The 256,986-nt window shown below is 39.6% G+C and overlaps 2 protein-coding genes and 1 long non-coding RNA gene across 10 annotated transcripts in view; 1 reads left to right on the top strand and 2 right to left on the bottom strand.

Annotated features, from left to right (window-relative positions):
- The window catches only part of LY75 (lymphocyte antigen 75), a 97,577-nt gene extending 23,266 nt beyond the window's left edge, over nt 1-74,311 (bottom strand). For 2 of the 5 annotated variants that reach the window (XM_031651811.1, XM_031651812.1), the window contains exons 1-28: nt 74,129-74,300; nt 68,281-68,652; nt 63,151-63,321; nt 59,450-59,614; nt 55,302-55,412; nt 54,035-54,175; nt 51,186-51,377; nt 50,143-50,300; nt 48,119-48,229; nt 47,487-47,575; nt 47,178-47,347; nt 45,879-46,078; nt 44,287-44,429; nt 36,685-36,766; nt 32,351-32,419; nt 29,890-30,004; nt 26,401-26,436; nt 25,857-26,032; nt 25,128-25,195; nt 24,769-24,848; nt 23,736-23,875; nt 21,912-22,017; nt 21,534-21,694; nt 19,846-19,975; nt 18,219-18,445; nt 12,539-12,704; nt 10,773-10,940; nt 8,479-8,595 (exon numbers count right to left, since the gene is read on the bottom strand). In XM_031651811.1, the coding sequence (XP_031507671.1) occupies nt 8,479-8,595; nt 10,773-10,940; nt 12,539-12,704; nt 18,219-18,445; nt 19,846-19,975; nt 21,534-21,694; nt 21,912-22,017; nt 23,736-23,875; nt 24,769-24,848; nt 25,128-25,195; nt 25,857-26,032; nt 26,401-26,436; nt 29,890-30,004; nt 32,351-32,419; nt 36,685-36,766; nt 44,287-44,429; nt 45,879-46,078; nt 47,178-47,347; nt 47,487-47,575; nt 48,119-48,229; nt 50,143-50,300; nt 51,186-51,377; nt 54,035-54,175; nt 55,302-55,412; nt 59,450-59,614; nt 63,151-63,321; nt 68,281-68,652; nt 74,129-74,222 (3,958 nt within the window). In that variant the 5' untranslated portion in view covers nt 74,223-74,300. Of the gene's footprint in view, nt 1-8,478; nt 8,596-10,772; nt 10,941-12,538; nt 12,705-18,218; nt 18,446-19,845; nt 19,976-21,533; nt 21,695-21,911; nt 22,018-23,735; nt 23,876-24,768; nt 24,849-25,127; nt 25,196-25,856; nt 26,033-26,400; nt 26,437-29,889; nt 30,005-32,350; nt 32,420-36,684; nt 36,767-44,286; nt 44,430-45,878; nt 46,079-47,177; nt 47,348-47,486; nt 47,576-48,118; nt 48,230-50,142; nt 50,301-51,185; nt 51,378-54,034; nt 54,176-55,301; nt 55,413-55,506; nt 55,609-59,449; nt 59,615-63,150; nt 63,322-68,280; nt 68,653-73,094; nt 73,160-74,128 lie in introns of those variants that run through there. The other 3 variants (XM_031651810.1, XM_031651809.1, XM_031651813.1) reach the window with 3 other exon arrangements.
- A 108-nt stretch (nt 74,312-74,419) lies between these two features.
- LOC108581298 lies at nt 74,420-96,040 on the top strand. Its single transcript, XR_001893287.3, has 2 exons — nt 74,420-75,641; nt 95,927-96,040. It is a non-coding gene; the product is annotated as an uncharacterized LOC108581298 (long non-coding RNA).
- A 6,746-nt stretch (nt 96,041-102,786) lies between these two features.
- Nucleotides 102,787-232,129, bottom strand: PLA2R1 (phospholipase A2 receptor 1). Of its 4 annotated transcripts, XM_009182309.4 has the most exons (31): nt 230,831-232,127; nt 212,898-213,281; nt 210,174-210,347; nt 200,869-201,042; nt 196,759-196,872; nt 196,109-196,252; nt 190,256-190,450; nt 187,643-187,800; nt 184,147-184,245; nt 180,843-180,955; nt 173,316-173,485; nt 158,725-158,927; nt 155,539-155,684; nt 150,028-150,112; nt 147,440-147,572; nt 146,842-146,877; nt 146,210-146,367; nt 140,303-140,367; nt 139,415-139,518; nt 137,376-137,515; nt 126,341-126,458; nt 125,518-125,648; nt 125,009-125,156; nt 121,227-121,465; nt 119,494-119,662; nt 117,303-117,443; nt 116,691-116,807; nt 115,357-115,533; nt 112,538-112,570; nt 112,154-112,400; nt 102,787-103,928 (listed from the first exon to the last, which is right to left on the bottom strand). In XM_009182309.4, the coding sequence occupies exons 1-30, from the start codon at nt 231,396-231,398 to the stop codon at nt 112,186-112,188; spliced, it is 4,851 nt and encodes a 1,616-aa protein (XP_009180573.2). In that variant the 5' UTR covers nt 231,399-232,127; the 3' UTR covers nt 102,787-103,928; nt 112,154-112,185. The 4 variants fall into 4 exon arrangements, with proteins under 4 accessions (XP_009180573.2, XP_009180574.2, XP_003907574.3 ...); XM_009182310.3 differs by lacking the exon at nt 102,787-103,928 and having other exon boundaries at nt 111,072-112,400; nt 116,697-116,807; nt 230,831-232,129; XM_003907525.4 differs by lacking the exon at nt 102,787-103,928 and having other exon boundaries at nt 111,072-112,400.
- Nucleotides 232,130-256,986: the final 24,857 nt, after the last annotated feature.

Here is a 256,986-nt window from a genome sequence, read left to right on the forward strand (position 1 = left end):
CTAAGAAATATGGGACTATGTGAAAAGACCAAATCTACATTTGACTGGTGTACCTGAAAGTGACGGAGAGAATGGAACCAAGTTGGAAAACAATGTTTAGGATATTATCCAGGAGAACGTCCCCAACCCAACAAGACAGGCTAACATTCAAATTCAGGAAATACAGAGAATACCACAAAGATACTCCACAAGAGGAGCAACCCCAAGAGACATAATCGTCAGATTCACCAAGGTTGAAATGAAGGAAAAAATGTTCAGGGCAGCCACAGAGAAAGGTCGTGTTACTCACAAAGGGAAGCCCATCAGACTAACAGTGGATCTCTCTGCAGAAACCCTACAAGCCAGAAGAGAGTGGGGGCCAATATTCAACATTCCTAAAGAAAAGAATTTTCAACCCACAATTTCGTATCCAGCCAACTAAGTGAAGGAGAAATGAAATCCTTTACAGACAAACAAATGCTGAGAGATTTTGTCACCACTCGGCCTGCCTTACAAGAGCTCCTGAAGGAAGCACTAAATATGGAAAGGAACAACCAGTACCAGCCACTGCAAAACATACCAAACTGTAAAGAACATTGACACTATGAAGAAACTGCATCAACTAACAGGCAAAACAACCAGCTAAAATCATAATGACAGGATCAAATTCACACGTAACAATATTAACCTTAAATGTAAAGGGGTTAAATGCCCTCAGTTAAAAGACACAGACTGGCAGACTGGATAAAGAGTCAAGACCCATCAGTGTGCTGTATTCAGGAGACCCATCTCACGGGCAAAGACACACATAGGCTCAAAATAAAGGGATGGAGGAATATTTACCAAGCAAAGGGAAAGCAAAGAAAAGCTGGAGTTGCAATCCTAATCTCTGATAAAACAGACTTTAAACCAACAAAGATCAAAAGAGATAAAGAAGGCCATTACATAATGGTAAAGGGATCAATGCAGCAAGAAGAGCTAACTATCCTAAATATATATGCACCCTATACAGGAGCACCCAGATTCATAAAGCAAGCTCATAAAGACCTACAAAGAGACTTGGGCTCCCACACAATAATAGTGGGAGACTTTAACACCCCACTGTCAATATTAGACAGATCAACAAGACAAGAAGTTAACGAGGATATTCAGGACTTGAATGCAGCTCTGGACCAAGCAGACCTAATAGCTATCTACAGAACTCTCCACCCCAAATCAATAGAATATACATTCTTCTCAGCACCTCATCACACTTTTTCTAAAATTGACCACATATTTGGAAGTAAAACACTCCTCAGCAAAAGCAAAAAAAAAAAACAAAAAAAAAAAACCAGAAACCATAACAGTCTCTCAGACCACAGTGCAATCAAATTAGAACTCAGGATTAAGAAACTCACTCAAAACCATACAACTACATGGCAACTGAACAGACTGCTCCTGAATGACTATGGGGTAAATAACAAAATGAGGGCAGAAATAAAGATGTTGTTTGAAACCAATAAGAATGAAGACACAACGTACCAGAATCTCTGGGACACATTTAAAGCACTGTAGAGAGGGAAATTTATAGCACTAAATGCCCACAAGAGAAAGCAGGAAAGATCTAAAATTAACACTCTAATATCAAAGTTAAAAGAAGTAGAGAAGCAACAGCAAACAAATTCAAAAGCTAGCAGAAGACAAGAAATAACTAAGATCAGAGCAGAACTGAAGGAGACAGAGACATAAAAAACCCTTAAAAAAATCAATGAATCCAGGAGCTGGTGTTTTGAAAAGATCAACAAAATGGACCACTAGCAAGACTAATAAAGAAGAAAAGAGGGAAGAATCAGATAGATGCAATAAAAAATGATACAAGGGATATCACCACTGATGCCACAGAAATACAAACTACCACCAGAGAATACTTATAAATACCTCTACACAAATAAACTAGAAAACCTAGAAGAAATGGATAAATTCCTGGACACATACACCCTCCCAAGACTAAACCAGGAAGAAGTCGAATCCCTGAATAAACCAATAACAAGTTCTGAAATTGAGGCAGTAATAGCCTACCAACTGAAACAAGTCTACGACCAGGCAGATTCACAGCGGAATTCTACCAGAGGTACAAAGAGGAGCTGGTACCATTCCTTCTGAAACTATTCCAAACAATAGAAAAAGAGGGATTCCTCCCTAACTCATTTTATAAGGCCAGCTTCATCCTAATACCAAAACCTGGCAGAGACACAACAAAAAAAGAAACCTTCAGGACAATATCCCTGATGAGCATCAATGCAAAAATCCTCAACAAAATGCTGCCAAACCGAACCCAGCAGCACATCAAAAAGCTTATCCACCAGGATCAAGTCGGCTTCATACCTGGGATGCAAGGCTGGTTCAACATATGCAAATCAATAAACATAATCCATCACATAAACAGAACCAATGACAAAAATTACATGATTACCTCAATAGTTGCAGAAAAGGCCTTTGACAAATTCAACAGCCCTTCATGCTAAAAACTCTCAATAAACTAGGTATTGATGGAACATATCTCAAAATAATTAGAGCTGTTCATGACAAGCCCACAGCCAATATCATACTGAATGGGCAAAAACTGGAAGCATTCCCTTTGAAAACTGGCACAAGATAAGGAGGCCCTCTCTCACCACTCCTATTCAACATAGTATTGGAAGTTCTGGCCAGGGTAATCAGGCAAGAGAAAGAAATGAAGGGCATTCAAATAGGAAGAGAGGAAGTCAAATTGTCTCTGTTTGCAGATGACATGATTGTATATTTAGAAAACCCCATCACCTCAGCCCAATATCTCCTTAAGCTGATAAGCAACTTCAGCAAAGTCTCAAGATACAAAATCAATGTGCAAAAATCACAAGCATTCCTGTACACCAATAACAGACAAACAGAGAGCCAAATCATGAGTGAACTCCCATTCACAGTTGCTATAAAGAGAATAAAATACCTAGGAATCCAACTTACAAGGGACGTGAAGGACCTCTTCAAGGAGAACTACAAACCACTGCTCAAGGAAATAAAAGAGGACACAAACAAATGGAAAAACATTCCATGCTCATGGATAGGAAGAATCAATATCATGAAAATGGCCATACTGCCCAAAGTAATTTATAGATTCAATGATATCCCCATGAAGCCAGCACTGACTTTCTTCACAGAATTGGAAAAAACTACTTTAAACTTCATATGGAACCAAAAAAGAGCCTGCATAGCCAAGACAACCCTGGGCAAGAAGAACAAAGCTGGAGGCATCACGATACCTGACTTCAAACTGTACTACAAGGCTGCAGTAACCAAAACATCATAGTACTGGTACCAAAACAGATACATAGACCAATGGAACAGAACAGAGCCCTCAGAAATAACACCACACATCTACAACCATCTTATCTTTGACAAATCTGACACAAACAAGCAATGGGTAAAATATTCCCTATTTAATAAATGGTGTTGGGAAAACTGGCTAGCCATTCACAGAAAACTGAAACTGGATCCCCCTTCCTTACACCTTATACAAAAATCAACTCAAGATGGATCACAGACTTAAATGTAAGACCTATGACCATAAAAATCCCAGAAGAAAACCTGGGCAATACCATTCAGGACACAGGCATGGGCAAAGACTTCATGGCTAAAACACCAAAAGCAATGGCAACAAAAGCCAAAATTGACAAATGGGATCTAATTAAACTAAAGAGCTTCTGCATAGCAAAATAAATTATTATCGGAGTGAACAGGCAACATACAAAACGAGAGAAAATTTTTGCAGTCTATCCATCTGACAAAGGGCTAATATCCAGAATCTGCAAGGAACTTCAACAAATTTACAAGAAAAGACAAACAACCCCATCAAAAAGTGGGCGAAGGATATGAACAGACACTTCTCAAGAGAAGACATTTATGCAGCCAACAGACACATGAAAAAATGCTCATCATCACTGGTCATTAGAGAAATGCAAATCAAAACCACAATGAGATACCATCTCATGCCAGTTAGAATGGCAATCATTAAAAAGTCAGGAAACAACAGGTGCTGGAGAGGATGTGGAGAAATAGGAATGCTTTTACACTGTTGGTGGGAGTGTAAATTAGTTCAACCATTGTGGAAGACAGTGTGGCAATTCCTCAAGGATCTAGAACTAGAAATACCATTTGACCCAGCCATCCCATTACTGAGGATATACCCAAAGGATTATAAATCATTCCACTATAAAGATGTATACACACGTATGTTTATTGTGGCGCTATTCACAATAGCAAAGACTTGTAACCAACCAAAATGTCCATCAATGATAGACTGGATAAAGAAATATACACCGTGGAATACTATGCAGCCATAAAAATGGATGCGTTCATGTCCTTTGCAGGGACATGGATGAAGCTAGAAACCATCAATCTCAGCAAACTAACACAGGAACAGAAAAGCAAACACCACATGTTCTCACTCGTAAGTGGGAGCTGAACAATGAGAACACATGGACACAGGGCCAGGGGGAAACATCACACACTGGGCCTGTCAGGGGTTGGGGGGTTGGGGAGGGATAACATCAGGAGAAATACCTAATGTAGGTGACATGTTGATAGATGCAGCAAACCACCATGGCATGTGTATACCTATGTAACAAAACTGCATGTTCTATACATGTACCCCAAAACTTAAAGTACAATAAAAAAAGAAGAAAAAAAAAAAAAGAAAAACACTTTTGTGGTATAAGTCAAGTCATGGGAGAAAATATTTGCAAATTATTTATTGGATACAAGACATATCTAGAATATATAAAGAATTCTTACACCTCAACAATAAAAAGACTCAATTTAAAAAATGAGCAAAAAATCTGAATAGGGATTTCCCCAAATGTGATATACAAATATCCAATAAGCACATGAAAAGATGCTTAATATCATTAGCCATTAGGGAAATGAAATTAAAATCCCAGTGAGATATTTCACACTCACTTGGATGGCTATAATGAAAAACACACAAATGTTGGCATCGATATGGAGAAATCAGTACTCTCATATACCGGGAATGGAAAATGGTATAGCTAGTTTGGAAAACAACCTGGTAGTTCTTCAAAGGGTTAAACAAAAGATGCAGCAATTCCATTCCTAGGGGTTTACCCAAGAGAAAGGGAAACATATGTCCATGCAAAAACTTGTATGTGAATGTTCAGAGAAGCATTATACATAATAACTAAAAATGATTTAAAATCTAGGTTGTTTTACCTAAATGTCCATCAACTGATACACGGATAAATAAAATGTATTACATCCATAGAATGGAATTTTATTCAGTTATAAAAAGGAATAATGTACTGATACATGCTACAATATGGATAAACCTTGAAATCTTTATGCTAATGGAAAAAGCCAGTCACACGCAAAAAGCACACATTGTATGATCTCATTTACATAAAATGTCCAGAATTTTACATTCAGGCAATCTGTAGAGATAGCAAGTAGATCAGTGGTTGCTGAGGACTGGGAGACAGGGAGGGGATGCTAATGGGTATTGTGTTTCTTTTTAGGGTAGTGATGGTTGCAATAAGCCTTAAAAAAAGGGTACTAGGTCTATTACAATTATAAATTGGTATAAAGATTGATGCCATCACTACCTACACATATCCAATGTTGTCCTGGTTATTTCTGGTTTTCTTTTTTTTTTTTTTTTTTTTTTTTTTTTGAGACGGAGTCTCGCTGTGTCTCCCAGGCTGGAGTGCAGTGGCGTGATCTCAGCTCACTGCAAGCTCCGCCTCCCAGGTTCACGCCATTCTCCCGCCTCAGCCTCCCAAGTAGCTGAGACTACAGGCGCCCGCCACCACGCCCGGCTAGTTTTTTGTATTTTTAGTAGAGACGGGGTTTCACCATGTTAGCCAGGATAGTCTCGATCTCCTGACCTCGTGATCCACCCGCCTCGGCCTCCCAAAGTGCTGGGATTACAGGCTTGAGCCACTGCGCCCGGCCATTATTTCTGGTTTTCACTGATTACCACCTCCCAAGGCAAGACCCCTAAACATCTGCCTGCAGCAATGACACGTTAGAAGCACTGCACACACGATTTGGTTATTGTTTGCTGCTTTGTATCATCTCATGCCTACCAGTTCCTCCTCCCCTCTCCCAAACTTCAAAGTTATCAATTTTCTGACCAATATGATGTGCAATGGTAGATTTCTAAAGTTGCTTTAAGAAAAAGTCACTTTTTTCACTTGGCTTAATGTATCTCTCAGTTGACATACTGTGGCTTCTCATAGTAATTTCTATTCATGGCCCTGCTATTGAAAAGTCAAAAATGTTTCAAAAAAACAAAATTCTTTGTGTAGGTGCCAAATACAATTAAATATTCTATAAGTATATCAACATAACCAAAAACAGTGACTTACAGTGATTTCTATTCATGGCCCTGCTATTGAAAAGCCAAAACTGCTTTAAAAAACAGAATTCCTTGCATCGGGGGCAAATAAATTAAATATTTATAAGTATATCAAAATAACCCAAAACAGTACCTTACAGATGTAAATTAAGTCAGTAAGAATGAGATTCAAACCAAATTTGCCACTTGCCTGAAATGTCTTTCTATATGTATATGTCTGTATATTTTAATAGAAATTTTATTACTCAAACATTTTATAAAAGAAGATAAAACAAAACAAGGGAGTCTTCTGATCTAAAAATGCTTTTTCAGAATATATAACACATTTTCAGTTGTTTCTGATAATATAATGTATATCAAAGGGTACAATTTCAATTTCTGTACTGGGTGTGGTCTCCATTGCTCAATACAAGACCATTGTTTCTTCAGTCACTTTCAGGTGAAGCCTCAGAACTTTCCAGCTAGTTTCTCTCCATTTTAATTCAAGGGTAGTTAAGAGTCATTAGAGAAAAGGCTTGGGCCAACTAAGTCCTACTATGATGAACTTATCCTCACCTGGTAAACCAAGTCTTTATTGCTTGGTAGTTTAATTTTCATTAACCCTTCTGCAAACCATAAACATTTCAGGAAAACAGTGGTAACCCCACAAAATAGATGGGTTAGAGAGCAAAGGAGAAGCCTATTTTTAAAACAGACAGAAACTAATTTAGTTTCTTTTCCTTCCCTACCCCTGGTTATCATTGTCCTGTGCCCCTTATCAAACCCTTTTTAGAGTAAATGTATGCTTTTGATGCTCTATGGCCATGGAAAGGTTTTCCTAATTCCAAAATGTCTATGATTTTCAGGACATTTCTGAGCATCTTTCTAAATTGGTCTTGTTTCCTCTATACTAGACTGTTTTAAAACAATTCATATCAATCATATTTTGAATTCGTGGTATTTAGCCCACATTCCAAATATTCGATCCCATTGTCAGACCATGTATCTCATTTTTCTTTTCATTTTTAAATTTTTGAGACGGAGTCTTGAGTCTTGCTCTGTTGCCCTGGCTGGAGTGCAGTGGCATGATCTTGGCTCACTGCAACCTCTGCCTCCTGGGTTCAAGTGATTCTCCTGCCTCAGATTCCCAAGTAACTAGGCACATGTCACCACACCTGGCTAATTTTTGTATTTTTAGTAGAGACGGTGGCGAACTCCTGACCTCTGGTGATCCACCCGCCTCAGCCTCCCAAAGTGCTGGGATTACAAGCGTGAGGCATTACACCTGGCCATGTGTCTCATTTTTCTAATGCTTATCATATGTGAGCCAATATAACCCAAGTCAGGGTTATAAACCCAAAGGTGCAACACTAATAGAAGAGTGATTCAGTTCTCTGCTCATCTCACATAGTCAGTGGAAACATAAAGTAAGTATTGAAGATTTATATGGGATGGTGATCATTTTTAGTTGGTCTTGAGTTGCTGGATGGAAGAGTGATAAGTCTTGAATTGCTAGAGGAAAGAGTGGTAAAAGAAAATTGATATGGTTTGGCTCTGTGTCCTCATCCAAATCTCATGTTGAATTATGATCTTCAGTGTTGGAGGAGGGGCCTGGTGGGAGGTGACTGGATCATGGAGGCAAACTTCCCCCTTGCTGTTCTTGTGATAGTGAGTGAGCTCTCATGAGATCTGGTTGTTCAAAAGTGTGTAGCATCTCCTCCTTCACTCTCTGTCCTGCTCCATTATAGTAAAATCTGCTTGTTTCCCATTCGCCTCTGACATGATTGTAAGTTTCCTGAGGCTGCCCAGCCATGCTTTCTGTACAGCCTGCGGAACTGTGACTCAAAACTCTTTTCTTCATAAATTACCTAGTTTCAGGTAGTTCTTTATAGGAGTGTGGGAACAAACTAATTCAGAAAATTATTTTCTGCCATTTAACTTTAAACTCTAAAGGTATGTTAACGGCAGAGCAGAGACACAAAAACTGTCTTGGTATTTATGTAAGTTATGTTAAGTATGTCATTATACTTTCATGTATTGATAGACATGTACTTTGAAGAACTACGGCTTGATAATTATGTTATAATGAAGCACAAAAACAAATAGAGAAAACTGGCAGATTTACAACTTACTTTTATAAGTTATTCCCAATGTGACCCATGAAGCCATATAATTGAAGTACAGAAGTTGCTCAAGAACAAAGTTATTCTCCTTTTCATCTCGAATACTCAGAATTTGTGATTTTGGATCTGTTAAATAAAAAATAGTCAATAATTTTAATAATTACTTATCTAGAACACTTTGATAGGTTTAAAACATTTTAATTCTCACTTTAATATACTTCAAACTTAAACAATATCAGACAATTAGAAAGATATGTAAAATAAAATTATGCCATTGTACTAATAGGTTAAGGAGTTTTCAAATGTTTGATGTTAAATTTGGTCTTATGGTATAATAGAAAACTAGTAGCTGAGTAGAGAATTTAAAACATTGATTCACTTCACATTCCCCTATTTAAAGGTGATTTTCAGTTGGTATAAATCACCCATAATAATGATAGACTGTCAAAGATTACTCTATAATAATTAAAACCTCTTAGATGAACTATAACAGGGGTCCCCAACCCTCGGGCCACAGACTGGTACTGTTAGGAACCAGGCCTGTTAGGAACTGGGCTGTGCAGCAGGAGGTGGGCAGCAGGCAAGCGAGCATCACCACTTGAGTTCTGCCTCCTGTTAGAGCAGAGTGGCATTAGATTGACAGAGGAGCACAAACTGTCTTGTGAACTATGCATGCGAGGGATCTAGCTTGCACACTCCTTATGAGAATCTAACTAAGGTCTGATGATCTGAGGTGGAACAGTTTCATCCTGAAACCATCCACCCCTCCCTGGCAGTGCCAAAAAGGTTGGGGACTGCTGACCTATATGACAGATCTTCCTTTTCCTTAGTTATCAGTATGAGGGTTAAAAGGCTTAATATTTCCCAAAGGGTGTTCCTCACAAAATTAACAAGGAGGTTCCAGAAAAGATCTACATGGATTTTTTAAAAAGTTTGCAAACATTGGTTTAAACAAAGTTAAACTCGTTTATTTATGCCAGTATTTCTTAAGGTATATGTTAATGTACATTTGTTAATGTCCAACAGGAAGCTATGGTGTCTAGTGTTTCTCAATCTTTTTCTTTTTTGTTGGTTATTTTTTTCAACCTTATTCTAAGGATTTTTTGCAGAACATCTCTCAAGACTAATGTTATATAGAGCATGCTTTGGGAAATAATGGTTTGATATTTTCTATAGCAACTTTCACTAAGTTCCTTGTTCCATTGGTTCCAACAGTTCCATCATTCGGAAGTCACAAATCCTTAGTGGATCTCATAGGAATTATCTGAAGACTCTTGAGAGCTGAAAGTGTGAAATGTGCACATCTTTAAGCTTAGCTGCTGCTTTGTGGTGTGTCTAAGCTTTTGACTGCTCCAACTAACCTATTTTCACTTCCTCTCTTGTGTGCCATTTCTTTCCCCCTTCCTTTTTTTTGGAGATAGGGTCTCCCGTCATCCAGGCTGGAGTGCAGATGGTGTAATCACAGCTCACTGCAGCTTCAACCTCTTGGGCTCAATCATCCTCCCTCCTTAGCCTCCCAAGTAGCTAGAACTACAGGCATGTGCCATCATGCTTTTAATTTTTTGCAGAGAAAAAGTCTCACTATGTTGCCCAGGCTGATCTTGAATGCCTGGCATCAAACCATCCTCCCACTTCAGCCTCCCAAAGAATTCGGATTACAGGCATGAGCCAATGTGCCTAGCCCATTTCTTTTCCTTTTAAAGAAGAACCCACCTTCCTTACAAACATAGACTAGTTCTTGAATGGATGAGTAAAGAAAGGAGTTATGCCTATACTTTCCACTTTAACTAACACAAATTTTAATACTTTGTCACTGATAATGTAGATATTAGGAGATGAATATTTTTGACATCTAGTTACTAGTGCTAATTAGAAATATTTATAACACAGAAAATTTTTTTTAATTAGCAAAATACAATAAGTAATGACAGTACAATATACTTGATATGGTTTGGCTGTGTCCCCATCCAAATCTCATGTTGAATTGCAGCTCCCATAATCCCCAAGTTTCATGGGAGGGACCCGGCGAACTGAATCATGAGGGTGGGTCTTTCCCGTGCTGTTCTTGTGATAGTAAGTCTCACGAGATCTGATGGTTTTATAAAGGGCAGTTTCCCTGCACATGCTGTCTTGCCTGCTGCCATGTAAACATACCTTTGCTTCTCCTTCGCCTTCTGCCATGATTGTGAGGCCTCCCCAGCCATGTGGAACTGTGAGGCCATTAAACCTCTTTTTCTATATTAATTACCCAGTCTCGGGTATGTCCTTATAGCAACGTGAGAATGGACTAATATAATACTTACTCAGTTTCTGGCATTTAGAATGAACTTCATCCAGTGTTGTTGCCATATGCCTATTCTTTGTTATTATGAAATTGTAGCAACAGTTCTGAAATGGTATCCATGGAGTATTTAGAACAGGAGATGGACATTTAACACTGTCAACTGGTTTGACCTCTTTTTCAGTCTCATCTAGAAAAAGAGTTAATGGTAAGAATTCTAATTTGAGATATAAATGTTAAATCCTGTTTGCAGTCATTAGGCTTGATTTGTAGGAAATATTCAGGAAGCCAAGAAGTAATATCCTAGTGAAGCCTGTCTCTGTTTATACTCAGATACAGCACACAAAAGCCAGCTTTCTATAGGAAGGAAATTACTTGACACAATTTTCTTACCCCTGCTGTGGCGTGGAAGAATGTAAAAAGTGAGGTGCTATTAGGTTAAATGCAATTTCTGTCTTCCTGCATTACCAAATGTCAAGTACAAGGGACCACCCCTAGAGATACTGTACAAACACATTCATTATTAAAAGTCACCTAACTATAACTTTGAGAATTCGTTTTCAAGTTTCTGTCTACTGACACTATTAATTTTAAAGGAACATTTAAATGAAACACTTGATGTTCTAAGTAAGTTATTGCTTTAACTAAGTAAAACAGAAATAATATTTAAAATCTGACATCTACAGTATCTGATTATGATCTTTTTCCATTTTCTGAAAACGCCATACATTCACAAAGATACAAATATAAACATATTCCACTCAAATAAATTAAACGGATTTAATATGTGGCAGAGATCACTCAGTATCTCTCCTGGATCACAATAAGTCCCTCTGTCCATGAAGCAGTGTCTTCTTTCTACCACAAACCACAAATGTGACCTTGACAGTTGTAAAAACACTTCCTCTGACGGGGCTAGAGATGGCACACCTGACTCAGGCTAAGTTCATGAGATTTTCTCTAAGGATTTACAAAGTGAAATTTAGAAATTGTCTCAACTCATCTCCAGTTACAGGTTCAGCTCTATCCCCGTTTTGCGGATCCTGAATTTCCCCTTGTTTTAAGCTAGCTTGAGGTGGTTGCTGTTACTTACAATCAACTGAATCTTTTTTTTTTTTTTTTTTTGAGACAGAGTCTCGTTCTGTCGCCCAGGCTGAAGTGCAGTGGTGTGATCTCGGCTCACTGCAACCTCTGCCCCTCCAGGTTTAAGCAATTCTCTGCCTCAGCCTCTGGAATAGCTGGGATTACAGGTATGTGCCACCATGCCCGGCTAATTTTTTGTATTTTTAGTAGAGAGGGGGTTGCACCATCTTGGCCAGGCTGGTCTTGAACTCCTGACCTCGTGATCCACTCGCCTTGGCCTCCCAAAGTGCTGGGATTACAGGTGTGAGCCACCGCACCCGGCCAACCAACTGAATCTTAAGAGTGACTCATAAAAATCATGTTAGTTGTGATGTTATGAATCACAAAAGAATTCTCACAAGTGTAAGCTTTCTACAAGTATAAAGATATGCAGAAAGAGGTAGAGTAACAATGGGACTTTAAAGTGTTAATCCCTATTGTCAGCTAACGTAAAAATAAAACATGCTTAAAATAACCCATTAATAATAATATATTTAATATATAATTCTGCTTGAATACAAATTTTCACAAATGTTCCTACAAAAAGACATGACTATAATTTCTTCACAATTCCAAAACCAGATTTTACAAAACCACTCCTCAGAAATTTTACCACTTATGAGACTGTTAATAATTTAAGAATTAAAATATCTGAAATTCACATACTTCCTGAATAGTAGCAAATAGCACCTGATTGATTGTCATTGCAATCAGCTGTTTTCCAGAATCCATCAGTGTCTAATATTACACAGTCTTCAAGTTGCCCATTAGTTTCAGCCCAGCGACTAAAATGAAGACGTTTCCCATCTGACCAACCAAAGTTGAGTTCATCCTGTAAGGAGCAGAAATACATTTCAAGTGGCAATATTCATGTTATCCCTTTGTATTATTTTGACTCCCATGGTCAATCTAATGATTTTTATTTATTTTTTTATATTTAACACACATTTACATACCATTTACTACATGACAAGCATTGTTCTAAATGCTTTATAAATATTGGCTTACTTAATCCTTGTAACAACCATATGAGGGAGGTACTATTATTATCTCCATTTTAAAGACGAGGAAACTAAAGGTATGCAACTTCGCAAAGTCCCACGAATACAAACCACACTGCTGGGCCTCTCTTCCAGGCTGTCAGTCCCTAGAGTCTATGTCCTAACCATTATGCTATGCTGTCTCACACATAATTGGATCCACTGGTTATCAGAAATCAGAAAACTAAAATGGGATGAGGATCACTATCGGCACTGATTAGATCAGAGACAAACTGGTGTAGTGGAAAGAATATGGGCTACAGAGCTAAGCCCACATGGTTTTGAATCCTGATTCAGTTACTTACTAGCTTTTGTGTGCCACGTCTCCAAATTTCCATCCCCCATCAATGAAACCAGTGTGACACTTAACTTCGTGGGGCTGGAATTAATGGGATAATGTGTAAAGCCTGCAACTCAGGGGCTAGCTGGCACACAGAGAGCTGGTGGTTCCCTTCCTCTGAAGTCCTCAGGCACGTGGATGTCACACCGCTGTTTTCACACTTGTTGGGGAGAGAAGCTTCTTCATTCACTAGACTCTGCTGTGTGCTAGAAGTCTGTGAACATCTGCCTTTACACCTTGCCAAGGTCCTGACCACCCATCTAGGTACAGGAGATGGACTGTGGGGTACAGGCCTGTCTGAGCTTCCCCACGGTGCTGCCAGAGCACCGGGCCTTACATACCAACTGCTGAGTCTGGTGCTGGCCTAACAGACCCACTGAGCTAAGCTTTCCTGAATCCCAAGACAATCTACATCACTAGTTTATTTGAAATATTGAATGAAGCCACACTTAGTGAACCATAAACAGCAACACAGTCAAGCTTCAACACCACTGGCCGCTTCATTCTGAAATGTTCATGACCAGAGTTCCAGCTGTAATCCTAGCCCCTAACCCTAACCCAGTCAGGGCCTAAGCCACTGTGGCCTCCGGTGTGGAGGCCGCGCGACTTTGCCTGCACTCATCCATACTGCCCTGCATTTCTTCCCCTTTGAGGCACTCCCCACCTAACCCTGTCCCTGATCCTTTGGAATTTCCATTCCATCTAAATAAATCATCCCACACCTTTTATCTTTTCATTGAATACAAAATATTAAGACTATAAACATCTTTTCACTAAATTCTTGATCTTAATTGATCTTAATTTAACTCTGGCTAGAACGCTCACACATTGTTGGTGGGATTATAAATTAGTTCAGCCCCTGTGGAAAGTAGTTTGGAGATTTCCCAAAGAACAAAAATAGAATTACCATTCAACCTAGCAATCCCATTACTGGGTATACACCCAAAGGAAAAGAAATCGTTCTGCCAAAAGACACCTGGCCTCAAATGTTTATTATAGCACTATTCACAACAGCAAAGACATGGAATCAATCTAGATGCCCATCAACAGTGGATTGGATCAAGAAAATGTAGCACACATACATGATGGCATACTGTGCAGCCATAAAAAAGAACAAAATCATGTCCTTTACAGCAACATGGATGTAGCTGGAGGACATTATCCTAAGTGAATTAATGCAGGAACAGAAAACCAAATACCACATGTTCTCACTTATATAAGTGGGAGCTAAATATTGGGTACACATGGACGTAAACATGGGAATGATAGTGTCTGGGGACTCCAAAAGTGGGGAGGGAGTGGAGCAAGGGTTGAAAAACTACCTATTGGGTACTGTGTTCACTCTTTGGGTGACAGGTTCAACTGAAGCCCAAGCCTCGGCATCCCACGGTGTATGTATTGTAACAAACCTGCACATGTACCCCCTGAATCTTAAATAAATACATAAATCTGGCTTTTCCAAGGGAATAATCTCCTTTCAGCACCCACGGGAAGGCTATTTGATATTCTATTCTCAGATACCACAGGGGCTGTGAGAAAGGAGTAGTGGCTATTTTTATCTCCTTTTATTTCCTTTGAGGATTATTCCCTTTGTATCACTGCAAACTCCCCATGACATTCACTGAGGACTTGGTCGCCCTGCTCCTCCCTGACATTCACTAAGATGTCCCAATTCTTGCTGTCCTCCCGGCCCTACCATTAACTTGGGATGCCTGTGTTCATGTTTCTAAGCCTTCTTGACTTCCTTTAATTCTATGTATTTTTACTTCTTCAAGCTGGGTACTTGAGTGACCCACTGCATGGCCACACTCTGCACTTTACATAACCCAGAGCTGCCTCCCCTCAGACACTGTAAAGGCCAACATCATTTCCTGCATGAATTTATAGAAAAATAACTGCTCTCCCTCTCTCCAGCTGCTTGCGGCCTCCCCAGCCTTCCACACAGTGTCTTCTACTTAAACGAAGTCTTATATTGTTACTACTCTGTTTAAAATCTTTCAGTATCTTATCATTGCTTTCAATGTAAAGTATTTATTAACATCCTGTCATTTTCAAAGAATTAAGGCAGCTATTAGGATATATAGTTAAACAGCTACACAGAATATGTTAAAATTAAGGGTGAAAAAGAAAAGAGAACCATAGGTAAAGGTTGGAAATAGGATAAAAAGTAAGACCCAAACCATAAGTTGGGGGGAGTTACAAAATAGTCTGACTCCAGCTATCTAAAAAATAAATAGGTACACATAGAAAAATAACTTGAAAGATCCAGACCAAAATATTGAATCATGTTTATTTTTAGGTACTGGAATTACAGGTGACTTTAATTTTGTTATTTTAATTTACTGACAAATTTTCTACATTGCAATATTGTTTTTGTCTCAAAAGATTTGGGGTGACTGAAACTAGGAAATGTAATCACTCATTGCTTCCTCACAACAGACACAATGACGCATTTCACAGAATTTCCAGCACTGAAGATAAAGCAAGTAAAGCAATGCTATGAAACAGTTGAGACTGTGAGGACTGGGTAAGCAGCCTTCCAATCTCCTGGCTTGATCTGGGTTAATTTAATTTAATTATTTATTTAATTAATTTATTTATTTAAAGATGGAGTCTCACTCTGTCGCCCAGGCTGGAATGCAATGGTGCAATCTCGGCTCACTGCAACCTCCACCTCCCAGGTTCAAGTGATTCTCCTGCCTCAGCCTTCTGAGTAGCTGGGATTACAGACACCTGCCATAATACCCAGCTAATTTTTGTATTTTTAGTAGAGACAGGGATTCACCATGTTGGCCAGACTGGTCTCAAACTCCTGACCTCAAGTGATCCACCCACTTTGGCCTCCCAAAGTGCTGGGATTACCGCCGTGAGTCACCATGCCTGGCCAAACTGGGTTAACTTTAGAATACGCCATGACTCAGAGAGACTATTCTTTAAGCTATTCCTAAATGCTACTTTTAATTGAGCTTCTGATAACAATTCTTGTTTTTCCACCCATTCTTCAATTCAACTCTGAGTCTTCAATCACATTTTTTCCATGCAGCCCTAGATATACAGCCCTGGTATACTTTGGGATATACCATGGCTGGGAAAAGAGGTGGCCTATACTGCCAATAGGAATACCACAGCTTTATTTAAAAATCCCTTATTTAATTATAGCCAAAACTTCAGCTGTGTAACGATTCCAGTTTGTGCTACATGTGCAGAGGTTAGTGATGGGAATTAATAGGAGACTAGCATCCTTTTTTTTTTTTTTTTTTTGAGAGAGTCTTGCTCTGTAGCCCAGGCTGGAGGTAGCATGATCTCGCTCACTGCAAGCCTCAGCCTGGTTCACGCTTATTCTCTCGGGCCAGCCTCCGAGGTAGCTGGGATTACAGGCGCCCACCACCACGCCTCCGCTAGTTTCTTTTTTTGTATTTTAGTAGAGACTGGTTTCAAATTCATGTTAGCTGTGAATGGTCTCTCGATCTCCTGACCTCGCGGATCCACCTCACTGCCTCCCAAAGTGCTGGGATTACAGGCTTGAGCCATCACACCTCGGCCTCTTTTTTAGAGTCTGCTCTGTAGCTCCAGGCTGGGAGGCAGTGGCACGATCTTGGCTTACTGCAGGTTCTGCCTCCTAGGTCCCGGTTCAAGTAATTCTCCTGCCTCGAGACTAGCATTCTTTGTTGGGCTATGAAATGAATGAGAAGCCCCTGAGACATCTATCTAGGATCAGCACTTAAGATGGAGGAAAACATTATTCAACTTCCTTTTCAGAGTTGCTTAATTTTACTTTGCTGAATTTTTTCTTCTTAGAGACTGGGGTCTTGCTATGTAGTCCAGGCTGGATTTTAACTCCTGGGCTCAAGTGATCCTCTTGCATCCAGAGTAACTGGGACTACAGGTGTGCACCAGGTGCCCAGCAGTGCTGCTGATGTTGAAAGAGATGGAAGCTGGGTGTGGTGTTTCACGCCTCTAATCCCAACACTTTGGGAGGCTGGGGCAGGCGGATCACTTGAGGTAAAGAGTTCAAGACCAGCCTTGCCAACCTGGTGAAACCCCATCTGTACTAAAAATACAAAAATTAGCCGGGCATGTTGGCACATGCCTGTAATACCAGCTACTGAGGAGGCCGAAGCATGAGAATCGCTTGAACCTTGGAGGTGGAGGTTGCAGTGAGCTGAGATTGCACCACTGCACTCCAGTCTGGGTGATAGAACAAGAACCTGTCTCCAAAAAAAAAAAAGATAAAGAAAAAGAAAAAGAAAAAAAGTGAAAGGGATGGAAAGGACTCTTTAAAACTATCCATAGTGCTTCCACACACCCAACCACATCTGATTTTTAAATTCTTCTCTTATCTTTTCATTGGCTGAAGAGATATGGCAGCTTCAGATTCTAGCTCAGTCTTTGATTAGAATTAATAAAAAGAAGTGCTCAAATATATATATATATATCCACTAGAACCTTTTCCTCATTTAAACAATGAAGTACTAGATCTTTCAATAGTGTAAAGATAATTGTCTCTAAAAAACACATATTGCTGCTAGGTGCCATGGCTCATGCTGGTAATCCCAGCACTTTGGGAGGCTGAGGTGGGCAGACTGCTTGAGTCTAGGCCTTTGAGACCAGCTTGGGCAATACGGCAAAACCCTGTCTTTACAAAAAATACAAAAATTATCCAGGTATGGTGGTGTGTACCTGCAGTCCCAGCTACTCAGGAGGCTGAGGTGGGAGGATCGCTTGAGCCTGGGAGGTCAAGGCTGTAGTGACGTGTGATCGCACCACTGTACTCCAGCCTGGGCGACAGTGTGAGTGAGCTCTTGTCTCAAAACAAAATAAAAAAAACCTGACATATTCCATGAAATTTACTGGAGTAAGATTTTCAGGTCTCCTGTTTGTTTTAGTCTGCTATGAGAGATGCTATGCACAATAAAAAATGTCACTTTCCATCTCCCAGTCCCGGCAGCTGGGACTGAAAACTTACATCTTGACTGAAGAGTCCGATCCATAAGGAAGAGTTGTGAAGGAGCGCCTGCACGCTGAGGAACGCCTGTTGGTAAGGGTCCGTGATGCTCACCAGCTGCATATTATTTTTCAGACATTCCTTTTGAGCGCCGTGCCAAGTCAGAGTCTTTGGGATTATTTTGTACAGATTATTTAGGTATTTTACAGTTTCTGAAGCATTCTGCAAGGTCTGTCTGCCTTTAACTTCTGCATGTAAAAGAAAACAACAACAACAAACCCTTCCCCACACTCTGCAAGTTATGGGACATTTTTTTCACATTTCTCCCCATACGAATCTACTTTAGATATTATTTACCTATTTATTTTATATTTTGGGTGAGAGAATTAGGTATGTCTTGCTGTATATCTTAAGTAAAATGTGTGAGCTGCAACGTTTATTTTCTAAAATCAGAACAAAATTCTTTTTTTTTTTTTTTTTTTGAGACGGAGTCTTGCTCTGTCGCCCAGGCTGGAGTGCAGTGGTAGGATCTCAGCTCGCTGCAAGCTCCGCCTCCCGGGTTTACGCCATTCAGAACAAAATTCTGTTTCATTTGTCTGATTTACAAAAGAGAAAATCTGCAAATAAATGTAACCTGCATGATCATGTCGTGTTGGTGCTAAATACCTCTTTTGTTTGAACTGCTTCAACAAGGAAGTAAATGTATTAAGATATCTCCTTACAAAGTTTTCACCTGGGAGAGCTAGCATGGAGAAATGTAAGAAACCATCCAGAGAGGAGGTATTTGAATTATTGCTTTATAGTAGTACTTTGGTAATAAAGGAGTTAGTTAAAAACATGGAAAAAATGGGTAAAGATTAATTTAGCAAAAAAAATTCCGCCAAAGCACATGAAATATCTACTTACAGTTCTCATTACATGACAAAATTTTTTCTTGATCATTTCTTAAAAACACATTGTGATCAATGAAAAATAATGTAATACTTTTTAAAAAATATATTTTTCAAAATATGGATGATTTATACTTTTAAGTATGCATTCTACTTTTATTTGGATTATGGAAAGGCCCAGTGATCTTTTTATAATGTTTCAAATCCCCACTTGTTTATTTTTTAATGCTAAATTTAACAGTGAATACTATTAGTGGACTTAAAGCTCAATACTGCACTCAATTAAAAATATGAAGTTTTTTCTTCTCCTTTTCCCATAATAAAATGTAAAATCTGAAAAATGCCAGAGTAGAAAAAAGAACAAAATTCAATTACTATCATGGGATAACTCCTATTAACAAATTCCATCAGATACAATTAATTAATTAAATTATAGCAAAGATCCTTTAAAAAAATCACATCCCATTTGATAAACTCTGACTCGCTAAGCCAATATGGATTTAGCCATGCTGAAATTTTAAGCCATATGATTATAAATTAATATAAATTCACTTATAGTATTAAAAATTTTTTTCAGCTTTTATTTTAGATACAGGGGGTACATGCATAGGATTGTTACATGGTGTATTAGACCCAGGTGGTAAGCACAGTACCCAATAGGTAATTTTTCAACCCATGTTCCCCTCCCTCCCTATAGTAAGTGACTGTATATATCTAATAGCATAAAGTACCATAGTTATCTAGATAATGATTGTTACCTGAATATTTCTGACAGAGAGACACAAAGTGGCGTTCACTGCAGGATGTAAAATTCCACGTCCCAATAAACGGTGATTTTTGGAGGTTGAGAATTAGGGCACAGTGGTAGTGAGACTCTTCCTCAAATAACTAAACGAAAAGGTAAATACATAGATGCAATCATGTAACAATGGTCTGGAGATCCTAGCAAGAAAAGTTTAGATTCTAGATTGAATTTGTCCCCCTATAAAAGAATTCCATGAAGGACCTGACCATGACATTTCTCAGAAAATCTTAATAAACTTTCAAAGCATGGATAAAGGGCAATTAACTTTATAAAAAACAAAATAGTGGCAATCTTGATAAACATATTTTTAAAACAGATTAACTGTTAGAAATAAGACAAAACACCTCCAGTCACATTTAACACTCGACTACAGTGTAAGTAAGCAAAACATAATGATTCAACTTATTAGATTTTTACAAACTTTTTGTAACAATAAGCTGCATACCACATAACAGAATATACCTTAAAGCTTTGATCCTATACTAGTCACTATAAAAATCTCCATATATTAAAACAAAAGTATCTAGATTTCATTTTCTGATCGCAATCAATAATATTAGATATGAAAATTTATTCTAAGTGTATTATCCCTATACTTTTCTGTGTGTTTCAAACATATTGCACTTAGAAAAATAAGAAAAGTAAGTTTATATCAGGAGATACTGACCAAAAAAATGCTACTCAGTAAATAGGAAACCAAAAATGAACGAAAATAATTATAGGAAAGAATAAAACAAGAAATGTCAAAAAAAGAGGTATGGGTAGAACTTTATGTGGAGCCAAATGTGTATTATTAAATGTATTCTCTTTTTTTAAAGGGAACATGAACTGAATTTCATATAGAAGATTGGAAAATGAACAAAAACAGAACCCCAAGAAAAATGGGGTAGAAAAAGGTGGAAATAGTATTCATAACACAGGTCAAGCAATAGGAGTAGAGGGTGGAAAAGAGAGTGAACAAAACAAATAACATGCATCTGTTCTGTAAAAATGTAAATAATGCAAAGTAAAAATGCAAGCAAAGATAATGGAGATTTTTAAAATACCATAAGCAACTTTACTTCAATACATTTGAAAATCTAAATTAAATAGACAACTTTCTTGAAAAATGCCAATTAGCAAAATTGTCATAAGGAAAAGTGGAAACACCAAAATGTACCAATGACTTTGAAAGAAATGGAAAATTAATAATGGCTTTTTTTTTTTTTTTTTACTATCAGGTACTATTGTTAAAACTTTAAATAAATTATCTTATATAATCCTTATGTTGACCTTATGAGGTAGTACAACAGTATTAAAGTTTGCAGATAAGAAATTGAGGCTTAAGAAAAGTTAAGTAAACTTCCAAAGGCATAGTAAATGGCTGAACTGGAATTCAAACCCAGGCAATCTGACTCCAGAGCTTGGGCCCTTCACTGTTGCACCAAATTCCTTTATCATTAGAGTATGATCTCTGCAAAGAACAATGTAGTGTATATTTCAAGATAGATAGAGGAGAAAGTTTTGAATGTTATCTTTACAAAGAAATGATAAATCTTTAAAGTGAGGAATATGGTAATTACCTTGATCAGATCATTTAAATGTATGAAAGACTCAGGTATTTCACAGAGGTGTAAAGAGTACTGATTAAAAAAAACTTACATTTTCTGGTATTCTCAGTCTCCTACTAACCAATAATGGGTGAAAGTTACTGTATGTCAGCTCTCTGTTATCCGTCCATTTGTTTATCCTTTCATAGGCAGTCCAGCGCAAACCAATCCATAAAGTAGCTTCCATATCCGGAAGCAAGGATGTAATAAAGTCTGTTAGAAAGAGATTTTTAAAAAGCATTTGATTTATTCAAATTAAAGATATACTAAAAATGCCAATGAATATCTTTTGTTTATCTATCAAGATAGTCTTCTGTTCCATAAAAAAAGAAGTTTAATAAGATTTTTTGTATGTTAATTCCTCATAGCCTCCTAAAACTAACCTGGCCCCAGATCAGAATAAAACATGTTTCTCAAATAATTCCAGTACCTTGTTCGATCTGGCTCAACACTGAAGGAAGGGTGCCACCATAGGAGTGACAGGTATCGCTTGCTTGAGAAAATGTGAGAGACATGGGTTTGATCTTTAGAAAACACTGCAAACAAAGACATATGTGAAACATGAGATTCCAGACACAGGAAAGCTCACACAGGAAGTAAAATGCTTCATCTTTTAGAGGGCTGCTAATTTTCGGTCTGTGAGATATGGTAATTTGCAATGTAGTACCATAAGAATTCAAGTTTATGCTCTCATTAATTTTTTATTTTTTTAAGAGACAGAGTGTCTCTCTGTTACACAGGCCAGAGTGCAGTGGTGCAATCACAGCTTACTGTAACCTTGAGCTTCCTAGGCTCAAGCTACCTTCTCAATTGAAACAACCAAAGAGTGGTCTTCAAACTTTCATATATATATAAATATATATCATATCTTATATATAAGACACATATAGAACATATAATATCTTTTATATATAATATCTTTAAATATATATATTTAAAGATCTCTCATTTATTAAGTGCTTCCTATGTGTTAAGCAGTTTGCGTAGTATTATCTCATTTAATTCTCACAACGGAGAGAGAAACTGAGGCACAGGGACATTAAATAACTTGATCCATAAGTGAAATAGACACACAATAGTAAGGTCAGTATTTATACTCTGTTCCACCTGATTTCAAAATCTGTGTCCTTAATCATCATCTCCTTATATCAAGAAACACTGCTGAAAAATTCATCTTTGGCAGGATATATTAATTCAAATTTATATCAGCTATGCAAATTAACACAGTACTATTACCTCGAGGAATTAAAAAGATTGTCCTAATTTTAAAAAGTTAAAATGTACCCCTAACTTTACTACAGATCCTTCCAGCTGTCAGATACATCTTTTTTCCCTTTTTCACATTATGATCACCTCAGTATAGAGTGGTATGTCCCAAATTGTGTTCCTTGAAACATCCTACAAAAAAATTTTTTTCCAGCTTTCTTATAGACTGGAGTGGTCAATGAGCCAAGCTACCCAACATGGACAACCTCATCGGGTAACTTCTAGAAAAGACCCTAGAGAGAACACCCTGAATTTAAGCTCAGAAGCCTTATATTAAGGATGGCAGAGCAAAATCACAAGAAGCCTGATTTTGAAGACTTCATGGTGTTTCCACACAAACCTGCTTATCTTCAAATGTCTTTAATGTGACAGAATAAATGTTTTAACATACTGTAGCAACCTCTTTTCAGCAGCCAAATGCATTTCCTAATAGATACGTATACCAAAATGGATTATGCATCTCGAAGAGGCAGATACAGAATGCAGCATTTCTCTAACCTATTTAATCATGAAACCCCCATTTGGAGGCAAGATCAATGATTAACATTTTGTAGCATATGTGTAGTCCCCAAAAAGTAGTTTGTGAAATGCCAGTCTAATTTGATTGGCAGATGCTGCTTGGATGTTCTCCTTGAGGGGAAAAAGAAAACACAAGCCAGAAATTAAGTCAGTTTCCTACAAGGCCATAGAGATAGTCCTGACTATTCAATGCCTCCCAATCCATCAACAGATCAACCTGAGCAGTTTAAGTGTTGGTAGCAACAAAATAGAAATGCTGCACTTTAAAAGACCTGTAGGCATGACCAACTTGAGAATTAATTCTTGATATCATCCACGGTTTCTGGCAACACAGAGGGCCAGGTGGGATCCTGAAACATGTAGAGTTTATCTCAGTGATGTTGTCACTAATGGGTTGCCATTCTGCCATAGGCTATATAACCAGCATGGAAGCAATCATTGTTGCATAATGTAGCAATTCTCTTTTTACCTTATTCTGAAAAGGAATCCATTGCTCAGAACATTGCACTTTAGCTGCAGAATCTGGGCTGTATTTCTCTAATGAAGAAACATTATATTTTTCACAGATGAAGGGCAACTTGGTATTACAGTCTGTTGGTTTACTTAAGTCTGAGAAATGAAAAGCAAGCATTACTATGGTGAGAATTTTTCAGTCAGTACTTTTTTTTTTGAGACAGAGTCTTGCTCTGTTGCCTAGGCTGCAGGGCAGTGATGCAACCTTGGCTCACTGCATCGTCCGCCTCCCAGGTTCAAGTGATTCTCGTACTTCAGCCTCCCAAGTAGCTGGGATTACAGGTGCATGCCACCACACCTGGCTAGTTTTTGTATTTTTAGTAGAGACGTGGATTCACCATGGTGGCCAGGCTGGTCTCGAACTCCTTGCCTCAAGTGTTTTGCCTGCCTCAGCCTCCCAAGGTGCTGGGATTACAGGCGTGAGCCACCACGCCTGGCTAAGTCAGCACATTTTAAAAGCAACCCCAGTAGTAAAGAAAGGTTCTTGAAATCAATCTTTCCCAAATGTTTAAGATATATTCCCTTTCTTCTCTAGCCACTTCTGTCTTCTATGATTATTTTTATCTGTAGGTTACAGCATACCAATACTGTCTATGAAACAGCACGCATTTTGTGTGACTATCATACCATCCCAGGGTGAAGGCAGGAGGTAGGAAGTTGAAGGGGCAGTGTAATCAGGGGAAGGGGACCTAAACTATATTTTAGAACTGCTGCCTGCTTATCTTTGAAAATTTGCTTAGACACTTATCAATTAGGAAAGTGGTAAGTTTATTTCTAAGTAACTGCTTTAGGATAAAGGAAGTTAAAATATTCACAGTGAAAAGTACCTTTATTTGCATTGGGGATTTGAGCTATAGTTGTTAATAATAAATCAAAATAAGATGAAGTGACCAAACATATAATCAAAAGGAAAACAAGATTAAGCTAGAAACTGAACCTGAAGTTCACATATTACAAAATCAGCATTAAAGGATTTGAATTAACTTTACCGATAAGCCAAGTCTTGGCAGACATGTACAAGCATTCCTCTCCAAATGTCACAGGAAAGCGGTGCCATGGATATCGTGAGCTAAAAGAAAATGACAGATTTGACAACTCGTAATGTAATTAGGTGTTTCATTTTTTTTTCTTTTTACTGTAAGTTATTTTATTTCTAAATTTAATGTTAATACCATCATTCTCTACCCCTTTTTTCTTGATGCTAACATGCAAAAGGGCTTGGTTTCTCTAATTTAGGCAGTTTATGGATTAATGTTCAAACTACTTATAAACAGAAATCCATTTAGTAAAAGGAACTGCTTCTTTTAAGTGATAACTTTACAAAGGTAGAATCAATGATGTCACCTACTAGGTAAAATGATCATCTATTGGCTGCTCGTTAATTCTTATCCACCACTTCTGTCCATCACCAGATATCTGAAAAACAAGCCAAACATCCATGCTTATATGTGCTGAGCTTTCTTGAGGGTTTTGATTCAAATACCTTGTCTTACTGTAATCACTAACCACTATAATTTCTAGACATTCCTTACTTAGATTTCAAAATTATACAAACCAGGACCTTGTGCTAAAGAGTAGTTGAAAACTCTCTGTATATTTACAGATCCTATTGTGGGTACAGGAAACATGATAGCTGTAATTATGGGCATATATTAGTTAGACTAATACTTTAAGTGGGCATACAGTATCCTACTGCAATTAATTGTAAATTTAAAAATACAGAAATTATTTTTCTTCCCAAAGGCTATTTTGCAAAGTTACTTATTAGTAGAAACAGAAACTCAAGTTAACTGTAAAGTTGACTTTTAGTAAAAAATGTGACAGGGAATTAGAATCATTTATATTATCTACTGATGTTTACCTTATAAAGTGACATTTATTATTAATCTTGTATATTATAAACATAAGCAATTCTACTTAATTTTTCTAACATGCAATAAATTTGGATGTTGTGAGGCAGATCTGACATTAAAGAAAAATTTAACTTTTGTAGATTTTGGCAAAATTTTTGTAATATTTTTAAATGGAATAAATATAAAAATAAGAAATATATTTAAAATACATTCTTTTAAATTACATTTGCTATTTTGTTTTTGATGGCTTTTAGTCCTGCAAAAGATGTTATAGTAGCAAGAAAGCTGTGATTGCTGGCACAGTACAGGACGGCTTCTTCATAGTTTAGGTGAAGATCAGCAACAAACCAATATTCACTTCCTTCAATTATAAGTGGAGGTCCATGAATTCCAGCACGCTCTAAAGAAGAAGAAGAAAGAGATTAGAGTTATGACTATGCAAAGCAAACTGTGTCCTCTAAGCATGAGTTAATGTTCAGAACTATAAATAGTAATTCAGATTACTAGCCCTCTCTGGCTGGGGCAGTACTGACTACAAGGAACAAGAGATTCCTGAGCCAGTGACTCTGCCATTCCCCTGCACTCACAGGGAAAGAAGAAACCATCCTCATCACCTCATCCCATACCAGTCACTCACCTTCCTTGCCTGGAGAAATTTTGTCTCACTTGAAGATGTACAGAGAAGAATCTGGCACTTAAATAATTAACTAAATGCATTAGTGACAAGGGAAAAGCAGCTTTCGTTAAATTTCAGTTTTCTTAACTCACCTGGATTGTACCAGTCTGGTGTTTTTGGAGTACGGCCTGTATGAGGAAGAAAGCAAGTGGCATTAGTACTCAATGACTGATCAGGGTATACTATAAGTAAGGCCTTTAATGTAGCTCAAAAGGACTTGCAGTATTGTTGAGGCTTGTCCATTTCTAGCCAAGCCATTTCATGTTTTGATCACTTTAGTTGTATTTTGTGGGGCCAATGCTAAAGCTGCTTTAGGAGCAATCCAAAAGGCATATCTGTTAAATATTAATGAAGTATTTCTAGCAGTCTTTTACCTTGTGTCACAGAGGTCACAAAAGAAGTGCAGATGGATAAAACATAGCTAAGAATTAGAAAGTAAAAACAAGTAAATAATGATATTGTATGTGTCACACAGAAGCATAAGAAATAGGAACCAAAATAATCATCATTGTAAAGTGAAGTTATTCAGGAACCACTTCTCCATCTAATGAAACAAATAACTATTCTATAAACTTAGGTTGATAGAGTCCATTGTCTTCCAAGATATCCTTGGAAACAACATACAATGCTCCAATGTTGAATCTTTTGAGAAGATGAGACATAACTGAGAGGAAAATAATAAAAGTCACTGAGGATTCTCAGATGGAAATGGAGGAAATATGGCATGCTACACAGAATTCCGGGTTGGAAGCTGGGGAGGTCAGTGTGCAAATGCCCTTATGCATTTTGCTGCTATGGTGTTTCCGATGAATTGCTTAACTCCCTCTGAGCCTTGATTTTCTCCTCTATGAAAACGAGATGGCTACCTGACTCACAGAGAGTGAAGTCACATGTGACGCCCTGGAGGAAGCGGCCAGCACAGGGCCAGGCACAGAGCAGTTCCCCATGGGAGCCTATTTGCTTTCCTCCCCCTTTTCATTCTGGCCACAGATCACATTGGCTTCAAGTCAAAGACACCATTTGCTTAATTTTAGAAATTACAGAGTAAAATAGCTAGTCTTAATTTTGGTGTGGCATGTGAGCCTCAGGCAGGCATCAGAAGACCCAACTCAGAGGACTGCCTGCATAGCCAGCATCTTTAGTCTCTCTGAGCCAATTCGATTCGTATTGGATAATTTCCAACAATAACGTTGCAAGTCAGTTCAAAATGTACATGGTTTCTTGTCTGTAATCTTGTCAAAGGCTTCTGATTATTTGTGTGTGGGGGAGGGAAAGCTATGTCTAACCTTTAAATATCTTTAAATTGTGAGAAAAGTAGGATGCAAGGTGTTTTTTATACAAGATTACAACATGTATGTGTGTATAAGGCATCAAGAAATACAATAAAAATAGCTATGTTTGGGTAATGGCATCATAGGTAATATTCCTAAAAACACTTTTATGAGCCTTATTTTTGACACAGTTTTCTCAATTAAAAAAAGAATATTTAAAAAGTACAAATATCCACTGTGGTTGAGGTTACCTCAAATTTACAGGTTGTCAAAATATCTCTTTTAGGGAAGACAGGATTCATTAGAACCAAGTAATAAAAAGGAAGAGCCAGAGAAGAGGCATGGTGATTTAGGATACATAAGAGGAAAACTTCTTTAAGAAAACCAGAAAATACAGATGAATACAAGTTGAGAAAACTTAGGCTGCTCTAATAACCAAGAAAATATCCAACCAGCTGAATGTATCACATCATAACTTAGAAAGTTATACAGTATAGTCAAAAAAGGTTGAACATAGCATTTAAACCCTGGAGCAAGCAATCATTGATTGCTTCAAGTGATTGAGACAGACTGAGAACAGGAGCTTAGTATTTTATTTTCTTTCTGCATGGGGATCATAGAGGTGGAATTCTTTAGGTTTGTTTGATTAATTGATTTATATTTGCTAAGTGGGTTAATTCCTTTCTCTCTTGTTAAAAGTATATGTTTAAAAATATATATACTCCTCCACATGCCCTTCATACTATTTTCTGTGGTGACTAATTTGCCATTTCTAAGGTTGCCCTTGTTTAAACTCTGGGGTCTGCTCTGCTGCTCAAACAGGAGGTGGGGGTAGCAGCTCCCATCGAGGGCACCTTGGTTGGAACAATGACACTGTCTGTGGAATGCTAACAAATGCCAAGAGTAATCGGAGGCTCACATTAACACTTCAAAACAGAGACATTGTCCGAATTAATTATGTACAAGTTACTTTTCCACTTGTTTAAAGGATATCCAAACTGGTTTTCCTTTGTCCCTTTTTCGGGTTTAATAAAATAATCAAGAATAACTCAGGCATAATTTATCCTTTAGAAAAACCCATCAACACAACTCTCTCTCTCTCTCTCTTTTACAAATGGTTTGACAGTTTGCCTTTGTGAAAGAGATTCGCTACTACCTGATGTCACATCTGAAGCTCTTTTAACTATTTTAGGGAAAACAGTCTTCTAATAGTCACTTCCATGATGTGAACTTCGGGTTCTGTGAGAACTTGTAGGAGGATACACCTTTAGTTTCAACGATCTGTTTACATTCAGTTCAGAGATTTATTTTAAAACCTTCTATGGGTTTTCTGCTAATTAATTTAATACAGCCAATGTCTGCTTAAAAATAATTTGAGGCTGGGTGAGGTGGCTCATGCCTGTAATCCTACCTAGCACTTTGGGAGGCTGAGGCGGGCCAATCACTTGAGGTCAGGAGTTCGAGACCAGCCCGGCCAACATGATGAAACCCTGACTCTACTAAAGATACAAAAATTGGCTAGGTGTGGTCATGGGTGACTGTAGTCCCAGCTATACTGGAGGCTGAGGCAGGAGAATCACTTGAACCTGGGAGGCAGAGGCTGCAGTGAGCCAAGATAGCGCCACTGCACTCCAGCCCGGGAGACAGAGTGAGACTCTGTCTTAAAAATAATAATAATAATAATAATAAAATAATAATAATAATAATAATTTGAGAATTAAAATCTTCTTGACATTTTTCTTAATATTTCATATTTTCCTGGAAAAAGTGAAGTAAAATGGTATCTACATTTCTCCCCACTCTCCTTTCTGTTACCAAAGGCTATACTATCAATCTAACTGGCTTCTCAAATTTGAATTTATATAAAGTATTAGCAGTTTTGTAGTTCATTGAAAATTGCTTCTAAATTTTACAGGGACCTGCCACATTTCTATTTCTTGACTTCTGCCTTATTATTCCCAAGATTATCTTTATTTTTTCATTTTGCATCAAAATAAAAATTAAAATGATTCTACATTTCTCCTTTTGCTTAAAATAATTTCATCCAAAATCTAATCTCCCTAAATGAACCTTACATTTTATCTTCTATGCAAATTTTTGCATGATCAAGAGTAAGATGTCACCAAATTTCAATAAGCTAGCCTTCTATTGGAAGCCAGAGTCAGGCAGGGGGTGCTCCACATATCAATTGCATCATCATAGGCTTTTAGGCCTTAGAATTATAGATCACAATGCTCCCCTAGGTACTTTGAACTGAGCATTCACAATGTTAACATGAGAAGGTTGTGAAAAGTAACAATTACCACTTACCTTTTGGAATTTGGCACACCCATTCAAGTTTTGTATCACAAGCAAAAGGCCTCAAATAAATAAATTCTCTGTCATCATAGAAATGCCAGCCTCTTCGCCATGGCCTATGAAATACCTAAAAGAGGAAAAGTATTGCAGAATATTTTGAAGTTGATACATCCCTTATGGAACACTAAACTGTAAGCCCTATGATCTTGATCTGTATTTTAGCTCTAGCACCTAAGATATTTGTTCAATAAATGAACACATGAATGAATGGAATATTTAAACAGTAATACCCTGAGCAAGAGCCTTCAAAGGGGCTAATAAGGGAAATATGTTGTAAGGTTATGTTTATGTCCAAAATGCAAATTTTCTCCCCCACGCCTGACAATTTTTGTTAGGATATTTATTTCAGAGGTATCCAAGCACCAAGCTGTGATCAAATTAGATCAGAGAGTGACATAAAAGTCCAGCCTCAGCGGCTCAGGCTCCTTCTCTGGTGTTACCATGCCATTTCTAGGATTTTGCCCTTCTCCAGGATGGCTCACTACAAATCCAGTTAGCAAGCAGGAGAAAAAGGATAGGGGAAGGCATTACTCGGGAGAGCATCCATCACTTCTTGGACTATTTTCTCTCAAGACCAAGTTTGTGGGGGTTCTGTGGCAGGTGAGGTAAGATTTTCCTTACAGAACACTGCCCTGGTTGGGCTTGTTCCTGATGCAGGTTGCATTAATATCTCTTTATTTATTTGGTAGATTTTCAAATCTCTCCATACTTGGCAACTCTATTTCCCTAGAACAGTTTATTGTACCAGTGTTCTCAACACTCCTACAAATTCCATAAGCTTCTCTGAAGTTCTCACCTTTTCTTATGTTAAATTGGGAATCTATAAAAATGCCATGTATTACACAGTTTATTACTAGAAGAGTTACTTTGAAAATCGTGCTTTCCTGTGGCTTTGAGTTCTTATTTGCCTCAGCCTTCCTGTAACATTTCTGGTCAGCCACCTTGTTCAATCTCTTTCTTGGACTACAAATCAAAGATATTACCTGATGTCTCCTCCATCTTCATCTTTTTTCACTCTATATGTTGGCAGTTCCTCCAAATTCACTTCTTGGCCCTTATTTTTTTTTTAAATATACCTTTTCCTTTCAACTTAGGACTCTTGATCTCAACTTACCATAGCATACATCTTATAGCTAGCTTGGATTCAAAATATCTAAACTAAAACATACAATTTTCTCCATAAATCAGTACCCTTTCTATTTCTATAAATGCCTAGTCATATAGCATAGTGGTTAAGAGTACCACACCCAGACACACTTGGGTGTAAATCTCAGTTCTTTCAGTTTAAATTTACTCCATGTAAGCTGAAGTAAATTACTCACAGCTCGAATTTCCATGAGAGATGAATATAGTAATAGTGCCTACCTCACAAGATTGCTTATGTGCTGTGTGACATATGTGACATGCTTAGTACAGTGGCTGGCTGATAAAGGAATTAATCAGATCAGTGTTAACTGCTGCCATCATCATCATCACAACCACCATAGACCATCACCATCACCATCATTATTATTGTCTCATAATATTCTTGTTATTGCATAAAACTTGTATTTCGCCTGGCATAGTCCTTACTCAATGGTGTCGTAATTGCTTGTTTACTTGTCTTTATTTTCTACTAGACTTTAGTTTTGTGAAGACAATGGCTATGCCTTGTACCTTGTCACTGTTCTATCCCCCAGTGCCTCACTGACCTCTTGGACTGTTTATGAAATGGATACATGAATGCATTCTGCAAAGGAAGATGCCTAACCGGTCTTTTATGCCTTCCAATCTTACCTGTTGCATGTTGTCATCTGTCTCAAGATGAATCTTCCTCATACCCTCCTTAGTTCATGTGACTCTCCCTACTCAGAAACTTTAAAAAATGCCCTGTTGCCTATCTAGAAGTATAGAAATTCCTTAACGTGGCATCAATCTGATTTCCTAATACTGTTATCAAGGACAGCACCAATGAAAACTTCTTGATCTGTATGCTGTTCTCCTCACTGCCCTCTTCCTTCCACTCCCACCTTATTTTATGCCACTTTCTCATACCATCCCCTCATGAGAAAGCCTTACTCTATCCCATCTGTAGAAACTCTATCCATCCTTAAAGTCCCAGTTCAAGTCCTACCTCTTTCTGGAAATGGCCATGGGACTCACTTCCTCCTCTGAATTTCATTAGCCTTCCTCAGCCCACTCATTAGGAGCTTATTACTGCATGGTAATGAGGGAAGTTTTCTTGAATATGAATTTTATCCTCTCAAATGAAGTGTAAGTTAGGCTGCTGAGGGCCAGGCCATGGGTGTGCTTATCTCTCACCACATCTAACATCATGCTCCACACACAAAGACACTCCATGGATCCATTACTTGATTGCATATGATGATGGATTTATGTTTTAAATATGCAGATTTTCCAGCACTGTACTGACCTTGACAGCAGCACAGTCTCTGATGTCATAATCCTGCTGAAACTCATTTGGCATGATAATAGTAGACACCTAAAAAGACAAGAGACGCTTGAGAATTTAAGACTGATGTATAAATATTTGCAATTTAGATGTAATTTAGGCAGCCTTAATCACTCAAGTGTGTTCATATGCCACAGAAAGAAAACTTTTTCATCTCTTTTTTATATCATGATGCTGAATCATGAGAGGACTTAGCAAATGGCATAATGTCATAAGTTTCCAAACAAAGGAAGCCACAGTTTCAGAAGTTGAGGTTAATGGTGTATTAAGTTCGCTACTGGAGTCATAGAGAATCAAGCTTGCAAAATGCTTTTCTCATTTTTTTTTTTTTGCACGTGTTGAAATGCTTGTTATTTGATTAACTAATCTCAGGTATGCTCCAATTTAAAAATAAATTCAAGGAGTTTTACATTTAGAAAGAATAAAAAACGAGGTGACACAACTGTAATTTGGAGTAAATATTGAATATCTGAGAATAGTTTTGCTCCTATAACCATTACATTAATATCTCCTTAGGATAATATAAACACGTGGAATAATAGCAAGGATTTTTTTAGAGGTTTCTTCAAACAAATAATTTCCTCCAATAAGGATACTTTTGGCCAGGCACAGTGGCTCATGCTGGTAATCCCAGTACTTTTGGAGGCCAAGATTGGCAGATGGCTTGAGCCCAGGAGTTCCAGACCAGCCTGGGCAACATGGTGAAACCCCATCTCTACAAAAAATACAAAAATTAGCTGGATGTGGTGGCATGTGCCTGTGGTCCCAGCTACCTGAGAGGCTGAGACATGAGGATCAATTGAACCCAGGAGGTTGAGGCTGCAGTGAGTCACAACGGCACCACCGCACTCTAGCCTGGGTGACACAGCGAGACTCTCATCCCCACCTAGTCCCCCCAGAAAAAGATATTTTATTTTTTGTATTACTCTTCCATATTTAGATAATAAAAAGAATAGCTTCTCACTATAAAAATGAAAATAAATAGCATAAAGAGAAAGCTTTGAAAACAATCACTTGTGGCCAGGTGTGGTGGCTCACACCTGTAATCCCAGCACTTTGGGAGGCTGAGATGGGTAGACTGCCTGAGTTCAGGAGTTTGAGACCAGCCTGGGCAAAATGGTGAAATCCCGTCTCTACAAAAAAATATAAGAATTAGCTGGGCATGGCTGAGCACGGTAGCTCACGCCTGTAATCCCAGAACTTTGGGGGGCAGAGGCGGGTGGATCACAGGGTCAGGAGTTAGAGACCAGCCTGGCCAATATGGTGAATCCCCATCTCTACTAAAAAATACAAAAATTAGCTGGGCGTGGTGGTACATGCCTGTAGTCCCAGCTACTCGGGCAGCTGAGGCAGGAGAATGGCGTGAACCCGGGAGGCAGAGCTTACAGTGAGCCGAGATCACACCACTGCCCTCTAGCCTGGGCAACAGAGCGAGACTCCTCTCAAAAAAAAAAAAAAAAAAAAAAAAATTAGCTGGGTGTGATGGTGGGCGCCTGTGGTTTCAGCTACTGGGGAGGCTGAGATGGGAAGATCGCTTGAGCCTGGGAGGTGAATGTTGTAGTGAGCTGAGATCGCACCACTGCACTTCACCCTGGGTGACAGAGTGAGACCCCATTTCAAAAAGAAAAAAATCACTCATACTACCCAAAGATGACTACTATATTTATAGCTTTATTATTTTTTGACTATATATAGAGAGACTATACATATGAGTTTTTAAAAATAAAAAGAAGATTTGTAACTTGTCTTTCCCTTACTGCCTGTATATGACTCTATTTTCATTTGACACATAATTTTAATGGTTGTATGATATGTGAATGTATTTATTTTATTTTTTAAATTGGCAGATAAAAGTATATGCATTTATCATACACAACATGATGTTTTGAAGTATATATACATTGTGGACTGACTAAACTTAGCTAATTAACAAATGCATTTTTTCACATAGTTATCATTTTTGTGGTGAGAACACTTAACATCTACTTTTAGCATTTTTCAAGAATCTAACATATTATTAACTATAACCAACTTGTTGTACAACAGATCTCTTGAACTTATCCTTCCTATCTAAATGAAATTTTGTATCCTTTGACCAACATCTCCCCAGTCCCCCACCTCATCTGCCCCAGCTCTTGGAAACCACCATTCTACTCTCTAGTTCCATGAGATCCATTTTTTTTTTTTTTATTCCACATCTCAGTGACATCACATGGCATTTGTCTTTCTGTGCCTGGCTTTTTTCTCTTAACATAATGTCCTCCAGGGTCATCCACATTGTCACAAATGGCAGGATTTCCTTCCCTTTTATGGCTGAGTAGTACTCCATTGTGTACATGTACCATACTTGCTTCATCCATTCATCTGTTGATGGACACTTAGGTTGATTTCATATCTTGGCTACTGTGAATAGTGCTGCAGTCACCCTGTGAGTCTCTTAAACATTCTGATTCCACGTCCTTTGAATATATACCCAGTAGTGGGATTGCTGGATCATGTGGTTAGTTCTATTTTAAATTTTTTTTTTTTTTTTTTTTTTTTTGAGACAATATCTCGCTCTGTCACCCAGGCTGGAGTGCAGTGGCACGATCTCGGCTCACTGCAAGCTCCGCCTCCCGGGTTTACGCCATTCCCCTGCCTCAGCCTCCTGAGTAGCTCGGACTACAGGTACCCGCCACCTCGCCCAGCTAGTTTTTTGTACTTTTTAGTACAGACGGGGTTTCACCGTGTTAGCCAGGATGGTCTCGATCTCCTGACCTCGTGATCCACCCATCTCGGCCTCCCAAAGTGCTGGGATTACAGGCGTGAGCCACCGCGCCTGGCCTATTTTAAATTTTTTAAGGAATCTTCATACTGTTTGCAATAATGTTTGTACTAATTTACATTCCCACCAACAGTGTGCAAAAGTTCCCTCTTCTCTACATCCTCACCAACATGTATCTTTTGTCTTTTTTATAGCAATCATTCTGACAAGTGGGAGGTGATAACTTACTATGGTTTTAATTTGCATTTCCCTGATGATTAGTGATGTTGAGCATTTTTTCATATGACTGTTGGCCATCTGTAAGTCTTCTTTTGAGAAATGTCTATTCAGTCATTTGGCCATTTTTAAATCAGGTTGTTTTCTTGCTATTGATTTGTTTGAGTTCCTTATCTACAGTCATGCACTGCATAATGGCCTTTCAGTCAACCACAGATGGCCTACATGTATGTTCCTGCCTCCATATGCTTGTGTAGATAGTCTTCCTTGGAAGGTCTATCCTTCCTCCTCTAGGCCAATCTGAATACTGGCATTCAGATCATGGCTAGAAAGAAATGAAGATGTGTTCCCACAAGATTATATTTTTACTGTACCTGTTCTATGTTATCATTGTGTTACAAATCCCTACAGGATTCAGTACAGTAACATGTTCTACAAGTTTGTAGCCTAGGAGCAATATAGAGCCTAGATGTGTAGCCTATATGTGTAGTAGGCTATACCATCTAGGTTTGTTTAAGTATGTTCTATGTTGTTTGCACAAAACCGCTACCTCACAATGCATTTCTCAGAATGTATCCCATTGTTAAGTGATGCATGACTATATTTTGGATATTAATCTTGTATCAGATATATATATATAATTTGCAAATATTTTCTCTTATTCTGTAGGTTTTCTCTTCACTCTGTTGATTGTTTCCTTTATTGTACAGAAGCTTTTTAGTTTGATGTAATCCCATTTGTCTATTTTGGCTTTTGTCGTCTGTGTTTTTGAGTTCATATCCAAAAAAATCATTGTCCAGACCAATGTCATGGAGCTTTCCCCCTATGTTTTCTCCTAATAGTTTCACAGTTTGGGGCCTTCCATTTAGTACTTCAATTCATTTGGAGTTGATTTTTGTATATGATATGAGATAAGGGCTTAATCTCATTTTTCTGCCTGTGGAAATCCAGTTTTCCCACTATCATTTATAGAAGAGACTGTCCTTTTCCCATTGTGTGTTCTTGGTATCTTTGTTGAAAACCTGTTGGCTATAAATATGTGGATGTATTTTTGGCCTCTCTATTCTGTTCTGTTGGTCTATGTGTCTGTTTTTATGCCAGTACCATGCTGTTTTGGTTACTATAGTTTTGAGGTGTATTTTTGAGCTCAGGTAGTATGGTGGCCTCCAGCTTTATTCTTTTTGCTCAATATTTCTTTGGCTATTCAGGGTCTTTTTTGGTTCCATATAAATTTTAGGTGTGGATGTATTATTTAACAAACAACTTGTTATTGAAACAGTGCTTCCATACTACCTAAAACAATGTTTTAACTTACTGGTGTACGATCACTCCATTGCCATGATCCTTGTAAATCTGGGCTCCTTTTATTCAAACCAATCCACAGCCAACGCTGGCCACTATGTAAAAAGCAAGTGTTAAAAATACGGGGACAATGCTTGGCAAAAATATTTAGCACTCACATGTCTAAAGTGCGTTACTAATTGAAAAGCACAGTTTCAAGCAACATAAAGAAGTCTTTTGAAACGAAACTAAGTCCTTAATATGGGGTAGCTACATAAAAAGTACCATACTTTTAAAACTACATTTTAAGCTGTTTTCTTCATATGAAAGGCAAAAACCATTCTTTGAATTTTAAGAGGAAAAAAGACTTTTACTGTAGTGCTTGAATATTAAAGAATATTTTCAGATACACTCAAAAGCAACAATGGCATTTCTTTAAAGTGTTTGTCTATAACACTATCAAATATTCTTCTTTAAAATGCAGAACTATTTGGCTAAATTTTTGTTAAACAATAGTTGAAACATAGTTGAGTTCCTACTACCCACCAAGTTTAAAGTAAACAAGAATGTGAGTATTGCTTATGTGCCAAAGAAATATACCAGAAAAATATATTAAGTAATCATTTAAGTGATTATGCTTATCATCTATAAGTATCATACTTTTATGTAAAAGGCATTGAGCTAGGAGCAATGATGACACAGAGAAGTTTAAGACCTACATCTACCCTCAAATGTAATATGAAATAGAGATAAGATATATATGAACAAAAAACTAAAGACCATTTATGAAAGCTATCAAATGAGTTGTACACATTTTAGATGATACAAAAGTTCAGAGAAAGGAGAGGTCACTGTGGACTGCAGAAAATGAAGAAAGACTTCGTGAGGTTGGTAGGACAAAAGATATTCTTCAAGGGATGGCTAACATTTCTTTCTAGACATGATCCGAATGCCAGTAATCAGATTGGCCAAGAGGAAGAAGGGTAGGCCTTCCAAGGAAGACTTTCTACACAAGCATATGGAGGCAGGAACATACGTCTAAGTAATCTTTCCCCTCAAATACATTTATGCTCTGGCCAGGGATAAATATACAGCATAAGTAGACGTGATATAAGCATAGAAATTTTTCTCTGCCTCTAACTCCATTTGAAAATATTTTCTAAAATTTATTACACTTTTGGGTGACAAATAATAATCCATATAATTTAACCTTTTTTGTTGGCACATGATATGTATGATCAGTACATGTGTGTATACATATATAAATGTAATATGCCTATAAGTATAATATAGAATACATTTTAAAGAAGGGGTAGATTTCAAATCTAAAACCAATGCATATTCTCAAGTTCAGCAGAATATATGGAATATATGGAACATATAGCTACGAGTCTACAGAGAAATATCATAAGTTCATTTTAATAAAATGTACTAGTGAATCAAAGGCTGAAACAAAGAATTTTAAACTAATTTCTTATTTTTAAATAAATAATTGCTTTTCTTTATTTCTTACCTTTATTCAACATTCCCTCATATTTTAACAACAATAAGTACTTTTTCATCTTTTCAACCTCAAGGTTTTTGACTTAATGCAATGGAATATGAATGAGGACTGTCCTGTTTTGGTTTTCATTGTTATACTGTTTTCTTCCACAGAGAAAGATCCACCAATTTGTGGATTTAAGATATATCCAGTGGAGACAATCAAGTCCAGTTTAAATTTAGCAGCTAAAGAGGAATTTGCAGTTTATGCCTTCTGCTCATCAGAGCTCTCTTACAGGCTTCTGAGTGTATCAGACCACCCGAGTGCTGGATTTCTAAACCACAGGGTCTAGACAACTGGCATATACAGCACAGTTAGAGCCAGACGGCTAAAATAGAGAGGGAGTTAAGTATTCTTCCTCATATTTATTTGGGGGAAATAACTTCATTTCTCCCAAATCTTTGCATACTGTATATTTGGGCCTGGGGAATTCGTGTAGAATTTTGTGTTTCCCTAAAGTAAGCATTAGCTATTTTATCTTCTTTACACAATCCACAATACAACCAGGAAGACAATCAAAGATCATTTGTCACTTGCATTGCAGAGGCTCCCACTGGCAGCCTTTTTAGAGGTTTGTCCTCAACTTTCTAGGCTCCTTAAGCCCTTACCCAGTCTTCTCTCAGCTAATAGCTCCCCTTCCTTCCACTTAGAAACATCTCTGCTTTCAAGCCCATTTCTGGCTCCTTTACTGCATCTCAGAGGACAGTTTCCTAGAGAAGAGTTTGCTCGATTGTCCAAAATTTCTAATCTCCACTACTTTCTGAAACTGAGTTTCATTTGAACACAGAAATTTACAGATTTCAGCTTCATTTTAAAGAACTCACTAACATGTCATAAATACAGAAAATAATAGCTACGTGTATGTATTTTTTTTTTTGTGCGGCATCAGAAGTGGAAAATATTTCCTCAATTGTAACTCATTCCTGGTTTGACCTAGTTGAACTGTAGGAAGATAAAGGGAAGAAGAAATTGGCTATCACATTAATCATTGCACACTTCCAATGTTAATTTTAGAAAATGTGAAGGAAAAAATTGTACCCGATCATAACCAGGGAATCAAGTCAAACTGAGATTCCCTCTTTCTCTTTACAAATTCCTGGTACTCCAAGCACTAAGTATATGGTTTTAAAACTACTGGGTTATGAAAAGATTGCATAAAAGGTTAATATGTGTAATTGTGTTAAAATTCCTATTCTCAATCAAATTTCCTGCTGCATCTGGTTGCTAAGGAAAAGAGTATCTCAGCCATAAGCCCCAATAAATACTATTTGATGAGGGTGCTTATTCTACAAAGCCTTAGATTTATGTCTAAATCCATTCATGCCACATCACAGGAGGCAGTGTACACAGCAGCAATGGCATCGCAAACAAGGCTTTCTTCTCTAATCCTATGGCTATTTCTGCCCTACAATGGCTTTCCCTGTTGGGCTACCATTAGGAGTTGCAAAGATCTTAGAGCCTTAATGATTTGGTGCACCATGAATCTTTTTCCCTGAAATACAAATAGAGATGTGGAACTTAGATTGTGAGAGGTACAGCAGTAATCTGACTTAACTCCTTGGCATGCAATACACAATTTGGGCAATAGATATCTTGCTGAGAAAGGTCAATTCCTGCAATAAAAACCAAGGCATCAAGGAGTATGCTTTAGAATCGTTTTCTAATATAAATGGGTTTGCTTCCTTCTTTCCTTTAAGCCATAGTTACAATTTTGGTTTTAGAATATGTTCTGTAAGCACAGCACAGGCAAACACTTTCTTTATTATGGAGAAGTTATTAAGCAAACAACGCAGTATGCTTACTATGGCATTGTGTTAGCTGCTAGGATCCAAGTACAAATAAAACACAGTTCCTACGAGTGAAGGGATTATGGAGATTTGTTTTTTCTCTGTGCTGTTCTGTTTTCTAAATTCAATATACATTATTTTTATTAGAAAAAAATTAAACATAGTACATTCTATGGAAAACAGGTTTTGTAAAAGCTATATGTGTAGAGATGTAAGTAAATGGAAAGGGTTTACATTAAGTGTTTACTATGTTTATAATCAGGAGCTAGGATTTGAGGCGAGTGAGTGCTTCATTATCTGTTTTTATCTTTTCCAAATTTTATACAATGAACTTGTATTAATTTTTTAAAGAAGGGAGTGCTCAACAAGTGTGATTCAAAACAAAGAAACAAATCATAAAAGTTTCCTTTCATGTTTTGTTTCCTGGTGTAATTCATTCTGTATACGGATGCTCTTAATGGTCATTTCTATCACATATGATGTTCCAAAGTTTTCTGCTTATTGTTTCTCACAAATATCTACAACCTCATTGCTTAATACTTATCCACGGCTCTTCGTTCCAGTTAGGGTTACTAACCGCTTGCTTGGAATCTAGACCTTATATCAGCATTTTACTTAAAAATACTTTACCTGGATAGTATGATATTGTCTGTGTCAAGCTTGAAATCTAAGGGCCGTTAAGTTGCCCTGCTTGAAACTTACATGTCAGGAAGTATTGGTGGTGTATTAGAAAGGCCATGCCCCACACATATATACCATGGAATACTATGCAGTCATAAAAAAGGATGAGTTCGAGTCCTTTGTAGGGACATGGATGAAGCTGGAAACCATCATTCTGAGCAAACTATCACAAGGACAGAAAACCAAACACTGCATGTTCTCACTCATAGGTGGGAACTGAACAATGAGAACACTTGGACACAGTGTGGGGAACATCACACACCGTGACCTGTCATGGGGCGGAGGGATGGGGGAGGGATAGCATTAGGAGAAATACCTAATGTAAATGATGAGCTAATGGGTGCAACAAACCAAATGGCACATGTATACATACGTAACAAACCTGCACATTGTGCACATGTACCCTAGAACCTAAAGTATAATTTTAAAAAAATGCACATGTACCCTAGAACCTAAAGTACAATTAAAAAAAAAAAAAAAAAAAAGAAAGGCCATGCTCCAGAGGTGGCCATCATGAGGACTTCCATGATCACCAAAGTCACACTGGAAGCTTTGGTCATGAGCAGAGTGAATGTGAGAACTGGGTTAATGTCGCTGAAATCGGAAGCTTGTTCATCGGCATGATAGTAGGATTGGGCTCTCATTGGTGAAATATAAGTTATTTGAGATGCAGGGATTAGCTAAAATATTTAGAGAAACTCTCACACTTCTCAAGAATATATTAGAATTTTGTGAGGCCACAGCCTGTATCTTAGTAGGGCTTGATTCTAAACAATCCCACATCCAGTCATTGGGTCCTGTGACTGTGACGGCCTGATACTCACTACAATGGGAACAGAATGCTGCCACATCTGCTCAAGTAAACCTGTGCAAGGTGATAGTTAAAACACCAAAAAGGACAGATTGCTGGGATGTTGTCAAGCTTACAAAACAGGTTGTATAAGATGTTTTGTGTCTGCTTCAATAAATGTTTGCATAGCAAATGTCTGTATGTATGGAAAATTTTGGTCTGAATTTTGTATTTGTTATAATCTATTCTCAAGGTTGAGGGAATAGCTAACACTCACCTCAAAAAGAACCCGAGAGTTGGTATTTAGTATATACAAATTACCTTGGGTCAGTCTGCAGTGAAATTTTGTATATTAATTTCTAACACTAGACAATGATGTCTAGAATACCTGAGATTCTATGACAGATGCTTAATAAATAAATATTTATGGAACACAGGTATTGTATTTTATATTAGGTTTCCAGTACACTGTAGTGAAACTACATTCTCTAATGAGAAAAACACAGCAGAAGCTATATTAGAGCAAATCTGGGCCAGGCACTGTGGCTCACATCTGTGATCCCAGCACCTTGGGAGGCCAAGGAAGGTGAATCGCTTGAGCCCAGGAATCTGAGATTAGCCTGAGCAACATGGAAAAACCTGTTTCTACAAAAAAAATACAAACATCAGCTGGGTGTTGTGGCATGTGACTGTAGTCCCAGCTACTTGGGAGGCTGAAGTAGGGGGATTACCTGAGTCTGGGAGGTTGAGGCTGCAGTGAGCTGTAATCACACCACTGGACTTGAGTGACAAAACAAGACCCTGTCTCAAAACACAAAACAAAACAAAACAAAAAGCAAATCTGGAAGATATGGAAATTTCCGAAGAAAATATTTTATTCATTTATTTTTTAGAGACAGCATCTCTGTTGCCCAAGCTGGAGTGCAGTGGCACTATCTTGTCTCACTGTATCCTTGAACTCCTGGGCTCAAGTGATCCTCCTGACTCAGCCTCCTGAGTAACCAGGACTACAGGTGTGTGCCACCATGCCCAGCTAATCTTTTGGGTTTTTTTGTTGTTGTTTTTTTATAGAGACAGGGTCTCCCTATGCTGCCCAGGCTGGTCTCGAACTCCTGGTTTCAAGCAGTCCTCTCACCTCAGGCCCCCAAAGTGCTGGGATTACAGGCGTAAGCCACCACACCCAGCCCAAAGAAAAGACTTTAAAAATTGCTCAAAATCTTACTTCCTAGAGATATAATAGCCATTACCCTTTTTGATATATTTTTGAAGTCTAGTTTTAAGTGTAAATAGTATATGCTTTACTCTGATAATTTATCTTTTCCTCTGCTTAATATATATAAACATTTAGACATTATAGTATTGTTTTTATCTTAAGGTGCAGGAGATGAATTTCAAACCAAGATTAACAATAGTGATGATATAGGGATCCTTACCTTTTTCAGACTTTCAGGGAAATGCACTTAACAATGCTTCATCATTAAGTGTGATATGGCTATTAATTTGAGCTACTCTTCTATTCTAATAAGAATTTATATATTAGTTATATTTATTAAATGTAAGTGTATATTTATGTATTAAACCAGGAATGAATAGTGGATTTTACCAGATGCATTTTCAGCACCTATTAAGATGATCACATGACTTGTGATTATTAACTCAATTGCTATTTGAGTACATATGAGACAAGCACATAACATAAGCAAGGGAAGTGGGGACAAGAAGTAATAAATTAGAGACCATGGCAAATTGGAGAGCCATACCCATTTCTGGAGGCCACCAGCTACTCAGTACTAACTTATTTGTTGCATAATGAAAATGTTGCTAGTTGCTTTAATTTTTAAAATTAAAAAATTTTTTTAGAATTTAATTTTTAAAGGATTTTTATTAGAATTTCACAATTTTGTAGTATTTTGTGGCCCCTTCCTCCCAGGAAAAGAACATTATAGTCTTAGAGCTGGATAAGTACTAATTGGCAAGTTTTGTTTTAAGTCTCTTTCAAAAGCGCAGACTTTATTATTGAACAAATTTGCAGACTCGCACTTCATCAAAACTGAAAACGGGCTGGGCGTGGTGGTTCATGCCTTCAATCCCAGTACTTTGGAAGGCCGAGGTGGGCGGATCACCTAAGGTCAGAAGTTCGAGACGAGCCTGGCCAATATGGTGAAACTCCTTCCTCTCTGTATATATATGTATATATGCATGTATATGTGAGTGTGTATAGATATAAATACACACACAGGCACCTTGTTTTTGTTTTTTGTTTGGTTGTGCTTAATGACTTAAGATCAAACTCCTTTCCTGGCAAACAAGGACATTCCAATTTCATATCCAAATCCCATTTTCTAGCTAATTTGTATGACTCATTTCTCCTTGACCATATCTGTACGTTCTGGTCTCAGTTCCTTTGCTTATGTTCTGATTTTTTTCTGGCTCCTTCTCCTTCTCCTATCTTGCCTTTTGAAATAATACCTACCTTCCAAGAATCAGCCTTCTTTATGACACTTTTCCTGGTTATACTCCCGGAAACACTCCCTCCCTCCTCTGAATTCCCGAGGCCCTTCCTTGCCTATGTTCTAGATTTTCTGCCACACATTGCTGTTGGACTTTATTAAACAAAGGGTAGGGAATACATTTCATTCACCTTTAGATTCCTCATAGTGTCTGCATATTAAGAGTGCTTGATGTTGCATGACTGCTAAGCAACAAATGACCTTTCAGATAATAAAACATGTCCATTTTTTTTTTCCAACAGGGAGAGAGGGTAAGGACGTGCCGATTTTGAATATCTAGAGGACATCAAATTCAGCATAGAAATTCTCATTCTAAAAGCATTACCTGAACTGGTCTGTTAAAAAGTGAAGAAATTCCTTTATTTCATCCACACGGCTGAAGCTAGAAAGGTGTGCTCCAAGGGCTTGGCAGAATCGTTCAGCTTCCTCCCAGTTCCTCTTTCTCACAATTCTTTCTGCATGGAATACCTTAGCAAAATATAACGTTAATTTGTTTTCTGGTATAATCTTAAAGTTTCACAGTGTTAAAGTCAATTACTGTCACATGTGTGGGCCCCTGAAATGAATTCTGAAAGGTGTAATGAAGGCACAGGTAAATGCACAGATACTGAGACACAGACTAGTCCGGCTGAAAGTGCCAACTCAACTGAGGGCCAGCACAGATGCCAGTCGCTGTGGTCAGATGGATGGCCTTCCTCAGCCAGACTGGGGAAGTGGTCCAACAAGATCCATGTTCTCCCGTATTCCTAGGATCTTGAAAGATAAAATGAACCAGTAGGCAAGGCTGTAAACGATACATATACATGCTTTGGCAGTAGGCTTTGGCAAAGAAATGTGCTAACAATAGAAATTTTGAATATAAGACACTGTGACCCACACAGAAATAGAACTATGTTCTGACGAGGAAGAACCAAAGAGCAGTCTGCACTAGTGTGTGAACATTGACAGAAAGTGGCAAAAGTAAACCTGGAACTTGGGCTGTTTCAAAAGAAGAAGAAAGGAGAAAAAGAAAGAAGAAAGAAGAAGAGGAAGAGGAGGAAGAAGAGATGATGACACAAGGACAGGCCAAATTACATTTGTCCCAATTTTTCAGTTCCTTGTAATATAATTGGATGGTCTTGCCACAACCCCCTGGTGGGTGGAGTACACTTCTTTGTCCCTTGGCATGGGGCTTGGCCATATGACTTACTGTGTTGATGGGATATTAGTGGAGGTAAAGTGAGCAGAGGCCTGAAATGTGCTTATATGGTTGGCTTGCCTTCTTGGGCTCCAGCGATATACCATGAGAATAACCAACCCCTGCAAACTGTTGCCCTTTCAGCCTGAGCCCTAGAATGAAGGGCTGGAGCCCAGCACAGCTGACCTGAAGTTGGGAGCAGAGGTCACCGAACTAGATCAGTCAAACCCTAGATGGCCTGGAGATCTGTGAGAATGTGAGGCTATATGTTTGTTGTCATAGCCACCGAATTTTGGGGTGGCATCTAATGGTTTGCTTCTGGGACTAGCTGACTGATGCAGACCCAAATATATAAATATAAATACATATATAAATATATATATAATTTTTTACACTATAAACAGTGCTGGAGCTATCAATTTGACAACAAGAATTAGAGCAATATGAGGATCATAGGCAGAGCGGCAGTATGGCATATAGTATACCAACTTACTGGGAAAAAAAGACTTTGGGAAGGAGCCAGTTCTTGGGCCTGCCTTTTCGGGTAGGACACGTGCAGGGTGTGGGGCTGACCACCTCATGCCAGAGGTTCGGCGACGCCCTGCCAAGGACTCTGTGCTCCAGAGCACTTTAGTTAGGTTACATAGGACTATGGAGAAGAGCATAATTTGTACAAGGACACGAACTAGGATAGTGGAAAAATAACTTCATTAAAGGATAGAATGAGAATGTCACTTTACCTTATAACAAGAAAGACTTGTGGGGAAACTCTGCCAGCCTTCAGGACAGGGGTCATCAGGCTTAGGGGCTGCTTCTTCAGGCTCAAGGGGTCCACTCATTTTCTTGCAAATTGAAAGTGCTTTGAAGCTTCTGCAGTCCTTCACCTCCCACTTTCCAAGAGACTTTCCAGTAGACATAGCCACGCAGCCGCCCGGGGAAGCTGGGATTGAAGTGGAAAGCTCAATTAACAATTAAAATGTTAAAGTTCAAACATCTTCTAGTGTTCCTACTCTTTATTTCAGCCAAGCTGGGGAGAGAGAATAAAAAGACATGGAACAAAGAGAGGAAAGAAATGTGTTGTTCAGAATAATAATGATAGGTGTTTACTACTTGTAAAGTACTTTTTGAAAAAGATTAATCCTCACAACAAACCTATAGGGGGGATTCTATTGTCATAATTTGAGGTACAGTGAGAATTAAGTGACTTGTTCAAGGTCATAGAATTAGTAAGTGGTTGCCCCCAGGATTTGTGCCCAGGTGGTCTGTTTCTAGAGCTGTACCCTAAATACTATTGCTGCTTAGGATAGTGGTTCAAATTAGCTTAACAACTTTGAGCAGTTTTTAAGCAACCTAGTAAACCTCAAAACACAACTCTCCCAGATTCTGATCCAAAGGAAAAGCTGGTATAATAAAGATAGAAGGAGGTATGTGGTAACATACATTTGTTTGCTGTTTATTTTATGACAGTCATAATTTTATGTATTCATAAGAGTATTAAAAGTATGAAATAGTATTAAAATAAATAATGCAAGATAGCCTCCATAATTCTTACCCATTGAGAATAATGGAAGAAAACACATTCAGTTTTGATAAAAGGTTAGGAAGCAGAGAGATGAAAATGTAAAGAGCCTCACATGGGCACTTTGAGATTTTATTTGAGATTTACACAGAAAAGATTTTAAAAACTCGCACTGGTGCTTCTAGCTCTGAGCCATTAGATGGTGGTTTGGGAGAACTAAGTTTTTGAACTTCTTTCACTGGATTATTCTCAAGGACATAATAGGGAAGACACAGCCAGTGCTTCTGTGTATTTTTCCATAGATAGCCTCCAATCCTGAAGATCATCACATCCCTCACATTTCAAAAGTAAGTGAGGAACACCTTTGAGAGGAGTGCTGCCTTTCACTAGTCACAGTATACTGCTACTTTAGTGCAGCACACCAACATGGCACATGTATACCTATGTAACAAACCCGCATGTTGTGCACGTGTACCCTAGAATTTAAAGTATATATATAAAAAAAGATTAAGACACTCACCTGGCTCAAGAAAATTCCAGTTGGAAAAGGTTACAGACCGCCTTGTTCCACCAACAGTTGCCCAGTTATACTCGCCACGAGAATCTGCATCTCTCAGGCCAGTCCAGAAGTATTTTCTTAGAGATTTATCATACTTTTTCATCAAATCATTTAGGTATTCTTGCTCAAATCTACAAAAGGAGAATCAAATTGGCAAGTGTTTCACAATGATTGACTCTATTTGAAGATGCACCTTTTTCTTATGAAGACTGTTTAGCAAAAGAACTCAGAGTTGAAAGTTTCTGAGTACAAGTTGACTGATGGTCACACCTGCTAGTGATAGTCAGATTGCAGTTTGTTCCAAAAGGGACCTCATCCTCGTAAATCTTGTAACAGGTTTCTCCATGTCTCTTCCAGCCCTAAATCAGAGGAAAAATACTGTCAAACTGTTTTCCAGACTTGATGGTGTCCCCGTCTGTCAAGCATGTTTCTGTTACATTGATAGCATCTTAGAACATGTGGAAATTGAGGACATGGCTATTGAATTCACACATGTGATGGGGGTGGGATGCAATTTCACAGATAACTTCCACAAGACTGTGAGCCTGTGTCAGACAAAAGGTATGGGTTAATTCTCTTTATCCTTGGAGGCTGGCTCATCATAAGAGTATAATAGTCACTGGATGAATTATTTTTGAATATTAATAATATTAGTGGGGGAAGTAAAGTCATCGGCCTTGAGGCTAGTAATTCTACAAATATTTATAGAAATTTTCAAACTTCTGCTTCTGTAAGAAGCAATATGCTGTAACTCACTGCCTTCTGGCTTGTTCTAACACAAATGAACAGAAACTAGTAGTTTCCTCAATTTTATAAGTCTGAATTATTTAAGTCTCAGCTACCATTTCTAACCAAGAAGTTGTAACACTGCTTGAGAAAATTTACATAGGGATTTCACCTACCTCATTTGGAGGACACATCTTATCAGAACTTGTGTCGTTCAGTTTTTCTCCCTTTCTCTTGCATACATATTTTAGTTTCTCCTCACATGATTGGACTTTCCACTGACCTAGCTTTGAAAGGAGACAAAAACATTTGCTTGGAAAGGAAATTATTTACCGCATATTCAAAACTGAACTCACAAAAACTACGAGAGAAAGAGAGAGAGAGGAAGAGGGAGAGAGAGAGAGGGGGAGAGAGGGGGAGAGAGGGAGAGAGAGGGAGAGGGAGAGAGAGAGAGAGAGAGAGAGAGAGAGAGAGAGAGAGAAAGAGAATTAATATAAATGAATTATCAAATGTGAGAACACACTGCTAGAAAATGCTACTCAACAGGCCTGCAAAGCGATGGCTCACAACCAGTTACCTCAGCATCACCTCCAGGTCACATTGTGGATAAATTTCATTTTCTTATAAGAGTACCAATAAAACCATCAAAGGACACTTAGTATAAAAGCTGAAGAGAGAAGAACTCAGCCCACAGTTTCAGCATTCTAATCTTCTTCCCTAAGGCACAGCCAAAGTTTGAAACTATTTTTTTTTAAATTATTTTTTATTATTATACTTTAAGTTCTAGGGTACATGTGCATAACGTGCAGGTTTGTTATATATGTATACTTGTGCCATGTTGCTGTGCTGCACCCAAGTTTGAAACTTTTAGGCACATCATCAACCTCCCTTTCTCAGTTTCCTCACGTGTAAAATGATGACGGTGGCTAAAATAGCTATTCTCCACGAATTCTAGGTCAAAAGTTTCTTTCAACTCTACTTCAACCTGGACTTCAAAATTCTCTCTTTCAAATATGCTATTTAACATTAATTTGCTTAATTGACTAAGTCACTTTGCTTTCTTCGAATTAAATTTTAATAAGACGATTGTGATAAGGGTCAGTTTTGAACACTGGAATGCTGTCTAGGTATGCCATCACTTCACTCTTGCCCATGGGAACCCCTTTCCATTTCTGATGTTCTTTTAAAGACATGTTGGATATCATTTTGAATAGAGCTTCAAATGTGACACCTTTCTAAATTTCTTTTAAACACACATAATATTTATTGCTTCCACTTAAGTCTCTTTAGATGTCTAAGTGACACAGTCACTTTCAATAACCAATTAGGAGTCCACGGGAAAGTGATACAAACAAAACATAGAGGTACATATATCTTTTCTGCTCAAGACACAGCCTATTTTGGATTATTAAGGCTGAGCACTCTATAGGAGTAAGATGGTTTCTGAAAGATGTTAGGCCTAATTTTTAAATAAAATCATTTTTTCACTTTTCAAAGTAGTATCAATATAAAACAATCTGAACATGAATTTGGAAGATGGGATTTTTCAGGTTAAATTGTGGTTAGCCAAATATCACATTGATGGCAGAAAGGTGGGTGGAGGCCCTGGTCCTGAGAGAAAGCAGGTTGCTAGAATCAGTCTGGCACAAGAATCTGAGTTCTAAAGGGATTCTCTGTATCTGTTTGAGACCAGAAAAGATGCTCTCAGATAGGATGTAGGTTGCTTACTTAGTAATTGCTTTTATTTACCTTTTTAAAGTAACTACCAGAAAGACAATCTAGACTTGAGATTATTTTTTGCCAACCTTTGGCACCAGGGACCAGTTTTGTGGAAGACAATTTTTTCCACAGAGGGTGGTAAAGAGGATAGTTTTGGGATGAAACTGTTCCACAAGGAAGTGCAACCTAGATCCCTTGCATGTGCAGTTCATAATAGGGTTCGCCCTCCTATGAGAATCTAATGGTGCTGCCGATCTTACAGGAGGCGGAGCTCGGGCAGTAATGCTTGCTTACCCGCCACTCATCTCCTGCTGTGCGACCCGATTCTTAACAGGTAATGGTCCGTGGCCCTGTACCCTGATCCAGAGGGCTCTTACCTTTTCTTTTCCAGCTTATACACAAACTTCCCAACCAAAGAAATCTTAATATTATCATTAAGTGAAACAATAAGAATATAAAGAAACCGTAGGAGGTTTCCTACCTCTCCTAAGTAGGAAACACAGTTAGGCGTCTTATTGTAGGGAACATTTGGCTCATTCTCATCCCAATATGTTAGGGTAACTTCAGTACCATCTGACCACTGAAATAAAGTTGGTATATTTATGTTCTTAAGGCCTATCCATACTTCTTCTTTGGTATCTAAAAGAAAAATGTTTTATTTCTTTGGTTTTGCTCAATTACATACTTTAATATTTATATTGTTATACGAATTTTTACATACTGATACGGAGTTTTAAGAGCCTTTGTAGTACTCTTAATTTGGTTACTAATATGTTGATAAGACAGGCAGGTTGGGTAATGAAGGCTTTTTAAGTCACTTATGCCAGTAAAGTACACGGGTAGAACATCTGCAGGCTGAGTGTTCCTGATATCTGGTGTAGATAAACTTTGCTTTGTGGGATGAATGAAATTCTACAAATACAATCATACATATCCCAGTTTGAACAGAAATACTGTCCACTGCTGCCCTGGTATGACTCTGCTGCCTTCACAAGTGAAACAAGGAGCACCAGGCTGGCACTGAGTAGGTATCTACTCTTGGCTATTATTAGTGAATTCTAGGAAGAGATCATAATACTGTCAGTCTAGTATATTTTCCTTTATCAGTATTTAGCTTTCAAGTAATTACAAAAGTGAAGTAATTATCACTTAAGTTTTCTGAGCAACTTAAATAAAATTTAGCTCATGAGAAGAGGGAGATCATTCAACCAATGGTAGTACTGTCAAATTGGTTGCCACTAGGCACATGTGGCCACTTAAATTAGTTAAAATGAAATAAAAGTAATAATTCAGTTCCTCAGTTGCCCTAGCTACATGCCAACTGCTCAAAAGCTGCATGTGGCTAGTGGCCACCATACTAGACAGTGCTAATTGTAGAACAGTTCCATCACCAGAGACAATCCTATCTGACAGTGCTGACCTGTGGGATCAGACTGTAAGCTTTTCATTCCCACCAAGAGTCTAAAACCAGGGATACTTTAAAAAGCCTTAAGCCTTTCAAATAGGATATTTTTAAAAACTTACCCTCATTATGGAGTTTTGTGACCACCACCTCCACATCTGCTAAAGAATGAATGCTGATTAGGTCACCACTGAAGTCTTTGCATTTCGCATGTGCCTTATCCCAGGAATTACTTTCATTTACCAGCAGATAGCAAAATCCATTATTTGGCAGCCAGCCTGCATCACAGCGGGTATCTGAGTATGTCCAGACATCTGGGGGAAAAGCAGCTATTTATATTCCAGTAAAGATACATCTATTTGAATCAATAACATTGCAAATTATTTTTTCTTGAATAATGAGGGTCCTGGAAAACTGGGGAATGTGATGTCAGATGCTACAGTGACATGAATTCATGTGATGCCTATCACATAAATGAGGTATATATGGCATCGCAGGAATTCCCACTGGGATTCAGAAAATGATGTGACTTTAACGTGCTTCAATGCGCTATATGGCTGAGCACAGACTATTAAAGGGTTTGGACACAATCAAGGGAGAGATTGCCCTTAGTCCAAGTAGACAGTAGAAAGATGTGCCTTAAGTCAGTTTCTGACAAATCTTTTCCTGGGTATGGAATTTGTTAGGTTTCCCTCCAGTCTCTGTCCTTGAGAAGATTATAAGAGGGCGAGCCTCGTTTTCTTGTATGGTCAGCTTAGCAAGGGGATGTAGATTAATGCTCACTGTTGAACAAAGGACAGGCAGAGATTTAAGGGACAGAATAAGACGTTTATATACTTCGCATCCAAGAGACGGCAGCAATGGAGGGAAAGGGCAAAGGTTACCCCTGCACTTCTTTCCTTCCCTCTGCTAGACAGATGGACCTCACGGAATTAGTGATTCTGTTTTGACCATGATAAAGCTCACAAAGGTCTAATTTTTCCAGATTAGAAAAAAATAATGACGTATAAAACCCTACAGAATACTTCTACCCCTGTTAACAAAACCAGAAAGTGAGTTGGTTACTCAGACTTCACTGATTCAGAACCATTTGGAATATCTGTTGTAAGAATGCACAGCATCTTAAAAATGTGGACAGTTTGTTTTCTTACTGAAGGATAAAGTGATTCAGATTCAGCTAACCTCTTACACTTGCAAGATAACTCAATTAACTTTAATATTCTGAAATAGCATGTATTATTGTTATATTTTATAATTATGATAAAGGAACACAGGAAAAATATCACCCACAATGGAACTTAATGCAATCATTTTCATATTCTAGTCTTTGTCTCAATGAATATATATTTTTACAAGATTAAAATGATAAGTAGGAATATCATTTGGTTTTGTTCTTTGTATTTTCCTGCTGGCACAGTTATTTTAGTAAATGCATATTATTCAATCATGTGGAAATATCATGATTTACTTAATAATTGCTACTGCGAGATATTTACTTAATCTATCATCAATTGCTCTAGCTTATTTTCATTTGTGCTGGCTTTTCTATTATGCCTTTTGTTGTATGGACTAAATGCGGTTTGAATCAACTTGGAAGACAAATGTTCATTTCCTCTATTATCTTAAAATATCCCCTTACATTCTTTATTTTATATCTAGTTTTTCCTTAAAAATTGCTCTATGCTCCTTTTTAGATGACAAGACATTTGGATGCTTTATTCCCTTCACTCAAAGTTCCTTTTAAAGCAGGACATTTAAAAATCATCCTTTCCCCTTGATATGGTTTGGCTGTGTCCTCATCCAAATCTCACCTTAAATTCCCATGTGTTATGGGAGGAACCTGGTGAAAGGTAATTGAATCATGGGGGCAGATCTCTCCCGTGCTGTTCTCGTGATAGTGAATAAGTCTCACGAGATCTGGCGGTCTTATAAGGGGGAGTTTCCCCGCACAAGCTCTCTTTCTTTGCTTGCCACCATCCATGTGAGATGTGACTTGCTCCTCCTTGCCTTCCGCCATGATTGTGAGGCCTCCCCAACCATGTGAGACTGTAAGTCTATTAAACCTCTTTTTCCTCCCAGTCTTGGGTATGTCTTTATCAGTAGCATGAAAATGGACTAATACACCCCTCCAGTTTTGAGTATTAGTTTCTCTCATTTGGTGAGGATGTAATTAAATACCAGGTATACATCAGGCCCTGTGCTTGACAGTCAAGGCACTCCTCTTCTCCATTCTTTCAAAAACTCCTCACACCCTTCCACTCCTCAAAAACTTCAGCTGTTCTTATGTCTCTTTCATCCCCAAACTCCCTGGAAAATCCCCCTCATTGTACACATTTTGTCCCTCTGCACCTCTCCTTTTTTACTTGATTTTTCAAGGCAAAGACCTGCCTGGCAGAGAAGGACAGAAGAGGGCCGGGTGCTGTGGGGCACAGGGTGAAGAAGCCTGGGATTACTCCTGTGTCCACAGGCTTTGCCTTGTTACGGAGGCATGCACAGTAGTGGTTCTCAGACTTGAATATGCATCAGAACCACCTGGAGAGCTTCTTAAAACATAGATTGCTGGACCCCATCCTCTAGTTTCTGATGTAGCAAATCTGTGGTGGGCCCTGAGAGCTTGCATTTCTAATAGGAAGAGGTGATGCTGATGCTGTTGGTCTGGGGACCACCCCTGGAGAACCGCTGCTCTGGAGAAAAAAGAGCCACACACGAACAGAAGTATATTTCCTATCTCGAATATCTCTGCCTTCTTCTGGGCAAGTACATCCTTTTATTTAATATTCTTTATTACCTCAACCAAAGCTTTATTCATATATGGTTGATAACATCTAACCACAGGGTTAAAAATCAAGTACTTTTCGGTACTGTCAGTATCAGGAGAAGGAAAGGTGGAAATGGATGTCGGAAAAGATTTACTTGTTTTCACAAAACTATGATTTTAAGACCTATTTGTATAAGCATGTAAGAAAGATACCTGTTAACTCCACCGTACTATTTAATGGTTTCCTGCAGACATAGGGAAGTTGAGCGTCACAAGAAAAGCTCTGCCACAGACCAGACTCAGCATCCATTCTTGCGCAGCTGGAGCCACCTATAGTAGGTGCACTGGGTCTGTCTTAAAAGGGAACATTTTTCAAAGCATTAGAGTGAGAAAGTTAGGGCCAGGATGGTGGTCATAAAGAATAATTTGTATTCCTAATTTTATGCTTTTATGGAAACTCACAGTATAGTTAAAACTTAGCTAAATTGAAATGTATAAGCCTCAATGAATAATTATGTGCTTAAATATGTCTTTCTTCTAAAATATAGGATCTAAGGGGAAAATATTATGATACATTGTAGTTAATTTTAAAAACAAAAACTTTTTCCTTAAATGACTTCCAGGTCATATTCTATGGTTAGTAGCTCTTAATCTGCTACTCCATAAAATAAAAATATTAATTTATCATTGTCATGCCATTAAGGCCTTGAGTTAAAGATTAAATTATCTTTAAAGATTCTATTTAGTGAAATAATAAAAGTATTACTTCATTTGCTGATAAGGAAATTTAGTAAACTAAATTAACTAAAGTGACTAATTGGAATTTTATTGCTCTTAACTCAGTTTTCCTATATGTGTACAGAGCAGTTTTATACTGAAATCAGTGTTAACTTTAGGTTCTACATTTGTCGTAAATCAAAGATTTTATTTTATTTTTCAAAATTGTCTAATCCTTCCTTTGGGGAGAAAGTCTTTTGGCTAAATGGCATTTTGTTTGTTTTATTCCCTAAAAGACTCTCTTTGAAGTATTTATTTGTATTAGAAAATACAACCATGATGTTGTCAGTACTTGCATGCTATAGTGGGGAGAGACCCCAGGAGTTTGAAAATGAAGGGATATGTCCATATTAGAGTTAAGCTGCAGATGAAACACAGCATGGGTGAGTCACAGCCATGCCAAGTCCTTTAGGGACACAGAATGGCTTCTGGGCCATGTGGTGGAGCTCCTTCTGCTCTTACATAAAAATGCAGGGTTGTTCTAAAGGTCTAAAGGTTCAAATGCCCAGTTGTCCATGGTGTGGTTCAGCTTGGCAATAACAGTATCACAATTAAGAATGGTTTAGGAAGAAAACATTCTTCTGAGAGGTAACGATAGTAAGAGTTGCCAAGATGTGAAACTTTTCTAAGCTATTGGTGAGTGAGAAGCTTTTGCTTTTTTGAAGATTTGTTCTGTGCAGAGGGGTGGGGAAGGAGCAGTTACCTGGATCCCAGTTGAGAAAGTTTAATGGTTTGTGATCTGACCATTCCCAGCCTCTAGCAGAGTATAGCTGATTTAAACCAATCCAGAAAATTTTAGCAATGCCTTCTTTTTCTGTAAGAATTAAAAAATTTTAAAAAGTGACAAAGTTGCCTAAGTTATTATCTAAATTAGACTTATTCTACTAATAACAAACAAATGTGCAGACCTTGATTGTAAGGCAGCAGTCCCTGTAGGAGGCTGTCTATGCATCAAAGGCAGGCAATGCTAATAGACAAAAGTCTTCAGACTATTGAGAAACCCAAAGGCTGATAAGTTAATTCAATTCTTCTCTCCTATTAGCTTGTCAAATTCGCTTTCATCTAAGGTAAGAACAGAAGCTTCTTAGAGTAGCTGTCTCACTATCTATTGTTAATCCTCTTATATTAACATAGAAGACTTATCAAAAGCAGTTTCCATTGTACTTCTAGATTTGGAAGATCTGACTGGATTCTAGACCGACAATTTAAATTCATTAGGCACACATATTATTTGCCAGGTTCTAGGGATATAAAAACTGAAATGACAAAGTCCCTGCCCTCATGAGAATTTCAATCTAGTAGAAGGAGACAGACATGGATCCCTCAAATGATCAAGTTTTTCTGGGACTGGATCAGAAATATGTATAGCAGCTGTTTCATAGATAATGAAATACATATATATGACTCATGGCTCTAGGTCCCAAAGGGTCCAGTTTAGACTACAGATACAGAATGAGAGTCACACACGTGCACACACACACATGCACGCATGTGCATGCATGCACACACACATGCACACACACGTGGTACAATGGAGATAGATCATTCAAATTTATTATTTGATGACCAGATGCTATCAGCAATTAAGAAAGATAGAAGGTGGGTGGATCACCTGAGGTTAAGAGTTTGAGACCACCCTGGTCGACATGGTGAAACCCCGTCTCTACTAAAAACACAAAAATTAGCCAGGTGTGGTGGCGTGTGCCTGTAATCCCAGCTACTCGGGAGGCTGAGGCAGGAGAATGCTTGAACCCAGGAGACGGAGGTTGCAGTGAGCCAAGATCATGCCACTGCACTCCATCCTAGGCGACAGAGCAAGACTCTGTCTTAAAAAAAAAAAAAGAAGGAAGGAAGGAAGGAAAGAAAGAAAAGAAAAGAAAAGAGAAAGAAAGAAGGAAAGAAAAAGAAAGAAGGAAGGAAGGAAGGAAGGAAGGAAGGAAGGAAAGATGGAAAGCAGATATAATTTAGGTAGTGAGGCCAATTTCTGATACGCGATTCAATGTGCATTTGCCCACAAAAAAAATGGATGCAATCATGTTGGTATGGGTTCATGTATATTGGAAAAAGAATGTGCAAATGATGGTAATGATTTTCGATACTGCTTAGGAAGTCACTACTCCTAGATCAGTATTTACACATGGTAGTTTTCAGTAAAGGGGCACTTAATAAAAATTTCTTTTCCAGATTTGGATATTGTGAGTTTTAGAGGTTAAAACACAGTTTTCTTGGGTCTTGGGAAACCAATAGTCATAATTAGGCATATTGATATGCCTAAGAAGCTTTCATACTGGAAAAGGAACTTGAAACATTAGAAACAGATATACTTCTAAAATTAATGGTATGTATTAAATATGGGGCATGTCTGGCCAGGAGTGGGGTGCAATAAGGCCCTTTACCATATTACCTTACTTTCATTAGTTATTAAAGAAAACGGATGCATAAAGAATCATGCAACATTTGTTCCTCCAAATGCATCATTAGATTGTTTAGTAGGATGTTGATTGTCACACTTCGGCACTTTTCTCTTTGATTGAAGTCACCAGTTTCCAAATGTCAATATTCTAGGAATCTTCAATTTATTGGCACTTTTCATTCTCAACAATATTTTTTGTAAGTCTTCAGTGAGGTCTGGAATAGAACTCCAATGCCAAACACTAGCCCATTCGGCTTATTTGGCAGATTTTCATTCTAAAGATCTGAATATTCAAGTGCCAAACAATACAAGAAAAGGGTAAAGCTACGAGTAAGAAATGAGGTCTGAATAAAGCTGTAAACAAAAAGAATTGACAAAAGGCTTGTGGCCTTTTAATGATAAAAAGAGATAAAGATATCTAAGAGGGGTACGTAGTATTAACAAAAAAGAAAGCTGGGCGTAATCCTGTGCTCCTGTAGTCCCAGCTACTTAGAAGACTGAGGTGGGAAGATCGCTTGAGCCCAGGAGTTCCAGGCTATAGTGTGCTCTGATCACACCTGTGAATATCCACTGCACACCACCCTGGACAACGTATTGAGACCCTGTTTCAAATAAATACATAGGGTTCTGCAATTCTATATGTCGATATTCAAATCCCAATCTGATACTTCTTAGCTGTATGCTGTTGGGTATATTATTTCTAAGGATCAATTTCCTTATCTAGTGATAAACCATTTGTTTGATGAAGTTGTAGTAATGATTAATGGATTTATCTGGAGAAAGTAGGGCTTGCTTACAGTAAGCATTTATTAAATATTTCCAGTTATTATAAAATAGTGTGACAGAATATATCTGAATTCTTAGACAATACATGCTTGTTTACTATATAGCAATAAAGCTTACAGCTTTGTGCAAAAGTAAAAAACAACCCATGAGACCCATTTCTGCCTGTAAAGAACTTACAGTCTTATAAAAGGTGAATCCATTTATATGATGCAATTTGTTTTCAAGTCAAACTGACTATTCAAATTTAGGCTCTGATAAATACTTGTGGGTGACTTTGGACAAGTTATATTTCCTCTCTGAGCCTCGCATTCCTCATTGGCAAAATGAGGATAACAATAACGTCCACCTCATAAGGTAGTTAGATGGGGATGAAATGAGATAATGTATAAAAAGCATTTAGTAGTCTGTCTGGCACATCATCATTATCATATATTATAATTATTTGTCTTTCATTCAAAGAATAACTCATCACAGACTCAGTAACTTGGGTTCCTTGATTTTTAAATATAATATTAAAATTTCTTTTTATATAGTTTCTTTTGAAAGATATACAAGACTCTGGAAAGAGTTATAGAATTTTACTGAGTACATAAAAGAAGTCCTAAATAAATAGAAAAGCATATAATTTTCATGGTTGAGAAGACAATATTGAAACAGCAATACCTTTTATTTATTTATTTATTTTTTAAGACAAGGTCTTGCTCTGTCACTCAGGCTGAAGTGCAGTGATGCCATCATAGCTCTCTGCAGCCTCAATCTCCTAGGCTCGAGCAATCCTTCTACCTCAGCCTCCAGAGCAGCTGGGACTACAGGCACATGCCAACAGCCAATTTCTTTTTTTTTTTTTTTGGTAGAGACTAGGTCTCACTTGGCTGCCCAGGCTGGTTTCAAACTCCTGGCTTCAAGTAATCCTCCTGCTTTTACCTTTCAAAGTGCTGGCATTGCAGGTGTGAGCTGCTGCACCCGGCCAATTCCTTTTTAATGAATCTATAATTCAATACGATTCCAACTAAAGTTACAATAGGGTTTGCTACTGAAATTAACAAGGTGATCCTTAAATTCTTATGGAAGGATAAGTGGTCTTTTAAAGTTTTTATTTATTCCTATTAATTTAAGTTTTCATAATTAAAAATTGAAAAATTGCCACTACCATCCCCCAAACAAAACAAAACAAAGTCCTATCCACTCTGTATCCATGTTATTAAACCCACTTTAAGATTTAGTAAAACACTCCTTGCCCCGAGGACTGTACCCTTTCACTCAGGGGGAGGACCTTTACTGAGGCCATCTAGTATAACGTAACCATCTTCCTTCCCTTCCTTTAATTCTCTATTTTTCAATGTTCAAAGAGTTTAATTGTTCACTTTTTGAAAAATCCTTTCATTTAGGATTAGGGTATCAGTCTAATCTTGCTACCCAAACTTGTTTTCTGAACATCAATCTCTCTTTACTTTCCATCACAAGATGTATTTCACAATGGTGAAATATGATTACATTTGGTACTTTTTTGCTTATGGGTTTCAGTGCAGAAGTTTAAATCCCAAGAGAGGCCAGAAAAGATACATACAAAGAAACACATCTGGATATGAAAACAGAAGAAGTACCTTTACAATTTTAGCCAATTTGCTCTATCACATGCAAATAAAATCTACCTTTAAGGTAAGTTAATTCAGCAGCACTGTTGATGCTCAGTAAATCAGCTTCTTGATTCTGACATGAAACATAAGCTTCTTTCCAAGAAAGAGCCGTCTGAGTATTAAATTGGTAGCAACTTCCAAACTGCTCGTTCTTTTCCCAATTATCTTCACAACCGTTTTCTGTTGATAAAGACACGTTAGTGATCATAAAGTAAGGACATAATGTTTTCCATTACTTAGGATGCTTACAAATACTGCAAGTCAATTTGCATACTCTTAGGATATGCCCAAATGGAGACTGCCATCATGCGTTTAGACCATATTTTGATCACAATACAATTGGAATCATAACACACCAAATGACTCAGGCTGGTTGAAGCTTCCACTCTTTCTTATTTTCCGCTCTCCTTTTATCCCTATCAATTACAATGCTGTGTTTTCGCCCATGTCCCTGCCTGCCCTCTGCCTGAGATGAGTCTCAGTGTGCACATGTTGTGAACACTGAGCTAATGGAAAACAAGCTCATTTGAACATAGTGGCAGACTACAGAGGGTCTGCCCACAGCTTGCATAGAAACCACCGTATGTGTACATGTGTGCACAGACATGCTGCTTAAATGGCCAAGATATTGAGCCCAAGTGACTGCCTTATTTGGGAAACTATGTCCAAATTTCTCCTTAATATTTTAATAAAGAATCGAATATATATAATTCACATTACATATGATTTATATATGTATATGTGTGTATGTATGTGCATATAAACACTTATACATATGTGTTTGTAAAGTATACATAATTTCAGACAAAGAAACTGCAAGCTGTTTCCTGAATGAGATATAAAAGTTTTTTGACAACTGGTTCAAAATATATTCAGAGCCTTCTGTGTACACCCCACAAGAGGGGAAGTCCAGTGCAGGCTGTGTCAAGTGCATCCCAGGCTCCAACTGGGGGATTTTCCAAAAGGCCTCCTATAGCCAGTTACATATCAGATGTTATACTCATGATCCTACAAGCTGGAAGGGCCTTTAGAGATCATCTTGTCTAATGTCCTCATTTCACACACACGAACAAAGATCTAGAAGTGACTGTGGCAGAGCTATAATGAGGGCACTGGTCTTGTTGATCCTCTGAATGGCACATCCTGCTGCTTTAGCCATTTTTCTATGGCATAAATAGCAACAGAGATTCTGACATTTGGTAAAAACAAAATAGGGTGGATTTGAAAGCACATTGTCTAAAGGTTCATTATTACCACTGAGGCCCTACTTTTGTAAATCCAGAAGCTTCTAGGAGTGGGATGGCCGTGTGTTCACTATACAACATGACCTCCATGATTTAGCAGCCCTCAGGTTTGAGAAACTCAGTCTTGCTTCTTCCATAAAAAGTAACTCTAGGAAGCGTATGCATGCATTAACAACACTGTATGTGTCACACCCCCAAACCCCCAGCACACACACAACACCCACAGGAGGCTAAAGACACCAAGCCACATCCCTGTCAAGGCAGCAAGGTACAGTGGGGGTAAGTATGTACAGTGGGGAAGGAGGATAAGGAATCCTTCACCTAGTTTCCACAAAAATGTGGTCTGATCCTGACAGACCATTTCATGGATCTGGGCCTGCTGCCTCTCACCTGAGAAACAGGGTTTTGCACTGGATAACCTCTAAGCAACCTTTCACATCTAAATTTCTGATCCAAATAAGGAGAGTTAAATGAAGTTGATACCTGGTTGACCAAACTCTGCTTATTATCAATTACAGCTGAAGAAAATACTGGCTTTTTCTATTTTAGTAGGTAGGTTACAGGTGTTGAGAAGCTTGAGCCTCTAACTAGATACATAATCCTCAAAGACTGGTCCCCAGACCAGCATTATCAGCACTACCTGGCAACTTGCCAAATTTGGTGGTGCCACCAAAAATCTACTGAATCAGAATCTCTGGGCCCTAGATACCTGTGTTCTAACAAACTCTGCACGTAATTCTGTTGCACCCTGAAATCTGAAGTCTTAACCCAGTATAATCTCTTCAAGTTGCTTAGAACTCTGCATGCTGAAGCTCAGATTCCCAAAGGAGGGATCAGCATTACTAATACCACCTGGCTGGCTGCTCAGTCAGTCAGTATAGTGTAGCTGTTTGGGACAAGGACTTCATAGCCAGGCTTCCTGGGTTTGAATCCTAGTTCTGATATTTATTAGCTATGTGATCTTAGGCAAGTTACATATCTCCCTTGTGCCTCACTGTGATCATCTGTAAAATGGGAATAAAGTATGGTACCTTTCAGGGTTGCTGAGGGATTAAATGAGTTAATGTATATTGAGAGCCTGAAACAGTATCTGACACCTGGCAGAGCCCTGTTAAGTATTAACTATTATTACTTAGGTCTGGAGCTCTTTCCTTTCTCTTTGCTATAGATTCTTTCAATCTATTGTCTATTAAGTAATATTTTGTGAGTACCTATCACATGTCAGGTACCATGATCCCCTGTAACTCTCACCTAATTGGTAAGAAACTGTTTCTGTTATGTGCCAGACAATGATGTAATTGCTACTTTGGTCTCTGTCTTTCTAAAGAACAGCAAATTCTTTAGCAACTCTCAGTTTGCTTCTGGTAAGAAGTAATGAGAAAAAGCACTCTGACAAACACACAGGAATGGTGGAAGGAACAGTGTTACCAATTTTGAGAGCCCCAGGAAGATCTATCTCTTCTCTTTCCTGCTCTTTGCTTCAGGCCATAAACATGCTTAATACTTCACCATTCTAAAAGTGTTTTTCAACTGATCTCTTTCTTAAACTACCCTTTGCATTTTTAAATAAAAATTACAGGAGGTCACTGTTTTGGACTAAGCTCCTGATCTAGGACTCAAAAATCAAAACGGAGTCACCCATGCCAAAGTTCCACTCACCAAACTGAAACAGAGTTGTTATCCGGCCTTTTGAGAAATCAAGAGAGAGAGAGAGAACTGCCTAATTTCCCAAACAGGCCAGTTTCAATCTTTAATTGGCCTAATTAAAATGAAGTTCCCTCTGTTTTAATGCTTAACCTGAAGTCACCTGATGTTAACCAATCGATTATTTCTCTATTGTTCTTACAAGGAAAGTTACTTTGAAACGACCAATCCACTCTTTGGTTTTTGTCTTTGCTTTCTTCAGCCCTTTTTCTGTCTACAAAGCCAATCCTCTCTGTTCAACGAACTGGAACACTTACAGTACTCTTTTATGAAATGAGGTGTTGCCTGATTCTAGAATTGCAATAAAGCCAAATGAGATTGTAACTACATAAATTTGTTGCAATTTTGTCCTTTGCCAACTGTCTCTTCTGCTCCGTGAAACTTGCGAGGCTTACTTCCTTCTGTTCATGCTTCATTCCACTACAACCCAGCTTCTACCCCCTCTAGTCTTCTGAAACTACTAAAGGTCAGCAGCAATTTCCTAACTGTGCATGCCTTTTCCACACTTCCTCTCCCTGAGGTGTCTGTGCTATGGAACACTCCCTCCTTCTCCTCCATGACACCATCCGCCTTGGTTCACTTCCAGGCCTGCTTCTGAAGGCAAATTCATGGCTACACATTACCTCTCTCTTCTCCTCCAAACATACACTCCTTATCCAGGATGATATTTTTGCAGTCACTTTTGAGTCGCTTTGAACTCTTCCTTCTCCCTGTTGCCTCATATAAATGTACTGCCTTTCCACATAAAGTTTACCAGCCCATACATACCAGGCTTCAAGCAGATGCCCCACTTTCGGTCATATTCATAATTTAAGGTGGTGGCACACCATGGCCCACTATGATCCTCATCAAGGATGCAATCATGATGCCAGGTCCCATCAACTAAGAATGGAAATTCACAAGGTCTCCCGTAGGAGTTCCCATCTCTGGTATAGATCTCTGGGTTGGAGAGGAAGTTGGGGAAAAGAGAGTTAAAAACTGGATAGTCAAAACAAAACCAAAACAAAACAAAACAAAACAAAACTGGGTAGTCAGCTTCAGTTGGCTCATTTCTAAAACTCTTTGAAAAACAAACGTTGTTTAGAATACAATATCCGAATGTAGGAATTCGGAGCATGGGTGCTGTCAGGTCTGCACATGAATGCCGGCTCCCTGCTGACCCACTGTTTGCCTGTGGGCTAGCTATCCAACCCTCTAGTAGCCTCTGTTTCTGCTTTTGCAAATTGGGGATAGCATTCAGTGATCATCCATGTGAAGCTTCACTTACTGTGGTGTGATGAGAGGCTGAAAGAGCCTGGCTTGGTCAGGTGAGGGTCTACTAACTCTGCTGTGGGCCGCAGAGCACTTCACCAGAAAGGGTGCCCTGGCTGAGGTTACATTTACCTTTATTTTCTTTTCTTTAGAAAGTGTTGGAGCCAGAAAAATTACCTTGGAACCACTAAGGGTGGGTGTGGACTTTGGAACCACCTGCGGAATTAGAAAGATGGACAAATAGTCCCATTGTTCAGAGACTGAAAGTAGAATTGAGACTGTGGTTTATAAGCAAGTAAAAGGAAGAGCTGCTGAATTTCTGAGTAGATTCTTGGGGAGGCACAGGGCATGGTGATTTGGGGTGTGAAAGAAGCAGCAACTTCAATGGGGCAGTCATGTGACTGGCTGGTGGCCAGTGAGGTAGTAGATTTGGCTTTTATTTTAATCATTTTCCCTGGTACATGGGGAGGAACTGAAAAGTGATTCCAACCTCAAATATGCCTGGAAATGCTGGAAAGAGTGTTTGATACTTATATCAATACTAATTCTCTTGGAAAGGTGTTTTTGTAGAACGGCTAACTCTGTATCTCTTTCTGCCACAATTTTCCAAATCCTCAATTTGCTAAAAACCTCAGTCATTAACAGATCAAATAATGGTCATTAGATAAATCATAGTAATCAAATCTTATCACTCTTTACAGGCAATTAGGGTTCCCCAAAATGTCTCACAGATGTGCTTAAAAGTGTGCTTAAGACAGTATTTGAGGCCGGGCACGGTGGCTCAAGCCTGTAATCCCAGCACTTTGGGAGGCTGAGGCGGGTGGATCACGAGGTCAGGAGATCGAGACCATTCTGGCTAACATGGTGAAACCCCGTCTCTACTAAAAAATACAAAAAACTAGCCGGGCGTGGTGGCGGGCGCCTGTAGTCCCAGCTACTCCGAGGCTGAGGCAGGAGAATGGCGTGAACCTGGGAGGCGGAGCTTGCAGTGAGCCAAGATCGCGCCACTGCACTCCAGCCTGGGTGACACAGCGCGAGACTCCGTCTCAAAAAAAAAAAAAAAAAAGACAGTATTTGATTCTACTTTCGTTTTCTCAAGTATCTGTCTAACTAAAGTGTGAGGCCATTTAACAGTTTAGAATGTATTAAGCAGAACTATAGCAAAAGGTAGTAATAATCTGGATGCTTTTCTTCACAAATAGTCTTTTAAAGATCACTGGCTTTATTTTGCTATGTCATATAAATAGTTTCAAAAGGGTACTTCTGTTAAAGAGTACGTTGACCTTACATTTTATAAGGATTCTGCTTATTACCTATGTTTCAGTTTAACTGCATCAAAAAACCCCCAATAGCTCATGACCAATTTCTCTTCCCATATTACAAACCTAAGAGGACAGTCCCTGAACACAAGGACTGTTCCTTGTAGAACCATCAGTTTTCTTTTCTAAAACCTTTGATTTTTGGAATACAAAGTCCCTTGGTATACACTTCTGCCATTTGTTCTTTATCATAAACCTGTGAGATCATAGGGGAAGTATTATATTTGTCTGGGAAATCCCCATTTTTGCAGAGTAGTCAAGTGAGACATTCAGGCACTCAGCCGCAAGTGACAGGGATGAAAATGGGCTCTCTCTGATTGGACTCTTGACCTATAAGGACAACTTGTGACATCAGTGGGTGCCTTCTCAAGTTTCAAGTTAAATTTCATAGCTCAAAGCTGGGCTTCAATTAATAAGCTCTCTAAGTCACAATACATGCTTTGAAGAATGATAAGCATACAACCACCACACCAGAAGCAGCTACATTGCACTAACTGTTCACTAAGCGTTTTGCTCCCACACATTCTTTGCTGATGCTGGACCTCTTACATGCCATGGGCTTCCTTAGCAAGACAGGCTTTCCTGGGAAGACTCTTCTCTGAATGTACAAATTTATGGTGATAGCATCCTTAAAACAACAGCTTTATTATGCAATAGGTACAAATTTGTGAGATGAGGTGATTATGCAGAAAACTAGCAAATTAATGTCATCAGTAACATGAGACAAAATAGTTTCAATGGATAAAGGGGTTGTTGGCAGGCTTCTAAGAGTTGCCCAGAATTCTGATAGTTCTGCAGCCACCCTACCACAAAAAGTCCATTTCCTCTTCATGATTCACCAAACATTCAAAATTTGAAAAGTCCTAGTGAGATCAAGGTATCTTAATGCTATAAATGTACACCTGGGTGCTAGGTAAAAGCAGTTCACTCATAAAATTTATACAATTTCAGTTTTCTCTGAGATGAACATGACTCACACAGGATGGGAGTTGGGGTGAGAGGCAACCCAAGGCACAGTGATAAATTAATGTTCTTGTATCACAAGTGAAAATTTTGTTTATACTGCTAAAGCCAAGGGGGAAAGAAAGAAGCTGTTTGGGGGAAAGGAATACTGGTTTTGAGCCCTAGCTTTGCTGTAACAAGCTAGGTAACCTTGGATTTCACTTTGTTGGGACTCAGTTGTCTTGTATGTTTTGTTTATATACTGCTAGATAAGAAGGTGGGGACAACAATCAGTATTGAGAGTCTGAGTAAAGGAGTCCTAGAGAAGGTCCCTAACTTAAGACAACAGTCCCTAACCTAAGAACAAAAGGGATATACATAAATTGAAAAGGGTAGAATTGCCAGGACTTCATGTTTGATTATACTGGAGTGGTGGAAGAGGCAAGCCTGAAACCTCTCGGGTGACTTGCTAATTTCTGACATGTAGAACTTAGATGGTACCAGTCACCCAGACAGAAACAGAGAAGAGGTGGCAGGTTTGGCCTTGGCTTCTGTGCAAATTAAAACTTGAGGTATGCCTTGACTAGTCACAACTATGTATGCTTTTAAAAAAAAGATTTAGTGTTTCAAATATTATATTTGAAAAAGTCAAGAAACATTTCATGCCTGTGGGCTATGCTGGTGGCATTGCTTAGCTCTCTCTGGGTGGTCCCCTGGGTAGGTCCTTAACCTTTTTTGTGCTACTGATCTCTTTGGCAGCTGGGTGAAATCCATAGTCCCCGTCTTAGAAGAACATTAGAAATGCATAAATAAAACACATAGGATAAAAAGGAAAATCAGTTATATTGAAATGAAGACACTCTGGGAACTGAGGGAGTTTAAGATTACAACTATGCCCCTCAAAAGAATTAGATCAGGAGGCTAAAAGAACACTGCCAAGAAAATTATCCTTTCTGATCCCTGGACAAATACAATGAAACAAGTTAAATCCAATTAAAAGGCATTTTTTTTTTTTTTTTTTGGCTCTGTGTTTCCTCTTAGTTGGCAAGTTGGAGAAGGGCTTTTGTGGCACAGAATTTAAATTTGCCATTAAGTCATATCCAGAAAGCAACTGCTTTACTTTTAGGAGGAAACTGGCTCGCAGAAACAGACTGTCAACTATTCAAAGGTTAGGGATTGATGAAAAGGAAAACCCCATCTCTAATTCTCTAATATTTCTCCATAACAGAACTTGACATTCTCAGAATAATTTCTGCATCCTCACTAGGAAATAGAAAGACTAGAAAGAAAAACTTGTGTGGATGGATAAAGGATAGCGAAGCTGCTATCCTGCCTTTGAGGTCAAATTTAGCTTCAATGATCTTTAAGAGAAGAAAGCCACCACAAAGCTAGGGAAATTTTTAAAGAAAGGCAAGGAGAAATAATAGGACTTAGAGGACATAATTATATGCATATTGACATCTGGTGTAATTTAGAGCAACACAATGAAAAATATTTGCTTGGGAGATAGCTAATTACGTTTAGTGGTTAAAAAAATAAATCTACTCATTCTTTAACTTGGAAATTAGTTGTAGTCCAGTGCCTAGACTCAGAGCTAAGTCCATGGTCAGCTCCCCACAAGGCAATATTAATATACTTATTTTTGGAAGCAACTGAAAAACTCCACTCTTAAAATGCTGAATCATAAATATAAACATCAAAATTTGGTTGCTATGCCAAAAATGAAAATAAATAGGAAAATCCACTCAAAATTTTCCCATTTTATCAAAATCCGTAGGTAAGAAAAAATACATTTTTCCCCCTTCTCCTTCTTTTCTTTTTTAAGAGATGGGGGTCTCACTATGTTGCCCAGGCTGAAGTGTAGTGGCTATTCACAGGCGTGATCATTACACGCTACAGCCTTGAACTCCTGTGTGCTGAAGTGATCCTGCTGTCTCAGTCTCTCGAGAAGCTGGGACTGCAAGCATGCACCACTACACCTGGCCTTTCTTCTTCTTTTAAAACTTAGAATAAGATCAACATTATTAGATCATTTGACTTTTAGCCTGTAAAAAGATTTCCTGTTAATCAAATGTTTCCTTTCCTCTAGGCTTCAGAAGACCATCATAAGAACTACATATCTATCTGATGAAATCCCAGGTTTATCACAACATGGCTGTGTGACCTCAGACAAGGCATTTAACCTCTCTCAGCCTTACCTGCAAAGTAGAGGCAAATATGCACTCGTAAGAATGTCACTCAAAGTCACTGCACAGTGCCTGGAACTGAAGAGCTCACTCACTGCCCTTACAAATGTATGACTCTATTTTTACTAAATTGTGCACATTCAATATCACATGTGACAAGCACAACAGCAAATCGGTCAAAGTCCCTCTCTACTACTCACCGTGATAAGGCTGGTCACAAAGGCTTTCCTCTGAGCCTCCTTTCTTCCAGATATCAGATGCATTTGAGATTGCTGCGCCATGCCCATTCTTCAGAGCCAGCTGGTACCGGGCAGCACTGTACAGAGAGTGGTGCTCACATTTCCACCACAGCATGACACTGGAGTCACAGCTGAACATTCTTACCTCATTCACCGATTTGGTAATATCTAGGCCAAGGCACTTTTGGGAGTGCAAATGAAAGAGCCGATGCTGGGACACCCACTTCCATAACTTGTCCTCAGTTTCATCACAGTCTTCTGCTACTATCCAGCCATACACTGGCTTGATGCACTTGCCCGTATTTCCATGGACGATGGTGAAGGGGTCATTAGCTGAGTCAAATGGATAGACAGATTGTGGATTATGTGATTGAAGTGCCTTGCTCCCTACTTGCTGAGGAGAGTCTGAGCACTACTGGACTGTTCCCATCCTCAGACTGTTCCCACTCTTTATAAGCTGCAGGGGACTACAGAAGGTGGGACAGTGGTGAGCAGAGAGGCAGTGCAGTCTGTAGGGTCAGAGCACGGGTTCTGGAGCCAGTCCGCCTGAGTCCATATTTTGCTCCTGCTACTTATTAGCCATACGATCAGGGCAAATCATTTAACCTGTGTGCTCCAGTTTTCCTATGATGGGTGTGAGCATGAAAGGAGCTAATCCATGTAAAGCATGTAGAGCAGCATGTATATTTGTTGTTGCTATTTCATGAAAGATATTTCCCTTCTCATTTAATGAGATAAAAGAAGCTCTTTAGTTTTCATCTCAATGAAAAGTCTAGTTGGGACCATAATTCTGCCTTGCTTACATATTAGCTACTATGACAGGGTAAATTATTACATGAAAAGTCGATGCTTAACACAGCATGTTCACTATATATATGTTCCTTTCTTCAGATCTAAGTACATAGTGAGGCCTCTGTGGTCCTCTGCCTTAGGGCAAGTTAGTGTGGCCACTAAAAAGGAAAATTTAAGGACAAATTTCTTAAAGACCACTTCCCCCTAGATATTTTTTTGGAGGACTAAATTCATTGAGGTATGTCAGAGGAAACGGGGAAACTTCTGGGGGAGCAGCAGAACAATGGGGGTACAGAAACAAGAAGAAATAGAGATCTGGGTTCTGAGGGGAGGGGAACCTGTGGCCAGCTGCATTGTGGCACCCTCAGGAAGGTGACAGGACCTGGGGAAAGCCTGGGGGATTGACTGTGTGGATCACCTAAGAAGGCTGAACCCCAAACTCCAGGAACTACCAGAGTGATGGCTGATGAGTCTTGAGCCACCAGATTCAAGAACCTGTGGGTTTGGACAAGGGGAAACCCAGAGGTAACCAGCGGGATCCAATGACTAAAGAAGAATCTTCCCTGAATGTTCCCCTGGTACTCTGCATGAGCTGGGAAAGACCCCAATAAGGACAATTATTGAAGTTCTGGCAACCTGGTGGAATGGGAGCTCAGCACCAAATTTAATTTGGTTTTCTGAAAATAAAGTAATGCATTGTTTCTTGCACACCTGAATTTGTGGAATAAGATTCACATCTGTTACAACAAACTATAATCGGATAATTTGGTTAGTTCTTTTACAAAGGAAAATTTTAAACAATTATAGCAGAGATCATCATGTTGATAAGAGTAAAGCTGAAATATTTTAGACAAGCTTAAGCAATCACTGTCAATGAACCAGAGTTCAGCAGAAAGACCTATAAAATTTTGGTTCCCCAAAGACACTTTCATTTTGATACCAGCGTCACAGTCACTGGTTTCACTAACACCAGATGCTTTTCCTAGTAATAATTCAAAGGCTTTCAGAGTTAAAAATTCCCATACCAGGGACTGGTGACTTGAGGGGAATTTTACCATGTAAATAATAACTATAAAATTAAGTCTGACTGCAGCTTGAACTTTGGAAGGATTTTTTTTTGTTTTGTTTTCAATAACAGAAGCAACAACAAGGGAAACAACAAGAACAGCAACAAAAATCCTTTAAAGCTTAAAGTTATTTTAAATCTGAATTTTAAAAGTATTCCACAGGGTTGCAGCTAAGGACGTTTGATGTTTGCCATAGCAGCTTTCCTCCCTCACACTTTTTTTTTTTTTTTTTTTTTGAGATGGAGTCTTGGTCTGTTGCCCAGGCTGGAGTGCAGTGGCACAATCTCAGCCCACTGCAACCTCCGCCTCCCAGGTTCAAGTGATTCTTGTGCCCCAGCCTCCCGAGTAGCTGAGATTACAGGTGCCTGCCATCACACCCAAGTAATTTTTGTATTTTTAGTAGAAATAGGGTTTTACCATGTTGGCCAAGCTGGTCTCGAACTCCTGACCTCAGGTGATCCACCCACCTCGGCCTCCCAAAGTGCTGGGATTACAGGCATGAGCTACTGTGCCCAGCCACATCCCTCACACTTTCTCCTTTGACAGTCCTCTGCCACTTTCTGCTTGATGGACACAGGCTGGGAGGACAGTCAACAAAAGAAAATGTACTATAAGATTACTACTTACACTTTCTCTCATGGCCTTCTCCCACAATTCAATAGCTACTCAGACCTCTGATCTACATCTTTTCTAAACTGTTCTCTCTTGCCTCTCCAAAATAAATCTTGCATTCCAAAGTATCAAAAATTACAGAAGAAAAAAGAAGTCTGCTCCTGCAGGAGACGTGCCCATCACCCTTGTTGGAAACATCCCCTCTCCTGCCCTGTAGTCTTGCTGCTGTCTTTCCCGGGCATTCTGCTTTGTGCGTTCGATCCCAAACAGGTGAACTGGGGAAGCAGCAGCTTTGCCTTCCTTTGCAGTTTGCAATTCTGCATTTTTCAAAGTTTTTGTAGAATCCAATGGATTAGCCACATTTCTTTGTACAGTGGAAAAAGCAGGAGTTAGGAGTCCTAGATTGAAATACTAAAACACTGCAGGAGAGGTGTGGAGTAGCTCTGTTAAAGTGGAGCTGCCAAACTTCCTAACAAACTGCTACATCTCTGAATATAGACGTTTTTCTCAGACTAACCCCTTGTTTGAACCAAGTATGCAATTTCAATGTTTGACACTTATAGTGGTCACTTAGTACAGATCTTAATTATTCATATACTTAAAGGAAACTTATTAGCCTCCATATATAAGGTACGTATATGCATATATTAGATAGGGAGAGTCCTATCCTTTCATGATGCTTCCCTGTATCTTTCTTTACCTTTAGCAGGAGCTGTTCAAACTGCCTCAGTCTTACGACCCTTATTGGGATAGTAGGTTGAAGAGGTGGAAGGAGGACTGAGAAAGAGTGAACATAATCCCTTATTTAGAAAATTTGGTATGGAAGGGCATACAAGCTATTTTAGAAATATATTATACTTTGAAAAGGTAATTACAGAGTAGATTTTATTTTATAAAACTTATTTTATAAAATAGATTCTTTACAGATAGCTTCCTATTAGATTTTGTTCACTTTACAACTTTATACCAGTCCTCAATGGAGTTTTAGTATTTACCTCCAAATACAACATTGGGGCAAATCTAAAAGGCAGAATTTGATGAAAAGAAGCCTCATTACCCTCTAGATACATTTGTATATGCTTCATTTGATATAAATTCTCCAGTGTTTGAGAGAAAATGGCTAAGTAGCATTACCAAAAATTGAAAATAAATTTTTAGCATTTTTACATCCATCAAAGGAAAATCATCTCTCTCAGTGTTTTCTTATTGTCTGATCACTAAATAATTCCTGCCTTATAAACTCTAGACCAAATAGCTTCACGCATTCCAAAGAGGAGCTGGATATTGACATATACAGCCATAGACAAATGGATAGGGAAATAGCTTGGGAAAACAAGAAGGATGAAGATGGCAGCATTTATAATTTCAGGGGAACATCCATAGATCACATATTAAGCATTTTGTAGAGTCTCTACCATGTGTTCAGAATGTACAGGTAAGCGCAGCAAGACAGAATCAGAAGTCTAGGTTTGTTAGTTCAAAAGCAGGTCCTGAAATGACAGCTGAGTCCATGGCAATGTCCAGGGAGTCAGAAAGTCTTCACGCATGATTGGGTGGTGTTGGTTGGTGAAAACCTCAGGAGTCCCTGGCGGATTGGTTTACTTCAAGCTGTTAGCTCTCCAAGCAGCAAAAATGTAAACTAAGCACCTGGCATCTCCCCAAGGACACAGAGGTGCTCCTTCAGTGTTTGGGTGATAGAGGCCACCTGCACAAGCCTAGCCATGCACGTGACGAAGTGCATGCCATCACCAGCATCATGAAGCGGACACTCTTGCCAAACAATTGACCCAAATGGCTGGAGGTTCAAAATTCCAGTGCTTCCCCAAACAAGGCCACAAGTCTGCTCTGAGGGTGAGAGAACATCGATCAGAGTAGCTGCTAGAGTAAGGAAGGATACAGGATAACAAAACCTGTGGAGACCTAGTACAGGGCGAATAGAGTTAAACCTGGTGCTTTTTGCTTTGGGTCAGTGATAAAGGGCAGTGATTGCAGAGATTGCAAGAATTAAGGAAATCTTGAAATTTGTGAAGGAGATAAAAACAGGACTGAAGCAGATGTAGATGGGAACCAAGAGGTTAGTGATTGAAAAGTTAGTGCATTTTCACTGTAGTTAGTTGTTGCAGTGAACTTTTCCACTTTGGATTGTGGGGCAGGCAGAATAAATTCTCAAGGCAATAAAGGATATTATTTTAAATGATTCCTTTGGTAGTTCCTAGCACACAGGGTCAAAGGAGAATAGAGAAGCGTGACTCAGAGCAGGGTTCATTTACAGGTCCTTGCTGTAGATAGGATGATGGCACTTACACTCTGAGAAATCTCCTCCCATCACTCTCCGAAGGAAGTCTAAACCAGATGGTAACTTAGCTTAGCTGCAAAGAAAATAAGAGCCACCAGCAATTTAGTGTTTTTCAAACTGCCTGGACAGTCTTTTCCTTCCTCATACAGGCACGATAACAGAAGTGGCCGGTGGCGGGTGGCCCATTGAGTGCCTATGATGCGGCCCAACCAAGAAACAAAGTCCTCTGCACACCTCTCGCCCAGGCAAAAAGAGAAAGTAAAAGCAACCGGATGCTGTCAAGGGGTGTGGTGGGGTGGCGCTGGCACTACCCTGAACATCAGTGAAGGCTGTTTCTGGTCCTGCTTCCCCATTGAGAGGCAGCAGGTCCCCAGCCAGGCGACCTGCCCTTCAGCGTGGGGCTGTCAGCCTTGGGGGAGCGGGGTCGTTTGGAACTGATAAACCAAAGAGAAGAAAGGTTTGCTGCTCTAAACGGTGGGTGACGGCATCATAGCTGACTCTTGGTCTTGGTCACTTTCAGAGGAGATGGTTTACTTAACCTGACTGCCTTTCTGAGGCGCACCGTAGGCGCAGTGAAATCCGGGAATCGTTGGGAATCCTTAGCACTGTGGGTGGAGGCTCCTCTTGGCCCTGTGGCCAAGGTGACCAAGGGGCGAAGGAAAAGCGAGAACGGGCGGGACAGGACGCAGAGGGCAGATGGGGAACCCCATACTCCAGCAACATTTTATAAGACAGACGACGGAGCAGGGCACCTGGTCAAAAAAGCCTCAGTGAGCCTACTCTACGGTGGACCGCGTCCCCTCTGCACCAGAAGGGCCCTGTCCTCCCACATCCACTGCGCCCTCCTCTGGGCCCCCGAGGGCACTGCGGCGCCTACTCCGCCAGACCTCCCCTGCAGCTCACTCGTCCGGCTCCAGAGACCCCCAACAGCAAAGCAGCCGTGACCTGCGCCGGGGGCGCAGCCCTGCTCCTGGCTGGAAGGCGGCAGAGCTGCGGCGTCGAGGCACCCAGTGGACTGCGGGGCAGACGCGCCCGCGGTTACCTGCGCGGCCAGAGGGTTCCGCGAGCTCGAAGCACCAGAGGAGTAGCATGAGGAGGCCCGCCGGGCGGCGAGGGGTCGCCCAGTCTGTCCTCATCCTGAGCAGGCGCAAGCTTTCCAGCCGGGTCCTCGGGCGCACGCGGCACCCGCCCCTCCTGCTGAGCTCGGCCTGCCCCGCCCGCTCCTATTTCAGACCTCTCGGGGCGCCCCGGCCCCGCCCCCGCCGACCCCGACCAATCAGACGTGCGTCTCCTCGGCCCCGGGGCGTAGCGGGCCGGGTGTGGGCAATGAACAGGGCGGGGCGCTAGATACCTGCGTGGGGTGGGACCCGCGAGGAAGAGGGACGTGCGGGTCGGTGGGAAAGCCAGGCACCGCACAGGCTCCTGCACTGGACAGTTTGGTCCCCGCCTCTTCATCAGCCAAGCTGGGGAGATGCGGCCCTTACTGGGACTTGGCACCGCCCTGGTGGGTGGGTTCTGTCAGTTTAGAACCTTGGGCTCTGCCTAGCTCACTGTGGTCAGGGACGACTTCTCCATTCCAGCCTGGACTGGAAAGAGACCCACGGTGTCTCCTGCCCCGGAGAAGGAAGTGAGCACCTGCCGCGTGGGTGACTGCGGCCAAACCTAAGAATTCAGTCGTCCTTGGCAACGTCTTGGGTATTTTGATAGTGCAAATGGTACACTGCAGTTCTACCCATAGTTGTTGAAGAATTAAAAGCGAGAATTACTAGAGTGACCAAACGACACTTCCAAGGATGACTTACGCTTTATAACAATTTGAGCTTTGCGAGTAAGCTCTTTGCGTAATAATTTAATGATAATAATAATTAGCTGGTAGAAATGTAGAAGTCTGCACGCAGAACCAGAAATTTCATGTCCCACTCACTCTCTTCCTGTGGACACTGCTATCATTAAAAAGAGACCAAATTCTTAATGACCTAAGTTGCTCAAAAGTGAATGTTTTATACTTTTAAATCAGTCTTTGCTGAACACATAATGTGTACTTGAGGTGGCCTCTATCCTTGTTGCATGAGGACGCAAAGACCTAGTTGCTCTTCCTGACTTCCACTGCTGAGGCTTCACAGACGGCTCCCAAACCTGCCTTGGCTCTGTCCTCTCCCCAGGGTCTGGCCTTTCAGTTCCGTAGATATAGTGAGCACCTACCATCCCAGGATCTGGGCACTCCATGGAACAGGAGGACAAAAAGACATCTCTGCCCTCCCTTTAATACTGGGGAGACTGGGGCACTGTGATGGATAATATTGTCAGCTTGATTGGAATGAAGGAATGCAAAGTATTGTTCCTGGGTGTGTCTGTGAGGGTGTTGCCAAGGAGATTAACAGCGGACTGGGAGAGGCAGACTGGCCCTCAATCTGGGTGGGCACCATCTAATCGGCTGACAGCATGGCTAGAATAAAAGCAGGCAGAAGCTGGAAGGACTTGACTGGCTGAGTCTCCTGGCCTTCATCTCCTCATCTTCATCTAGATGCTTCCTACCCTTGAACATCGGACTCCAGGTTCTTCAGCTTTTGGACTCTTAGACCTATAAAAGTGGTTTATCAGGGGACCGCTGGCCTTCGGCCACAGACTGAAGGCTGTACTGCTGGCTTCCCTACTTCTGAGGTTGTGGGACTCTGACTGACTTCTTTGTTCCTCAGCTTGCAGACAGCCTATTGTGGGACTTCACCTTGTGATCGTATGAGTCAATACTCCTTAATAAACTCCCTTTCATATATACATGTATCCTATTAGTCCTGTCCCTCTAGAGAACCCTAATACAGGCACATGCAGTGACACAGGGCAGAATGAATGGGGAGACTGACAAAGTTTGAAGGAAGGTAACATCTTAGCTGGGTCTTAAAGAACGGGTAGGAATTTCAGCAGGCACAGCTGGTGGGAGAAAACTAGTGACAGGGCAGAGACTAGAAAATGCAAGCAGAGTCAGAAGACAGTCAAGAGTCCAGGGTAGCTGCCCTGCAGGGTGTGTGTCTTCGAGAGAGATCAAAGTGGTTGTGGTGGGGGCCCCAGTGGAAATGACAGCAGAAAGGTGAGTTGTGTCTGTTTTGTGAAGGGCCTTGACTTTGTTCTAAGGAACACATGGTGGGAATTTCTGAGTAGGAGAACCTGCCACTGATCTGATCCCCTCTGCCTCTGTGGCTGCCTGCCTTTCTTTCTGATCCTGCCCAGCTTGGAGATCCTTGAGGGCAGTGGTCTTGCTGTATTCATTATCACATCCTCAACACTGGGCACAGGGCCTGTCCCAAAGTAAGCTCTCAATAAATGTTAGTTTAATCAAGGAATGGATCCCTAGGGCCGCCACCTTAGCCTAGGGCTGTATGAGCTCCTACTTGCATTATATTGCAATAATTTCTCAATTGACCTTACTGCCAACAGTTATTATCCTCTCTGGCAAATGAATCCTTCTAAACACTGTTTGGAACATGCCACTTTTCTACTCAAATCCTTTCAGTGCTATTTGCATATAGCAGGAGTTTCTAAATGCTACTTAAGGGGAATTATGAAACCCTGAAATTTTATGCAGCTTTATAAATGCACTGTTTTTTGAGGAGGAGGAAGAAGGGTACAAGGCTTTCATGAGAATCCCAGAGAAGCCCACGGTACAAAAAGAAACTCTAAGACAAAAAGCAAGTACCTCTACAATCTGAACCTTTCTCTTTTTTTGAGACGGAGTTTCACTCTTGTTGCCTGGGCTGGAGTGCAATGGCGCCATCTCAGCTCACCGCAACCTCCACCTCCTGGGTTCAAGTGATTCTCCTGCCTCAGCCTCCCAAGTAGCTGGGATTATGGGCATGTGCCACCACGGCCAGATTAATTTTGTATTTTTGGTAGAGACAGGGTTTGTCCATGTTGGTCAGGCTGGTCTTGAACTCGTTACCTCAGGTGATTCGCCCGCCTCAGCCTCCCAGAGTTCTGGGATTACAGTTGTGAACCACTGTGCCTGGCCTAATCTGACCCTTTCTCTTTACTGCCTTCATATGTCACTCTTTGGTTCAAGCTACCTGTCTGAACCTATCTTGCCTTTTCTTATCTCTGCCCATATATGCATATCCAGAGTGCCATTTTCCCTGTACTTAGTTCCAACCTTTCTTGAAGTTTCTGTTTAGATCTGACATTTTATGTAAAACACTTCTATCAAGGGGTTAATCCTCTTCCAAAATCTACATAATAGTGTGCATTCCGTTCACTTGGCATTTAACATGTATTACCTCTTGCCACGATTTTTTCTTCAGGGACGTGCGCTGATTATTTCACCTAGGTTATAGATTCTCAGTAAATATTGTCAGTGGTGACAATAAAAAGCAATGTGTCCTTCAGGTCTCACCTTGGATGTTACTTTCTCAAAGAAATCTTTTTTGTGTTTCTTTTTTACTCTATGGTCTAGGTGAGCTTCCTCTATAACAGGTTCTCCAGGCTTTCCACACTTCTTCCTGATAGCACTTAGCACAGCTGGAGTAGATCATTCTGTGCTTGCTCATTTGTTTAATGTATATCTCCCTCACCAGGCTGCAGGCTCCATGAAGACAGTGACTATGCCTGCTTCATTCACTTCTGTGTCCCTAATACCTGGCACATGATTTGCTACATGAATGAATAAGTAAATATATAGTAATGCCTCATAAATGATGTAGGCAATGGGAGGTCTAGACATTTAAAAGTGGGGAAAATTGGCTTGGGTGGGAGCAGCAGTTATCAGGCACTGAACTGGATGTCCTTGGATGAGAAGCATTCAGTAGATAGAGGCAATGAGGATGCTACAAGCTGAGACAATGGTGTAAACAAATTACAAACATCTGCCACCTACTGGGAGCCAGGCCATGTGCTAAGCATTTCCCATGTACTCTCTTGTTTAGGAATCATCCTACAAAGTAAGTATTCCTATAATCCTCATTTTATAAATGTGGAAACTAAGAGAACACAGAGAAGACTGATACCTAGACCAGGTTAATAGCCACAAGTGAAGACACTATGATGGAAATCTAACTATAGAACTTGAATGAGTGTGTGAGAGTGTTAGTAATATTTTATTCCCAATCACAATTAGGGAAGAGGGGTAAAGGAGCTTTTAGAACCTCTGAAGTCATGTTTTTAAATTATAAAATAAATCATACCCAAAAAAAGAACAGCTATGCTTGTTGGCCTTTGTGATCATATTCACCTTACTCCCACATCGAGGTGACCTCTCCTCGGAATTACTCATCACTCTTTCTTTACAGTTTTCCCATGTATCATTCATTCCTTAAAGAGTACCTATAATTTTACATATTTTTGAATTTTATGTAAATGAATCATTTCAAGGGTTGGGTTTTTTTGTCACTTGTCTTTTTGCTCTCATTTCTGTCTGTGACATTCTTCTGTGTTGGTGTGTGTAGTTGTAGTACATTCATTTTTATGTAACATTTCATTATAAGAATAAAGGACACTTTATGCATTCTCTTGTTGGGGGATGTTTGAGTAGTTTCCCGCTGGGTAGTTTTCATTTGGGTAGCTTGCTGCTCTTAATGCTCCTGTGAAGTTTTTGTACCTGTCTCTTGGTGCGCATTGCTAGAGTTTCCTGAGGATATGGTCCTAGAAGTGGAATTCCTGGAGCATAGGGTATGTGTAGCATTACAATTACTGGACAATGCCAATGTGCTTTCTGATTTACACTCCCATTGGTGTATATAAGCATTCCCACTGCTAAACATCTTCATCAACATTGGCATTGTAAAATTTTTGGTGGGGTGTAAAGTGGTATCTCCTAGTGGTTTAAAATTGCATTACCCCGATTGCTAATGAGATTGGACATATTTCTCTCTGTGTATTGGTTATTCGTATTTCCTTTTCACATTCTTGTACAGGTTATTTGCCTGTTTTCTCGTAGATCTGTTCCCTGCCCTTTTCTGCTTTGAATCCCAAGTGGCCACCTTGCATCATTTCCCAGACCCCCCTTACCTGTTTCCTTCTGGTTAGGGTCAGCCAATGGCCTGAGATGGGAGTTTGGGAGGAGTAGAACCCAGGGTATTTCTTTCCTCTCTGCTTTGGGAGAAGACCAAGCACTGGCTGTGCCTCTTTGTGGTTCTAGCTCCTGCCTGGAAGCCCCAGCCTTTGTGTTCCAACTCCCACCAGGCAACCCCTGCCATGCTACCAGCTCCTTTTGGGTTCTCCAATGTTCTAGCTCCTACAGTGTATCCCTGGTTCCTACACTGATAACATCCCTTCCCTGTCCTCAGGACCCATGGACGACAGTAGCTTGTTGTAGTCGTTGCTTTCAGAGTAGCCTCATAAGCACTTATTTTTAGCTCTTCCAGCACTTCTGTAACTCAGTATTTCCCTATATTAAATTTCTTCAATTGAACTACTTAGCATGGGTTTTGTTCTCTTTATTGGACCTTGAAGATATTGATTTTACATACAACAGAATAGTACCTTGGGACAGCATCCAAAATTGAGTTAGATGTGGACTAGAGAAATAACACATGGAACATATTCAACCACCTGGGGAGTTATGGCATGAAGAGAACTAGTGTGGGATTCATATAAACTGCAATTATGACGATGCCCACTGATTTTTCCAGGTGTAGTAAGAAGGGACCCGGAGGCCCAGATGAGGACTTTGTCAAAGAATAAATTTTAAACAATTCCCACTACACCACAACAATTAAGATCTGCATTTATTCCTGGTCATAAGTAAACTCTTAAGGACTGTAGTCATGGATGTAGACCTCAAAGGGCAAATATAAGGTTATAATTCAACCACTTAAAAAACAAAAACAAAACAAAAAAAATTGAGCAACTCATCTTATTAGAATAAACTGAACTTTCTCCACAGACTTTAGAAAGAATTTCAGACAAGCAAATACCCAACTAGCATATCTTCCGAACAGTGACAGCAGAGACTGGACAAAGAGTAGATGTGGTTGACTCATTCACTTAGTCCATTCCCTGTCCTCTCCCTTTATAGACAGGGAAACTGAGGTGCAGAAATTTTGGTGACCACTGTGGACACGAGAAGCATTAGAGAGATTAGATGTAGACCCCTGAGATTGATGGAAAGATTGCAGAAGTACCAATGAGAGCATCTTAGGGCTAGTTACCTGCTTCTGATGAGGGTAGAAGTGAAATTGGGGCACCCAACAGTGGATCACAGGTCAAAAAAATGCTAGTGTTGGTAAGAGTGTGTTACAAGGATTAATAATGTGTTTTGGGTAGGAGTGTAATATCACTAGCGTGGTAGAATTCTCTAGGAGACGTTTTCATCCCATGTGCATGTTTTGGAGAACAAGGAAACAATTTTAGTGGTAAAGAGGATTTTCTGGATGTGAGAAATGTGATGAAGAGACAAGTTTTTGACGTTGGCAGAGACATTTATTCATCATATTTTGGCAAAGAGGCAAGAACTGGGGTGATGTGTTTGCCTTTTACTTATGTAATTGGAGGCTCTTTCCTCAGGATGAACTAAATTCATTGCTGATATCTGTTCCAAGAAAACAACAGTTGGAATATAAATAATCAAAGCCCAGGAGTCTCTGCTCCTTGGGAATACTGATCAGGTTTGCGCTTTAGGACAGTTATTTTCCCAACTTTCACAGAAGATAGAAAAGGTCAGATTTTCTAGTTTTGGAAATCAGAGTGTGATGTGACCCTCTTCCAAGCGGACTCATAACCCAGTGTCAAGTCTCAGGACCACCTAACCTGTTAGCTGAATGCTGAATTCCTGATTTTTAGAAACATTTTTGAAGGGTAATAGTGAGAGCCTACTACAAAATTTTAGCGCTGAGAAGTATGACATCACGAAATTACTGTATTTATCAATGTTGCCATTTGTGGGCCTTTTCTTGACCTGCCCAATATCTCTCTCTGAGGCAGATGGTCCAATCCTTTTCCTGTTCAAGACAAGACCCAGCTCCAGCTCCCTATGGGCTTCTTTCAGGTCTTACTTTACTGATAGGCTCAAGGCCACCTGATGTAAGTTCACCACCTCTCTGTAGTCTCGTCTGCTTCTCAATCTTGGAGAAAGAGCCAGCAGTCTTTTTCATTTTCCTTTCTTTTCTTTTCGTTACTTTTAATTGACACACAATAATTGTACATGTTTATGGGGTAGAGTGTGATGTTTCAATACTAGTATACAACGTATAATGATCACATCAGGGTAATTAGCATATCTAGCACCTCAAGCATTTATCATTTCTTTGTGTTGAGAACATCCAAAATCCTCTTTTTTAGCTATTTGAAAATATGGAATAAATAATTGTTAACTATAGTCACCCTACAGTACTACAAAACACTAGCACATATTCCTCCTGTGTAGCTATAATTTTGTATACATTCACCAACCTCTCTGTATTCCTCTTCCAAATGTCCCCCTCCTCTCTGCCCTTTCCAGTCTCTAGTTACCATTATCCTACTCTCTCTCTCTCGTTTTTTTTGAGACAGAGTTTCACTCTGTCACCTAGGCTGGAGTACAGCGGCACCATCTCAGCTCACCACAACCTCTGCCTCCTGGGTTCAAGCGATTCTCCTGCCTCAGCCTCCCAAGTAGCTGGGATTACAGGCACCCACCACCAAGTTCAATTAATTTTTGTATTTTTAGTAGAGACGGGGTTTCACCATGTTGGTGAGGCTGCTCTTAAAATCCTGACCTCAAGTGATCTGCCCACCTCAGCCTCCCAAAGTGTTGGGATTACAGGCGTGAGCCACCATGCCCAGCCTCATTATCTTACTCTTGACTTTTAAATCAACTTACTTAGCTTTTATTTACGAGTGACAATATGCAGTTTTTATCTTTCTGTGCCTGGCTTATTTCACTTAACATAATGTCCTCCAGGTTCATGTGTGTTGCCACAGATGACTTCATTTTATTCTTTTTTATGGCTGAATAATATTCCATTGTGTATGTATGCCACATTTTCTTTATCCATTCATCTATTGATGGACACTTAAGTTGATTTCACATCTTGGCTATTTTGACTAGTACTGCCATAAACATGGGAGTGCAGATATCTCTCAACATACCTATTTCATCCCTTTGGAATCCCAGTAGTGGAATTGCTGGATCATATGATAGTTCTATTTTTAGTTTTTCAAGGAACCTCCATACTGTTTTCCATAATGGTCATACCAATTTACATTCCTACCAACAGTTTATGAGTGTTCCCCTTTCTCTGCATCCTTGCCAGCATTTGTTATTGTTTGTCTTGGATAGAAGCCATTTTAACAGGGGTGAGAAGGCATCTCATTGTGGTTTTGATTTGCATTTCTCTGATGATTAGCGATGTTGAGCATTTTTCATATGTTTGTTGGATGTTTGTATGTCTTCTTTTGAGAAAAATACCTATTTAGATCCTTTGCCCATTTCTAAATCAGGTTCTTGTGTTTTTCCTCTTGAGTTCCTTATATATTCTGGATATTAATCCCTTGACAAATGAATAGTTTGCAAGCATTTTCTCCCATTTTGTAGGTTGTCTCTTCACTCTGCTGCTTGTTTCCTTTGCTATGTAGAAGGTTTTTTTGGTTTGGTATAATCCCATTTGCCTATTTTTGCTTTTGCTGTCTGTGCTTTTCAGGCCTTATCCATAAAATCTTTGCCCAAACCAAGGTCCTGAAGCGTTTCCCCTATGTTTTCTTCTTATAGTTTCATAGTTTTGGGACTTATATTTACATATTCAATTCATTTTTATTTGATTTTTCTATATGGTGGGAGATAGAGGTCTAGTTTCATTCTTCTGCCTATGGACATCCAGTTTTTGCAGCACCATTTATTGAAGAGATGTCCTTTTCCCAGTGAAAGTTTTTAGAGCTTTTGTCAAGAATCAGTTGACTATAAATTTGTGAATTCATTTCTGGGTTCTTTATTTTGTTCCATTGGTTTATGTATCTATTTTTATGCCAGTATCACGCTATTTTGCTTATTATGGCTTTGTAGAATATTTTGAGGTCAGGTAGTGTGATGCCTTCAACTTTGCACTCTTTGTTCAGGATTGCTTTGGCTATTTGGAGTCTTTTGTGGTTCTATACACATTTTAGGATTTTTTTCTATTTCTATGAAGAATGTCATTGGTATTTTGGTAGGAATTTCATTGAATCTGTAGACTGCTTTGGGCAGTATGGTCATTTTAACACTATTAATTCTTACAATCCATGAATAGGGACATTTTTCCATTTTTTTGTGTGTCCTCTTCAACTTTTTGAGTCAGAGTTTTCAAATTTTTCATTGTATATATTTTTAGACTCTTGGGTTAAATTTATTTCTAAGGGGGGTGTGTGTGTGTATTGGAATTGCATCCTGGATTTCTTTTTTAGCTAATTCACTATTGGTGTTAGAAATGCTATTGATTTTTATATGTTGATTTTGTATTCTGCGAGTTTACTGAATTGGTTTATCAGTGCTAAGAATTTTTTGATGGAGCCTTTAGGCTTTCCTATATATAAGATCATGTCATCTGCAAACTGGGACAATTTGACTTTTTTCTGTCCAGTGTGGATGCCCTTTATTTCTTTCTCTTGCCTGGTTGCTCTGGCTAGGACTCCAGTACTATGTTGAGTAAGAGTGGTGAGAGTGGGCATCCTTGTCTTGTTCCAGTTCTTAGAGGAAAAGCTTTCAACTTTTCCTCATTCAGTATGATGTTATCTGTGGGTTTGTCATATATGGCCTTTATTATGTTGAGATATGTTCCTTCTATACCTAATTTGTTGAGAGCTTTTATCATGAAGTGATGTTTAATTTTATCAAATGCTCTTTGTGCATTTCCTGAAATCATCATATGGTTTTTGTCCTTTATGTTGTTGATGTGATGCTCATGTTTGTTGATGTGCATATGTTGAACCATCCTCACCTCCCTGGAATAAATCTTAGCCACCTTTTCTTTTCTTTTCTTTTCTCTTCTTTTCTTTTCTCTTCTTTTCTCTTCTTTTCTTTCTCCTTTTCTCTTCCCTCCTCCTTCTCCTCCTCCTCCTCCTCCTCCTCCTCCTCCTCCTCCTTCTTCTCTTCTTCTTCTTCTTTTTTTTGTAGTCTCTCTCTGTTGCGAAGGCTGGAGTGCAGTGGCATGATCTCTGTAATTACAGCCTAGACCTCCCAGGCTCAAACGATCCTCCCACCCTACCCTCCTGAGTAGCTGGGACTACAGGCACGTGTCACCCCACCTGGCTAAATTTTGTATTTACTTGTATGTGTGGAGACAGGGTTTCGCCACGTTGCCCAGGCTGGTCTGGAACTCCTGGGCTCAAGTGATCCACCTGCCTTGTTCTCCCAAAGTCCTAGGATTATAGGCGTGCACATGCCCCGCATCCCTCCTTTCTTAACAAAGCAACTTCTGTACTCCCAACCATGTTCCTCCTCTCTCTAGTGTTTTTTAGTCTCTCCCTCTCCATGACTCAGAGAAACAGAGACGCTATACATGTTTTAAATGTTTTATACTTTAACTTTTTCATAAATTTAGTGTAGCCTAAGTGTACAATGTTTATAAAGTCTACAGTAGCATATGGTAATATTCTAGGCCTTTACATTTGCTCACCACTCACTCATTGACTCACCCCAAACAACTTCTAGTCTGGCAAGCTCCATTAATACTAAATGCTCTATATAGATGTGCCATTTTTTAAAATCTTTTTTTTGAGACAGGGTCTCACTCCAAAGCCTAGGCTGGAGTGCAGTGGTGTAATCTTGGCTCACTGCAGTCTTGACCTCTGGGGCTTAGGTGATTCTACCACCTCAGCCTACTGAGTAGCCAGGACTACAAGTGCATGCGATCATGTCCAGCTGATTTTTTTTTTTTTTTTTGTAGAGACAAGGTTTTGCCATGTTGCCTAGACTGGTCTCTAACTCCTGGGCTCAAGCAATCCAAACTTGAGGACTGTCTTTTTTCTTTGTGGTATATTTTATTGTATAGACATTTTAAGCTTTGATTTATTCACCTGTATAAATCTTTTCTTTGTGATGATGCATTTCATCCTTGTTTAAGAATTCCTTTCCTATTTGAAGATCATAAAATTATTCTCCTATAATTTCTTGTAAACATTAAGACATTTTCCTTTACACCTTTAGATTTTTAATCCACCTGGGGTACATTTGGCTTTATGATGAAAAATAGAAATTTTTAAATGTTTAATTATCCCAAATTATCCTTTCTACATTGATTCATAGTGCTTCTTCTGTCGTACATACACATTCATAAATTAATGGGACAGTATCTGGGCTTTGTATATAGCTTCATTAAAATGTTTTCCCCTCATCTTTGCACCAATAGTAGCATAATATTTTTATATATTATACCTTTAGAATAAGTCTCAATTTCTGGTAGAGTGAAACAGTTCACTTGTTTTTCCTCTTCAAAATTACCTTGGCTATTCCTGCCCTTTTGCTCCTCTATCTGAACTTTAGAATCAGTGCGTCCAACTTTCATGAAAAACCTGTTTGGCTTTTCATTGGAACTGCATTTAATTTAAGAACTAATTTGAGAAAGATAACATCTTAATGATGCCGGTCTTTCGTTCTTTGTGATCTTGGCCTTGCTCTTTCTTCAGTCTGGTCTTCTTTGGCATCTGTCTGAATGCTAAACAGGGGATAGGTACCGGATTTGGCAGTTGTTTGGGTCTCACTAAAGGTTTCTGAGTGGAAAGAGTGACATAATGAGAGCCTTGTTTTGATAATATTGGTCTGAAAGTGGTAGCAATTTGATGGGAGACAAGAGATAGAGAAATCGATCAGGACTCTTGCAAAGGTCTAGGGGAACAATAATGGAAGTCTGAATTTTAGTGGCTGCAGTGGAAATGGAGATAAGATAGCTGTGAGAGACTTTCCAAAAATAACATAATTGCTCTCTTTTGTAAGAAAAAGAGCCAATCAGCCTTCCTGCTTCTCTTCCTAAAGACAGATGAATGAAAAGCTCTGAAAGAAAAAGATGCTAAGACTTGCAGGGGTTACTTTCACCTGAGATAGTGAAAAATGATAATCACTGGAATAAGCCCTTAGAGCATCCTATTCCCTACTGCTTTTTCTTCTTCTTCTTTTCTTTTTTTTTTTTTTTTTTTGAGATGGAATTTCACTCTTGTTGCCCAGGCTGGAGTGCAGTGGTACAATCTCAGCTCACCGTAACCTCTGTCTCCCGGGTTCAAGTGATTCTCCTGCCTCAGCCTCCCGTGTAGCTGGGATTACAGGCGCCTGCGACCACACCTGGCTAATTTTGTGGTTTTAGTAGAGACAGGGTTTCACCATGTTGGTCAGGTTGGTCTTGAACTCCTGACCTCAGGTGATCCACCCACGTCGGCTTCCCAAAATTCTGGGATTACAGGCATGAGCCACCGCGCCCAGCCTCCCTACTGCTTCTTTTCGGAAATTATATTGTTCCCTGAATTCTAGTTCAAATAGACCTCTTCCATGAAGCCAACCCTGATTCTATGAGTTAGAATGAGGATGCGTGACAGATTTTCCTTTGTACGACAATTATGTAGATACTTGTCATTCACATGGGAGCTGGGACCAAGTCTTACGTTTTTATTCCCTACTCTCTGGCACAATTCGTTTTAATACAAGTGAAAGAATACCGAGTAACAATGGATGATCACTCAAGAATAAAAATGGAAACCTTTGTTTATTCTATAAATGACACTGGGTGTTTCTTCTCCCTTTTGGGGAGTGGGGTCTGGACCACTGTGCTATATGAGGCCACTACAAGCGAATTTGGGCAGAATCTTTATGGGTCCTTCTATCCTCTATTCCTTCAAAGACACCTTGTATATTTTGTGACTTCGTCAATTGTTCTATTGTTTTATAATGTTGTTAGTATATGATGACATTTGTGTGTGAGTTCAATAGTTATTTGGTTTAAAGGATTTTTTTAGTGTTTTATTATTCTTACAGTGAAATAATGTAAGGTATAAATCACCTACCATATTACTGTATGCAATTTGTAGAATGAAAGATAGATACCTAACAATTCAAAAATTAAAAACAGAATACAATCATAAATAAAAGTGTATCCTGTCTACCATGTAAATAGCTGTAATAGGTTTCTGTCCCATGGATGCTCAGACTTCGCCTGTGAGTTAATGAAAAACTAAGAATATATTATTAAGGTTCTTAAGTGTGGTTCAACTCACATTGTTCTCAGTGAGAAAGGCTGATTTATGGAGGCTTTCTATGTGTGTGCGTGTGTTATGTGTGTGTTTCCTATTGAAGTTATATTCCCAGGTTTGTTTCTTATATTCTTGTCTCATATTTTGAGACAAAATATGTCTCATATTTAATTCATCTCATATTTAAATGACATTGACACATTGTCATTTCCACATTGGATACAGAGAGTACTTTAGTTTCTTTAATTTGACACACTCAGTTCACAATTGTTGCCTGCATTTGTTATCACTTTGCCATTCTAAAGCCCAGCAGACACTATCCAAATGAATATGAACGCATTATCTGGAGAGAGCTCTGGTTCTTGCCTTGTGCTTCTTATACTCTGAGAGGTTGCCATGGCCCATATTCAAAGCCCCTGATGAGGCACATATTATAATTCTCCATTCCACATGACCCTCAACCCTCATCATAGCTGATTGGATAAGGGATGGGTGCTTGCCTGAAAGACAAGCCAATCTCTAAGTGGCTTAACCGAATATGAAATGGCCTTTTCTGAGATGGATGGGTTCCCCAGAAGCAGGTACTGGGATGAAGATTTGTATAAACAGGCCCTGGTGAAAATAAATCTGCAAATAAAATCCAGGGAGTTTGTCTTGTTGCCACAGGACTCTTGAGGTAGGACATATTCCCAGAAAACCACTAGTAGGGTAGTGGGGAACATGCAACAGGAAAGAAAAGTAAGACAAACAAGGGTGGAATCAAGCAAAGTGCTGTGGAAGGTAACTGTCTCAATTCCACAGGGAGTGGGTCTGGAGATGCAGGGGTCACATCATAGACAGTTCCACCAGGGCTAAGGGAGCTGGGGTATTTACACTTCTATACTTGTCAATCATTGGCTAATGCTGAACCTGGGGGGATATGCATTCCCAGGCACTGTCTGCTATCTCTGCATGCAGAAAAAGCTGCCTCACGCAGTCTGAGGGCAGCCCTCTGACAAAGAGATGCAGGTGCTGGTTGTTGGGAGTAAAAGCACGCTGGAAGAGAAGTACACAAAGAGTACAGCCATCAGAGGGGATCTGCATGGAGCCTTGTCATCAGGTTCTATAGGCCCAGTATGAGAGGCTTCTCAGCAGAGACTACTGTGATTATTGGAACTAATCAAATCCTCTCTTTTAGGGATTTTGGGTATGAGCTACACATTTAGCAAGAATTAATAAAACAGCAGCATCTAGGAGCACGAAGAAACTCAAGGAGTTAAAAAGAATAGAAGCAAAAGTGTACTGTTATGCGTGCGTGGGTGTGCCCTGGTTTCGCTCAGCTGCACTCTTTAATTCCCCTTGGGCAGTGGTCTTTCATTACTCTATCACTGCCTTTTGTAATGACAATGTCTTATATATAAAGTTAGGACAGCAGGCATGACTCCCCCAAAGAACCAGGTGGTCAAATCCTTGGGTTCAACTACTTTATTATTCCACTTCCTTCTGTTTCTTCCTTACTTGTCTAGGTCAGGTGAGGTATAGATCATCACTGAACTCAACCTTCTGTGATTTTTCAGTATGAGTTATGGATGTCTCGGTAGAATTAGTCTAGAAATTGAAGGTGCTTGTAACACTTCTCTACCTCACTGGAAGGGCCAGCTTCATGGTGGGTAGTAAGCAGTTGCCTACAAACTGTGTGAATTGGTGTCAAGGCTTGTACTATAAGTACTTCAACTTCTGGTCTTTTACCCAGCCCCCAGCTTCTCATTTATTATGTTCATGCAAATGTTTCCTGTAAATGACCCATATCAGTTAATAATCTAAGTTCATGTGCTCATGTATGATGATACAGTTAAAAATTGCAAAACTATGGTTCCACAGAACAATTATTTTTTATAATCTAGAGTAACCCTCAAATCTGTCTTAGTAGTGACTTGCCAGAGAGAGAACTTCAAGTAGATAAACATTAAATTAGTGCAAGGACTACCCACTTTGTGATATTGAGGTAAGCATTTTTTCTGCCCAGGCCTAGTAACTTTATCTATGTGTCTGACATTTTAAGAAAATGCATGAGTAAGACTTCATGTATCCTTTCATGTAGATAATGGTCAGGTCCAGATGAGATTGGGGAAGGGAACGGTGATTTACAATGCCAGTACAGCATGTGAAAACAAAAACAAAAACAAAACAACACAATTAACCTTGAGGCCCAGTACACATGGACCTTCAGCATGGCAGATAATCTAGCTCCTTCTAAAACCAAGTAGCTGTATCCATATCACTGCACACACCTTACCTGCACCAAGATTTCAACTTCCAATTGTAATAGTATCTGGGAGCTCCCAGGAGTAATGATGATATGACTACATTACATTTTTTTAAAAAGCGACAACATTCATTAGCATTTTTTGAGCACCTACTCTATGTCTTGCTTTTCTTAAATATAAATTTGGACTAATAGTAATATTCACTTCATAAAGTTATTGTGAGAATTAAATGAAGGAGGCATTTAGATCAGAATCTGAAACATAGTTCTGGTGTGTAATAACTGATATTTATTATTATTGTTAGCTATTAAGGTTAGTATTGGAGCGATAAGAAATAGACAAGATATCTCCCTATCTTCAAGTAGCTCTGAGGCTAATGGAAAATGAGATATATGAAGGAGCATTTATGATTTGGTAGGATTTAGTGCAACAAAAGAGACATATTGAAGTTAGGGTCACAGTTTAAGGGAGGGACTGGCTAATTTTTCTTGAGTATGTCATGGCAGATTTTCCAGGATGGAAGGCCATGGGGTAGCACATTGACACTGGGAACTTGGGAAGGTTGGCATATGGGGTAGTTGCATTAACTGAATATGTAGTGTCATGGAGATATGACACAGTGTAGTGCTCTTGGGATCTGTGAGTGGATGGATACCTAGCAGTGGAGCAAGGTCTGCCTGTACAGTAACATCCAAAGGTGATACTGGATGGTAAGGTGGAGCCATGTCAAGAAAGGTCCTGTGTGCAACATTAGGGGGCTTCGTCCTCATCCTCTGTACACTGCAGATCATTGAAGGGTTTTGACCTCCCCCACCCAAAAAGATATAATCAGATGTAAAACTTAAAAAGATTACACAAAACTCTGGCAGTTGTGGATACCTTTAAAGTTGATAAGACTGGAAGAACTATTAGGAAAGTCCAGGCAAGAGATGATGTTGAGAGAGTTAACTAGGACAGTATCAATGGGATATAGGTGAGATAAGAGATAAGAGAAATCTTAGTAGGATATAGGCTATAATAAGCTGCTATTGAAAAGGTTAGAGATATGACTGATATTTAAGGTACAATAAGACCCTCCCGATTATTCTAAAGAAACTTCTCATTTTAATGATGATCAATCCATGTACAATTGAGACTCCTTACATTTCTCTTCAAATTGTATACAGTGCTCTTGGGTTTCATTGCACTTTCCAACTACACTTGTCTCCATTTATATTGTAAAAATTGGAAGAGGAGAATAAAGTCAGCAATCCCTTGATGATCATGGTAGCTTAGCTTGTATTTGCCATAGTTTATTGTCCATGAAAGGTGTCAGAATGAAGAATTTAGAAATACTGTCAAGTTAAAAATGGAGAATTCTAAAGTATAAAAGAAAAAATGGGATGGTAATGAGAATATGTAAGGAGTATACTGATATATGTTAGTGAATTGCTCTATTAGAGTATCAGCACTATTTGGAAAGCCGTCAACGTCATCTCATATTTAAACTATTAAGTGCATGTTTAAACCGTGCAAATCTCTTGCATTCATTTCATGGCTAATCAATCCAGTCTGAAATAGTTTGCCAAACAGTAATGGGATTTTCTCTAACAGCCAGATACTTAAGTCACTAGACACCAAATTATGGGATAAAAACAATCAATTCAGCATCCCAGGTAATTACGGGCTTAAAACAATATTGTGTTGAGCCCTGGCACATACCCGCTCATAGCAGATGTCTTTGTTTTGGACCATTTTGATTATCTTGGTAACTCTAGCATGATGAATTAACGATGCAAATTATTTTTTCATTTTAATTTTGCATTGTAGATGGAGCTATTGGCCTTTATTATCACTTATTTTCTGTTTCAGCCAAGGTCTAAATTAGAGCAATACCAGAGGAGAAGGAGAGCAGGTGACATATTCTAGAGCTATTGGAAGGTATAATATCCAGAAGTATAAATGGCTGTTGGGAGGATGCATTCCATGCTTCTGAAGTGGCCAACTGGTAAATGATGGTGCCATTTGCTATGATGAGGGACTCAGGAGGAGGGGAAGATTTAAAGGAAGGTACTTTTATTTTTCAGATTTGAGGAATTTTAGATATACACTGAATGAATACGGTAAAAATTCACTAATCCCTTCAGTCTGGAACGCAGGAGAGAGCTATGTTGGAGACAGAGATTTGAGTATTATCAGTGCACAGAAGTAGATAAGTTCTAGGAGTGTCTAAACAATGAAGAATCTGGGGAATACTAACATGTCAGGAAAAGAGATAGGACGAGGCGGCAAGAAGGCAGCCAAGAAGAAAACACTGGAGTGGATAAAGAAACCATGAGGAGAATTACAATTTGAAAGGTTTGGAGACCATTGATTTAATGGCCGACTTAATTGGTTTGATGGTCTCCAAACCTTTTAAATTGATACCCAATCAATAAAGTTTTTTTTGAGAAAATTCCATATATGTATACTTACAAATTATATATATATTTTAATCCACATAATAACTATTAGTAAAATTCAATTTCTTACAAAGTTAGACATAAACTAAATATATCTTTTCTACTGTAAAATGCTTATTTTCCCAATTTTATTGTCTGTCCATAAGGGAATGGTGATGATGTTGTATCTCTGCGTACATGAACTTAGTCACAATGAATCATAGTGTCATTATTTGTAAGTTTAAATAAATTTATAAGTTTAAATACATCTAAAATAATTCTTGTAATAAATATTAGCTAAACTTGTAAATGACAGAGGAAACTGTTTCATTTAATTAGTAGTGTTTTTCCTTCTTAGAGATTGGTAAAGTAATGGCACATCTTACAATCAATAGAAATTGTTTTCTTCCCACACCCCAGTGGATCATCTATTGTGCCTCACTTTAAGGACTGGATTTAGGCCGGGTGTGGTGGCTCACATCTGTAATCCCAGCACTTTGGAAGGCCAAGGCAAGCAGATCACCTGAGGTCAGGAATTTGAGATCAGCCTGGCTGACATGGTGAAACCCCGTCTCTATTAAAAATAATACGAAAATTAGCCGGGTGCTTTGGCGGTCACCTGTAATCCCAGGTACTCAGGAAGCTGAGGCAGGAGAATTGCTTGAACCCGAGAGGCAGAGGTTGCAGTGAACCGAGATCCCGCCATTGCACTCCAGCCTGGGTGACAGAGTGAGACTACATCTCAAAAAAAAAAAAAAAAAAAAAGACTGGTTTTAAGAGGGAGGAGTCAACAGTATGTAACATCTTGAAGAAACTAAATAAAATATTGTCTTAAAAATGGAAAAACATTAATAAACTTTAGCAACTAGAAGATCACTGGAGGCCTTCATGGGGGCAGTATCAACAGTAGAAGAGGAGCAACCAGGTTGTTAGAGGTTCAAGGAATAAATAGTAGCAGGTTACATTGAATGTATACTTACCACATTCCAGACACTGTGCTTAGGACTTTGCATACAACACTGAGAAGTTATGATTATCCCTAATTTAAGATAATAATTAGAGACTTGCAAAGTCTAAGTCACTTGTACTAGGTCATAAAGCTAAGTAAGTGATCCTAGCAGAATTTGAACCCACGTTGACCGTCTCAAAAACTGAGCTCTTAAATAATATGCTCTAAGGTCTCCCAGCGTGAGGTTAGTGGAGACAGTGACTGAGTGTAGACAATGACTCTTCTGAGTAGCCAGGAAACCAGGTAGCTTGCCTATGGGTAAGAGCAGGAAAAAAGAGAAATGGGAACTCATAGAGTTAAGGGAACTTCCCCTCATTCCCTCCTCCCGTCTTTCTTAAAAGACGTGCATGAATTGAGCATTGTTATACAGTGAAGGAACTGAGGCAGGAAAGAGAGAGCATTTGAGGCAATTCTGCAAGAGAGGTGATAACTGATAGGAAGATTGCCAATGATCTATAGCACAGATGGGAAATTCAGCCTTAAGCAGGAGAAGGCTGCCTCCTCCACCACAAGGAGGAAAGTGGTAAGACTGGAAACTGTACAGAGAAGTATGTAGGTTTTACGTGCAGGGGAGGAAGGGAACACATGGAAGAGTTCAAGTGCAGGTTACTTATTTTCCCTGTGGAGTAGGAGACAAGGCCATTGCTTAGAGAGTGTGCAGGCTGGGGAGGAGATGGGATAGTCAGACTTGATAGGTATATTACTAAACTTGAAACAGTAGCTGTGGGGAATGAGAACTGTAGCTTACTTGGGACTGGTTAGAAGCTATAAACTACGAATGACACCAACCTTCATGGTATAGGATTTTTTTCCCCCAATGATGCCTGCCAGCTTGTACCTAAGAACCAAACAGGTAGATTGAAACAATGTTAGGATGTTATGCAGCATAGAGAAGCAACTGTTAGAAGAAAAGGAGGCAAGGGAGTTGAAGACTGCAAGAAAGGTGCAAGGAGCTGATGGACTAGAGAAAATTGGGGTATCGATGGTCTGGAAGCCTCAATGAAATTACTGGTTTGGCAGATGTAGGGGGAGTAGGAGAGTGAGGAAGCTTAAAGAAGAGAAGAGAGTTGAATCCAGGCATTTTTGCATGTCCCCCACCCCACACCTTGGAAGGTTATCTCCCATTCTCCCGGTGACCATCCTTCTAAACTCTTCCTTTTATGGCAGGACTGGAAATTGGAAAGCTACATTTCCCAGACTCTCTTTGTCAGTGGAGTTTCAGTTTAGTATCTACTGACTAGGGGACACTTGTATGAGATTTGCAAGGTAATAAAGGAGAAGTCATTTTTCTCCAGCTGCAGCTAGAGGCAAGCTCATCAGCATTGGCAGATGGCAGACATCTGGGAAGACCTCCCTCAGATTTCCAGGCATGCTCCTGAGAATCACTTTGGTGCTGCAGAGCTGAGATCCTCAGTAGTAGTTTCTGCAACCCATGCAACCCTAAATTTCTTGAATTGCAACAGTGGTTTCTCAGATCTTTGCTCCCTTGGACCTTCCAGACTGTATAATCTTCTAATTTTCCATATTAAATATGTTTTACTTGACATATTTAGAGAGCTGTTTCCCTAATATAACCTTGGCTAATATATCCTCCCAATTTTTCAGTTAAGTTGGATCATGAGCTTTTCCATGATCACATTCATCAGTCAGGATGATCGCATTTCTATCAGTCAGTATTTTTAGTTGCCAGCAACAGAAAATAAATACAGCTAACTGAAAAAGAAAAGAAATTTAATGAAAGGATTTCAGAAAGCTTGCAGAATTGCTGGAAAGTGTGGAGAACCAGGCAGTGAGAATGAATCTAGGGAAAGTGGGACACAAGCAAAATCATGCCATAGAACCAGGGCAGCAACTGCCCCTGTGGAACTCAGAGGCTGCGCGTCCCTATTTTTCTTTTTTTCAAGACAGAGTCTCACTCTGTTGCCCAGGCTGGAGTACAGTGGTGCTACCTCAGCTAACGGCAACCTCCGCCTCCTGGGTTCAAGCAATTCTCCTGCCTCAGCCTCCCAAGTAGCTGGGCTTACGGGTACATGCCACCACGCCCAGCTGATTTTTGTATTTTTTTAGTAGAGATGAGGTTTCACCATGTTGGCCAGGCTGGTCTTGAACTCCTGACCTCTTGATCTGCCCGCCTCGGCCTCCCAAAGTGTTGGGATTACAGGTGTGAGCCACCGCGCCGGCCCCTGAGTGTCCCTCATTGAGAAAGCCAAGCTGTGCCCCTGTGCCCTAGACTTAAAGATGACAGGGAAAGTGAGCATCTGATCTTTCAGCTTTTAGAGTCATAGCTGTGACTCATAAGATGGGGAACCTCAAACAAGAGATTCAAATGCTGGGAAGCCTCACAACTGGTAAATGTCTACTCTGACATCCAGTTTGTATACGTGTGTGTGTCTCTGTGTGTGTGTCATAGTTTGTACCTTTTGTTTTCTTTGCCAAACCCTCCAAATGCTCATTGTCCCCACTAAGTCTCCTTATCCTTTAAGATTCCACTTCCTCCCTGAAACCTTCCCAGCTGGAAGTGTCTGCCTCCTGCTCTGAACTCCCAATGCAATTTTTATTATTTGACCTTATTAAATCCTCACTTGATTTGTATTGATATTTGCGTTAAAAATATTAAGTTCTAGCATATTTAAGGTTCAACGAACATTAAAGGTCATCTACTCCGATGCCTGGTAGCTCATCAGCTCATTGAAGTCATGACCTGTCTTCTCCATGTTTGAACACCCCACAGTTGTGGGAGTAACACTTGCTTATGATAAACACCTTTAAATATTAGCTTGTATTAAAGGAGCCCCTCCAGGATTTGCTTGTCCTCATTTCCCTGTCTGTTCCCGACACTTCCCTCCACTACCACCCCCTTCTCCTTACTCTCACAACCACTTATTGTAACCCAGACAGTCCTTTCTACCGATAACAACTCTTTCAACCAATTGCCAATTGGGAAATTTTTAGATCTACCTGGAAGCCCCGCCACCCTGCTTTGAGTTGTCCTACCCTCCAGATAGAACCAATGTGAATCTTACATGTATTAATTGATGTATTATGTCTCCCTACAGTGAACAAAAGCAAGTTGTGCACCGACCACCTTGGGCATGTCATCCGGCTCTTCTGAAGGCTGTGTCACAGATGCGTCCTTAACCTTGGCGAAATAAACTTTCTAAATTGATTGAGACCTGTCTCAGATATTTCAGGGTTCCCACCTTCCTCACTGCTTTATTGAACAGTGGTCACTTTCTGCTGCTCGGCCTCTGCTTCCTAGCCTGTTTGGGAAAATCATCGGGGTTAGGGCTGTGAGGCAGGCAGGACCCGGGGGAAGGTAGTAGGGGCCATTTCTCTCCCACTCCCCTTCGCTCCTGCCCTGCTGGAGAGCTGGCATGTGACCTGCGGCCTGTCAGTCAGAGGTTTCAGCCTGGGACAGTCAGAAATCATTTCTGGAGGTGGAAGCAGCGCTGTCTCAGGGCCGAGTGCGCAGCATCAGCCCTGGCGAGCTCCCCCTGCAGGCAGCATCGTGGTGGCATTCGCACCAAAGGCTCCTGTGGCCGGCGTGGGCTTGTAGCAGCTCTGGGCTGCCTGCCTCACTTGGTTGCCTCTTGTTTTCTGAGCCTGGTTCTCCAGCTCTGGCTCTGTGTGAGCAAGACCATATCCCATCAGTAAATCCTGTTTCAGCTTAGATGAGCCAGAGTTGGGTGTTCTGTGATTTGCTCCTAAGATCCCTGGCTGGCACATTTTCTTCCTCCATCTCCTAAATGAGAGTATTCCCAGTGGTTCTTTTCCTGGCTCTTTTTTTCCCGCCATCCACACTCTTTTAGCCAGAAAGTTAATCTATTTTCTGGGTATCAGTTATCACCTTTGCACCAATTTCCCCCAAATCTTTTCCCAGGTTCCACCTTTCTCCCGAGCGCTGGTTTAATCTCACATTTCCAATGCACTTCCCATGCATGTCCTCTGATGCATGAAAATCAACAAGACTAAAACTCATACTCACCAGTTTTCATCTTGCTGATACACCTACTTCTCCTCCAAGTTTCTGTCTTCCTTGCTGGACACCCAGACTTTAAATTTTTAAAATCTACTCTGCCTTTTACATCCCCAAACAAACAGTACCAAGTTTTATGTTTTCCTGCCCAGTAACTCTTACATTCTTCTTTTCTCATGTACTGTCACTACTTTGTTCTTGCCTGAACAATTGCAGTATGCTCTTCTCTGAGCACCTGCTTCTAGCTGTCTGGGTCAACTTGACAACATGTGGTCAGTGTAATTTTCCTAAAACACAGTTCTAGTCATGTCACCCTCCCACCTGCCCCTCCACACACCTTCAACGCCTCAGGCTAAGGTGAAACCCCACCTTTACCTTCCACAACCAAATCCTAAACTATTTCCCCTTTATTTATCTTATATGTAGAATTTTATAAAATACCTTATGATCCCTGATCATGTCCCATACTTTCCCACCTTCATGCCTATATTCAGGGTATTTTCTTTACCTGGAGCGTCTTTCTCTCAGTTCAACCCAAGTCGCAACTCAGGTGCCATCTCCTCCAAAATGTCCTCCTCCTTGTCACCTTGTAAAGAGCTTCCAACCTTTAAAGTGCATATGAATCACTTAAGCATCTTGTTAAAATGCAGATTCTGATTTATAAGTCTCGGTTAAGGTCTGAGAGTCTATTAATACATTTCTAACAAGTTCCTGAGTGATGCCACAGGTCCCTGGACACACCTGCGGTCGTGAGGCCCTAAGGTGAGGCATGCTCTATTATTAAACCACAGGGCAAGACAGCAGGGCAGGAACTATGTGGTATTCACTTACAGTATTCTATAATGTTTACAGTACCCATTTAGCCTCCTCAAACACAGGGGTTGGGCTTCATCCATCATTATTTTTGTTGAATACAGTGACTTGATCAGTTTATCTTAATTGAATATGCTTTTGACATCACTTCCTTTTCTTTCCCACCACATGGTTTTGCTTACTTCTTAGTTTAACTGGATTTCACATGGATAAATATCTGGGAGAAGGAGACGCCCTACACATGATCTACCATAGGTGAGGATGGCCCAACATGTTGAAGATAATGCTAATTTAATTATTGTTATAGCCAGGGTTCTCAGTTGTAAAAAATGGAATGCACTATAGTTCAGGCAGAAAAGTAATTTATGAGAGTATACTCAGTAGCTCACAGGATTGTAGAGAGGGTCAGAGACAACACAGCAAAAGCAAAGCACAGATTATGCGGGAGCACTACATGGCCAGACTTTGTGGACATAGACTCTGCAGCTCACCGTGAACCAGAAGGTAGTCCTGGAAACTTTGCTACTGCTGCTTCTGAAAGCTGTATGTGGCTGCCACCAACCTCGTTAGAATGCATTCTGTATGGGGCCTACTTCTTTACGTTTGTGTTAGTTTTCAGTATGTAACAAATTACCACAAACTTGGTTGCCTAAAACCACAGAAATTTATTCTCTCATAATTCTGAAGGTCAGAAGTCCAAAATCAGGTATCATTGGGTTGAAATCAAGGTGCTGGCAGGGTTGTGCTCTCTCTCTGGAGGCCCTAGAGGAGAACCCATTTCTTCCTTTCCAGCTTCTGGGGTCTACCAGCATTCTTTGGTTTGTGGCTGCATAACCAGAATCTTCAGGGCCAACATCTTCAAATCCCTCTCTGGCCCATCTTTATATGACTTCCTCATTTGCATGCATGTTGAATTTCCCTCTGCCTCCCTCTTTTAAGGATACATGTGATTGCATGTGAGGCCCACCTGGATAATGCAGGATAATTTCCTCATCTCAACATCCTTAACTGAATCCCATCTGCAAAGACTTTACCATATAAGGTAACATTCAGATTCCAGGGATTAGGATCTGATATCTGTAGGGACTACTCCTCAGCCTAGGACAGTGTCATTTGTTTCTGAATCAAAGTCTCACGTGTATAGATCTCATTGGTGGAGCCCATGTCCAATGCCTGCTTCTGAGCTGCAAGGGAGGCTGGGAAGTAGCTTCATGTTAGGAAAGGTGTTCAAAGATGAAAGCAACCAAAATGAATCTCAAATATCAAGTAAAATAGTCTTTAAAGATTCATAAAAATGAAATTCTATGTAATGGACCAGCCAGAATCTTTAAACTGAAAGAAGTTACCTATTGCTGAATGCTTTGGGCACCAAATGTCAAGCCATGCAAGCATTGCTAAGGAAAGACCATCCACCTAGAAAACAATTTTCTTTTACTCTGGGATGGGGGTGGAGGTGGTGGTGGTGAAAACAAAAACAAGAACAAAAACCAAACAAACAAAAAAACCAAAGTAAAAACATGAGAAATGGATTTAGGGTCCTGTTCTTTTTTTGCTCCCAGGAAATACCTGTTCCAGACTCCAGTATGTACAATTCGATTAGATCCTATATTTTGTTAAGAATAACATTTGGTTGTATGTCGTGGTACATCCCATTTCCTATCTGGTCTGAGGCATGTTACGCCTGTGGTACCCCACATTGTCCAATACATTTATGGCAATAAGGACTTGGGCAATACAATGTGGACAACTTCTGTTTCCTCAACACTCTGATATGTGATTTTCAAACAAACCAAAATGATCCTTCTTGTATCCGTCCCCTTTCCCTGATACATATGTATTTCTCCATGTCAGCAATGAATTTTCCAGCCCCTCTCACCTGTATACCTGGTAAAAATAATGGTGCTAACTCTTGTTTTCCAAGTCAGTCTGTTATAAAAAAATCAGATAATCAATTAGGATCTTGCATGTCTTAATTGTGTTACAGCAACGGTAGGCATCTTACAGGCTGCACAGTGTCCGCATTACTTCTCCATTGTAGGTGTGTGTACGTGTGTATTGACAAGCGGGAGAGAGCCATGTAAAAGATGACTGATATTAGCATTTAGAGCAACTACGTAGATGTCAGTATAAATACATTTTGGGCTCTTATGTATAAATAATCTTCTGAAAACATTGTTTTTATTGTTGACACTTTCCTGCAGGTTTCTGAGACACACTTAAAATTCAATCTGTTCCCTTGAGCATTTTTGTGAATTTGGCAGCATAATAAAAACTTTCTTTTAGAAGGCCTGGAATCAAAGCAAAAAAAAAAAAAAAAAAAGTTGTGGAAAAAAATGATTTTTTCTTTAACCTTGGAGGCTTCCTATTTCTTTGTTGAGAGATTTTGTTCGGGAAGGGACTGTAGTAATATGATCTCATTGACAAGGATCCCAGCTTCCCCAAACACTAGCTGAAAATTTGGGGCAAATTCCTGACCCTTTCTGGTGCTCCATTTCTCATTATAAGATGAGAATAATAACCAGGTCACCTTCTTATTTTTCAGCACCAGTTACTTTCCCCTATCTTAGATGTGATTGGCATTTTTAGAAAAGTATATTTTAGTGCTTGTCTCTCCCTTGGGTTCTAGAGTGGTTTTGTGTACATGAAACACTGACAAAATGCCCGTCTTTCTTTTGTCCCTGAATCCCTGATTTGATGCGACCTTTTTGGTGGGGGGAGGAAGGATGGAGGAGAGCTGGAGAGGTTCTGGAAGCTTTACTCTATGAATTAATACTTCTGCTTCAGCATCATGTTGGTATTTGATCAAACGTAAAAAGCTTCAAGCTTTTAATGTCCTGCTGACACCAGTATCAACAAAGCACTGAAGCGGAAGCTTTCTGGCAGCTGATTAGAGGGAAATTTTATTTCACTAGCTTTAAGACTAAGTATACCTTTTAGTAGATCTTTCTCAAGGATAAGCTACCTTGTGTATTATAAATCAAATTCAAGAGATTTAATAAAGAACCCTTGATAATTTGGTAATATATTATCACTGTGTTTTGGAAAGGCGATAAATGACTGCTTTTTATAGTGTAATTTAAAATAATAATATGGATTACAGTTGTGTTCAGTCATGAAAGTATAATTTAGCAGTTTGGGCTTATAATAACTTTTTTTTAGTGTCCACTCTTATTTTAGATCAAGAATGGCTTACTTGGGAATGATTTATTATGCTTGCTCTCAGAGTCTAGTAGGGCTGAACATGTGTTTAATTGGAATTTTATGTTGTTTTGTTGGAAAAGCTTCCCACAAAAATGAAATGGAAAGCTGGGGACAAAAAGATGGCTAAATAGTGAGCCATTCCAATATCAAAAACATGTTCCATGTTTGCAAGCTTACTGTATCAGTAGGGGCTGTCCAGGAAATGGGTGGTTTGCTGGAAGTGGTCACCAGAGAGAGTTTACTAAAGGGACTACTGTATTTATAAAGGTGTGAAAAGGTTAAAGGAAGTAACAAGGGATGATGAACTACCCCTTCCCCCGCCAGCTCCATGCTGCAGAGCGCCTTTACCACCCCAGGCCTGAAGAGGCAGTGTGTTTGCTGTTCCTGGATCTGGAAAACACTGAAGCTATGGAGAGGAGTAGGTGACTGGGCACTGTATCCCCAGTGGAGGAATGTGGCCAGTGCTAGGTTCCAGCAAGGCAAGGAGGGAGCCAAGGGGACCCGAACCTCCAAACTTTCTTAATTTCCATCTTCAAATCTCCTTTCCCGGCCCCACGCTGGGCTGGACCCAACCGAAACTAGAGGGCAAGGACACCAAGGGACATCATCTGAGGCACACAGCAGGGTGAAGAAGGGTGGAGTGTGGCTTTGGAGGAATAGCCAGCATCCATACAGGACTGGAAGTGAGGAAGGGTGAATAAAACTGATGCTAAAAGACTTGGCATTTGTATTTGATATACATGTGATCAATTGGAATCTAAACTCAATGATCTTCTAGTCCTCTTTTTCTACTTTCCAGTTATTAGTAGTGAAAAAAGACTCTTCTAAAGTTCTTTTTTTAAACCTGTGATTAGGTGACTTGCAGGGCTGTTTGTTTATATCTTTGATCAGGTTGGATGTAAATCACTAGCTTTTCATAAGAATGCATCAGTCTCTGGAAACATGAAGCAAAACAGAAGCAACCCAATTCTTGCTACTATCCACGGCCGTAGGAGGAAGTTTGGCCATTCCTAAGATCCATCAGTAAAATCAAATGGGGAACTTTGCATTTAATTGTTTGTCAGGCATTTTGTGTATCCTCTAGGGTTCCTGATTCTCCCTTCTGTACTCCCTTCCTTCAACTCCGCACTTCAGAACTCTCCTTGGGGCTTCTTTCCTATTCCACAGACCTATTTGGGTACCAGTGCATAACTGCAACTATATCTCACCTTCCCAGGTATCTGATTCAGGTGAGAAGCCTCTTTCCCTTTCTCTGATTTTATGGTCTGATAACATAGACTCTTTCATTATCCCTGGTCTACCATGACCCACATTCCTCTTAACCTCCTCCTTTCTTGCAGTGCTCTGGGGTCAGTCACACTGCAAGCCACCCAGATCAGAACTGGGAATCATGAGATTAGTTCTCATGTATTGTCACAAATTAGCCATGTATTACTGGTAAAATCAAAGAATATTTCTAAGTCTTCTGTTGTCATCTGTAAAACTTTGCTTGAAATAGATTTGTGATCTCTCAAATACTACCATGAAATAAGAGAGATGAGAGCTGGCAGAAGTGGCCTAGTTGTCTTCAAAGAAAAGGAAGGCTGTGTGGAGATGGGTTGGAACTTAAAGATCACCATTATGCCCCAGGCATCGTTCCTGGTTTCAAGTCACAGAAACATAACTCTTTTCTGGACCAGGGGATGCCATGCTTTGGCTTATTCAACTAAACACCTGCAAAAGCTGAGGTAGATGTCATAATGCCAATATATGACTGTTCTGCCATCTAAGAAAGCCTGGTGTCCCTGTTGTGGAATCACTGCACCATGACAAGTTCCTCAGGTCTAGACCCCCTTTCTGGTGAGACTGCCCACACCTGTGCACCTCCTATAGCAATGTTGCAGAGCTGCCACTGCCCAAACAAAATCATACATGAGACTGAGGAGGACATCACAATGTCAGTTTATTAATTTACAAGGAGGAATAAAATGTTTAGGAATATACCTAACCAAGGAGGTGAAAGACCTCTACAAGGAAAGCTACAAAACACTGCTGAAAGAAAGCATACATGACAAATGACTGGGAACACATACCATGTTCATGGATAGGTAGAATTAATATTGTGAAAATGACCATACAGTCAAAAGCAATCTAAAAATTCAATGCATTTCCCATCAAAATACTACCATCATTCTTCACAGAACTAGAAAAAAATCCTAAAATTCATATGGAACCAAAAAAGAACCCACAGAGCCAAAGCAAGACTAAGCAAAAACAACAAATCTGGAAGCATCACATTATCTGACTTCAAACTATACTATAAGGCCATAGTCACCAAAACAGCATGGTACTGGTATAAAAATAGTCAAAGGAATAGAGGAACAAAGGAACAAAGGAATAGACCAAAGGAACAGAATAGAGAACTCAGAAATAAAGCCAAATACTTACAGCTAACTGCCTTCTGGTTCTCTATCTCTCCCTCCCCACAGTTCTGATGTCTACAGGGACAAGAACTCACTGTTTCCTAAGTCTGTGAGTCGGGTTTCCAGCTCCTACCAAGCTCTGTATACTAAGAAGATAAAGAGTAAAGTTTAAATAATTTCTTAGAAGTAGGAACTCAAGGAGCTCAAGTTAATTTACAAACCACTGTGCAAAGACAATAATAAAGTTACAGTTTCAGGGCTGGGGGGGCCAGGAGAAAACATTACAAATAGTCCTTTAACAATTTGCAAATTGCTGTATTATATTAAAAATATATTTATTTGAAAAATATCCAGAACATATACATTGAATCTAATATAAATAAGAGACTTAATGGGAGAAACATAAACACATTTTACATTAATCTTGAAAAATTGATTTCCATTAATAAATAGAAGCACAGGAAACAAGCTGAAAATAGCATAGATCAGGGTGTCTTTTTCTTTTTTTGAAGGAAAAAGATGATATTGCTGTTCATAATTACAAAAAATGGACGATAATATCTTAAATGAGTTAACTTTGGTCCATCATGCTTACTTCATGGTGTGAAGAAAACAGCACTTGAATGATTTTTTCCCTTAATTTGTTCTAAATTACAGCAAAGTGCTCTGCAAGAAACAAGTGCTTGTGTTAATTAATTCTGAGTAAAGAAGATCACCAGTATACGTAGGGCTCATTTTGTGGTTTCAGTTATTGGCATTCTTCTGCAATTAGAATTCATCATTAGGTATTAGAGGCACATGCATAGTTTCACTTTTTTAAATCCAGAATTTCAGATTTAGGCACATTTTAAAATTTTTCTCTAAAAATACTCTGACCCCAAGCTAAAAACTTGCTTTCTAACTCAAAAAATACTAAAGAAAGCTGTTTTATCTAACATTTCTTACAATTTAATACATATTACTTATCTTGTTAAGGCTTTGTCTACTTCTGACAGAATTAATCAGTCTCCTCTCCTTTTTTTTTCTGATTCTCTTCCTCTTGATATTATTTATGTCACCTTGCATTGCACTTATCATTTACATATTCCTCTCCCCGAGACTGAGTTCCATGAGGGGAGAGATGGGGTGTTATTGGTATTTATAGCCTCCGAGCACATGACACTCTCTGGGCCACAATAGGCTCTAAATAAATGTTTACTGATCAGAATTGTTTATTAATATATTTTAAGTGCTGCCCATATACATTAACATAACAGTGCTTGCTAAGATACGTTAAAGTATGTAAGACTTCCCCATTTAGGTTTTCACTTTCTAAATCAGGGGTTGGCAAACTTCCTGTAAAGGTCCAGAAAGTAAGTATTTTAGGCTTTGCAGGCCATTCGGTCTCTGTTGCAACCACTCAGCTCTGTCATGGAAGCATGAAAGCAGTCATGCACAGTAGTGAGCGAATGCGGAATGGCAGTGTCCCAATAACCTTATTTCCAGAAAGGGCTGCAGGCTGGATTTGGCCCTGCCAACTCCTGCTCTAAATCCTCATTTTGAAAGGTGGGGAAAGAGGTAATAAATAGTCCAGGCATGTATCTTGGTAATCACTACAGTCAAAGTTTCTAATAAACGTTGGCAATAAGAATCATGATGTACATGCCATTTTGGAAATGTCTCCCAATTTTTCTTCTCTAAGAAGAAAATGGAAATGAAGTGAGTTTTTCCCTGCCGTACCCTATTAATACTAAGGCATAAGGTTGTAGGGGATAAGCAGGAGTATGAGAATTAGAAGTACTGATAAGACAGGGAAGTGACACAAAAGAAGAATGCAGAGAAAAGAGAGCAGATGGAAGTCAGTGTGGCCTGCAGCAAGATGTGTCTGGGTCCTAATCCTACAGCGGATGGTGTGTTAGGTAGGTTGGAGACACACAGGGTTTTGCACTGCTTCTCATCTGAGACAAGAGAGAAAAAACGTCATATAGCAGTGGTCCTCAAACTTTTTGGCTAGCATACAAAATTGCTAAAATAATTGCGAAAGAAGGCATTTCGCTTCACGAATTTCTAAGTTGACAGCCAAAATTTTATAATTAGGATGCAATTTTCAGAATATTATAAATAATGACATGTAAAAATAAAAGTGCCTTATCGCCCCTTTAATATAGCCAATGGAATAATATCATAGCAAAATGTTAACTTTGTATATTGAAATGATTTTAGGTTTACAGAAAAATTGCCAACTTAGTCCAGAGAGTTCCTGTGCAGACTCCCTCAGCTTCTTCTAACGGTACATCTCACAAAACCATGGTATAATCATCAAAACAAAGAAACTAATACTGGTACAATACTATTAATTAAGCCACAGACTTTATTTTACTTTCCCATTTTCCCATAAAGTCCATTTTCTGTTCCAGGATCCAGTTTAGGATTTCAACTTGTATGTAGTTGTCATGTCTCTTTAGTGTCCTCCAATCCTTGACATTTCCTCAATCTTTCCTTTCTTTCATGACCTGGACACTTTTGAAGTGATCATTTATCTTGTGGAATGTCCCTCAACTTGGATTTGTCTAATGTTTTTTCATGATTAAGTTGAGATTACGCATTTTGGGGAGGATACCAAAGAAGTCATGTGCCCTCCTCAGTGCCATACCAGGGGGTACATGATGCTGATGTGGCTTATTACTGCTTCTGTTAACCTTGATCCCTCGATTAAAAAAGTTTCTTTACTGTAAAGTTATTACTTTCCCTTTGTGATTAGTGATTATTTTGGGGGGAATACTGTAAGGTTATGCAAATATTCTGTTTCTCCTCAAACATTCACCCCCTAACTTTTGCACCAACTTGTAGGTCTTGCCAACAACAATTATTATTGTTGTGTTTTCCTGATAGTGATTTTTGTTTCTCCCATTTCTTCTACATTTATTAATTGGAATTTGCTGCGGAGAAGAACTGTGTCTTCTTTTCATTCTTTCATTCACTCATTCAATTGTTTACATCAGTATGGACACACAGATATGTATTGTATGGGTTATAATCCAATATTATCATTTTTTATTTTTTGCTCAAATTGTTCCAACATTTCCACTGGAGAGCTCCTTCAGGTTGGTTCCTGTGCCCTTTGGACATGCCCCATCTTTCTGTGAGCACCTCCTTATTTTCTGCCGTCACAAGATATTCCAGTTTCATCTTGTGTTTTCCTGCCTTAGACCTGCAATCAACTACTTTCTCAAGAAGCCTAAGTTCCTTTGACTGGAGATACTACAACAATTTGAGTTCTATCATAATCTATTTAAAAATAGAAATACACAGCAGTCAGAGATATTACTTTCTTTTAATCTTGTATTTCCATTCCAACTCCCCCCCAGAATTTTATCCTAATGAAATATACTTTTATTTGTGAAATATTTTATTCATTACCTTATCATATTTTCCTGCAGTAAAAATGTGTATATAAATTAAAATTATTTTTTAAGAAGTCCCTGTGAACATAGGCTCTAAGTATTATACATTTTCTTCTACATTGAGTTGTCATTTCAATTATTGTTAGTATACAATTGATCAGAACAAAATAAATATGTTACAAAGATTAAAATAAGATCAGTATATGTCCAACTAAAATGATAGCAAATGGATCTCTTAATGAAATGGATGTATCACAGATAAAAATTAATTAGTATTAGTTAAAAATTGCTAGTATAAATCAAGCTTCAGCATCAATTCCGTTCTCTCTTTCCTTTTTTTGTAGGTATACATGCTGAGAAACTCTGGTAGAAATTGCTGGTGCTAACTGTAGTCAGTTATCCTCTTTTTCCTGAGCACACAAAGCAGAAGACTTCCTGGACTTCCTTTCAGTTAGCTTAGGTCATGTGACTAGTTCCAGCCAATGACACACGAGTGGAAGTGCCAAGTGTTTCTTCCTGAACCCGGGAACTTAACAGTTCTCTAGTGCCAAAGCAGCACTGGAAGCCCCATGTTCTGGAGGTAGGACACAGCCTGGACCTGTGAGCTACTGCTTGGAGGCAAGCGTCCTGACCATAGCAGGCTTCGCATGATCAATAAATTAACTTCTGAGTTTTGTTTTTAACCACTGGTATTGTAGGGTTTGTTTCCACAGCATACTCTAACTTATCTTAACATGGAAACTTTGTTCATATTAAATAGGTAGATGGGAATAAAAGGAGGTTTGTTATAACAATATCCCTCTATTATTTGAATTCCTTTCTCATAGGTGCCAAAAAAAATCAGTGATTCTACATTAAAAAATTTTTCTATCATCTATCAACTAACTGTTTGATTATGTCTTCCTTCAGTTTTTTGTAACACAAAGAACTGGAAGCACCCTACTTGCAAAATGATTTGTTACCCAGTCATTAGAATGATTCATGTCAATTTCCTACAAGTAAAATTAAAAGGCTTTACTAAGACCCTTCAAGTAACTGTTCATTATGCCTGTTACTCTTTCACTTACAGGCACCTTGCTTTACCTAATATACAAATGAAGGCTGGGAAAAGTAAAATATCAATTCATTATAGTTCGGTCAATACTATTTTCTATTAAAATGCCTTTATCATATTACAAGCTTTAATCAGAACACAAGAGCAGCAGATTTAGTTCATTCAATTAACACAAAATGTTCATCATGAAACTTAATGGGTAAAGTCAATCCTTGTTGTCAAACCAATGAGCCAAATAAAAAAAAAGTTCAGAAAAGGTCTGAATTCATTTTTCAGTTCAAAGAAGCTTGTTAATACTGATCCTCACAACTCACATAGAAATCTAAGATAAATCAAGCCTTGGGACTTTCTTCTGGATAACATAATATGTTAGGTTCTTAGCAACACACACTTCACTTTGCTTTCACCAGACTTTTTCTATAGCCTGTTCTCTGACAATAGTCAGGTAATAGATGAGATAAATTCTCAAATGAAGGTGGTTAGCACTCCAGCTGTTCCACTGTATAATACATATTAATTCAGAATATGAACATGGGGCAAAATAACTCATTTCTAAGTCATTGCTTCAACTTTAACAGAAAAATGTTCTAACACAGAAAAAGACATGAGGATCTACAGAATGAGTTTATGATTTCTTTATTAAAAGAAGCTTCACTGACATCAATACTTTGAATATTTTTCTTTGGAGCCATGGAGGATTTTCCCATAGTAAGATCTGAAATGAAAGCCATTTCTTTTTATTTTTAAAGGTAGAGAAAGGCATTTGTGTAAAGAGAGGTGGGAAAGAAGAACCAGGGGTGCTCTCAGGCAAATCAGTTATAAGAAAAAATATACATGAAGATTCTGGAAATTAAGTTTCTTAAAATACCCATGCTCCTGTATTCCTAAGGCATGTGTCCCCAGTTCGAAGACTGTTGACTTAAGAGGATGTATTTCAACAGCCTGTGGAAGCTCCATAATGAATCAAAGATGGGTCTCAAGTTAACATCCTCTGTCAGCCACAGATCGGAGGCCCATGGAGCACTCCAGGCCTTAGGAGACAGAGGGCTGGCTATATAGGAGGAGCATGGACCCATGAATGACTGAATAGAGCAAAGTCCTCTTGCCAGCCCATGGAGGTGTGGGTGAGAAATAAACCTTTGCTGTGTTAATCCACCAAGACTGTGGGATTGTTTGCTAGGGCATTTTGCCTTTCTGTACTAAAAGAGTAGCTAATGGTAGCCAATAGGATCTCACCACTGCAGGGGTGAAGTGACTGCCTTGTAGCCAAGAACTGCAGTGTCCAGATAGGGAATTCAACAGGAGACACAGTCACTTCTCAAGAGATAAGACAGCACCAGGGACAGCCAGAATGAGGCCAAATCAAAGAGAACAGACTACAGATTACAGCAACTGCAGACTTAACAGCAGGTACCAGCAGAATTCCCAAGAGTGAGGCCAGACAGCTATTCTCAGTGGACATCAGCTAACATACATCTACCGTAAGTTATCACCTGCTCCCCTCAACACTATCAGGACACAGCAAGTTCTCATATATCCAACCACCATTTTGAAAAGAGTAAAGAAACTCCAAAAGACAATGTTTAAGTGAACATTCAGTAAACATTTAAACCTGAAAGAAGACTGTTGTAATTGTAAGAGCCCAAGATACTGTTAAATGGAAAAACCCAAGAATTTCCATTACTCAGCATCTATAAAGATGCTCAAATTAGTTATAGAAAATAATTGACTTTTGAAAGGGCACATTAACTGTGTGTGAATTTGTGATCCTGCTGTTTTTTTGGCATAAATGTAAGGAGTACAAGTGTAATTTTGTTACATAAATATAGTATGTAGTGGTAAAGTCTGGTGTAACCATCACCAAAATAGTGTATAATATACCCATTACCTGCTACTTTTTTTTTTCTTTTCATCTTATAGCTACAAAATCTAGTTCAGATTAAAAATACACATGAGGCTGGGTGCGGCGGCTCATGCCTGTAATCCCAGCACTTCGGGAGACTGGGGTGGGTGGATCACGAGGACAGGAGATTGAGATCATCCTGGCCAACATGGTGAAACCTTGTCTTTACTAAAAATACAAAAATTAGCTAGGCGTGGTGGTGTGCGCCTGTAATCCCAGCTACTCAGGAGGCTGAGGCAGGAAACTCGCTTGAACCAGGCAGTCGAAGGTTGCAGTGAGCTGAGATCACGCCACTGTACTCCTGCGTGGCAACAGAGCGAGACTCCATAAAAAAAAAAAAAAGTGAAAAAAAATTTCAAAAAAATTGCATATATATAAGTGTAGCAGAATACTTCAGTGCTATTTCTGCAAATTCAGTAATGGCAAGAAGTGTGTGATCTGTCCATGGGTCCAGATTCTCCGGAGGTGTTGTTCAATACTAAACACCAAAGCATGGATCATTGACAAGCAATACTGCTTATTTCTGCAAAGTCACTTTCCGAATGGTGTGTTTTGTCAAATTACTATGTGTGACTATATACCCTGACAGGAAGGCTGGTTGATTAGCAGTTTTTACAAGTCCATTGAAAAGAACAGAACTTTAATTCCACTCAAAAGATTGTTAAATTGGGCTTTTATACCATCTGGTGAGTTCAAGCCAATTATTCTTTTGAGTCATAAATACGCAACTGCCACATCATATAACATCTTTTAAAAAATGAAGTCCCAATACTTAAAAAATTATGGAAGTAGACTGTCTCAGTGTGTAAATTATTATAACAGTAGCTTTTGGAAGCTGGGTTAACTGTTGCAGGCCACAAGGATTCCATTCTTAGTGGTACGCTCTTCAAATTGTATTTCTAATGATGATGGTTTGCCTCCTAGAAATTCATTCATACTTTCTCTCAGAGCTCCCCCTTGTGACTAGTGGCCACTGGTTTTGAGGCAGTTGGTTGTAATAATTAAAATGCACACTCTCAGGGAGGCCCTGAGAGCCCGCAGTTTCTCTCTATCATGGAACTTTACTTCATTTTCATAACCACTTGCTATTTTCTGCATATGCATTTCTTTACTGAGTTACTGTCAGTTTTCCCTCATTAGAAAATAAGTGCCATGAAAAGATAGCCCTTACCCCAAGTTGCTCACCTTAGCATCTCTGTTTCTAGAACAGCACTTTTTTTGAGTTGGGGTCTCATTCAGTTGCCCAGGCTGGAGTGCAGTGGAGCAACCATAACTCACTGCAGCCTCCAACTTCTGGGCTCAGTTTATCCTCTTCCCTTAGCTTCCCAAGTAGCTGGGACTACAGGTGCATGCCACCATGCCCATTACACTTTTTTCTTGATAAAATCCAATAAACAGTTATGTAATGAGTACATTTTTAGATATTGATTATGAAGCTGTTTTCTTTATAAGGAACTAAAAAAGGAAAATAAAATCTGTAATTTTTTATTTACAGACAGTATCATAATCATTATTTACCATCTACACTAAGTAGACTAATATAAAAGGAGATGGTTCCCAGAAAATAGCTTATTAAATAGAACACCTAAGCTCATTTACATAATAAAGATATCTAGATTACTAATTTATTTAGTACTTCTCAACAATCGTCTGTCTGGTTCTAATGAAACTATAATTCAGATCTTTAGCTCTTCCCCTTTAAATCCAAGTTACATTTTATATCTTCCAGTTGTTAAGAGTGTTAGATATTATTCTACATCTTTAGTTTTTCAGAAAGTCCATGAGTTTTGACAGTACAACTGTTAAAGTTTCAATATATTACTTTAAGCTTATCTATAAGACATTTTAAAATATCCAACTTAGTAATCATTTAGTAATTGAAGGTTTAAGGCCACATTTTAACTATATGGTTGTTTATAAAAGTGTGCTGCTAACGAAGGTCTTTGCCATTTAAAAGAAGGTATTTTTTTTCTCCTTTAGCTTGAGATGTTAGACCTAATAAAAATGAATGTCACCTTACATATCAGTTGAGAGCCCAGAACCTGTGATCCTTAAGCATAGAAATTAGTATTTTCCAAATCCTGCTATTAAAAGTGAATTCAAAAGAAACAACTAAGAATCCTCTCAGAAGCCCTTTCCTTTTCCTCTCATATACAAGATTAATTGTTTTTTGCTTCTTTCTGTCTTTCTTAATGGTGTAAGTGTGGGTAAATGTCTGAATAGATACCAGATTAGTTTTAACCTCCCAAATTTTAGTAGAGACACATTAATGCAAAAACTATTACTCATATTGATTTGAGAATTTTCAATAGGGAGTTTCTTTTAATAGTTCTTGTCTTTGTGAAAAATAACCAATGCATAATTTCCCCTTTTTAAGAATGGATCACAGTTTAGGGAAATGAATAAATCAAAACCCATCTGATTTGGTTAAAATTCAAAACCAGTAATCACTTCAAGAATAATTAAAATAGTGACCCAATTCACATTCTAATAGCATGTGGGCTGTAAAGGGAAAGGCAGATGAGACTCCTGTTTAGTCTTCTTTACTCACCCTGGTGGCTGGGACATTCTCTGACCTCATTATTATTGGTCACTCTTCTCAAGATCAGAAATGAGAATATTTTCTTCTAAATGTACCGTACTAAAGTTGGTTGCAGGATAGTAAGGATTCCGAAACCCTGCAAGTCTCCCGAAGAAACCACCGTTATGCTTGTAGATGCAGAAGGAAAGAGTGCAAATGGCCACAGTGACTATGAGTGTCAGGACTACCACAAGAGGAATGATGCTGTGACTTGGTCCTGAAAGAATATATATATATATTTTTTAAAAGAAAAATGTCAATGGCGATGAAGTAATGTAGATACTGTCATACAGTTGCTTTCTATCTTATTATTTCTAAGAAAAATCAAAATGTTCTGTATGGTTTCAAACGTACCTTTTTCTGGCAGCTCCTCTGCAGTGCGAATATCTAAGATCAAATACAAAAATTAAAATGAGGTTTTTCTTTTAATTCAGCAAAAATATGTCATTACTTACACAGGGATCAGCAAACTATGGTCCATGGAACAAACTGGGTCACCTGTTTTTACAAAAAATGTTTTACTGGAACTTAGCCACACTCATTCATTGATGTATCGTTACAGCTGCTTTCGTGCTACAATGCCATGTAACAGAGACCATATGGCTCCCAAAGTCTAAAATGTTTACTAGCTGGCCCTTTACCAAAAAATTTGCTGACCTTTGATTTACTGTAATCACTGTTATTAGTGCTCACAAACACACACCCTGCTTTTTTTTTTTTCAAGCCAAAAAGTTTTCATTCAGTTCCAGCACTGTGCTGCAATAAATATAGAGTAAAATATAAACCCTGCATACAAGGAACTCACAGTTTTGCTGGGATCTTATATGGAGTTTGTCCAGCAATGATAATCTGCCTGCCTCTTTACAAGGATTTTTAAATCAGCATCTTCTCACCTTTGTGGTCTTATGGGTCTTGGGGAATGAGCAACAGCTTCTCCATCCAAAAAGTTAGAGAGTTCCTGTTTTAAAACTTTCTACTGTAAAAACACATCTTTTAAGTAGATGTTATATCAAAATGTGAACTCTTCTATTTTTGATCTAGGTAAAGATCCAGAGAAAGATATAGAGAATGAACCAGAGGAAGAAGAAGAAATGGATTTGTGAGTAAAAAAAGTGCCTTGATGTCCTACTGATGCGCATTCACTCTGATAGACATGAAAAAAATAAACACCGTTACCAATAGCAAAACCATACTTTTAAAAAACAGACTTTTTTTTTTTTTTTTTTTTTTTTGAGATGAAGTCTCACTCTGTTGCCTGGGCCCGAGTGCAATGGTGCGATCTTGGCTCACTGCAACCTCTGCCCTGGGTTCAAGCAATTATCTTGCCTCAGCTTCCTTAGTATCTAGGATTACGGATATGCGCCCCTACACCCAGCTAACTTTTGTATTTTTAGTAGAGATGGGGTTTTGCCATGTTGGCCAGGTTGGTTTCGAACTCTTGACTTCAAGTGATCCACCTGCCTCTGCCTCCCAAAGTGCTGGGATTACAGGTGTGAGCCACTGCACCTGTCCCAGACTTGTTCTTTTAATATAAAAACAATGCCATTTAACGTTGCATTAAACTGTTGAAAACATGTATTATTGTGTTTTTGTGAAGACACTTCTTTTAAATTGATGCATATCAGATGCACAAATTTTCAGAATACAAGTGATAATTGAATATAGCATACACTTTATACAGTGTACTTGGGATAACCATCACTTTAAACACAAAGATACATCTTTAAGAAAGACTGTTAAGAGTGTTTGTTCTCAGAATAGATGCAGTGGGCGGCATGGAAGGAGCACTTAGAAAACTTAGAGTTTTCTCTGTAGTCCTTGATGTAGCCTCAGTTTGGACAGGCACTTTTCCCATCTGTAAAATGGGGATATTTAAATTGCTCCACAACCTTGGAAAGCTGCTACAAAGGATGAAAGAGGTGTCATCTGCATAATAGGAAGCTTTAAAGTCCTGTAAGACATGAAGTGTTTCTGATTTGTTCTTGATATTTAAACGCTAGTGATAACTTGGTCACATTATTTATCAGGCTTAGCCATGTTTTTCACACAGAATTGAGACTCACATTGTGGGGGTTTCAGACATTGGTGCCCACACCTGCAGTGTTTTCTCCTTCATTCCCAGTATCAGATCAGTCACCAAGGCTGGTGATTCTCTCTTCCTATTTCGCCCCTCCTCTTTCATTCCTAGTTCAATTACTTAAATTACAAATGTTTCTCTTCATAGCCTCATGAGTTCTACTTCATCACAGGTGTCTACAGAGCACATAGGGGTTTGTCTCTTCCACCACAAAGTTTAGCTCTTTAGCCTGGCACTCTCTGTGAAAGGATCCTACATTACTGTCCAATTTTATTCCCATCACCCCCTAACGTGAGCCCTTTGCTCTAATTGAAATACATTCTTAGTTGCTGCCTTTAATCAGGCTGGGCCTTTTCCTCTTCTGCTCTAGCTTCTATAATTCTCTTCATCCTTTGGGATCCTAAAACCTCACGTCTGCATACTTCTCTAGTAGTCCAGGCCACAGCGATCCCTACTTTATAATACTGACAACTAGAAATTGCTGTAATTTTTATAGACATTTTCCCACCATCAGTGATCCTCCTTAACACCCTCTCTTTGGTTGTTTGCAACTGACTAGAAGTTTCTAGCTTAGATTTCTAAAATTATTGTTTTCTTTTTTAATTACTAAACACTAAGTATGTTGCTCATGATTAAGTTAGAATGTGACTTTTAGGACACATTATGCTTGCAACAGAGAATAACATCTCCTTGTCCACAACAAATGTACATAAGCCTAGATTATATTGCCTGAGACAAAACATAAACCTTAAGAATTCTGAATAGCAGTCACCAGAATGAAGGTTGCTGGTTTACATTCCTAGTTGTATTTGCTTGAGGGAAAATGCTTTTTTGTCCATTAGGTGATCAACCAGGGTAACACAAGAAAAATCATAGTCTTTTAGCTGATTTATAATGATTTTTTTTTTTTTTTCCTATCAGAGAAAGAAGGAGCTGAACTATTCTCTGACTTGTTTGGTGTAGAACATGACTATAATGTCAGAATCTATCTGAATATTCTCTAAACTTGGATTTTAAAACCTTTAAATGCTGAAGAAATCAGTCACATTAGTTAAGGTAGAATCAAAATGAAGAATTACTCTCTGATTTTACCTACCTGCCTTCATTTTACATATAAAGCCCTTTTTTTCTTGACACGGGGATAGCTGCCATAATCCTTCCGGGATCCTCAGGGCAACACAATGATGGGGCTTGAAATAGTCTGTGTCTGGCTTCCGAATGCCCCAGTTTGACTGGTCTGTGGGAGTTCCATCAAACCACTTCATGGTTTCATCTGTGAGAAAATCGCTGACTCATTATGAATTATGTGCATGGTTACCAAACATACTAAGACTGGAATTAACCATAAAAAGCACCCCCTGAATTTAATGAGACTCTTGAACTAATACATTCAACTCAGTAAATATAGTCATGTACTCAGCATCAAAAGGTAGGCGTTAATAAAGTTGCCTCTTTATTTTAGGTACAGTGTTCTAATTTAGGTCATTTAGGTTATCATGTTTCTTAATGTGACAGTTTGAATTTTGAAATATTCCATATATATACGATCAATTTAAAGAAATCATTTGATAAACAAAACTAATTGAGTCAAGAAAAATCCTTTGAAGTCCTAACATCTTCATCATTACAAAATGGCTCGCTTTCTAAAAAGATTTTACAGTGAATTTCTTTAATAGCAAGCCAGCCATGTACCAAAGGGGTAGGGGCGGTAGGACAGTCCATCCCATGTGTGGGCAATAGTGTATTGTCTGAAAATAATTTAAAACTAACAATACAGCTAACTAAAAGTTGGTCTGCTTTTTATTATCACCATCTGCTTGAAATGCTGAACAATGTTGGTGATTAAAATACTCCTCCTCGAAAGGGTAGGCTCACCCCCCACCTTGGTACACCACTATAACAAGCTCTCCATACCAATTAAAATAATTTTCTTCACAAGTACCTTTCAATAACCATCAATTACATAAAGAAAAGAATACCATGATTCCATTTTATTACAAACTCTGGTTTTTATGAGTAACAAATCAGAATCCTAACAGCACAGTTTATCATGGAAACATTTCCATAACTCTATTGTGCTTTTATAACATTTAGAAACCTGGGATATTTTCAAGTAAATATGGTTTTGGTATGCGGTGACTAAGTCTGTGAACACAAAGTTCCAGTCAAGCATCCTCCTGCTAAGCATAAAGATAAACATGTTATTGTTTGTTTGTTTTTATTTTTGGTGTTCTGGGATTATTTTAAAAGACAAAAGTGTAGAGAAAAGGGTTGCAGTGTTGTTTTTGGAAGAAATGGCTTTAGGCTTCATGCTATTTTTTTTCACAGAAAATGTATCCAAGGAGAGTTTTCTGGCTCACAGATGCCATTATCATCAGCTTTAACAACCATGTATTTATTTATGTCCTCTCCTCTACCCAAATCACTTACTGTTACCATCAAATTGAGCATTCAACCAAACCATCTGGACAGAAGAACCAAAAGCAAACAGCTCTTCTAGGAGAAATGCATTTTCAGCCTCATCCTTGATTGTTAAAAGATTAGAACCTATAAGAGAGACAAGTAGCAAAGGAATATTTGTGTTTACACATAAATATACTTAAAAAAATGTTTCCTATACCATTATTTGTAAAGCTCAGGTTTTGAAAAGTGAAAATTTCCATTGTAAATAAGATACTTTAAATTAAAAAAGTAAAACCACAGTTTTAAAAAGATATAAGCTTGCACTTCAGAAGTTAAGGCATAGAATATTAATTTTAGGGAACATTCACAATTCATAATGCACATGCATGCAAAAGGAACGTTTTCTTCAGAAAGTGCAGTATGCTGAGACATCATCTTAGGTTTCCAAATTTACACTGGACACTGTTTCATATAGTAGCTGTCCTCCAAACAAGAAATTTTAATAGTATTTATTTTTTCAATAGTTTTTGTTGCTTCTAAAGTCACTAAATAATGGGATGAATAAAGTAATCCACATTGTTTACTGAAATGGCAAGAAGGAGCACATTAAAGCATTTTTACCATCACAAAAACAATTACCTTCCTTTTTGCAAAATTCATGAGCAGCCTCAAAACTCATACTGTCTAGGACTGTAGAAAAACTGTAGCAATTACTTTTAAATTTTATCCAGGGAATAGATGTTTCGGAGCACAACTCTGGGTGTTCAGATGGTCTTGTTTCTGTGAAGAAAAACCAGTTATGATTTCAGGGTGGTGACTGGGTTTATTTATTGAGATAAATGTTATACTACATTTTATAAAAGACCAAGCTAAATATATGTAACAAGATTTTCATGGTAATACTCCAAAAGATTGGGTTTCATGTAAATGATTATAAAACTACGACCAGTTTATAGCATTTCTGACAGAAAGAATCTTTACCTAAACATAACAAAATATGCTAATGCACAGCTTTGTAGGCTTAGTTTGGGTGCTGCCTGGGTGAGCGTGGCTCTTTCATGTTTACAGTTAGCATCCTAAAGGTTGGAACAAGCAGGGGCTATGACTCCCAGAGAGAGTGGCAGCTGACTGACGCTGGCAAAAGAGATTTCCAAATGTATGCATTTCATGCAGTGCTGTGTATCACAGATTTGAAAAGTCCTTACCCACTAATAAACCTATGAAAGAAAATAATGCATTCAATAAAGTATCATAATGTAGCATAACATAAAATAAATAAGGGAACTCCAGGGGGACTTTATTTCAGAGAGCCAGCCTGAGAGACACATCCATGCTGAGATCCTGGCTCCACCACTTACTAGCTGCGTGGCCATGGGCATGTTACCTTGCACTTGGTTTCTTTATCTATAAAAGAGAGCTAACAACAAAACCTTTAAAATTTTTTTTTCTTAAATTACAGAAAACTTTTTAAGAGACAAAGTCTCACTCTGTCACCTAGGCTGAAGTGCAGTGGCAAAATCACAGCTCACTGCAGCCTCAAACTCCTGGATTCAAGTGATCCTCCAGCCTCAGCCTCCCAAGTAGCAGACTACAGGCACGCACCACCAAGCTCAGATAATTGATTTTTTTTTTTTTTTTTTTTTTTTTTGTAGAGAAAGAGTCTCACTGTGTTAATCAAGCTGGTCTCAAGCTCCTGGTCTGAAGAGGTCCTCCTGCTCTTGCCTCCCAAAGTGCTGGGATTACTGGTGTATGCCACACAGCCACCTTCCTTACAAGTTGAGAAGTTTCAATGAGTTAGAGCCTGACACTTCTTAAGCATTCAATAAATGCATTGTTATTGAAAGGACAAGATTCCAAAAAAAGGCAAGAGCTAATAAAAAAAAAAGGAGGGGGGGGAACGACAGCTTTTATGGTGTTTTAGAAGCACAATTAGCTTTTCCAAGATACATGTGGCTATCATTTACATTTAATCTGGATTGTTTTCATCTAAAGATATATAATTTGTATGTTATTTGATACAGTACCCAGAATGCAAGTAAATACATGCACTTTTACTAAATGAGAGATTTAAAAGGAGGCCAGCGTGTGTTAGCGAATTCTGTGCAGGAAACCTGATTTCTACTCTTGGTACTGGTGATGGACAGCTGTGAGACACTTAGGAAGCTATTTAATGCTCTGAATTTACATTTCATTTTTAATAAAGGGGTTAGCACAGGTGAACTTTAAGTGTAAATGAGATATTATGTAAAGTGCAGAGCCAGATAGCTACAAAATATCCAAACAATATCACCATCATCTTATTGTAGCTCTGGAATCCTATCCATCTTTGATTTAAACTTGAATCCTCAAAGTCCTCCACACATGCTTGAAGCCCATGTTTCTCATCTAATTTCCCACCCCTCCCTTACGCCTAACCTGCATTCAGGCAAATTCCAACATCGGCTTTGCCTTACACAATCCTAGTCCTGCCTTCCTTCCCCATTTTCATCCAGCTTTTCTGCTCAGAATGCCTTTCCATGTCCTATTATTAGCCATCTACACCCACTCATTTATCAAGGCCCATCTGCACTGCCGTGTCCTTCAAGAAGCCTTTCTACCTTTCTCCAAATGGATACAATGCATTCTGTTTCTTGATAACCCCCACAACATTTGCTACCTCTCTTGTATCATTTTGTAGTTCTGTTTTTCTTTACATCACCCACCAGACCAGAGGCTTCTTGAAGACAGAGACTTCTTACTATACTCATCCTCATATCCCTTGCTTAGCATAGTGCCTTGCATACAGTAGTTACATAGGGTATATTTTTGAGTTGAATAGAATTGTACCTACCAGGGGGCACATGACAAATGGCACCTTGCAGAAATGACTCACAGGCTGTGCTATGCCAGCGTCCGTTGGTGTCGGCAAAAACGCAGTCACCATGGAGGGAGGACTCCTCGTCTTTCCAAAAAGTGAAAGAGGATTTGGTGCCATCAGACCAGTCAAAATTAAGACCATTCTGTGGAGGAAAACTGAGCCATCATTTCCTTGCCATGACTGCTGGCAGCATCACCCAGTGTTATCTGAGCATACTACAATTCCCACATCGATTGCTATTTTCACACACCTGTTTAAAGAGGGGCGAGGACATTTGTGAATACAGCTTGACAAACACGAATATCTGCCACAAATGAGCTCTTTTTTGATTTGTAGGAATTCTTGGCTCCCTGCCACTATGATTTTCTAGTAAGCAATCAGCGTGAAATTGGACCAGTACCTTGTCTTTTACAGTGAAATACATTTCAGATCGATCAAAGATTCAAACATAAAATTAAAAATGTAAACATGTTAAAGAAAACTTGGTTAAATTTTTTTGTACTGTTGGTGTGGGGAAAACCTTTCTAAGTCATAGAAAATCCAGAGGCCATAAAGTAAAATTGACTACATAAAGTTAAAACATTCTGTACTACATGATGCAATAAATCATCATGAAATATCATTCATTTATCTCTCCCACTGGCAAGGATTAAAATTTTGAGAATACCTGGTGTTGGCAAGGATGTGAAAAAATTAGACGTTATCACATGCTGTTGTTGGCATGTAAATTGGTGCAAACTCTTGGAGGGCAATTTGGTAGTACTTGTCAAAATTTAAAGTGTATGCAGCAATTTTACTTCTAAAAAATTATCCGACTGGAACAAGGATATTTCATGTGCATTGTTTATAACTGTGAAAAACAGAGAAGAACCCAAATGCCTATTCACAGGAGAATGGTTTAATAAGTTGTAGTACATCCTTACATGCCGTGTTCTAAAGAATTCACGAGATTTTTATGTGCTGACATGTGAAATTGTAAAAGATATATTAAATTAAAAGGCAAGTTTAAAGACAGCATATAGAATAGGATCTCATTTGTGTTTGAAAAATAATATACATATTCTTCCATTACGTGAATATATATGTGCATACATGGAAAATTTCTAGATGGCACGCAAGACAGTGTTCACAATTACTGACATTAGGGAGTAGAACTAGGGGTCAGGATAGACTAGTGTACTTTTCGCTACTTTGAGTGTACAATATTTTTATTTAAAAAATGAAAATAACGTATTCTCTAAACCACATCCCTAGAGGAAAATAAAACCTCAAGTGCTTAATTATAAGGGGTACTGAACTAATTAATAATCACATTTCTAGACAAGAAGAATGATTCATTTTTTTCTTGGAGATTCATTAAATGCCACCAATTCCCAAATGCAGTGCTTGAGTTTCAGATGTGTTCCAGTGCACAGGCAAGGCAGTATCGGGGTACTTGGAAATTTTCAGAGAACCTTTGAAGGGTATTGATTTCCAGACATTAGGAAAGTGGATGTTTACCCTAAAGAGGTGTGTACTCTTATTTTGTAGTCATAGGCTGCTCATAAGGTTGGTCAAATAATTGCATAAACCAATTATTTAAGTATTATATTTATTATTATTTTTGAGATTTTTTTTTCAGTGCTAATTTCAGTGGCCAGATCACGAAGGAGGTAGATGCTAAACTTAATTATTCAAGGATGTCTCAAGGGAGTTAGGATACCTACATCTGTGGTGAACAGTCCAATCCAGTGGGCGTATCCTAGCCGGTTGAGGACAACAGTGAGGAAGGACTGGTGATACTGGTCTGTGATGCTGACCAGCTGTGCTCTGTGCATCAGGCAGGTTTTTATTGCTGCATACCAAGTCATATTTGCATTAATTATTTTGTAAGTTCTGTTGCCATATTCTAAGGTATTGGGCATTGGATACATATCAGATGTATTTACACCACGTCCAGAAGTATCTAGAACAAGAACAGCAACAAAGGTCATTTGTAGCATGTGGATGACAAAGGAGGAGGCAAAGCTTAGCATAGATCCTTGTCACTATGATCCATGTTGATCACAGAGCTTTCTTCTGGAATTGACTGTTTCAAAACGAGGACACTATCTGAAAGTGTAGGTGATGCTCAAAAATGAGAACACTTAGGAAATTTAATGAATCGTTTTTCAAAAACATAAACATTGATTGAACCATTTCTAGAAGATTTCCCGTTTTTGACCATCCTTTATCAAATTGACTGCTTTTTGGTGGAACTGATGGTGATCTTCTTAGGTGGGTTTCACTACACTAACTACACTTGGCCTAATCCACACTGCTCTGGCAGAACTTAGTGCTTATTAGTAGCAGAGAGGCACATGTAATATAGTCACATACTGCATTGCAAACCTAATATTACAGGTGCATATTATCAGGTAAAATACTTGATAACACTTTTGACACTGATAGTCACTATTGTGCTTAATGTTTGCATGTATAAATTCTAAAAGGAACTTTAAAAAATAAAGTTAATAAATTCTTAGAAATACACACTGTTCTTATAAACAGTTACTATTAATATGTCACCTGTCACAGTCAAGGTTTATAAATTAAAAGGCAAGGTTTTCCCACACGTTGTCAAGCATTGGTGCTTGAGTGTTCGTGAGTGCCTCTGATAATGTGAAAACCAAGCCTGTGTTTATGAACAGGTGTTTCCTCTCTAATATGTACGTTTGCCTTTCTGTTCTGTATTATGTTATATACTAGGATAGATTAAAGGTTTAGAAAACCTAAAGGACAAAAACAAGGTAAGAATTTTTGTACCTTCTGATCCAAAGTGACTTGAATTTCTGTGTACTGGTTTAACAACATTTGGTGTTGGAAAGAAGCATGTGAGGTGTGGATAGGTCATGAGACTGGGACTTAATCCTATTCCTGGCCCTAACTGGCTAAGAGCCCTTGGGCAAATAAATCTTTCTAAATCTCAAATTTATGGTCTCCAAGAGATGAAGATGATCTCCCTTGGAGAGGTGTGGATGGAATTGAACAAGATATCCACACAGCGCACACACTATTGTATGGAGACACAGAAAGCATCCTATGATTGTTGCTTCTTCCTCCACTCTCCGCCTCCGGTCATACTGCCTCCAATAAAAATGGCAAAGTGGGAAACTGACCTTTATCTGAAACCATTACCTCAATACAGCAGCCATACATATGGAAAAACCAAAGTAAAATGAATCTATTTAATTTCTATAAATTGTGATGGATCACACTTTTATCATATTTTTATTCTTTGCTAGAAGTCTGTGCCCAGCCTATATGTCCAGTGTAATGGTTATTCATACAAAATAAAAATAATATCAAAGTAGCTATTTTAAAATGCTAACAATTCGTAAAATTAAATGAAATTCTTTGTATATGTTACCCAAACGCCAATTTGACTGTTTTTTTTCCCCACTGAGTTATATGTCTGTATTTTTACATATATAAATTTCTCCATATGTAATTGATTCCATTAAGTTTCAAAACAAGTGGTTTTTGAGCAGCAGGGTTTTTCCACCCATTGCCCTGAAAAAGAAAGATCTATTGGAAACCAAGTTCTAAACTGGGGAGTCTTGGTTTGCCATTGTGTCTCTTCTTATTTGGCTTCTTAACTGTTTTGGTAGATAAAAGACTTTGGGTTCAAACCCAATGTGAGCACATATGTATCTGGCAAATGGAGAAGAGGAGCAGAACTTGAATAGTCATTGTTGGCTACAATAATTAGTGTAGTTGAACAATACTTTTTGGAAATAATAAAAAACTCTATTATTTGTTAAATACATGCTAGAAGTATGCTAAGTGTTATATATACATAGAGTGTGTGAGATGGTTATTACCACATTTTGCAGATGCAGAAATCATGATCACAGAAGGTCATGACTTGACTGAAGCTTATCTACAAAGGAGGGTGGGAACCCATGTGTGGTGGGCACTCCAGTGCCTATGCTCTCAATCACCACTATTCTATACTATCTCTAAAGGAAAATCTACACTATTAGTCCCAAAAATACCAAAGAGAGAAAGTGATCAGAGGGTAAATTCCAAGAATAAATCAACATTAAGGTAGTGGAATAAAATCATTGTGTTTAACTGAGATTCTCTTGAGTGTGTTATTTTTGTTTTGTTTTGTTTTGTGTTGTGTTGTGCTGTTTTCCCAGAGACAGAGTCTTGCTCTGTAGCCCAGGCTGGAGTGCAGTGGTGCGATCTCGGCTCACTGCAACATCCGCCTCCAGGGTTCAAGTGATTCTCGTGCTTTAGCCTCCCTAGTAGCTAGGACTACAGGTGCCCACGACCATGCCAGGTTAATTTTTTGTATTTTAGTAGAGACAGGGTTTCACCATGTTGCCCAGGCTGGTCTTGAACTCCTGAGCTCAGTCAATCCACCCGCCTTGGCCCCCCAAAGTGCTAGGATTACTGGAGTGAGCCACCGTGCCCAGCAAGGATTACTTATGTTTTTAAGCCTAGAGTTCCTCATCTGTAAAATGGGAAACTTTTACTTACTTCATAGAACTGTCTTGAGGATTTTATGGCAAACTGAGCATACACTCAAGGCACAGTGTCAGGCACATCATAAATGTGTAAGTACCTGGCATGCTCATATTATTTCTTTCCCTACAAGGCTCTGCTGTTCCCATATTACTCTTGCTATTACAGATCTAGTATCTTTTTTTCAGTTCCTGACCACTATAATGTTTAAGTGGTAACTGAGAACCAGAAATGGAGCTTCCCTTGCACTGCTTTTTCGAGGATGGGTTGATAGTAACATTAGAGACTTCACACGTATGCCACATTCAGAAGTAAAATTCCTATTCCAAATAAGCATATATATATATATGCTAGACTGCCCAGAGTTCCACACAGCTCTAGACACCAACTATGGGTTTCTCGGGTGGTGTGGGCAGGGGTATATACCCAGCATTCAATAAAAGCATGAGCTGTTGTTTTTATTTATACTACTCAAGGTCAGTTATAGTGCATTCACACTGCTCATTGACCCTGTTGGCTATTTGTAATAGTGTGGCTTTGGCATTTCACACAGAAACCATTTGGGGGTTCTGCCCATCAGATCTAGAAGCTTGCTGCATACCACATTTAGCCACAGAGACCATTTTCAGGGTTCCAAAAATGGAGCCAGTATGAGTTGGTTTATTTCCCTGATTCTTTCCCAACATTTTCTCAGTGACCTTTAAGAATTACCTGAACAGATACATAATCCCAGAACGAAGCAGTAAAACCATTTAATATGACTAAGATAGATACATAAATCTGGTCATCACTCAAGTGGCCTCAGCAGTCCTTAGAATCCCACTAAAGGGCGTAAGACTAGGGTAGAGGAGATTAAATAACTAAACTTACGTAAAGCCAAAGAAGTGCCTGACGCTGTTAGCCATGAAGCTGTTAGCTACACAGCTGTGTAAAACCAACATGGAAGAGAAGGATGGACTTTGGAAATGAAAGGAATAAAAATCCAAGTATTTCTCACCTTGCATTTTTTCACATACAAACCCATAGCCTTCCTTTCCACAGTCTTCAAAATACCATTTTCCAGTGAAATGAAAATTGGGATTACTTGAGAGCAAGGCACAGAGAGGAATGTGTTTCTGAACTTCAGTGGTACTGTGGTTTGGAATCTTTAAAATAATGCATATTATCAAAAGTATGATAACATATAGCATTATTATAACATTAAAATTTGTATTAAGAACATTATTTTTAAAATTAAGACACCATTATTCCTTTATTTGCATTTAATAAACTTATTCACAAGTCATTTCATAACCTACAAAATAAACAATTATTGTGATGAATAAAGTAATTATATTTATGGAACACATAAAATTATATCAAATTACATTAAAAATTAATGTATTAATGACAAACTAATATAAAGTTATACCTACAAAATACAGGAAATAAAAAAGCTTTAATAAACAAGTCTTGAATAAAATATCTTGCCAAAGTGATCTCTAAAAAATGAATCTTAAAACTTACATTTATTGTATCAAATGGAGACCAGTTAGAATATACCACAGGCTTTCCATTTAGCCATGTTTCATAATCATCATTTTGTAAACCTATCCACACATTAGTGGTCTGGCCAAAAAGATTCATAGTAATGAAAGCTGAAAAGCAGGAATACATTATCTAATTTAATACTGCAGAAAGCATTTGGGTAATCACTGAATCCTATTTATAGCTATGATTATATTTAAATGCCAGCAAAACATAATTATGAATCATTTGTAGGAATTTGTTACTTTATCCTTGTTAAGGTAATGCAGTTTCTTTCACTTTTGTTTTAGCTTAAATTGACAGAAATTAGCTGGATAACCTGAGATTTCATCATATCATTAACAAAACAATTTCCAGTGTTCATTAATTATCTTTCTAAACAAAAGAGGATTTACCTACTATATTTAAACTAAAGTAAATAATTGTTTAAATATCAAACAAAAGCATGTAGGTAAATCTAAAGGGATCTAAAAATCATACCATGCAATTACATGTAGATTATACCTGAGACTCTTTTAGCCATTTTGAAATATAGGCCATAAACATGTCCTAATTCTTTCCACTGCTACTGGTAAGAGAAAAGGCTCCCAAACCCAGCAGTTTATAAGCAATGCAGCACACTAACTTTTACAGATATCATGAAATAAAATCTATGGGTGAAACTGAAAATTCATGTATCATCAGCAATACAGTATTTTAAATGTTGATTTGGGAATGTTAGTATTGGTGGGGGGATATTTTAATAAATACTTGAACAAAAATGGTTATCTTGGCCTGGTTGGTTGGATCTTGAGTACTCTACCTTGCTCCACCTCACTTTCGATGGCGACCAGGGTCCCTGCTTCTTCAGCACAGAAATGTTGAGCATGCGTCCAGTTCTTCCAACTGCTTGGGTCTTTGGGGATATTCAGCAAAAGGCACTATCAAAAAATGTCAAAACAAAACATTCATTTCTGTATTTTTCTAAGTGAATTAAAAATGTCCCAAAGACACTGAATATCAGTTTTGAAAATTCTTTATAATTTTCTTGGGCAGAAAGAACTCATTTTTCTTTCAACTCCTCCAAAGGTGTTACAGTAAAACAAAGAGGAGCAGCTTTCAGGGTGAGTTAATGACTCGCCTGCATTTGCAGCAGGCAGGAACAGAAGCAGGGATGCGTTTTGTCATGTGAAATGTCAGAACAATGCCTTCAGCACAATGAAATGTAGTATTCTTCCTAAAAAGGAGCCACCCTGATTGCAAAGTTTACACTGGCACATTTAATCTGAAAAAAAAAAAAAAAAAACCATTCTGGGGGTGGCAATGAACAGCTTAGTTCAATTTTATTTACAAACACACTTCCTTACTTTAAGTGAGAGAGAAATAATGGGGAGTCAAAGCGTATCAGGTGTTTAAATTCACTAAATACTTGGTCACTAAGTCTATTGGCAAGAGCCAGAGAAGAAAAATAAATGATTCCAGTGGGACAGAAAGCAAGGGTATGACCAAAGAAACCTGGAAGAAGTAGAAATGAAGGGGAAGGTTGGCCATCAATGTTAAAGGGAACACAAAGAAGGTTGTGGAATTTGGTAATAAAAGTTGAGTGTTATGCAGGAGAGAATCACGTCTGTATCATGGCAGAGGTTTCCTTTCTTTTCTTTTCTTTTTTTTTTTTTTTTTTTTTTTTTGAGATGGAGTCTCGCTCTGTCGCCCAGGCTGGAGTGCAGTGGTGAGATCTTGGCTCACTGCAACCTCCGTCTCCTGGGTTCAAGTGATTCTCCTGCCTCAGCCTCCCGAGTAGCTGCGACTACCCGTGTGTGCCACCACGCCTGGCTAGTTTTTGTATTTTTAGTAGAGAGGGGGTTTCACCATGTTGGCCAGGATGGGCTTGATCTCTTGAACCTGTGATCCACTCGGCTTGACCTCCCAAAGAGCTGGGATTACAGGTGTGAGCCACTGTGCCCAGCCACAGAGGTTTCTTTTTTATGGGATGGGATGAGAAATAGAATGATACATACTTGACAGGACAGGCAGGGTTAAAGATGAGTCTGTTTTTCCCCGAAAGTTCAATGAAATTTAAGAATGTTGGTAGGACCAGATGGAGTTAGGTGAGAGGAAAAGATAGAAGAGAAAGGTTATAATGGGTCAGGCAAAATTCCAGAGAGGTCAGGAGAAACTTTATGCAAAGGATATTTCATCTGGAATTGCTGGGGATTCTTCTCTTATATTCAATTCTCTCATCAGTGAACACAGACGACCAGAGTGATTGATAGGTCAGAACCTAAGATCTTGCCACTGAGAAAAACCCAGCTACGGGATAATTCTAGGTTAGCATGGAAGCCTACACTTGAACAAGCATCCTTTCCTACCTTATTTTGGAATAGTATCTGATATAGTTTGGATGTCTGTCCCCTCCAAATCTCATGTTGAAATGTGATTCCCAGTGTTGAAGGTGAGGCCTGGTGGGAGGTGATTGGATCATGGGGCAGATCCCTCATGAAGGCTTAGGACCATCCCCTAGGTGATGAATGAGTTCTCAGTTCACGCGAGATCTGATTGTTTTGGAACCTCCTCCCACCTCACCTTCTTGCTCATGCTCTTGCCATGTGACATGCTGGTTCCCTGTTACCTTCCACTATGATTGTAAGCTCCGTGAGGCCCTCACCAGGAGCAGGTGCCGGCACCATGCTTTTTGTACAGCCTGTGGAACTGTAAGTCAAAATAAAACTATTTTCTTTATCAGTTACCCAGTCTCAGATATTCCTTTACAGAAATGCAAGACTAGTTTAACACAATATCTTTCCCCACCATTCTTTAATTTCCAAATTTGTCGGTTCTCCACCCCTTCCCCACTATCACACACCCCTTAAAAGCAGAGAGACTCTTACTCCTCTTTGAACATCACACCAGAGAACGTCCCTAGTAAACATTTATTAAGCAAAATAAAAGCCAGCAAACCTGAAAATGGTTGTCAAATGACATTGTCAGGCATTCTAAATTTAGTTCAGTGGTTCTCCAGCAGGACAATTTTGCCCCTCATGGTATATTTTGATAATGTCTGCAGATTTTTTTCATTTTTACAACTGGGGAGGGGATTGCTATTGGCAACTAGTGGGTAGAGACCAAGGATGCTGCTAACCATTTGCAAAGCACAGGTCAGGTCAGTCTTCCAAAAGAAAGAATTATCCAGCCCCAAATGTCAATAGTGCAAGGTAATTCTTTTTAAAACTCAGTCCTGATCATGTCACCCTTTAGTTTAAACCCTTCAGGAATTTTCCACTGCCCTTAGGATAAGAAACAGAAACCCTGAACTAGCCTGAAACCCTGAACCAGCTTGAGTTGCCAACTAAGAGAGAAAATACATTTTCAATTCTTCTGGTCCTTTTTGTCTTGTTTGCTTCACAAAGAAACTGAATTGGCTTTTAAGGAGTTTAATTTTATAACAACTATCCTTTTATCTATTTCCTTTCACTTTGCCTCTTTCCTCTAATTACAAATTCTAAAGAGTGGCACATATTAATTATTGGGAAGTCTTATCATTTAATGTGAATTCACCTTGTGTTCAGATAGTTACACTAATGAACCATTCATAAATACCAATGAACCTCATTGGTTCAGTTAGCTCAATAAATCTCTCCAGAAAAACACCCCCCTCTGCTTCCTCTATGTTTGCCTCAGCCAGGATTTACTAGCTTGACTACGGAAGTGTGGCCTCCCATTACCACAACTTCATTGTTTCTAAAAATATAACATATTTACTAACACACTCCGAAATTGTGTCATTAATAATTAAGGCAAAGCAGCAAGATGAAGTACAGCATCCTTAATTAAAAATTGTTTACTTACTAATTTGTAAAATGTGATCAAGTTTAATGCATCTCTGATTATTACTGTGAATTAAGGAGGTCCTACTCTATTCTAAATGGGCTTTCAATATAAAATTCTTTTTTGTCTCAAAATCATTTCTAGCTCAATATTTGAAAATGAAATTCAGTTCCCTCCAAACTTGGTCCTTTCCCAGTGTTCCTACTCACAATGAATGGCATGGTCAGCATGCACTTATACACATATAAGAAGCCTGAAGCTTCAGAGGCATCCTCACCTTTCCACTCCATCTCCCCAACAGCCATACCATTTGGACATCTCATTTCCCTAAGAGTCCCCTCACCCATCCCCCATTCCCACTGCCTCATGGTCTCTGCTACCACCATCTTAGCCCAAGCTACTAATTCTTGCCTGCACTATAGCAATAGCTTCCTAACTGCCCTTACCTTTCTCACACTTGCCCTTCTCCCATATATCCTTGGCACTGTACCTAGAGTAACTTTTAAAAATTTGGTCCTGGTCATGTCCTTCTTTAGTTTTTAACCCATCAAGAGTTTCCCATTGCTTTTAGGATAGAGGACAGTAGTCCAATACGGTATCACCCTTTCCACTTCTTTTGTCTCACCTTCCGCCACTCTAGTTCTTTATGCTTCCTTTAGTTTCTTAAATGTCATACTCCCCCTTGCTGCAGGACCTTAGCACATGCGGCTCCCCCTATTTTTAATGTTCCTTGCCTTTCTGACCACTTCAGTCATGTCCTCTGGCTATACTCTTTTCTAGAACCACAAAACTTTCCTTCATCACAGACACCACAATTTTAAATTAAACAGCCATTTTCCTGATCGATTTACTAATGTTTGTTCTCTCTCTAATGTGTAAGGTCCAAAAGAGAAGGGGTTGTTTCTGTTTTTTCTCACCACTGAATTCCCGACATCCAGCATAGTCAAATGAATGAATGAATCATGGGTGAGACTATTTTTAAGGAAAAACTATGTTATGAACAAAATCAAATATTGACTAATCCCAAACTAGACGGTGCAAAGCAGCTATTACCACTCAATCTAGGTCTTGAATAAAAATATGTAAGTAGAAGCACAAGAGTTAATCACACACACACACTTAGAATTTCTTCCTCCCACAGATCTGCTGGGACAAGTATCTTAGGTGACTCACTCTTCCTGGGTTAACCCCTGGTCAAACCTCTTCTACATTGTCAAACACAGAGAAAACTATTTATGAGACATCAGAAAAGATGCTTAATTTCTGTGTATCTCAGTTTTAAAAACTCTAAAAGGTGGTTAATTCGTCAACAAAGTGGGATTTTTTCCCTAGAAACAACCAATAAAAATAAGTCCTAGGAAATTCACAAACAAGAAGCAAAGTTTAATGGGACATAATATATTGGAACTTATTTCAGAATTGTGAAGTAAAGAAGGTCCATCATTGTTATCTCCCAGTTTTCCTTCTGTAGCTTTATTTATTAGTAGGGAAAAACCATCCCACTCCTCTCAGCTATCAACTCTTCTATTAGCAGTTTTTCTAATAATCTGATAAACCCACCTGTTTCAAGGTGTAGATGACAAATGAGGCAATCTCAAAAATATTTCCCTTTTAAAAATAAAGGAAAGTGTTGAGACAAAGGAGTGAAACTCCAGTGGTGGAATTTTAGGCATTAATGTGCCGGGGAAGGCACTGTGGGTGGGGAGACATGCATGGTGACTCTGACACTGTGCCAGGTGAATTGCCACCTACTCATGAAGCCTGCTGTGATGATATCCTTTGTAATCAAATTCTCCTAATGCCTTGAAGAAAGAGTTGTGGAACTATGACTGTTGAATTGCCTGGCAAATGTTGGCTACACATTAGAATAACTGAGGGAGCTTTTAAAAAATACGGATGCCTGGATCCCATGCAGATCAGCTAAATCAGAATCTTCAGGACGTCTCCTGCACCTTGATGTTTTTAAAAAGCTCGCCTGCTGATTCTAAATATTTGACCAGGGCTGAAAACTACTGATCTAGCTGTTAGTTATCAATAAATTTTTTTAATAGAACTCTGAGCTACATGAGGGTGTTTTAATCATGCCCCAGGGCTAGCTTCAGAAAGCGCCTCCTCTCCCCGCCATTCTCATGCATGTATTTATGCCCCTCTCTATTCCTTTCCTGGGAAGCATTCGCTTGCTCTTTTGCCCTGGGTCTGCTCCACCATCACTGCCACCATTCCCATAGATACACACTCTCTACATATGCACAGGAGGACACATGGGATGGAGCTGAACTGTGTGGGTAAAAATCAAGTTTGGGGGAAGGACAACAGCAAAAGCCTGACCCAGAAACAACTATTCCATGTTTCTAAGAATTATTTATCAAATGCTAAGGATTTGACTTGTCATTAATTTCCTTAAAATATCCTCTTTTAATCTTAGAAGAAAACCTGGGCAATACCATTCAGGACATAGGCATGGACAAAGACTTCATGTCTAAAACACCAAAAGCAATGGCAACAAAAGCCAAAATAGACAAATGAGATCTAATTAAACTAAAGAGCTTCTGCACTGCAAAAGAAACTATCATCAGAGTAAACAGGTAACCTACAGAATGGGAGAAAATTTTTGCAATCTATCCATCTGACAAAGGGCTAATATCCAGAATCTCAAAGAACTTAAACAAATTTACAAGAAAAAAACAAATAACCATATCAAAAAGTGGGTGAAGGAGATGAACAGTTCTCAAAAGAAGACATTATGCAGTCAACAGACATATGAAAAAATGCTCATCATCACTGGTCATTAGAGAAATGCAAATCAAAAACCACAATGAGATACTATGTCACACCAGTTGGAATGGCGATCATTAAAAGGTCAGGAAACAACAGATGCTGGAGAGGATGTGGAGAAATAAGAACACTTTTACACTGTTGGTGGGAGTGTAAATTAGTTCAACCTTTGTGGAAGATAGTGTGGTGATTCCTCAAGGATCTAGAACTAGAAATACCATTTGACCCAGCAATCCCATTACTGGGTATATACCCAAGAGATTATAACTAATTCTACTATAAAGACACATGCACACGTATGTTTATTGCAGCACTATTCACAATAGCAAAGACTTGGAACCAATCCAAATGTCCATCAATGATAGACTGGATAAAGAAAATGTGGCACATAAACACCATGGAATACTATGCAGCCATAAAAAAGGATGAGCTCATGTCCTTTCCAGGGACATGGATGAAGCTGGAAACCATCATTCTCAGCAAACTATCACAAGAACAGAAAACCAAACACTGCATGTTGTCACTCATTAGTGGGAGTTGAACAATGAGAACACATAGACATAGGGAAGAGAACATCACACACCGGGGACGGTCAGGGGGTGGGGGGCAAGGGAAGGGATAACATTAGGAGAAATACCTAATGTAGATGATGGGTTGATGGGTGCAGCAAACCACCATGGCATGTGTATACCTATGTAACAAAATTGCACGTTCTACACATGTACCCCAGAACTTAAAGTATATTAAAAAATCCTATTTTACACATGAGAGGAGGCATGTGTTAGTAGCTAGAACAGTGTGTTCATGCTTTGGGATTGTTCACTATCTGTACCAGAAATGTGATTTGGAGATTAGCTAGGCATTCCTTTATGCCTGTTCCCTAGAGACCACGCCAGGATACACTTGTTCTAACAGTTGTGAAAAACTAATTGTCACATACTGGAGTGAATTCAACATGGATCAACAACCTAAATGTAAATGCTAAAACCATAAAGCTTTTAGACAAACACACAGGGGCAAATCTTCATGACCTTGGATTTGGCAGTGAATTCTTAAGTATGATACCAAAAGCACAAGTGACAAAACAAAAAGTAGATAATTGGAAACTTTTGTGCATCAAAGGACATTATCAAGAAGGTTAAAAGACAAGCTACAGAAAGAAGGAAAATATTTATAAACATATATTGGATAGGGGTTTAATATTTAGAATATATCAGGCATTCCTATAACTCAACAATAAAAAGGCAAATGATCCAATTTAAAAATGGACACAGGACTTTAATAGACATTTTTCCAAAGAAGATAAACAAATGGCTAAGAAGCACATGAAAAGATGCTCAACTTCATCAGATAATAGAGAAATGCAAATAAAAATCACAATGAAATAACACTTAACATGCTCTAGGATGGACATATAATAGCCAGTGTTGGCAAGGATGTGGAGAAATTGAAACCCTCACACACGGCTAGCAGGATTGTAAAATGGTTTGGTCGCTGTGGAAGAACATTTGTCAGTTCCTCAAACAGCTTACTACTGAGTTACCATATGATCCAGCAATTCTATTCATAGGTATATACTCAAAAGAATTGAAAATAGCGACTCAAACAGAGACTTAGACACCAATGTTCATTGAAGCATTATTCACAATAGTCAAAAGGTGAAAACAACCCAAGTGTCCATCAACAGATGAATGAATAAACAAAATGTGCAATATTCACACACACACACACACACACACACACGCCTGTGCCACACAGGAATATTATTCAGCCACAAGAAGGAATGAAATTTTGATATATGCTAAAACACAAATGAACCTTGAAAACATCGTGCAAATAGGCCAGACACAAGGACAAATATTGTACGAGTTTGCTAATATGAAATATCTAGAATAGGCACATTCATAGAGATAGAGAATAGATTAGAGGTTACCAGGGGATGGGGAACAGGAAGTTAGTGCTTAATGGTTACAGAGTTTCTGTTTGGGATAGTGAGAATGTTTTGGAAATAGAGATGATGGTTGTATAACATTGTACATGTAATTAATGCCATTGAATTGTACACTTGACAATGGTTAAAATGGCAAATTTTGTGTCACATTATTTATGACCATAAAAATGCTTTAAAAAATTAATTGCCAAAGGTTTTAATAAAAGACTTAGTAATACTCAGTGTCTTATTGAATATTATCTACAAGTTTCTCATACTGAAATGTGAAAATAATTTATACCTGGTAGCAAGATTTTATAGTTTCAGAAAATAGGAAGTATACAGAAAGTATCAATGATTAAAAAATAGTGTACCTCAATACTATCATAAAGTTTTAGAGTGCAATTACACCACTCTAGAAAATACCTCACAGTGTTGCTGAGCTCATTGTATCATGAGGCTAAGCTGATACGGCAACTCTTGTTTTAAAAAAAATTATTAAAGACTTCACGTTTTAAACAGCAGTTTTAGGTTCACAGCAAAGTTAAGAGGAAGGTAAAGGCACAACTTTGGGAGGCCGAGGCTGGCGGATCACCTGAGGTCAGGAGTTCGAGACCAGCCTGGCCAACATGGTGAAATCCTGTTTCTACTAAAAATACAAAAATTAGTCAGGCGTGTTGGCAGGCACCTGTAACCCCAGCTACTTGGGAGGCTGAGGCAAGAGAATCACTTGAACCTGCGAGATGAAGGTTGCAGTGAGCCGAGATCATGCCACTGCACTCCAGCCTGGGTGACAGAGTGACAGTCTGTCACACACACACACACACACACACACACACACAAAAGGAAGGTACAGAGATTTCCCATATATTCCCTGATCCACACATACACAGCCTCCCCCATTATCAACATATCCCATTACCCCAGAATGGTACATCTGTTACAATTGATGAACCCGCATTAACACATCATAACCAACCAAAGTCCATAGTTTACATTAGGGTTCATTCTTTGTGTTATACATTCTATGAGTTTGTACAAATGTCTAATGACATGCATCCATCATTGTGGTATCATACAGAGAATTTTCACTGCCCTAAGAATCTTCCACAACTTCATCCTTCCCTCCTGCAACACCTGGCAACCACTGATCTTTTTACTGTCTCTCTAGTTTTGTCTTTTCCAGAATGTCATATAGTTGGAATCATACAGTATTGTAGGCTTTTCAGATTGGCTTCTTTCACTTAGTAATATGAATTTAAGTTTCCTCCATGTGTTTTAAAGGCTTGATAGCTAATTTCTTTTTAGCACTGAGTAATATTCTGTTGTGTGGTTGTACCAGTTTATTCATTCACCTACTAGGGACATCTTAATTGTTTCCAAGTTTTGGCAATTAAGAATAAAGATGTTATAAATATCCATGGACAGGTTTTAACGTGTATATAAGTTTTCAACTCCTTTGGGTAAATACCAAGGAGTGTGATTGCTGGATCAAATGGTAAAAGTATGTTTAGTTTTGTAAGAAACTGCCAAACTGTCTTCCACAGTGGCCGTACCATTCTGCATTCCCACCAGGAGTGAATGAGAGCTCCCGTTGTTCGGCTTCCTTGCCAGTATGTAGTGTTGTCAGTGCTATGGATGTGGGCCGTTCTAGTAGCTGTGTAGTGGCAAATCACTCATTGTTGTTTTAATTTGCATTTCTGGAGTAGCCGTCCTCAAGTGCCAATGTGAAATGGCAGGCGTAGGAAAGGGGCAAGACCACCAGACTCAGGGTCAGAAAACAAAAAGTGCATCTTGGTCTGATGCTTATTCACTGTGAAGTTTCAGAAAAGTCATACAATTTTGTTAGCATCTGTCTTCTCATATGTAAAATGAGGATAGTAATTCTATATATTTTTAAAATTCAGTGATACAAGAAATACACATAAAATCAATTAGCTAAGAGGGGAAGTAACTCAAACGTCCACCAATGGATGAACGGATAAACAAAATGTAGTCTATCCATCCAATGGAATATTGTCAAAAGGAAGTCCTGTCACATGCCAGTGTTGATGAACCTTGAGGGCATTACGCTAAGTGAAATAAGCCAGTCACAAAAAGGCAAATACTGTCTGATTCCACTTACATGAGGTATTTAAAGTAGTCAAATTCAAAGACACAGAAAGTAGAACAGTAGTTGCCGAGGGGTTCGGGGTAGGAAGAACAGGGAGTCGCTTAATGGGTAGAGTTTCAGTTTTGCAAGATGGAAAAGGCCTGGAGATTTTTTGAATGACAGTGTGAGTATATGACACTTAACACTAGTAAACAGTAAACAAAAATGGTTAGAATGGTGAATTCTATATTGTATTTACCAGAAATTTAAAAAATTAAAAATCAGTGCCACAATATCTAGTGGGTACTCAATGGATGTGTGAAAAATCCAAGCGGCCTCATTTCTCAAATTAACAATGGGAGGAAGATCACAAAGGAGAGAAAGCCCTGCCAATATAACTGAACACTTAGATTAAAAATTGGCTGTCCACAGTTGAAGAGGAATTTCATATTAGCATATGAAATGATGACACAGTTTGGGTTTTTTAATTTTCTAAGAGTTAAACAATTATAATTTGGGATGCATTTTAATTACTTCCACCTAAGGCCTACAAAGTTATTTTATTATAAAATATGAGGAGTGGAGGGAAAGTCTAGGCCTTAATTGAAGGCAGCATCAGAAATAATAAATCTGGTTTAAAATATCCCCACTGGCAATTTCATTTTCTTAATTCAAATCTGCATGGAAGCACCAGCTTTATGAGGCTCCAGATGACATTGACCAAGCTAAGTTATTAGTCCCTCAATTCACTAGTGGGCAGAGCTGTATGCCAGCTCCAGGCAGGGAAAACACAAGAGTAGGAGTTGGAGTCCGGGTCCTCTGAAATTTACAGCTTATTTGGGAGCAGAACCTAGACACACAGGCATGTAGGCACACACATACACATGTGCACACACACGCACACACATGAGCGCACACACACATGCATACACACGTATGTCACACCTAATGGAACATTCATACAGCACAATAAATGGCTATGCCAATGGTAAAACTGAGTATAGAAATGAGGGGCAGGATCCAGGCTGTTTTTGACAAAAATTTTTTGTTCCAAAAGATTTGTTACTAAATGGAAAACTCACATTTCTTGAAAAATTTCTTGAAAATTGTGACAAACACATTCCAGGTCCTATGGTCAACTCATAGCTTTTAAAAGCCACTTCTACTTTTTGAACACTTTCCAAAATTAGTGTCTACAAAAGTGAAACAAAGGCAACTTTTGAAAAGCAAGCTTACCTTATAGTTAAAATACAGCCATCCTTTGGGACACGTTCCATGTTGCTTCGGTGTATCTTTCTTTTTCTCTATGAGCCAAACCTTTTTTCGCTTACAGATACTAGGCATAGAAACTGAACACTCTTCGCTACCCCAGAGTCCTGGAGGAGGAAATGGGTTGAAACGGTTTAGGAACAGCGGCAATTCTTTGAAGCCATTCTCTATCGATCGCTATTTTTATGACTGCTGTGGTTTTTCATAATTTATTTTTTAAAATCTAGAAACTGAACTAAACTACTGATGACCGATTTCTCTAGGGACAACAGTTAACTGGGCAAGGGGCCAAATCAGTCATTTAAATGTAAGAATGTAGAAATTTTACAAATTAAAAAAATCTAAATAAATACTGCAATTTGAATCATAGAACTGATTAAAATCTTTTTTTTTTTTTTTTTTAGAGACGAAGTCTCGCTCTGTCACCCAGGCTGGAGTGCAGTGGCCGGATCTCAGCTCACTGCAAGCTCCTCCTCCCGGGTTCACGCCATTCTCCTGCCTCAGCCTCCCGAGTAGCTGGGACTACAGGCGCCTGCCACCACGCCCGGCTAGTTTTTTTTTGTATTTCTTAATAGAGACGGGGTTTCACCGTGTTAGCCAGGATGGTCTCGATCTCCTGACCTCGTGATCCACCCGTCTTGGCCTCCCAAAGTGCTGGGATTACAGGCTTGAGCCACCGCGCCCAGCCAGAACTGATTAAAATCTTAAGAGTATTTGACTTGTGTAGCAAAAGAATACTTCGTAGGGTAACAATTTCATTTTAAAACCTTCAACTTCAATGTACAGAGAGGAAAAAGATTCTAAAACAGTAGATAATTTCTACTTTATAATTCTTTAGAAAATATAATAATTTAGAAAAATTAACTCAAGAACTTCCAAGAAAATAGCATTTCTTAACACTGACTCTTAAATAAAACAGACTCACATATAGACTTGTCTTCAGTAAGATATATCCTCAAATCCTCAGCCTCCGACAAACTGACTGCTTTTTTTTTTTAAATTTAGAAGAGCTATATTTTCAGAATAAAGATTATAGAATGTATTGTATTGGCATCCAAGTCATAAATTCCAGAACAGGGCAGAATGCATGCCAATTGCAAGGGCAGGCTCAGTTTTCCAGATCAGGAATATGAGTCCAAAAGATGTTGGCATTTTGAAGGAGGGGCTGGAATGCTATTTTCAATGCAGATTAGCTGCTATTCTCCCAGACTCTCAAAACAGTCCTTTCTGTAGGCTGTTGTGACACCTGCTGGTAAAAGCAAGCTGATTAACCACATGGATTTTCCTTTCCTAACTCTCTGCAGAGGCCCTCACACCCAAAATTATTTTCCATGTTTATCCCTCTCCTGGTCTGGGGCACAGGTTGGTTATGAATCTGTTAGAGTAACGGATATCATTATCTTTTATGGTTAGAAAGAAGGGGAATGAGTGGACAATCAACCTAACTACACTGCACTGACGAAGAGAATTAAAAAAACCAACCTTCAACCTAAATGTGCTTCTAAATCCAACTTGCAAACAGTTGCCATTCTAAAGCAGGCAACAATTGATGCCAGGTATTAAAAGAAAAAAAGAATATTGACTTGAATCAAAACATTTATTAAATAGGACAATGGAAGTAAATTTCACAGATGTTAAAGTTCTGGCCCATTATAAATTGCATATAGGAATAGATTTTTTTTTAAGTGCTTCCATTGAAATGTCATAGGGAAAAGTATTTGTCAGGCATTTTTTTTTTTAACAGTTTTATTGGGCCCATTTCTGGTGCTGTTTTGATTTATGAGGAAGGACTTATTCAGATGTAAATTATTTCCGAGAACATGAATACATGGATTGAACAGAAAAAATGTCCATCCTTAAGCCTTATGGCAGACAAAACTGAACACATCAAATGAAAAGAGAAATAAACAGAAACTTCTCATGGAAGTGATGCAAGGAAAAGACTTTAAGTCTCCTGAAAATTATCAGTTTGTATTATAAACCCAAAAATGGGTAAATAAAATAACCTGTTACAGAAGAAATAAAGCCACATCTCTGGCTCTGATTATTCACAGTTCTTTCTCTTCCTGTGTCCCAATTCTGGTATATCACTGGTGTTCCATCTCTCCAGCTGTGGGAAGATTAAAAATGTTAAGGTCTTCTCTCATTCTGCATGTCCAGTCTCCAACATCATTCTTAGCGTTCTGAGGTAGGGATTGAGGATATAATATTCTATTAAATTTAAAAAATACTCATATGCAGCATAGTGCCTATAGTTAACAATATTGTATCATATACTTAAAGTTTTTCTAAGGGAGTAGATATTTTTTTGAGATGGAGTCTCGCTCTGTCACCCAGGCTGAGTGCAGTGGCACAATCTTGGCTCACTGCAGCCTCTGCCTCTTGGGTTCAAGCTATTCTCCTGCCTTAGCCCCCTCAAGTAGCTGGGACTACAGGTATGCATCACACCACGCCCGGCTAATTTTTGTATTTTTAGTAGAGACGGCGTTTCTCCATGTTGGCCTGGTGTCGAACTCCTGAGCTCAGGCGATCCGCCCACCTTGGCCTCCCAAAGTGCTGGGATTACAGGTGTGAACCACCACGCCCAGCTAAGAGGGTAGATTTTATGTTAAGTGTTCTCATCATAAAAATGAATGAATTAGTGAATAAATAAATAAATGAACAGAGCAGGAGAGAAAGCTTTTGGAAGTGATGGATAAGTTTATGGCTAGATTGTTGTGATGGTTTCATAAGTGTATTCTTTAAAAACCTCTCACGTCTTTGTTAGAGAAGTGAAAATTTATAAGTTAATGTTTGAAGGGTATTCAACAAATTGATCACTAAAATTGAATCCAATCATTCTGCAAATAAAACCTGTCAAACAAAATTAAATGCAAATGAATCTAGGTTCATACCGAAATTCATCATTGGCTCTTTCTTCTTGAAGTCCAATCCACCAGCTTGCACCATACTTTGATAGCTATTAAAAGAAATTTAAAAAGTCAGCATTTATTCTACTTGTTTTCCTTTTTCACTATTAAGATTAATGGGGTTGCTGCTAGTGGCTTTCTATTCTTCAGTATTTTACCCAGTTATCTAAGGAAGAGTATACTAAGGCCTAGCATCTTGAGAAAACCTGAAACTTCATTATTCTAAAATATTCCCTCCTCGTTATGAAGAAAAACTGGAATCAAACATGGAAAATAATTTTAGTTTTATACAACTTGAAAAGTAGTGTTTCTAACTCTCTAAGAAGGATTTAAAAAGTAATATTAGAAAATGAATTCATTTTCTGATAAAAATTTATTGGCTTATCCTCTCAGTGATTTACCCTCTCCGTGATTTATAATTCATTGCATATGTCACATGTATTTGAAAAACCATTTAAGGTATCAAGGCATCATTAGTGTAAAGATATTGATTTTAGGTATTAGTCTGATTGCTAAGCTTTAAACAGTATAAGCTTTCCTTCCCATTCAAATAGAGAGACACAATATAGGACAAAAGAATACTACAGAACGCCCAGTGTTTGACAACTAGAAAATTATCCTTTTGATGAATTCATGTCCTTTGCAGGGACATGGATGAAGCTGGAAACCATGATTCTCAGCAAACTGACCCAGGAAAAGAAAACCAAACACCACATGTTGTCACTCATAAGTGGGAGTTGAACAATGAGAACACATGGACGCAGGGAGGGGAACATCACACACTGGGGCCTGTTAGGGGGTAGGGGGTTGGGGGAGGGATAGCATTAGGAGAAATACCTAATGTAGATGATGGGTTGATGGGTGCAGCAAACCACCATGGCAGATGTATACCTATGTAACAAACCTGCACGTTCTGCACATGTATCCCAGAACTTAAAATATAATAATAAAAAAAGAAACCAGATTTATATGTGTCAACATAGACACATTTCAAAATATGTACTTTTTTATATAAAATTAAACTGTTTAACAAAAAATTGGAATTTTAATAGATTATAAATTTTATGTTAACAGAGTGATATAGTTATCATCAATAAAAAAACCCATTTAATCTAAGATTGTATTAGTAATGTTGTAGTGCTCAGAATAAAGGTAGTAAAAATTAGTAAGGAAATAGAAGACTTGAACAACAATAACAAAAGGAAAATAATCCTTTTACATTTTATTAATTTTACACCATTATTAATCACTGGGACCTAAGTACAATAAAGTATAAAATTAAAGTACCATGTGCATGCATCTGCACACATGTGCGTGTGTGCACGCACACACACACGCGCGCACACACACACACGTTAGGGCAGATGTACTGAGTTATGACCCAGGAAATTGCAATTCCCTCTTTTACTATAAAAGAGGAAGAGGCAGTAAGGGTTTTTCTAAGACCTGTAAATCAGTATACTTAATGGTGGAGGGGTGTGTGGGTGGTGTATGTTGAACTGCAACTTAATTTTTATATGCAAAAATCCTGTTTATTTGAAGGCATTATATATTTAAATTTGTACTCTCATTTCTTCTGTAAAGACATGGGAAGAAATGTTAAGAGATATTATTTTTCCATAGGAATTTCAGCTCTCCATACAACAGAACCCAATAGTCCTCTAACAATCTAATTTATAAACAGGTATTTTTATTCTGTAAACAGCGTGGCTGTTTGTCATATCAGCAATTTGAGAATAATGCAAGATGGAACAACTGTAATTTTGGATCCCTGAGGTGTTGTTTCCTGGACGTGTTCTTACAGGCTGAATTCAGATTCCCATTGTCAGACTTTGGAATGGGTCCACTGAGACTGGCTGTGAACTCAGTGGGGGAACCACAACAATTTCATTCAATCATTCAATCTAAAGAGGTTTCATGTGCCACAGGACTGGAAATCATGGCCTGGATTGTTCTCTGCCCCAATTAAGGACCTCTAAAGAGGAATTATAACCGCTGCATCTTAAGTGGCATATTTATTACCACCTCAATTATGGCATGGTAACCTCCACATGGCACATCACAACCTGTTGTGATATGGCACAGAACTGAACTTCATAGGAGATACTAAAAGATATCCAGAATGGAACATCCAATGTGAAAATGGATGTTTGAAATTTTAGCTTAGGAAGGCCACAACAATAGAAGACTTATTAATATGCGTTTGCATAAAGAAATGTGATAGAGAAGTAAGCTCAGGGCTTAAAAAATGTCATATGAACATGCATTTTATAACATCAACTATGTTTTGGTATACACAAACAGCCATTATAGTTAGCATCATATGGAAACAGCATTTACCAAAAACAAACAAACAAACAAAACCCCACAGTGACAGTCAATACATTAATCCATAAAGCAATATAAGGAAGAATAACCTGTCATCTTTTAAAATGCTCCCATCAAGAATGACAAAATGATATTTTGGAGAAGGACTAATAGATTTGATATGTATTATAAGAAGCATTTAGAAATAAAAATTTAATAAGAATGGTAAATTGCCGTTTCAAAATGACAATACTGCAAAACGGTGTAAAAATGTCAGACAAGAGGACTAATTAGCTAGTAGTTTGTGTCAAACAAGTCCTAAAGTGCTTGCAGCTTTTTTTCAGCATTAATGTGATTATCAAGATGGCTCAAAAAATAAATTCACTCTGATTATGCTTTACGGTCTTCTGTTACTCAAAGAGTGGGAGAGAAAAATTGACATTCTTTTTCCAAGATGGAAACATTTCATTAAAATTTATTTGCTTTGGGTTTTTAAAATTGTATCTAGCTTTCTTGCTCATAATTAATTTTTTGACACTGCTACTAAATGTTAGTTTTGTTTTTCACAATTCTAATCACTGCTCTTTTTAGGGGAGCCATACAAAGCACATATGTAATTTTAAAAATATTTAATTATTTATTTGTGCTCTTCCTACATTTATAAGATAGATGTGAGACAGAAGTGAGTGGAATGATCTCTACACATCTTGCTCCTCGTCATGGAATGAAATAACTTCTGGATTGACCCATTCCAGTAGGATGTTCTTAGGTATAGGGTTTCTTTCTTACAAAATGTGAACACCACTATCACCACCACCAACATTAAGTGCCCAAGGTAGGCACAAATTATGCACAAATAAGAATTTCTTGGAAAGCTACAACTTTCTTCTTTCCAATTTGATATCCTTTCCCCTTGGACCCTGCTATAGACTAAATGTTTGTCTCCCCCTAAAATTTACATATTGAAATCCTAACTCTCAAGGTGATATATTACAAGGCAAGTGGCAGGTGATAAGGCCATGATGGCCGTGGGGGCGTCTCATGAATGGGATTAGCGCCCTTAGAAGGGGGCTCTGGAAAGTTCCTTTGCCCCTTCCACTCTATAAGTATATATATGAACCAGGAAGTGGGCATTCACCAGGTATCAAGTCGGCCAATGCCGAGATCTTGAGTTTCCAGCCTCCAGAAATGTGAGCAATAATTTTCTGTTGTTTGTAAACTGCGTAGTCTATAGTGTTCTGTTATAGCAGCCTGAAAAGACTAGGACAGTCCCCCTGGCCCCGTTCTCAGTATTCAAATCCTATACCTTCCCATAATTTTCTTTTGTAGCACAGTGGGGAGATTAGTCAGCCCCTTACCCATGAAACTGATGCGGCATTCTACATCAACATGGTCATAGGCCAGGTGACAATTTTGCCATATGAGGCACCATAAAGTTTGTCTGATTTGAGATCAGAATCCTCAACTAGATCATGGCAGTGGCTATGATGAATCAAACTGCTCAGCCTGTGGGTTTTCACCCTTGCCTTCTATGGGAGGCATTAACTCTGCCATCCCCACTGGCTTCCCAGCTTCCAAAGATTAGGAGATGAATTAAGGGGAAAGGTGAAGACAGAAGATCTACTGAAGTTCCCAGCAGAGCTAAGCTCCGTTGGAAAGATCAAAGAAGCCCTTCATTGTTCATGTCTGAGACAAAGCTGGCAGCCATGTTTTGGGGGGGATTTTGGAACTAGCATTTTGATGTAATGAAGACATTGTGCTTTTACATGCGCTGACACCGCTGTTCCACTGTCACAGGCAGCACCGTGTAGGGTTTTTAAATGACTGGATAAGTAAGATGGCCTGGGTTTCTTTCCAAATTCCACCACTTAACTTAACCAAGTTGCTTAACCTCTTTGAAGTCTTAGCCTCCTCACTTGTAAAATGTACTAATAATAGACTTCCCACAGAGGGTTCTTGGGAAGATTACACTTTAGTACTTATTATAGTACCTGACACAGTTATGGTAAGTATGGCCAAATATCAGCTCTTTTTGGGATGTATACTTTGCATGCCTGTGGATTAGTTTTCAGTCATTCATCTGGTCTCTTGTTATTGCCCTCTGAGGTGAGGAGTATGGTGTCTGGCTCAAGAAATGTGTATTTTCCGACACTATGATATGGAATTGAACATGCTCATATTGAACATTATGGTTTTGGCTTGAGTGTTCCATTTGTAAGAGTGGAAGGGTGACAAAATAGTGTACAAATTTATGGTGGGGAACATTCCAGATCTAGTAGTTGTTCTGCCACTGAGTGTCTGTGGGACCACATGATTGTCATCTAACTTCTCTTTTTCTCGGCTTCTCCATCAGAATGTAGCAGGAGTCCTGACCTGCTCGTACCTCATGGGCTGTATGTGCAACAGACAGGATACAGAGACAGTAAATCCCCATAAACTGTGAGGAAAGACATTTCTTTTTCAAGTCTAGGATGCTTTAACACAGGGCTTCATTTTATAGTCAACTTACAAAGATATAAAAAGATGATAGGGCTAGAAAGGATTCCTGAAGATCATGAAATATGATTAAATTACAGGAAAAGAAAATGGCTTTTTCTTGCTTTCAAAACTTCCAAGGGAAAGTTGGGAGTGAGGATTTCCTGCCTTCATGCCTCCATTGTAATTTGTACTCTCTGTGCCCTTTCTGTTTACTACATCATATCACTTCCAGCTTCTTTATTTTTTAAATTTAATTTATGTTTTAAAAATTGACAGATAAAATTGTACGTATTTATTGTCTACAACACGATGTTTTAAAGTATATATATCCAGTCTTTTTAAAAACAGAGACTGTATCGCATACATTTTTGCATCTTTGACAAATACCCCAGTGCCTGGCACATACTCGCTAATGAATGCTTACTGAAGGAACACACTGACAAGTACACTATTCTTGGCCAGTTTATTTTATTATTTAATAGGTCTTGCATGTTTCTTTCTTACTAGCTTAGTTCTGCAAGCAATTAAGTAGCCTTTCTCTACCTTAAGTTGAAATAGAAAACTACTCCTTACTATTTTCTGTATATTAGTCTTTACAAACTTAAAAATAATGTACTCTTGTAAGATTTGAAGCTTTAAAACTGCCAGGCACCCCCCGGGTATTCCTCATCTCTCATTTGAGCTTAATTTTCCCCTGTGGTGTTTATCCACTTATTTTTTTTTCTAATATATTATATAATTCTATTTACTCGCATTGATTATGGTCTTTCTTCCCAGACGAGAATATAAACTCCATGAAGATAGGAATTTGGGTCTGTAGAACCTCATGAAACAATCTCGACATGCTCACCATTATTGCTAACAAAGAGTGAAGAGGAGGGAAGTGACTGAGCAATAGAGTAAATCTGTATCTCCATTATTTTCTCTTAATCTCTATAACAGGAAAAAAAATTCTCAAAAATCTATGGTTTTACTGAAATCTATGGCTTTTACTGAAATTTAAATAAATATCCGAAGTCAAACCGAGAAAACCATCCCTCCCTCCATCCTAAGGGCAAAAGAAGGTGCTAAACTCTGAATTTTTCGTGGTAAGTTATGTTCAAGTACCGCTTTTATTTTGCTGTGGATGAATTCTTGCTCATGTGCAGAATGAATTGTAAGAAGATCACTGTGCAGCCAGCTACAGACAAACCCAAAATTCGACCATTCTGAGGCAAAGGTATGAAAAAGGTATTCTGCATCCTGATAAAAGAGCCACGGTACATCTGAAAGAAAAAGAAACAGTGAAAAAATGCAGAAAAGATAAATAGGCATGCTAGGATTCACCCCAAATTTGTGATTTGGTCACTCAGCATTAAAAATAATTGTATACACACACACACACAAATTTGCACACACACACCCCGCACACACACACAGACACGTGCACATAAATAGATAAATAACTTGCTTTTTTTCCTTGGTCTATCTCTTGCAAGATACCTTCACCAGGATTAAAAGATCAGGGATAGATACATATTCTAAAACCACATGTCATAAAAATGATTGACGATACTAGTCCTTAACCATATTTAATGACTACATTTATTAATTATTAATTTGAACAAATTAGCTCGAGGTTGACACAAGAAAAGAGACGCTTGATTTGAGAAATATAACAACACATTAATGCTATATAGTAGCACTTATATGGTATACATTAATAATTAGAAATTCAAGAGCTGCAGAGTCGTTCTTACCGTACTGGTACCAGAAGGGAATCTTGGGTTTCACATCTGCAAAGTGAAAGCAAATCACTTTGACTGATCTTGCTTCTCAAGTGCATTGTCTGTGAATTACTTCAGCTCTAAACACATTATTTTGTCCTTCATCTTTTAAAATATCACTTTAAAACAGGTACATTGTGCTGTTTGGAATATGTGGTGAGTTCTCACACTTGAAGAGGAGGCTCCAGGGAGGCTTCTGATTAAAGAACGAAGGACATGAGCACTTGCTGAGGCCACTGTGTGTCACACACTGTACTAGGTGCTTCCACTTACTCATTGTACAAGTAATTCCGTTTACTTTGTAATGTCAAAGTGACATTTCTCCCAGACTATACTTGCATTATAAATGTTCTGGAATATTAGCTGGTTACCTCAGTTCCCAGTGAACTACCTTGGCATCCTGCATTGGTGTCGCTTTTTCTCATTTCGTATAGAAACATTTTTTGCTAAAATAGTGTAATTTAGTTTATCATGCAGGTTGTTGATATTGTGGTTTGGGGTGTTTAAACTGAGAAAGTACTAGAGATTATTAGAAATCAAACACATAGCAAAGATCTTATTATATTTTTACCTCTTGGGATTTTGCATATCCATTCACGCTTGGAACCACAGTGTAAGGGCAGCAATGTTTTGTTTGCCTTATAAACAGCACAGTTTCTTGCATCTTCTCCAAAATAATTATTGTCTAAAAACGAAGAGACAACCTGCAGCAGATGAAGTTCATTATTTCTTAATGATGATTCCCCCACAAAGTTTCAACAGATCAAAAAGGGCATCCCTGTACATAAGCATTATAGGCTTCTACAGGAAGCTTCAGAAATGTCTGGATGTCATTCTAGTTGAAGGTTATTTCACATTTGTGAAGAACAAGCTAATCAATATTTAGCTTTTAAAATTTAAAGATGCTTAAAAAAAAAAAAAAAAGCCGGACGTGGTGTCTAACGCCTGTAATCCCAGCACTTCGGGAGGCCGAGGCGGGCGGATCACAAGGTCAGGAGACTGAGACCATCCTGGCTAACACGGTGAAAACCCATCTCTACTAAAAATATAAAAACAAAAAATTAGCTGGGCGTGGTGGCGGGCGCCTGTAGTCCTAGCTACTCGGGGAGGCTGAGGCAGAAGAGTGGTGTGAACCTGGGAGGCGGAGCTTGCAGTGAACAGAGATCGAGCCACCGCACTCCATCCTGGGTGACAGAGCAAGACTCCGTCTTAAATAAATAAATAAATAGATAAAATAAAAATTAAAAAAGGTACGCTACTCCTTTCTCCAGAAGGAACAAATGAAACGCAAGCTTTTTTTTGCACTTTTTTCCAACTGGGAACATTTTCTAGCCTTGGGATCCTGGGTAGACTTAGGGACTCAAGGGTGTGCCAGATCTTGGTATTAACTTTGATTTTGATTACTTTGAACATATGCTAAGTTTTTTGCCTCTAATAACTAAATTCTGAGCCATAGTTAGCTTTAATCAGGAATCTATCAGGTCACTTTCCATGAACGACCACATAACTCATATAATTCATATTACAAGGGTATTAAAGACTCAACCTTCTCAATTATTTAATGACTACCTCACCGAAGAATGGATGGATGACAAGTAAAATTGGGGTAAAAATTTGGGGGAAAAAAGGATGCTTTTAAATCCCTTATGTTCTTCCTCAAACATGTACACCGTCATGCAATAATTCATCTATCTTAAGTATGTATAGCCTCAGATTCAGAAAATGGTGTGATTTGAATTCATTTTGTTCAGCAGATATTGGTGAGAAGCTCAGCCCCTGCTTCACGGCCTTATCTAATTTATTCTGAGCCAGATTGTCTATTTCTCTCCTATTACTAATGAGTTGGTTACACTAAAACAAAAGAAAGTGTTCTCAACCTCTATGTATCACATTTTCTTTTTCAAGTACTATATTGACTTGAACCACCCAGCTGTCCTATGTAGTGGCTGCCATTTATGGGGCAAGTTGACCCTGCTATGCCTTTTCTGTTTTCTGAGCCTTGGTTTCTCTATCAGCAAAATAGATTAGTGGGGCTGAATGATCTTTAAAATCTCTTCCTACTCTCTCCTATAAACCTCTTCCTTGACACTAATTTGAACACCACCTTGGTACGGGGCTTTCTCTATTGTTCTTTACTACTTCAAAGTTTGGCTACTGATATTTTGCCAACCATGAGATATTATAGCATTGTGACTTTGGAGTCAGACAACCTGTGTGCAAATCCTGGCTCTCCTATGTATTATTTTAGGCAAACCACTTAATCATTCTAATACCCATGACACTGAGTTATTGTAAGGATGAAATGAGATCATGTAGGAGTGCATTCAGCTCGGTGCTCAGAACAACATGAGGACTCAATCGACAGCAGTTGCATGAAGTGCTCACTGCGGTCTCTCAGGAGTCGCCCCATTTCACAGGTGAAAGTGAATAATGTGATTTTTCATGTGCCGTAGGATGGATCCCACTTCAATCTAGGATACTACTTCAGTTTTTTTCCCTGTCATTTTGAGAAAAATGTGAGAATTACCGATTGCAACTGAAAAAAAAAAAAAACGCAATAGTGAGTTCTCTCTGTCTTTCATAGAGGTTTGCAAGTATGGGAATGAATGAAAAGCAAGACTTTTTTTCTTCTGGAACAACTTGCTCTAGAAGGTGATATTTCTAAAACTTGCATTACTGTCCTTTCAGAGTGAGGTAAATGAAAAATAATTCTCCAAAATAATCTTCCTTTCATTATGACACGGACAAGGTTCCCATACTCAGACATCAGGTGCTATGCAGGATAGGGAGGTACAGGGTAAAGGGAGTTGTGTTATTTAAAAGAATAGCTGCTTCTCTGCCAGAGAGACTCTTCATATGGGAGATGATTTGGGGGGGGGGGACTTTTTGGAGGTTTTTTATTCTTTTTCAGGTTGGTTTGGGGAGACTTTTTGGAGGTTTTTGATACTTTTTCAGGCTGAGATTGTACAATGGCCTCAGAACAATGTGGCTAGCAAACATTTCCCCGGACCTTGCCAAATAATTCTCCTGGTACCAAGGTCTGGTGCAGTTTTGTCATGGGAGCTCTGGCCATCATTTCTAGGTTCTCTTGGTTTACCACGTGGTTCTGGGGCCACTTGTTTGGAATCCATCCCTTTTCTCCAGTTCGAAAAGACTTACAGGAGTTCTATCAGACCACTCCCACGAGCCAGCGTTCAGTGGGTTTCGTTTATTAAATCCAATCCAGAACTGCCTTGCTTCTGTCCTGTGAAGAGAAGAAACAAAAGCTTTGCCTTTCCCATCAAATTTACAGCATTATGTGAAAGGTTAAAAAAATATTCAAAAATATTTATGTATGCAGGAAACAGCTGATGCTACTGGCAGGATTGATCAAGTCAACAAGCAATGAACATTTTAAATGTGCAAAACGCTGTGCTATGACATGAACTGAGAGAAGAATAAGCCTCACATTCTATTTCTCTTGGTTTGTGTGGTTTGCTCACAGGTGATATACAATTGGGGAAAAGTCAGCTTTTATTGAGAACATGAGTTTCTCATCAGGAATAGCAAAGCCTTTCAGTCAGGACAAGAACACATGAAAAGAAAATTGGTAAGAAATTTTGGAACATCTCTAGCCAAGAGGACCTTTCGCTACTTTACTGTGTGTTTACTACCTCACTATACTATTTGTTCTACTTTACTATGCTTTGATTTGTTGTTCTTTTGTTAAATGTTCATGTATTCTCTGAAAGTCAGCCATCATCATCTTCACTGAATAAAAGGCACACAGGTTTTTTTTTTTTTTTCAGATATCAACATAAATAATTCTAAAGCCAGTCACCCTGAGCCATGGTAGATTAACTTCAGTCATCACCATTGGTTTAGACTTGGCGAGAAGCTCCACAGAGAGTCACCTTCCCCTCTATGAGGCAGAGTACAAATGTGTCCACAGAGTCCTCAATCAATCGAGTGATAAAGCCTAATTGTGCAATGAACCATCTCACTAAGATCATTTTCTGAGAATAATTTTGAAGAATCAAAGATTTAAAAGATTCAGATGTCAGGAAAGATACTTTATTTTCCTTTGTGCAGAGAAGCAAACCTATTCTGAGGAATTCCTTCTCAGATGTGTCAGCTACTCTGCCTGGATGACACAAATTAAAAGCAAATTCAGCTTAGAAATCCAAGAGATCACTGGTGCCCAGCTGGGCACTGTCATGATGACACCTTATATTTAAGGTTGGGAGAAGGTGAGAATGGCCACCTTCTGTTTAAGCCAAGCACACTAATCTCCATGGCATAGGCTGAAAATCCATGTCTCTCTCCTGGTGTTGTGAACTTTGTCTTTCCTCACTGAATTCAGAGATCTATGTCTTCCCTGCTATATACTGGCTCCTGGAAGATGAAATGGTATTTACTTTCTCTTCATCAGTTTCCTGAAATTGTATAACATTTAATAAACACATATGTATGTGCATACGTGTGCGTGTGTGTGTATGTCTGACTAATAAAATAGAAATAGAAAAGCAGTGCCATAGGAAGGAAAAGCAGCATACCTGCTATAGCTGCTAACTATGAGATCTGGTATGTTTGCTATAATTAAGCATCAGATTTGACTGAATTCTCTGGTAATCTGGGAATAAAGTGAAATATACACAGTTATTGATAATTTTTTTTTTTTTGAGACAGGGTCACACTGTCACCCAGGCTGGAGTATAGTGGCACAATCTTGGCTCACTGCAACCTCCTCTTCCTGGGCTCAACTGATACTCCTACCTCAGCTCAGTCTCCTCAGCTGGTACTACAGACGTGTGCCACTACACCTGGCTATTTTTTTTTTTTTTGTATTTTTTTGGTAGAGATGGGGTTTTTACCATGTTGGCCAGGCTGTTCCCTAACTCCTGGGCTCAAGCAATCTGCCTTGGCCTCTCAAAGTGCTACAATTACAGGTGTGAGTCACTGTGCCCAGTCAAGAATTTTTAAATATTTTCTTTAAAGATGGTTCTCGCTCTGTTGCCCAGCTGGAGTGCAGTGGCAAAATCATACCTCACTGTAACTTCGAACTAGGTTTTGCTGGGACTACAGGTGTGGCCACCACACCCGGCTAATTGTGAAATTTTTTTGGTAGAAACTGAGTCTCACTATGCTGCCTAGGCTGATCTTGAATTCCTGGCCTTAAGTGTTCCTTCCACCTTAGTGTCCCAAAGTGCTGTGACCCACTGTGCCTGGCTCATATTATACGGCTTTTGTGATCAGATATTGAAAAACTATGATATGATAGATGCTTGGGACTAAATTCTACGAGACATTTTAAGCACGAGAACTTACATAAACAGAAATGACAGTGACATTTGATCTTAAAGCAAACTGGGAAGCAGTTTGTGTGTGGTTGTCATATGGCAAACCTCACTAAAATGCAAAGGCAGAATATGCAAATATGTTTTGCAGGAAGCTAAAGTAATGAAGTAAAATGTAACTTTGAACAATGGAGACTATCACCTATTCCTTGGATTTATGGCCTCAGACCTGGCTGATAATCCAATTAGCCAGGAAGCTTCTTAAACTTTTCTTCAGACTCAGAGAGTCTGACTCAGCAGCTCTGGTGTGAGGCCAGAAAGCTCTGTAAAAAAGGCGTCCCGACCAAGTATGATGAGGAGCCAGGTTCCTGAGTCATGGCCTCATGTCAGCATTTCCCGTAGGGACTAGCAGTTCTGTAGGATGTCAATAAGTGTTCTTAAAAAAGGGATTTGTGGTCAAAGAAAGTGCTTCCTTCTAGAACCCTTTATGATGCTAATGAACATGGCAAATCTCCAAGACTGTACATTGTTTTGCAAACATATTTTACGATAAAATCTCCTTCCTTCCCTGCAGAATGCTGCACCAGACTCACATGGAGAGATGTCAAAATCTCCCAGCTTTAAGGTCATTGTTGTAGATGTGGAAGATGAATAATTTGATAGATGTTGCATGTTAATCTTGTCATGGGAATGTCCTACAAGGAAACTTGTGGGAAAGGCGAGGAGGATTTTCCTCAAAAAATAGTCCGGGATTTTTCTCTGGGATTCAGGCCAGTGTTTCATTGAGACTTCAGATTTCCAGCGCTCGAAGCAGAGTACCTATTATTATAGTTGTTTTCATTAAATAAATATACAGAGCCATGGAGTTGTGCTGATCACAACATCCTCAGAGGCAGGATTTTGTCTGTCACATCTATTGAGTTCTCCAACCAGCTATGCATGTAATGCATGTATCTTCCACAGAAGATACTCTCACAGTGCAGGCTGACTGACAGAACATTCCAAAGTGAGAGGCCAAAGTGGGGAGTGGGGGGTTCACAGGAAGGGGACAAGATGACTGTCTTCAAATATTTGAAAATAGCATAGATTTGATCTGTATTTGCTCTAGCTCAAATTGAGGGGAGGCAGATTTCTAGCTTATTAGAAAACTGCTCTTTGAAATCAACCTTCTGCAATGGAATGGGCTTTCTCTCAAATAAGAAGCATTCTGAAATTGGAAGGAATTATGCAGACAGTGGATGACCACGGTATGTGGTGGGAGGTAGCACAAGACAGTTTAGAGTTCTTCCAATTTAAGCTTGAATTTCTAACTCCACTGAATTCAAGGTTCTGTAAACTTGCAAGGTGGATACAGATAAGAGAAAGTTTGTCTATACTACAAGGCTACAGTAACCAAAACAGCATGGTACTGGTACCAAAACAGAGATATAGACCAATGGAACAGAACAGAGTCCTCAGAAATAATACCACACATCTACAGCCATCTGATCTTTGACAAACCTGAGAGAAACAAGAAATGGGGAAAGGATTCCCTATTTAATAAATGGTGCTGGGAAAATTGGCTAGCCATAAGTAGAAAGCTGAAACTGGATCCTTTCCTTACTCCTTATACGAAAATGAATTCAAGATGGATTAGAGACTTAAATGTTAGACCTAATACCATAAAAATCCTAGAGGAAAACCTAGGTAGTACCATTCAGGACATAGGCATGGGCAAAGACTTCATGTCTAAAACACCAAAAGCAACGGCAGCAAAAGCTAAAATTGACAAATGGGATCTAATTAAACTAAAGAGCTTCTGCACAGCAAAAGAAACTACCATCAGAGTGAACAGGCAACCTACAGAATGGGAGAAAATTTTTGCAATCTACTCATCTGACAAAGGGCTAATATCCAGAACCTACAAAGAACTCAAACAAATTTACAAGAAAAAAACAAACAACCCCATCAAAAAGTGGGCAAAGGATATGAACAGACATTTCTCAAAAGAAGACATTCATACAGCCAACAGACATATGAAAAAATGCTCATCATCACTGGCCATCAGAGAAATGCAAATCAAAACCACAATGAGATACCATCTCACACCAGTTAGAATGGCGATCATTAAAAAGTCAGGAAACAACAGGTGCTGGAGAGGATGTGGAGAAATAGGAACACTTTTACACTGTTGGTGGGATTGTAAACTAGTTCAACCATTATGGAAAACAGTATGGCGATTCCTCAAGGATCTAGAACTAGATGTACCATATGACCCAGCCATCCCATTACTGGGGATATACCCAAAGGATTATAAATTATGCTGCTATAAAGACACATGCACACGTATGTTTATTGCAGCACTATTCACAATAGCAAAGACTTGGAATCAACCCAAATGTCCATCAGTGACAGATTGGATTAAGAAAATGTGGCACATATACACCATGGAATACTATGCAGCCATAAAAAAGGATGAGTTTGCGTCCTTTGTAGGGACATGGATGCAGCTGGAAACCATCATTCTTAGCAAACTATCACAAGAACAGAAAACCAAACACCGCATGTTCTCACTCATAGGTGGGAACTGAACAATGAGATCACTTGGACTCAGGAAGGGGAACATCACACACCGGGGCCTATCATGGGGAGGGGGGAGGGGGGAGGGATTGCATTGGGAGTTATACCTGATGTAAATGATGAGTTGATGGGTGCAGCAGACCAACATGGCACAAGTATACATAGGTAACAAACCTGCACGTTATGCACATGTACCCTACAACTTAAAGTATAATAATAATAAATAAATTAAAAAATAAAATAAAATAAAATAAATAAATAAATACCTTATAATAACAAAAAAAAAAAAAAGAGAAAGTTTGTTTCCTCAAATGAAAACTTAGGGGGTTGGGTTGGAATTTAAAAAAAAATTACTGGGACTGTTTTTTTTTTTTTTCCAAACAAAATCTTACATAGGATCGCATTATATACAAAATAATCAGCAGTGGAGCTGGTTGGAGCTGCTCTGGTGAGGCGTGGAAGGAACCAGGAGCTCTGCCTACATGGTCCTCTCATACTCCTGGGGTTCCAGGATTCCTGGGATCCTTCCACAACACTTTGAAAACCACTGGGGTAGATAATTCCTGAGTTTGGCAGGAAAGCTCTACAGTTCTGACTTGAGGCACAAAGAAAAGATTTCAAATATCTAAACAATTGTCACTTTGTTCTTCGTTTTATGAAATGAGAACCTGGTACAAGATAAATATAAAACTATATGTATATTTATTTTTCTTGGCTTTGGGTGTAATACAAATATGGGAATTTTAAACAACTACTTGGGATACTCACCCCTCAGAAGCCATTACTGAGAGATAGAATATTTGACTGCAAGTTTTCATAATTAACAAGTATTTACCAATTAAATTTTGAATGTAAGAGCTCATTCACAAAATTCTCTTCCTCAATATGGGCAAAGCTTGCAAGATGAGCTCCAAATTCTTCGCAAAATGCTTCAGCTTCTCTCCATGTTCTTTTCGTCAGAACTTTTTCACTATGAAATACCTGTATAGTAAAAGAAAATAAATTAACATTGTTATAGATAAGGTGAGGTTGTTAAACTCTGCTCTAGAAAGTAAGAGTAATATTAATATAATTGTCATTATTCTTTATAAGAGCTTGTTCTAGTGGGAGGAAGTAACATTTACTGAACTAGAATGTGCCTAGTCATCATAAAACTATTAGTTCCTTTTATCCTCATAACAAATTCCTGATGAGAATGTAATAAACTCAGTTTTATAAATGAGCTTTTTGAAGAATTTTTTTTCACCCTAAATCTTCTGTGACTGGCATGTACTTGTCCCTCAGTAAATATTTGTCAATAGATAAATAAAGTCAGGCCAAGAGAGGTTAAGAATTTTAGGTCACACAGCTATAAACTGGCAGAGCTAGGATTAGACCTACAATTCCTTGCTTCCAGAGTCCATAAACTTCCATCCCACCAGACTGCCTTCTGACAGATTAGAATTAGCAGACTGATCATTACTCTGCCTGACCCAGGGCAAGAAATGAGAAATGAGACCTGGGACCTAGGGTAGCTCTATTTCTAGAGTCTTTGGATCTTAGTTGAACTGGCAGATGCAGTGGTTCAGCTGTCTCTAAAATCTCTGCTGCTTCTCAGCTGTCTTCATGGTGGCAGGAAGAAGCCAGCTGAATGGAAGGTCTTCTGTTGGCTTTATTTAAGACTGGGGAAAGGGACTGAAGACCCAGAGCTTGTAATCCCAGTCCTCTGTACCCTTCTTATTTTTAACTGCCTGGCACTAAGCCTGAGCCTCTGAGGCCAGACAGGTACACCCTGTGGCCAGCCCTCCCCAGGCTCTTATTTGCTGAGACCAGAATGAATAGCTTTCCAAGTCCTGTGGACCACAGAACAACCTTTCCATCTTTTAAATTATATGTCAAAACTTGTCTCCTCTGGGAACCTCTTCCTGAATCACACTAAATTCATAAATCCTACCACCATGCCTATCACACACACATCATGCATTTGTTGACATATCAGGGTGATATATAGTAGAAAAGGCACCAGACCAGAAGTCCCAAACCAGGGATTTATTCCAACTCTGTCAATAAATAATTGTGATCTTGGGCAAATCACTACATTTCACATGCCTCAGTTTACTGATCTCTAAGGTTTAACTTATTACTGGGTGAGGCCACTTTTGGGCCTATTATTCTATGAACGTAATGTAGGATTATATATGTGTACAACTTAAATCGAGCACATTCACAGCTGCTTCATGCCACGTACAAGCTACCACAGTTCTGGAGATAGAGTCTGTCTTCATTCCGCTCTGACGTGCAGAGCTGCTGGGGAACTTTCTCCCAAGACTTAGTGAAACCCTATTTGTAAAATAAACCAAAACAAAACCACCAAACATTTAAAAAAATCATATTTCAAAAAAAGTGTTTCTGACAGGATTGTAGGAACTAATTTAAATGTAGGATCTAAAGCTGATTTTAAAAATAGAAATTTCTTCACATACACACACACACACACACACACACATTATACACATACAAATCAACCGTATGCATTAATTTGTTTGATCTTCAGGTGTCTGGCAAGCTGCAAAAGCTATCCTTATTAGTAAAATTGTATTATTCAATAATAAAAACTTTATTTGTTGGTTTACAAACAATATGAAATTATACCGCTTAACACCCTCTGAGTGTCTGCCTCCTTCACTTGGTGTATTAACAATATTGCAGGAGGACAGGTCCCCAGATGACCCTTGCTGACTCAGCTCTTCCTCTTTTTCTCGGTAATTCTCAGGCAGAGTGTACCAAGAGTGCAATATCCTGAGATAAGGAGGAATCGTCCTTATCCCTCCTAGAGTAGGATGTCTTGCAATACTTTAGCTCAGTGATCCAGGTGGCACCTGGGATAAAAACCCAGAAAGGAGCACTTTTGGGAGCCCTCAGCTGTCCTGCAAAGTGGGGCGTGTGCAGACAAGATTCCATCTTCCCAGGGGTGCTTTCCTGAGCCTTGGGGGAATGGCTCACCATAGATCCTAGGCTTTGGTTGCTTCTTGCTGCCTATCTGTGAATACAAGTTGAGCATCTCAAATCCAAAAATCCAAACTCCAAAGTGCTCCAAAATCCAAAACTTTTGGAGCAGTGACAAGACACTCAAAGGAAATGCTCACTAGAGCATTTTGGAGTTTGAACTTTCAGATTTGGGATGCTCAACTGGTAAGTACTATGTAAATATTAAAAAAAATCCAAAATCCAAAGCACTTCTGGTTCCAAGTATTTCAGCAAAGGAGTACTCACCCTGTAATAAAGTTATTTTGCCCATCTTGTTGTGTGGGAATTCTGTCTCACCAGATTCATACTCTGGCAGCCAAGTTTGTGCAAAACCTCCTGTCAGAGCTAGGAACTTATGCAGAAACTGGTTAGGTGTTTAGAGTTCTCCCCCATGAGTGATAACCAGAGCACGGTGCCCTCCTTCCAGGGATTAATGGTATTTCTTTTCTTTCCTTTTTTTTTTTTGAGACAGAGTCTCGCTGTGTTGCCCAGGATGGAATGCTGTGGTGCAGTCTCGGCTCACTGCAACCTCTGCCTCCCGGGTTCAAGCGATTCTCCTGTCTCAGCCTCCCAAGTAGCTGGGACTACAGGTGCATGCCACCACGCCTGGCTACTTTTTGTATTTTTAGTAGAGATGGGATTTCATCATGTTGGCCAGGCTGGTCTGGAACTCCTGACCTCAAGTGATATGCCTGCCTTGGCCTCCCAAAGTGCTGGGATTACAGGCATGAACCACCATGCCTGGCCACGTGCATGGTATTTCTGCTGAACAGATAACAATCTTCATGAGGAAACCTTCAATATCACCAGGATGTGTCGATTTTTTTTACTTAAAAATTATTTGGAATATGATTGAAAGGATAGAGACAGGCAACAAATGTTGATTAAGCACCTGCTGTCTGTCAGGCACTGTTCTGGAAAAAAAAGAGTCCTGGAATAAAGGAATTTGGGATACATGGATCAAATTAAAATAGTGTTAGTCCTGTTAAGAATGCCCATGTAACCTTGGTATCACCTTGAAGCAACTGGCCAGACCAGGCTCTGACTCCCAGTCCAAATAGCAGGGGTGAAAGGGCCATCTCTCTTCATGCTCTGTTGTTTCCTGATTTTCAACTGGCTGCTTGCACAAGGACATTGCCTTAAAGTGCCGACAGTCCTTCACTTCCCAGCTACCAAGTGGATGCTTTCCTCGCATGGCAACACAGCCACCACTGTATCCTGAAAGCAGAAAACAAGCACTTTTAATACCAGACAACTAAAACGTTTTGTGCTCAGAAGACTGCTCTTTAGAGTGTTGAATAATTGACATCTCATAATTAAGCACCCAGACAGGAACAATCAAGATGAAAACGAATGTCTTATTGACCTGATTATGTCATTTCTCTTCATCTCTGGAGAAAATAATGGAAGATGGGAAAGAGAGAAAAGAGAGTGTGAAGGCTGAAATTTGGACCTTGTCTGCTTTGTGCTCAGATGGCAAATGATGAAGAATTAGGAGCTATTCCTACCTGGAACCAAAATATCCCCTATATTTCAATATTATACTTCAAAATCCCACTGTGAAAAATCAACAGTGAAAAATGCATAGTGCTCATCCTCTAACAACTGGATTCAACAGGGGGAAATATGTGAATAACAGATTCAAGGTAGACCATAAAGTATACAACAGAAAACCAAACTGTAAACCTTGGAAGAATGAAGAGAATGAGATGAATTCTCTAAATGAGGTAAAGATCTGGGGGCAGGGACAAGGCAGACATCAGAGAAAAGGAAGAGAGAAACAGAATTAGAGAGAGAGAGAGGCTTTTGTATGAAAAGCAAAGTACAGAGATTTTGCCTCCCACCTTCATAGTATATGTGAGATATTGGGAAATGTGATATACTAGTCACGGACAAAACTCCACTTTTTTCTTTGTGTATGCTTGAACATTTTAGAAGGTAAAATGTGTTTTTCCACAGAAACAATGTATAAATTAAGATTCTTAAGTTTGTCAGCAAAATCTATACAACTCATATGACAGCAAAAACAAAACAAAACAAAACAAAAACAAAAACAAAAAACACTTCAAATTTCAGTGAAGAATAGTAGAAAGCAATTCCATTCCAAAAATAAGATTAAAATGAGTAAGAATGAGCTTGTTTTTTTCTCGAATCCTGGGTGATCATTTAATTAACTAAATTCACATTCATCAACAACAATAAAAAATTGTACATCTGCAATGTGCTCAGCTAGGTTGTATAATTAGCTGCTTGAAACAAAAGGATGAAGCAAAGCAAACCAAAAACCAATTCTTAGTTTGGTGTGAGATACAGACACATAAACAAGCAATTGTAATAAATATAATGTGTAAAGTGCCATAGTAAAAGGTGTGTTCGAAGTTCTGGAGGAGACATCAGAAGGGGTGATGGAGCCTCACCAGAGATGTCAGTAAAACATTTGTAGGAAGTGACATTTGAGCTGAATTTTGAAGGATGAAAAGGAGACATGAGTTTTCAAGGCATGCTTGTAAAAAGAGAGTGATTATAGACGAAGCATCTGAAGACTTGCGATGATTCTGTACCTGAAGGCTCTTTAAAAAATGTCGTCACTTGCTACTTGATATTTATCTTGCTTAATTTCCCTTCAGAAGTAATGGCTTCAATGTTTTCAGATACTGAGTAACTGGCATTGTGCTTGTCATCTATGTTCCGTTTGTTTTATGCTCATGGAAAGACAAAAGAGAGGGAAAATGAAGAGTGCAAGTGAGAAGAAAGAAGACAAAGGAAGACATAGAGCATCTCTTTAGGAATGGAATCATTTGCTAAAGAATGAGTGTATGAGTGTTTGTGTCTTCAACAGTCCTGGCTGCACAAGTGTGTTAGGCACCAGCATCACCATGGCAAGGCGGTTCTGATCTGGAAGAACTCCCCGGGCCTGTGTGATGAATCAGAGAGCCTCAAAGGTAAAAATGGCCAGTGGTAAAAGAGGAAACATGCTATGTCTCATATAGAAGAAAAGGAAGTCAAGGAAGAGTTGGTGCATCCAAAATCCATCAGATGGCTCTACTGGCCGAGAACAGCTAGCTGGTGTTATAGATGCAAGGTTGTGGGCAGGCAAGGGGGAGAGATTATAGTATGTAACTGCCCCTGCCATTAGTGGAGCTTTGAAGGCCTGTTGAGTAACTTCAGAATGCAGCTCACAGTCCAGCTGGATCATGAACAATAGAGGAGATGCTGCATGCTCTGTGCAATAAAACCGAACCGGAGAAATCCATATGGAAGCCCCGAATACAATATATTTGTGGAGCTGCTCTAGTTGAAAGAGGAGGGAACACACACATTCCTGCTCCGTTCCCCCATCCTTTGAGGGGCCCCAGTGGAACTTCCAGAAACTGCACAGCACAGGTAGGAAACCTTGTGGAGGACTTGGAGCGTGAAGTTTGGGGTTCTAGTCCCAGCACAAATCTTTAGTAACTGGAAACTTGAGGATGTGAATTAATCACAATAGGCCTTGTCTAAAATATGCGAATAATAATTCCTTTTTTTCTCATGGGTTTTCATGAAGATCAAATGAAATAATGAATTGAAAAACACTCTATAAAATATGAAGAGCTAAATATATCCCTGCGATGTTGCTATTATGCTTATGGCCATTTTCATTACAAAAACCAGGATTTTGTGGCATGAGTTCTGCCTGTATGTTCAAAGAATTTTTCAAAAGTTTGAATCAGCAAGTTTGAAATGTAATATACTTTTTTGTTGGTCTTGCATTTTGTCTCACTTTCCCACATCAGACAATGATTAAATAGCTTTGGTTTTAGATGCTATAAGATATTCGACTCATCTTCATTAGTGAAGAAGGAGATGTTTGTGAACCACTATGAAGATGAAAAGTGCTGCAGGAGTGGTATTGGTATTCTAAAGTGGTTAACTTAATGGAACATTTGACCCAAATTTTAGAGTCTCAGCCCCAAAGAAGCAGTAAAGTGGTATAATAAAGGGAGACCAGGCTAAGGGAGAGATAAACTAAATTTATAAGCCTATATTGTGGGGATGCTTGCAAAGCCAAATAATAAGGGTAAGGGTGTGGGAAAGAGCAGAGGCGAATTTTCTTTCAGAGAAATTGTTCTTAAATTTGATAACTCACTTCCCACTGGGGAAGAAAAATGATTATTCTCAGTGGTGAATCTCACATTTTGACAGATTCTCCTTACCTGCCATACCCTCACCCCACTCACTCTCTCCTGCAAACATGAATGGGGAGACTTTCTGTCAATTAAGAAATTCTAATTCACCAAGTTATCTAACTATGCAAAATTAAGTGAGCTGGGAAAACCTCCACTGTCCACCTCTCTGTTCAAATACCTAAAAACAAACCCATTGACCAAACCTTTTTTTTTTTTTTTTTGAGACTGAGTCTCGCTCTGTCGCCCAGGCTGGAGTGCAGTGGCCGGATCTCAGCTCACTGCAAGCTCCGCCTCCCGGGTTCACGCCATTCTCCTGCCTCAGCCTGCCGAGTAGCTGGGACTACAGGCGCCCGCCACCTCGCCCGGCTAGTTTTTTGTATTTTTTTAGTAGAGATGGGGTTTCACCGTGTTAGCCAGGATAGTCTCGATCTCCTGACTTCGTGATCCGCCCGTCTCGGCCTCCCAAAGTGCTGGGATTACAGGCTTGAGCCACCGCGCCCGGCCTGACCAAACCTTTTTGTGCTGGCTTTTCAGTGCCTCTAGACAATTATTTCACTTGAGTCTGCCTACTTATTTTCCAGTTCCCTGCAACAACCCTTTACATCCTCATCTCTCAAGTCCTCTACCCTCTCACCTTCCCTCTCTCTCCTTCTCTCCAATAACAGAGAAAAGTGAAGCTCTTTGGGTAGGCAAGTTTCCTACAATGCTGTGTATCTGCCAGGCACTGTGCTAGGCAATTTATATGGTCTTTTCCCTGTTTAACTTCAGAAACTCTTTGAGACAGGCATTAGTGCCTGATTGTGCAGATGGAAAAATTAGGGCACAGAGGCTTAGTAACTTGTCAAAGGCCACAAACGTAGTGGGCTTGCTCCGGGATTTGAAACCAGATTTATTTGGGTCTACAGTGCGACAGTATCAAGGTACAGAGTGAGTGGGTGGGCATTCAATAAGCAGTTGAATAAATGAATGAATGAGTTCCCCTAAAATTATGCTCCTGTCCCATGGAGCTCTCTCACATTCCCCTGATCCTGTTTCTCTCCTGTGTGTGGCCACAGCATTTCCTTGAAGATCTACTGTCACATTTTTACTTTGTATGACAGTTACTTACATGATTATGAGGAGATACGTCAATGTTCTAAGGGCTTCTCAGAAATTAGACTGGGTTTATCCTTATTTATGTGGTGGCTCGTTTCAGAGTTTTGATGAGCCTTAAAATGGATTGGCCTACTGATGGGACAGGCTTCTTACTACTCCTCACTATGTGCAGGGCACTTTCAAGAAAATAAACCTGACTTGCTCTATTGGGATCTTATTTTCCTTGTCACTTGCAGATTTCCATGGGCTCGGAACAATCAGGGTGAACATGCCCCAGAGTCATCGCACAGGAATGGAACATGCCAGGGGTATCTAGGTCTAGAAACAAAACATTTTTCACAGAGCCTGAGTTATGGATGGCTGCAAAGGACTGATCGAAAGTGTTTATTTTTCTCAATACAGACACCTATGAGCCTCTAATATAACTTGGAAAAGTGTTTTTGAATGTCTTAACAAGTATAGACTCATCTATTTTCTTTCACCATAGAGCAACCTCCACTTATATTGAATCTTGAATCTAGGTACAAAGTACATTTTAGTTTCTAAGCATTAGCTTCTCCTTGAATGAGAAGCTAATTTATCATCTTTCCATTTAATCAGTGGCAATAATTGGTATGGATGAAAACCATTTTTCCTGTTTCACCTGAATATTTCATTTCTCTTGAAATACCAACTGTCATAGAGAGCCTTTGTTGTCGTTTTTTACTAAAAATAACAGGATTTTCTGGTGTTTTAAGAATGGAAAATTTGGCATGAAAGAAAGGAAATACAGTTAAAATATAGGTTAATTAACTTTGTAGTCCTGAATTCAAATTGCAAGTATGAATTTGAACTCAAAAAGTGTTTAATCTTACACACACACGCACACAAACACACACTTCCTAGATCTGTCCACTGAAATGGCCTAGAAACAATAACAAACCACAAACAACGAGAACCCATAAGCCCAGTCTGTGATGCTGAAATAATATCATTTCCCATCAAAAGAAACCAGGGTTCCTTGATGCAATGGATGCTTCTAGGTCTGCAGCAGAAATTTATATCTGTCATATCAGATAGCACGGACACTATCAAAGACTACTAGGATCACATCAGAAGGATTCAGAAGATATTCCTTGAAGAGATTCCCATCACAAAGATGGGGCATTTGAGCATTAAAAAGGATAATTCCAAAGGACTAAAACACATCAACTATGTTTAAAACCCTTACTTCATAGTAATGCTAAAAAAAGAAAAACACCTCTAATGGGTCACGGATGAAGGATGCTAATGAAGAAATAATTATTTTGAAAGCTAGTAAAGGGAAAGAACTAAGCATTTGTTCTGTGTTTCCTATAAAAATTGTACCATGGGGTAACAAAAAATTGATTGAATGGAATTACCTCTTTATAGGACTATCCCAGCTATAAATGAAGAAACCCCTAATGAGTCAATGGATTTAAGAATTGACCATCAAAGGCTGCTAATATCACAAAAAGAGAAAAAAATTGGACATTATGTGCCTCCAGACAGAGCACACAACTACCTACGAAACCATCTTTCAAAAAAAAAAAAATCTGATTTTGGTCAATCCTTTCATTCTTTTTAAAAATAAAAATGCCTATTTTATGAAAAAGAAAATAGAGTAACACATTAAACAATGTGATGTGAATACAATCAACAAAGCCCAGACTGCAGGAAAATTTATAAGACAAAGCACATTTGCATTAACAAATAAAGGCAGGGGTGGAAATTGGGGAGGGGCGGGAAACACAGAGATGAAAACAGACTTTAGGAGATCTATCAACCAATTACAATGCGTGAACCTTCTTTGGATCTTGATTCAAACTAGCTGTAAAATACATTACATAATATTTATGAGCCATTTAGAAATTTGAGCGTTAACTGAAGATTTATAATGATAGGCAATTATAGTTAATTACTTTAAGGGGTGATAATTGTATTATTAGGTCTTTTAAAAAGAAGTCTCTATTTTTTGGAAATAATGCTGAAATATTTATGGATGAAACAATATGATGTTGAGGATTTGCTATGAAAAAATATGGGAAAGGGGTGAGGGTACAGATGGAAGAAGATTGGTCATGAATTGATAATTGCTGATGCTTGGTGGTTCTACTACTGGTAGATACCATCTGGTGGTAATACTATTTGGTGAACATAACCCTAAGTTGAAAAAAAAAATGACAGAAAGGTGATTCCCTTCTGATTTGCTTTTATGCAAGTGAAATGCATGACAGGAATGATAGGAAGGATGAGAGGGACTTTGGGGGTTCTGATGTGTTCATGTAGGTTTGTCAATTGTAGCAAATATACACTGTGGTGTGGGATGTGGGGTGGGTGAATATTTTGCTGGTATGACATAGAGACAGAGTCCTGGATGAGTTTACAAAAAGCTGTAGGCTTCCTGTTCAGTGGTCAATTCATGTAGTTAGTCTTTGCTGGATTAAGATTCTGACGTGGGGACGAAGCTAATGGATTATTTTGTGACAGGCAGGAAAGAAAAGGTGATTTAGGCTGTGTTTCTGCAAGTTGCAATTTAAAAGAAAAAGGGAAACACAGAAGCTTTTATATTGCTATTTTCTTCAAAAAGATTTACATTTTCATCTTATTCAGAGACAATTTACTCAGTGTCAATCAGCTTGAGCAGCCAAACTGAACATCATGGCATTATTTTTGCTTTAGGGAAAAGAGAAAAAGAGTAGTGCCACTCAAATAAATTACAGCAGAAACTTATGAATGACAAGAAGCTCTGCTTCAATTCCAAATTTCCGACATCTAAATATGCCCCCAAGAAACTTAATATTAAAAACCAAAGATTTTCTCTACTCAAAATGTATTAATTTATTTTGACAGGTATAGACATTCCTAACAAAATTCCTAAGTGTATAGAAATGATACCTAAACTTTTATTTTTTTGCAGTATAGTGTGACATGGAAGTTTATTACTCTCTTTATTTTAATAATATTCATAGATTTGTAGAACAAGGTCTTTCTGTTGAGCGAATTATGATGTTACTTGTTTGGAGCTATGGAAAGTCACCAGTTTCCATACAAATTTCCTAAACTGATGTTTATATACAAAAAACTAATTTGTCTTCATTTCACTTTGCATGCATCTTTCAAAAGTATAATTTTAAAAAATTAGTAACAGGAAGTTTTAGGTTGACAGCAAAATTGAATGCAAAATACAGAGAGCGCCCCTCTAACACCACTGCCCTCCAATCTCCTTCACTATAGACATCCCACACCACAGTGGTGCATTTATTACCACTGATGAACCTACACGGACACATCACAACCACCCAAAGTCCCTCTCATCCCTTGCGCCATCTCTGTCACTCATTTCACTTGTATAAAAGCAACTCTATCATCTATCATCTATCTATCTCACCTATGACTGAATATATTGCTGCTATTACTTTAAACATACTATTATTTGTTGGATCAATTAAGAATAAGAAAAATAGAAGTTTTTATTTTACCTTCATTTATTCTCTGATGCTCCTTCTTTCTTTACATAGATCTGAGCTTCTATATCATTTTCCTTCTCTCTGAAGAATTTCTTTGACTATTTCTTGCAAGGTAGGTCTACTAGCAACAAATTTCCCGAATTTTTGTTTGTCTGATAAAAATCAGATAAAATCTGATAAAAATTCTCCTTCATTTTTAAAGGATAATTTCACAGAGTATAGAATCCTAAGTTGGAGGGTTTTTTTTCTCTTAACACTTTAAATATTTCATGCTACTTTCTTCTTGCTTCGATGATTTCTGAAGAGCAGTCAGATATAATTCTTATCTTTGCTCCTCCAGAGGTAAGGTGTTTTTTCCCCTCTGGCTTCTTTCAAGATTTTGTCTTTATTTTTTATTTTCTGAAGTTCGAATACAGTATGTCTACGTGTAGTTTTCCGTGCGTTTATGTTGGTTGGTGTTCTCAGCGTTTCCTGGATCTGTGGTTTGGTGTCTGATATTAACTTGGGGGAAATTCTCAGTTATTATTGCTTCAAATATTGCATCTTTTCCTTTATTTCTTTCTTTTCCTTCTGATATTCCCATTACACAGTTTGTAGTTGTCCCACAGTTCTTGAATATTCTGTTCTGTTTCAGTCTTTTTCCTCTTTGTTTTTCAGTTTCAGAAGTTTGTATTATCATATACTCAAACTCAGAGATTCTTTTCTCATGTGTGTTCAGTCTACTATAAACTCATCAAAAGCATTCTTCATTTCTGTGATGGTGTTTTGATCTGTAGCATTTCTTTTTTTTGTTTGTTTTTTTGTTTTTTCTTAGACTCTCCACCTCTCTGCTTACAGGATCCAGCTGTTCTTGCATGTTGTCTACTTTTCCCATTAAAGCCCTTAGCATATTAATCAAATTTTAAAAAATTGCTTGTCTGGTAATTTCAACATCCCTGTCATAGCTGACTGGCTCTGAGGCTTGTTCAGTCTCTTCAAACTATGTTTCTTGCCTTTTAGTATGTCTTGTAATATTTTTGTTGAAAAGTGGATGTAATATACTGGGTAAAAGAAACTGCAGTAAACAGGCCTTTGCGATGGAATGGTAAGGTGTGAGAGGAGGGGAAGTGTTCTACAATTTTACCATTAGGTTTCAGCCTTTTGGTGAGCCTGTGTTCCTAAACTGTGCCCTTGACCAGCGAATGCTTCTCAGTTATTTTTCCCTGCTTGGTGGGACAGGATGGCTAGAGAGCTGGAGCAGGGTATTTCCTTTCCAAAACGTGAAAGGATAGAGCTGGCTGGAGTTGTAGATTTCCCTTCCTCCAGATGAGTCAGGCTCTGATAAAACTCCAGCAGCAGTCTGACAAAACAGCCTCTCCTGAGGTGGGGCCTTGTTAGGAACGGAATGCTTTGCTATATTTCAAAATGGTTCCTTTTCCTCTCCCTCTACTGGAAGCATTAGGGAATTTTTTCTCTGATATTTCACTGTGATAACCTGATAGATTACCTGGAACTAGAACTCACAAAAGTGTGGGGGTCCCCTATGACTGGGTCACCCGGGAGAACCCTCAGAGTGTCTGTGCTGAGCCTCCAGCAATTTTATCAATGACGGTTCAGATGTTCCTCTCCCAGCACAGGTTCCTCTGCAGGTTTCTGCTGATGGGTTTCCGATCCAGGAAGTTGTGATCCTCTGTATCTTTGTATTTTTCCAGTTTTGGGCGGCAGTGGTTTGCCTTGTGATGGGTCTAAGAAGAGTTGTTGATTTTTCAGTTTGTTCAGCTCTTTACTCATTAGGATGGTGTAACTTCTAAACTTAAGTCTTCAAAAGTACAGGGTTTTAAACCATGTATTTAACAGAGAGAATGTAAACTGACTTTCTTTGATCTCTCTCTTTTTTCTTTCTTCTAATTTCAGGAGGTCTAAAGGAATTTTTAAAAAAACATTTAACACTAGCTCATAAGTGTTGGGGAAATGTGTGTGTAGGCCACAGTCATACCTTCCTTTAAAGCTCTGTGGTTTCCCAGGGTGCTCACATTGGTGACTGATCCAGCACAGAATAGGTCCTGCATCTTAGAATGTATGGGTGAGGAACCCTAATAGATTAGCAATGTCACTGTCTGTAGCTTTAGGTAAAATTCTGCAAATTATTTCTCTGCAATAAGAAAGGCTAATATTTATTAATTATTTACAATGCAGTAGCAACTATGTAATATTTCTTTTAATCCTCACAACAATCCTGTAAGGTAGATACTATTACTGTCCTTATTTTAAATAAGAGGAAACTGAGATATGGAGAGATTAAGTAATTTCTCTGAGATCATAATGCTGGAATTTGAACTTTAGTCCAACTCAATAGCGGGTAGGTACTCTTTATGCATATGTTATCCTGCAGTGCAGTCTCTTATATCTATTTATATCACCTTACTTAACACCCTCAATGAAGAACACTTCTGATCTTAATATTTTTTGATCCAAAACCTCTAGTGGCTTCCTATACCTAGATAAGAAGTGAAAACTCTTTAGCTTGTAATATTAGGCTGTGGTTTCAATATCTTACTCTGGCCTTATCTTTTACAACTCTTTGCATATATCTTAATCTCTAATTACACAGTGCTCCTAAAATTTCTCAGAGTTGCCCCATATATTTGCTTCTGCTGAGAAAATTCTTTTTACTTCTTTAACCACTAAATCCTACTATATTTCAGACATTTTCAATCCCAGGTGAAAGGCCACTTCCTCTTGAACTTTTATGGTAACTTCAATAAATCCTCCCTTCATTTAACTGTTAGAATACTTTATTTTATACTTCTTACAGCACTCACCACATATTTTCCTGTTGCCATGGTTTGAACGTAATATATCCCTCCAAAATTCATATGTGATATAAGAGGCAGGGCCTTCTGGGAAGTAATAAAGTCATGAGTGCTCCATCCCATGAATGGGATTAGTGCTTTTATAAAAGAGGCTGAGGGGGTGTCCTACTCTCGTTTTGCTGTTTTGCCCTTCCACCATGTGAGGGCGCTGCAAGAAGGCCTTCAGCAGACACTGAATCTGCTAGCACCTTAATCTTGGACTTCCCAGCCTCTAGAACTGTGAGAAATAAATTTGTGTTATTTATAAATTACCCAATATGTGATATTTTGTTATAGCAGCAGGAATGACTAAGACTCTATATACGAGTTATTTATTGTATTTGCTATCACCACTCTCAGATTATAGCAACATGAAGGCATGCATGTTAGGTAATTTTTAAATCTCCCTTGTCATACAAACGCCCTATAAAAGCTCATTAAATGAATGGCTTTAATTATGCAGTAGGGTTATAGAAAGAAAATTTTTTTAAAAAAACACAGAAGGAGACATCTCAAAGATTGAGCAGTAGACTGAATACATGTGTTTATCTCTTCTCCATCCTAAAAATCTCATGTGTTAAAATAAATGGTGCTATGAGAAATAACCAGCAGATTAGGTACCCTGAAAGATTCTTTCAGTCAAACTAGTTGAAATGCTAGATAAAACATTTTGAAAACATCTTTATAAATGTACAGCTGAGTTGGCATAAAATAAACAAATCTATAGAGCTCGCAAATGAAGTAAAAGTATGAACCATGGTAGCCAAACTACCTTCCTAGCGGGATTTACCCTAAAGGTTTCTTTCTAATTCTGGAGAGCTTGAGCATCTGCTTTGATAGTTGCATGGAGATTTTGAGGGAAAGGAGATGAAGCCTAACAGATATACAAAATGAAAAGTCTAATAGAAGAAACCTGCATAAAATAGAATCCCAAATGGCCACTTTTGGGAAGCGTACATGAGAACATACTCACTCAGCTGTTTGTAAGGAAACTTGTCTCTGTCAATCTTGGCAGTGAATAATAGTAAAAGAAATAACTTTCTAAAGAATTTATAACCACAACTCAAACTTCATGCAGGTTAGTCATCGAACTCATGCTACCTATGTGTTCAAGAAAACCTCAGTCAGAGCTTTTAAAGTGTTCCTTAGTTGGTAGTGCCTCAAACTGAGTGATGGAAACAAATGCTAATTTTCATTGGAGGAGGCCAACTTCAACCTAGGGGTTACAGAACTCCCATAAATAAAGTACATAGAAAAATCAGTAGTTCCAGGCAAAACCCACAAAGTGAAAGAAATGAGATCCAGAAACAGACCCATAAAACTTCAGGTTTGAGATTGTTAGAAACCAAATACAAAATAACTTGGATATATTTAAGGAAATAAAAGAGAATCTTTAAAATATGAGTAGGAAACAAGTGACTACAAAGAGCCACCAACCAAATTTAAAACAGAAATAGTCTTTCTAGAAATGAAATAAATATAGTTAGCATATGAATACACCTAAACAAATATTCACTGCAAAGATAGCCACAACAAAATCATGGCTAACAGAAATGAAACAGTTCAGAATTTTCAAAACTAGGCAGCAACAGCAAATCATAATCCTTTTAAAGATGAGAGCAAAGATGGTATTGTTGATTTTGTTAAGAATGCATGTTGAATAGCTAGTGTAACATATAAAAACATAGATTTAGATAATACAATTTCCAGATAAGTAAAGGGGAAAGAATGAAATGAGAAAAGAAGAAAAAGATAAATTCAAAAGATGGCAAGAAAGAAGAGAAAACATGACTAAAAAGTGCAGGATAAATGGAAAGGACATAATGAAATGGAAGAAATGAATCCAATTCTATACATAATCACAAAAAATATAAGTAAACCAAACTCTGCAGTTAAGGACAACAAATGTGTGAATAAGATTTTAAAAATTTAGTTATATGCTGTTTATAAGTGATACATTAACTCTAAGAACACAAAAATATTCAAAGTTAGAAAAAATAAAAAAAAGTACTAGGCCAATACTAATTTTTTAAAAGTTACTGTAGCTACATTCATGAACAAATTAACTCTATGGAGAAAATAATTTTGAGAGAACAAGAGGATCACTCAGGATACTATACCGATTTTGACACCACAGGTAGGATATCACGATTCTAAACTTGTATGTTGCTAATAAAACAGCCTAAAAAGTATGTAATATAAAAACTCGACAAAACTACAGGGAGAAGTTTATACATCCACCATCATAGCGGGAGATATTTAACACTCTCAGTAATTGATTGATCATGTGGGCAAAAAATATTCAGGCTATAGATGATCTGAACAGCACATTTAACATAATCAGTTGACAGATATGAAGCATTTCATGTAGCAAAAGCAGAATATGCAACCTTTTCAAGTACATATGGGATATATAAAAAAAAATGATCACATGCAAGGCCATAATACCAACTCTGTATTTGAAAGGACAGGCACCAAACAAACAGTATTTCTTGACCACAGTGCAATTAAATTAGGTATTGACAACAAAAGGAACTAGAAACACCTGTATTTTGGGAAATTAAAAAAATCTTCTAACTAATTTATGGGTTGAAATCATATTCATATTGGAAATTAGAATGTATTCTCAATTGAAAAATTATAAAACTCTACTAAATCTTGTGGGATACAACTCAAGCAGCACTTGGAAGGTAGTAGGAAGTCTCAATAGTCTTATAAGCATTACAGAAATTGAATGTGGTTTTTAAATCTCCTATATAAAATATGAGGCATATTCTAATAAATGTTTACTGTATAAATGTTTACTGTTTTTATTTGTTACACTAGTTATTCAAGCATTATCTCTTCAAATACTGCCTCTTCCCATTCATTCTAACCTTTCCTTTTATCATTCCAGTGACTCAACCTCTCCTCCATGTTTGTTAATATTTTTAAAACATTTTCTACCTCTGTGTCTCTTCCCTCTTCAGGGAGGGAAGAGCCTGGGGCCCCTAAGCCATTTCCTCTAGATACAAACTTGGTAACTCTTTGCTGTTTTCTCTGGCATAGCCCTGATGGAGATCCAGGCAAGCAAGAACTCACTCTGAAATATAGGAGCTGTTGGGTCTAGGCTGTCGACTTCAGCTTAATACAAGAGCCTGAAGCTTGTTCCACAGAGACAGGTTCTAGTGTAGGCTGTGGCGGAAGCCATCAGTTTCTCTGGTACTGACCAACCTGGCACAGTTTCATGCCTTGGGATTCAGAGCTGAACACCTGAGGATGAACTAGTAGAGCTGGAATCCTGGTTAAGGTACCCCAGGCAGTGACTGTGAACTGACTGGATGTACCCATATGTGCCCAGCCACTGTACTTTGAAGTTTAACTGACCATTCTGAACTGAGCAAGCGCTTGAGATTCTTAGGTAGTGGGGTGGGGGGGTTGCAGGTGGGGAGAAAGACTTTAGGAGGGAGAAACTGGACTTGCTGCTAATAAAGGCAGTGGTGGTCTTGAGCAATGAATTTATACCTTTAATATGTCAAATGACTCATATGGATTATAGTTTTAAAATCGACCATCGGGCCAGGCAATTTGGCTCACGTCTATAAACCCAGCACTTTGGGAGGCCAAGGTGGGCGGATTGCTTGAGCCCAAGAGTTCAATACCAGTCTGTCTCTACAGAAAATACAAAAATTAGCTGGGTGTGGTGGCGCATGCCTGTGGTCCCAGCTACTGGGGAGGCTGAGGTGGGAGGATCACTTGAGCCCGGGAGGTCAAGGCTGCAGTGAGCTGAGATTGCACCACTGCAGTTTAGGCTGGGTGACAGAGCGAGACTTTGTCTCAAAACAAACAAACAAATAAATAAGTAAATAAATGAATAAATAAAAACAAAGATCAGCCATATATCACCCCCTGTTAACCTGTGCTGATCCTTGTAGTTGATTTAGGCATTAAGAAAACATTAAGAAAGAATCAAAGGAGGTGGACCAAGGGGTAGAAGGAATTTGGAGTAAAGAAAACAGGAACCAGAGGTGAGGGAGGGTTGGCGATGCAGCTCACTCTACTCACTGGGCTGGTGTGCGTTCCAGTGTGTGTACTGCACCGGCTCGGGTTTCCGCCCTGCTGGCTTCCAAGTGTATTCTCCTGTATCATTTTGGTCTTGAAGAGCTATCCAAAAATAACTGTCCTTCATTTTTACCACACTACTGATCAAACTGGTAATAAAAGCCTGTTCAAACCTTAAAAGAGGAAAAAAGAAGTGATTATATTAAGTTTCTGGGCAATAAAAAAAGTCATTAAAGCATAATGAAGTGCACAGAATGGCCCCAGAGTAAGCGTTTCTCATTAATTCTTCAGAACATGGAGCAGGAAAACACCCAAAGACCCTGAGCATTACTAATAAATGCCGAATGTCAGTGCAATTCCCAGAAATACATGAGTGAGGAGAATCTGACTCTTGCATATGGGGCTTAATTCTTGCACGGAATAAAGTCCAGCTCCAATTTCAAAGCATAGGTGGTAAAGTTCATATGGCCAGCAATGCATTTCTTGGAGTACGATGTGGCCTATTTTGTAATTAGGCCACACACCACACAAACCATGCCACAATATGCATGGGGTAAGGGTGGGCAGGAGGGAGGAGGAAAGATACTATGCTTTTCTGAATGAGCATTTACTAATACAGAGTTCACATGCACCCACCTACCATACTTGCCTGGGGAGAAAGAAACAGAAATTAAAGTAGCAATTTTATGTCTCCCAAATCAGTGTGTTCATAGGCACAGGTAGGTCTCAGCTTATTCAAATGTGTTTAAATCTGCATGTTCACTGAAGAAAAATGTGAAAGCCCAGGAACTAATCTAAAGCTCTACATCCACTAATGTACTTCCCAAACAGCTGAATGAATTACTGTTTAATGATTGGTGGCAGTGCCCCCTTTCCAGTATGAATGCGTCAAAAGCAGAATCTAGAAAACTTGCATACATGCTTCCACATGCACACCTACCAAGAAAATCATGACTATTAAAACTTAACTAGCATTGAACCTTTCAGCTAAGTTGAAACTATCTTGAGAAAGCTATTTTTAGAACATATAAAGTTAGAAGAAACACATTTGAAACAGTGGTGACTTCCGGGCAGACCTGCTGAGTCAGTGGGAAAGCAAAGGCTGAAGCCAAACCTAAGGAGAAAGCAAATTAGACCTTTTTATTCAATTTTGGTGGTTTTTTTCATTACTGTGCATCCTTAACTTGCTAAGGGAAGCAAAAGCAATGGGGTCATTTATGAATAGAGGAGTCTCAAAGGAAATAGGAGATAAAAAGAGAGAAGAATAAAAAGAAGGAAAAATTTTAAGTGCTTTACAGATATTATTAGCAACATTTAGAGATCTTAGGCATTTATGGTACTCATCTTTGCAGGGGAAATGGATTTTCATCATGCTTTAGTAAATATTTTCTGCAGATACTCTATTAATAACCTAAATAGCACACATTCGAAACAGGAAAAGTTCTTTTTTTAATCCAGATCATACTGGCAGAACCTTATATAAATGTGCTTCAAAAGAAATGTATAGAAGACTAAATATTGCCTACATGCTGTTGTAATTTTCCTTACACTTCAGTTGGTTCATGCTCTCAATAATATACGATCTGCTTTTCTCTATCTCCTCCAAGGCAGAGTAAGTAATACGGGGTCAGGGAAGTGCTGGGAGGAGAAGGGCAGGGTTCCTGGTTAGGGCTCCACCCCCGGCCTGTGCCCCCAGACCTAGGTGAAGACAAGCATTTCTGTTTTCGTGCCCAAATGTTGCATTTCCCAAGACCACCCTGGCTCGCCACGCCCCCATCCTCTGCCTATAAAACCCCCCGAGACCCTAGTGGGAAGAGAGACAAGCGGCTGGACATCCAGAGGAACACACCGGTACAAGAGCACACCGACAGGCACCGGCAGAGGCCGGCAGGTCATCGACAGGAAGAGCGATGTGGAGTTTGGCCAGAAGGAAGTTAAGAAAATAACTCCACTTACAATAGTGTCCCCCAAATACATAGGAATAAACTACACAAACGAGAAAGACTTGTACACTGAAAACTGCAAAATGGTGAAAGAAATTAAAGAAGCCACAAGGAAATGGAAATAAATCCCGTGTTCATGGCTTGGAAGACTTAATATTGTTAAGATGCTTATACTACCCAAAATGATCTATATATTCAATGCAATCCCTATCAAAATCCCAATGATATCTTTTTCAAAAATAGAAAAGTTCATCCTAAAATCCATATGGAAATTCAAGGAACCCTGAATAGCCAATATAATTGTGAAAAGAAACCAAGTTAGAGGTCTGACACTTCTTGATTTCCAAACTTACTACAAAGCTACAGTAATCAAGACAGTGTGGGCTGGGCATATTGGCTCATGCCTATAATCTCAGCACTTTGGGAGACTGAGGCAGGCAGCTTGCTTGAGCCCAGGAGCTCAAGACCAGCCTGGGCAACATAGGGAGATCCTGTTGCTACAAAACATAAAAAACATTTGCTGTGAGTGGTGGCGGTAGATGCCTGTAGTCCCAGCTACTAGGGAGGTCAAGGCGGAAGGATGGCTTGAGCCCAGGAGGTCAAGGCTCCAGTGAGCTATGATGGAGCCACTGTACTCCAGCCTGGGTGATAGAGTGAGACCCTGTCTCAAAAACAAAATGAAACAAAAAACCAGTGTGGTACTAGCATAAAGACTAACACATAGGCCAGTGGAATAGACCAGGAATAAACCCTTGCATATATGTCAAATGATTCTCAAGAATGGTGCCAAGACTGCTCAGTGCAGAAAGGACAGTCTTCTCAATAAACTGTGTTGGGAAAACTAGACATCCACTTGCAACACAATGAAGTTAGACCCTTACCTTATACTATGCACAAAAATGAACTCAAAGTAGATTAAAGACCTAAACATAAGAGCTAAAACTATAAAACTCTTAAAAGGAAACATAGGAAAAAGGCTTCATAACATTGTATTTGGCAATGATTTCTTGTATATGATACCAAAAGCACAGGCAACAAAATAAGAAATGAATAAATTGGACTTCATCAAAATTAAAAACTTTGTGCATCAAAGGACACTATCAACAGAATGAAAAGGCAACCCACAAAATGGGAGAAAGTATTTGCAAGTTATACATCAGATAAGGGATTAATATCCAGAATATATTGAAAATTCCTATAACTAAACAATAGAAAAGACAAACATCCCAATTAAAAAATGGGCAAAGCACTTGAATAGACATTTCTCCAAAGAAGATATATAGCTAGCCAATAAGCACGTGAACATGAAAAGATGTTCAACAGCATCAATCACTAGCGAAATGCAGATCAAAACCACAGCGAAATACCACTGCACACCCAGTAGGATGGCTATTATCAAAACAAAACAACCAGAAAATAGTAAGCATTGGCTAGGATGTGGAGAAACTGGAACCCTTATGCACTACCGGTGGGAATGGAAAATGGTGCAGCCATTATGGAAAAGAGTGTGGCGGTTCCTCAAAAAATTTAAAATTAAATTATCATATGATCCAGCAATTTCACTTATAGGCATACACGCCAAAGAATTGAAAGCAGGGACTCAAAGGGTATTTGTGCATTCATGTTCATAGCAGCGTTAGTCACAATAGCCAAATGGTGGGAGCAACCCAAATATCCATTAATGGATGAATAGATAAACAGTATGTGTATATACATACAATGGAATATTAATTAGCCTTAAACAGAAAGGAAATGCTGATACTACAACATGCTAAGTGAAATAAAGCAGATACAGAAAAAACATAATTACACTTACATGAGACACCTAGATAGTTAAACTCACAGAGACAGAAAATAGAATAGTAGTTGCCAGGGTCTGGGAGGAGGGGAGAATAGGCAGCTATTGTTTAACGGGTACAGAGTTTCGGTTTGGGAAGATGAAAAGAGTTCTGGAGATGGATGATGGTGGTGGTGAACAACAATGTGAATGCAGTTAACACCACTGAACTGCACACTTAAAAATGACTAACATGGTGAATTTTATGTTTATGTGTGTGTTATGTATATTTTACCACAATAAAAAATATTAACTGCAAAAGTGTTTTGGGGAGATATGACAGTGGCAGGAAAATGGTAGAGCTGTAAAAATGCTTTAAAATAATGCACATTTAAGCTTAGGAGAGGCACAGTGGCTCACGCCTATAATCCCAGCACTCTGAGAGGCTAAGGCAGGACGATTTCTTGAGCCCAGGAGTTCAAGACCAGCCATGGCAACATGGCAAGAATCTGTCTCTACAAAAAAATTTAAAAAATTAGCCAGGCATGGTGGTACACGCCTGTAGTCCCAACTACTTGGGGGGCTGAGGCATGAGGATTACTTGAGCCCAGGAGGTCAAAGCTGCAGTGAGTCATGAAGGCACCACTACACTCCAGCCTGGGCAACAGAGTGAGACACTGCCTCAAAAATAAATGAAAGTAAAATAAACTTAGGAGAAAATGAGATATTGCAGAATTTCTCACTTTTGGCAAAATTCACAAAATTGAATGCCATTTGGATTATTTTGTACCAATATTCCATGGCTGATTGATTCAAAATTTAGACATACATGGATTTAGCCAATTATGCGTTATAATTTTGGAACTCAACTTCTGCATTCATGCTTTGTCTGGAAGCAAAGTGGCCAGGCCTGAAAAGATTTTGTAACAATCAGCAAGCAAATACAAATTTGTTACTCAACAATAAGGATCTGTTTTTCTTCCCCTCTCTATTCCACAAAGTGTTAAAAGTCTTAGACCAGGAGCAGTTGCCTGATCACAAAAGAAATAAGTAATTTGTAGCAGGTGGTTCTAATTGTGCCCATCAAACCTGTCATTCCATTGTGCAGAAGAGTGGAAAATCAATTAGCAACTACAAGCTTGGGTACTGAAGAGTGACAGGAGTGTCTTAACTCAAACAGGAAATCAGTAATGGAAGAAAATGATTACCATGGCCGTTAGTGGACACTCCTGGATCTGAGAGACTTTCTGTCTACTGCCAAACTTTCTCAGACAAAAGATGCTGTTTGCAAAAATTCCAATGTGTATTGTGAATCAAAAGTAGTACAGTGTGGACCCTTGTTTCTTCCCTGATGGGGTCTGAATGATTAAAAATCAAGAGCACTGGCCCTTCCTTTCTTCAACTCGTGAGTCCTGTGTTGGAGTCGCTGCTTTGAATGTAGACATGTTTAGGGGTAGCATAAGTATCTGTTAACTGACTTGGACAGATGACACATCCCTGTTCATCTGTATTCCCTCAGGGCTTGACTGGTGACCAGGCAGCACGCCAGCACAGGGCAATCTGGACAGGCCTAGGAGGCCAAGACTGGGATAAAAACAGACTTTCTATGCCATAGTTCTGCTTTAGAGCTGGACCAGGCATGAGCGCTGGCTACTGACTACAGTTTACCAGAGAAAACATTTAAAAGTATTCACAACATAGTCTTGTATCCAGTTTTGGGGAAAATGAAACAGATTTTTTTTCTCAGATACTTTCTGTCATTTGTATGAGGTCCCCAAAGGGTTCATAGAATGTGAAGCATTTGTTCTAACAGATTTCTGCCTTAGCTTGGGTCACTTTGGTGCTATGGGTTATCTGTAATGTCACTGTGAGTTTATCCATTTATTGTGCTATTCTACCTTCTTCACTTATTTCTTGTGTCTATGTTCTATCTCTTCAGCTGCTGGGTTTCAGAAAGCACTGGACAATAATAGCATGCCTTTTATTTCTTGTGTGTAGCATGTCAGTGTTTAATATAGGACCTCTCACAAAATGGGTATTCAAAAAATAATTTTCTAATAAACTCTTGGCTATTAATTTTTTGTGTGGTCAGGTAACATATGAAAAATAATTAACACAGTGCCAGGTATGTGGCAGGCACTCAATGAACATTAAACAAACAAACAAAAAGAATAAGACAAAAAAACCAGGTGAAACAATTAGACTTATTTTCTTTGGTAAAAAAACAGAATGAAATTGTCATTAACAAAAGAGCATATAGCTTCATTGGTCAGGCTCCTGTAAAGTCCAATGTTGACTCACTGAGTGGGGGACTTCCAACCCAGGGTGCTCTTGGAACCTTTTGGGTGAGTTAATAAATTGATAAAGTTTTCTTCTGCCTGTTAGCCAAACCTGTCGGGAGAAAGATAAAACTAAAAACAATGCTGAAATACATCAAAGGTAGTGCTATATTTCCATGGGAGGATCTCCTGAAAGTAAAATGTTTCGCCAGGTGATTTAGTCTGCCAAATGCTATCAATCCATTTGAGTGTGTGTGTGTGTGTGTGTGTGTGTATGCATGCCTGTGCATTGTTTGGAACACAAGTGAAAGTAAGAGGGTAAGAGAAGGAAGGACATACTGGCAGCTTTGGATGTTGACTTCCAATGTGGGAGGAGCAGAGACATTATATAGGAATTCCTCTACAAATTAGACTTACATGGGAAGGGTCTCTAGGTAAAACCAGTTGTCCTATTTGCTGGTATTCAGTGAATATTTTTAAAGGCAATGGCCCAGGCAAATATGCAAGTGACTTGCTTTGCAGGTGTAGTTTCTTGTGGCACCACTGGAGTTCTACCCTGCTTCTGTCTTCCCCAGGAGGAATGGGTCTCCCAGGTGTTCCAGCCCCCACTGTCCTCCTGGCATCGATAGTGATATGAGGTCACCTTTGCTCTTGGTACTTTTATCCCCTACAGGTATTATGCATTGGTAGCATGCTGCAGATTGTATGGAGTGTAAAAAGGGCACAGTCTCTGTGCCAGCATCAGGAAGGCATATGTGCACAGAGAAGTCTCAATCTAAATAAAATAGAAGAAGTGATGGTGAGGGATTTGAATATCCGCTACATATTATAGTTTCTTTTCTGCTAAAAACACCCTGATACAACTCACATACATTACATTAAAAAAATACTTGTTAAATAATGTGTTTTGGCTGAGCACGGTGGCTTATACCTGTAATCCCGGCATTTTGGGAGGCTGAGGCACTTGAGGTCAGGAGTTCAGACCAGCCTGGCCAACATGGTGAAACCCTGTCTCTACTAAAAATACAAAAATTAGCAGGGCGTGGTGGCGGGTGCCTGTAATCCCAGCTACTCATGGGGCTGAGGCAGGAGAAATGCTTGAACACAGGAAGTGGAGGTTGCAGTGAGCTGAGATTGCATCACTGCACTCCAGCCTGGGCAACAGAGCAAGATTCTGCCTCAAAAAAATGAAATAAAATAAAAAAAAATAAATAATGTGTTTATTTTCCAGTATAAGCAGTTAGAAGATAAAATCTAAAAATATCTGAATATATTAGAAAAGCTGGATAATTAATAAATCTTTATGGAAAGTAAAGGTCACCTTAAATTTTATTATTGATTACTCAAAAACCAATTCTGGAATAACACAGTATAATTTAAATTCATCTCAATAAATAATTTAAATAATTTTGTACTTTGATGTATAGCACGATTTAGATTTTGACGAGTTATGATTGTAGCTAGATTTTATCATTCCAAGAGCCCTCATGTCAAAGCCGTCTTGTTTCTGTTAAAAAAAAATTTAATTTACCTGTTTGTAATGGTTACAAGTGCAGGAGGACAGTAATAACCACTGGAAGCTTGGTCAAAGCTTCGAAGGACTGTGTCAATTTTGTAACAGAATCCACCATGTCTCTCCCATCCCTTAAAAAGAATCAAAGGGAAATTAAGGACACAATCTGATTTAGTTAAATACCAAGAGATATTTTTGCATACTCTTTTACCACCTACATGACTGTCTTCCCTTACTCCTTTAAAACTCCTTGAATTTTTGTCTTGATATTTTTATATTTCTTCTATCTGGTAACACCATTAACTACAGCCACTTCTACATTTATTTGATTTATTATCTTAAAACCTAAAATTTTTAATTTACTTAAAATGTGAAACCTTAAAAGTAAATGAAAATAAAGGGTACTCATTCGAGATCTCTGAGTCTCTCTCTCTCTCTCTTTCTCTGTCTCTGTCTCTCTCTCTCTTTCTCTCTCTCCCCCCTTTCTCCCCCGCCCCCTTATTTACAGAATTTCATATAAATGGCCCTGACAGGAGGGTAGAAATTAAGTGTTGGCTCTAGGGTCAGGATGCGTGGGTTTGAATTCTGGCTCCACTACTGTGCAACCTTGTTTAATACCTTAGTTTTTTCATCTATACAATGAGGATAATAATAGTATTTATGGGGCTGTTCTGAGAATCAGAGGACAATGCAGATAGAGATTTCAGAATTCAACAGAGGGGAAAGAGAACATGAACAAAGAGAATATATATCTAGATAATATTATAGATTTTTCCAACTTTCATATTGATTATTTCATGTTATCCCACTGAGATTCATTGAGATTAGGGACTTGGATAAAGTCAAACTAGTGGATCAGCTGGGCCTGAAACCCAATTCTGGCATAGTCCAGGATGGTCTTGTTTGGAGCATAATGCTTCCAAATAGAAAATGGTCAATATATGTATTTTTTCTTTTTTTTTTTTGTAAAGATTATTACTAAATTAACTGGCTCACCTTTTAGAGGGGAGGAAAGTAAGCTTTGGCACTCAGACAAAAATGACAAACACGCAGGTCTATGTCTTAACCCTGGGAACAATGAAGGGTGGCTCTATTCTTTGAAATCATGCAGTACAGTCTACGGCCATACCACCCTGAACGTGCCCGATCTCATCAGAAATCATACAGGATGAAAGACATACATTCATTAGTCCTCTATATTTAAACTGAGCTATTTTAGTTCTTTTTTTTCCAATATTATGATCACATGATTTTTATCTATTTTAATTTATTCACCAGTTTTAACACACTCTTCATTTTATGCTACGCCAATACTTGCCAGCTTTTGATCAGTCATAACGTGATTTCTCATAAATTTCTTGGAAAAGATTTTGGTCTTGCGGTAAATTAAAGAAAACCTTAATTTAGAAATCAGCTATGTTAGTTCAAACATATCATTAACTGAGGTGGGAAGCACAGGAGCTCCCACATCCAGCCCTCTACGATCTGCTCTGAACTCACTCTCTTTCACCTCTATTCTCAGTCTTCTCTCTGTGAGTACCTGACAGCTCCATACAGCTCCTTCAGGCATCCCTCCAGGATAGGAGCAGGGATGTTAGACTGCTCCTGCACTTGGAAGGACAGGGAGAGGGAGGCTGGCAATCTGACCTTTCTGATAATGTATTTCTTCTTCGTTAGAAGTTTTTAGATCATAGGCTGCTTAGCAAACAAAAAAAATCCAGTAACTGAACAGGCTCAAGAAAAGGGAGGGAAAAATAGATCTGGCATAGAATAATCAGAAAAACAGACTTGTTACTTCAAGGCTTTGTCCACACAATGAATGCGGGAAGGATAACTGAGTATATCAGTTAACCCTTTGTACACTAGGTGCTATTTCATTTTTAAATGAAAGGATGGTGGTGACAAGACTGAAGGAATTGTTCATATTGTCCAATTCCAAAAAAGTGACTCAGAAGGAAAAACAAATCACTTTTTTTTGCTTTGAAATTATCAAGATTGATTTTACAAATGGATTTTTCAAGTGCAGACTGTTTAGAAATTGCATTGAAGCAACGTTCTAAGAAAGAGAAAACTTTCAAAACCATATTCATAGACTGATGCATAATAAAATTAATGGAAATTTCCTCACAAAGCTAGAGAACTGGCTATGAACTCAGAAACTTTAAGTACTGCTAATGCTGGCTGGAAAAGGGAAGCCATGAACAAAAGTTTGAATAGAACATCAGTTCTGTTTCTGCAGTGTAAAAAGTTAATTGTCCTTTCAACAAAAATGAAACACGTTGAGTTTCCCGGGAAGCCACAGTAAGACAAATACCCCCACCCTCGCCCCTGCCCTGTCTTCAATATTTCAGATCAGGTAGAGATTAATCAGATATCAGCTATAATTCAGAAATTGTAATCATTAGATAAAATGGTGACATGTCAGCTATGGCACATCTATTTTCCAGCTAGAGTATGAAGAGTAGTTCACGTGTTTACACATTGATTAACGAATAAAATGAAGATTCTAAGGGGAATGGGTCATTGTTCAATTGCAACACAAAATTGGATTAGAAGAGAAAATAATTAAAGCATAGTTGCATAAAAACCAGGTCTGGAAAACTGTTGAGACTGATACAGCAGAGTTCACTCTGACTCAGAGGAACACAATTGTTTTCTGACATCTCACTTGAAAACTAGGAAAACCATAGGTCAGGCACAGTGGCTCAAGTCTGTAATCCCAGTACTTTGGGAGGCCGAGGAGGTAGTTCACTTGAGGTCAGGAGTTCGAGACCAGTCTGGCCAGCATGGCAAAATCCTGTCTCTACTAAAAATACAAAAATTAGCCAGGCGTAGTGGCGCATACTTGTAGTCCCAGCTACTCGGGAGACCGAGGCACGAGAATTGCTTGAGCCTAGGAGATGGAAGTTCAGTGAGCCAAGATCGCGCCACTGCACTCCAGCCTGGGTGACAGAGCAAGACTCCATCTCAAAAAAAAAAAAAAAAGAAAGGAAAAAAGAAAGAAAGAAAACTAGGAAAATCAAGTGTGAGACAGGGCATCACACAGACAGGATAGTCACTGTACAGATGCTGTATCAGGACCATTTACATTTTTAATCTCAAAAGAAAAGCAATCCCGTGTAGAAGATAGCAAGACAATGTTTCTCAGGACGAAAAAAAAAGAGGAAAGGAAAGAAGGGGGGTTGGGAAAGAGAGAGAGGAAGAGAGGAGAGAGAGAGCAAGAGAGAGAGAGGAGAAAGAGAAATTCACTTCAAATTGATGGTGGAATTGATATCTAGCTATGAAGTTCCTGTACCTAAATTGCAATGTTAACAGCACTTACCTCTTGACATCCTGATTCAGCATCAGAGAGGACATGGCCTGCTTTTTTACAAATGTAAAAAAGTGTTTCTTCACAATTTTTGACTTTCCAGTGTCCCTCCTACGGAGAAAAATGTTACAAGAGAATGAACACACTCTGTGCTGATGCTGGTGGGCCATAGCAATTCTTACAAATAAAAATATGATGAATAATGTGCTCCCGCATGGGATAATGTTTCAGGCAGCACCCCACTTTGTCATGGAAAGGGTTCACACTTTCTCTAGGGATGGGAGGCCCCTCTCTCCAGCACAAGTTCCAAGGTGTTCAATCTATCACTGGGTGGGCGGGAGAGAGGAAGCAACTATCAACAACTGGTGCTTCTTGATAGCTGCCATGTGTTGGCTTAATGCAGGGCGATTTTCATCTATTATCTCAATGCTCCAGTGAGGTAGGGATTATTATTCCCATTTTAAAGGTTAGAGTTAGCATTTTACATGGTCCTAGAGTCAGTAAACATTGGAGCTAGGATTAATACAAAGGTCAGCCTGGCTTTCCATTAAGCTGTTCTCAATTTTTCTGTGAAAAGATGGGATAGAGCCACGGTTCTCAATCTTGAGTGTGCTCCAGAAGCACCTGGAGGGCTAACTGAAACCTAGCTGACTGGGCTGCAAGACCAGTGTCTCACTCAGTAGGTCTGGTGGGACTTCAGAATTGGCATTCCTAACAAGCTTTCAGGTGGTGTTAATGCTGTTGGTCTGGGGGTCACACTGTGAGAACCACTGGGATGAAGCCATCCTCCTGACCAAGTGAGAGTGCTGATACCTCTCTTCAACCAATTCTAAGTGTTACATTAAATGCTTTGCTGCTTTCATGTCTCTACCTGATGCTGAGGAAATTCCTAGAAGCTACCATGAAGCACCCTAGGTAATACTGGCATAGATGAAATTCACGTTCACCCTTCAATGATCCCTCCATCAGGAATTCGAATAGCACCACCCCATCTCCTCTTTATATGCTAGGCAGATACTTTCATGTTTTTCTGTAATCCTATTGAAGGCTACTCTCAGATCTTTCATTAATAACGATATAATAATTGCTAACAGATTAAAATTTTATCTTCCTGTAGGATTTTTTTTAATAACACAAATCAGAACCTTAGGCTAAAGTTACACAATTCAAATTCCAGGTGGTATTTCACACATCTAGAATTTTAGGGGAATGTGGAGCCCTTCCATGACCCTTAGAAAAATACAACATCCAGGGCTGACACCTTCATTTGTAAGAGGAGCCCTGCATCGCTCCCCCGGGAGTCTTCCAGCAAACCATCCAGTTACAGGATAGTGTCAGGCATTCTGTAGTTAAGAACTGTTAGATGAATGGAAGAACAAATGAATTGTTTCCTAGGCTCTCATATTCAAATTTGTGTCAACTGTGATTTGTTAACTTGTTAATTATAGTAATTATATTCATACTGAGTTCTACTCCAGGAAATAAATGTTATTTTTTATACATCTACTATTCAAGGAGCTTCTGAATTGCCAGAAAAGGGGCCACAAAATATTACACTTATGGCAGCATTGTCCTGACATGTCCAATACTATTAATACCTATCCTCAATCTCTTAAAAAATAATCTCTGTCCAAATATTGGTTCCTGTTCTGTAAACTTGCAGAGCAACATACCCATGCCTGTCAATAAGAAATGATCACCTAAATTATATCAAAACTAATGAACCAATAAATCAGCAGATACTGTGGAATAAACTGTGGTGGGCCAGGCGCGGTGGCCCATGCCAGTAATCTCAACACTTTGGGAGGCCAAGGGTAGAGTCCAGGAGTTTGAGACCAGCATGGGCAACATGAAACCCCACCTCTACTAAAAATACAAAAATTAGCTAGGCGTGGTAGTGCAGGCCTGTAATCCCAGCTACTCGGGAGGCTGAGGCATGAGAATCACTTGAATCCAGGAAGTGGAGGTTGCAGTGAGCTAAGATCGCACTACTGCACTCCAGCCTGGGTGACAGAGTGAGATTCTGTCTCAAAAACAAACAAACAAACAAACAAACAAACAAAACATTGTGGTGGATTTCAGCAGAGCTAGACCCAAGACAAACATTGAGAGGTATTGTTTCTCCTTCTTCATATGGGGCTGAGAGACACAGCCTTAGCATGTATAACTGTTACTGCACTGTACAATTGTAATTGTCTGTGCTAGCATTAAAAGATGAAACCATGAAACATGTCACAAAAGTTAAGTGCTCAGAAATGCTTCCTGTTTGGCTGGCATAATTACTTTGTCAAGCCATGTCAGGAACATTTAATAAACTGCCTCTTGGGGGAACTTGACAGAGTATCCCGGTGGTTAGAAGAATAAGGACATCTACCAAGTCCCAACAACCTCCTAAAACTCAGCCACTGTATTCAGCAGCTATCTTGATCAAAGAGATTAAGTCTGTTTTAGGCATAATAAACTATTCAAATGGCTTGGGATTAAACTAATTCTGTATAATCAGATGTTTTAGATAAATGAGAGACTAGAACATAGGGATGAATGTAGTGTTCAGACTACTGGGACCACTCCATCCACGTGAGGAAAAGAGCAAGACTTGCCACTGATCCATAATTTTCAAAGAGGTTACACATACTGTTTAAATCCTTTTATGTGAATAAGATAAAGGAGCTTAAAAACCATCACTCTCCAGAGTAATCTTCCATCCCTCAGTTCTTCCCCTCATCTTCATCATGGCAGTCAATGGCACCACCATCCACCAAAACCGTGGTTGCTCAAGCCAGAAGCTGACCTCTCTCCCACCCCAACATCTAACTTAGCAACACCTCCTGTTCTCCAAAGCACACTTGGATCTGTCCACTTCTCTTCACAGTCACTACCCTAATTCAACTCTGGTGTAGCCTCCAAACTGGCTTTTCTGCTTCCATTTTATCCCTCTCCTAACCATTTTCTGTGTAGCAGCCACAGTTAATTTTAAAATGTAAATCAGATCATGCCATTTGTTTCCTTGAAGCACTTTATTGATTACTATACCACAGTCTAGAAACCTGGCATTTTAGAATTCCTACTGCCCGTCTCTTACGACCTCCTCACCACTGGTCTCCTTTTTGATAATTCAACATAGCAAGTCTTGGTCTGTCTTTGGGCCTTTGCACTTGCTACCCTCTGCATGTTCTGCTTAGAATATTCTTCCCCCTTCTCTCTGAGAGTTTTTTTTTTTTTTTAGTCCAAGCTTAAATGTCAACTTTTCAGAAATGCTTTCTGTGACTATCTTATCCTTCCCCAACCCAAGCTTTTCACTATCATGTCACATATTTCCTTGGAGCAATCATTACAACTATAATTACCATGTTTTTTCTGTGTGTACTTGTTTACTCTCTAACATGGAAGGCCCATGAGGAGCAGGGACTGTGCCTGTCTTGGTCTCTGCCATAGCCCAAGGCTCCAGTATAGGTGGCCTTCAGTACAAGACCAGTAAAATGAGCACTGAACAAATGAATCAACTTACAGACTGCTCTGCTGAGACACACAGCTGGCTTTTATTTGGAAAAATTTGCGGCTCAAGTGTGTGCCAATTAGTAAAGATGACTGAAGAGTCACTAGACCATTCAAAGGAAACTGGAATTTTATTGCTGCTCAAACCAATCCATGTTTCTGATGCATTTTCTGTAAGAGATAAATGTAAATTACTTACGGGATCCTATTATTTGCAAAGGAGATAACACCCTGGAGTTACTACCAAAATATACCACTTCACATGTGATTTCTTCTTTATTTCTTTGCATAATGAAATCTGTTTAAGTCTTGGCATAAAATGTCTGTTTAAACATTTTCCCCTCTCTGCTATGGTTTGAATGTTTGTCCCCTCCAAAATTCAGGTTGCAACTTAATCCCCAACGTGGCAATATTGAGGGGGAGCCTCTAAGGGTCGAGTGGGTCATGAAGGCTCTGCCCTGATGAATGGATTAATGGGTTAATGGATTAACTAGTTCTCATGGGAATAGTACTGGTGGCTTTATAAGAAGAGGAAGAGAGACCTGAGATAGCACACTCAGCCCCCTCTCCATGTGATGCCCTGTGCCACCATGGGACTCTGCAGAGAATCCCCACCAGCAAGGAGACCCTCTCCAGATATGGCCCTTTGACCTTGAACTTCCCAGCCTCCATAACTGTAGGAAATAAAGTTCTTTTCTTTATAAATTACTCAGTTTCTTGGTATTCTATAATAATCAATAGAAAATGGACTAAGACACCCCCATAATATCCAGATCTACTTGATATAGGCCTTATAAGTGAGGCAGAGTGTGAGCCAAAGCCAATGCAACAACAAAGCTTAAGCAAGTTGGATTCCTGGGGCTCTGATTTCTGTTAGAACCGTGTATGTACGTTAAGTAGATCTGAAAAGTCTGGTTTTGCTCCTGCCTAGAGAAAGGAAAAATAGGAAGACCCATCAGACTATGAAAAGGGCATGAAACAGACTTTTAATGATAGTCTAGCTTAAAGATAAGTTTGTTTTTTTTTTCCCCCAACAGATGTTGGTGAGGATGCAAAAAAAGGAACACTTATACATTATTGGTGGGAATGTAAATTAGTACAACCTTTATGGAAAACAGTATGGGGATTACTCAGAGAACTAAAAATAGAACTACCATTCAATCCAGCAATCCCACTACTGGATATATACCCAAAGGGAAAAAAATCATATCAAAAAGACACCTGTACTCGTATGTTTATCACAGCATTATTCACAATAGCAAAGATGGAATCATGTAAGTATCCATCAGAGGAGGGCTGGATAAACAAAATATGGTTATATATATATACACACACACACATATATATACACACACATATATACACATATATATATGCATATATATATACACACACATCACGGAATACTACTCAGCCATAGAAAAGAATGAAATCATGTCTTTTGCACACAGGTAGCACTTGAGGTGATTCTGCTAAGTGAAATAACTCAGAACATCAAATACTGCATGTCCTCACTTATAAGTGGGAGCTAAACAATGGGGACACATGGAGATACAGAGCAGGATAATAAACAATGGAGACTCCAAAAGGTGGTAGGGGTGAGGCTGAGGGTTGAAAAATCACCTGTTGGGTACAATGTTCACTATCTGGGTAATGGGACCGCTAAGAGGCCAGACTTCACCACTGCAATATATGCATGTAAGAAATACTCACCTGTACCTCTTAAACCTATTTTTTAAAGTATGTTTTTTCCTTTTTCTTTTTTCTGCTATGAGAAAAAAGGAGCAGAACCTCTTAAAGGAATTGAAGTGGAGTTGCTGGAAAAGGAATTAAAACTTGACAGCCTAGGTAGGAAAGGACCCTATGTGGCTGAAAGAGATGTGTAAGTGCCCTTGTTGAGATAAGCAGCCCACAGGGTTCTTTAATCCCAAATGCAAAGGATTAGGAAAAATAACAGAGAAGGATGCATGTTTTCACTCCATACTAAAACCTAACAATTGAAAATGTCATCAAAGTAGATCCTGGAAATTTTTTTGTATTTTTAAAAACTGAAAAATGAAATAAATAATTTCAGTATTTTTCAGCAGAAGTCTGTGTCAAATACATGACACATTGAAGAGCAAGCCAACTCTGATGGACTCAGGCTGGGTGGAAGCCAGGAGCCTAAAACTCCTATACATGGGGAACAGTGTGAACATCACCTCACCAAATAAATTACCCATGTTCACCGGCTAAAATTGTTTAAATCCAATTATTTGCCTAAGGGGTTCCCTTTATTATGTGGATTACGTGATAACAACACACTACTGCTATCTAGTGGCCATAAAGCTAAATTACAGGTTTAGGTTTTTCACTAGAAGTTTTAGGAAATGAACTTTCTTACTTTACAAAAAAGTTAAAAATCATCTAATAAATGTGGCATATATGAAGATGTTACGAAGTTTCTGAACATGTATTTTGTAAAAATCCAATAAATTTGAACTCCTGAATAACATTTAGAAACTTTAAATATATGTGTCATGAATAACCACTTTTAAATAACTTAAATTTCTTTTCAACTCTACTAATAAAAGTAGTTACTACATTATATTTTATACCTCTTAAACCAAAGGCAGCTGGGACTTACCATCTCCAAGGAAGGTTACAAGAAACTCCACCTCTGCTAATGAGGTTATATCTATTAATGCACTGTTATCAGCCTGACAGGAACGCAAAGCCTTATGCCAGGTCTTTTCTTCTTTCTGAAGTTTGTAGCAATTACGATTGTAGGGATTCCAGCCAGGCTCACAGTGGGTAGCATAATATTTCCACGCATCTTTTTCTTTTTAAACCAACAAAAAACAGTGTCATTTTCCACAATTATTTTAACATTACTTATTACAGTTTATGTAAATTGCCATTTATATGATTACTTTAAAAATGTGAAAAACAGAAATATACAAAATGACATATATCATGGAATTCTAGATCTTCAGAGTTGAGAAGGGTCTAATCTATGATCTAGATCTAGATCTAGGGTAAAATGAACCTCAGTATTTCATTTTCCAGATGAGCTAGTGAAGGTACAAAGAAGTAAGGAGAGGAGGGATGGCAGCAAAATGGCCGATAGAGACACCTGTGTCAGAAGCCTTTGAACAACAGCAATTCCATCTTGTTTAGGGGCTGAGTAAAATAAGGCTGAGATCTACTGAGCTGCATTTCCAGAAGGTCAGGTATTCTACAAGATGAGACAGAAAGTCAACACAAAATACAGGTCACGAAGACCTTGCTGATAAAACAAGTTGCAGTAAAGAAGCTGGCCAAAACTCATCAAAACCAAGATGGTAAGGAAAGTGAGCTCTGGTGATCCTCGCTGCTCATTATATGCTGATTATAATGTATTAGCATGCTAAAAGACACTCCCACCAATGCCATGACAGTTTACAAGCCATGGCAACATCAGGAAGTTACCCTATATGTTCTAAAAGGGGGAGGAACCCTCATTTCCGGAAATGGTATACCCCTTTCCCAGAAAACTCATGAATAATCTACCCCTTGTTTAGCATATAATCGAGAAAGAACTGTAAGTGTAATCAGCTGAGCAGCCCAAGCCGCTGCTCGGCCTCTGGAGTAGCCAATCTTTATTCCTTTACTTTCTTGATAAACTTGCTTTCCTTTTATGGATTCGCCTCCAATTCTTTCTTGGGGTCTGGATTGGGACCCTTTCTGGTAATACCTGGCACTATAGGAACAGCCAAAGCAACGAATAAATGATTACATTTTCACAAAGACAGCTGAAGGAGAGTGCTGGAGCACATCAAGGGAGTAGCAGAAACAACATGGGGCACAGAAACCCTTGCCACCCCCACCCCCACAATCTCCCCCAGTCCCCGTTGGAAGCAGCTTAGAGCCAGGAGAGACTTCTCCCTGTAAGGAAAGGATGAGCAAGAGGACCCCAGCAGCCTCCAACACCACCAGCGTCACCTACAGTCCTTGCTACTGGGGACCCCTGCAGCCTTCACAGGCACTAAGCCCAGTTGAGGGGGCTGCCTGGAGTCTACAGGACTATGCTTGCCCCAGAGAAAGTTCTGACGCTGTACCCTGTCTCTCTGTGGCCTGTGGGGCTATTGTGCTGCACCATCTTGAAAAAAGAACCACTGCTAGAATGTCATGTTCCGCTCCGGTAGTGAGTAGCCACAGCACTTCTCCATCTTTGAGGCTTTGTAACCACTGCACCACTTCTACCTCGTGGCCCACCAACCCCATGCCAAATTGCTGTGGGGCTCTCACTCTACCTGGCGTGGCCAAGTTGCCACGAGCTGCTCTATTTACCTTTCCTGGTTGTTGCTGTGCCATGCCCCTCAGAGCCTGAGCTGGCTTATCACCCTGCCTCCAAAGAAATGGTGCCTTGGCCTCTCAGAGTAGTCATATTCCCCAGTATGTGTGCTGAAGTGGCGCCCTGTCTCCCAGGGAATCCCTGCCCTGGCTGCCGAGAGCAGTCACACCTCTGGCACCTGAGCTGAAGTGGCTCCCAAATCCAGGGGAAACAGTGCTTTAGCTGCCCAAAGCAGTCATACCCCCCAGCACCTAAGCTGAAGCAGCCCTATCTCATGGGGGAATGGGTGCCTTGGCTGAGCTGAGCAGCTGTGCCTCGTGGGGCTTGGCTGATGTGGTACCCTGTATCCAACGGAAACAGCATTGGCAAGGCTGGGACATCCTGCCCTCCAGGCCAAAGAGCTGTAGCACCCTGCTTTCCTGGAACTGGACTAGTCCCACAAAGCCTGAACTGCTGAGGCACCCCGCCTTCCCCGGGAGAGGAGTCATCATTTTGCTGCTCCTTGCCCCCCAGGAAACAGGCCATAGCTATATGCCACCATTCCTGGGTCCTTGTTGCTACTGAACCTGACCTCACAGAGTCTGAGATTCTGCTGTGTCCCACCATCCCAGGGTCCGGAGTCACCACTGCCTGGTGCTTCACCCCTAGAGCTGGAGTTGCCACAGTGCCATACTGGTTCTGGTTCCCAAATTACAGCCGTGCGCTGTTCCCTGGAGCCAAACCTCCAGAGTACCCCTTCTTCCTTGGAGGTAAATATATAGTCAAATTCAGAATGTTCAAATACTGTAATGGTGGTCTGTAAATCATTTATATCTCCAGTATGAAGATTAAAGTCAAAATTGTCAAAAATAGGTTGGGCACAGTGGCTCACGGCTGTAATCCCAGCACTTTGGGAGGCTGAGGTGGGAGGATTAGTTGAACCCAGGAGGTCGAGCTATGATCACGCCACCATATTCCAGCCTGGGCAACAGAGCAAGACCCTGTCTCTAAAACATAAATAAATAAGTAAATAAAAAATAACCAAAATGCTAAAACATAACTATAGCTACAATAAATTAAGAAATACACAATATTAAAAGATGTAAATAGTGACATCAAAATTTTAACTATTGGAGGTAGGGTAAAAATCTAGAGTGATTGTATGCAACTAAAGTTAAGCAGTTATCAGTGTAAAACAGTCCATTATAACTACAAGATGTTTTATGTAAGCCATATGATAACCACAAAGAAAAAAAAAAAAACTATAGCAGATACACAACTGATAAAGAGAAAGGAATTGAAATTTAGCACCACATACACAAAAAAAATCACCAAATCACAAAGGTAAACAATAAGAGAGGAAGAAAGAAAAAAGAATCTATAAAACAAGCAGAAAACAATGAACAAAATGGCAATAGTAAGTCTTTACCTATCAATCATTACTCTGAATGCAAATGGATTAAATTGTCTAATCAAAACACAGAATGGCTGAACGGATAAAAGGTTACTAGGAGTCAAAGAGAGAAAATGAGCAGAGGTAGGAAAAAGGATACAAGTAGCAGATCTGTAGGATGAACAAGTCTAAAGGTCTACTGTACAGCATGAGGACTATAGTTAATATAGTGTATTCAGGATTCTTGATAAATGAGTAAACTATAGTTGCTCTTGTCACAGTGGGGGAAATGGGTAACTAAGTGAGATGATGCATGTGTTAATTTGTGTCACTAAAATAACCATTTTACTATATATATATATATATATATATATATCCTATGACATCATATTGTATACTTTGAACATATATAGTATATTTTATTTTAAAAAATAGTAAAAAAGTAAAACAAACAACAACAACAAAACCAAAGAAGTAAAGAGACTTGACAACGGACATACAATGAAAGCAGGGTGTTGGGACTAGGTATAAAATTTAACAAAGCTGTTCATTTTTGAAACCTTTTTACATTTAAAAGAAGTATTATGGAATACAATTTAAATGGCATTTCAGGGATTTTATACATAGTGTATGAGTGAGGTAGATATTTATCCCCAGCTGAAAAGAGCCTAAAACTCTGACGACTTCCTCTAAAATGGGGATGACAAATAGGTTTCACTTTGAAGACAAGTCTTGAGTGTCCACGGTGTTGCTCTGGGCTGATACGGATGCCAGGTGGGGCTTTCAGGAACACAGTGCCATGATGCTCGGACACTGGAGGGCAGTGGTGATGCACATGCTATATGTTGGTTTTCCTTTCTCGCGAGACTGTCCCCTATCTGATGATGGCATTTTTTGCCTTATTTTATTAACCACAACGAGGTGCCTCCATTAAGAATGAATTTAAACTAAATATGATTTCACTGTGGGAAACAAAACATTCTTTTAAAATTGTTTCTAGGACTCTGACAGCAATTGGAATCATGGCCAAAGAGTGTTAGAATTTTGTATATCATTGACCCCAATGGTTTTCAGCCTAAAAAAGTACTCATGACACCCTTTTTAAACTTGGAATTTTAGGCTGCGCGTGGTGGCTCACGCCTGTAATCCCAGGACTTTGGGAGGCTGAGGCGGATGGATAGCCTCAGGTCAGGAGTTCGAGACCAGCCTGGTGAACATGGTGAAACCCTGTTTCTACTAAAAATACAAAAATTAGCTGGGCATGGTGGTAGGCGCCTGTAATCCCAGCTACTTGGGAGGCTGAGGCAGAATTGCTTGAACCCGGGAGGCAGAGGATGCACTGATCTGAGATCGCGCCGATCTGAGATCGCGCCATTACATTCCAGCCTGGGTCACAAAAGCAAGACTTCAATCGATCCGCAGAAGAATGTGTTGAACTTGAAGCAAAGCAAATAATCCAAACAAGCTAACTTAACTACTCCCATTTCTGGTCTTCTGACCTCAATTAGCAGACCAGAAGGATAAATATAACAGAAGAAATGAAGGGTGGCAGGAGGGAATGCAAGATGGCATAAGAAAGAAAGAAAAAATGAAGAGAGAAGGAATGGAGAAAGGAATATGAAAGAAGGAAGAGAGGGAGGGAAAAGGACAATAACAGGTGGTAGCAATTTCAGCAAATTCCTGAAATAATGGACAAATCTCTACATTAAAAAATGGCAAGATGCTTCTTTTTTCCCCAACTTGTACCCCATATTCTACAAAACTTCTAGGCTTTGCTATTTAAAGGAAAATGAAAGTTAAAACCCGATTGTCAGAGACAATATTGAAAAATGATAATTCAGCTTATTATTTTAAACCTAGAGTTTTTCTAATATTTTTGCAATGATTCTTTATAAAATGGTTATATTGGCCGAGCGCGGTGGCTCACGCCTGTAATCCCAGAACTTTGGGAGGCCGAGGAGGGTAGATCACAAGGTCAGGAGATCGAGACCATCCTGGCTAACATGGTGAAACTCCATCTCTACTAACTATACAACAAATTAGCCAGGCGTAGTGGCGGGCGCCTGTACTCCCAGCTACTCAGGAGAGTGAGGCAGGAGGGCTGAGCTTGCAGTGAGCTGAGATTGTGCCGCTGCACTCCAGCCTGGACCACAGAGCGAGACTCCGTCTCAAAAGAAAAAAAAAAAGTTATATTTTTATCTCTACATTTGGAGTTAAGACATTAATTCTCAGAGAAACTAGAAAGAGGTTATAGTCCTGAAAACAGAAATAATTGGACTTCTGGTAGTAGACTGTGATTAGATATTATTTAAGTATTAACTCCATCTAAAAAGTCCTGCATGTGATTTCAGGGAGGAGGGTGTGTTACTAATAAGAGATTCAGAGTGTGCCAGAAAATCAATGAAGTAAATAATTATATAAAATTGTTTTTTAAATTATGTTTAATTTCTAGGGGAACAATAAATAAAACTCAAAACTAGAATAGAAAAAGAAATGTATCTTATTTTTCTAATACAGAATGACTAAGAGTGCAAATTTTTTAGAAGAGAGGAAGAAAATGTTTGCTATGCTCAGTTTATTTCAGTTTTTTAGTAAAAACCTAAATGCATTTGTTAAAATCACAGTCCCTTTGATATAGCAGATATTATCTAGTTACACATTTTTTCATATAAATATAAACTAGATTTAGCTAAGTTTACATTATGAATTATTAGTAAAAATTAGAGAAATTTACATATATTGAGAGGACAAGTAAACAACACCTAAGAACAACTTAAAATAAAAACACTTACCAACTATTTCATGATCAGTGTGGTTTAGATATTTTTTACATATATATGGCAAGGTGGACTCACAATCCCGACTCCTCCAGGCACTTGGCATAAATGAACTAAATGTTCCACAGTGATTTTCAACAAATGGCTCAAAATTTACCTCTGAAAATACAAAGAGTGTGTTTAATATTAGAAGCAAAAGCAGCTAGTTTAATATATATTGAAATGTAGTTTCAGCATCAAGGGGATAGCCTTTTTGCTTGTCATATATAGTAAATCCTGTAAAGATGTTATATCCTATAAGATGTTATCCATGATTTTGCAGTTACAGTCCAGGCATGTCAATTAAATGATTTCCCAAAGATTCCAAAAGACCCAATTTTACTATCTTAAAGTAGAGAGATACTTTGCAATTTGTAGCTATTTTTAAAGCAGCAGACTGGAATCTTGGCTTGTACCCAAATTCTCCTGCAACTTTGGCTAAAAAGCTTATCTTCCTGGACTCTATTTTCTTGTTTGGAAAAGCTTGCCTTAAAAGAATTCAGTCAGGTTAAAAAATGTTTATAAACTACTCTCAGAAAAGCATGTCCTATGTGCATGGGAAATGCTGCGGTGTAAGGCTGCAGGATGATGCCACGTGACAAAGGCAAAGAAAACACTGCGGGTACCTGGGCTCCAATTTAGGTAGTTGAGCGGTGTTCCATCAGACCACTGCCAGCCAGCGTGTTCATCCAGCTGATTGAGACCGATCCACACCTCCACTGCCTTACTGCTCATGTGCTCTGAAATGAAAATTATGAAGATTCAAAAAAAAAAAAAAAAAAATCCAGTGTTACACATCTTTCTTGTTCTCCTATTCCTGGATCATGGACTCAGAAATTAATCCCAGTCAATGATAGGAAAGGTGCAGAGAATGCACATGGTGCTTCTGAGTGATAAAGCAGGCTCCCACCATCTTGAGAAACAGAGCAGGCTCACTGACAGCTGTTTTTCAACTGTGAATGCTTCATGCGAGTACCCAGAAATGTTGCCTTTCACGGTTGTCAATCTAGACAAGGGTGCATGGTTGCACACTTGAGGCCATCTTACTTGAGTGAGCTCATGAACTTAAAGGTTTTATAGGGTGGAGGAGGAGGTGTGCAGGGTCACTCCCAGAAAGTGAACAGAGGCACATCTTCAAAGGTAAAAAAGTGTGCTGGAGTAGATCAAGGAGGGGTGTACAGTGTGAGAGCCACTAGGAGTTGTCTGCTCAACAGGAGGGACCAGAGTGTCTCGGGGCATCCCTAGCAGGTTGGGACCTAAGGCTGTGTGCAGTGCAAACTAGAGGCTGCTTCCACAGCTTGAGATGGAGGAAGATTTTATGGCAGGCTGGCTCTGTGGCCCCTCCTCTTAACCAGTCCACTACAACTCTCGGTTTAAGGCAATACCATGTTTGTTAAAGACACTATGAATAAAAACATGCATTGACGTGCAGAAAAACATAGTTATCAAGATTATAGAATTATGGGAATTTTTCTTCAGTTTTTCTTTCTGTGCACCTAAATTTTAAACATTCTTCCAGAACAAATAGGTACTATTTGTGCAGTAAAAATGGGGGTCGGGGGGACCAAAACCCAGTATCAGAAACGTAATGAAAGTGGCAATTTTGTGACGCTTTGAAATGTTGCCATTTACTCTTTTAATCTACAAAGGAGAGCATTGTTCGCTTACAATTCACCTGCTTCAGAGCGCAATGTATTTTTAGTCAGATGCAGGGGTCCTGCCTGAGATTAAGACCCTAAACAGGGTGACCGTATGCCCCCGTTTTCCTGGAAAGCTCATGGTTCATGCTGGTAGTTCCAGAATAATTATTAATCACAGTCCCTTTTACTATCAAAAGAGTCTCAGTTTGGATGATAGACTGTATGATTACCCAGGTTGTGAAGGTCATTGTAGTCATATAACAAGGCTGCAGCATCCTCAGTGACTAGACATTTCAATACAATTGTGAAAAACTCAAAGAGCCTAACCCATTTAGGAAAAGAGAAAAAGGTGCTTTATAATTTTGAGATCCCCAGAAATCAATAAACAGAAACAGCATCCTATACGTGGGTTTCACCCTTCCAAGTTTCCATGGCATTCACATGGAATCTCTTTCTAATGTCCATTTGATTATTCCTTTCAATAGCACCATTTGATTAAATCATTTAGCAGGTCTTATGATGATAAGAAGTGAAATGGATTTACAAGGCAGGGAGTAATTTTCACATTTCACATCCAGGCAAGTGCCAAGTGATATTTTAAAATCTAGTTAAAATATTAAAAAGTGAATTATTCTTATCTTAGAATTATTTTGAATACCCATTGTGCAATTGTTTCAATAATGCAGATAAAAAATCATTGTGCAATTTATAATCGGTGTCTGAAGGCACAAAAAACCATCTATTTATCTTTATGACTAAGCTGGCCCACAATACTGTAATAAGAAACTAGAATTTAAATTCCTTTGGATATTTCTTGGCATTCATGACAGCTTAGATAATTCCTTGTACCATAGTGCATGTTCACCAGAGTTAGCAAGAAACATTAGATTATTTTCATCATTAAAAAATACCTTGGTTGGAATGAACAGGTTTCTGTCTTTATGAACAGACTTCTGTTTTTCCAAACAATTCCCAAAGACTAATTATAGAACTGAGGTAGTTAAAGCAAAGTCCCTGACATGTCTTATTTTTTTAAATTGTTATTCAAATTTGATGAATAACTCCAGAACTTCTCATGACAGATCCTGGCAGTTAAGATAGATAATTGTAATTCATAAATGGCATGTAAACTTTTATATGAAAACCATTTCAGGCTTATAATGATTTTGAAAATTGATGTTTTCCTGCACTATGACTTACTCAAATCAAATTCAATAATAATTTCTGACTTTTGCACAGCTGTGGGGAAAGGGTGGGCACACATTGCTCATTCATTTCTTACAATCCTTCTGGAAGATATTAATGACTTACAAAAGCTTTAAAGTGTGCTTACTTTTCCATCCAGTGAACGCACTTCTGCAAACTTATAAAAAATAATTGGGGAGGTATGCACAAAGCTATGTGCAGGGATGGTTTATAAGATCAACAAATAAATAAATAAAAAACAAATGGTTTCATCAATATATCTCTAGTAAAAGGAGATTCGATCAATGTATTACCACTAACCTATACTACTATGTAACCATTAAAAATTATTATGTGGATCTATATTTATAGATACAGGCAAATGTTCATTATATGCAGGTAAATAAAATAACCAGATTACCAAACTGTGTACATAGTTGTTGTTAAATGGTTAACACACACTGAGTGTTTGTTATGTGTGCCAGGCACTTTTCTATGATTTCACCTGTATTAAAATATGTAATCCACACGAGGAATTTGCATTATTATTATTTCCACTTGGTAGAGGGGGAAATTGAGGCACAGAGCGGTTAAATCACTTGCTTGAGTAACCCTGCTACTCAAGTGGTAGAGGCAGGATTCAAACCCAGGTGGCTCCCTGCTCTTCTAACCACTGTGCAATAGCTGCCATGTTTTTATTTATTTTTATTTTTTATTTATGTATTTATGTATTTTGATATGGAGTCTGGTTCTGCAGCCCGGGCTGGAGTGCAATGGCATGATCTTGGCTCACTGCATCTTCTACCTCCCAGGTTCAAGTGATTCTCCTTCCTCAGTCTCCTTAGTAGCTGGGACTACGGGTGTATGCCACCACATCCGGCAAATTTTTGTATTTTTAGTAGAGAGAGGGTTTCACCATGTTGGCCAGGCTGGTCTCGAACTCTTGGCCTCAACTGATCCACCCGCCTTGGCCTCCCATAGTGCTGGGATTACAAGTGTGAGCCACTGTGCCTGGCTGCTGCCATGTTTTCATATAATACCATTTTTAATATATACTATGTATGTACACATGCATTTATATGTTTTTGCAGAGAAACACAGTTATCTCTGGATTACAGAACTATGGGAACTTTTTCATTGGTTTTTCTTTCTATATACCTGAATTTTACAAATTATTCTAAAATAAACATGGACTACATATGCAATAATATTTGAAAAAAAACTGGCATCAAAAACTGTTAATGAAAGTGACTAATTTTGTGATATTTTCTAATGTTTCCACAAGTTTTTAAAGAGGTGTGCGTACACACATACAAATACATTTAATCTATAAAGGAAAAGTAAGAGGAGAGTGTAGGAAATGAGTGAAACACAAGTCTTAGTTTACTGGCACAATTCTTTTAACACATTATTGTCTATACTGTTAGTTAACATATATGTGCTTTTGCTTTTCCCACCAAAGTTTAAGATTTTGTTTTTGGGACCCACCAAAAGGCCTATGATGTACCTGCACATGGTGAATGATACGTAAGATTTTGTTTAATTAATAAAATGCTTAATGATTTATTAATGGAAATGGAATGGCTAAGATCTCCAGAAGAGCAAGAAATAGCCCTTAAATTTAGAAATCTTCCTGATTCACCTGTTAGAACTGCAACTCTCCTGAGTCCCTTGCTGTGGCCTCAAATTCTCTTCTCCAAGGGGGAGAAAATAAGAAAGACATCACTGGATGCCAAATGGAATCACTCAAGGTTCATGGAAACATTTTGGGCGAGAGTTTTGGGCCATATTAAGGAAAGAAAAATATTTTCTAAGAGCTTTTTTTTCAGAATATATTTTTGTATATGTGAAAACAGTTAACAACAGTCTTTTTATTGTATCAGTATCAATGTGCATCATCCACCTACTTACCCCTTACGAAATTTTCTTCAGTTTCATCTGTAATACTTAACAGAGCACCTCCTTGCATCTGGCATGAAGAATGTGCCTCGCTCCAAGAGAGAGATGAAAGCAGGTTGAACTGGTAACAAATGTGTGAATTGAGGTCCTTCTCCCAAATAGTATCACAGCTTACTTCTGCAGAGGCTGGAAACAACGGCCGTTAAATCATCCAAGTCTTATTTTATCTATACAGCAACATATTTGTAACATAAATCTGAACGGAATTATTCCATCTTGCAATCTCTAAAACTTCAGTGCCTTATCTATTCTTGATTAGATCTTTATGATAAAATCTGCATTGCTATCCCATTGTTAAGATACGGTTAAACTCTTTCATGATTTACCTAAGGAAATATAAGAAATCACCTATGAAGAAGCTATAATCCTTTCCAGAGTAATAATAGGAACCAGTTTTAAGAGAAGGAAATGGAAGCGAAGTATTTGTGAAAATAAGATCTGAGTTCTTTTGTCATTTAGAACTTTACATTGAAAACTTGTGTTTACTATTGACTTATATTCCTACTCTATCCTTTTGTTTTAGCATTTTGTATTTGGGAAGAAATGCCTTTGAAATAACATTTGTATCCACTAAAATGAACTTTTAAAGACACAAGTTTTCAAATAAACATCAAGCACCGGAACACTGACATATAGTTTAAGAAAATTCTTTCAGCCAAGACGAATAGAAGCAAGATCCACTTGTAAGACACTGGCCGAAGACTGCATAGTATGCTCAAAAGTAAATTAAATAAAGTATGAAATGTGGAGCTGAAGTCCGAAGTGTTTTGAAATAACAGAAAATTAAGACTGAGTTTGGGTGCTTTTGCTAACATTTTAAATCAAACTCCAAGGTGAACAAAGTAGCCACAATAATGACCGGAAATCAAACTCAAACAGAAAATATCAGAATGCAGAGAATGTGAGCCATACTGCAGCATGACTGAAAATGACTGACAGATAACCAGCTGAAATCTAGGACAGCCTTTCCCAAAGTGTGATCCCCAAAGTAAGACAACTTTAAGAAGGCTCCCCAAGAAAATCTGAGACACAATGCATGCATAGGGTTCTCTGGGAAATTCACAACAAATATTAGCATATTCAAGGCTCTGAGAAGTTTTGGAGTAAACAAACATGCTTAATTTTAATTCAGTGCACTTCAAACTTATTTGACAATAAAATCTGTTTTGTTTGTCTTTTTCTCCCTCATAACACTTAGATGGTCCCCTTGGGATATGTGGAAAGTTTATTTTCATGTCTGGTTGCAACACACATTCCAGAGGTTTTAAATCACATATAAATCTAAGGCTGTCTATAGAGTTTCCTGACTGATACATGTGTTTATAGAAGGATCCAAGATTAAAGGAAGGCAGAAGACAAGGCTATCACCAAGTAACACTCAAGGGAACGAAAAAAAAGAAAGGAAAAAGAGAAGGGAAATTTTCAGTAACCATTTTGCCCTGGTGGCTGAAATTTCCCAATTGAGATGGAATCCTTGATTGTTTTCAGTTAAAATGCTAGGCCTTCCCTGAGATGGACAATATGCTACTACGTGTTATGAGACACTAGTTCAGCCATACTCACCCACCATGACAGCTGAGACCATGATGGGGGAGCGGGGGGGTGTGTTCATAGTTTTGGTGTGCATAAGAATCATTTAGGACAGTCACAGTGGCTCATGCCTGTAATTCTAGCACTTTGGGAGGCTGAAGTGGGAGGATCACTTGAAGTCAGGAGTTCGAGACCCGCCACGTCAACAAAGCGAGACCCTATTGCTACAAAAAGAGAAAGAAAGAGGCTGGGTGTGGTGGCTCATGTCTGTAATCCCAGCCCTTTGGGAAGCTGAGCCCAGGAGTTCAAGACCAGCCTGGGCAACATGGTGAAAATTTTTTGAGTGCTGACATGACACCACTTGATCTTGTGTGATGGGTTTTGGTCAATACTTTGTTTCATGCACAAAATTATTTTAAATATTGTATAAAATTACCTTCAGGCTATGGGTATAATGTATATATGAAACATAAATGAATTCTGTCTTTACACTTGGCTCCTGTGCCCAAGAAATCTTATTATGTATATGCAAATATCCTAAAATCAGAAATCCAAAACACTTTTGGGCCCAAGAATTTTGGATAAGGGATACTCAGCCTGTATAAGAATTTGTACTTCTGTACAGGCAGACACAAGTCCTTTCTCTGCTTCTCTAGGTGAACTGCACGTCACTCCATGGATCTCATTTGTAAGTTGTAAGTAACAAATGGAATGAAAATGTTGTTGTAGACACTGTGATGTGCTGCTCTTTAAGGATTGCTTTGGCAGAAGAGTCTCTTTGCCCATTGTCACTCTCCCTTCCCAAGGGCAGTTGACAGACCATGACTGGTCAATGCAGTGATATACTTAGCCCCCGTCTCCCAACAAGGGGCAACTCTGAAGGGTCACCCCAGCTTGAGAACTCTGAATAGAGTTGGTCTAGGGGCCGTCAGGCCTGCATCAGAGCCTCTTCTGTGTAATCCTGCTCTCTTCCCTTCCTTTCCACATGAACTGATCCTGAAGGGGCTCCCCAAGAAAATCCCACATGTTAACCTTTGGCTTAAAGACTGCTCCCCGGGAACCCACCACCTTCCACAGGCTCCCACCTTGACCTGGGCATTTGCACTTACATATAGTCTCTCCTTCCAAGCCACAGAAAACGCAGGATCAAAGGCTGGCGTTTCAGGTATGTTCATTATTCTGGAAAAATTCTAATCTAAGGGCTAGAATCCTATTGTTATATTCTTTACATCTTTGATTGTCTTTATATCATCTCTTCTATTGTTAAATTATGAGCTCCAGGGAAGCAATCGTGTCATATACAACTGAGTCTCCTAGTACGTGATGAGAGATTACCAAAATCTTTTTCATGGTGTTATAAATAGGTGATTTTCCCCTCCTAAACTACATCTCTTTTTTAATGAACTGAAGTGCATACATAGAATGATTTGGGACGTGTTTCATCCTCTTTTAATTTCCCACTTAGTCTCTCATCCACTCAATCTAGCCATTAATGTATATCTTGTTTAAGGCCATCAATGCCCCCTGTGTTGCCAAATTCAGCAACTGTTAGTTTGAGACTTTATCAAACAAGGCCCTTCATCAGCACTTGGCAGGCTGAGTTCCCTCTCCATGCTGATTTACTCTCTTTGCCTGACTTCCCATGCCAGGCTACCCTTAAACCTCCCTGGCTGCCCCCTTTCAGTCTCCCTTGCTGATTTATTCTTCTCTACTCAAATTAAATGTTGGAGGCCTCCAGACTTGGCCCTGAGCCCCCTTCCTTTCTATTCTACACATTCTTTCTGCACATGGCTATCTAACCTGTTCTCATGGGTCCATTTCCTATAACTTCCAAATACATAGAGATCATTACATCTACCTACCTAGTCCACATCTCCACATAACTGACTCACATATAACATGTGCCAACCTGAATAGTATTTAATTTTCTTTTCTAACTGTATATCTCCATAAACTTAGCTATGCATGTCAGAAACATGGAGTCTGAATTAATGTCTCACTTTTTCTCCTAGCCTCCAAGTTCTTAGGAGTGAGAAGTCCTACTCCTGGTTAAAAACCTATATGTGATTCTTGAGGCCTGACCATAGGCAGTTACAAAGCCTTTACCTGGCAGGCCTCATGGGGGAAAGCTGCCCCTACTCCAGACTTGGTGCTGAGCTGGCACACTGCAGTTTCTAAAGAGAGTCATAGTTAAGGTTCAGGCCCCTCAGGCCCATCGTGCTCTGCGTTATTTGCATTTCTGGCACAGGTGCCTTCCGTTCCTACGTCTCTTTCTGTGTGAGGCCTTGGGCCAAGGTCCTCTTCAGGTGCCTCTGCCGAGGCTGGTATGGAGCGGGAAGGAGAGGAATCTTGAAGACACTTTTTCCCCACTCTGACTCAGTGCTCTGTACTTTTCGACTCCTAGCTCTTCCCCTCACCTTACCCCAACCCAGAATCTATACAACTGAAAAGCCTTTGTTGTTGTTGTTGTTGAGGGGTCTCTCAACGGTGAGCTGAGCTGAACTCCACGTCTGTGCGGATCCACTGACCCTGGATGGCGGTGCTGTTCCCTGGGGAAAAATGGAACAGGGGGAGGTGGCGAATTCTTCTTTTATTCTCTTCATTATACCATCGTAGTGAGTGATGAGCAGCCTAACACCTTCAGTTTTGGTTTGTTGCTTTAATTAGCTACTCCAACACACGACAGCTCAGCTGTCTCCAGCCCAGCTAAGCTCCTGACAACCAGGTCCTGTTCAGTTTATCTACAAGTTAGATCTTCAATACATCCACATTTCTCCAATCCCCTTGCTGCCACCTAACTGAAGCCACCACTATTCCTGGCCCAGACTATTGCTCTAGCCTTCTAACTGGTCTGCAGGATTTGCCTATTGCTCCCTTCCAAGCCATTCAGTATAATGGAACCAGAGTAATCCTTAAATATCTTTTTTTAAAAAAAATCATCACTGCCCTGCTTAAAACCCTTTGATGGCTTTCTTTTGCACTTAGAATTAGGTAAGTCCTTACATTTATGACACTCTGAACTATCTAGCCTGTCCATGAGTTGGGCTCTGTCTGCCCTTTCAGAATGTCTTGTTTCTCTCTCCTTCAATCACTGTACTCTTGCCATGTTGACTTCCTTAGATTGCAATAACCTCTTTCCCCCTTCAAAACCTTCAGATATTTGGCCGGTGACATGCTGAGGGCTGGGGGTGAAGGAGCAGTCAGCCTGGACAGGTGGGCGTATTTGATTGATGACATTGGAAGTGTTAGAGCATGTGCATGGTGAATCAAAAGCATGCTGTCTTTTACTTGATTTTATTATTATTTTTTAGTTCTATTTAAACCATATACCCCCTTTATTGCCTGCATCCTATGCTGACCACTCCCTCTCCCCTTCCTTTGTACATGGCTGCATCATGCATCTCTGTGTGAATATCTAATTCCCTCACTTTCCATTTTGACAACTTCTACTCATCTCTTGGGAAGTTCAAATACAACTTCCTCAGGAAAACCTTCCATGACTCCCAATTTTAACTTTGGTTTCTCACTTATAATACTGTATTTTCTTAAGGTAGAACCCATGACAAACAGTAATTATATATTAATTTGGGTATTATACTTGAATGTGAATGTCATCAGGGCAGGCACGATGACTTTCATATTTCACATTCACAGTTATAACCCCAGGAGCCAGAGAAGTCCCTGGCACATAGTAGGTGTTCAACACCTGTTTGTTAAATGGATAAATGAATCAATGGTCTGTGGAAATGGAGGTCAAGGTCAGGTCAGGCATGCATTGTTGTAGAAGACAAGAAGAGACAGTGCCCTGAAGAAGGCATAGACAATTCTTTTGCGAATTCTCTTTACTTAGAGAATGAGAGAGAGAGGTGTTTTCAGGAGGCAGAAATGGGAATGAAAGAATTGCATCATTTTTAAGATGTTATTTTAAGACTCACACAGGGCTAACTGCTAAGGAAAAGGGCCCAGCAAAGAAGCACCGGGGGTGTGCACTGGAATCACCTAGAAGTTTGTTAAAACACAGATTGCTGGGCTGCACTTCTAGAATTTCTGATATGATGGTCTAGGTTGTGACTGCTACTTGCATTTCTAGCCAGCTCCCAGGGAATTCCAACGCTGCTGGAACGGGGACCACACATTGAGAACCATTGAGATACAGGTTAGAGAAGGTTGGATGGGGTGCTTCAGAGTCCAGGTGGGGAGACTTGGCCTACATAGGAGGAGGAACATCATCCTCGTGCATAAAAGGAAGGAAATAAGGATGGGCACAGACGCAGGTAGGCTTAAAGACGAGGGAGCAGGAAGTTGCCAAACTGCCTGTCTGATGGATCTTTTTGCCATTATGAGGTAGGAATTGAGGTCACCTACTGAGAATCAGAAAGGAGACTGGAAGGTAGGGTTAGAAGTTAAAGGAGAATAGAGAGGTTGGCAGGGTCGTCGTGGGGTGTGAGAGCTGCATGATAGAAACACATAGCATTGCTGATTCATGTTGAGGGCTCAGGAGAGAGCAGCCATACCTTTATTGTATCAATCTGCTTGTTTTTCTTTCTTGCAGGGGGAGGGGGTGGGCAGGCGGTGACAGAGTCTTGCTCTGTCACCAGGCTGTAGTGCGGTGGTGTAACCTTGGCTCACTGCAACCTCCACCTCCTGGGTTCAAGCGATTCTTCTGCCTTAGCCTCCTAAGTAGCTGGGATTACAGGTGCCCACCACCACACTCAGCTAATTTTTGTATTTTTAGTAGAGATGGGATTTCACCATGTTTGCCATGCTGGTCTCAAACTCCTGACCTCAAGTGATCTGCCCACCTCGGCCTCCCAAAGTGCTGGGATTACAGGTGTGAGTCACTGTGCCCAGCCTAAATCTGCTTTATTATAGAATTATATAAAAATAAGGTTCAAGGGCAACCATATCATTTCACAGGTTGGTATTGTAAAAACATCTCAAATTAACTAAGTGTGGTTCTGCAGCTGCGTAAGGCACACAACCAAGAAAGACCTAGAATGGCCCATAATTGCCACTAAACAAATCCAGAGAGATTCCTGTATGTCATCCTTATTGCTGAAGATGTTTTATTACATCTTTCACTGCTAGTATATTTGTGTATGTGTTTATGAATACTACATTTAAATTTTGCTCATTTACAATCAACTTTTTTTTTAAAAAAGGTAGCATCATTTTACACTGAGATATTTAAAAAAAACTCCCACATAAGAAGGATGAGATACAGTAGTACAGACCTTTACTTTATTCCACTCACTCTTCTCTGTCCTATCCACTTGTTGACCCCATGGAAAGAGCCATCGGCTTGCTCAGGTTTCAATCTCTGACATGTCATTTTGAGTTATATTGGCTACTGGGAGCCAAAAGTAACGAGAAAGGAAGAAAACTGGCACTGAACAAATAAACATGCTCTCTGCTGGTTGTGGTAAAGGTCAGGAGAGCTGGAATCTGGCAGGCTGTCAAGCAGAGGAAGCTTCTGAGCTGTAGGAGGCTGAACAAATAGATAGACTGGGGAATGAAAAGCCCAGAGCATCACTGAACCCAGGCTTCCACTGGGAAACTATCATTGGCTATAAGCGACAGAGGATGGTGGCGGGGTTCTTTTCAGAACCTTAAGGAGAATGTTGTAGTTTTTTTTTTTTTTTTTTTTTTTAAGTCCCTAGTATTAGAGCCAAGTGAAGCATGTGTTAACTTTATTAGTATTGATTCATTTATTTGGTTTTAACAATGACCTCTATTGGGGATGGAAAAGGAAAGAGAAAACATGATGCAAACAAAATGACAATAATAAAAATAACATGACATCTGGTTCAGGAACCCAAGGAGTGTAGGGATTACATGCATACACACCTACATGCATACATTTAGATTCAGATAGAGAAGGCTGGTGATCTGACAGTTATAAAATAATGAAATGCTTTCATGCTGGTTGGTGAATAGCCACTGTTCTCTGCTTCTCTATTACCCACTGCTGCCCCAGCCTTCCCTGTACCCTACTCCTGCATTCCAGCAGCTAAGGGGTTAATATCAGCAGAGGGCCTCTGGAATTCCCAACCCCACACTAAGGTCTCCACTATTGATTGACCAATAGCCCATACCATATTGGCTGTTAAATGTATTGATATTATCCCTGTATATAGATGTATATTGCATATAATTATCTCCATATTATTAATTGCTTGATGATGAATTATCTGCACCAGGGTCACCTGGGGCACTTCTCAAAAATGCAGATGTTTGGGTTTTACATACTGCTCCCACTGCATCTCTGGAAGATGGGCCAGGATATGCATTTAAACTATCTCCCAGGTGATTCTGGGGCATTGTCTCAAATACAGCCTGCATTTTCTGGCATACAGCAAACCTGTCTGTCCTGTCTTCTCTCTAGATGCCAAGTTCCTTAAAGGGAAGATCTTAAGTCCTAAAACTCTTGGCATTCACCACTACGCCTAGCTGAGGGCTTGTTGACTGACAACAGAGAGGAGAAATCGTGGATTCAGAAGTGTATGCTGAAAAGATAAATTGGGTTTGATGCTGCTGCTGCTATTGTTGCTGCTGCTGCTGGCCACAATGGTTAGCCCTTGTGGGTGCTTACTGTGTGCCAGACATTATGAAAAGTGCCTTGAAAGCTTCATCTAATTGAATTGCACAATAATCCTAATAGGTACTGCTATTATCTACATTTTATGGCTGAGGAAACGGAGACTCAGAAAGATGGAGAGAGCTTCCCAAAATTTCATTGTTGGGAAGAAGCAGGACTCCAATCTTGACCTGTCTGATTATTTCAAAGTTTATACTTTCTTATTTACTAAGCCATACTAGCTCTTGGATTAGAAAACAATTCTACAGATACTTTATAAATCAGATTATTTGGAGTTAATCTCTTCAATTTGCTTTTGCTTCAAATTTATTTGTTGCATTTTATGTATGCGGAGGGGAGACAGGCATGGGAGATGAAGACTGTAAGAGCTGTACCCTGTGACTCACAGAAACCACGGGAAAGGAAATTGAATATAGAAAGTAGGAGGCATATATAAATATTCTCTAATACTTGAGAACAACTGGAAACTTTTCAGCTAAATAAAAATAAAATAAAATAATAAAGCACTAACTGAAAAAAAGTTAGAACATTGCCACCACCATTGACCTTTGAAAATCAAGATAAGAAAAGAAAAAAAAATGAGGTTATATCCAGAAGGTAAGTAGTAAGGAAAGGGAGTCAAGACAAGAATCCACTGTCAAGAAATAATGAGGGCAATTGCAATTTTAGAAAGATCATCAAGAGGCCAGCTGGTGCCTGGACTTGACAATGGACAAGACAAGCAGCCTGGATGTGGAGAAATTAAGGCAGCTCATAAGAGGTAGTGGATTGAAAGGCTAACTGGGTTTTATATGCAATCAGGTTTGTTTTGAAGTATCCAGCCAAGAAGCTGGGATCAATGAGATCGCAGAGTATTATAATTTAATTCGGGTTAAAACATCATTATGCACTGAGCTTAATGAAGAATGGCTAATTAACATCTCTTGAATGTATGGCAAAAAGAATATACATTAAGAGTTGTCTTTTCAACGCAAAAACAAAAACCCCATTCAAAATCTGAATTAATAGCATCAGGGTGCTTATTCAGACTTCAGTATATCAATCCCAGTGCTTTTGTTTAGATACAGATAACTTTCTAATCCTCTTTGATTCATTCATGACATATAGAGAAGACAAAATTTATTCTTACTGGGATCAGGGCAAAATCCCCACTTTTCATCTCTTTCATAACGGCTTGTCGTGGCACACCACAATAAGTCATCTTCCCGACCTTCACGGGTACACTCATGATGCCACTGATGGTTATACTGGAAGGGAAACATACACGGCATCCCATGGGTGTTCCCTTTGATTGTGTGCAAATCTAGGAGAAAGAAATGTACAAAGTCAGACATGTATGATGTCAGCTTTACCTTTGGAAACTGCTATACATCAAAAGCATTTTTTATGGACTGAAACCCTCTTAGGGGCAGATACTCACTACAACAGAGTGAGCCCTCAGGTCCTCACTGTCTCCTGTCAGTAGAAGTGTGAGACCAAGAGCTGGGCTCAGAGGAAGTGCTGATACATGGTTTGCTTACGCATTTATCTACTTGTTTACTTACTATGGTGAGCTGCCACAGTAACATTCATACTTGTGGATGGATGAGAAGGAAACTTTAATGGAGATTTAACTTCATAATACCTTCCAGTCCCCAAATACATCAGCCATTAGCATCTAAGGCTCAATAGATTCATAGGCATTTATTAATTTACTCATTCAATAACTATTTATTGAGCATTTAGTGTACTCAGTACTGGGGATACAACAGTGAACAAACCAGCATAAGTTCCTTCATGTGGAACTTCTATTCTAGCAAGGAGAGAGAAAAAGAAAGCAAATATACAAGTAAACATACAGTATCATTGCAGGTAGTGAAAAGTGCCATGATGAAAAATAAATAGGATGAGAAGACAGAGTGGGGGGTGTGTGTGCGTGTGTGTGTGTATGTGTGTATGCATGAGACAGAGGGAGAGACAGAGAGAAAGAGAGAGAGGGAGAGACGGGATGGAGGAGCACAGGGCACTACTTTGGACAGGATGGGCAGTGAAAGGCCTCTCTGAATAGGAACTGGGTGACCCGAGAGTGCAGGTCTTTAGACAAGAGTTGATCCAGCAGAAGGAAGAGCAAGTAAAAAGAACCTGAGACAAGAACAGGTGTGGGAGAATGAAGAAGAGGAAGGAGGCCCTCTGGGAAGGGGAACCAGGGATGTACTGGAGTGCCAGCGCACATAGGGCTGTCTCCCTGCCATACTGTGGGCTTTGGCCTCTACTCTGAGGGTGGGGGCAAGTCTCTTGCGCATTTCAAATGGAAAAGTGACAGGTTCAGATTTCCATTTTTAAAGAATCACTGAGGGTGCAAGGGGGCAAACAGCCGACATGGGGAGAGGGTGAAGCCAGACAGCTGACTGGGTGACTTCTACAATGATCTAGAGTGAGACGATCATGCAGACGTAGCCTGCTGGCTGCCTTCTCAGGGTTTTGCAATACTTGGTCATTCTTGGCCTTAATCAGGAATCAACAAAAACTTTTCACGACTCAACTGGGGTTGCCAGTGGTAGGTCCTGGGGCAAAAGGACCAGCTGTGGAGAGCCTCACCTCTTTCCCACAACTGGCAGGGGTGACCTGAGCTCACGACATGTCACCAGTCACCAGCCTTAGCAGTTAAGGCTACTTAGGAACCGTAGGTATTTCAGGACATGCCCTTTTCTTTCAGTCCCCTTCCTTCTACTCAGAAGCATATGTTCTCTAGAATCTTCTCCTGCATGCACCATGAATGTGGGTATGTGGCTAAAAAAGCTAACATAAAGCAAAATAGCAAGTTCCTCTTCAGAACTGTAGATTATTCAGAGTGCTGATTTGCAGCACTAGCTTTATTTTAGTGAGCCCTGAAAATGCCTGGTCCTTGGCTCTGTCTCTTTTTAATCATTTCTTCTTTAGGAGTTCCTTGCTCTGCTTCCCAGGACTGTACAGAATTCTTAGGAAGATATGCTCTTGTGAAAGCATAACTCTACAGAGCACCACAAGGGGAGGGACTCCGCTTGTCCTGTGGGCCTCTGTAAACCAGGTGCCTAGCCCAGTGCCTGATCAATATGGGGTGGATTTGTCAGCAGTGTTATATAAAAATGTGGGATGAATGGATGGATGGATGGATCGATAGATGGATGGTTGGATAGAATGAGCTACCAAACAAACCCTGAGGGACAGGTTTGAGATTTTAGAATTTAACTATGTAACTTTCTTTCTTTTTTTTTTTCTGTTTAGAAATGACAAAGATAACCATAGAAAATGAAATTCCCCTCTAAACCATGCTTCCCCCCGACCATGCTTGGCACACACCAAATAACCCCTGACAACAGTCTGTCATTTATCTTCAAGTGACTTGCAACATGATTATCACATGAATGCCAGCCAGCATCAGGAGGCATTGGAGGTGCCCTGGATACATACCTCCATAGGTGGGGATGCGTTTTTACAATAAGAGAAATGGAGGCAGGGAAGGAGAAGTTATTATATTTGTCATGACAAAAGTCTTCAAATATCTTTTCCTTCCACCTTCCTTTTCTCTCTCTCTCCTGTCTGCTTGTTCTTTCTCCTCCTTTCCATTGATTCCCAGAGTCAGTTGAATGTTTTTCCTCCCAATACCTTTAAATTCTGAGAAGTTCTGCTTCTTTAGTAGAATGTAGTATGTCCATTCTGAGACTCTCATAACCCTTTTACCATAAGCAAGGAAGCAACTAAAATGTATTTAACAGAAGTCCCCTGAGGGTCCAGGCTTTGTGTACTTCTTTCACATAACGCTTTACAAATCTTTACTTATAGGCAAACTTTAAAAAAATACTATTCCCTGAGTGTTTCTTTAAATTATTTTTACCTTTGTGTAGATATTCACAAATGTCTCCACCACCTGACACATAAGAAATCCACTTATGAAAATACTTCCGTGAGGCCACCACTGTGTTGTCATGCGCCACCTGGACGGAGTACTGCAGCGGGCCGGTGATCATCTTCCTGTTACAGCGCCACCGCAAGGAAACGAGGGTGGAGTCACATTCGTATAAGCTTAAGGGCTGCTCTGGGGCAGATAAATTCAGGCCCAGGCAACCGCTGCCTCCTATGTTAAAGAGGCCATGGTTTGAAACCCATTTCCACAGCATGTGCTTGTTTGCTTGCTTGCAGTTCTCCAGGGTCAGTACCGATTTACCTGCTTGAATGCATTTCTTCAGACTCTCACTTTGGATAATAAATATTCCTTTATCTGAAACAAAAATCAAAGACCTGGCATGAAATTTTCATATATAATTTACTAGCATCATGAGGATCTCAGTGTGCATATCTAAGTGCGATATGCCACAGTTGCCGGTCATTTCCCACAGATCTGGCGTTGTTGGGCAGGGCTGAAGGGCTTTATTTCCATAAAACAAAGGAGTTTCTTGGGAAGCATAAAAGGGCTTATGCAGCTAATGGGAGAGCTCTGATCTAAGACCTCATTGGCCATATAGGAACAAGGGTTACCTGTCAATCCACTCAGGTCTGTTACTGACAGAGAAGGTGCGCTCACACAATTGGTTAGAGAGGGGGATTGGTAATAATACTCAGGGCTCCTGGGGAGGGACACTGGGGGCCCATGGATGGGACAACACTGTCTCAGACAAATGCCTGAATGTTAGGGACACAGCTGCTGAATCAAGAACCACTGAATGAAACTCTCTACCATCAAGTTCCTGTAGAAAACTGAAAGGCTATCAATGAAATGCTGCTTTGTGATCTGATGCAGGATTCAATGCTGGTCAGAACACAGGGCTTCTCAGCAGTACAGGGGTGGAGGCGGGGACCTCTTGCTATGGGGATAGACTCTTAGTAGGAGACGGCTTGCTGGGTGGGGCTGGCAGAAGCAGGTAGATGCCCAGGCCACTAGCTATGGCACCACACCTCGAAACACGAGAGGTGATGGACCACCATTACCGTGGCAGAAACCAGAGGCCACATGGACGGTTGGAGAAAGTAGGCATTTTGTGATATGCCCCTGAGCTCTCCTTCCTGGAGCTGGAAGAAGGGATTTGGGTGAGTTTCCTATGGAAAAGCTGGTGGGACCCAGCCGGGGAATACATGTTAGCTGCCAGCCTGCTACCTGACTTAACCCAAGTTGCGGGCCTGGAAGGCACCTAGTACTCAACAGTTAGTATGAACTTGTTTTCTCTCAGGCTTTTTGAAGATGGAAACCAAGTCTCATTTCTTTGGTCTAAGCACGGAGCGTGTTGCGCACATGATGGAAATTCAGTCAGTGCTTGCTGTTGATGAAATACACCAGCTGCTGCTGCTTCGGCCTTTGGCTGCTGAAGTCACCTCGGTCATGTCTGGTCAGGCCCTGGCACTCTTTTATTCTCCCAGTAACTGGGTTCCCCTTTTCTATTTTACTTCCTGTCTATTTTTTCAAAACCCTGAAGGGACATGATAGGGTTCCCTCGAATGTCTGGGGTTTAGGGTGGGTTGTGTCATGGAGGGCAGAACAGGTACAGGCAGAGGCCTTGGAGAGGTTTGGGACAGTGCAGGACAGGTCTTCTCACAGATCCACGAGGGAACAATGCTTCATTCTGGTAAATGTTCTTTTGGTTTCTCCAAAGTTAATCAGCCTGAGGAGAACTGATTTACAGTTACCAAAATCACTTAAGATACTGTTTCAAAAAGATTGTCAATGTATTAATAAATGCTATACCTCATTTAATAATTGATGACCTTACTTATAGCCCTAGATTTGAGGAGTTGAATTAGTTGTCATAGAATTGCTTTGATCACCGTACATCAGAGTAAAAGAGAGGGGGTGGGGTAGGGAAAATGAATGGTTTTAGGGAGATTTCATTTAGATCAGGAAATTTGTTTTCCTAATGAGGGCCTTGTCTGCATGGTTATTAGCAATAGTGATTCAAAATCAAATCCACCTCTCATCAATGTGACATGGAGTCCGATAATTAACCTTCTGTCCAACTCTCCTTTTCACCTTTTCATGCCTGGGTAGAATGTTCACCTTAATTTCTGTTGTAACCTACTAATTACTTTCTAGTTAACCTAGAGTTCATTAATTTTTCATCAAAGGATAATTATTTTACTATAATGGTTTTGTAGTTCAGCTTCTACCTAATATATATGTTCAAATGTATTATAAGCTCTGCAACGTACTGACTGTGCCTCAGTTTATACACCTCAGATAGGTATATAGATGACCTGGCTAGTGGTTGAGAGCTCTGGAGTCACGTAGAACCATCACGGACCCGCTGTGTAACTTTGGGCAGATTGCTCCATCTCAGCGAGCCTCGTCTTTCCTCCTTGAACTGGGACTATGTATGGTACTCACCTCTTAGGGATGTTAAGGATATTCCATTGAATAACCCATGAAAAGCACACCACATACTACCATGAAAAGCCTTAGGAAATGGGAGCTATCATTATTACTTTATCCCTCTGACTTCCTGATTCTTGGTCTATAGATCCAGCTGCAGACCTGGTTGAACCTACAGAGTGCTAATCTCAGCATCCCTCAAAGGCTTCTTCTCTTACACTGTTAGCACAAAAGCTTATTTTTACTGCAGTTTCTGCAGCACACAGTGGGCGCAGACATTTTAGTTTTAAACAATGCTATCGCTTTTTTTTAAACAATCGCTATCACCTTTTATGGAGGAAAAATACTCTCCAAACAACCAGATAACAAAATCTTTGTCTCATTTGTTCAAATATGTGTGCAATGATGAATTAAGAGCCTTCATCTGTTGATTTTCTGCATTACCCACCAGTAAAATCTACACTGTAGGTTTTTTAATAGGAAAGAGAAAAATACATGGTGTTGACAAGCAGTGTGTAGATGGGGGGAACGGGTGGTCTGTGAATAAGTGGACATGAAAATTACAAACCTAACATTTGGGGTGAATAAATATTGTGTGGGGCGGGGGGTTTGAAAAAAGGTCTTGCTCTAGTAACCCAGGCTGGAGTGCAGTGGCACTGTCACCGCTCACTGAGGCCTTGGCCTCCCAGGCTCAACTGATCCTCCCAACTCAGCCTCCTGAGTAGCTGGGATTACAGGTGTGTACCACCATGCCTGGCTAATTTTTTGTTTGTTTGTTTTTGGTAGAGACGGGATCTCAATATATTGCCCAGGATGGTCTCCAAACTCCTGGGCTCAAGCAGTCCTCCCACCTTGGCCTCCCAAAGTGCTGGGACTACAGGTGTGAGCCACCATGCCTGGCCAATAATGCTTTTAAACTTCCAAATTAATAAGTGTTAAGAGAAAAAGAGTGGCAGAAATTGGAACTTCTGATCACACTAGCAATCATAAAATTACCTTTCCAAAGCAGAACATATTAGACACACCTAATCCATTGCTGCTTAATTTTGGGGTGCTACTTATATTTCCATGCCAGCTGCATTTAGGAAATAGCTTTAGAAAAGTTCTTCAGAATCTGCCATAGGCAAGTAGCTCTGGTTCACCAATAATAATCAACATGCTGCCTCCAAATATACTAAGTTAAAAAATGACTTGAGCCCATTTTTCCATTAAGTTATAATAGAATATGATCCTGGCACTGTTAATCTCCATAAATTCACTGAAGAGAAAACAATTACTTTCAAACAGACTATGAGGAGACTTAATATAGGTATCAATATTCTGATTGTTATTATATGCACATAATGTCTCTAACAAAACTATAATGTGAAAATAAGCCACCAATCCTTAGTGTGTGTAGTTGCTGGATTTTTTAAAAGATGAAAATCAAATGTGGGAGGAATCAAGATTGATTATACATGTCAAGGACATCAGTTCTGCTTGAACACTGATTAAGTGATTAATGAAGTACTGCCAGAATTACTAAATCTCTTTGCAGGAAAATGTTATTATACTTCCCTTCATAATTATAAGTTTAGGAGGAGAAAAAGGATTGATTTATTAGAAGAAACTTATAAGCTAATTTCTAACCTTTTTTTCCTAAAATAAAATCCATGGAAGGCAGTGGTTCTACTTTCTACTTCTGAGTTCCTTTAGGAAGAGATCATTTCAGATCCACTCTTTAGCCCCATAAGATAATGTGTACTCTTCTAAGGAGTGGGAGGAGAATGTTTCATTGATCAACTGTTAAACCAAAGTTTAGGGTATTACCTTTATGACTGCGTATGGAACATTCATTCCTTCAGCTAGCTTTCATTGGATGCCAGCTACTTCATAGACACTGGGTAAGATGCTAGAGATAGAGAGAAATTATTTGCCTAAATATCTGTCCTTTGAAACTGTGTATATTTGTTCTGGAATCATGGGAATTTGGCTAGCTAATGAAAAGAAGGGAGTTCCATCAGTTCCAAAGAAAACATTATAATTGCATTCAAAATAAGCCCTTAATGGTGGGGCGTGATGGCTCATACCTGTAATCCCAGCACTTTGGGAGTCTAGAGCAGGGGAATCACTTGAGGTCTCTACTAAGAATACAAAAATTAGCTGGGCTTGGCGGTGCATGCCTGTATTCCCAACTACTCGGGAAGCTGAGGCACAAGAATCGCTTGAACCCAGGAGGTGGAGGCTGTAGTGAGCCAAGATCATGCCACTGCGCTCCAACCTGGGGGACAGAGTGAGATTGTGTCTCAAAACAAACATACAAATAAACAACAACAACAAACTGATACAATAAGCTCTTAAAAACAAGTGATAACACTTATAAGTGGGAGGTGAACAATAAGAACACAGGGACACAGGGAGGGAAAGAACATACACCGAGGCCTGTGGCAGGGGAAGGGAAAGCGTCAGGATAAAGAGCTAATGCATGTGGGCTTAATACGTAGATGCTGGGATGATAGGTGCAGGAAACCACCATGGCACACATTTCCCTATGCAACAAACCTGCACATCCTGCACATGCATCCCGGAACTTAGAATAAAATAAAAAATGATTTTAAAAGATTTTAAAAACTAAGTGATAACAAATAAGAGAAAGAAAATAGGCCGGGCGCGGTGGCTCAAGCCTGTAATCCCAGCACTTTGGGAGGCTGAGACGGGCGGATCACGAGGTCAGGAGATCGAGACCATCCTGGCTAACACGGTGAAACCCCGTCTCTACTAAAAAATACAAAAAACTAGCTGGGCGAAGTGGCGGGGGCCTGTAGTCCCAGCTACTCGGGAGGCTGAGGCAGGAGAATGGCGTGAACCCAAGAGGAGGAGCTTGCAGTGAGCTGAGATCCGGCCACTGCACTCCAGCCTGGGTGGGTGACAGAGCAAGACTCCGTCTCAAAAAAAAAAAAAAAAGAAAATAACCCAAAATTTAAGACACCGAACTGGCTCTTCAACTGATGTCACATGTGAGTTGGACAGGACCCCTCAGTGTCACCAGACTCTGAGCAGGGAGTGTGCACACACATATACTTGCCCACTTTCTAGGGAGGACAAAGCAGGGCAGTGCTGGAAGGAAGACAGGTGTGGCAGAGGAGACTCACTTCACCCATAAACCCCGAACCATGAACTTCAGAGCTGGATGGAACTGTAAAGGTTATTTAACTGAACCAATCTTTTACTTTTTTTTTTTTTCAAATTCATTTTTTTCTTAGAAGTTTTATATCTATCTACTATATTCAGTCCAGGTGTAGCTTTATTTACATGCATTCATTTATAACTTAAGAAAGAAGAAAATAAACTGCTATAGATTGTCGCCAAACATGTTGAAGTAGCTGACTTGAAATTTCAGACGACAAAGATCTAGCATGTGCTTAATGTGGCATGGTTTGGGAACCCTGCAGACAGAAGGATATATATGTCATAGTGTTTGCCTGCAAGGATGTCACATTCTCCCTGGGAATCCCTGAAATACACAGAAAAAAATTATAACTTAATGCCAACATATATTTTGACATAGGAGATACAAGCAAAATGGTGTGCCATGAGGTTGGAGTCTAAAGCCTGGGGCCATTATTGCAGTTTGATCTGTCTGTGTGAACAGCAGACTGGAGGTACCTACAGGAAGTTTCTCCTGAGGCCCCTCCACTTGACCTTCTGCACCCCTTCTGATCACCTCTACTTGCCTTTGGTGTTCCCTTTAGCTTTAGACAGCTCTTCTCTTAGAACTAGTTGAATGAAGGTTTGAAGTGTTAAGTGAGTAGGATAAGATTTGTACTGTTAAGCTTTTGTGAAGTTTCTGCATTTTTAACAAAAAACACTTGGAAGAAACAATAAAACAGCAATTTCAATGGTGGCATTTTAGGCAAACAAAGGACTTTCTGGTAATCAATAAATTATATCATGAAGGTGTTCACCTAATCCAACTATACACATAAAGTCAGTCTCTGTGCCGCTCCATTAAGGGAACCGGAAGGAAAAGTTCCAGTGCATGGTTCACATCAAGTGCAATGCGTAAGACAAGCTATTAGAAAGCCACAGCATGCAGGCTGCAGCCCAATTTCAATCTCCTACCCCAGTCCATAGGTTTGAAATTGCTTCTACTCCATCTACCCACAGAGCTAGCGCTGGGCTCACGCCCTTCCTGCCCTGCAGCCTCTCTTGACTCTGTCCATTTCCTTGCTGTTCTGACAGTATCTAGGTTTCAGCAGGGACACAGTCCAGAAGGAAATGGGGAGGGCATCTCTCCTCTGTAACCAATCTGAAGGTGAGCAGCTTCTCTCTTGAGATGTATTGACCTTTTCCAGCTTCACAAATTTGGGTTTGTCTCTATCTGTTCCATCTAGTGAACAATGGATTCAGAGCTGATTGCATTCCTAAGATTACTCTGTAGCAGGAAGGGATACTGTAAGCTGCTGAATCAAGTCCTATTCATGGCCGAGTGATGCAGAAAATCTGGATTCTTAACATAACCTTTCAAACCAATAAGTGAGGAATTTCCCATGCTTGCAGCAATCAGCATGTGCATGGTTCTTCAAAGAACAGATCCACGGAACAAAGTGAAAAGTGGGCCAGCCCTTCCTACCTCTCTCTGCATGAAAATGTGCATTTTATCTCAAATCATCTGAGTTTTCATGTGTCTCTTAATCTGAAGCTTTTGAGTTCCTGTCAATTGCTTTCTATTAATCAACTAAAAAGTTAACCAAATATATATATATATATTTTTTTTTTTTTTTTTTTGAGACGGAGTCTCGCTCTGTCGCCCAGGCTGGAGTGCAGTGGCCGGATCTCAGCTCACTGCAAGCTCCGCCTCCCGGGTTTACGCCATTCTCCTGCCTCAGCCTCCCGAGTAGCTGGGACTACAGGCGCCCGCCACCTCGCCCGGCTAAGTTTTTGTATTTTTAGTAGAGACGGGGTTTCACTGTGTTAGCCAGGATGGTCTCGATCTCCTGACCTCGTGATCCGCCCGTCTCGGCCTCCCAAAGTGCTGGGATTACAGGCTTGAGCCACCGCGCCCGGCCCCAAATATATTTTTAAAGAAACCTCTTTGTCCTGTCTCAGAACTTCCTTCTCTTTCTCTGTCCTAGCATTGTCCTTAACTCTGAGCCTTCTTTATTCTCCTATAGCTTCTGAACCTGGATAATCACCATCTCCACAGGGTCGTGGATCCCTCTTGATAAATCTTTTCACATGTTCTCTTCCCTTTTCTCTCTAACCTCCCCAAATTGCCTCTCCAAGTTCCATGAGGCACACAATAGTCTTTCTCACATGTGGGAAAAATGAAACCAAGCATAATCAGTGCCACCGGACTGCAGTTCTGTGAGGCTTCAAATTGCCTGTTACTAACCCCTGTGCCAGGAGGAGTTTACCCTTTCAGACTGTCCTTGCCACTCCCTGGCCATTCCTGTTCCCTCCTCTGTCCTCCTGCTCTGTCCTCATTTAGCAGTTGCTGACCCTGGCAGAAAATCTTCTCTCTTCCGTGATTCTTTGCTAGACCTCTGTATCTTACCAATGAATTTTTAAACTGAGTTGAAAACATTCTTCTTCCTTTTAGCTTTTTGTCACTTCTCCCATTGTTTTACCTTTATTTAACTGGAAAGTACCTAACAGACATTGCTGGTGTAAAAATCATTATTTACAGCAGCTCCGTGATTACCTTATACACTCTGTTGAAAATATACCATCTCAGTCAAAAACGTGCCTCATTACAAAGTGCAAGTTAGGGCAAGGACAAAAAGACAGAACATTGTTAAGATGCCCTCACAAATGCCTGCATATTAAAGCCTGGAAATGATTCAAAGACTGGGTCACAAAAAACCAACAAAACCAGAAAACAACTCCATCATCAACCAAAACAACTCTGGAAATGATATGGCATGACTGAAAACAAAAGTGCTTACAATGAGCTATCCATCTTAGCTGCTTTGAGAGTATGGCCATTAAAAAAAAAAAAAAAAAAAAAAAAAAAACATTTACTACAGTGCAAGGTAGAAATGTTAAAAACAAAAACAAAAACAAAAAAACAACGTTTAGTGGTAGGTAGAGTGTTAGTCCCTGTATTGATTTGCTACTAGAGTTGCCATAATAAAATACCACAAACTGAGTGGCCTCAAGGACAGAAATTTCTTTTCTCATAATTCTGGAGGCTGGAAGCGTGAGATCAAGGTGTGGCAGAGTTGGTTCCTTCTGAGGGCTGTGAGGGAAGGATGGGATCCTGGATTCTCTCCTTGGCCCCTGGAGGACTACCTTTTCCCTGTGTCTCTTCACATCATCTCTCTATGCATATTTCTGTGTCCAAGTTTCCCCTTCTTATGAGTATACCAGTCATAATAGACTAGGGCTACCCTAACTGCCTCATTTTAACTTGTTTACCTCTGTGAAGACCCTATCTCCAAGTAAAGTCTCATTTTTATATGAATTTGGTGGTGGGGGGAAACAAAATTCAAGTCACAACCATCCCTATCATTCTTATTCAGGCTGTCTGCATCATTTGCAGGGTCCAGGGTACAATGAAAATATGTGGTCTTGGCTGGACATGGGGAAGTCAAGTCAATGTCCCTTTCCCTTGGGCCCACAACAGATTGCAACCTCTGAGCTATAACATGCTTGGAATATAGTACCTGGACTGAGGATACGTGACACGTTCCCACTCAGCCCTCACAGAACCCACAGAAGTGCTACTAGTCCAGTGGTGACAGATGCTGCTTTGCACTGCCTGGAAATGCCACAAGGCATCTACTCCCAGGGCCCAGGCCTCCAGTCCCCCAACTTCAATGCAACCCGGTTGCCACTGTGTGCAGAAGGCAGCAGCAACTGTGGGGCAGGAGTGTGGGGGAGGCAGCTGAGAACCCATCCCAGGGAGGTAGACAGGGGACCCCAGGCAGAATTGAACAGAGGCTCCAAACCTCTGGCTTGAGTTCCATTGTTCCACTGGACATCACGCACAGCACACAATTTCAAAGATAGAAATAATTATGAATCCCAAGGCCCCTATCCATGGAGCTTTAAACCCTAAGTGCAAAGAAGGCCCTTCTGACTATAGGACTCTGTGCGACTGCACTGGTTATATCCCCATGAAGCTCTCCTTGTTTGCATTTGAACAAGGTTAACATTATGGAAAAAAGACCTTGGCAAACTACAGAGCACTTCTTTTAGGGCAGAACTGCTTAAAACTAGGAGAGTATCTGCCTTGGTTTTCCCATCTGCACAATGGGTTTAATAGTAATGCTGGGGCTGGGTGTGTAGTTCACATCTGTAATCCCAGCACTCTGGGAGGCCGGGGCTGGAGGACAACTTGAGACCAGGAGTTTGAGACCAGCCTGGGCAACATAGCAAGACCCCTTCTTTACAAAAAGTTTAAATTTATAATAAAAAGAAAAAATAATCGTGCTAGCCTCACAAGACCTTGATAAGGGTTATCTCAGTTATGATGATCACTTTATAAATATTAATAAAAATAAAAGCCAATCTTAACTTTGAATATGAATGGTGCCAAAGAGCAGCAAAATGAAAAAAATGTTTATAGTTAAATAATTACTTTGAGATTCCTGTTTATATTTTCATAATTGAAAAGTTCTCAAGAGCAGAATACCAAAAGCTAGAAGTGGTAACACTATTTTATTTCCATATTTCTTTGGAACTGTAGTTGTCTGGAAAGTATCATAAATTAAACAGCCAAGTGATTATGACTTTTCTGTTTTGTTTAGCTCTGTGTCACAGAACCCAAGTTACAGAAATTCTAATTATAATTTTCTAATTTTCTTGAGTGGCTTTATAAAATGTTTTTCCCTAAATGACTTTATATAGTGTTTATATGGTGTTCTTTTGTTTATTTTATGAACAATAATATTTCTTTTTGCTTTGATCAGTTCAAAATATAATTTATGCTCCTAGCTATGCATTGGAACATCTCCAAAAGGCTCTCAAGCATAATTTCTAAAAAGAAAAATGGAGGGAAGGGTTTATAAATGTCTTAAATCGATTACTTTGATAGATTCCATGAGGATTTGCGGCATTAGGATTGAGTTCAGAAGAGGCAACACAAGGGGATCGTTTCTTCAGATAACTTGATATAAATAAGCAGATTGTTAGGTCAAAGAAGAGGAGCTGCAGGGACAACTAAGCCATCTGTGTGGCCCCATCTTTCCTGTTATGGGCTTGGAACCTGCATTGTGTGGTATCAGTTACGGTGACAACCAACAATAGGAAAATAGTTAGAGGCTTAACGAGAAAGAGTAAATAGGACCAGGAAAACTGGACATCTATGCTGACTCACAAAGGCTTGCCAGGAAAGGAGGCAGGCAGAGAAGGTGGGATGAGAAAAGTATGAAGGGGAAGAAACACTGAGGGATGACAAACAGAAACGGGAGAAATGGAGTCAAGATGGCTAGCATGATTCATGGCCAGGAAGGGCAGCTAAACCACTATCTGATCACACTTTTACTGAAATTCCATCTCCAGATTAGTAGAATGGCTCATTGCCTAGGGACATCAGAATTGCCTAGAACAATACACAAATCAATAGCTTTGCACATTTCTGCTTTAGGAAAATACCACTCCCACTTGTGAAAGGAGGGGTTTGGAAAAGGAGGAGTTGCAGAGAGCAAGAGGCTGGCCTCCTGTTCTTCCTGCTGTGAAACCAAATCGTATGCTCCTGTCGTGCAGCAGGATACAGAATGAACCATACCATGGGGTCACAAGGCTATTCAGGGATCCTTTGCATTAGTGCTGAGTGCTTGATTCAAACCCCATGCTACAAGCTCCTGTGGGCACAAGTTGCTTAACCCTTCTTCATCTGTAAAAGAAGGGTATGTATTAATATTGCCTACCTGTTTAGGTGAGGAGAAAATGTGTCGATGTAAGTAAAATAACAAAGAGTAACGACTCCCCAACTTTTAGAAAATACTAGAAGCAGTGGAGGGGCATTTTTACCTTTGTATTAGAAACCGAAGCTATGTGGGAAATCTCAGGGCTACAGCTTCTCCCCTCTGCCGCCTCCAGGTAGTGGCTCTTATCGCTGTTTTTCAGAAGGTGGCACCTACCCCTCTTCCTCGCCACTGGGGCCCTCAGCCCTGAACCACTCTTCCCCACATTCACCATGGTTTGATACAGCAGACTCTCCGCTGTTCTCCACACCCCAAAGCCACTTTAGCTTCCACACAGACGACCTAACACTCTGACTCAATGCTTTCCCCACTGCAGGTTGTGGCCCATTTATGGTCATGCAATCAACTGAGCATGTTATGACAAGCTAGACAAAACAAAACAGAATGGAACAGGGGGAAATGTGGCAGCATGTCATATTAGGTAAGAGTATTTTTTTAAAATGAAACATTGTTTCAGTTATACATATGTAGACCTATATGCTGTGGGTTGTGACGTAAAATGTGTTTCTTATTGTGGCTTGCTGACAAAAGAGTCCCAAACTCTACTCCAACCTAGCTTTGCTCAGGACATTGGGTTCCTTGACCTCCTCTGTGGTGAGGACCTTCTTTTGCCTCTTCTCCACTTTGGTGACCACTCCCACAACCATATCACAGATCTGGTTACTACCAAGAATAGGTCCATCTCCAAAACTTGGATTTTGCACTCTATAACCACTACCTCTCCTATTCGGCAATTTTCCCTCATCTCCTAACCTTCACTAACTGTTTTCTTTTGTTACTGTTTTTAAATATATATTTTCCGCTTTTTAAACCCTGTTTCATGAACAAAACTTTCTGTTCCTCAATCTTCCTATTGGGATTGACTTAGCTCAGCTTTAACTATCCAGACCGTTTCTTTGCTGCCCTCCAGAATTACCCTCTTCAAGGTGACAGGAGACCTTCTCTTCAAGGCCCAAATTGAACATGGCACTTCTAAACTTAAACATGCGATCTGGTTCCCCTTTGTGCAAACCCACAAGGCCCTTCTCAGCAGTACCCAATTCACTGGACCAGACTGTTTCCGGAAGCAGGGTGCCTCCAACCAACTCTTCCTCATCAATCTCACGCTTCCACATATAGACATGTTACTGCTTCTAGTTTTGCCTGGGGCCCTACTCTGGTGGTCTACCCCATCCACAGCCCCGGATGAAGCAGCATCCATCCCTGTGTCCACCTCTTGCCCCTACCATGGCCAATTAGCCAGGGGAAGGCCTTCGACTCAAGGGCAGAGCACAGGAACTGACTAGCATGCTGTGAAGAGTGTAACTGGACCCCTCTCCTAGGAAATTAAGGGACTCTTCCCAAGAAGCTAAGGGAGCTACACAGGAAAGTCCTGCTAGTCAAAGCCAAAGAAACTAGTCAACAGATAGAACAACCAAGCTGGAGACACCATAGAGCCCCAGAGACAGAGAGAAACACATAAAGTAATGCTTCATGTCAGTGGCCAGTACCTGTGTCCCAGAAGATCTGGCTGCCCTGAAGAACCTGTCCTGGGTCCCCCTTGAGATCCTGGGACCATTACAACAACTCCACGTTTGCTTGAGTGACCTTCAGTGGGCCTCTTTCCTTGAATCCAAAAGAGCTCAGAAGGGAACTTTCAGCTCACTGAACTTTCACTGTTGCCTGACACATGATCCTGTGCCTTTGCACATGAAATATGCATTCCCAGGAATGCTCAGTCTCCTTTTTCCTATATGGCAACTGCCTACTTATCCTTTAGGAAAACAAATGTTTTTTTATGAGCCTCCAGCTCCCCAGGCCAGCGCCTCCTCTGCACGCCTTCAGCACTTTGCTCATCTCTGGTTATCATAAGACCTCTCTCGCTGTTTTGTAATTGTTTGTGTTTCTGTATCTGTCCCTGCACTCTCAGCCTCTTGGGGCCAGTGTCAATCCTACTCATGTTTTTACCTCCCCAATCTGGAGGTGGGTAGCAGATTCTGTTGGTTCCCTCCTCACACCCTCTAACCTGGAGCTCACTCACCTGCAGACAGTCCCTGTGCACTCCCAGTGACTTTCTGTGGCTCTCTGCCTGAGTGTTTCAGGGAGACCAGGAGCACCAGGGGGTGAATGCCCCAGGAGTGACCCTTAGACAGCAAGAGGTGGGAGTTGGTGGATAAATACTTCAGCTTCTTGCCTGTCGGTGGGTCCACTGAGTTCTCTACAGTTCCTCAAAGGGTCCTTTGTGAAACTGAGTCCCAGTGGCCTGTGGTGGCTTTCTTCCCTCCCTGGTCTCATGTCCTCACTCCCTTACCGTGCTTTCTAGAATCACCTCCTAAAAAAAAACTACTTGCACCCTAATGAACACATGTCTCAGGAATTGCTTTTGGATGAGCCCAAGTAAAACAGGGAGATAAAACACATAGTGCCTGACAGATAATGAATGACTGAGGTCATCAGCCTCTACGCCTCTTTCCATCGGCACAGCATGTCAAGAGACACCCTGTACACCCAACCCTGTTTCACTATATTCTCCCAAGTTAGGACCTGATGGCAAGCACACTGACCACACACTCATCAGCACCCTCACCTCCCTTGGTCACTGGTCATTTAGAAGAGCCTACCCTGAGAGTCCCCAGGCACTGACACAGACTTGGGTTCTTTCCACTCCTGCTCTGGGAAGCTGAGCACTACAGAAGGAAACTCTCCTACGATATTAGTTGGGGACCATTTCACATTGATCATTTTTCAACCCTCAACAAAGCTTCAAAACCATTTTACTTGCCCCCTGATCATTTCCTTCAGCAATGACTATGCCCAGCTTTCACCAGGATGCTCCATCCTCTTCTTCTTTCTCCCCTCTGTCCTCTTTGTATCTGGAGTACTTGAGTGAGTGAAGTTAGCATGTCTTAGCACTTGCTAGAAGAAGGGCTCAGATTCTGATCAGGGAAAACGAACCACAATCAGGCTCCTTGGAATAACCAACCAGAACAAAGGTCCCCAGCCTTTTCTGCACCAGGCACTGGTTTCATAGAAGACAAATTTTCCACAGACCAGTGGGGTGGTGGGGTGGGGGATGGTTTCGGGATGATTCAAGGGCATTACATTTATTGTGCACTTTATTTCTATTATTATTACATTGTAATATATAATGAAGTAATTATACAGCTCACCATAATGTAGAATCAGGGGAGCCCTGAGCTTGTTTTCCTGCAACTAGACGGTCCCATCTGGGGTGATAGGAGACACTGACAGATCATCAGGCATTAGATTATCATAAGGAGTGCAACCTAGATCCTTCGCATGTGCAGTTCACAATAGGGTTCATGTTCCTTTGAGAATCTAATGCCACCACTGATCTGACAGGAGGTGGAATTCAGGCAGTAATGTGAAGGATGGGGAGCAGCTGTACATACAGATGAAGCCTCTTTTGTTCACTGCTGCTCACCTTCTGTTGTGTGGCCCAGTTCCTAACAGGCCACAAACTGGTAGGTGGCCTGGAGGTTGGGGATGCCTGAACTAAAGGTAGGAGGAGATGAGCTTCTGACCTGCCAAGTACAGTGCTGTACACAGGGTAGTAAATAATTGTTATGGGGCTGTCAACCTGTCAAAATAGTCTGGATTGGCCAGAGGAGGAGGGCGCCATGGTGAGAGGGCAGCAAAAGGACAAAACTTAGATTAGTACTATTACTAGCTCCATTTGACAGATGAGGAAACTGAGCTACTGACGGGTGAAGTACTTGTCCAGGGTCACACGATGGTAAATGGCATAGTCAGGATTTGAACTCAGACCGTCTAGCTCTGAAGCCCAATAACTTAACTACTGCATAATACTGTATCTACTGACTTTTGAATACAGAATTGTATTGCCCATTTTTACACTGTTGAAAAAGACATACCCAAGACTGGGAAGAAAAAGAGGTTTAATTGAACTTACAGTTCAACATGCCTGGGGAGGCCTCAGTATCATGATGGGAGGCGAAAGGCACTTCTTCCATGGCAGTGGCAAGAGAAAAATGAGGAAGAAGCAAAAGCAGAAATCCTTGATAAACCCATCAGATCTTGTGAGACTTAGTCACTATTAAGACAATAGCATGGTAAAGATCCCATAATTCAATTACCTCCCCCTGGGTCCTTCCCACAACACGTGGGAATTCTGGGAGATACAATTCAAGTTAAGATTTGGGTGGGGGCACAGCCAAACCATATCAAGAATTATTGATAAATCATTGGAAAATCATTACAATACAATATATCATCTGCCTCCCAAGGCTGGCATGCTTACAATACATATCAGATCTATAAATAATACATATCAAACAATTCAGATAAAAATGCTGTATGTATAATCTGCTGTACATTATCACATAGCCATTATTAGTGGATTGGAAATGAAAATGAGCGTGCGTTTTCCTCTCAGTTGCTCTGTGGATGTCAATCGTGGCTAAAGTGAGTCAATGTGGTACAGTGAACACAGCAGTAAACTGAGGCACCCCAAAGCGTGGCTAACTACATGGCAGCCATATTTCAATTTCCACATCTGAAGAACAGAGGGCTAGAGTAGACAATGTCTCAGGTCCTTTTCAATGTTAAGATTTTGTTTTTCCATTTTGTATTGACAGTAAAAACTTGACTTCATACCTGTCTAGCTTACACTTGAAATTCTACTGATGCAGATGACTGGAATCAGGGAGGGAGCCTGTGCGAGGATTGGTACATAACCTCTGTGCTCCTTGGAAAATGAGCAGCAGTATTTTCATATCTGAAGAATCTCTATGCCAACTATTTCGACCTTGTCAGATTTGCAAATTGCACCTGGTAGGTACAAGGGCTAGCAGATGGCTCTAATTTCAGAGTGCCCTTCACTACTAAAAAAAAGACACTGATGAGAATTTGTCTTAGGCCAGGATTTGGGTCTGCTACATATAAAAAGGATTAGCCCTTCGCTCAGAGATCACCAGCACATACTCTCTGTGTGGCCCAGTCCAACTTCTGTCCTGTGGGCTGCTGCCCTGTTCTACCACCTAGTGCCCAGTCAAAACCCACATTTTAAAACGCAAAGGAATAACCACTGCATGGTAAACTTAGTGGAAAGGAATCAAACATACCACAGGATCAGATGTGCATCCACAGGAGCAATTTTTACCGAATTGACCAAGAAGGTAAGAGCATCTCTGACTTTGGTCACTTTAGAATAAGAATGGTTTTGTTCTACCTGCCCCTGATTAAGCCTCCAGGGATCTTAGGAAACACAGTCTAAAAAAGATTACCTCAAAAATGTAGATATATTCTACTGGGGAGGAAAAAATGTGAACGCAGATATTGATCACATTTTGTGTTACCCCTTCTCTCCAAACTTATCTCCAAAGGCAGAGAGGATGGAGTCTGTCTGGAGTCTCCTCCTGACATATTTAACTCCCTCCTGTCCCCCTCCTACTTGCATATATGGACTTCTGCACTTAGGCGCAGGCTTCTCTGCCTGAGGTGGCCCATTCTCGAATGCGGACCCCTGCAGGCCAGAAATCTCCTTCCATCTCTTTACACATCCTTCTGAGTCTCATGTGTAGTAGGTGCTCAATAAGTGTTTGCTGAATTGGTCTGTGTGCGCAGGTGCGTGTTTGGGGAGTAACTTAATTCTCAGGGGTCCCATGTATATAACAAACCCCATTTTTCCTCTGACAGAGACTAAGGCACAAAGGCTCCAGATCGCACAGCTCATGGAGTCACTGGGGCTCCTCTCCCTCACCTGGTCTGATGTTTTCAGGCCGGGCGCGGTGGGTCACGCCTGTAATCCCAGAACTTTGGGAGGCCGAGGTGGGAGGATGACTTGAGCCCAGGAGTTCAAGACCAGCTTGGGCAACGTGGTGAAACCCCGTCTCCACCAAAAAAACAAAAACAGCTGGGCGTGGGGGCGCGCACCTGTGGTCCCAGCTACTCGGGAGGCTGAGGTGGGAGGATCACTTGACGCCTGGAGGCAGAGGCTGCAGTGAGCGGAGATCCCGCCATTACACTACATCCTGGGCGACACAGCAAGATTCTGTCTCAAAAAAAAAAAAAAAAAAAAAAAAAGTTTTCCTTCAGGAAGGGGTGGACTGGGGAGGCCTGGCTTGGGGGTCACTCCGCAGGTGGCGGCGCACACTCTGAGCGCTTGTTTTGCAAGGGGACGAACTGAGCCTTTTTTTTTTTTTGCCATCATTTATCCGAGATGCGATCGGTCCAAATAAGCAGCTCTCGGAAAGTTTCCGTTTTGAAACTTCTCCGACACTCCTATTCCGGGCTGGCTCCGGGTGCCAGAGTCCAGAGGAGCTGCCTGCGAGACCAAGCCCCGCCCCCCGCCGCCGGACCCCCGCAGGAGCCAGGAGGGTGCTGGGCCGCGGGAGTGGGGTGCTGGGCCTAGACATGAGGCTGCAGGACACCACTCCCTCCCCCCATGCTCAAGACTGCTGACACACGAACCCCTACAAACGCGGCCGCCCTTGCCCGCCAGCTTGGCCCCTAGCTTCACCCCTTCTTCCTCTCCCTCGACCACCCCGACCCCCCTCCCCAACGTACCGATCCAGTCCCCGACCCTGGGAGACTCACCCCGCCACTCCAGGAGCCGCTCGGGGGTTAGCGCCGCCGCCACGTCCTCGGCGTAGCCCCTCGGCGCCCCCAGCAGCAGCAGCAGCAACAGCAGCAGCAGCGACGGCGACAGCAGCATCGCTAACCACTGGGCTCGCCGGGCGCCCCTTGTCCCGGGAGCCCACAGCCGCACCCCAAGCACCCGGCCCTGCAGCGCGGAGGCGGATCCGCAGCCTCCTCCGCGCCCCACCCCTCCGGGGGCCTCAATACTCCTGGGCCCTGGAGACCCACTCCGCCACCCCTGTCGCCACAGTGAACGGACACTCGGGGCTCTGGCTGGGACGCGGGAAAGTCCCCCGCGTTTTCCCCGCCCTACCCACTGCGGCTTGGGGAAGGAGGAGGAGGAGGGGTGAGCCATCTGCCCATCCCAGAAATTCCTGCCTTTGGGGTGGGGACAGGAGCAGTGAGGTTGCCCAGCGCACACTCCCTGCTCCTCCAGTTCGCAGCCCCGCTCTCTCCTTTCCGGGGGAGGCCGAAGAGGAGTTGTGGGTGAGCGATTTGAGAATCTCCAGGACAAGGAGCCTGACATCCGGGTTTGCAAACCACCCGGATTCTGGAAAACACCGCGGGTTTGCAGCCGGCAGCTTAGAGTGAACCCAGCTGCTCTGCGACCCGGGCGCTTTGGGAGCGCCCTGGACTCCTCTAAAATGTGGAGCACTGGAAACCCCTGAGGGGCCACCCCGTGGTCTACCTTCCTTGCCACAGAGTAACCCAAAGATTCTTTTATTGTTCAGCTCCTTCGGTTTTGAAATAACCTCCTCTTTACATCTCCTTTGATCCCCCAAGCCCCGCAAAGTAGCCAGGGTCCCTATTACCCATTTTTACAGCTGAGAAACCCTGCCCAGAAAGTCGAAGTGCTTTGCCCTAGGTTACTTCCTAATCCAGCAAAAGTTTCTCTGTAGTAAGTAGGGCAGTCCTGGCTAGAATGTAGTCCTTCTAACTGTCCTCCTTCAAATAACCAGCAGAACACTGTAAGTGTTTAATATTCTGAGAACAGGCTTATATAAGACCTTTCCTCAGCGGGACCTTGACATTAGTCGTTAAAACATAAGAGAGGGGGAGGGGAGGGCAGAAAGCAGAGCCTGGAAGGAAATGCCCAGCAGGGAGGAGGATTGAAGGTCAGAGCTAAAAGTGGAAGAAGGGAAAGTGGTTGTCTTGGCCACTGCCTTAACGAAAGGTGCTCAGTCCTGCAGGAACCTCAGAGAGCCTCAGAACTGTCTGTCTGAGGACAAAAGGGGCAAGCGTTTATCCATGGACTTTATCCTTCCCTGTTGGTAAGGGAGCTCCTAGAGATTAACTCTGCTGCACTGTTCTACAGCAGTGGTGAGTTTCAGGCATGGTTCCACGCTTTGTCTCTGAGAAGCCCTGGGTGCATAGCATGGCAAAAGGTGAGGCGTTGTCAGGTTGTTTCTCAGGGGGGTGGGGGACAGGGGGACAGCTAGGGGAGACAGGCTGCAGAGGGGGCTGGAGTAAGAGGTGAGTTGAGAGGATGTGAGAGGTTCCAATGTGTGTAGAGTCTATAACGTATCATTACATGTAGAATTCAGCATCCCTGCTTGAAAACATGCAGAAAAGAGATGCTTTAAGCCTAGTAGATTACACAGACTTCAGCTACAAACTATGTATCCATCTCTCCTATAGTCTCAGAACTACATTGCTATGGGAATATCCCCATAGTATTGTAATAGAAGATTTGGCCCTGCCTGAGCAGGTTGGCGTGCATTGCAGCAGGCAAGTGCAATGCATGTGGCATAATTAGGTCATAAAATGGGACACTGATGCTAATCTCTGGTGAGGTCCAGGGCAGTAACAGTAAAGGGGAGAAAGACTAGGCTGGAGTGGGCATAGAGGCCTAAGTGTGCTCAGATAGTATGGTGGATATTGGGAGGAAGAGGCTGTTCCAGGATGGGAAGAAGTTGTGAAAAAAATATATATATTATACAAAGGTTAGAGTGAGAACTGCTTGTATGGGAGAGAGTGAGGCATGCCTGGTTGAAATAAAGGGCAGCCACTGGGGCACCCTGACGAATGAGGACAGTTGCTGGGACATTGGGCTACCTCTCACTGGCTGTGCACCAGTGTGAGTTGTCCACGTGCTACGGGCCTGTTTTAGTCTCTGTATAATGAGGGGGAAAACAGCCTCCCTTGACCCATAGCAGATACAATTCTGAAGTAGCAGAGCTAGGACTATGAGTAGGATAAGAAGGGAGAAACAAACCTTATTTCATCTTCAGAGCAATTAGTATAATGAAGAGAGGTGATGACAGCTTTCTGGCCTACCAACCCCATATTTTCTATTCAACCATTAGAACACTCAGAAAAGAGCTACTTTTTCTTTTCTTTCTTTTTCTTTTTCTTTTTCTTTTTTTTTAAATCTGTTCCTGAAACACTGCAGCTTTGAAATGGAAATCTGTGGTAAAGAGCTTTTTAACCTTCAAGAAAATGACCACCACCCATATCCTGGTCTCATATGTGTTTCAGGTTCATGAGGCAGTGTAGGGTCATGGTTAAAAGAGGCAACTCTGCTACTTACCAGCACACCACTTAGTTTGCCCCAGCCTCAGTTTGCCTCTATGTAAAATGGAGATAATAATGTTTGCTTCATTGTGTGACTGCATTAAACGAGCTAATGTATGCAGAGTGCTTAGCACAGTGCTAGCACACTGTAAAGTTCACCTCTGGGAGCTGTGGGTGTGTGGGGAGGGCATGAGGAGCACAGAGCAAGAGCAAAGGAGAGCTTAGAAGCCATGCTGCAAAGCGCTGTGCTAGTGGTAATTATGGCTCTGGACTCCAGCTGGGGAACACGGTGGGCAGGGCTCAGTGCCTGCTGGCCTTTGTACAGCTTCCTATTGCTTCCCTTCTCCTTTGGAATTGGAATTCATTATTTATATCTCTCACTTGAATGTGAATTCCAGGACAGCACACTTCCTGGCACTTAGTCATCTCTCAGTTTCTGCTGAATGAGCGAAGGAATAAGGGAAGAAAAGAAAGAGGTTGTAAGAAATGCAGTCAGTCTTTACTTAACGTCATCTATAGGTTCTTAGAGACTATGATTTTAAGCAAAATGGCATATAATAAAACCAATTTTCTTTTTCTCATCAATGTCATAATGAAATCACGTTGAAGGAAATAATGTTATTTGAGGACCTGTTATATGTCATTTCACTCAAAATTGCAGTTTCCAAGAACCTGTTCATGGTGTTAAGTGAAGACTTCCTGTACAGTGTGTGGGGTCATTTGAAACTTGAGAAAAATATTAAAACTTTGAATTGTATTGATAGTGAAGAAAATGGGATTTAAAACTCAATGTATAGATTGTGGTTTGTCAAAATTAACAAATTTTTTGAGCACTGTATGAATCAGGGTATCATCAAGAAAGGGTGAGGTCCTGGTTTGTTGAACATTTACCCAAGGGACTGTGAACCCCAGAAATTTGAGACGGGCCTCAGTTAATTTAGAAAGTTTATTTTGCCAAGGTTGAGGACACATACCCATGGCACGGCCTCAGGAGGTCCTGATGACATATGCCCAAGGTGGTCAGAGCACAGTTTGGTTTTATACATTTTAGGGAGACATGAGACATCAATCAATGTATGTACGATGAACATTGGTTTGGTCTGGAAAGGTGGGACAACTTGAAGTGGACAGCGGGGCTTCCAGGGCATAGGTAGATAAGAGACAAGTGGCTGCATTTTTCACTGATTAGCCTCTCCAAAGCAGGCAATCAGATATGCGTTTATCTCAGTGAGCAGAGGGGTGACTTTGAATAGAATGGGAGGCAGGTTTACTCTAAGCAGTTCCCAGTTTGACTTTTCCCTTTAGCTTAGTGATTTGGGGAACCCAAGATATTTTTCTTTCACATCTCCCCTCTTTTCTTCTAAAAAAATCTTTTGAAGGCTGAGCATGGTGGCTCACACCTGTGATCACAGCACTATGGGAGCCTGAGGCAGGTGTATCACCTGAGGTCAGGAGTTCAAGACCAGCCTAGCTAACATGGTGAAACCTCGTCTCTACTAAAATACACAAATTAGCTGGGTGTGGTGGTGCACGCCTGTAATCCTAGCTACTCAGGAGGCCGAGGCAAGAGAATTGCTTGAACCTGAGAGGCAGAGATTGCAGTGAGCCGAGATCATGCCACTGCACTCCAGCCTGTGTGACAGAGCCATTCTCCATCTCAAAAAAAAAAAAAAAAAATCTTTTGGAGAAAATTAGTCTCTGGTTCCAGGTTTTGTCTTTTTATCTGATATCTCATGGCTAGGATGATTTATTCCTAGACAGGTAGGTCCTGAGTTATTAGGAAAGCTCATTTTTAGAAGGTTGTGAAGTCTCATGTCCTATGGAGAAAATAGAGGGAGGAAGGGAGAACAACAACAATAAACAAAAGAACCATTTTGGAAAATTGATGTTGGCCACATTACTCTGAAGTCCATATATCAGTAGGCAGGTATGAAAGTGGCTTAGGTATGTAAATAGGTGGTTGTTATTGTCTTCTGAAGTTCAAGTTGTCTAGCCTCAGTTTGCAGAGCTTTACGTAAGCACAGTTTTGTTTTCAGGGACACCAAATTAGGAGAAAAGGGGAAAAAAGGGAAAAAAATTGAAAACACTGTTTTGAAAACTAATAGCCAAAAAAAATTAGAGTTCAGTCCAAACTGTAGAAAATAATAAAATTGAAAAATATCAGGCAAGACTAGAATTTAACAACAGGTGCACTACAGCTTTGAAACATAATTTTTCTCTCTCCAGTTTCCCGTTTTTAAAGACAAATCATGGTAGGACTGATTTGCTTTACTATACTTGTCCTAATTATTTGCATACAGTGCAGCAAGAATAATTATTTTTTGCATAGGCTTTTAAATCGTCTTTGATGGGACTTTGTTCCATAGAAGGAATCTCAGATAAGACTTTTTTTAAAGCTGAACCCAACGATGAATTTGTGCCGCCTAATACCTATGAGTTGGGTGATCCTTTTCTCTTGAGGTTCCAAGATAAACTTGGAGCTCCTGGGCCTGTCAGAAAGTAAAATTCTTTACTTACCACTGTACAGGGAAGGTAAGAGGTCAGTTTCCCCAAGGGCTTTTATTGACTCCATAAGTCAAGTTTGATTCCTTAAAGGAATGCACACCATTAAAACCCTGGTAAAATAACCAATTTCTCCAATTGTGTCTTGTTGCAAAATGAAAATAGATTCTTATTGCACTTATGCAAATAACTGTATTGCCATAAGTTAAGAATATCCACAAATAGTTTCCAAATTCTGGAGAAATCAGGTAGAGAGAAACAAATATGCTCCAAATTGTGTTTATAGGAGTATACTGAATTGTTAAAGTTGTCAATAGCTCAAAAGAAAAGTTTCCTTGACTCTGAAAAAAGCAAAACGAAGGATCAGCAACATTTAAAGCACAAATCAAAAAGATTACTTTAGTCTTCTATCAGTTCATTTTACACAGTTAACTCCTGTTCTGCTTGATATTCATGAACATTTCAGCTCTCCATGAGAGTCCTGAAAGTTTTTTCTTCTATTCTAATGTCACAGTCTGCAAAGTTATCAAAAAACCTGCATTTAAGAACACCTGTTAGAGTTTTATAGCTGATTATAAAACCACCTCCTAAAGAGGACCAAAACAAGACAACAATTATCTGTGGATGACAAAGAGTTTTAGGGCAGTCATAGTCAAAGACACAATTGATAAGGAAATGTGTTACCTCTGCGGCACACAATAATTTAACATAGCAATTATAAGTATTACTGACAATGTACAGTAAGTCATATCAGAATTATAGGAGTGCCTATGAATTTGGAACAGATACCACATATTTATATAAATACAGCCTAAAGAAAACCAAATACCACTTCATCTTTGGCAATGTTTCCTGTATAATTTTTATACCAGATAAACCAAACAATGTCATTTTTGAACTTTAAGGAACTTAATATCTTAAAGGATTGATTAGGTTAGAAAAAGACATAATTTATAATTTGATTTTGGAAAGTTCATCAAATATCAAAGGTTTAAAACTCTTGATATCACAAAATAAGATCATTCACTTAACCAAAGTGATAACTCAAGGATTTAAAAAAGGAAAAAACCTTCATTCTTTGAGAAAGGAGACTTAACATTCCAAACAATAAGCTAATAAAAACAACATGAAGCCAATTACATTTGTTTTTTGAAATTTTATAAACAACCTATAAAATTTTAATCTTGACCATAAGATACAACTTCCATAAACCTTTTATAACCTTTATTGAGGAGTCAGTTAATGCTTCAAGACAACCTTGTTAATTTGACACAGGGGCCCACATGCTAGTCTTGCATCCCTGTGCCTTTAACATTAATGATTAATTTATAGAGAAACAACTTATTTTATCTTTCAAAATCAGCCTTTACAATCTCATGTGCCCATATTTTCCATGATAGTCCCTGGAATTTGAGTTGAAATAGCTTTAATTTCTGGCCGTGTGTCTTAGAAATGAAGTTTATTTTGATTGACGTCTCCTACAGGGCCTGAAAATGGGGCTTTAATTGCTGTCAGTGTTTAAAATGTAGTAGGAGTTGCTGTCCTTTTTAGACCCAGGAGTCAAAGCCCTGTAACTCAGTGTCACAAGTATTTTAAAAGTGCATACAGAGAGATGAGAGATAGATGAATGTAATAACCTTCATTTAAAAATTTTAATCTCAGTTTTTTTCCTAAGCAAACCAAAACTTAAATAATAATATGACAACTTGATCATATAAAAGTTTTGGGTCTTTAAAAAATAAATCCTCTTATTGTCACTTACACAGACCATTCATGACATGCTTGGACTTTCTGGTTTGTTCTGAACATCCCTCTTTCTTAAACAACCAGTCATTTTACTCTAGGACTCAAGTTACCATACAAGATTCTTTCTCATATGAAATTATTTTCCTTTAAGCTTTCTTACAAAAAAACCCTCTTTATTTTAATAACTTTCTTTACATCTCTTTTATTTCCTGGTTCCTTTTACCTTGCTTTATACATGACCTTTAAATGAACTTTGAATTTGATAAAAATTGTTCACTGTTTTTTTTAAAGGACACATTTGTTTTGAATGTTTTCCTACAAATATATTTTTGTTGGAAAATATCCAAATAATAAAATATATGTTATTTAATTTGATATAACTTTAGATTCTAAATTATGACTATTTTGTCTACAAGTATTTATTCTATTTTATTTACCTAATAATTTTTTTTATCATTTACCTAGATTATTTACAAAAACTGTGACTGTCATTATTTAAAGTTATAGAACCACCATTGCAAAATTGTAATTGAGACAGTGAAAAAGATTTCACCCGACTGACTCCATCTTGCTTCTAACCTCCAAACTGTTCTGTTCATTCCTGGGCATAGGTATAACTAATTTTGGGAGGAACTTAGTTTATAGTTTAGCTTTGAAACAAGGACTGTAACAGTCCTTTCCCAAAACAAACCTTACTGACTGTAGAATAGACCACCTAAAGCCACAAGATTAGAAGATATGGTAATCGTACTAAATTCAAGATGTAGCTTTTTTTATTAAACCAATATCAATATCTTATTAAAGATTACTCAAGCAAAGGTCATTCTGATTTGGGCTGGGTTTATAGTTTTGTAACCCTTATGCCAATATTTTGACAACTTATAGTATTTGGCAGGGATAAGTATGAAATTGCTTGATTTATAAATGCAAACAAAAATGTATGCTGGTAATTCTTAAGACATTTCTAATAATACTTTACCAATAATTTTAAAGCTAACTTATTTATTAAAGATTTTACTTAAGTTACATAAGTTTGAAAAAGCATTTTACTAGTCTTTTCTTTTATCCTGATAAAGTATTTGATGCAAGTGCTTTTATTTTCTTAAGCCAATGAATTGGAGGTTTTTTATATTTTTTCAGTAGTGAAACATTGTGTACACATAAATACACAGACATATTAGGCATGCTGATAGAAATACATCTTATAGATTCATAAAAACCTTTTTTATTTCTATCTTAGGCTATCAGATTCTAGATAAACTATTTCACAACCCCAGGCAGTTGTCAGCTTAATAGCCTTAAATTTGCATATTAAAGGAAACAACTCAGGTGAAAACCAAATAGCAAAATGTATGTCATAAGGTACAGAGAGAAAATATCTGGTGGTCCTAGAGGGATATTAAAGATGGATGCCAAATCAGACAAAAAATTATAGAAATCTATCATAGGATTGTATAAGGAGACCAATTTTATCTACATAGGGACTACCTATCTTTTAACAGGATCTCTGAACTCCGGGCAAAGCTCCCACTGAATCCTGGGTCTCCAAAAAGGAAGAATTATTATGAGTTTAGACCTTGTGATGTTTTTGCAGTGTACTTTAAAAAGTTTTTTTAAAAATAAAGACATTTCCAAGTGTGTAAACCACACTCTTCCTTAAAAAAACAGGAGTACCTCCATGGCAACAACTATTTTAGGCAGGAAAAAAAAAAAAAAAGAAAATACACACACACACACACACACACACACACACCCACGAAAAACAAAACAAAACAAAAAAACCCAAACAAACAAATAGGTAACACAATACAAAAGTAAGCAGTTTAAGAGCTGAGACAAACTTGTCTGTTTTCATTATTGTGGTTCCATAAGGTAAAACAGGCTTCTGCCCTAACAGGAGCCTGCTGCCTTCCCTATTTTCTTTATGGAGCCCCATATATGAGTGCATTTTAGGTCCACCATACAGCAGAGGGTGCAAGAGAAAGGAGAGACAACAGAAGTAAATGAAGAAAACAGAATTCAGGAAACTGAGAAGAAAAACCTTTTGCTCAAAAAAAGACAAAGTCCTAGGTGAAAAACAAACAGAAAAACACGAAGGCATTTTAAATACAAACACACACATATGCACACATACACACACACACACCTTGGATGTTAGCTTTCAATTAAGGTGACTTTTAACCATTGAACTTCTTTAAAAAAAATCTTTTTAAATCCCATTACCGTATTTCAGCTAGGACAAATTGCTGCGATTTCAGAAGTATAGCTATTGATGTTTCGGTTTTGCCTGGCTAGCAAAAAAGTGGTCTTGTTATGTAAGTAAAGTCACTTAGTAGTCAAAATCGAAAATCTTTCCTCTTTTTTTTCCTTTTGTTGATCATTTTTCTCCCCACTACCACACTACTTTTTTTTTTTATATATATTTGTGGGAATTTAACCACTTCAGAAGCCTTGTTCCCCGTAATTTGGAACTTTCTTTGGATTTGATCAAGTCCGACAGAGTTTATCAAACCCAATGGGAAAAAGACCCAACAATGAAAACAGAACCAGACAACCCCCCCCCCCAAAAAAAACACAGTTAAGCAAAACAAACAATTGTACAACTTATGTGATTACTGAGTGCTCTAATGGTAAAGAGAAATTAAGACCAGTTGGTTGTTAACTTTCTCCAAGACAAAAATCCCTGCTCAGCTACTTACCCAGGGGTGGGTCTCATGCTGAAAATGAATCTCCACCATCCTAGAAGCAGAAAAAAAATCATAACTTATATTCCCTGTTGGAAATGAGCTCAAACTCCATGAAGGAGTTACCTGCCTTCCATTGTCATGGAAGCAGAAAAACTTGCCTTCCTTGTTGTAAGCAAGTAAAACTCGAAAAAAAAAAAAAAAAAAAAAGAAAAAAAAAGGCGGGGTTGGGGGAGTTGCAGCAAAATAAACTTTAGATCTTGACCAAATTTTGGGAGATCAGGGATTCTCTGGAGGGGGTGCTCCCAGACTTCCACAAATTGTCCTATTGGTTTGAGCCATAAAGTTAGCTCATGCTGGTACCAAGCACAGAAAGGAGATTTGTTAAAGGTTAGGGACACCTCCACTCAGAATCCCTTCATGGTTACCAAAATGTGAACCCTGAAAATTTATGACAGGTCTCAGTTGATTTAGAAAGTTTATTTTGCCAAGATTGAGGATACATGCCCATAACGCAGACTCAGGAGGTCCTGGTGACATGTGCCCAAAGTGCTCAGAGCACAGTTTGGTTTCATACATTTTAGGGAGACATGAGGCATCAATCAACGTATGTATGATGAACATTTGTTTGGTCTGTAAAGGCAGGACAACTCGAAGTGGAGGAGGGGGCTTCCAGGTCATAGGTAGATAAGAGACAAATGAGTGCATTCTTTTGAGTTTCTGATTAGCCTCTCCACAGGAGGCAATTAGATACACATTTATCTCAGTGAACAGAGGGGTGACTTTGAATAGGATGGGAGGCAGGTTTACTCTAAGCAGTTCCCAGTGTGACTTTTCCCTTTAGCTTACTGATTTTGGGGGCCCAAGATATTTCCCTTTCACAGGACTATTTACAAAGGTGTGGGCAGAGTGAAGGGAACCAAAACAGGGTGGTGAAGCACCCAGCTTCTGGCAAGAATGAACGTGACTGTGTCTCCAAATAATTCTGCTGACTGTAAGAAGCTAAACAAATAAGAGTATATACTTTATAACTGCATTTATAGAAAATTCTGGAAAATGTAAACTGATATGTAGTGACAAAAAAGCAGATCAGTGGTTGCCTGGGAATGGGAATGAAGGGCTAGCATGGACAGAGACTTAGCTGAGCCAAGAAGGAACGAACAAATACTCCAGACAGACTGAATAGAGGTGAGAGTGCACATAAAAGGTGCTTGAGAGACTCTTGTAGCAGACAGATTGGATTGCACTGGGATGTTCTAGGAGCATTGAGACTAAATAAAAAAGCTGGTGCTAGATCCAAGATCATGTTAAGAATTTATGCTAAAGCCAGGAAGAAGTCATTAAGTGGTTTCATTGCGACCAGATTTATGTTTTACATTTTAGAAAGAATGTTTCTGCTGTAGCATAGAGAATGGATGGGGTTGAGCAATTCATAAGGCTTAGGAGGCCGCTGCAGGAGCCTAGATAGAGAGAGGGCAGTTGTCTCGACTACGAAGGAGGCAGTGGAAGGTAAAGAAATCGGAACACACATTTTGAGATATTGAAGAGGAAGGGTCATCAAGATGAAATTTTGACTGAGTGTGTTGGGGAGTAAGAGGGGAAGTTGTCAAGAATGATTTCCCATTTTATGGCCAACCTAATTGCTTCATACACTGAGAAACAGTTTGGGGAAGGTGGAGGATTTCACTTTGGGATATGCTGAAAGACTGATGGGACATCCAGGTGGAGATATCCAGAGGGCAGTTGCATATTATGGGTATCAAAGTCAGAAACAGTCTGGGAGCATAGATTTGGGGGTTATCTGTGGTTAACAATTAAAGCCCTGGGAGCATGTGCAATTTCCTAGGGAGTATAAGTTGAGAAGAAAGGGGAGAGGCCTGAAAGAATCATAGGAAATAACAAAATGTAAGGACAGCTAGGGAAGCACACTGAGATGGAGTTAGAGAGGCAGGAGAAGGTAGGTAGAAAATGTGGTGCTCTGAAAGTTGGGGAGAGTGTTTCAAGGAGATAACAAAAACAGCTTCATATGCTCTGGCGAGGTCAAAGGATTAAGGATAGACACATGTGCTGAATTTTGGGGCAGAGAGGTAAACTATGAACTTGAGAAGAATGCTCTTAAGGGTTGGAGGCAGGAGACACACTGGTGGTTTGAGAATGACTAGGAGCAGAGACAAGGATAGACAACTCTTTCAAGCAGTTTGTAGTTGCAAGGAGAAGGAGAAATGGCTGTATAGTCTGTGGGTATATGATCGGGGAAGAAGGAGAATGTCCGGAGGCAGTTGCATATACGGGTACCAAAGTCAGATACAGGCTGGGAACATAGAATGTTGTTGTTATTGTTGTCATTATTACATTGTTAGATGAGAGATTTAACATGTCTGAACCCTGATGGAAAGACTGTACTAGGGAGGGAGAAGTCAAAAATGCTTACTCTGAGGGAATTTATAGAGTAAGTTCCTTGAGAAGACCAAAGTTTCCAGATCTAAAACTAAGAGGACTCACTTTAGAAAGGAAAGTGGAACCTCTCATATAGTTGAAATGCAGGAAATAATAGTGTAGACCAAGGTAAGCCTGTAAGCTGTGGGTAGAGTTGAGAGTTCTGTCATCTGCTAGCTTCTAGTTTCCCTGAGAAATGACAGAGAAGTTCATCAGCTGAGAATGAAGGGAGAGCTGGAGTTGGAGAGAGCGGGTGAGGCTGGCTTCAATATAAAACAGCAGAGAGAGCTGCTGGGGAGACTGGAAATCTGAAAATCACCAGGGGCCCAAATGCAGTCCAGGACCAACGAATTTACGATGACTCACGTGTTTTCTTAATAATGTTCAGCAGTGCAGGTGTCGGCAGGAAGAAGGTGGGCACTGGGCTTCTTCCATGCTGATGTTACCTAATCAGGATGTTATATGCAAAAGAGTTGAGGATATTGGCAAGGGAAAGGTTGTAGTTCTTGGGAATCTCACTGGACTCAGCTCCATGACCACAGATGGATAGGTGGTGGCAGGCAGAGAGGGCTCTGGGGCCAGACTGCCAGGTTCAGATCATGGTTTTGTCACTCATCAGTTGTGTGACTTGGGCAAGCTGCTTGACCTTCATGTACCATAGTTGCCTCATCTGCAAAATTGAATAATAATAATAGCGCCGGCTGGTCGTGGTGGCTCACGCCTATAATCTCAGGACTTTGGGAGGCCGAGGAGAGTGGATCACCTGAGGTCAGGAGTTTGAGACCAGCCTGGTCAACATGGTGAAATCCCGCCTCTACTAAAAATACAGTAATTAGCTGGGCGTGGTGGTGGGCGCCTGCAATCCCAGCTACTTGGGAGGCTGAGGCAGGAGAATCACTTGAACCCGGGAGGCGGAGGTTGCAGTGAGCCGAGATTGCAACATTGCCCTCCAGCCTGGGCAACAAGAGTGAAACTCAGTCTCAAAATAACAACAACAACAACAACAATAGTGCCCATCTCATTAGCTTGTTTTGGAGAATAAATGAGTTAATACATGGGAAGTGCTTAGAACAGTGACACATAGTAAATACTCAACAAAAGTAGCTTTTATTATTAATTGTTATTACTTAAAACAAATAAAAATATCCTGCAGGCAAATAAAGAATGAGTATTGATTTGTCTTCTTGACAGGTGGAGAGAAAAGCCATATGACCTTGTCCTCGTTTCTTCCTAATAGCTGCCATTTATTGAGAGGTTGGTATGTGCCAGGCTTTATGCATCGTGCTCACAATGCAGTGGTTAAAAGGTCATATTGCCTAGTTTGGAATCTTCTCTGGGACCGATGCTAAGTCACGGCACTTTGCTCAGCCTCAGTTTCTTTTGTGTAAATTAGGGTAGTATAATATCCACTCCATAACATAATACATGGACAGCACTCATAACCTGGCAAATAATGAGTGCTCACGAAATGTAGCTAGGGTTGCTGGGTAATACTGATAACAGCAACACCATGAAGTTTGTATTTTTAGAATCACTAGATGCTGATAAGGACACTGCAAGAGGTTAAGTGACGCATTGTTAAATCTCTATCCTGAGCTATTCATTAACTACATGTAATAAGCTATTTCATTAAGAGGCAACTGTACTACAGATAAAAGAGAACATTGGTTTATATAAGACAGGAGTTTTCTAACCTATTTAATATGTATATTTAGCAGCTATCTCCCAGCTACTTATTAAACACTTCTGGATGTGTTCAAAATATTGTTTTGTGTTGCGATTTTGCAGAACCATGATATTTTAACTAATAACATCCACAGCGGCTTGAGTACTGAGAGGTGAAAAGAAGTGAAAATTTACTGGGCTATGGGCCAATTTCAGTAGTGGATTAACGAACTAGCTGCTCACCTTAGTCTAAGCAGCAATTTATGTCAATTTAATTCAATTAATGACTTTCCCCATGTGTGGTTCTTAGCCAGAAAGAAAGTTTCACTTACTCAGAAGTTCTATTTGAGCTTCTGTCTTGATTGGGCTTGCGCAGGGTCTCTTTCTTTCCCTGTCAGTGAGCTAAGCCTAAATTCTGTGTGCTCACGCCTTCACTTCTGCTTCCTGTATATAACTTTATTGAGGTGATGCAGAGGAAGCAGGCAAAGGGGCACACATTGTTAAAAGAAAGAGGCAATCCCCCTGGAGAGAATGTGCACCTGCAGCATATGTTTCTGAAACCTACGAAGGCCCAGTAGTGCTCAGCCCTCACTGTGGCCAGAGTCACCTGGGAGCTTTAAAAATCAGCCATTATTCAGGCTCTCAGCCCCTCAGAGATTCTGATTCTGTTGGTTTTGGGTAGGACTAGGCAACAGTATTTTTTTGAAAAGCTCCCAAAGTGATGGATTCTAATATGCAGCTAGAGTGGAGAAGGGCTGGTCTGTGCAGAGAACCCATTCTGGGTTCTGAATAGAAAAGGGCAGGAGGTAATGATTGGGACTTGGAAAGAAAGGGAAATCAACAATAAGTTGCTCAGTTGAGGGAGAGAAGGTTGGTTTTAGAATACAATTTCCAATCGGCTGTGTTGTAATTACAAAGAGAATGGGGAGCAAGGCACAGGAAGCCACAGCAGACGTATGGTTGTCATGGAGTGTGTTGCTGCCTGACTCTAGGAACCCCAATTTGGGAACCAAAGCTGCTGAAGCATCTTCCCAGGCATTGCATCTCTAGTTAACATCCTTTGAACTCTATAACCTTCCTAGAACTCAAGGGGAAAGGCTGGAGAGTTAAACTAATATTTACTTAACATCTATTAATCATTTTCTAGGGATTTAAATATTCTATATCAGTTAAGATTCAGGAAAGTGTATAAAAGCTTTCATAATTACCAATGTTCCTTATAAATAAAAATAACAAAATTTAAGGTCTGTCATCTTTTGGTTTCATCCAAAGTATTCACCAATAAATGGAAGCAGAGTCTGTGAATGTATTCACATCTGGAAGGAGAGGTAAGGGGAGAAAAAGGAGGCAGACAGAGAGCAGGTTGGACTAGGTGGATGAAAACACCTTCTTCCATTATTTCTTAGCTATGTTACCTGGATCAAATTACATAATCTTGCTGTTTCTTCCTCTATATATGGGACAATAAAAACCTGTCTTGCAAGGTTATTGTAAGGTGAGAAATGAAGTGAGCCAAACACCTGGCACAAGTAGGTCCCCCAGAAGTACAGCCACAGTCACTCTGAGGGAAGGAGGCTGGTCCTAAAGGATCAGGGACAGCAAGCCTGCATGATCATACTTATCTTGCTTGCTTGGAGGGTTGGATACTTTGTCAAGCTTTATTTCTAGGCAATTCAAAATGCTAAAGCTCAGGGTAGTGGAGATAATGGGGATTTGGCATGAAGTGATCATGGGACTGTGAAAAGAAACTTGTGGACAAAGGTCTTCACCGAACTTTCCAAGTAAAACTGGTTAAATATTAAAGTTCACTGTGACTTTCTGAGAAGATTTATAAAGCTAAGTGAATTGAGCACTAAGAAATTGGCAAGCCTGTTTTATATTGCTTAGCTCTCTTAAGAATCATTTGAGGCATGCTGTATGGTTTTTCCTTAGCTTAACATGTTTTCTGGGTTAAAACAGGAATTACAATGTTGCCATGTGCAAATTTTATAAAAGGTGAAGATGTGGATGGACAAGTGATCAGGAATCCATGACTATAACTTAATTTTTTTCGTGTGTTATGTTTATCAATTAATATATAGTTTTGTTCCTGCATAGTGGCTTCATTTACATTTGATGCTAGAAAAAAGCAAGTTATTAATATAGGGCCAGAAACCTCAGCTTTTGATACTAGAATTGATAGATTAAATAAAATTTTAATATTCCTAGTGAATCCAGTGAATTATAAAATTATATAAGCCCCTTGTTATAGCTTTAATGGGGCATAAATGACTTATAATGGACTGTACACATTTAAAGTATACAGTCTGAAAGTTTTTGACATACTTTTACACCCATGAAAGCATTACCATAATCGAGGTGGTGGCCATACCTACCATTCCTGCAAGCTTCTTGTGTTCTTTGGTAAGTCCTCTGTTGTACCCCTTCCCACCCCAGCTCCTAGTCAATTATTGAGCTGCTTTCTGTCACTATAGATTTGTTTGCAATTTCCAGAATTTTATGTAAGTGAAATCATACAATGCATACTCCTTTTTTTTTTTTTTTTTGGTCTGACTTCTTTCAGCATATTTTGAGATACACCCATCAATAGTTACATTCATCAATAGTTCAATCTTTTTTATTGCTGAGTTGTAGTTCATGGCATGAATGTACCACAATTCATTTACCCATCATCTGTTGGTGGATATTTGGGTTGTTTCCAATTTGGGCCTATAACACATACAGCCGATATGAACATTCATGTATAAATCCTTGTATGGACATGCCATTTTATTTTTCTTGTGTAAATACCTACGAGTGGAATGAGTGGATCACATAGAAGTTATACTTTAACTTTTTACATTCTCACCAGTAGTGTGTGAGTTCTAGTTCCTCCACATCCTTGCTGCTCTGAGTTGAACTGTGTCCCCCCAAAAGATGCTGAAGTCCTAACCCCCAGTACCTGTAAATGTGACCTTATTTAGGACTAGGGTCTTTGCAGATGATCAAGTTAAGGTGAGGTCATTAGGGTGAGCCATAATCTGATATGCCTGGTGTCCCTACAAAGAGGGGAAATTTGGACATAGGGACAGACATACACCTGAAGAGAACACCATATGAATATGAAGTCAGAGGTTGGGGTCATGCATCTACAAGCCTAGGAGAGCCAAAGACTGCCAGCAAACCACCAGAAGCTAGGAGAAAGGCATGGAAGAGATTCTCCCTCATGGCTCCCAGAAGGAACCCACCCTGTCAACGTCTTGATCTCAAATGTGTGGCCTCCAGTACTGTGAGACAATACATTTATACTGTTCAAGCCACCTAGTTTGTGGAAATTTGTTAGGGGAGTCCTAAGATATGAATATACTTAACAACATTTAGTATGGTTGATCTTTTAAATTTTAACCCTTCCAATAGGAAGACAGTGGATTTCACTGTGGTTTAAATTTCTGTTTATCTAATAATTAATGATTTTGAAAATCATTTCATGTACTTATTTGATATCTGCATGTTAAATAATGGTGGAATACATGTTCAAATTCTTTGTTTCTTTTTTCTTCTCCATTGAGTTGTTTTCTTCTTATTGAGTTTTGAGAAATTTTTATATATTCTAGATACAAGTTCCTTATCAGATATATAATTTATTAATATTTTCTCCTAGCCTGTGGCTTATATTTGTGTTGTCTTAATATTGTGGGTTTTTTTTTTTTTTTTTTTAGACAGAGTCTCACTTTTTCATTCAGGCTGGAGTACAGTGACACAATCTTGGCTTGCTGCAACCTCCACCTCCCAGGTTCAAGTGATTCTCCTGCCTCAGCCTCCTCAGTAGCTGGAACTTCAGGTGTACACCACCACACCTTGCCAGTTTTTGTATTTTTAGTAGAGACAGGATTTTTGTCATGTTGGTCAGTCTGGTCTCAAACTCCTGACCTAAGGTGATCTGCCCACTTTGGCGCCAAAGTGCTGGAATTACAGGCATGAGCCACTGTGCCCATCAATATTGGTTTTTTGAAGAATGTGAGTTTTAGATTTTGGTGGTTCACCTTATCAATAAGTTCTTTTATGGATCCTTGAATCTAAGGAATCTTTGACTAACTCAAGGTCACAAATATATTCTGTTTTCTTCTAAATGCCATTATGCTTTTAGATTTTACTTTTAGGTCTGTGGTTCATTTGGTGTTGATGTTTATGCATGCTGTGAAGTTTTTTTAAAAAATACGAATATTCAATTGTTCCAACATATTTATTGGATAGACCATCCTTTCAAAGCAGCATCACTGTCTGGGTAAATACCTAAGATTTGTTGCCTCATGGCCACAGAAAACTAGGACAGAGATACATAAAATGTGAAGTTCAGAGGAGAATTTTAATAGGTGAAAGAAAGAGAAGAGCTCTCTCCTGGAGAGGTGTCCCCAGTGGGTTTTCCGGTCCACAGCGGAATGGAAAGTGTTTTATAGATGAGCTCGAGGAGGTGGTGTCTGATTTACATAGGGCAAAAAATATTGGTTGGACCAGGTGTGCCATTTGCGTAAGGTGTGAAAATCTGGTTAGAGCTAGGTGTGCCATTTGCATTAAGTGCAAAAATCTGGCCACCCCCATCCTAATCTTTTATTATGCAGATGGATTCTCTGCCTGGCTGGCACCATGTTGCCTGCCTCTTTACTGTATACATGGTGACAAAGAAAAGGGAAGATGGAGCCTCCATGTTGAACATACTTGGCCCCCAGGTAGACCTTTTCTATTGGCACAGTTGCTGACATTCACCTCTGCAAGCTTCCAGCTTGATAATCTATGTCTTAGGTTATCAGCTTGCCTTAGATTATAAGCAGCTAGATTTCTATGTCTGCAGCTCGATTTTTCGGGCCGCTTTTTATTAGAAAAGGAATGGTTTTGAGGCTGCTTTTTCTGTTAAAAGGGAAATTCTGCTGAGGACTCTGTTGCCCTTACTATCTGCCTAAATAATTTCTTTCTAGATCCTGTATCATAATCCCCCCTCAGGAGTGGTAACTCTAACTGCTATTAGGGGATGTTGGACAATGACTCTTTCTGGCTACTTCCTGCTGAAAAGCGGCACCGTGTGGGGAACAACAGTTAAGGCTCCTCCTGGGGTCAATCTAAGGACCCTCAGAAGAATGGTGTGTCCATGCATGGTTTCATCATAGCACTGTTTGAAGTTTAATAGCTTCTAGGTGAGAAGAGATAAATTTTACAAGAAGGTTTGTTGTAAATATATGTTCAATATAGGGTTTGAATATGAGTATTAAGATTACTCATATATATATATATATGTTCAATATAGGGTTTTAATATGAGTATTACGATTACCACTATTTGGCCAGTCTCAGTGGCTCACACCTGTAATCCCAGCACTTTTGGAGACCGAGGTGGGCAGATCACCTGAGGTCAGGAATTCAAGATCAGCCTGCTAACATGGCGAAACCCTATCTCTACTAACAATACAAAAATTAGCCAGGCATGGTGGCAGGCGCCTGTAATCCCAGCTACTCAGGAGGCTGAGGCAGGAGAATCACTTGAACCCATGAAGTGGAGGTTGCAGTGAGTTGAGATCATGCCACTGCACGACAGAATGAGACTTTGTCTCAAAAAAAAAAAAAAAAAGAAAAAAGAAAAGAAAATTACCACTATTAGTGTGGGTACTATAGGCCATAACCATGACAGCAGAGTTTGTTTGATACCTCTTAGTCATTTTGATGGGTTGTAATGCTGGTTTGACTCTACCAGATTTCACTGTACTTTACTAGAAGCATTAATATAGAAGCAACATTTTTCCCTTCAGGAAAAGTGACATTGGATTGGGTGACCAGAGTAATTTTAGTGTTAACTTTGGCTAAATCTTTCCTGTAATTATCAGTCCTGTTATAAAGATGATAACTAGGCAGAATATTACAGCAATTAGAATTTTCCATCCAGAATTCCACTTTGCAGGTTCCACAGTGTATATTCCTAATGCAAATAGTAGAGTGAGTATAGCAATCCTACAAGTGTGGTGAAATAAATAATTTCTATGTAAAATTTTACACACCAAGATATAGAATTTCCCTTTAAGGGTCAAAAAGTAATTCTAATATCTGATAACAAATCTTGAGAGGAACAGTAGAAATGACTAAAAATAGAGAAGGTAGGCGTGGGACTGAGTAGGTTGAGTAGCCCTCACTCATTTACTTATCTTTTAAGATTTTCAGCTTAAGATCTCCTATTTCTTCACGTTGACATCCAGGACGTTCCTCTGGGCTGTCTGGGGCTTTCTAGCTGTCCAGCTTTCCAGGATTTGACTCAAGTGTAATTTATCCAAGAGTCCATACTGTAACTTTTACTGTCTCGACTTTTACTGTCGAGGGTGTTGAAAGAAGAGCAGTGTAGAGTCCTTCCCAGCTTGGGCTTAGAGAAGGAGAGCAAGAAGGGAGAGCTTTCACCAATACCAAATCTCCTGGGTTCATTAAGGTGGTCCTATTTCTTGGGGTTGGGTTTCTGCTAGTTGTATTAATTCCTATTAGAAGTGAGCCAGAGAAGTTACATGCTTAACGATTTGAGAGGCTTCCTGGTCTAACAGACCAGGAAAAGCTATCCGTACAGCATTTTGAAAGGGCTTAGATCTAACTTTAAAAGGGTATTTCTCACCCACAGTAAAGCCATGGGAAGAAGAGTGACCCTGACACAAGGAAGGTGAGTTTCTTGGGACAGTTTTCTGAGTTGTCTTTTGATGACATCATTTGTTTTCTCTACCTTTCCTGAGGACTGGGGTCTCCAAGCACAATGGAGATGATGTTGTATATCTAGTGCCTTTGAGACCCCCTGTGTGATGGCTGCCTTCAATGAGAGGTCTTTGTCACTTTTGAGGTATTTAGGTAGGCCAAAGTGGGGAGTTATCTCATTCACTAACACTTTATTACCTCAGAAGTCTTGTCTGTACAGCATAGAAATGCCTCTACCCAGTTAGTGAAAGTATCTACCCATACCTGGAGGTATTGGATGCCCTTCATCTTTGGCATATGGGTGAAGTCTATCTGCCAGTCCTCCCCGGGATAGCTTCTCATACTTTGGGTTTGAGGAGGAAGGAGCCAACTATTGAGGGGATTATTTTTAAGACAGACTTCACAAGCATTAACAACCTATTTGACTGTTTTTAATAAGTTCTCTCCTGAAAACAATCTCTGGGCACACTGATAAATTTTATCTTTTATCAAGTGAAAAGCTTGGTGAAGGATTTTAAGGACTTTTCACAGGCTGGATGGTGGCAAGTGGAGTTTATCCTCCTCTGACTGTGGCCATCCTAAGGGCTGTAAAGTGTACCCTCGAGAGATGGCCCATTCTATCTCTGCAGGGGAGTGCTGAAGCTTAATTTATCTTATGTAGCCTTCCCAGATCAGAGGGGCTTCGAGTGTGTGGATGCCCTGAGGCTTCATTGCCGCTGACTTGGCTGCCTGATCAGCTAGCTTGTTTCATTTGGCTATTACATCTATTCCCTTCTGATGTCCCTTACCATGCATCATTGCTGTCTCTCGTGGAAGAAAAACTGAGGCTAATAACCCGTTAACTTCCTGGTGGTATTGTGTAGGGGATCCATGAGCAGCAAGAAAGTGTCTTTCCTTCCAAACGGCAGCATGAGCATGGAGAACTAGGAAAGCCTACTTGGAGTCAGCTAACTTTTCTTTGCTTAATTCAAGTGCCCTTGTAAGAACTATCAGTTGAGCTAGTTGAGCACTTGTGCCAAGAGAGAGAGGCACACTTTCAACACCATCATTCAGAGTGACTACTGCATATCCTGCCTTATGAACTCCTTGCTGTACAAAGGAACTTCCATCCGTGAAGAGGGTCCAGTCTGGATTTTCTAGGGAGTTTCCCTGATATCCTCCCTGGCTTCATAGGTCTGTACCATAACTTGTTCACAGTTACGTTCAGTTTTCTCAGGGAGGAAAGTGGCCGGATTTATGCAAGAACAAGTTTTCAATTGGATTGTAGATCCTTCTAACAGCAAATCCTGATATTTAAGGAGCTGGCTGGCTGTTAGACAAAGGCTTCCCCTGGAAGACAGCCATCTTGCTACATTATGTGGGGCCATTTCCCAGGCCCCACATAACTTTAAGCCATTTCCCAGGGTTAATTTGGTGGCCTCTGGTACCAGTCAGGCCACCGTGGCAACTGCTCGGAGGTATGCTGGCCATCCTTTAGCTGCCAAATTAAGTTCCTTACTCAGGTAGTTCAGTGGCTGTTGAGCTGGTCCTTGGGCCTGTGTTAAAACTCCCAAGGCCATTCCCTTCCTTTCTGATACATAAAGATTGAAGGCCCTCCCTGTCGGAAGGCTGAGGGCTGGTGCCTTAACTAAGACTTGTTTTCACTGGTTAAAGGCCTTTTGAGCTTCAGGTTCCTAGGTTAAGAAATAAGTTTCAGCTGCTAGAGTTTCTGTTACGAAGTGACATAAGGGAAGTGCTATCTCACCATACCCAGGTATCCATAGTCTGAAAAATTCCATAATGTCCCCAAATCCTCTTAGTTGCTTGAGGGTTTTAGGGAGGGGAAAGGAGGAAATAATCCTTTCTTCCCCTAATTCTCTGGTCCCTTCAGTCAATACTAAACACAGGTACTTCACTGAGGTTTGGCCAAACTGGACCTTAGATTTTGAAACCTTACATTCTGTGTCTGCTAAGAAATTAAGAAGAGCTTCAGTGCCTTCTTGAGAAGCTTCCTCAACTGGGGCACAGACCAATATGTCATCTATATATTGCAAGACCTGACCTGAGGTTGGGAAAACTTGGATAGGTCCTTTGACCCTGCCTGTCTTAATAAGTAACAACTGTCTCAAAATCCCCAAGGCAGTACCATCCATGTTAACTGGGTGGTTTGGCTGGAGGGATCTTTAAAGGAAAACAAGTACTGGGAGTCGAGATGTAACAGTATACAGAAAAAGGCATCCTTTAGCTTTAGGACTGTGAATAATTTAGTTCCCTCAGGTATTTGAGTTAGGAAGCTATAGGGATTAGAGACCAGCAGATGAATTGAGACTATGGCCTCATTAATGAGGCAGAGGTCCTGAACTAGTCTTCATTCCCCATTGGGTTTCTACACTCCTAATATTGGGGTGTTGCAGAAGCTGTTACAGGGTTTGAGGAGGCCCTGCATCTTCAGGTTATTAATAATGGCTTCTAGCCCTTTCTTAGCCTCTGGCTTTGGGGGATATTGACTCTGGTTAGGAAAAGAAGTGGGATCCTTAAGATGGATATTGACTGGCCTAGTGGTTATAGCTCCACCTATTCTTCCTTGAGTTGCCCATACTTCTGGATTAATATTAGCTTCCACCAGGGGGAGACAAAGAGTGTCCTGGGGCTATTAGGATGCTGGCCCCCATGTGAGCTAAAATGTCTCTACCTAATAAAGGAGTGAGATTTTCTAGCATGATTAAGAAGGCACATGTAAATAATGGGTTCCCACCAACTACAACTAAGGGGTTGAGAAAAATTTCAGGTTAGAACCTTTCCTGAGATGCCCATATGGTTGTGCTACAGGAAGAGGGGAGGTCTGGATCAGAGAGAAGAGAGAGACTGGCTCCAGTGTCCAGAAGGAAGTCTACCCTCCTTCCTTCAATTTCCAGAATTACCCAGGGCTCCTGTGCAGTGATGGCAGTTTGAGTTGCTGGAGCTAAGAGTTTGAGCCCTGGGAGCATCAGTCCTGTTGGACCATCTGTGAGACTAGTTCTGAACCCAATGACCTTCATTTCTGGGGGCAGTCTGATCTCCAGTGGTCCCACCACAGGCTGAACAGAGTTGAGGTGGCTTCTTCTTGCTGCCTGGGCACTCCTTCTTAAAGTGCCCTGACTTGCCACACTGGTAGCAACCAGTGGATGCACCTCAGGGATCCTGGACTTTGCAGCCTACAAAGCATTTACTAGAGCCTCAGTCCTTCTCTTGTGCTTTCACTCTTTCTCTTGGACCTCCTTCTGATCCCTCTTATGAAAGGCGAGGTGGCTACCCTTAGGAGGTTTTCCAAGGTGCTATCTGGCCCTACAGCCTGCTTCTGCAGTTTCCTCCTAATATTGGGAGCTGCCTGTGTAATAAACATTTCCTTTACAATTAACTGCTTCTTGACTGAATCAGGGGATAAGGAGGTATTTTTATTAGTGCCTCTCTCAGCCTTTCCATAAAGGATGTGGAATTCACAACTGGCTTTTGGTCTATCATAGATAGTTTAGTGTAATTAAGAGGTTTGGCCCTAGTTTTTCATAGGTGTCCAATATGCACATTAAAAAGTGTTTCCTTTTCCAGATGAGTTCATGTCCTTTGCAGGGACATGGATGAAGCTAGAAACCATCATTCTTAGCAAACTATCACAAGGACAGAAAACCAAACATCGCATATCGTCACTCATAGGTGGGAATTGAACAGAGATCACTTGGACACAGGGTGGGGAACATCACACGCCGGGGCCTGTTGTGGAGTGGGGGGTTGGGGGAGGGATAGCATTAGGAGAAATACCTAATATAAATGATGAGTTGATGGGTGCAGCAAACCAACATGGCACATGTATACCAATGTATCAAACCTGCACGTTATGCACATGTACCCTAGAACTTATAATAAAATAATATTTTTATTATTAATTAAATTATATATAAAATTAATATAATTTTATAATAATAAAAAAGTGTTTCCTTTTCCATTCATCTGTAGAGTCATTGGGGTTCCATTCAGGTTTGTCAAGAGGTACTGCTTCTCTTCCTACTGGGAATAATGGTTTCCCTATTTCTTCACCTTGGCTATGTTCTCTTTTCCTTTTTGGCCTGCTGTAGGAGATATATTGCTTCTCTCGAAACTTCTCTGCTGCCTGCAGAGCTGCCTGTTTTCAGCTGTGGTTAGGGTTTGGCTTAGAAGCAGCATAACATCCCTCCATGAGAGGTCAAACACCTGAGTTAAATTTTGGAAAGCTTCTATATACCTATCAGGGTTGTCATAAAATGAGCCTAAGTCTCTCTTTATTTGCCTATTTCACTTATTTGCGATGAGAAGGGAACATGAATCCTAGTGGTATCACCTCCATTGGGCATTTCCTGTAGGGTTAAGAGTGAAGTTGGAAGGTGGAGAGTTTTGGAGATGGTGGAACTGGAGGAGCTGATGGCACAGTTGGAGGGGGCCCAAAATAAGGGGGACAAGAAGGGCCTGGACACTCAATATCTGCCTCAGATAGTTCCCCTGGAAGTTGCTTCTCTAATTTTGTGGAACCATTCCCTACGGGCCTGCCTGCTATGACTGCTAAAAGAGGTGGGTAGATTGTGCCATGCTTGCGAAAGTCTAGTAAGAAGGCTATATGCTTGTGCAAAAGCAGAGTTTCAAAAGAGTGCAGGCTGAAGATGGTCTGTTACCCATCTAGAAAGCAAAGTGAGAAAAAAAGTGTCCCTTTAGTCTCTTTCCTTTCCTTTGGATTAGCCCAAGGTGGAGGGGAAGATAGGGGAGGCATCCCCTCAACTGTTTTCCCTCCTTGGTTCCCTGAGCCCCAGCATCCATTAAAGGTGCCACCCATGGATGCAGGCATGACCCTCAGCCATGGAAATGGAGGAACTGAGTGATTGGGATTCATCACACTCACCCCACCCATGTGACTCTAGTCCTCCACTTCCCTTTGACTTCCTAGACCTGTGTGACCTGTGTCACTCCCCAATAAATGGATCTTGGGTAAGACTATGTAACAGTTGCATTTGACAAGGCCTTTTAATGGAGGGAGTCCTGGACTAAAACATTTATTTTTTGGCAGCTCTGGTTAAGTTCCAGATACAAAATCCCCTTACTATTTAAGTACCATTCTAATTGGAGGCAGAAGAGGTGCCTTAAAAGAACATAGGGACTGAATGGCAGTCTTTCTGATGATGGGACAGTATCAAGACTAGAATTTTGTTTTGGAGAACTTTTTCCTCCCCATTGTTGAGTTTTCCTGTTCACAGAAGGGACATAAAGCCTGGTCTCTGGTAGAGGAGTGCCAAAAGGGAGGAGAATTGGGGAACTAGAGTGTTTCATCAAACAGCTGACAATGTGCCTCATGTAGGAGTCCTATTCAACTAGGTGGTACTGTTGGCCTTAAAATACCACGTGCTCTCCAGACCAAGGGTAAAGAGACACTCACTGGAGGGGGGGAGAGGGGAGGTAATGTAGGGGAAGAAGACCCCATATTTCAAGAAAATTGCAAAAACAGCAATCCCTTGAGCTATATTCCTGGTTACTATGGCATTTCCTGATCTTGACTAACAGGATTACTTCCCTGAATTGTAAAAATTCCCACAGCATTGCATACAGAGAGTGGATAGGAGACATGGTGGTTGCAGACAGAAAAGGAGGAAAATTGTGATATGAAAAGCTTGGAGATCCTGCTTCCAATGCCCTGCAGGCTGTCAGAGGCTGGGGTTAGTCCAGAAGGCTTCACGTAACACCAGGGTGTGACCCTGGCCAGGAACCCTCAGTTACCTCCGAACTTCTTCCAGCCTCATGTGACAGCTAGGCTCTCTGTGAAAAGAAACTGTTTCAAAACAAAGCCAACATTCCCAGCACCCTGAGGGCACTGAGGAATTCACTAAGTTCTCCTGGCAAG

Source organism: Papio anubis, chromosome 10, assembly GCF_008728515.1.
Source record: "Papio anubis isolate 15944 chromosome 10, Panubis1.0, whole genome shotgun sequence".
Classification (NCBI taxonomy): Eukaryota; Metazoa; Chordata; class Mammalia; order Primates; family Cercopithecidae; genus Papio; species Papio anubis.

Bases quoted from the DNA above. Each gene is read 5' to 3' on its own strand.
- PLA2R1 (XM_009182309.4), bottom strand. From the start codon at position 231,398: ATGTCAGGCTCCTTGTCCTGGAGATTCTCAAATCGCTCACCCACAACT. The intron at 137,516-139,414 runs GTTATTTTATTT...TTCCTCCTCCAG, and splicing joins CTTTATTTCTTCTGTAACAG to GACTCTGGGGTAGCGAAGAG. The intron at 126,459-137,375 runs GTAAGCTTGCTT...ATTTTTTGATAG, and splicing joins GGCTGTATTTTAACTATAAG to TGCCTTTTGCTGAATATCCC.